At 35.9% G+C, this 288358-nt stretch overlaps 1 protein-coding gene and 2 non-coding genes across 3 annotated transcripts; 2 read left to right on the top strand and 1 right to left on the bottom strand.

Annotated features, from left to right (window-relative positions):
* Window positions 1-126931: 126931 nt before the first annotated feature.
* LOC128287698 (small nucleolar RNA R71) lies at window positions 126932-127037 on the bottom strand. The gene has a single exon (XR_008278398.1). It is a non-coding gene; the product is annotated as a small nucleolar RNA R71 (small nucleolar RNA).
* Window positions 127038-153422: 26385 nt separating this feature from the next.
* LOC128287745 (small nucleolar RNA R71) lies at window positions 153423-153529 on the top strand. The gene has a single exon (XR_008278445.1). It is a non-coding gene; the product is annotated as a small nucleolar RNA R71 (small nucleolar RNA).
* Window positions 153530-286732: 133203 nt separating this feature from the next.
* Window positions 286733-287775, top strand: LOC108487933 (transcription factor PRE6-like). The gene is made up of 2 exons (XM_017792268.2): window positions 286733-287063; window positions 287477-287775. The coding sequence occupies exons 1-2, from the start codon at window positions 286947-286949 to the stop codon at window positions 287627-287629; spliced, it is 270 nt and encodes an 89-aa protein (XP_017647757.1). The 5' UTR covers window positions 286733-286946; the 3' UTR covers window positions 287630-287775.
* The last annotated feature ends 583 nt before the right edge of the window (window positions 287776-288358 follow it).

The following is a 288358-nucleotide window of genomic DNA, read 5'->3' as shown; positions in this document are numbered from 1 at the left end:
GCCAAGAACTACTCTGATATCGATAGCGCTGTATCGAATGGATTCAACAGAATTAAAAGAATTAAAGTCTCAGTTGTAAGAGTTGACCAATAGAGGATTTGCACAACTGAGTTTCTCACCTTGGGGTGCATCTGTTCTGTTTGTGAAAAAGAAAGACGGCACGATGAGAATGTTCATTGATTATCGTCAGCTGTACAAAGTGACTATCAAGAACAAATATCCTCTGCCTCAAATTGACGATTTGTTTGATCAGTTGAAAGGAGCTACAATGTTTTCAAAGATAGATTTGTGATCAGGTTACTATCAATTGCGAGTAAAAAATTTAGACATTCTGAAAACTACATTCAGAATGAGGTACGGACACTATGAGTTTCTAGTTATGCCTTTTGGATTAACGAATGCACTTGCTGTTTTTATAGATTTGATGAATAGAATTTTTAGACCATATTTAGATCGATTTTTTGTTGTATTCATTGATGACATTTTGATTTATTTGCATGATGAAACTGAGCATGTCGAACCTTTAAGAATAATACTACAGACTTTGCGAGATAAGTAGTTATATGCGAAGTTTAGAAAATGTGAATTTTGGTTACGAGAAGTAGGTTTTTTGGGGCATGTTGTGTCGGCATCTAGTATCTGAGTTTATCCGAACAAGATTTCAGCTATTTTGGATTGGAAGTCTCTGAGAAATGTCTCTAAAGTTCACAGTTTTCTGGGACTTGGTAGTTATTACCCTTGGTTCGTAAAAGGCTTTCCTATGATTATGACTCCGTTGACAAAATTGCTTCAGAAATATGTGAAATTTGGATGCTCTGCAAAGTGTCAGAAAATTTTTTATCAGTTGAAAGCTCTATTAACTGAAGCTCTGGTGTTAGTTTAGCCAGAATCGGGTAAAGAATTTGTAATCTATAGCGATATATCTTTGAATGGTTTAGGCTGTGTTTTGATGCAAGAAGGCAAAGTCATAGCTTATGCCTCGAGATAGTTAAAGCCTCATCAAAAGAACCATCTGACACAAGATCTGGAATTGGAAGCTATTCTGTTTACATTGAAGATTTGGTTCTATTATCTGTTTGGTGAGAAATGTCATGTTTATTCCAATCACAAAAGCTTAAAATATTTGATGACTCAAAAAGATTTGAATCTATGACAGCGAAGATGGTTATAGTTGTTAAAAGATTACGAACTTGTAATTGACTACCATCCGGGAAAAGCAAATGTTGTTTTTGATGCTCTAAGTCGAAAATTATTGTTTGCATTGTGTACAATGAATACTCAGTTAACTTTGTTTGATGATGGTTCAGTTTTAGCTGAGTTGAAAGTAAGACTATTATTTATTCAGCAGATTTACGAAGCTTAGAAGGTTAATAATGAATTGTTAGCAAAATGGGCTTAGTGTGGTTTGAACACTGATTCAGAATTTTGAGTTGATGCTGAAGGTTGTTTCAGATTCAGAGGCTGAATGTAACACCCCTATAACCCTTATTCGTCGCCAGAATGGGTTATGAAGAATTACTAAACCGAATTTCAACATTAACACATACACATTTACATAATTTAATTAGCAGTTATACTTATAGCCAAACACCATCAAAGATAGAAATTCAACTTATATCGACATTCAAAAGTTGCCATATTCACATGGCATATATACAAAAACATCTCAAAATAACATTCACTTAAGTCTATTCTATACATGCCATACTAGTTCCAAAATATAGCAGTACCAAAAAGATAGATAGTGTGACGAGTTACTGACAATCCCCTCCCCGAGTAGGTAACTGGAATCAACAATCTATAAAACAGAGAAATATAACAAAAGGAGTAAGCTTTCATAAGCTTAGTAAGTTTTAAGCAATACAACAGAAAAACTCAATTATACATCAATTATCCAATTTCTCAAAAGGTCATTTCCTATATATTTATTACCATTGGTCGAATATACACAAGCATATAATGCACACTTAGCATTCTAATTACACTTAATCTGAATTCATATGGCATAAATAAATCGAACATTTTCACATACATTCACACCTTGACCGAATATATCATAATCATAGATATAAATATATCATGTATTCACATATGTATCAAATTATACTCTTGTGATTCAATTTAAATCATACTCACATATAAATACATAATACGTACCTGGCCAACTTAACGTATTGAATGTATTCATTCATTGTTCTAACACGAGGTATCTTAGTTTTAGACTTTTATCAAATTACTGGCATTCAGCCTGCTAGGTTTAAAAACCCAAATTCATTCACCGGCATTTTACCTGATAGGCTTGAGGCCCAAATAATATCTCACCGGCATTATAGCCTGCTAGGCTCAAAGGCCCAAATAGTACTGTACAATATTCAAATCAACAAGTTTTATACAACACAATCACACCAATTTAGGTACAATCATCATTCGAATATATCATCCTATACTTCATTCGCTTTTATCTCGTTTCATCACTCACATTTAAATACATAATAGTTTACACGTAAAATCTTACTCATTTTCATCTAACACTATCATTTGATCATGAAAACATATCACTTTTTACTTCCAATACAAATTGCGGCCATGTACATATATGACAAGTAACACTTAATTCTCATAATCTGTCATATCATTTTTGAATAATATTATATATATAACTACTTAAAACTTACCTCGAATATATTTGAATAGTCTCGGATCGGCTACTCAATTACTTTTTCTTTTCCTCTATCCAACCTTGGTTCTCTATGCTCTTGAGCTAATTCAAACAAAAATTTAATTTATAAGGTCCCATTATGCTAGCTTATGACCGGATATGACAAGAAACTTAATAAATCATATAGCTATTCTTAGCTCAAATATAAAATGGTCATACACATTTTTAATCACATTAAGCCATTTAATACAATTTATTTAACATTTCCTCATGTACATCTTTATGACCGAATATATATATTAAACAAGTAATTTGCCTTAAAACATAATACATATAGCCTAAGTACAATATAACCTTAATAACCAAATATTAGCATTACCAAAATTTCTATGACTTAACTTATAACCTTCATAGCTGAGTATTCATTTCATATTTAGCTTACAATACACAAACAAAAAACTTATAAGATCATTATAAAATTTGATAAACAATCACACATACAACTTGATATATATATAATGACATGTTCGAATATACTATTATAATATCGGATACATATTGTATTCTTACCATAGCTTTCAAAGCTACACTTAACAATTGCATTTATTCCTATTAATAAACTTAAGCTATCATGGAACATTTTCCTAACTTATTGCCTTGCATTTTCAAATTTTCATAAATTAATATACATACACATCCAATTATCAAATCATGGACAAGTGCCGAATTACAAATTGAAATAAAATCAAAGCATAAATCTTGCTATGATATAATCATATTAAAACATTTTATTTATTGATCAAATTCGGGTATAACAAAATAACCCTAATTATCAATTCTCTCTTACAACACATTGATTAAATACCACCACCTAATACACCTATACTATTATCCATGCATATCATAACCGAACTAGCCACAAATTCAACCCAAACATATTAACCTTTCTCAAAAACATAATACTTATCTCAAACTTACTTTATAACTATTAAATCATTTGAAACATCCAACAACAAATTCTTCTTTAAATAAACACATATTCGGCAATGACAATGGTAATTTAGCAAACCTTAATTTAACTTATAATTGTTCATAACACATTTAAAGAATCCACTCCATTCCATCATTTTAAACACAAGCATTACTCAACTATTATCTATGTTCACATTCAGCATTTTCACAATTACACAAGCTGATTTTTTTCTATCATTCAAACTATCTATAAGAACATTAAACTGGTTCAAACATCACCCATTCCTAATTATTCCTTAAATCATAAAGGCAACAACCATTCCCTTAAACATCTTCCATAGCTGAATACTCATATTACTACCAAATTCAAAATTTTGACATGGGAAAGTAAGGGACTTAATAACTAGCTTAATATATGCAAAAAATTCAAAAACTAACATGGATTTCATACCTTAATTCAAGCTCAAAGTGACCGAATGCTATATCCCCTTTTTCTTCTTTAAGGTTTGACTACTAAGGAAGAAGATGAAACAAACATTTTTTTTTCTATTACTTATTCTTATTTTACTTAATTTTTTTATTTCATAAATTAAACCATTACCATTATAATATTATTATATAATACATATTTTACTTATCATCATTATCATGGCCGGCCACTACAACTAAAGTGGGAAATTTGACATGCAAATCCATTTATTTACACCATTAATTATTTGGCCACTACAAAAATAACCTATCATATTTTCACAAATTTTGACATAAGTCCTATTTAATAATTTCACTCACAAATGACAATATTAAAGCATGAAAATTTCACACATGCACCTTCACATATAATAAGCACAGAATATAACATCTAATTATTTTTATGACTCGGTTTTATGGTCCCGAAACCACTTTTTGACTGGGGTTAAATTAGGGCTGTCACATTGAATATGTGTTCTGAGAAATTCAGAGTTGATTCAAATGATTTTAAATGAAGCTCATAGCAGTCGGTTATCTATTCATCAGAGTAGTACTAAAATGTATAATAATCTGAAATAGCTTTATTGCTGGAATGGTATGAAACGAGATATCTTGGACTTTGTTACATCAGTTGTCATTCAGTTTGTTACAACCGATTATGATTCTTGAGTGGAAATGGGATAAAGTAATGATGGATTTTGTTTTGGGTTTGCCCCTATCTCTGAGAAAGAAATATGCGATTTGGGTTGTAGTTGATCGATTGACGAAATTAGCTCATTTTATTCAGGTATGATCTGACTACTCGCTTGATAAATTAGCTGAGCTATACATTTCTGATATTGTGAGATTACACAGGGTACCATTGTCTATTGTGTCAGATAGAGATCCGAGATTCACTTCGCGATTTTGGAAGAAACTGCAAGAGGCTTTATGTACGAAATTACATTTTGGTACTGCTTTTCACCTGCAGACAGATGGTCAATTCGAGCGAATTATTCAGATACTCGAGGATATGCTGAGATGTTGCATTCTTGAGTTTGACGGTACATGGGAAAAGTATTTGCCATTGATTGAATTTTCATATAATAATAGCTTTCAATCGAGTATTAAAATGGCACCATACGAAGCTTTATACAGTTGTACTGGATAGAGCTTAGTGAAAATAAGATCCACGGGGTTGATTTGATCAGAGAAATAGAAGAAAAAGTGAAAGTAATACATGATAGTCTGAAAGTAGCTTCGGATCGTTAGAAATCGTATGCAGATTTAAAAAGAAAAGATATTGAATTTGAAATCGGCAACAAAGTGTTTCTGAAAGTATCTCCGTGGAAGAAAATACTTCTATTCGATCATAAAGGCAAGTTGAGTCCGGGGTTCATTGGACCGTATGAAATCATAGAGCGTGTCAGGCTAGTTGCATATAGATTGCTATTTCCACCTGAGCTAGAAAAGATCCACAATGTATTTCATGTATTGATGCTACAAAGATACAGATCAGATCCTTTGCATGTTGGTTTAAATTCAGCCAGATATGTCTTATGAAGAAGAACTGATCCGTATATTAGCTTGCGAGGTTAAAGAACTACGAAACAAGAAAATTCCATTAGTAAAAGTAATGTGGCATTGTCAAGGTGTTGAAGAGGTTACGTGGGAGCCCGAAGATACTATGAGACAGCAATATCCAAATCTATTCAGTGGCAAGATTTTTAGGGACAAAAATCCATAAGTGGGAGAGTTATAACAGCCCGGTTTAGACCCTAGTCAAAATAGTAGTTTCAGGACCACAAATCCAAGTCAAAAAAAATTTAATATTATTTTTCGTGCTTATTATACGTGAATTGATATCTGTGAAAATTTCGTATTAAAATTTGATCGTTTGTGTGCTTAATTTGAGAAAAAGACCTAATCGCAGAAAATGAAAAAGATGTGTTCTAATCGCTAAAGTGTCAAATTGCTAGGTCTTTATATATGTGGGGTCCTTTTGATGCAATTATACTATTGAATTAATGCATGGACATTAATGGACATGAGATAGTGGAATTATAATGAAAATAAGGATAAATTAGTAAATGGCTTATTAATGTTTATTAATTAAAACAAAACATCAAACTAAGTCATTATCATCCATGTTTGCTGAAAATACAAAGATAAAAGAAAGAAAACTCAAGCTTAAGGTTCGACACTCATTTTGTTTGATTGAAGTATGAGTTTTGCTTGGTTTTTGATAATTTCTATGTTTTTGTGATCGTTGCTTAGTAATCTATCAAGCTCATGTCTCAATTCCTGAATTTGATGATGATTTTGACTTGAGCCATTGATAAAATTATGAGTTTTGTGATGTTAACGGATGAAAAATGAAAGATATGTTTTGGGTTAACATGTTTTGTCTTTGAATTTATGATGAATTTGAGTATATTGGGCTAAATTGTGAAAATGAGTTTTTGAGGGAATAAAATGTGAAATAAATGAAATATGTGGGCTTATATGAACTCCATGAAAATTTGGCCTAACATGTGTAAAAAGGAATTTTGTGATTTTATGAATTATGGACTAAAATGTTAAACTGTGAAAATGTGAGGATTAATTTGTAAAATGCCCTAAATATGTGTATATGGATTGAATTGAATAATTTGTTGAATAAAAGGGTTAACTTTGAATACATATAGATCAAGAAAAGAGGAATTCGAATTTAGGTCGAGGGAAATCGAAGGTTATCGAGTAAACGATTCGAATCGTCAATTTCAAGTACGACGTAAGTTCGTATATGATAAATGATGTTACAGTTATGTTTTAATGCTTCGATAATGCATAAATCGTATATATTTGACTATGGTTTGAGCACGATGATAAATTGACTATGTTCGGCACTAAGTGTAAAAATTGGAATAGCTTTGGCTATATAAGGCCCTAAGTGTGCGATACCGAGATAGCTTCAGTTTTTTGAGATGGCACTAAGTGTGCAAGATTGTTATGGCTTCGACTAATCACTGATGCATTAAGTGTGCAAATTCTTAGAGAATTGAAAGGCTTCTGAATGAATTAATGTATTGAACAAAGAGGTGAGAATGAAATGAATAAACATGGGAAAAGATTAGGTATGTACGATACCTAAATGGTAGATGATACTATGTGTAAGAAGCTTGATGAACTTGTTAAATGTGATGGAATAGAATTGAAGGATGAATGTGAACTACTAAGTGTTTATTAGTTGGAGTTTTGTATCGTATAAATTTTTGATTATATTCATTACAAACTTACTAAGCTTTAAATCTTATTTTGTGAAATGTTCTCTGTTTTATAGTGTTATAAAGCTAGCTCGGATCTGGGGATTGTCAGCAACTCAATCACACTATCAGACATCTATTTTGGTACCATTTTGAGAGTTGTATATATGGTATATGGCATGTATAGGCTAGAGTCATTTTGTTAGATTTTGTGATGTGAATATCTAGCCATGTGATATGGTTTGGTTTTGGTTGTGTATAAGAATGAAGTAGGTTATAATCTTTGTGATGAAATATTGTTTATATGCTATATTTTGATGTGTATAAAAGGGTCTTGTGGGAAATGGTTGATTTGGTAAGTTAGAAATGTGAATTTGCTATGGAAATGGTATAATGGTGCTATAAGAATGAATGAAGTGTATTGAGATGATGGAACATATGTTTTGGTTGTGAATTGATTGAAAATTTGGTATAAAATTAGTTTGGTTTTGGTGCTTGTAGGGAGGACCTAAAATGGGTGGTATATTGGCCTTGTAGATGGACTATTTTTGCTAGCACGGGTAGGGACATGGGCGTGTGTCTCAGCCGTGTTGTTCAAGGGCCATTTGGAAATGAGCTTGAGTAGACCACATGGTCGCACACACACGAGTGTGTGCTAAGCCGTGTGGCCAAGTCAGTTTCGAGCATGGGCTAGACACACGGGCGTATGACTGGCCATGTGACCAAGTCAGTAGCCTCCCTAATTTTCACACGGCCTAGCACACGGACGTGTCTTGTGGCTGTGTGGACAAGTCAATATGTATGCCTTGTTTTGACACGGCCTAGACACACGGGCATGTCTAACATTGTGTGAGGCACATGGCCTGTTCACACGGGCGTATGACCTTTATAACTTAGAAAAATGTTTAAGTTTTGGAAAAATTTGTACGTGTTTGGTTTAGTCCTGTCCCCTTTCTAAAGCATGTTTAAAGTCTCGACGAACTAGGAAAGGGACGTTGTAACACCCCTTACCTGAGTTCGACTCTGATACCGGGTACGAGGCATTACCGTTCACAAATCACATACACATGTACTAAGTCAGATCATACGATCCCTTTAAAGTTTAAAACTTTTTCGAACTTTGATTAAACTCCTCAATATGGGCCTACGAGGCCTCAAACATCCATTAGAAGCTATTCAGAACCAACTCGGGTCCTTAAATCGACTTTATAAAAATGACCCTTGAAATAGAGGACACGCTCGTGTGGAAGGGCAACACCTCCGTGTGGCCACCATGACATGGCCGTGCTGATGGCCTGTGTGGATCACACTGCCTAAGCATAAGGGGACACACTCGTGCCCTGAGCCCGTGCGAATTAAATTCTAAATTCGAACCTACCGGGTTTTTCACACGGCCTGACACACCCCGTGCTCATCGCCCATGTCCCTCACACGGCCATAGCACGCCTATGTCACAGCCCGAGCCTAAAAACCTTGACATTCTATTTCTGATGTCAGCGTCCAATTTAGGGCACATGGCCAAGGCACACGCCCATGGCCGGAGGTCGTGTCGTCCACATGGCTGAGACACACGGCCGTGTCTCTACCCGTGTGTTTATAACCATGCATACTGACTTGCAAATTTTACGTGTAGGTGACACACGACCAGATAACACGCCCATGGGGCTGACCATGTGTCACACACGGCCTAGATACATGCTCGTGTGTCTACCCGTGTGGACAAAATAAGGTTATTTACCAAGCCTTTTTGCCACCCTTACTTGCACTAATCTACATAACATCTAACATGAAAAATCCACACAACAATATAAGGTCTAATCAGCCACACAAAGCATTATCTCATTCATGAAAATATTATCATTTGCATATATCAATAATAAACGTTAGCCATTATCCAAGGCTTTATACAAAATGAAGGGATTCATCCCAAGCCAACACAGTTGGCCAAATTAACATTGACACAAAACTCAAAAGTCTAAGCCCTATACATGCCATATTTAAAATAATAAAACCAACTATACCAAATGTTTCGATTGATAGTGTGATCGATGCCTCCGACGTCCGATGATCCTCGAGCTAATTAGGCGGCACTATAAGAAAATGGAAAGGAGAGGGAGTAAGCATAAAGCTTAGTAAGTTGCATGCAAATAAATATAACAACAACTTTACCTGTAACAGCCCGATTCAGGGCCTAGTTAGAATAGTAGTCTCGGGACCACAAATTTGGAGTCAAATAAATTATTTTATAATTATTTAGATATTATAGCATGTTTTTAAGAGTGCACGAAAAATTTGGTGAAGTAATTTTAGCGTTTGCGAGCTTAATTAAGAAAAATGACTAAATCGCATAAAATGCAAAAGTCCTAAATTGATAGCTAAAGATGTCAAATAGCTAGAGAATAAAATTTGGGGGTCTTTAAAGGGAAATTAGATCGTATTGTGATAGCTTGGTCGGCCATGAGAGATGAAAGTGTGGTAAAGTCAACATTAGGTGATGTTGATGACAAGGTGTATTATAATAATACCAAAAAGCCTAGCTATCATTTTCTTTTCTCCATCTTTTCTTTTGACCGAAATTTTCAGCAAAGAAATGGGGTTTTAAGAGCTTAAAACTTCAGCAACTTTAATTGTAACACCCCGAACCCGAGACCGTCGCCGGAGTCGAACACGAGGTGTTAACAGACTTCAAACCACTTATTGAGAATTTCCCAGACAAGCTGTCAATCTGTGTACTAGTCGCTTCAAAAATCATATCTTGAGTTTTACAACTCGAAAATCAGTTTCGTAATTTTTCCCTGAAAATAGACTCATATTTCCACCTAAATATTTTTTTCTAGAATTTTTGGTTGAGCCAATTAGTACAGTTTATTAGTTAAATTCTCCCCTGTTGCAGGGATCGACTACACTGACCTTTGTGCGTTACGAATTGGATATCTCCCTGTACAGGGCTTCAATACTGATGCCGTTTGTTTCTATAGAAACTAAACTCAGAGAGGAATCTACACATATATGGCATGACTCCTAATTATCTCTGGTTAATTTAAAATGATTTTCCAAAGTCGGAACAGGGGATCCAGAAACCGTTCTGGCCCTGTTTCACGAGAACTTTAATATCTCTTAAAATATAGCTCATATGGTCGTTTTGTTTCATCCATATGAAAATAGACCCACATAGCTTCGAGTACGTAATTTTTTTAGCTATTAATTCCACTTCTACTATTTTTAGTGATTTTTCAATCTCATATCACTGCTGCTGTCCGCAACAGTTACTGCAGTAGACTATGCCAATTTCATGAATCCTTCCTTAGCCTTACTACTCATCCATCATACGTGACACAAATTATGGCCACCTTATCAAAATTAAGGTTTCTAAGACTCGTGGCTATAGATTCTAGCATCCCACTCAAACAACCACATAGGCCATTTTCACATGGCTTAAAGTTTACAACCCAAAATTTAACAAAACAAAATAGCTCATACATGCCAAATGTTCTCCTAAGTCGACTAAGAAGACAATACCAAAAATTGCTCGCCGGTGTGATGACTTCGTTGACGGTTACGAACACCCAAAAGGAGACGAGCCCAAGGAACCTAAAATGGGTGACAAGAAAACACCGAGTGAGTTTATAACTCAGTAAGTCATAAGCATTCCACAACCATCCATTAATACAATTATCATAAAATGAAATAATGAAACAAGGCCAAATGTTCCAGCCATACCGAACTATACCATAGTTCCTTAGATCTTTCGGATCAATCTCATACCAAGTCATACATTTACATTTCATATACTGTTCAATAGGATATTTGAAGCAATTTCCATACATCATTTCATTTCCGCAACAATCATGCAATCAAATGAACTTTTATCTATTCCACGATACCTTATTTACGGGAATGCAATTGAAATCATCACATAGATTTAAATCTTACCAACTCCACCCCGAGCATGAACATAGCATCTATTAGCCATGAACTCAAGGTACTTACTCTTTCCGCTGTCCATACTCATCTCGATAAAGTCACGCCTCCATATAAATGTTCAATCGGAGATATGTGTAGAGTTCGCACACATAGTGCTTAATACTCAATCACGCACATTTAGTGCCATATGATTCAAGCCCGCACACATAGTGCCATATAGTCCAAACTCGCACACTTAGTGCCGTACATTACAAGCTCACACACTCAGTGCCAATCTTGTCACTGTACACATCTATTTCTCGCACACTTAGTGCCGAAGCAAACTTCCTACACATTTCACTATCTCGTTTACGTTCAACATTATCATCTTTTCATACACATACATTTGTATATATTTCATCTCATAAAACACAATTGCATAGATATTACAATCATTTAAGCAATATCAAATATATGCTTAATGACTTACCTTGTGTTGGGCAAAAATAGTCCAAGTCGGCTACTCGATGACCTTCGCCTTTCCCTTGCTTGATTCTCCTTCTTTAACTCCTTGAGCTTAATCAATAAATCAACTAGTTTAACCATCTCGCTAAACATTCATAATTCAATTACACATGCATATGTATGTTTGTATATTCGGCAACCATCCTCACTTATTACCCATTTAGTCAACAATCTAAGCCAAGATAAGGCTTCAATATGGTTGCCTCTAACCGAATACATGCTCACCAATTTCCCTTCATGTGGCCGAATATGCATGTCCATGTTGAGGCCATTTATGCACTTATTACCACACAAAAACAACATACATTTTACTAACTAATACCTTTCCATATTGTAACTCAATACACATCTATCATTTCCTTCATAACCAAAACATCATCATAAGTAAGTATATACCTTAAGATAGTATATACGTCATACCAATACATCATGCTCAAACATATATACATATATGTATGCTAGAGCCGAATCTCAAGTTGATTGTAACTAAACATGAACATGATTTCGAAACACAAATCTTACTCTCCATGCAAAGAGCATAAATCACACTTGGGGATGCACCATGGCGAATACATCACAACACCATAATTTTGGTCATGATTACACAAAGAACTTAGTATATCATTCAAAAATGCTCAAAGAAAATCTAAGAGTCCTCAATCCACCATCACATGTATCATCATCAAGCTTCATATTTAACATGCAATGGCATTAACTCAAAATCCACCTTGGCCAAATACCATCCCCATGATATAACAAAGATTTGAACCATGGGCTAATAAGAACATCAAGTTAACAACCAAAAACATGCATGAATCTCATGGCACAACATCAAACATACCTTAATCTTGATGCAAATATAGCCAAACCTCTTCCTAATCCTCTTCCAACCCAAGCATGAAGCAAAATTCCTCCCTTCCCCTCTAGTATTTTCGGTCAAGAGAGAATGAAATGGATGAGCAAAATTTTTTTCTTTTCTTTTCTTCCATGTACGGCAATGGGGGGTTTCACTCACACACACACATTTTTTTTTCTTTACTACCCATGCTTATTTGTTTATTGTTTCCCCCTAATGCACCAACAAAACATGTTTCATGACATGTTTAGCCCATACTCCCTTGTCATGGCCGGCCATCACTTGTAAAAAGGGGGTATTTGACATGCAAGGCCATTGTTTTGCATGCATGCTTTAATTAGTCATCATACATTTCCCCATCATACTTTCAAAGTTTTCTACTAGGTCCTTTCTAGTGAAATTCACATTTATAACTCTAAATTAAAGCATCAAAATGTCACACATGAGTTAACACATATTATAGGCATCAAAATAAATATCAAATTATTTTTATGCCTCGGTTTTGTGGTCCCGAAACCACATTCCGACTAGGGTCGTTTTAAGGCTTTCACATTAAGCCTTCACGAGTAAGTAATTTTAATGGCTTTTCTTGAATATTTTTGTACTTTTGAGACCCTTGAAGCATGAGCTTTCAAATGAGGGTACTCTTATACAAAATGATCAAGAGTGTAGGATTTTTCCATGAAAGGATTTGTAATGTTTTTTGAGTTTTTATGGAAGAAAATGAGTTTTGGGTGTCTTATAAACAACTTTTGTGAAAGGTGTTAGCATGAAAACACCTAAACGGACTATTTTGCATAAGTTGTAAAATAGATGATAAGTGTGTGAAATAGTGGAAATTTGGAGTTGCTATAAGAGTAGAAAGGGTTCAGCTAAGCTTAAGATGTGAAAAAATTCGATAAAATTCAATTTTGGAGCTTAGGGTTAAAATGATCATTTTGCAAAAGTCTAGAGGCAAATTGGTCATTTTGCCCAATTATGAATTGTAGAGTGCCTAGATTGATAAAGTGACTAAATAAGTACATTTTTTTATTATAGATCAAGAAGTACCGAATTCGAATCTAGACCGAGGAAAAGCCAAGCAAATAAACCAAACCGACTAGTCACAACATTTTGTAATGTGAGGTAAGTTGTACGTAAATAGTACAACTACATTAATAATATATGTATTTGAATTGTATTGAAATTATTATAGCATAATTTGCTTGATTGTGGAAATGAGAAAATGTGATGAGAATAGAGATAGTAGAATTCTCAGTTGAACCTTAGGAAATAAATCGGATATTCATGCCATGACGTTTGGGTCACTTCTGTGAGCCAGTGTAAGACAAGTCTGGGACATGCATCGGCCACATTATGAGAGTCGGTGTAAGACCATGTCTAGGACATGTCATGGGTATTGAGACGAATGATAGTGTAAGACATGTCTGGGACATGCATCGGCCTCGAGACGTAAGCCAGTGTAAGACATGTCTGGAACATGCATCAGCTACGAGATGTACCAGTGTAAGACCATGTCTGGGACATGGCATAGGCACAGATATGCTAGAACTTATGTAAGACCATGTTTGGGACATGGCATCAGCACCTGGCCTCATGTTTGAGGCTAAATGAGTATCCGATAATGTTCTAAATGGTTTAACGGTGAAAGTATGATTTCAAGTTAACAAGGAAAGTATAACCGGGTTGTGAATGGTACAGGTACCTATATGGTATGTATGAAATGTGAGCTCAATATATGCTATATGAGGTGTATTGAATATTGATGAGTAAGTTTTGCTTATGCCACTTGTGTATTATGATACTTGTTGATGAATGGTAAAGTTATGTTGTATATTTATTTATATGCAACTTACTAAGCTTTATGCTTACTCCCTCTCCTTTTTCTTTTTCTTTTTCTTTTAGTGCTACCTATCTAGCTCAAGGATCAAAGGAAGTCAGAGATATCGATCACACTATCAATCGAAGCATTTGGTATAGTTTTATTTATATTTTTGAACATGACATGTATAGGGTTTAGACTTTACTAATTTTTGTGTCATTGGGAACTGGCCAAATGTGTTGGCTTGAATGATGGAAAATATTCATTTTGATATATGCAAATGAAGTTACTCTCATGAATGAGTAATCACTTAATTAATATGTAGTCTATTGCAACTGATTGGTTTAAGTAAGTTATTCTTGTATTGGTGTGGTTGCTATTATGTAGGTTGTGTAAGTAAGGGTGGCAAATAGGCTTGGTAAATAGCCTTATATTGTCCACACGGGTAGACACATGATGGTGTTTCTAGGCCGAGTGTGACGCACGGTCTGCCCTATGCACGTGTGGTTCGACTATGTGTCCCCTGTACGTAAAACTTTCAACTCAGTATACATGATAGTAAACACATGGGTAGAGACACGATCGTATGTCTCAGCTGTATGATGAACATGGCCTAGCACACGAGCGTGTGCCATAGTCGTGTGACATTTTGGGGATGCTGACATCAGAAACAAAATGTCTATGTTTTTGTACAAGGGCGTGTCATGGCTGTGGGAAAGACACGAGCCAAGGACACGGGCATGTGCCAGGCCGTGTGGAAACCCCTGTAAGTTTACATTTAGAATTAATTCTTCACAAGTGGAGGATACAGGCGTGTCCCTGTATTGCTTAGGCCGTGTAAGTCACACGGGCCAATAGCATAACCATGACAAGTTGGTCACATGGGCGTGTGCCCTGCTTCAAAGTCAAATTTTCTATAGATGGTTTAAGGACCCGATCTGATCCCGAATAGTATCCAATGGTCAATTTAGAAGTCCTGGGCCTATGATAAGAAGTTTAAAATAGAAATTGAAAAAGTTTTAAATTAAGTCGAGTTTGGTGACTCAAAAATGAATGAAAGTTTGAGTTTAAAGTTAAGTAATGCCTCGTATCCTTTCCCGGTGAAGGGTACGAGTATGGGCTACTATATTTAGTGGTATCAGAGCTATGGTTTAGTCAATTTTAAGACTAACTTAGCAAGAGTATGAGTCTAGCTATACATGCCATAAATGTATATTGATAGTGTGACGACTTTTAACGATTATAAACTGTGTTTTTTATATAGTAAATGGATCTTGATAGAGCCACGATGGATGACGTGGAGAGTAACGCGCCGACTCCCGCCGAAGAGACTGCGCCAGTTGAGAGTGAGCCCGTGACTATAGGCCAAGGTGGGAGGGCTAGTGAAGCCTATCTCTGAATAATGGATGCTTGGTATACAAAGCTCGTTCGTGCGAATCCGAACACTCCACCTCCCTCACCTCCTCTGATTCTTTAGTATGCCCCGTAGCTCTGCAAGGCGCAGGCTTGATTAGGAGAGAGAAGCACTCGGTAGACAAGATTCGAAAGCAATGGGTTGAGCAATTTTAGGCTAACATAGATGACGACCCGGAGAAAGCAGAGTTTTGGCTAGAAAATACCATCAGGGTATTTGATGAACTATTGTCCACGCCTGAGTAGTGCATGAAGTGTGCAGTATCGCTTTTGCAAGATTCGGTCTACCAGTGCTGGAACACTCTTGTGTTTGTGGTATCGAGAGAGAGAGTAACTTGGGAATTCTTTCAGGAAGAGTTCCGAAAGAAGTATATTAGCCAGAGGTTCATAGACCATAAAAGGAAAGAATTTCTAGAGTTGAAACAAAGTAGTAAGACTGTGACGTAGTATGAACGTGAATTTGTGAAGTTCAGCAAGTATGCACGAGAGTGCGTATCTACTGAAGCTACCATGTGTAAAAGGTTCGAGGATGGTCTTAATGAAGATATCTGAGTATTTGTTGGCATCCTAGAACTAAGAGAATTTGTAGTGCTTGTTGAGAGAGCATGCAAGGCAGAAAAGTTAGTAAAAGAGAGGAGGAAAGCGGCTATTTAGTCACTAGATTTTAAGAGGAGACAGATGGGGAAATCACATCAGTCCTCATCTAAGAGATCGAAAAAATTTGCTACCCGATCGAATGTTTCATCGGGGTTTTCGAATAGAAACAAGAACTGGCAGAACACAACTTCTAGAGCCCATACCACTTCTGTCGCGAGCGTTGATAATGCTCGGCCGAATAGGCCAGAATGTTTGTAATGTGGTAGGCGTCACTTCGGTAAGTGTCGAGGGAATGAAAGGGGCTATTTTAGGAGTGGATCATTAGAACATTTCATCCGAGATTGTCCTAAAATGGAAGAGAGAGAAAAAGCAAGAAGCGAAGGCAAGTAGTGCTCCTTTGAGGTGTAGACCACAAAAGAACCTTGGAAGCAAGGATGCTAGCAAAGGTGCACCAATAGATGATGCAATGAGGTCGGAGGGCAGAGTACCTACAAGGACTTACGCTATTCGTGCCTGTGAAGAGGCAGAATCTCTCGACGTGATCACGGGTACCTTTTCTATCCATGAAATATCTATTGTTGCTTTAATTGATCTAGAGTCTACCCACTCTTATATTTGTATGGAATTGATACCTCATATGAACATGATAGTAGAGTCCACTGAGTTTGTGGTAAAAGTGTCCAACCCTTTAAGAAGACATGTGCTAGTGGACCAAGTATGTAGAAATTGTCCTTTGACAATTAGGGGTCATTGTTTTCCAGCCAACTTGATGTTGTTGCCGTTTAATGAATTCGATGTAATCCTTGGGATGGATTGGTTGACTTCTCATAGTGTTATAGTGAATTGTGGGAGAAAAGTTATTGAGTTGAAGTGTGCAGATGGAATTGTTCTTAGGGTTGGACCAGATGAGTTGGATAATTTGCCTATAATAGTATCGTCTTTGACTGCTGGGAAATATTTGAGAAAAGGATATGAAGCTTACCTAGCTTTGGTGCTGAATATTCAAGTGTCTGAGTTGAAGATTGAATCAGTACCAGTGGTTTGTTAGTTTACCGACGTGTTTTAAGAGGAATTATCTAGATTACCTCCAGAGAGAAGTTGAGTTTGGAATCGATTTGGTCCCTAGTACGGCACCCATCTCGATTGCTCTGTATAGGATGGCTCCTATGGAGTTAAATGAGTTGAAAGCTCAACTACAAGAGTTAACTGACAAGGGCTTTGTGAGACTGAGCTTTTCCCCGTGGGGTGCTCCGGTGCTCTTTTTGAAAAAGAAAGATGGGTTGATGAGGTTTGTATCGACTATAGACAGCTCAATAAGGTAACAGTGAAGAACAAGTATCGTTTCCCAAGGATCGATGACCTGTTTGATCAGTTAAAGGGAGCCACTATATTTTCCAAATTGACCTGAGGTCAGGATACTACCAGTAAGGGTGAAAGAGCAAGATGTACCGAAGACTGCGTTTCGAACAAGATATGGGCATTATAAGTTCCTCCTCATGCCCTTTGGTTTGACTAATGCCCTGGCAGTATTTATGGATCTGATGAATTGCATTTTTTGACCGTATCTAGATAAGTTTGTCATTGTATTTATTAACGACTTACTGATTTACTCGTGTGATGAGAGTGAGCACGCAAAGCATTTGAGGATTGTATTACAGACCTGAGAGACAAACAATTGTACACCAAGTTCAGTGAGATCGAATTCTGGCTCAAGGAGGTTAGATTTCTAGGACACATTGTGTCGGGTGACGGGATTAGAGTTGACCCAAGCAAAATCTTGGCTATTGTTGAATGGAAACCACAGAAGAATGTGACATAGGTCCGAAGCTTTTTGGGTTTGGCGAGATACTATAGGCGGTTTGTAAATAGATTCTCTATGATAGCTACCCCGATGACAAGACTGTTGCAAAAAGATGTCAAGTTTCAATGGAAAGAAAAGTGCCAACAGAGTTTCGAGCAATTAAAGGCTTTGTTGACCGAAGCCCCGGTATTAGTGCAACCGGAGTCGGGTAAAGAATTTGTGATACATAGCGATGCCTCCTTGAATGGTTTGGGGTGCATGCTTATGCAAGAAGGCAAGGTTATAGCCTATGCCTCAAGATAGCTAAAGCCACATGAGAAAAATTACCCAACGCACGATCTAGAGTTGGCCGCCATCGTGTTCGCATTGAAAATTTGGAGGCACCATTTGTATGGAGAGAAATGTTGAGTATTCACTGACCACAAATGTAACACCCCGAATTCATGGCCGTTACCGGAAATCGAACACGAGGTGTTACCGGCTTACTTCATTTATTTCCCCCTATTTTTTTTTTGTTCCAGGCAAGCTGGCTACTGTATCATGGTCGCTTTAAAAATCATATTTTGAGTTCTGAAACTCGAAATCCAATTCCATAAATTTTCCCCGAAACTAGACTCATATATCTATATGGGGGAAATTTTGTAGAATTTTTTTGTTGGGCCAATTAGTACAGTTTATTTGTTAAAGTCTCCCCTGTTTCAAGGTTCGACTACACTGACCTCTGTACCTTACGATTTAAATATCTCCCTGTACAGGGATTCAATGCCTATGCCGTTTGTCTCTAATGAAACTACACTCGATAATGAATTTGTACATATAAGGAAAGACCTCTAATTATCTCGATAAAATTTACGATGAATTTTCTAAATCAAAACAGGGGATCCAGAAATCGCTCTGGCCCTGTTTCACAAGAATTTAATTAACTCCTAACATACAACTCATATGGTCGTTTCGTTTCTTCCATATGAAAATAGACTCATCAAGCTTCGATTTCATAATTTATTCATTATTTAATTCCATTTCTACTATTTTTAGTGATTTTTCAATCTCACATCACTGCTGCTGTCAGCATCTGTTACTAAAACAAACTATGCCTATTTCATGATTTTTCCTTGATCTAACTAATAATTCATCATACATGTCACAATTTATGACCATGACTAGCCATGCCAAAGGCTAATCATCACCGAGCATCTCCCCACTACACAATTACCAAATCATGAATTTAACACGAAAATAATCAGCCATGACATATGGCATAATAATCGAGTAGGCCTCAACCAATACTCAACCAAAACCGAATTACCAAGACTTGTGTCCAAACATCATAGAACCAATTCCAACCGAACATTTATGCCATTTTCAAGTGGCTAAAAGTTTACATACCAAATTTCAACAAAACATAATAGCCTATATATGCCGAAATGTTCTCTTAGACCAACTAAGAAGAAAATACCAAAAGTTGCTAGCCAAGTGATGACTTCGATGACGGTCCCGAATACGAAAAAAGTCGAGTCCAAGAAACCTAAAATAGGTGACAAGCAAACACCGAATGAGTATATAACTCAAGAAGTCATAAGCATTACACTACCATCCATTAATAAAATTTTCACAAGAGGAAACAACGAAATGAGGCTAAGTACTCCATCCATACCGAACTATGCCATAGTTTCTTAGACCTTACGATTCAATCTCATTCCAAGTCCTAAATTGACATTTCATACGCTATTCAATAGAATAATTGAGGCATTTCCATACATCATTTTATTTTCGTTACAATCATACAACTAAGCGAACTTTCACCTATTCCACGATGAACCTTATGTACGTGACTTCAATTATAATCATCACATAGGTTCAAAACTTACCACGCTCAACTCCAAATATAAACATAGCACCTATTAGCCATGAACTCAAGGTACTTACCCTTTCCGCTGTCCGAAATCGACTTCGGTAAGGTCGCACCCTTAATATAAATAATTGATAGAAAATATATATATATAGTGGGTTCGCACACATAGTGCTTAATAATCAACCACGCACACTTAGTGCCATGTACTTTAAACTCGCACACTTAGTGCCCTGCATTTCAAGCCCGCACACTTAGTGCCAATCTCACAACCGTGAACACTTATTGCCCGCACACTTAGTGCCGAAAACCAGCCACTCTATACGCTTCACTTCCTTTTTACATTCGACAATTTCATCTCTACATACATATACATTTGTATACATTTCATCTCATTAAACACAATTGCATAGGTACTACGATCATTTAAATCAATACCAACTATATGCTTAATGACTTACCTTGTGTTGGGTAAAATAATTCCAAGTCGGCTACTCGATGACCTTCGATTTCCCCTTGTTGGACGCCTCTCCTTTAGGATCTTGAGCTTAAACAAATAAATTAACTCATTCAACCGCTTTGCTACATATATTGGTATTCACATTTTAATGATTTTATGACATACGGAACGGCATGGTAAAATTTTTATCTTGCTACCTTATGTTCTTAGCTATTCGGCTAATAACCTTATGCAATTACCATACTTTCAATAATCCAATCACACATGCATATGTATACTTGGACATTCGGCAATCACCTTTTCTAGTTTTTCCCATTTTTTTTTTGTCGGTTATATATACATAGTCCTAAGGTAATATCACGAATGGGCTTACATATATATGTATATATAGCCGAATATGCAAAGCTTAAACTCAACATCACATAAGCTCCTAAGTGATGGCCGAATATGTATATCTATATATATATATATATCAACTATACTATTACTTTTAATTCATCTAATCACAAAATTTCATCTCATGAACACTTGACCCATTTCTCACAAAAATGAAACAACAACTAAAATGAACATCCCATTTTTACCCCATATGGCCGATTGCTTCATTTGTTACCCAACTAACAATTCAACAATTTCAACCTCATTACAACCTCTACCTATCCAATATAACATGAACACAATCCTCCACCCCTAAATTAGATTCAGCAATCACTTAACCCATTTTAACCTCAACTTTCAAGTTAAAAGCAATTAACCACTCACCATATCCTACATTACTATCCATTTTAATGACAAGAACACATCTACTAAGAGTTTCAAGCTTCTTGGCGAATTTCAACCTCAAAATCCTAAGTCTAATCTATAGGATGAGTAGAATTTGAACTAACCATCTCAAACATGCATAGATTTTCAAGAATCATTCAATACATACCTCATTCTAGCCATCTTCCAAGCCAAAATCAAATAACCAAATCTCCTTCCTTCTCCTCACTCACGGCAATAGCCAAAGAAAAAAAAGATGAACACTCCTCTTCCCTCCTTATTTTATTCATCTTTTCCTTTTAATTCCTTTCTTTAATTTATTTTAATTTACTTACCAATATTAAATAATAAACAACATAAACTTGGAGGAATGGAACCACGCTTGGCGGCCACTTAACATGAATTGGGCACTTTGACATGCAAACCCAAACTTTCCTATTTTAATACTATTTGGTCCTTACTTATTTACCTATCATAATTTTCTAAGTCTCTCAACTAGATCCTTTCAAGCAAAATTCACATTCCTAAGATAAAATTAAAACATCAAATTTTTATACAAGTACTATCACACATATAAGATATGCAATTAAAATTTTAACTAAATTTTATGACTCGGTTTTGTGGTCCCGAAACCACATTCCGACTAGGGTCAAATTAGCGCTGTCACAACTCTCCCCCACATCAGGAATTTTCGTCCCCGAAAATCTTACGAGTGAAAAATTTAGGATATCGATCCTTCATAGAGTCCTCAAGTTCCCAAGTGGCTTCTTCGATTCCGTGTTTATGCCACAACACCTTCACTAATGGGATTTTCTTATTTCACAACTCTTTTACTTCACGCATCAAAATACGAACCGGCTTTTCTTCATAACTCAAGTTAGGCTGAATCTCGATCTTAGATGGAGTGATTACGTGCGACGGGTCGGACCTATATCGTCAAGCATCAAGACATGGAAAACGTTGAATCTTTTCAAGCTCGGGGTAAAATTAACCGGTATGCGATCGCCCAACTCGTTCGGATACTTCATATGGATCGATGAACCTCGGACTCAATTTGCCCTTACGGCCAAATCTAAGCACCTTCTTCCAGGGTGAAACTTTGAGAAATACCTTGTCCCCAACCCGATATTCAATGTCTTTTCTCTTTAAATCCGCATACGACTTTTGACGATCCGGCGGCTTTCAAACTTTCACGAATTACTCGAACTTTCTCGCTCAAAGATCCTTAATGAAATCAACCTCAAGACTTTACTTTCACTAAGTTCACCAAAATAATGGGGTACGGCATTTACGATCGTATAAAGCCTCGTAAGGTGCCATCTTAATGCTTGATTGAAAACTATTGTTGTAAGCGAATTCAATCAAAGGCAAATATCTTTCCCATGAACCACAAAACTCTAAGACGCAACATCTCAACATATCCTCGAGTATCTGAATTATTCGTTCAGATTGGCCATCAGTCTGGGGATGAAATGCGGTGCTAAAATGCATCTTAATACCCAACGCTTCTTGTAACTTCTTCCAAAATCGTGATGTAAATCTTGGGTCTCTATCCGACACGATAGAAATAGGTACCCCATGCAATCGAACAATTTGGGAGATGTATAATTCTGCCAATTTATCGAGTGAAAAATCCGTACGGACAGGGATAAAATTAGCAGACTTGGTCAATCTATCAACAATAACCCAGACCGAGTCTTTCTTACTCTGAGTCAAAGGTAACCCAGATACAAAGTCCATTGTCACTCGATTCCATTTCCATTCGGGTATCATGATTGGATAAAGTAATCCCGATGGCACTTGATGTTCCGCTTTTACTTGTTGACATATCAAACACCTTGAAACAAATTCAGAAATGTCTCGTTTCATACCCGGCCACCAAAATTGATGTTTCAGATCGTTGTACATTTTAGTACTACCCGGGTGGACTGACATTCGACTACTGTGAGCCTCATTCAAAATTATCGAAATAAGTTCCAAATTTCTTGGAACACATAATCGACTCTTGAACGTCAAGCAATCATTGTTGTCAATCCGAAACTCCGATTCCTCATTCGAGGCACATTCAGCTCGTTTAGCGACCAATTCAAATCGACTTTCGGGATTCAAGTATTTGATGAATCGATAATGGTTTGGCCTTTAATTCAACTACTAGCACCTCATCGGGCGAAACGGATAGGTGAGCATCCATCGCTCTCAAAGTAAACAGTGCTTTACGACTCAAAGCATCGGCCACCATGTTAGCCTTCCCCGGGTGATAATCAATGACAAGTTCATAGTCTTTCAACAACTCAAGCCAATGTATTTGTCGCAAATTTAGATCTCTTTGAGTCATCAAATATTTAAGACTCTTGTGGTCCGAATAAATATGACACCTCTCTCCAAACAAGTAATGTCGCCATATTTTCAAGGCGAACACTATGGCTGCTAATTCAAGGTCATGGGTTGGATAGTTTCTCTCATGCGGCTTTAATTGTCTCGACGCGTAAGCCACAACTCGACCTTCTTGCATCAACACACAACCTAGCCCAAGCAAGGATGCATCACCGTAAGTAACAAACTCCTTGGGACTCAATTGCATACTAGCACCGGGGCCTCGGTTAAGCAGTTTTTAGTCGATCGAAACTTTCCGACGGTGTTCGACCGTTCGAACTCAACATCTTTTGAAGTAGTTTTGTCAACTGCAGCTATCATCGAAAAGCCCTTTACAAAACGCGTCGGTAGTATCCGCAAGTCCCAAAAAGCTCCTAACTTCAAGAATATTCCTTGGAGGTTTCCAATTGAGTATGGCCGAAATTTTGTTCGGATCCACCCTAACACCGATCACGACACCACGTGCCCCAAAAAGCTAACCTCTCTCAACCAAAATTCACATTTATTGAATTTTGCGTATAATCGCTTGTCTCGTAAAATTTGTAATACTAATCTCAAATGCTCGGCATGTTCACTTCACCTTGTGAATAAACTAAAATATCATCAATAAACACAACCACAAACCGATCCAAGTATGGTCTCGAATACTCGATTCATTAAATCCATAAATACCGCGAGGGCATTAGTGAGCCCAAACGGCATCACTAAGAATTCAGTAGTGACCGTACCTCGTTCTAAAAGTAGTTTTGGGTATGTCCGAGTCTCGGACCTCAACCGATAATAACCGGATCTCAAATCTATCTTTGAAAACACCGAGGCTCCCTTCAATTGATAAACAAATCATCAATACGTGGCAACGGATATTTATTCTTTATTGTCACTTTATTCAACCGACGATAGTCGATGCACAATCTCATGGTTCCATCCTTCTTTTCACAAACAAGATCTTTAGTGCGCCCATGGTGAAAAACTTCGGTCGAGCGAAACCTCTATCCGTCAATTCTTGGAATTGAACTTTCAATTCCTTTAATTCGTTAATGCCATACGATATGGGGCTATTGAGATTGGTGTGGTACGGTACAATTTCGATGCGAATTCCACCTCTCGAACCGGTGGCAACCCGGTAACTCTTCTGAAAACCATCTCAATACTCACGGACCAATCGGTATCGATTCAAGTTTCCTTCCGTCTCTTTGCTATCAAATACATACGCAAGGTATGTTTCACACCCTTTTCACATATCTCGGCGGTCATTGAAGATATTATCGCTGCACCCCTTTAAATCAAGAGACTCAACTTGACTACTTCATTATTTGTACTCCTCAAATCAATGGTTTTCCTTTTACGATTCACCATCGCATCATGTACGGTCAACCAATCCATACCCGAATAACATCAAATTCACAAACAAGAAAAGCATCAAATCACCGGAAAATAGGATTCTCGGATTATTAGAGGGCATCTCTTACACACTTTATCAACGAGTACGTATTGAACCAAAGGGTTTGACACTCGAATTACGAACTCGATGAGACTCGACAGATAGAGTCTTCTTGGATGCTAAGGTTTCACATACGTATGAATGAGTAGAGCCAGGTCAATCAATGCAATCACACTAGTATCAAAGAGAGTGAAAGTACCGGTGATAACATCGGGAGGATGCCTCCTCTCGTCGCGAATGGCATATGCTCTAGCAGAGTACGGTCTCGGTTGAACAGTAGTGTCGAGGCCCCTCTCTGACTACCACCCCTACCTCTTGAAATTCTCGGTGGTCTACCTCTAGCTGTCATTCCACTAGGTCTTATACCTTGCATCCTATTCTTCTCATCAAGCTCCGTGCAATCTCTAATGAAGTGGTCCTTCAAACCGCATCCGTAACAGGCCCTGTTAGTAGACTTACCCCAATATTCACCTATGTGTCGTCTTCCACATTGGGGGCATTCAGGTTTCTCTTGGCGATTATTGCCCACACTAGCTACCAAAGTAGCTCAAGAGTCCGTCGATGGTCGTGCTCTAATAGAAATTCCCGCAGTCGTCCTCGATTTATTAGTGTCCTCCCTGAACTTCTTTACAGCCGAGCACGGAGCTTTACCCATCGATCTTTTACGATAGTCTCTAGCTTCAAATTCAGCCTTCTTCTTCTCCTTTCCAAGTTCTTCCGCCTTGCAGGATCGGTTCAACTAGTGTTACGAATTCTTTTATCTCCAAAATACCCACTAGTAGCTTTAAATCTTCATTCAATCCTTCTTCAAATCTCTTGCACATAACAACCTCATCAGCCACACACTCCCGGACATACCGACTGAGTCTTACGAACTCATGTTTGTATTTAGATACTGTCATACGGCCTTGCTTGAGTTCCAAGAATTCCTTGCGCTTTTGATCGATGAACCGTTGACTAATATATTTCTTTCGAAATTCCACTTGGAAGAAATCCCAAGTAACTCGTTCGTTTGGGACTATGGAAATCAAGGTCCTCCACCAATAGTAGGTGAGTCTCACAACAAGGATATAGCACACTTTAGACATTCATCGGTGCATGATACCATCGAACACCGAATGGTGTTATCAAGCGAACTCGGCCTTTCGGCATCATCAAGAACTATGGCCTTGAACTCCTCGGCCGCACTTCCTAATCAAGTCTACAGTGGTTTATTCAGCCTCACAGATCGAATCGATGGCATTACGGGCTTTTGGGGTGGATTATTCAAATTCGGAATGGTTGGACAGTAGGAATGGTTCGGGCATATTGCGCGACCCATCGATTCATCATGGTGAAGAAGGCTTGTTTTGCCCCTCATCCTAATTATTTGCAGATGACCGAGGTTCAACAGCGGTGTCCCTTGAGCGAGAGCAGCCGCTACACTTTCAACGCCATCCGCTAAGGGTCTCTATCCCGGTTCCATTTGCTAATCAAAACAAAAATTTTAACCGTCGAAGTCATCACATTATTAAGCACTAACATTAAGGCATGTATAGCTAGACTCATACGCACTATGGTAGTCCTAGAACCGACTAAACCATAGATCTGATACCAATAAAAATGTAACACCCCGAACTCATGGCCGTTACCGGAAATCGAACACGAGGTGTTACCGCTTACTTCATTTATTTCCCTATTTTTTTTGTTCGAGCAAGTCAGCTCTTGTATCGTGGTCGCTTTAAAAATCATATTTTGAGTTCAAACTCAAATCCAATTCAGTAAATTTTCCCCGAAACTAGGCTCATATATCTATATGGGGGGAATTTTTTAGAATTTTTTTGTTGGGCCAATTAGTACAGTTTATTTGTTAAAGTCTCCCCTGTTTCAAGGTTCGACTACACTGACCTCTGTACCTAACGATTTAAATATCTCCCTGTACATGGATTCAATGCCTATGCCGTTTGTCTCTAATGAAACTACACTCGATAATGAATTTGTACATATAAGGTACGACCTCTAATTATCTCGATAAAATTTACGGTGAATTTTCTAAATCAAAACAGGGGATCCAGAAATCTCTCTGCCCTATTTCACAAGAATTTAATTAACTCCTAACATACAGCTCATATGGTCGTTTTGTTTCTTCCATATGAAAATAGACTCATCAAGCTTCGATTTCATAATTTATTCATTATTTAATTCCATTTCTACTATTTTTAGTGATTTTTCAATCTCACATCACTGCTGCTATCAGCATCTGTTACTAAAACAAACTATGCCTATTTCATGATTTTTCCTTGATCTAACTAATAATTCATCATACATGTCACAATTTATGACCATGACTAGCCATGCCAAAGGCTAATCATCACCGAGCATCTCCCCACTACACTATTACCAAATCATGAATTTAACACCGAAAATAATCAGCCATGACATATGGCATAATAATCGAGTAGGCCTCAACCAATACTCAACCAAAACCGAATTACCAAGACTTGTGTCCAAACATCATAGAACCAATTCCAACCGAACATTTATGCCATTTTCAAGGCTAAAAGTTTACATACCAAATTTCAACAAAACATAATAGCCTATACATGCCGAAATGTTCTCCTAGACCAACTAAGAAGAAAATACCAAAAGTTGCTAGCCGGTGTGATGACTTCGATGACGGTCCCGAATACGAAAAAAGTCGAGTCCAAGAAACCTAAAATAGGTGACAAGCAAACACTGAATGAGTATATAACTCAGTAAGTCATAAGCATTACACTACCATCCATTAATAAAATTTTCACAAGAGGAAACAACGAAATGAGGCTAAGTACTCCATCCATACCGAACTATGCCATAGTTTCTTAGACCTTACGATTCAATCTCATTCCAAGTCCTAAATTGACATTTCATACGCTATTCAATAGAATAATTGAGGCATTTCCATACATCATTTTATTTTCGTTACAATCATACAACTAAGCGAACTTTCACCTATTCCACGATGAACCTTATGTACGTGACTTCAATTATAATCATCACATAGGTTCAAAACTTACCACGCTCAACTCCAAATATAAACATAGCACCTATTAGCCATGAACTCAAGGTACTTACCCTTTCCATTGTCCAAATCGACTCGGTAAGGTCGCACCTTTAATATAAATAATTGATAGAAAATATATATATATAGTGGGTTCGCACACATAGTGCTTAATAATCAACCATGCACACTTAGTGCCATGTACTTTAAACTCGCACACTTAGTGCCATGCATTTCAAGCCCGCACACTTAGTGCCAATCTCAAAACTGTGAACACTTATTGCCCGCACACTTAGTGCCGAAAACCAGCCACTCTATACGCTTCACTTCTTTTTTACATTCGACAATTTCTTCTCTACATACATATACATTTGTATACATTTCATCTCATTAAACACAATTGCATAGGTACTACGATCATTTAAATCAATACCAACTATATGCTTAATGACTTACCTTGTGTTGGGTAAAATAATTCCAAGTCGACTACTCGATGACCTTCGATTTCCCCTTGTTGGACGCCTCTCCTTTAGGATCTTGAGCTTAAACAAATAAATTAACTCATTCAACTGCTTTGCTACATATATTGGTATTCACATTTTAATGATTTTATGACATACGGAACGGCATGGTAAAATTTTTATCTTGCTACCTTATGTTCTTAGCTATTCGGCTAATAACCTTATGCAATTACCATACTTTCAATAATCCAATCACACATGCATATGTATACTTGGACATTCGGCAATCACCTTTTCTAGTTTTTCCCATTTTTTTTTGTCGGTTATATATACATAGTCCTAAGGTAATATCACGAATGGGCTTACATATATATGTATATATAGCCAATATGCAAAGCTTAAACTCAACATTACATAAGCTCCTAAGTGATGGCGAATATGTATATCTATATATATATATATATATATATATCAACTATACTATTACTTTTAATTCATCTAATCACAAAATTTCATCTCATGAACACTTGACCCATTTCTCACAAAATGAAACAACAACTAAAATGAACATCCCATTTTTACCCCATATGGCCGATTGCTTCATTTGTTACCCAACTAACAATTCAACAATTTCAACCTCATTACAACCTCTACCTATCCAATATAACATGAACACAATCCTCCACCCCTAAATTAGATTCGCAATCACTTAACCCATTTTAACCTCAACTTTCAAGTTAAAAGCAATTAACCACTCACCATATCCTACATTACTATCCATTTTAATGACATTAACACATCTACTAAGAGTTTCAAGCTTCTTGGCGAATTTCAACCTCAAAATCCTAAGTCTAATCTATAGGATGAGTAGAATTTGAACTAACCATCTCAAACATGCATAGATTTTCAAGAATCATTCAATACATACCTCATTCTAGCCATCTTCCAAGCCAAAATCAAATAACCAAATCTCCTTCCTTCTCCTCACTCACTAAGCAATAGCCAAAGAAAAAAAAAGATGAACACTCCTCTTCCCTCCTTATTTTATTCATCTTTTCCTTTTAATTCCTTTCTTTAATTTATTTTAATTTACTTACCAATATTAAATAATAAACAACATAAACTTGGAGGAATGGAACCATGCTTGGCCCACTTAACATGAATTGGGCACTTTGACATGCAAACCCAAACTTTCCTATTTTAATACTATTTGGTCCTTACTTATTTACCTATCATAATTTTCTAAGTCTCTCAACTAGATCCTTTCAAGCAAAATTCACATTCCTAAGATAAAATTAAAACATCAAATTTTTATACAAGTACTATCACACATATAAGATATGCAATTAAAATTTTAACTAAATTTTATGACTCGATTTTGTGGTCCCGAAACCACATTCCGACTAGGGTCAAATTAGGGCTGTCACAACAAAAGTCTCAAGTATTTAATGACACAGAAGGAATTGAATCTACAACAACGAAGGTGACTAGAGCTAATAAAATATTATGAGCTGATAATTGACTATCACCTGGGAAAGGCGAATGTAGTCGCCAACACCTTAAGTAGAAAGTCCTTGTTTGCCTTGAGAGCCATGACTACTCAGTTGGCTATGCCTAGCGTCGGTTCAGTCTTAGCTGAGTTGAGAGCTAGACATTTCTATAAGAGATTCGTGAAGATCAGAAAGATGATAAGAGTTGCAAGCTAAGATGACTCAGTGTGAGACGGAATATGAATCCGAGTTTCGTATTGGTGTTGATGGATGTTTAATGTTCAAAAATAGAGTTTGTGTACCCAAGGGCAATGAGCTTATTCAGAAGATTCTACGAGACGTACATAGTGGTTGTTTGTCTATCCATCCGGGTAGTGTAAAAATGTACAACGTCCTGAAGAAAATATAATGGTGGTCGGGGATGAAAAGAGATATTTCAGAGTTTGTTTCCAAGTGTACTATGTGTCAGCAAGTGAAGGCTGAACACCAAGTACCTTCATGTCTACTTCAGCCTATAACGGTTCTAGAGTGGAAGTAGGATCGAATCACTATGGCTTTTGTGATGGGTTTGTCGGTGACCTCGAAGAAAAAGCATGTTGTTTTGGTTGTTGTAGATAGGCTAACAAAGTTGGCACATTTTATACCAGTGCATATAGACTACTCCCTTGAGAGATTGGTTGAATTGTACGTTTCCGAGATTATGAGACTACACGGGTGCCCTTGTTGATTGCTTCAAATAGGGACCCGAGATTTACCTCGAGGTTTTGGAAAAAGTTACAAGAGGCATTGGGAATAAAGTTGAGTTTCAGCACGGCATTTCACCTGCAAACCGATGGCCAGTCAGAAAGAGTGATTCAGATTTTAAAGACATGTTGCAGTGTTGTGTTCTTGAGTTTCAATACAGTTGGGAAAGGTACTTGCCATTAGTTGAATTCGCCTACAACAACAGTTATCAGACAAGTCTGAAAATGGCACCTTATGAAGCTTTGTATGGGAAAAAGTGTCGAACATCCTTATATTTGATTGAGCTCAGAGAGAGTCAGATTCACGAGGTCGATTTAATCAAAGAGACTGAAGAGAAAGTTAAAGTGATTCGTGACTGCTTGAAGCCCGCCTCGGATAGATAGATATCGTACGTGGATTTGAAATGAAAGGAAATTGAGTTTCAAGCCGGCGATCAGGTATTTTTGAAAGTATCCCTATGGAGGAAAGTCCTTAGACTTGGTAGAAGAGGCAAGTTGAGTCATCGTTTCATAGAACCTTATGAGGTTATCGAGAGAGTAGGACCAATTGCCTATCAATTGGCTTTGCCACCAGAGTTAGAAAAGATTCACGATGTATTTCATGTGTCCATGCTACGCCGGTATAGATCAGACCCTTCGCATGTGATTGTGCCAACAGAGGTTGAGATTCTTTCCAACATGACTTATGGCGAAGAGTCGGTCAAGATATTGGCTCGAGAAGTCAAACAGTTAAGAAATAAGAGTATTGCACTCGTGAAAGTTTTGTGGCATAGACATGGAGTTGAAGAAGCCACATGAGAACCTGAGGAGACTATAAAAGATCAGTACCCAAACTTATTCGTTGGTAAGATTTTCGGGGATAAAAATCCCTAGGGGAGAGAAATGTAACAGCCTGATTTAGGGCCTAGTCAGAATAGTGGTCTCGGGACCATAAATTTGGAGTCGAATAAATTATTTTATAATTATTTAGATGTTATATCATGTTTTTAAGAGTGCACGAAAAATTTGGTGAAGTAATTTTAGCGTTTGTAAGCTTAATTGAGAAAAAGGACTAAATCACATAAAATGCAAAAGTGCTAAATTGATTAGTTAAAGATGTCAAATAGCTAGAGAATAAAAAGTGCGGGTTTTTAAAGGGCAATTAGACCCTATTGTGATAGCTTGACCGGCCATGAGAGATGAAAGTGTGGTAAAGTCAACATCAGGTAATGTTGATGACATAAGGTGTATTATAATAATACCAAAAAGCCTAGCTATCATTTTATTTTCTCCATCTTTTCTTTTGGCCAAAATTTTCAGAAAAGAAATGGGGTTTTAAGAGCTTAAAACTTCAACAACTTTAAGCCTTCACAAGTAAGTGATTTTAATGGCTTTTCTTGAATATTTTTGTACTTTTGAGACACTTAAAGCGTGAGCTTTCAAATGAGAGTACTATTTTGCAAAATAATCAAGAGTGTAGGATTTTTCCATGAAAGGATTTTTAATGTTTTTTGAGTTTTTATGGAAGGAAATGAGTCTTGGTTGTCTTATAAACAACTTTTGTGAAAGGTGTTAGCATGAAAACACTTAAAAGGACTATTTTGCATAAGTTGTAAAATAGATGATAAGTGTGTGAAATAGTGGGAATTTGGAGTTTCTATAAGATTAGAAAGGGTTCTGCTAGGCTTAATATGTGAAGAAATTTGATAAAAATAGATTTTCAGGCTTAGGGGTAAAATGGTCATTTTGCAAAAGTCTAGGGGCAAATTGGTCATTTTGTCCAATTATGAATTGTAGACTACCTAGATTGATAAATTCACTAAATAAGTGCATTTTGTCATTATAGATCAAGAAATACCAAATCCGAATCTAGACCGATGGAAAGCCAAGCAAATAGACTAAACCGACTAGTTGCAACATTTTGTAATCTGAGGTAAGTTTTATGTAAATAGTACAACTACATTAACAATAAATGTATTTGAATTGTATTGAAATTATTATAGCATAAATTGCTTGATTGTGGAAATGAGAAAATGTGATGAGAATAGAGATAGTAGAGTTCCCAGTTGAACCTTAGGAAATAAATCGGATATTCATGCCATGATGTTTGGGTCACTTCTGTGAGCTAGTGTAAGACATGTCTGGAACGTGCACCGGCCACATTATGAGAGTAAATGTAAGACCACGTCTGGGACATGGCATCAGCATTGAGACGAGTGCTAGTGTAAGACATGTCTGGGACATGCATTGGCCTCGAGACATAAGCCAGTGGTAGACATGTCTAGGAGATGCATCGGCTACGAGATGTGCCAGTGTAAGACCATGTCTGGGACATTGCATCAGCACCTGACCCTATGTTTGAGGCTAAATAAGTATCTGATAATGTTCCAAATGGTTCAACGGTGAAAGTATGATTTCAAGTTAACAATGAAAGTATAACCGAGTTGTGAGTGGTACAAGTACCTATATGGTATGTATGAAATATGAGCTCAATATATGCTATATGAGGTGTATTGAATATTGATGAGTAAGTTTTTCTTATGCCACTTGTGTATTATGATACTTGTTGATGAAAGGTAAAGTTATGTTGAATATTTATTTATATGCAACTTACTAAGTTTTATGCTTACTCCCTCTCCTTTTTCATTTTCTTTTAGTGCCGCCTATCTAGTTTAAGGACCAAAAGAAGTTAGAGATATCGATTACACTATCAATCGAAGCATTCAGTATAGTTTGACTTATATATTTGAATATGGAATGTAGAGGGCTTAGACTTTACTAATTTTTATGTCATTGGGAACTGGCCAAATGTTTTGGCTTGGGTTGGAAACCCTTCATTTTGTATTAAGCCTTGAATGATGGCAAATATTCATTTTGATATATGCAAATGAAGTTACTCTCATGAATGAGTAATCATTTAATTGATATGTAGTCTATTGCAACTGATTGGTTTAAATAAGTTATTCTTGTATTGGTGTGGTTGCTATTATGTAGGTTGTGTAAGTAAGGGTGGGAAATAGGCTTGGTAAATAGCCTTATATTGTCCATACGAGTAGACACACGGGCATGTGTCTAGGCCATGTGTGACGCACGGTCTACCCTATGGAAGTGTGTTCCGACCGTGTGTCCCCTGCACATAAAAATTTCAAGTCAGTATCCATGATAGTAAACACATGGGCAGAGACACGACCGTGTGTCTCAGCCGCGTGATGAACACGGCCTAGCACACGGGCGTGTACCATGGCCGTGTGACATTTTTGGGATGCTGACGTTAGAAATAGAATATCCATGTTTTTGTACACAGGCTAGGACATGAGCGTGTGCCCGACTGTGTGGAAACCCTTGTCGGTGTGCATTTAGAATTAATTCCACACAGGTGGAGGACATTGGCGTGTCCCTGTATTACTTAGGCCGTATAAGTCACACGGGCCAATAGCCCGACCATGTCGAATTGGTCACACGGGCGTGTTGCCCTTCCACACTGGCGTGTGCCTTGTTTCAAAGTCAAATTTTCTATAGATGGTTTAAGGACCCGGGCTGATCCCGAATACTATCCAATGGTCGACTTAGGAGTCGTAGGCCTATGATAAGAATTTTAAAATATAAATTGAAAAAGTTTTAAATTGAGTCAAGTTTGGTGACTCGAAAATGTATGAAAGTTTGAGTTTAGAGTTAAGTAATGCCTCGTATCCCGTCTCGGCGAAGGGTACGGGTGTATGTTGTTATATTACCATTCATCATCATGCTCATAATACAAAAGTAGGCATAAGCACAACTTACTTATCACTATCCAATACAATTCACATAGCATGTATTGATCTCACATCTCATACATTTCAAATAGGTACCTATACCACTCATAACATGGTTATACTTTTGTCGTTTAACTTAAACTGTAAGTCTCACCGTTGAACCATTTGGTATGCTATCGGATATTCACTAAGCCTCAAACATAAGGTATAATACCGATGCCATATCCCAAACATGGTCCTACACTGGCTCATCCATCAAGTCGATGTCATGTCCCAAACATGGTCTTACACTAGCTCTCACATCTCGTAGCCGATGCATGTCCCAGACATGTCTTACACTGGCTTACATCTCGAGGCCGATGCATGTCCCAGACATGTCTTACACTAGTTTTCGTCTCAATGCCAATGCCATGTCCCAGACTTGGTCTTACACTGGCTCTCATTATATGGCCAATGCATGTCCCAGACATGTCTTACACTAACACACAAATAACCCGAATGTCATGGTATGAATATCCGATTTATTTCCTAAGGTTCAAACGGGAGTTCTATTATCTCTATATTCATCATACATAATCATTTCCACAAACAAAAAATTTATGCTATATCAATTCAAACACATATAAAAACAATGTAGTTGTATTATTTACATACAACTTACCTTGGTACTCAAAATGTGGCGACTAGTTGATTTAATCTACTTGCTTGGCCTTCCCCCGTTCTAGGTTCGAATTTTGTAATTATTGATCTAAAATGGCAACATTTAGTCATTTAATCATCAATTAAATCTAAACGCTCAATAATTTATGATTTGGGCAAAATGACCATTTTGCCCTTAGACTTTCACAAAATGACCATTTTACCCTTAGGCCTAGAAATAGATTTTTATCGAGTTTCCTTATTAGTCAAGCCTAACCAACCATTTATCTCTCTTACGACAACCCCAAATTTCCAATATTTCACAAATTACTATCTATTTTACAAACTTCACAAAATGGTCCTATTAGGGTTTTCATGAGAAGTCCCTTCACAAAAGTTGTTTATTTCACAACCATGATTCATTTTCTTCCATAAAATTTTAGAAAACAACATGAACACTTTCATGGTAAAATCCTAGACTTTCAACCATTTAACAAAATAGTCCCCTTATTAGAAAACTCATGCTACAAGGGTTTTAAAATTATAAAAATTTTCAAGAAAAGCCAGTGGCTGAAATTTTTGAAGCTCAAAAACCCCTACAATGGCTGAATTTTCGGTGGAGAAGGAGATAGGAAAAAAAAAGATGATATCCTTTCTCTTTATATTATTTTTATTTTAGTCAATCTGGTCACCAAACCCACCAAAATTTGACTTTTTGACCATGTTTGTCTCCTATGGCCTGCCATGCCTCTTTAAAGGGTTTAATTTCCCTTTAAGGAGCCCCAATTTAGGTTCTCTAGCTATTTGACACCTTAGCTATCAAAATAGGACTTTTGCACTTTATGCAATTTAGTCATTTTTCGCAACTAAGCTCACAAACGCTAAAATTAAATCATCAAAATTTTCATGCACCTTTATAAACATGCCATAACACATAAAATAATATTAAAAATAATTTCTCTAACATCGGGTTAGTGGTTCCGAAACCACTATTCCGACTAGGCCCAAAATTGAACTGTCACAGACGTTATGTTGATGTTTGATTATGATATGATGACGTATAACTTTTTGATTGTGAACTGAATTTGAAATGTTCCAATTGTCTGGTAATGCTTCTTAACCCTAGTTTGGCGACGAATACTGGTTAAGGGTGTTACAACTCTGACCACGGGAGGCGACAGTCGCCATTGCTGATGATCGGAATTGGCTTATATAGGCATCATCAAACGTCGTCGTTTTGGCCAGGTTTCAGAAGTCCCAAAACGGTGTCATTTTAGGCATAACCCACTGACTCGATCCTGATCCCTTGGGATCCGTGTGTTTTCGTGGAAAGGGTTTATTTATGGCCCTAGTCCTTCTACCTTTAAGTTTTTTTTTTAATCTGGTCCTAATTTCTTTTTTTTCTTTTTAGAAATTATACCATTTGATTTTTATTCGTTGTTAGCTTGGTCCTCATATTGCTGACCCTTTAGGGAGTGATGAGTGTAGTGTGTTAGGATAATTGTCCCCGAAGTCCCTAAACTTTTGTATCGTATTTTAATTTAATCCTTTATATTTTATTTCCTTATAATTTAGGTGGTAAATTCTGTTACATTTTCAATTTAATCCTCTATTTTTTTATTATTTCACAATTCATGCTTTAAATTCTGTTTAAATTTTAATTTAACCCGTCATTTATGTAATTTTGCCTCTTTATTTACTACTTCTTTTATCTTAACACTCAAGTTTATAGAATTTATATTTCCTTTTGTTGATTATTATTATTATTAGTAGTAGTAGTAGTATAGAAATGCCCATGATGACCATTGTTATTATCACTGTGAATTGATGTTCTTATTACTATTATAATTGTATTAATATTATTTACTAGCATAGCATTTTTATTTTATCATTTATTTATTTATCATTTTAATATCATCATTTCATTTTTTACCTACTACTATGTTACTTTTTTTTCTAATCTCCATATCATGTATCGTGTTAAAATATATTTATCCATTTTATTACTAGGCCTAGACAAATTAAAAAGTATATTGTTTTAAAAAGTTACAATCGTTCTATCTAACATATAGGAAATATTTAAAACTGAGGCAACGTTCATTATTTTTGGGATTCGAGGAGTCGTACTCCTAACTTATGGAGTATGGCATCTTCCTAGAACCAAAGTAAACAAATGTCCTATTTAAAATAAAAATAAGATTTAAGTAAGGATCAAATGGTGATTATTCTTGTTGTCGAGGATTCAAAGTATCGTGTCCTAACTTACGAGGCATGATCTTTTCTTCTCGACTAACTCGAAAGAAGGCCTTTTTCATAAAATTTAATTTAGTTCAGTGATTTTAATTAAAAAGAACATCATGCAAAGAGGGATTGTATTTTAATCTCTCCAAATTTTTAACTTCCGACATCAAAATATCAAGTAATCAATTAGGTACAAATTTTGGGCATTATGAGGGTATTAATTTTTCCTCATATGTAACTAACTCCCGAACCCATTTTTTGGATTTGTAAGACCAAATATTATTATTTTAGTAAATCTTACATTTTATTAAAATGACCGAATTTTGAGGTGATCTAATTACATCTAAATAAAAAGAGTTGATCACAACTCTATTTTTATTTTAAAATAAAAAAGTCAAATCGCGAAAAAGGTTTCGACATATATGTATAAACATGTTGGTTTATTGGGTTGAAAAACTAAACCTACTTAAAATTAAAATCCTTGACCTATTAAACCGAATTAATTCAATTTAGTAAATATAACACAAACTAGATGCATAATGACGGTGAATTAATAACACAAACATATTAAATTTTATATAAGATTAGCATATCAATATTTATATAAATATATAATAATATATATATAAATACAATTAGAAGTGAATCCAAAATTTTTTAGTAGAGATTGATATTTAATTGTAATTTTTTCAGAGATTAAAATAAAATTTTGTTATATATTAATTTATAATTTTATTATTCTTAAAGTGATTAAATAATTTTTTTATTTTTAGGAATTAAAGTGTAATTTCATAATATATTAATTTGTAATTTCTTTAATTTAAAAGGATTGAATTAAAATTTATCATTCAAGGGTTAAAATGTAATTTTACTATATTAATTTATAATTTTATATTTAGAAGAGAATTAAAATGAAACCTCTAAACACAATTACAACAAGAAATATATAAATCTAATATATTTGCAAAACCATGATGAGAGCAAGCACCCATGTCAGGGATGGATGTTGGTTTGTGATAAGGAGGGTGGTCCTACAACGGTACGGGGATCCATAATTTGACTCCTCTTCAACTATAATATTCAGATAGCGATTCCTACTACCTTTTATTTCTCGTTTCGTTTGTGCCACACTAACTATTAGTTGAATTGATATTCAAGTCGTCATATTTTTTACTTTTATATAAATTTGAAATAAAAAAAATTAAGGTTTTGAAGTAATTCAGTGAAAAATATTATATGTGCTATTTTTAGATAACGATCTATGTACTTCAATCTTTTTTCATTTCTCATGCTATTTTAAGTCATTAATAAGTTGATTATCATTTTTTTTCATTTTTCAGATCTTAGATTTGAGATTTCCCATTTCGAAGTTCACGGTGTTTTCCTTATGCTTTTTTTTTCATGCTATTGTTGCTTTAAGCTTGTGGATAATTTTGGTGTTGCTCTAACTATACACCTAGGTATTGTTGTTAGATTATATTGCTATGAACTATATAATTATAGTTTAATTTATGCATTTGATTATTTTTCTAGTTATGATATAAACGTTATACATATTACTTAAATTTAATTTTTATATTATTATAAAAAATCATTTCAAATCAATGTTGTTTATTATTTCAATTAATTGGTAATTAAATTTTATTTTCTAGATTAATTATGAAAAGTTCTCATTAATACTGTATTTGTTTCACTGAAAATAATTTTAGAAAATAATTTAAAAAATTTACCAAATAGCAAAAGGTATTTTACACAAAATTATTCAAACATTAAAAATTTTAATTTTTTTTAAAATCAATACATTTTTTAAAAATTATTATTTTACACCAAGCAAACAAACCTTAAGTTCATCCTTCTACCCATGCTTGGTTTTACTTGAACTTTGCAAGGAAAAAAAAGCAGCTGTAAAATCCAAAAAAAGAAATATTTAAGGTCACTAACTTATCAGTAAATATGTTTAAGTTTCAAGTTTTATATTTCAACTCAAAGTTTCACACAATATTTATAAGGGTTTGGATAAAAAAGTTGATTTAAAAATGAAATTGAAAATACAAGTTGATTTTAGACTTCAATATTTAAAGCCTCAGTCCTTCTTTTAAATTTATAATATATTATTTTATTTTATATATTATGTAACTTATATCACATAAAACTTAAATTTATAATATAATATTTATAGAAAATTTTAAAAATTTGTTAAGTTGTCAAACTTTAAAACTTTAATAAAATACAAATAAAATTATTAAACATTAATTAAAAATAGTTTATATTTTTAAAAATAAATAAGTGAGTCTAAAACGGATTTAAATTAACTATTACAAATTAAAGAAATTATTCTAATATCATATATAAACTTGACCGACCAAAAGTAAATATATAGGATTGTGATTGTTTTGTCTCGAAAAGAAGAAATAACATTAAGGCAAGAGGCAAATGAATCACATGGTTTGAGAAATGGAATAATTTTGGCTTAAGGCTAGAACTTAGAATATGAAAGAAGGGTTGCCCACTTGTAGTTTTTTTTGGTAAACAAACAAAAGCATACAACAATTAGGGTCAGTTTTTATTTGAGAAGCCATCTGCATAAAATTCTGGGGACTTTGGGTGTCTTCATTAGCTGTTTGTTATTAGCAGTCGGATGCTATGAATGTTATTGGCATTATGATTGTGTAAAGTTGAGGCCAACATTATTGTATTCAGATGATTGCTGCTGCCCCCCCGAGGATGCATCAATTTTCAAGGCAAAAATGGAAACACCCCACATGGTTGGATTTCTAAGGCTGTGGAACAAAGGGTTCAATACATGGATTGGACCACATGGCATAGTTTTCTTATCCAATTTGCTTTTGCTTCTGGTTCTTGGCTTCACCCAATTCGTTCCAGGGGGATTGATTGATTTTATTATCAGACAAGAAAACAAAGCGTCACATGAATATGAAGTTAAAAACATTCACTTTTTAATGTCTGGTTGTCCATATCCATCCGTCCAAATGCATTATCATGGACTAGATTAAAATAAGTAACAGAATTAAAACAGATGTAGAAAACCTATGGAAGACAAAGGAAAAGAGGAGACCCCAAGCCAATCCAGAAGTGTCTTCTTATCCATTTCAACCTTTTAGAAATGATTATTGTCGAAATTTTTTTTTTTAAAGGGGGAGGTATTTTGAAAAAGGGAGTCGCCACCAACTTTTTTTGGTGTGATTGGATCACCTTACAAAACATTTTGGTCTACGAAGTTACGAGAAAACGGATTCGGGAGTCGGTTATGTACGAGGAAGGATTAGCATCCTCGCAACGCCCAAAATTGGTAACAAATTGAATAATTTTATCTTAATGTCAAAAGTTTGAAAGAATTTAGAAATAAGATCTCTTTTTAAAACCGTAATAATTCGAGTAAAAAAAAATCAAGATTCCTTCGCTCCAAAAGAGTACAAACATCACATCCAGCATGATTGGACACGATATTTTTAAACTTTCGTAACTGAAATAATCTCGTGATTTACGAAATCTATTTAGAAGGATATTTTAGACATTTAGACAAACGAGAAATCGCAACCCAGCATGTTAGGGCACTACTTCTCGAATTCCTAAATACCAAAAATATTGCCTTATTTTTAAAATTCTTTTGGATTAAATGAAATATAAATTTTATGACAATGATGTATTTAACATATTACAAGGTATCGATACCAAATAATATAAACTATATGATACATACTTTAACAATTCATGCAAATATAATATAGAAAATGATAAATAATGACATAAATTTCATAATATACATTATCATTTCATGCAAATATAATCACAGAAAACAATGAACATAACAATATAGATTACATAATACATACATAATAATATTTCATGCAAAATATAGCATAATGAATATAACAATATAAATTACATAATATATAACAATATTTTATGCAAATACAACTTAAAATAACATAAATAATCAATTTTTATGCAAATATAATAAACAACAAATAACATAAAAATAACAAATAGTTGGTGAGATAACATTAGCATACTAAAATAATATTAAATAAATACAAAAAGATACAAACATAAATAAACAAATCATGAACATATAAATAAAAAAGATAAGAAAACAAATACAAATTTTAAAAAATAGATGAAGTATTTTAAAAATAAAATATTTAAAACAATGTATGAATTTTTAGAGATGATTAATATATATATACACTACATGATATAATAATTTAATATACTTAGAAAAATAATAATATGTTAAATAGGTACAAAATTTTGTAGTAAATTTAAAAATATTAGACATTAAATATTTAATAATGATATATGCATTTTTAATATTAATTTAAAATTTTAATTATATATATACTAATAAATAATAAATAATAAAATAATATATAATAAAATGAAGATAATATAGAGAACAATATATAATAAAATATAATATATAATAAAAATATATATATAATGTACAATGAAATATAAGTAATACGATAAATAATCACATAAATAAAAAAATAAATATAATAATTTTTACATGTATAAATAATATATATAAAATATTTAAAATAAATAAATTATATGTAAAATGTATATATATAAAAGGATTAAAATTAAATTTAAATAAAAATCTAGGGTTAATTTTAAATAAATAAAATGAACTTTGAACCTAATTGAAACACGCGTTAAAAGTTGAGGGACTCACTGGGCAATTTGACCCTAATCCCAAAACGACGTCGTCCCGAAATAAGCTTTAAAATAGTAAATAGGACTAAATTGAAATAAAAATAAAAGGTCAAGGCTAAATTAAAACAAAATAAAATGAGATTGTAAATAATAAAAATGCGGGAGGATCAATTGGGCAATTAGCCCTTTAAATAAAAACGCGCGGATCCTACCCGGGTTTCGGGTCAACGCGCAGATCCTGAGCTTTGAAACGACGCCGTTTTGAGGCCTATTGTTTTAAACCAAAACGACGTCGTTCTTATGAAGCTATATAAGCCAACTTTTGGCCTTAAACCATTTTAAAACACGATTTTTAAAAAAAACAAAAAAATCCTCTGAAAGAGGATTGAGGGTTGACCCTCGGAGCTCTGTTGAGTCTCCATCCACGGGCTCCCATGCGCCTATGCGCCGCCGTCAACTTCGCCACATACGGCGGCCGGGAGCTGGAAAGCTTCGTTTTTTTAATTCAAATCTGTCGGTAAGCCTCTCCTTTCCTTATTTAGTGATATTTTCATACATTCATAACGAAAGAAAAAAAAATAAAGTAAAAATTCACCTCTGTTTCTTCAATAATCTGTTGCTATTTTTTGTCTATGTGTGTATCAACTTCTTGTATATATAAAAAAAAAATCTCTCTTTTACAGATTATAAAAAAGGCTTTTATAGCCTTCTGTTACATTTTGGGAAAAAATTTTTGGATTTCTTTCTATATTTGCTTCGCTTTCCTGTTGTAGTTCTTTCCTTTTTGCAGGTACCAACGAGGGTATCACGGCGGTGAGTGCGCTGGCGTTGATTCATGCGCCGATTACGGTGCGATACGGAGCTAGAATGACAGCGCCGATGAAAGTCCACTGGAACGGCGCGAGACGAAGGGGCGTGACAATTGGGGTGCTTGCGGCACGAAGCTTCTGGAAACCCTAGGGTTTCCTGATTCAGTTTAGGGATTAGGCCTTACTGGGCTTTACTGATTTGGGTTAAGTTCGGGTACATGGGCTAAGGGTTTTAGGTGTAACCGGGTATAGGGTTAATGGGTATTCTGGTTTAGACCAGTTGGGCTACAAATGTAACCGAGTTTGGGCTATCAAGCCTTGAGGCCTGTTTATTGTAAATTGGACATTTACAGGGACATTTTATTTTCAGTTTATAAATTTTGTTTATTTCATTTCACGGGCCCGGGCAAATTTGGGCTATTACAGCTGCCCCTCTTTGTTTATTACTATGTAACAGGAATAGAGCAAAGTTTATAAAAGGACCAAATTTTGCCCAGCCTGGCCAAGTCTCGAAATCTTGATCCTTATCTTCCTCAAAGGTATTCTGATAACTTCAAAATACTTCACTGTAACTCAGGCATGTCAAATCTGCTAACTTCAACCTGCTCCCTACAAACTCAAGAATGCCATGCTGAAATCTTTGATCTACTCCTTGCCTAAAACAGAGAGGCCAAATCTGTCATCTTCAATCTGCTTCGATATAAACATACAAATGTCAGATCTACTATCTTCGATCTGCTCCCCGTCTAATACAGAGATGCCAAATCTGTCATTTTCGATCTACTTCGATGCGAACATACGAATGTCAGATCTGCTATCTTCGATCTGCTCCCTGGCTAATACAGAGACGCCAAATCTATCATCTTCGATCTGCTCTCTGTCAACACAGAGACCTTAAATCTGTCATCTTCGATCTGCTCTCTGTCAATACAGAGACGCCAAATCTGCTATCTTCAATCTGCTCTCTGTCAATACAGAGACACCAAATCTGCTATTTTTATCTGTTCCCCGTCGATACAGAGACGCCAAATCTGCTATCTTTGATCTGCTCTCTGTTAATATAGAGACGCCAAATATGCTATCTTCGATCTGCTCTCTGACAATACAGAGACTCCAAATCTGTCATATTCGATCTGCTCTCTGTCAATACAGAGGCGCCAAATATACTATCTCTAATCTATATTTTCCTTTAAAGGACATAACCTGTAGAATGCATATATGCTCATGCCCGATGATTAGGATGCCATGCTCGAAATGAATCAAATGCTCCTAATTAGATATATATTATGTTATGAAAATGACTCCTATTTTAGACGCCTTTATTCATTCATTCATCCGAGTTTCGTATTTATTTTTCTCGAAATATCAATCATACTCTGCCCGTATGCTTTGAATCAAATTGGTCCTATTGTACCATTCTTCGAATGTTACGACTTGCTGGAGACGATCCTCTCCCAGGATTGAATCGTTTGAATTGTCCAATCATCCTTTGAACTGAAGAAGAAATTTCCTTGAGTACCTCCGACCTTCACTCATGGGAATTGTTCTGTTTTAGTTTCTTGTATTATCTAAAGATTTCCAGAGTAATATACAAAACTTCGTTTGTAAAAATATTTAGTTCATCAATCATTATTTCAATGCAACACACTTTATGAATAATGGAAGACAAATAATTTGATCTTGAGAATAGTTAGATAAATTATCAGAATACAATAGGAAATTAATCTAAAAACATATCTTTGAGAAGAAAAGAATCCAAAGATAGTAAATAGGACAAAAATCAAATGTCCAACATATCATAGCTTGGTCTTCTGTATACAAATTCCATGAAGACTGTTCTGAGTTTAACATGTGTTTAGAAGATCCAAAGTACTTTGTTGGTGCCCCGGTATGTAACATACTCCACTTCTTGTCAAATCCGGTATAGCTAGGTCACTACATGCTTTTCGAAATTTGAGTAGCCCTTTCGGGTTTTCAACTCAAAACCCCTTTGGTCTCAAGGTGCCCTTTGCGGGTTTTCACCTTGGCCTCTCTATTTTTTTTATTTTTTTTTTATTTTAGAAGTCTCAAAGTGCCCTTTGTAGGTTTTCACCTTGACTTCCCTTCTTTTTAGACAAAGTACTTCTTGACCGAGTCTGAATTCACTGGATTGGGTAAACTTTTCCCATCCATTTATGTCAAAAGCAGTACACCACCCAAGAAAACCTTCTTCACAACATACGACCCTTCCCAATTCGGCCTCCATTTTACTCTAAAGTCCTTCTGTACGGGAAGAATCTTTTTCAATACCAGGTCCCCTTCGTGGAATTTTCTTAGACGAACTTTCTTGTCATAAGCTCGCATCATTCGCTTCTGATACATCTGACCATGACGAATAGCCCTTAGCCTCTTTTCTTCAATCAAGTTCAATTGGTCATACTTCGATTAAATCTATTCTGCTTCATCCAGCTTTATCTCTGACAAAATTCGAAGAGAAGGTATTTTCACTTCAATGGGTAACACTGTGACAACCTGAATTAGGGCCTAATCGGAATAGTGGTTTCGTGACCACAAATCCGAGATAGAAATAATTGTTTTATAAATATTTTGGGGTTTATGATATGATTGCATGATTGTGTGAAAATTTCGTGATGAAATTCTATGCCTAAAGTGTTTAAATTGAAAGTAGGGACTAAATCGAATAAGTTGCAAAATTTGCATACTAGAAATTTTAGTATGAAATTGTTTTGAAATATTTATTAGGAGGTCTTAAATAGAAATTCTACCAATTTTAAGTTCATGGACAAATTTAGGACATGGAAGGAATTTTTGGAAAGTTTAGTAGTAAGGGTATTTTGGTCATTTTGATATTAAATGAAATAAAATGGGAAAAATAACACAAAATAGTCATCTTCCTATTTAGTTGCTGCGAAACTTCACTCTCTCCATAGCTAGGATTCTTCAACTTTCAAGCTCCATAGTAAGTGATTCTAAGCCCGCTTTTAATGTTCTTTACATTTTGGAATCCCTAAGCTCGATTAAGCTTATGCTAGCAATAATTTAACCTAGGGTTCATATTTGGAAAAATACCCATAGGTGAAATTTGTGTATTTTGATGTTTTATGATAGAATATGAGGTTTTAAATTGTGTTAAATAATTTGTGCTACTCGGTTTTAAGTGAAAACGAGTAAAAGCAAGATAATCGGTAAAAATACCTAATGTTCATAACTATATGATAGAGTGGGAATTTGATGTTGTTGTAGAAGAGAAAATGTTCAGCATATCATAAAACATAAGAATAAGGGCTGAAATTAAATTCCGAGCCTAGGGGCAAAATTGTAATTTTGTAAAAGTTAGGGGCAAAATGTAATTTTTCTACAATGTGATTTTTGGATTGAAATAAATAGTATGAGTATTAAATGAGCTAAATGTGTTATTATAGATCAAGAAAGGCGCAACCGACCTCGAGCTGGGAAAGAAAAAGTTTTGGATTAAATTGCAAAATTTCCATATTTTGCACCAAGGTAAGTTGTATGTAAATATTACAATAATTTCATGTACATTCTTATATTTCAGCCTATTATATAAATATACTAGCTGATGTTAAAGTATAAATTGACTATTGGAAGAATGGAAATAAATACAGAGAGAGATCCAGTTGAACATTGGAGAGATCGAATGAAATAGAGGGAGCGTAGCTAGGTCACATGTATGATGCTGAGTGCACATCATGTGTACAAGAAAGCTACGAGACACCCTGTAGTAGCTAGGTCACATGCGTGATACGAGATGTATCCCATGTAGACAAGAGAGCTACGTGAAAGATAAATGTAGCTAGGTCGCATGCGTGATTCCAAGTGAAGGACACCATGTAGACAAGAGAGCTACGTGAAAGATAAATGTAGCTAGGTCGCATGCGTGATTCCAAGTGAAGGACACCATGTAGACAAGAGAGCTACGAGACAAATCGGCTAGGTCGCATGAGTGGTACTAAGTGTTCCCCATGTGTACAAGAGAGCCGAACTAAATGAAGTATGATGGTGGGGTCAGTCTTTGAAACCGTTAAATATCGAGGATTGATCCGAATTGTTCAACGGGATGGTTTTGTGGTGACATTGTGGTTTGGACCTACACTTATAGTGAATGAAATGTGGTGAAAATGAATTGTGGCATATACATATATACGATAAAATGAGGTTAGCATAAAGAATGTGTGAAAGAGTGAAATTAGTATTAAAACTGTTTTTAGATGGCAGCAGTGACGTGATTTTGAAAAATCACCAAAAATAGGAGGAATATAATTAGAGGTTTAATGAGATGTGAAATTAAAGCTTAATGAGTCTACTTTCATATAAAAGAAGCAGGGCAAGCAAAGGAATTCTATATTTTGAGATATTTACAATTGTAACTGACTTGCTCAGGATGAATACGTGATCCCCTGTTTCCACTTTGAAAAATCATTAAAAATTGTACAAAGCAAACTAAGAAATATAGTTTACATGCCTAAATTCCTTATTGAGACTAGTTTTAAATACAACAGACTTCAGGGTTGTTTGAGTTATGTACTGAGAGAAATTCAATTCGTAGTGGACAGAGGTCAGGCCAGTCGAGCTGTGTAACAGGGAAACTTTAACTAATAAACTGTACTAATCTGCTGAACCAAAAATTATAAAAAAATTTAGCAAGAAGCTTTATGAGTCTAGATTCAGGAAATTTTACGGATATGAATTTCGAGTTTTGTAACTCGAGTTATGATTTATTTAGTGAATATGATACAGCAGAGACAGCTTAATCAAGTGGAATAAGTAGTGAAGTTAAAGTAGACATACTTGAATTGTTGTGTAAACATGTTAGATTCTTAAATTAGTATTTACATACTACTTACTAAGCTATAAGCTTACTTCGTTTTCTCTCTTTTGTCTTATAATGTTCTCCACTTGCTCAGAGTCAAGGATCGTGAAGATCTACCCGCACTATCATACTTTGGGGTATTTGAACTAAATGTTTTGAATTATGGCATGTATAGTAGGCAAAAAAAATTATTTTGTTATGTGTCATATTTGTCTAGGTTTAAAATATTAGTTACAAGATTCGACCGATTACTTTGTACAAGCCATAAAAGTTGGCTAATATTGTTCAAGATATATGTTATACGATGCATTATCAAATGGGATGACATATTTCTATCTTGGTATATGTTATGTTCTGGTAATACCTTGTATCCTGTTCCGGCGACGGTAACCCTAGGTTAAATTATTGCTAGCATAAGCTTAATCGAGCTTCCGGGATTCCAAAAACGTAAAGAACATTAAAAACGGGGCTTAGAATCACTTACTATGGAGCTTGAAAGTTGAAGAATCCTAGCTATGGAGAGAGTGAAGTTTCGCAGCAACTAAATGGGAAGATGACTATTTTGTGTTATTTTTCCCATTTTATTTCATTTAATATCAAAATGACCAAAATACCCTTACTACTAAACTTTCCAAAAATTCCTTCCATGTCCTAAATTTGTCCATGAACTTAAAATTGGTAGAATTGCTATTTAAGACCTCCTAATAAATATTTCAAAACAATTTCATACTAAAAATTTCTAGTATGCAAATTTTGCAACTTATTCGATTTAGTCCCTACTTTCAATTTAAACACTTTAGGCATAGAATTTCATCACGAAATTTTCACACAATCATGCAATCATATCATAAACCCCAAAATATTTATAAAACAATTATTTCTATCTCGGATTTGTGGTCACGAAACCACTATTCCGATTAGGCCCTAATTCGGGTTGTCACAAACACTGCCTCCATCCCATAAACCAACGAGAAAGGAGTTGCCCCAGTAGAGGTTCTGACGGACGTTCGATAGGCAAAAAGTGCAAATGGTAATTTCTTGTGCCAATCTCTGTAGGTCTCAGTCATTTTCCCCACTATCTTCTTGATATTTTTTTTGGCAGCTTCTACTGCCCTATTCATTTTTGGATGATATGGAGATGAATTATTATGTTTGATCTTGAATTCGCTGCAGACTTCTACAATCATGCTATTATTCAAGTTCAATGCATTGTCTGATATGATCCTCTCAGGCATTCTATACCGACAAATAATCTCCTTTTTCAAGAAACGACTTACTGCCGACTTGGCAACACTAGCATATGAAGCTGCCTCTACCCATTTCGTGAAGTAGTCAATGACCATGAAAATGAAACAATGCCCATTTAAAGCCTTTGGTGCTATTGGCCCAATGACATCCATGCCCCACATGAAAAAAGGGCCATGGAGAAGTCATAACATGCAAAGGTGAAGGTGGTACATGAATTTTGTCCCCATATGTAACACCCCGAACCCGAGACCATCGCCGGTGTCGGACACGAGGGGTTAACAAGCCAAATTCACATATTTCGCCCACCAATTGACATTTCCAGTCAGGCTGGAAAACTGCATCACTGTCGCCCAAAAAATCATATCTCGAGTTTCAAAACTCGGAAACTGGTTTCGTAAATTTTCCCTGAATTTAGACTCATATATCCATCCATGGATTTATTTCTAGAATTTTTGGTTGGGCCAATTGGTACAGTTTATTAGTTAAAGTCACCCATGTTACAGGGATCGACTGCTCTGACCTCCGCACGTTACAACTTGAATATCTCTCTGTACAGGGCTTTAATACTGGTGCCGTTTGTTTCTAATGAAACTAGACTCAAAATAGAATCTGTACATATAAGGCATGACTCCTAATTCTTTCTGGATAATTTATAGTAAATTTTTAAAGTTGCGACAGGGGACCCAGAAACCGTTCTGGCCCTGTCTCACAATAGCTTTAATATCTCTTAACATGTGACTCCTATGACCGTTTCGTTTCTTCCATATGAAAGTAGACTCATCAAGGTTCATTTACATAGCTTATTCACTATTTAATACCACTCCTACAAATTTTGGTGATTTTTCACATTCACGTCACTGCAGCTGGCAGCATCTGTTTTTAAGGTAGGTCTTACCTATTTTGTAGTCTCCATGAACCAACTAGTCTTGCCATACATAGGTTCACATATGATCATTTTAACCATACCAATGGCTGATCATGTGACCAACACTCCCATTTCCAATCCATAATCACATCATGACACCATATATATATATACAAACCGCAAATAGTCTAAGTTCAGTACTTCACTTTTACGAGCCATTTTCGCATGGCCGTACACATATACATCACAACATATTTGAACCAACAAGGGTAGTCCTATACATGCCATTTCAAAGTTCAACCAAAATTTATACCAAAATGGAGGCTTTGATAGTGTAGATGACTTGACTTTAATGATCCCGAATCCGATTGCTATCGAGCAAAATCTATAAAACAGAGAGCCAAAGCAACGGGTAAGCATTTTTATGCTTAGTAAGTCTCAAGGAATAAAATCAGCTTTAATTAAAGCAATACATTCACATAGCCAAATGCATCATTTCATTAATACACATTCACATAATCATTCTTACTTCACACTTCATCATTATATACTTTCACAAGGTATCAACCAATTCAATAGCTGAAATTGTTAGTCGATTGAGCGAATGTTGCTCAAGCATGTCGACTTTTCCAATGCACATATAATCATACCTTATTCTTTGGGCTTTTCGAGCGTACTAATGGAATTTATTACAGCAGCCAACACTCACCTCCAGCCCAAGCTTCTTGAATACAACCGGATATAACCACGTGCACGAATGCCTTGGTCTTAGCCCGGATAGAACGACTCGCACGAATGCCTTGGGTCTTAGCCGGATGTAGCCACTAGCACAATTGCCTTGGTCTTAACCGGATATAATTTCCAGCATAAATGTCGTCGGACTTAGCCGGATATCATTCAATTGCTCATGCACACATACATCAATAATCATTAGACATTCATGTTTCATTTTCGTTACTAAGGCTCAAACACAAATGTAATCACTAGCATAATCGCCTTGGGACTTAGCCCGTATCATTCAAATACTCATACACACATAAATCAATAATCATTACACATCCATATTTCATTTCACATAATTCAAGTAGGGTCACTTCTTGAGGACTTACCTCGGATGTTGTCGAACGGCTTTTACGGCTATTCGATCACTTTTCCTTCCCTTGTCCAATTGTGGCCCTCTAAGCTCTTGAGCTAATTCAAACAAATTCAATTTATTAAAACCTCATTATGCTAGCTTATGGCGAATATGACAAGGAGTTTAAATGGTCATATGGCCACCCTTTAGCTTGAATACACAATGGTCATGCACATTTTATCCTACATCAAGCAATTCAATACAATTCATTCAAGCATCAAGGAAAAGCTAAGGCCATCAATAGGCTACCTAAGGCGAATATACTTGTCCAATTTGAGGCCAATTATACACTTAATACCACACAAAACAGCATGCATTTTACTAGTTAATGTTTTACATATTTTGGCTCAATACTTATAATATAGCATCAAGCACTCATATGGCCGATTATACTTAGTCATACTTGCACCAAATCAACAATAAATTCCAAGATTTCCACATCATATGTGTACTAGGCCGAATGTACTTGCAATTTCACAAACATTCTTCAACATTTTCTTCTTTAAACAAACATATTCATCACTTACTTCATAACCAAAACATCATGTGCAAACATATATATACATATATGTGCATGGTCAATTTCAAGGTGTCCCTAGCCATCCAAAACACAAATTTTAACTAACATGCAAGAAGCATGAACCATGCTCATGAATGCATCATGGCCGAATACATCACAATCATGCCCCTTTTCAACTTCAATCATGGTTAAACAAAAAGAAAACTCAATGTCTTACTCAAGATGGCTACAAAGAAATTTCAAGAGTAGACAATCCATCATTGCATGCATCATCATCAAGCTTCACACTTAGCATGCAATGGCTTTATCACAATATCAACTTTGACCAAATACCACCTCATACATACCTTAATCTTGGTGCAAGTTTAGCCAAATCTCCTTCTAGATCTCTTCTAAACAAATAAAATGAAGCAAAAATCTCTTCTTCCCCTTAGTATTTTCGGCCAAAAAGGAGAGAACAAGGATGAACACAAATTTTTGTTTTCCTTCTTAGTTGCACGGCAATGGGGGAATGCTACACTCTCACACACATTTTTTTTTTGTTTCTCTTCCCACATCTAATTATTAATCATTTCTTTCATGCTCCATTAACAAAACATGTTTCAACATGTTTTCTTTGCCCATAACCCATGTCATGGCCGCCACCACCTATAAAGGGGAATTTGACATGCAAGTCCATTATTTTGCATGCATGCTTTAATTAGTCATCACACATTTCCTATCGTACTTTCAAAGTTCACTACTAAGTCCTTTCTAGTGGAATTCACCTTTATAACACTAAATCAATCATCAAAAAATGTCATACATGAGCATACACATATTATAGGCATCAAAATAAATTTTGAATTATTTTTATGCCTCGGTTTTGTGGTCCCGAAACCACATTCTGAATAGGGTCAATTTTGGGCTGTCACACCATATATTTGGCATTTATGACATTTTTTTAGCATAGCTGATACAATCTCCCTCCATAGTAGACCAATAGTATCCAAACCTCATGATTTGCCTTGCCATTGTAAAGCCATTAGCATGTGTCCCACAAACACCTTCATGTACCTCTTCTAAGATTTGTCTAGCTTCCACAGCGTCGACACATCTCAAAAGCACCTGATCTTTCCTTCTTTTATAAAGGATGTCCCCATCTAGTACATATTCGCAGGCTAACCTCCTCAAAGTTCTTTTATCATTCTCAGTTTCCTACTCAGGATATTCACGATTTCTCACATATCGTAATATATCTTGATACCAAGGATGGTCATCCTTTTCCTCTTCTTCGATGTTACAGCAATGAGATGGAACCTCAGAAATACTCATTTGAATTGGTCTAACATCTTCTTTTTGGTTTGCTTTAATCATGGAAGCCAGTGTTGCTAAAGCATCTGCTATTTGATTTTTGTCTCGTGGGAGATAATTAAAGGTGATGTTATCAAACTCCTCAAGTAACTCCAGAACTACATTTCAATAATGAATCAATTTGGGGTCCCTTATCTCCCATTCACCCCTAAGCTCATAAATTACCAACGCAGAGTCTCCATATACTTCTAGGGCTCTAATTTTTTGCTCTTTGGCCGCCCGAATCTCCATGATGCATGCTTCATACTAGGCCATATTGTTCGTACAGTCAAAATCCAATTTACATGTAACTGGCTAATGATCACCGTTTAGGGATACCAAGACTGCCCCAATTCCATTTCCTACCGCGTTAGATGCACCGTCAAAGTTCAGTTTCCATAGATATTCTTCAGTAATTGCCACATATATTAACTCCTCATTAGGGAAATCAAAGCTTAATGGCTCATAATCTTCTAGAGCTCTACTAGCCAGAAATTCTGCTATCGCGCTTCCTTTTATAGCCTTTTGGCTCACATAGACTATATCAAACTCTGAAAGCAGTACTTTCCACCTTGTCATTCTTCCATTTAAGGCTGTTGATTCCATCATGTACTTTAATGGATCAAGTTTCAAAATTAGCCAAGTCGTATGATATAGCATATATTGCCTCAACCTTCGAGTTTTCCAGATTAAAGCACAACACAACTTCTCAATTGGCGAATATCTCATCTCACACTCTGTGAATTTCTTGCTGAGGTAATATATCGCCTTCTCTTTTCTTCCTGACTCGTCATGTTGACCAAGCACACACCCCATAGAATTACTAAACACTGATAAGTATAGAATTAATGGTTTATCTGGACTTGGCGGAGATAACACTGGAGCGTTTAACAAGTATTGCTTGACTTTTTCAAAAGCATTCTGGCATTCCTCATCCCAAGTACCTTGGTTGTGTTTTCTAAGGAGGCAAAATATAGGATCACATTTCTCGGTTAATTGTGAAATAAACCGAGCGATATAATTCAACCTTCTAAGAAAACCCCGAACTTTCTTCTAAGTACGTGGTGGAGGCAATTCTCGTATGGCTCTAACCTTGTCTGAGTCAACTTCTATTCCCTTTTTGCTGACCACAAAGCCCAATAACTTCCCCGACCTAGCTCCGAAGATACACTTTGCCAGATTAAGCTTCAACTGAAACTTCTTCAATCTTAGGAACAACCTCCTCAAGACTTCAATATGCTCCGTCTCTGTTCGAGATTTGACAATCATGTCATCAACATACATCTCAATCTCCTTGTGCATTATATTATGAAATAATGTCACCATAGGCCTTTGGTATGTTGCCCCTGTATTCTTTATCCCAAAGGGCATTGCCTTGTAACAAAAGGTGACTCACAATGTTATAAAGGTGGTTTTATCCATGTCCTCAGGATGCATCTTTATCTGATTGTACCCTGAGAAGCCATCCATAAAATAAAACAACGAATATCCCACTCTATTATCCACCAAAGTGTCGATGTGCGGTAAAGGAAAGTTGTCCTTTGGGCTAGCTTTGTTCAGATCTCTGTAACCAACACACATTCGTACCTTCCTATCCTTCTTAGGGACAGGCACAATGTTAGCCACCCATTCTGAATACTTAAGCTCTTCCAAGAATCCAGCATCAAACTATTTCTTGACTTCATCTTTTATTTTCAGCACAATATCAGGCCTCATCCTTCACAATTTTTGTTGGACTAGCTTGTAATCTTGTCTTATGGGGGGACGATGTACCACGATATCAGTATTCAAACCCGGCATATCCTCATATGACCATGCAAAGATATCTTTGAATTCACGTAGTAGCTCAACAAGACCTTGTCTTGTTTCCTTTGCAATATGTGTCCCTATTTTCACTTATTTTCCTTCCTCCAAGACTACATTCTCTATTGCCTCTTTCTCACAGGGTAGGATTTGTTTCTCCTCTTGTTTCACCATTCTCAACAGATCTTGAGACACATCACAATCCCTGTCATCCTTAAAATCCTGAAGTTCTTCTAAACACATGTCTTGCTCAAAAGAGAATTCAGGATTCGTAGTATCAGTGCTCATGTCGTTGATATCTAGGGACCTGCGAGGTACGAAAGAATGTACAAAGAATGAATGAATTTTAAGAATGTTTATTTATGTGTTATGTATAAAATGAAAATTTTGAAGGAATTTAAAGAGGTCAAAAGAATATTGATCGGTATAAAAGAATATTCACTCAGATTGATAACAAAAGTCATGTTTTATTGAAATGCAAATATCCGAACATGAGCCTATTTTACAAATGAAATCTTACTACTCCTAGGCTTTAGAGCTACAAGAGTGTTCTGAAAATTACTCTAAAAAATCTTTAAAAACTACAGGAAGTTCCTCTGTAACCCAATTATTTAAAGAGCTTCTCGATTCGTAAGGACGAATGCCCTCAAGGTTTCTTCGTTTAGACTCTTCATTATGTACACATTGATGTGATAATTTCCTTTTTCGTGCAACCCTCTCTCAAGGTGAATTATCGCTCCTGATATAAAGGTTTGGGATATATGAGGGAACATCATCAGTTTCCACTCTACTTCTCTTCCTCTTAAACGCGCCCTTCTTCTTTCTTGACGCTTCTCTATTTCCTTCCTCCTCTACTTATGATCTGGCCTGAAACCCAAGCCAAAACGGTCTCTCTTCTCCTTTAGTTCTGGAACTTGAATCCCTCATTGGAGATATCTTCCCAATCCTTTTCCTGGCAAGGCTCCTTTTCCCATTGTCATCTGCAAACCTATTCTTGTGGTTTTAGATATCCTAGGTACCGGCACCTAACGAATTCTAAGGAGTGAAAAGAACACTCAACAGCCTCCTCGTTTGCCTCTACATAGGGTACATCATTGGTGACTGCTGCAATGATGTCTTCCTCCGCATTTATGGTGACCAGCCGTCCGTCTGTTACTAGCTTTAATTTCTGATGCACAGATGAGGGTACCGCTCCTGCCGAATGTATCTAAGGCCTCCCCAACAAGTAATTATAAGAGGGCTTGATGTCCATCACTAAAAAGTCTACCTCACACACGTTTGGTTCAATCAACAAGGGGATATCAATTCTTCCCATGACATTTCTTTCTGTGCCATCAAATGCCCTCACTACATTATGGCATGTTTTCATGTGAGAACTGTCTATAGGCAATTTGTTCAATGTGGACAATGGCAGGACATTTAAAGCTGACCCATTATCAATAAACACACTCGGTAATGTATATCCTTTGCAGTGAGTGGTGATGTGCAAAACTTTAGCTGATCCCATGCCACCAGGTGGGATTTCATCGTCATTAAAATAAATGAAGTTCTCAGCGCTTATGTTACTAACCAATCGATCCAACTTGTTGATGGATATATCATTAGTAACGTAAGTCTCGTTGAGCACTTTCATTAATGCCTCACGATGTACCTATGAACTCAGAAGCAAAGCCAACACTGATATACGAGCTGGTTGTTTGCGTAATTGTTCAAGTACGCTATACTCACTGTGTTTCAAGAATTTTAGAAACTCTCTAGCTTTTTCTTCTTTTACTGGTTCATTAACAAGTACCTCAGCCCTATTCTCCTTCTCAATGTTAAAGGCTTTCACTTTCGTAGGCTCAACTCTGATGCCTTTTGTATCATAACGCTTCCCACTACGTGTGTAGGATCCTTCAACTTGAGCCTCCTTAGAAGTACTAGCTACATCTTCTCTCTTCGGTATTGTCACATTGCAGTCATAATTCTAGGGCACTCTCTTGTTATCCTTATAAGGAAAGGAAACGGGTTTGTGAATTATGACTTTTGGCACTGTTTGTGTCTCAACTTCATTATTCCTTGGTATAGAAATAATGATCCTTGGCCGGTTGATTCTTTGGTTCACCTTCCAATGCACATACATGACCTTCATCTGAGCCAGCTTCATCAAATACCAACTCCTTATTATTCATAAGACTTTGTACCAAAGCCTTAAACTCGTCACATTCCTAGATCTCGTGTCCCTTTTCTGTATGGAACTCGCAATAGTCCCTTGCTCCTTTATTTCCCTCTTCAAAGATTATCATTTCTCTTTTCACCATTTCTTCCTATATTACTTTCATCGGCATTCTTACCTCAACCACGTCCTCTTTAATTCTTCTCATACCAGTGTCCCCAATTGTATTTACCCTTTGATCACCATGGTTTGGTAACGGGTTCTCTGTACTAAGGGTGTCGTCAAATTTTACGACCCCCATCTTGATCATTCTTTCCATTACTTTTTTAAAGCCAGTGCAATTTTCGATTGAATGCCCTGATATCCCTACATGGTATTCACATTTGGCATTTGCATCGTACCATTTGGGATATGGGGGTTGTAGTGGTTTCAAATGAAAAGGAGCTATTGCATGCACATTAAATAGACTTTGATAAAGCTCCCGATACGTCACCGAGATAGGCGTAAATGAGACCTTCTCAGAATTTTGTCTCGAATTAGATCCCTGCTTTTGAGAATCCTGTTGCCCAACTGTAGTTGCTCTAGGTTGACTAACCGTAATCGCTTTTGAGTTATAACTACTTGTATTGTTCACTTCATTATCTTTCCTTCTTAGGACTGACTTTTTAGCAGTTTCCCCCTCTATCTTACCACCCCTTATGGCATTCTCAATCATTTCTCCTGCCATAACTATATCAGCAAAGCTCTTGGTAGTACTTCCAATCATGTGAGTAATGAATGGGGCTTTCAAAGTGTTAATGAACAGCATGGTAGTTTCTTTCTTCGAGAGCGGTGGTTGAACTTGCATGGCAACCTCCCTCCACCTCTGTGCATATTGCCTAAAGCTCTCATTAGGCTTCTTTTCCATGTTCTGCAAAGTGATTCTATGAGGAGTCATGTCAGTCACATGATTATATTGCTGCATAAAGGCTTACGCTAAGTCTCTCCAACAACCGATCCTTGCGTGACTCAATTGATTATACCACCTAGCTGCTGCCCCAACCAAAATATCTTGAAAACAATGGATTAATAATTGATCATTGTTTACATAGCCAGTCATCCGTCTACAGAACATGGTGATATGGGCTTCAGGGCAAGTAGTCCCATTGTACTTCTCAAACTCCGGCATCTTGAACTTATGAGGAAGCACAAAATCTGGGACCAAACTCAAGTCCTTGGCATCAATTCCCTGACGATTATCAACATTTTCTAATACCTTAAATTTCTCCTCTAACCATCTGCAACGTTCCTCTAATTGCCTTGATGATTTGAGTCTCATCTCTTCCTTCTCCGCTACATCTAAATTAGGGATGACTGGATTGGTAGGGTTATCTTCCGGGTTGGATCCCGAGCCAGTTTGGAAATTCATGGGCATTCTAGTATCAACTTGCCCATGTTGAGGCCTTATTGTGACAGACGGCCTTCAAGGATATGCCTCAGGTTGAGTTTGCACATGAGGTGGGGTAAAACCCGGAGGATGATCCTCATTATCCTCTTCAGTGATATTCATAGGGGCTTTTCCTTTGTCTGTTGCCCCCCTTAGTAGTTGAGCCATCTCAGCCATCATATTCCTTTGAGCCTCTAACATTTGATCCTTCATCTCCTGTTGGATTTTCGCCAATTGTTCCTGCAATTGCTCTTATATTTCTTTCTGGATCTGCTCAAGTCTTTGATCTATATTCTTTGTCTTAGCGCGTGTACCATAAAGATGTGTTGCTTCCAGATTTTTTCTTTCTCTCACTATCTTTTTCTCCCTAATAATTTTAACTAATTAGGGTTTTTCTATAAATTTGAATTGTAACACCCCGAACCCGAGACCATCGCCGGTGTCGGACACGAGGGGTTAACAAGCCAAGTTCACATATTTTGCCCCCCCAATTTGACATTTCCAGTCAGGCTGGAAAACTGCATCACCGTCGCCTTAAAAATCATATCTCGAGTTTCAAAACTCGGAAACTGGTTTCGTAAATTTTCCCTGAATTTAGACTCATATATCCATCCATGGATTTATTTCTAGAATTTTTGGTCGGTCCAATTGGTACAGTTTATTAGTTAAAGTCACCCATGTTACAGGGATCGACTGCTCTGACCTTCACGCGTTATAACTTGAATATATCTCTGTACAGGTATTTAATACTGGTGCCGTTTGTTTCTAATGAAACTAGACTCAAAATGGAATCTGTACATATAAGGAATGACTCCTAATTCTTTCTGGATAATTTATAGTAAATTTTTAAAGTTGCGACAGGGGACCCAGAAACCGTTCTGGCCCTGTCTCACAATAGCTTTAATATCTCTTAACATGTAACTCCTATGACCATTTCGTTTCTTCCATATGAAAATAGACTCATCAAGGTTCATTTACATAGCTTATTCACTATTTAATACCATTCCTACAAATTTTGGTGATTTTTCACATTCACGTCACTGCAGCTGGCAGCATCTGTTTTTAAGGTAGGTCTTACCTATTTTGTAGTCTCCATGAACCAACTAGTCTTGCCATACATAGGTTCATATATGATCATTTTAACCATACCAATGGCTGATCATGTGACCAACATTCCCATCTCCAATCCATAATCACATCATGACACCATATATATATATACAAACCGCAAATAGTCTAAGTTCAGTACTTCACTTTTACGAGCCATTTTAGCATGGCCGTACACATATACATCACAGCATATTTAAACCAACAAGGGTAGTCCTATACATGCCATTTCAAAGTTCAACCAAAAATTTATACCAAAATAGAGGCGTTGATAGTTTGGATGACTTCGACTTTAATGATCCCGAATCCGATTGCTATCGGCGTAATCTATATAACAGAGCCAAAGCAGCGGGGTAAGCATTTTTATGCTTAGTAAGTCTCAAGGAATAAAATCAGCTTTGATTTAAGCAATACATTCACATAACCAAATGCATCATTTCATTAATACACATTCTCATAATCATTCTTACTTCACACTTCATCATTATATACTTTCACAAAGTATCAACCATTCCAATAGCTGAAATTAGTTAGTCGATTGAGCGAATGTTGCTCAAATATGTCGACTTTCCAATGCACATATAAACGTACCTTATTCTTTGGGCTTTTCGAGCGTACTAATTGAATTTATTACAGCAACCAACACTCACCTCCAGCCCAAGCTTCTTGAATACAACCGGATATAACCACGCGCACGAATGCCTTGAGTCTTAGCCCGGATAGAATGACTTCATACGAATGCCTTCGGTCTTAGCCCGGATGTAGCCACTAGCACAATTGCCTTGGTCTTAACCGGATATAATTTCCAGCATAATTGTCTTGGGGCTTAGCCCGGTATCATTCAATTTCTCATGCACACATACATCAATAATCATTGGACATACATATTTCATTTTCGTTACTAAGGCTCAAACACAATTATAATCACTAGCATAATCGCCTTCGGGACTTAGCCCGGTATCATTCAATACTCATACACATAAATCAATAATCAATACATCCATATTTCATTCCACATAATTCAATTAAGGTCACTTCTTGAGGACTTACCTCGGATGTTGTCGAGCGGCTTTTACGGCTATTCGATCACTTTTCCTTCCCTTGTCCAATTGTGGCCCTCTAAGCTCTTGAGCTAATTCAAACAAATTCAATTTATTAAAACCTCATTGTGCTAGCTTATGGCGAATATGACAAGGAGTTTAAATGGTCAAATGGCCACCCTTTAGCTTGAATACACAATGGTCATGCACATTTTATACTACATCAAGCAATTCAATACAATTCATTCGGGCATCAAGGAAAAGCTAAGGCCTTCAATAGGCTACCTAAGGCCGAATATACATGTCCATGTTGAGGCCAATTATGCACTTAATACCACACAAAAACAGCATGCATTTTACTAGTTAATGCTTTGCATGTTGTAGCTCAAAACTTATAATATAGCATCAAGCACTCATATGTGTGTTAGGCGAATGTGCTTGCAATTTCACAAGCATTCTTCAACATCTTCTTCTTTAAACAAACATATTCATCACTTACTTCATAGCCAAAACATCATGTGCAAACATATATATACATATATGAGCATGGCCAATTTCAAGGTGTCCATAGCCATCTAAAACACAAATTTTAACTAACATGCAAGAAGCATGAACCATGCTCATGAATGCATCATGGCGAATACATCATAATCATGCCCTTTTATCTTCAATCATGGTTAAACAAAAGAAAACTCAAAGTCTTACTCAAGATGGCTACAAAGAAATTTCAAGAGTAGACAATCCATCATTGCATGCATCATCATCAAGCTTCACACTTAACATGCAATGGCTTTATCACAATACCAACCTTGACCAAATACCACTTCCATGGCATAACAAGGATTTGAACCATGGCTAACATGAACATCAAGTTGGCAACTAAAACATGCATGAATCTCATGACACAACCTCGTACATACCTCAATCTTGATGCAAGTTTAGCCAAATATCCTTCTAGATCTCTTCTAAACAAAGGAAATGAAGCAAAATCTCTTCTTCCTCTTAGTATTTTTGGCCAAAAGGAGAGAACAAGGATGAACAAATTTTTTGTTTTCTCTTCTTGGTTGCTGCGGCAATGGGGAATGCTACTCTCACACACACATTTTTTTTCATTCTTTTCTTACCCATGCTTATTTGTTTATTATTTCTCCCTAATGCCCAACAAAACATGTTTCATGACATGTTTAGCCCATATCTCTTTGTCATGGCCGGCCATCACTTGTAAAAGGGAATTTGACATGCAAGTCCATTATTTTGCATGCATGCTTTAATTAGTCATCACACATTTCCTATTGTACTTTCAAAGTTCACTACTAAGTCCTTTCTTATGGAATTCACCTTTATAACACTAAATCAATCATCATAAAATGTCATACATGAGCACACACATATTATGGCATCAAAATAAATTTTTAATTATTTTTATGCCTCGGTTTTGTGGTCCGAAACCACATTCCGACTAGGGTAAATTTTGGGCTATCACAACTCTCCCCCATTTAAGAAATTTTCGTCCCCGAAAATCTTACCGGTAAATAGGTTTGGATATCGCTCTTTCATAGAGTTCTCGGTCTCCCAAGTAGCTTCTTCTATCTCGTGCTTGAGCCATAACACTTTCACTAGCGGAACCCGCTTGTTTCGTAACTCTTTCACTTCTCGTGATAGGATACGAATCGGTTCTTCCTCATAACTCATATTAGCTTGAATTTCAATTTCTGATGGACTAATCACGTGCGATGGATCGGATCTATAGCGTCGAAGCATCGAAACATGAAATACATCGTGAACCTTTTTGAGTTCAGGGGGCAAAATCAAACGATATGCCACTTTGGACCGACTCGCTCGGATATCTCATATGGCCCAATGAACCTCGGGCTCGGCTTGCCCTTACGGCCGAATCGAGTATCTTTTTCCAAGGCGATACCTTGAGAAACACTTTATCACCCACGATACTCGATATCCTTACGCTTCAGATCCGCGTCGACTTACGACGATCGGAGGCTATCTTCAGACTTTCACGTATTACTTTCACTTTCTGTTCAGCATCTCTAATCAAATCCACCCCGAAAATCTTGCTTTCACCAAGCTTAGTCCAAAACAATGGTGTACGACATTTACGACCGTGCAAAGCCTCGTAGGGTGCCATCTTAATACTCGATTGAAAGTCGTTGTTGTGGCGAATTCAATCAACAAAAATACCGTTCCCATGAACCACTAAACTCGAGGACGCAACATCTCAACATATCCTCAAGTATCTGAATTATCCGCTCGGATTGACCATCGGTTTGGGGGTGAAAGGCGGTGCTAAAATGCAACTTGGTACCCAAAGCTTCTTGCAACTTTTTCCAAAATCGCGAGGTAAATCTCGGATCTCTATCCGACACGATGGAAATAGGCACCCCGTGTAATCTCACAATCTGAGAAACGTACAATTCGGCTAATTTGTCCATTGAAAAATCCGTGCGTCTGCGGGGACAAAGTGGGCCGACTTAGTCAATCTATCTACCACGACCCAAACCGCATCCTTCTTACTTGCTGACAATGGCAGTCCGGATACAAAGTCCATTGTGACTCGATCCCATTTCCACTCGGGTATCGTGATTGGCTGAAGTAATCCTGAAGGCACCTGATGTTCCGCTTTCACTTGTTGACATATTAAACATCTCGAAACAAAGTCGGAGATGTCTCGCTTCATACCATGCCACCAAAACCGGCGTTTCAAATCATTGTACGTCTTCAGACTCCCGGGTGGATTGCCATTCGGCTACAATGGGCTTCATTGAATTATCGAAATGAGTTCAATTCTTTGGAACACACAGACGACTTCGAACCTCAAACAATCGTCATCATCGATTTGAAATTCGAGTCCTTGTTCGAACACACTCGGCCGTTTTGCACCAACTCGTCGTCGACTTTACGAGCTTCGAATTTGATGTATCAATAGTGGTTTGGCTTTCAATTCAGCTACTAACACACTATCGGATCGAATGACAAGTGCACGTTCATCGCTCGTAAAAGCGAATAATGATTTACGACTCAAGGCATCCGCAACCACATTCGCCTTTCCGGGTGATAGTCAATGACCAGCTCGTAATCCTTTAATAGCTCGAGCCAACATCTTTGTCGCAGATTTAAGTCTCTTTGGGTCATCAAATATTTGAGACTTTTGTGATCCGAAAGTACACATGGCACCTTTCACCAAATAAGTAATGTCGCCAAATCTTTAAAGGCGAACACGATGGCGCCAATTCGAGATCATGAGTCGGATAATTTTTCTCATGTGGCTTTAATTGCCTCGACGCATAGGCCACAACTCGATCTTCTTGCATCAATACATAACCTAACCCAAGTAGGGAGGCGTCGCTATAGATGACAAACTCTTTCTTGGACTCGGGTTGCACTAGAATTGGGGCTTCAGTCAAATAAGTTTTCAGTTGATCGAAACTTTTTTGGCATTTCTCCGTCCATTCGAACTTAACATCCTTTTGGAGTAGCTTCATCATCGGCGTGGCTATCGTTGAGAAACCTTTTACAAATCGTCGGTAATAACCTAAGCAAGCCCCAAAAGCTCGAACCTCAAGTAATATTTCTGGAGGCTTCCAATTAAGTATGGCTGAAATTTTATTCGGTCGACTCGAATACCCAATGCGATACCACATGACCCAAGAAGCTAACCTCTCTAACCGAACTCACACTTGCTGAACTTAGCATATAATTGCTTATCCCGTAAAATTTGCGGCACTAACTGCGGTGTTCAAAGATGTTCGGTCTCATTTCTTGAATAGACCAAGATGTCATCAATGAACACGACTACTAATCGATCCAAATATGGTGCGAAGATCCGATTCATTAAATCCATAAATACCGCGGGGCATTAGTGAGCCCAAACGGCATCACTAGGAACTCATAGTGACCATATCTCGCTCAAGGCGGTCTTGGGTACGTCCAAATCTCGGATTCACAATTGATAATAGCCCGATCTCAAATCTATTTTCGAGAACACCGAGGCTCCTTCAGTTGATCGAACAAGTCATCGATACGTGGTAGCGATATATTTTTCTTTATCGTCGCTTTATTAAGTCGACGATAGTCGATCTACAACCGCATGGTTCCATCCTTCTTTTCACAAACAACACCGGCGCACCCAAGGCGAAAAACTCAAGCGAGCAAAACCTCTATCCACCAATTCTTGCAAGCGAGCTTTCAACTCCTTTAATTCCGTTAGTGCCATACGATACGGAGCTATCGAAATTGAGTGGTACCGGTACCAATTCGATGCCAAATTCTATTTCCCGAACAGGTGGTAAACCCGGCAATTCTTCAAGGAAAACATCCAGGTATTCACAAACCACGGGCACAGATTCGGGTTTCTTTTCGATTTCTTGTCATCGAACGCGTCGCAAGGTACGCCGCACCCTTTTCTTACATATTTTCGGGCCAACATTGCTGATATTACAGCTGGCAACCCCTTTAAGTCCGTAGACTCAACCTAAATTATCTCATTATTCGCGCACCTCAAATCGATAGTCTTGCTTTTGCAATTTACAACCGCATCGTGCATGGTCAACCAATCCAAACCAAGAATAACGTCGAATTCATCGAACGGCAAAAGCATCAAGTCCGCCGGAAAACAAGAACCTCGGAACACTAGGGGACTTTTCTTGCACACTTTGTTGACAAGCACGTAATGACCCAAGAGGTTTGACACCCGAATTACAAACTCAATAGACTCAATAGGCAAAGTCTTACTGGATGCTAAGGTTTCACATATATAAGAATGAGTAGAACCAGGGTCAATCAAAGCAATCACATTAGTATTGAAAAGAGTGAAAGTACCGTAATGACATCCGGAGAGCGGCATCCTCGGCGTGCGGCGTATGGCATAAGTCCTAGCAGGGCACGAGCCTCGGATCGATGGTAGCATCTCTAGATCCTCTCGACCGCCATGACATTGCCCATATTTCTAGGTGGCCTACCTCGGCGATGGTAGCACCGGGTTTCCACTCGACTTACATTCTGCTCAAGCATCCTCGGGCAATCCTTCATAAAGTGGTCGGCCGATCCACACTTATAGCGAGCGATCACGAAACCAACAGCTCCCGAATGCCATTTGCCACAATGTAGACACTTCGCCTCTCTCGGCGATCATTTCCACCATGGTGATTGAAGTGACTCGTGTGGTCACGGTCGATCGCGTCCTCGTCTAGAAAAGCCCAAACGCCTCTAGACCGGCTCACATCATCTCGAAATCTCTTCGATGCTGTTGAAGAGACTTTCCGAGGACCTCTTCGAAATTCTCCGGTTCCCACATCAACTTTTGTTTCTCCTTTCTAAGCTCTTGACTTTACAAGCTCGCTCAACAAGTACTACGAACTCTCGTATTTCGAGAATGCCAACGAACATCCTTATATCATCATTCAGCCCATCCTCGAAGCGTTTACACATAATGGCTTGGACGAAATGCATTCTCGCGTCACGGCTAAGCCTCACAAATTTTCGTTCAGTTCGTGATCGATGGCGACATAGAACCTTGCTTAAGATCAAGGAATTCCTTCACTTTTGGTCGATGAATCTCGACTAATATACTTTTTTCGGAACTCAGTTTGAAAGAATTCCCAAGTCACTTGCTCTCTAGGCACCACAGAAGTTAGAGTACTCCACCAATAGTAGGCGGACTCGCGTAGCAAGGAGATGGTACACTTTAAGCACTCATCGGGTGTACAGGATAGCTTATCGAGCACCCGGATAGTGTTATCCAACCAAAATTCAGCTCGCTCGGCATCATCATCATCCGTAGCCTTAAATTCAGTGGCCCCATGTTTTCGAATCCTATCAACTGGGGCTTACTTGACCTTATTTGGTCGATCACGGAGGTATTGTAGGTCGGGGTTGCATTTGTCGGGAATAGAGGTTGTGGAATAGCCGTGTTAGTTCGAATGTATTGATTAAACCATTCGTTCATCACACTATAAAAGGCTTGCCTAGCCTCATTATTCGGATTGCTGGCCATAGGTTGAGAGTCCGCGGCGCTGTCCCTTGCGCGGAGCAGCGCCACACTCTCCACATCATCAGCTATTGCTCGGTGGGATCGGGATCCATTGCTATAAACAAACACAAAGTCAAATTGTCGAAATCACCACACTATCGATTCATCATTTAATGGCATGTATAGCTAGACCCCAAACACATCACGGTAGTCCTAGAATCGACAAAACCGTGGCTCGATACCAATAAAATTGTAACACCCGAACCCGAGACCATCGCGGTGTCGGACACGAGGGTTAACAAGCCAAGTTCACATATTTTGCCCCCAATTTGACATTTCCAGTCAGGCTGGAAAACTGCATCACCGTCGCCTTAAAATCATATCTCGAGTTTCAAAACTCGGAAACTGGTTTCGTAAATTTTCCTGAATTTAGACTCATATATCCATCCATGGATTTATTTCTAGAATTTTTGGTCGGGCCAATTGGTACAGTTTATTAGTTAAAGTCACCCATGTTACAGGGATCGACTGCTCTGACCTTTGCGCGTTATAACTTGAATATCTCTCTGTACAGGGCTTTAATACTGGTGCCGTTTGTTTCTAATGAAACTAGACTCAAAATGGAATCTTTACATATAAGGCATGACTCCTAATTCTTTCTGGATAATTTATAGTAAATTTTAAAAGTTGCGACAGGGGACCCAGAAACCGTTCTGGCCCTGTCTCACAATAGCTTTAATATCTCTTATCATGTAACTCCTATGACCATTTCGTTTCTTCCATATGAAAATAGACTCATCAAGGTTCATTTACATAGCTTATTCACTATTTAATACCATTCCTACAAATTTTGGTGATTTTTCACATTCACGTCACTGCAGCTGGCAGCATCTGTTTTTAAGGTAGGTCTTACCTATTTTGTAGTCTCCATGAACCAACTAGTCTTGCCATACATAGGTTCATATATGATCATTTTAACCATACCAATGGCTGATCATGTGACCAACATTCTCATCTCCAATCCATAATCACATCATGACACCATATATATATATACAAACCGCAAATAGTCTAAGTTCGTACTTCACTTTTACGAGCCATTTTCGCATGGCCGTACACATATACATCACAGCATATTTAAACCAACAAGGGGTAGTCCTATACATGCCATTTCAAAGTTCAACCAAAAATTTATACCAAAATAGAGGCGTTGATAGTGTGGATGACTTGACTTTAATGATCCCGAATCCGATTGCTATCGGCGTAATCTATATAACAGAGAGCCAAAGCAACGGGTAAGCATTTTTATGCTTAGTAAGTCTCAAGGAATAAAATCAGCTTTGATTTAAGCAATACATTCACATAACCAAATGCATCATTTCATTAATACACATTCTCATAATCATTCTTACTTCACACTTCATCATTATATACTTTCACAAAGTATCAACCATTCCAATAGCTGAAATTCGTTAGTCGATTGAGCGAATGTTGCTCAAATATGTCGACTTTCCAATGCACATATAAACGTACCTTATTCTTTGGGCTTTTCGAGCGTACTAATTGAATTTATTACAGCAACCAACACTCACCTCCAGCCCAAGCTTCTTGAATACAACCGGATATAACCACGTGCACGAATGCCTTGGTCTTAGCCCGGATAGAATAACTCGCACGAATGCCTTGGTCTTAGCCCGGATGTAGCCACTAGCACAATTGCCTTGGTCTTAACCGGATATAATTTCCAGCATAATTGTCTTGGGGCTTAGCCCGGTATCATTCAATTTCTCATGCACACATACATCAATAATCATTGGACATACATATTTCATTTTCGTTACTAAGGCTCAAACACAATTATAATCACTAGCATAATCGCCTTCGGGACTTAGCCGGGTATCATTCAATACTCATACACATAAATCAATAATCAATACATCCATATTTCATTCCACATAATTCAATTAAGGTCACTTCTTGAGGACTTACCTCGGATGTTGTCGAGCGGCTTTTACGGCTATTCGATCACTTTTCCTTCCCTTGTCCAATTGTGGCCCTCTAAGCTCTTGAGCTAATTCAAACAAATTCAATTTATTAAAACCTCATTGTGCTAGCTTATGGCGAATATGACAAGGAGTTTAAATGGTCAAATGGCCACCCTTTAGCTTGAATACACAATGGTCATGCACATTTTATACTACATCAAGCAATTCAATACAATTCATTCGGGCATCAAGGAAAAGCTAAGGCCTTCAATAGGCTACCTAAGGCCGAATATACATGTCCATGTTGAGGCCAATTATGCACTTAATACCACACAAAAACAGCATGCATTTTACTAGTTAATGCTTTGCATGTTGTAGCTCAAAACTTATAATATAGCATCAAGCACTCATATGTGTGTTAGGCGAATGTGCTTGCAATTTCACAAGCATTCTTCAACATCTTCTTCTTTAAACAAACATATTCATCACTTACTTCATAGCCAAAACATCATGTGCAAACATATATATACATATATGAGCATGGCGAATTTCAAGGTGTCCATAGCCATCTAAAACACAAATTTTAACTAACATGCAAGAAGCATGAACCATGCTCATGAATGCATCATGGCGAATACATCATAATCATGCCCTTTTATCTTCAATCATGGTTAAACAAAAGAAAACTCAAAGTCTTACTCAAGATGGCTACAAAGAAATTTCAAGAGTAGACAATCCATCATTGCATGCATCATCATCAAGCTTCACACTTAACATGCAATGGCTTTATCACAATACCAACCTTGACCAAATACCACTTCCATGGCATAACAAGGATTTGAACCATGGCTAACATGAACATCAAGTTGGCAACTAAAACATGCATGAATCTCATGACACAACCTCGTACATACCTCAATCTTGATGCAAGTTTAGCCAAATATCCTTCTAGATCTCTTCTAAACAAAGGAAATGAAGCAAAAATCTCTTCTTCCTCTTAGTATTTTTGGCCAAAAAGGAGAGAACAAGGATGAACAAATTTTTTGTTTCCTCTTCTTGGTTGCACGGCAATGGGGAATGCTACTCTCTCACACACATTTTTTTTCATTCTTTTCTTACCCATGCTTATTTGTTTATTATTTCTCCCTAATGCCCAACAAAACATGTTTCATGACATGTTTAGCCCATATCTCTTTGTCATGGCCGCCATCACTTGTAAAAGGGAATTTGACATGCAAGTCCATTATTTTGCATGCATGCTTTAATTAGTCATCACACATTTCCCTATCGTACTTTCAAAGTTCACTACTAAGTCCTTTCTTGTGGAATTCACCTTTATAACACTAAATCAATCATCATAAAATGTCATACATGAGCACACACATATTATAGGCATCAAAATAAATTTTTAATTATTTTTATGCCTCGGTTTTGTGGTCCCGAAACCACATTCCGACTAGGGTCAATTTTGGGCTGTCACATGAATGCATATGATGCGATGAGATGTAAATGCATTAATGCAAAAAGATATCGATTCTGATTCAGTTTCTTTTAGAAAATGTTATTTAAGAAACAAAATCTTTATAAAAAACGAATTACAAATACGCCTTCGGCCGTAGGCCCACAGTTTTAACCCTATCCAATAACAAAGCTAACTCTAGACCTCTATCTGACACTAACTCATACTTTGTACTCAATTCATTAGCTTGCGCTGCCAGGTCTTGCAAATGATCAGCAACCTCTCGAATCTGTACTATAGCTTCTCCCATGAGGTAGTCTCTATCTCTGGCTTGATCCTGAAAATGGTAAAGCTCTCCCTTCCAATGTCCTTCTCTTGCCTCGAGTTGCTCAATCCGTAGCTCACAGTTCTGCAATGCTGCTTCCAACCCTTCAATATTGTGCTTCATTTCCACGATCTTATCCAGTCGACCGCAGAGTTACGACTTCGGTGATGAAGTGATCGTCCAAGCTCAGTCACCTTAGTTTTTAATCCTTGATTCTCCTTTTCTAGGGCCTAATTATGTGCCTGCATCTCTTGAAACTTCTTCTCCTAATACTCGGCTTTGGTTTTTTCTTCTTGAACCTCTTGTTGCCACTGCTCTGAAGACTTCCCCAATCCAACTCTCTTCATTGATAGCTGTATCCTTTTATATTATGTCTTCAAGTCATCTCGGTCTTCCTCAATCTTCCTCTTTTCTTTCCTCGTTTTTTCGACCTCAATTTTCTGAACATCGACATCTAAGCTTAGATACATCTTCTCCTCCTTAGGCCTCTCTATCTTTCTCCCGAGCTCCAAATTCTTCCTTTCAAACTCTTACTTTATGACTTCTAACTCTAATGGAATCACTCGTAAACTCTCCTCCATTGATCGGGAAAACCCCAAACTCGGCCTAGGGATGTTATCATTGATCCTTTTGCTAAACCACTCTTTGTACTCAAGGGTTGTCGTCGGTCCTTCAGTTAGAATCTTCACACAGCAAATTTTCTTCCAAGCCTCGAAAATCTCTCGTATCTTCTTCTTATAATGATCCCCCTTATATGAGAAATCACTCTTAGCTAACCCTTGTGTTGTCGGTATAAACTGCCCCACTTTGTATTGCCTTAGGGCGAGTAATGGTGCATAACCAACAACTCCCCAAATTCCAGGAAGAGGTACCCAATCAAAACTTCCACAACGATAAAGGACTTCATTAGGAGCCATCCAAGGGGCTTTCCACATTACATCTTCCTCTCGGAGATTCTGAAGTATTTCCATCCATCTTTCCTCTGTAATGTCGTCCCTTTTCAGCGTGGCTACTGCTTCCCTTAAGGGAGAATAATCCTCAAAGAGCACTTGGCAAGGAACCTTATCAACCTTCCAAAATTGACTATTGAACCATACTAACAACAACTGTGCACATCCAATGAATCTACCTTCACCAGCTCTCCGACATGCACTCAAGGATCTAAACGTCTCGGTTAGGATTGCAGGCACATGTGTGTTCTATTTACTAGGTCGATCGAATAAATCTGCAACTGCCTCATCTATGTGCCCTATAGCTTTTGGGAAAATCACCAAACCATACATACTTAAGGCCAAGACATCAACCCTCTTCTTCACATCTAGGTGTGCCAATATCAAATCCCTCAAACTTGCCCATAGAGTGCATTTACTATCACCCTTTTGTTGGATTCGAGCTGCGGCCCACTGTTCACTCACCCCTGTAATCATCATTAATTTCTTCACGAAAGTTGGGAGATTAGTAGCCCTAACATATGCTTTGTTACCTTGAATTTTTGGACAGCGAAGCAAGGTCATATACTCCTCCAAAGTAGGTACTAAGTCTACCTCTCCAAATGTAAAGCAACTATAAGCAGGGTTCCAAAACTGTACCATAGCTCGAAATAGATGCTTATCCACCTTGATGTCTAGCAAATAGAGAAGATCTCCATAATTCTGGTAGAACAGCTACTTAGCCTCGTCATCCCATTGGGCCCAAATGTCCTTCAACTCCTGAATCTCATTCTGTGTCGAACTGATACGAGTGAAGTCCCACAACTTTGACGTATACCCTTCGGTAACACTATCTCCTTTCTCTAACTGGGTTTTTTCTGACCACGCATAGACAGAAGCGTTGTCCTCCACTTTATCAAGATATTCGTTCTTCATTACAAAACTTTTTAATCTAGAAATTGAACCGTGAATTGACACCTTTAAATGCTGAGTGACATGCAATGATAGAAAAATAAAATAAGTCAGTATCATATATAGAAGTATAATAAACAAGCGCTTATAAGGGTAGCTAACTAAAGGCTATCACTATACTCCCTAGGGTAAGTACTTAAAGTTCACTATATGCGTTTCAGTTCTAAAGCGAGGGTACCTGAACCAGCAGATTCCTCGGTCCTCACCCATTATAGGCTCATATGGACCAAGTTTGGTTTAGGGGGACACATTTCCCTATGGCCATACGGAGATGAAAATCTCACGAAGACATAGGTACGGAGGTGAAAACCTCATGAAAGCGTAGCTTCTCATTCCCACTTAAGGGTGCGACCATAGCGGTCATGCAAATGCAATGTGTGCGGCAACAAGATGACAAACATATGCAGCAAACACATGTAAAAAGATCAATATTTTTTTAAAATTTCCAAACTTTCGACATTAAGATAGAAAATAATCAATTTCTTGGCTTGACTCTCTTATATTCCCCAGCGGAGTTGCCAAGCTGTCGAAACCTTTTTTGTTTAAAGGGGAAGGTATTTTGAAAATGAGAGTCGCCACCAACCCTTTTTGGTGTGATTGGGTCACCTTACAAAACATTTTGGTCTACGAAGTTGCGAGAAAACGGATTCGAGAGTCGGTTACGTACGAGGAAGGATTAGCACCCTCGCAACGCCCAAAATTGGTACCAAATTGAATAATTTTGTCTTAATGTCAAAAGTTTGAAAGAATTTAGAAATAAGATCTCTTTTTAAAACCGTAATAATTCGAGTAAAAAAAATCAAGATTCCTTCGCTCCAAAAGAGTACAAACATCACATCCAGCATGATTGGACACGATATTTTGAAACTTTCATAACTGAAATAATCTCGTGATTTACGAAATCTATTTAGAAGGGTATTTTAGACATTTAGACAAACGAGAAATTGCAACCCAACATGTTAGGGCACTACTTCCCGAATTCCTAAATACCAAAAACATTGCCTTATTTTTAAAATTCTTTTGGATTAAATGAAATATAAATTTTATGACAATGATGTATTTAACATATTACAAGGTATCGATACCAAATAATATAAACTATATGATACATACTTTAACAATTCATGCAAATATAATATAGAAAATGATAAATAATGACATAAATTTCATAATATACATTACAATTTCATGCAAATATAATCACGAAAAACAATGAACATAACAATATAGATTACATAATACATACATAATAATATTTCATGCAAAATATAGCATAATGAATATAACAATATAAATTACATAATATATAACAATATTTTATGCAAATACAACTTAAAATAACATAAATAATCAATTTTATGCAAATATAATAAACAACAAATAACATAAAAATAACAAATAGTTGGTGAGATAACATTAACATACTAAAACAATATTAAATAAATACAAAAGATACAAAAAAATCATGAACATATAAATCAAAAAGATAAGAAAACAAATAAATTTTTTAAAAAAATAGATGAAGTATTTTAAAAATAAAATATTTAAAACAATGTATGAATTTTTAGAGATGATTAATATATAAATACACTACATGATATAATAATTTAATATACTTATAAAAATAATAATATGTTAAATAGGTACAAAATTTTGTAGTAAATTTAAAAATATTAGACATTAAATATTTAATAATGATAAATGCATTATTTAATAATAATTTACAAATTTTGATTATATATATACTAATAAATAATAAATAATAAAATAATATATAATAAAATGAAGATAATATAGAGAACAATATATAATAAAATATAATATATAATAAAATATATATAATATACAATGAAATATAAGTAATATGATAAATAATCACAAAAATAAAAAAATAAATATAATAATTTTTACATGTATAAATAATGTTTATCAAAATAAATAATATATATAAAATATTTAAAATAAATAAATTATATGTAAAATGTATCTATATAAAAGGATTAAAATTGAATTTAAATAAAAATCTAGGGTTAATTTTAAATAAATAAAATGAACTTTGAACCTAATTGAAACACGCGTTAAAAGTTGAGGGACTCACTGGGCAATTTGATCCTAATCCCAAAATGACGTCGTCCCGAAATAAGCTTTAAAATAGTAAATAGGACTAAATTGAAATAAAAATAAAAGGTCAAGGCTAAATTAAAACAAAATAAAATGAGATTGTAAAAAATAAAAATGCGGGAGGATCAATTGGGCAATTAGCCCTTTAAATAAAAACGCGCGGACTAATGCTCAATCTTTAGCGGCGTTTTTCATTAAAATGCCGCTAAAAACCTGTTTTGGTGTAGTGAATGAAATTAAACGTTTATCTAGCCAATATTGTACTAGCGGACAATAGGATCTTTCCTATAAATACTCTAGAAAACTATGAATAAGGGATCGACCTTTTAGCCCCCTAATGTTACTCTCACTATTTATAAACTTATCAATTATAGCTGGGTTAGAATCTTCAGATCTTCCTTGCATTTCATGAAGAATTAGTGACTCTTTTAGCCCCAAAGGTCGAATTTAAAATAGTCGTCCACCGCGACAACAAGCATATCATGTTAGAGATTTTCAGAGCAAAAGTATTTTATCTCTAGATTTAAAAGGTTATAGAAGTAATTGACTTACTCTAGCAAATCGCATTCTACATGAGCGATCACTAGACCGTTACATTCTTCACAAAAATATGCGTGATCATTTGGATTTCTATCTTCCTCACAAAATTCACAACGATGATCTCTAGAATCATCTTCAACAAAAGAACCTTTTAGCCCCCTAATGCAAAAGCATTAAAGATATAATTCTTTTAATCTCATAATTTCTTATATCAGGAATTTTATCTGTTGAATTATTGAAATAGCGATGGATACTCAGGTAGTACACACAAGGTGTACAACACTGTAAACCGTCAATTCATAATCAAGGGTACCCATTAGGGCACATAATCAGAGAGTACACTCTCGAGCCATTTATCAGGATGCTCAGATGAGTCAAGTAAAAAACACTTATCCGGGCTAAATAGGAAATTCATAAGAGTTTTCATCAGAGAGCTCACAGAGCTTTATAGGTAACTCCGAAGAGTTAATATAAAGGAGCACCAGATAAGGTAACAGAGAGTTCAAGTGAGACATGTCAGGAAACTCATAAGAGCCTATATCAGGATGCTCACGTAGAGCTGCGTTTGTGTTCACATTATATGCTAGATCACAACCGATCGAATCATGTAACAGGACGCTCACAAAGAGCTGTGGTAATGTGCAACACATGCAAAATCACTACCGATTAGGATGCTCGCAGGAACTATATAACAGGATGCTCGAGAGGCTATAATAGGATTGCTTGTCCGAGCTATATTCTGTCTATAACATATGCAGGACCATATTTAATACGGGTAATCATATATCCATCGAATTTCATTATCCAAACAGAACTTGTCATTTATAAAGTAATATCGAGCACGTGATTTATTTCATAATTTAAACATTTATATAATTAACCCAAATACAACATTGAATTCAAACATATTAACATACATAAATAAGTTACACAAACTTACCTCGTCATTTGTTCGTATTCAAAAGTCTACTAATCCGACACCTTTTATTTTCCTCGATCAAACTTCAAATTTGAGTTATCCGGATCTATATAAATGAATTTAATTTTCAATTTAATACAATTCATATTCGATTGGATTCAATTTACACCCTAGGAAAAATTACCATTTTGCCCTTATACTTTCCATAAATTCTAATTTCGTCCCTAGGCTCGAAAAATGAAATTCATGCAATTTAATCTTTATTCCAAGCCTATTCGGAATTTTTATATAACATTTATCGCACATGCATTTCACAAAATTTAGAACTTTTCCATAACTTTTACATATTTTCAATTTAGTCCTAAATCACAATTTCATGAAAATTCACTGTACAAAAGTTGTTTATCTATCAACAACCTTTCATTTTCTACCATAAATTTCATATTCATCCATGATACTTTTCAAATTAATCCCCAAAATCGATAGATTAAGCTATCCCGATCTCAAAAATATAAAAATTACCAAAAACGGGATAAGAAAACATACCTAATTAAGCTTGATTAGTTTCCTTTCTCTCTCTTAGGGTTTCCATAAAATTTTGGGGATGAAGATGATAATAATATGATGATATTTCTTTTTAATTATTTATCATCCTTTAATTTTTCTCATTTCCAATTTCATCATTTTCTTTTTCTAATTTTCCATGGATGAATCACCAAAAATATCTACTAACTTTTCTTTAATGGTCTAATTATCATATAAGGACCTCAAGTTTTGAACTCCATAGCTATTTGGTACTTATAGCTACTAGAACTCAACTTTTGCATTTTATGCAATTTGGTCCTTTCCTTAATTTAACATATAATCGGTAAAATTTTCTTATCAGAATTTTTCATATAACATTCACATCATAATCCAGAACATGCAATAATATTAAAATAAATTTTTTTGGGTCAAATTTGTGGTCCCGAAACCACTATTCCGATTTTACTAAAAATGTGCTGTTACAACTCTCCCCTTTAAGAATTTTCGTCATCGAAAATCTTACCAGTAAAGAGGTTTGAATATTTATTTCTTATAGTATCCTCTAGTTCCCAGGTAGCCTCTTCTATACCATGTCATTGCCAAAGAACTTTTACTAAAGCCACTTTTTTGTTTCTTAACTCTTTCGTCTCACGTGCCAAAATTTTAATTGTTTCCTTACTGTAAGTCATGTCAGGCTGTATCTCAACTTCTGTTGGTGAAATAATATGTGAAAGATCCGACTGATACCGTCACAACATAGACACATGTTAAACATTATGAATTCTATCAAGTTCTGGCGGTAATGCTAACCGATATGCAACAGGTCTGATTTTTTTTAATAATCTCTTATGGCCCGATAAATTGTGGACTTAATTTTTCTTTTTGGCCAAATCGGAGAACTTTCTTCCAAGGTGATACTTTCAAAAATACTTTATCACTGACCTGAAATTCTATTTATTTTCGTTTAAGATTGGCATAAGACTTTTGACGATCAGAAGCTGCTTTCAAACTATCTCGAATTACTTTCACCATTTCTTCAGTTTCACGGACTAAGTCAACTCTGTGTATCTTTTTCTCACTAAGCTCTATCCAATATAATGGAGTTCTACATTTATAACCATACAGAGCCTCATATGGTGCCATTTTAATACTGGACTGGTAGCTGTTATTGTAAGCAAATTCAACTAAAGGCAGATATTTTTCCCAGTTACCTTCGAATTCTAGAATACAACACCAAAACATATCTTCCAAAATCTGTATAACATGTTCAGATTGTCCATCAGTCTGAGGATGGAATACAATACTGAAATGTAATCGTCTACCCAGAGTTTCTTGTAATTTGTTCCAGAATCGAGACGTAAATTGAGGATCTCCATTTGAAATAATGGAAATCGGTACTCCATCCAGTCTGACAATCTCAAAAACATATAATTTAGCCAATCTATCCAAAGAAAAATCCATACGTACTAGAAGAAAGTGTGCAGACTTTGTCAGCCAGTTGATGATTACCCAAATAGCATCTTTCTTTTTTGGAGATTGGGGTAACCCTGATACAAAGTCCTTGGTAACTCTTTTCCATTTCTATTCCAGTATTGTAACTGGTTGTAATAATCCTGAAGGTAACTAATGTTCAACTTTTACTTGCTGACATATCAAACATTTAGATACAAATTTAGAAATATCCCATTTCATTCCTGGCCACTAGTACATCTTTTTCAAATCATTGTACAGTTTGTTACTTCCCGGATGAACAGACATAGTACCATTATGAGCTTCGTTCAAAATCTTCTGTACAAATTTTAAATTCTTTAGTACACATATTTTTCCTCTAAATATTAGACAATCATCAGACCTAATCTAAATTTCTAAATCAGAATTCAACTCACACTGTACCCGTTTAGCTTGTAGTTCATCATAATTTTTCTGAACTTCAAAAGTCTGCTGCAAAAACGTTGGTCTAGGTTTTAACTCAGCTATGATTGAACCATCATCAGATAACGACAATCGAGTATTCATTGCTAGTAAAGAAAACAGAGATTTTCTGCACAGAGCATCTGCAACCACATTGGCTTTTCTCGGATGATAATCAATAACCAAATCATAATCTTTTAATAGTTCAAGCCACCTGTGCTGTTTTAGTTTCAAATCCTTTTGGGACACCATATATTTCAAACTCTTATGATCAATAAATATATGATATTTTTCACCAAATAGATAGTGTCGTCTGATTTTCAATGCAAACACAATGGCTGTCAGCTCTAAATCATGTAGCAGATAATATTTTTCATGTGGTTTTAACTATCTTTAAGCATAGGCTATTACTTTATCTTCTTGCATCAATACACAGCCTAAACCATTTAACAATGCATCATTGTAAATTATAAATTCCTTACCCGATTCAGGTTGAACTAACACAGATGCTTCAGTTAACAAAGCTTTCAATTTGTTAAAACACTACTGGCGTTTATTTCTCTATTCGAATTTCATGTCTTTTTACCACAATCGAGTCATCGGAGAAGCTATCATCAAGAACCCTTTAACAAACCTCCAATAATATCCTGCTAACCCCAGAAAACTTCTGATTTCAGACACATTTTTCAGTGGCTTCTAGTTAAAAATAGCTGAAATTTTATTCGAATCCACCTTGATATCTTCAGCAGATATTATGTGTCTGAGAAAACCAACTTCTTGTAGCCAAAATTCACATTTACTGAATTTGGCATATAATTGTTTCGCATGCAGAGTTTGCAACACAATTCTCATATGATCAGCATGTTCATTTTCATCTCAAGAGTAAACCAAAATATCATCAATAAATACGACCACAAACCTGTCTAGATACGGTTTAAAAATTCTATTCATTAGATCCATAAATTCTACAGGTGCATTCGTCAACCCAATCAGTATCATAAGAAACTCATGTGCCCGTATCTGGTTCAAAAAGCTATTTTTGGCACATCTGAATCTTTTACCAGTAGTTGATAATAACGGGAATGAAGATCAATCTTCGAAAATACAGTGGAACCTTTCAGTTGATCAAACAAGTCATCAATACGAGGCAATGAATACTTATTCTTTATTGTAACTTTGTTAAGCTGCCTGTAATCAATACACAACCTTAATGATTCATCCTTCTTCTTTACAAACAGAGCCAGTGCACCCTCAATGTGAGAAACTGGGTCGAGCAAAGCCTTAATTAATCAATTCTTGTAACTATGCTTTCAACTTTTTCAATTCGGTAGGAGCCATTCTGTAGGGTGCTATGGATATCGATGTTGTCCACAGAATAAGATCTTAGAGAACTCCACTTCTCTAACCAGTGGTAAACCAAGTAATTCCTCCAGAAATACAACAAAAAATTCACAAACAACCGGCACTAACTGAATCTTCGACTCAGATACTTTAGTATCCAACACATATGCAATATAAGCATCATAACCTTTTTTGATATATTTTTTATGCTGATATTGCTGAAATCACAGTGGATAAACCATCTAGCTTATCATATTCAACATGAAGTAAATCACCATTTTGACACTTTAACACAATGTATTTCTGTTTACAATTCACCACTGCATCATGCTGGGTTAGCCAATTCATTCCCCAAATCACATCAAATTAATCAAAGGGCAACAACATTAGATTAGCCGAAAAGCAATAACCCTTTACCATCAACGGGTAATTTTTACAAATTTTATCCACCATAACATACTGGCCCACGGGGTTTGAAACTTTACCCACAAATTCAGTGAATTCAACAGGTAAATTTTTATTAGACACTAATTTCGTGCATATGTATAAATGTGTTGAACCAGATCAATCAAAGTAGTAATATCAATATCAAGGAGAGAAAATGTACCAGTAATGATGTCTAGTTTAGAGGTATCCTTTCTTGCACGTATAGCATATGTCATCCCCGGTGCTCGTGCCTCAGATTTAACTGTTGAATCTTTTGTAGTACTTCGGTTACCACTAACATTTCCAAGGTGTTGGGGTGGTCTACCTTTTGAACCAGGGTTACTTGGCTTTGAAGCCTGATCAATATCTTTTTTAATCCTTTCTGAACAACCTTTGAGAAAATGGTCAAGAGAACCACATCTATAACATGCTTCACTTCTCAAATGACGTTCCCCAAAATGAAATTTATTATAGTACTTACACCTCAATTTAGGGTTACCGATACTTCCCACACTTGTTACAAATAGAGATGAAGATCTCAGTTTAGAACGTTGAGAGCCTCGCTCTTTCCCAAAATATCCTGTAAAGGTGATAGAACGATCATGGTACTTCTTTGATTCCTTTGAAGTAAATGATTGTGACTTGCTCATAAATCTCTTACTAAAAATCTGGGCTTATTTTTCTGCTTGTTTTGTTTCTTTACTTAATTTTTCAGCTTTGCATGCTCAATCAGCCAATACAACAAATTCCCTTAGTTCAAGAATTCCAATCAATAGCTTGATATCTTTATTTAGTCATTCTTCAAAACTTATCAGCTTAGGTCGGAACCCATTCTCTGGCATACTTACTTAATCGAACAAATTCCCGCTAGTATTCAGATACAGTCATGTTTCCCTATTTGAGCTCTAAAAATTCTTTCTTTTTCTGATCTAGAAGTCTTTGACTTATGTACTTCTTTCTAAATTCTGTTTGGAAGAATTCCCACATAACATTTTCTCTTGGTACAATAGAAGTTATGGTATTTCACCAATGGTAGGCTATGTCTTTTAGTAAATATACTGCACATTTTAAGCACTCAGCTGGTGTACTTGATAATTCATCTAGAACCCTAATGGTATTTTCCAACCAAAACTCAGCCCTCTCTGGATCATCATTTGCAGTAGCCCTAAACTCAACCCTAATGGTATTTACGAATTTTATCTACTCGAGGCTTACTGATTCTAACAGGTTCAGCACCCTGTGGCATCTCTGGAACCGGTTGAAGAGCAGTTGGGGGAGGTTGTTGCTCAGTAGGATTTGTTCTCAAATATTCAGTGAACCACTCATTCATCATTTGAAAGAAGGCTTCTTTTGCCTTCTCACCTCATCCCTCAAATACGGGGCTTCTACTACTACTAGATACAGCTTGTTGAACGGAAGCTTGAATAGTACTCTCAGCTTCCTCAGATTTAGTCTAGCTTCGTTGGATGACACACCTATATGAGAAACACATTTAAAAATGATCAAGAGGTATCACACTATCATAAATTATATAATGGCATGTATAGCTAAACTCGTACATGCTACATTAGTCTAAGAATCAACTGAACTATAACTCTAATACCAATAAATGTAACACCCCTAACCCGGATTCGTCACCGGAATAGGGTTACAGAGCATTACCAGAGTATACAGAACAATTACAGATAATTTACGACATTTATTGTTCATATCCAAAACTATTCATATTGTCCCTCGAATGGACCTTCAAGGTCCAATTTAAGCATTAGAAACAAGTCGGGAATAAATCAGAATCTCAAAAATTTTTTTGAAAAATTTTAAAATTTTTCTCATATACAAGGGTCATACGCCCATGTGAGTAGGCCATGTGAGCATGCCCATGGCTTAGGCCGTGTAGGCATTCGATATGAAGTACACGACCGTGTCCTTACCCGTGTAACTCTCTGATTGTTCCAAACGGCCTGTGATCAGTGAATATGTGACATTTTTTTACCAAATAAGTAATTCCGCCAGATTTTCAATGCAAACACTATGGCTACCAATTCAAGATCATGTGTCGGGTAGTTCTTTTCATGTGGCTTTAGCTATCGTGAAGCATAGGCTACCACTTTACCTTCTTGCATCAAAACACAGCCTAAACCATTCAATGATGCATCATTGTAAACTATAAATTCCTTACCCAATTCAGGCTGGACTAGCATAGGTGTTTCTATCAATAAAGCCTTTAATCTGTCAAAACTTGTAACACCCCTATCCTGTAACCGTCGCCAGAATAGGATGAGGCGTTACCAGAAATTAGGAATAAGATCGGAAGAATAAAATTTTAAACTCCCTTCTTTAATGTTGTTTTTTTTTTTTGAAATAACGAACATTCATTTAGATAAGTACTAAACACAGCCAGGGATAAAATCTAAACTTCTATAAGTAAACGTCCAACAGATGCCATTTTCGTATGGCTTATATACAATAGTCATAATATCATTCTCTTGTATTGTCTATCCTATACATGCCATAAGCTAAGTCTAATTACATAGTTGCCGCAATGGTAGATAGTGTGACGAAGTCTTGATGATCCCAGTGGTAGTCGAATCCACAACCTATAACCAAAACATGATTGAGCAGAGTAAGCTTTTGCGAGCTTAGTAAGTTTTAAGCAACACAAAGTGTTCTCATTCACTATCATTGGTCATTCATTTCAACTGTTCGATGAAGTTAATCTAGAGCTTCATCTCGAACCATAATATCAATAGACAATTACTTGGTCATCTTATATATATATACCTTGAATAATAGTGACCTAGATGGTCGAATATTTCCAAAGCACATTCTTCGTCAATTTTCAACTTTCCATGTTCCTTTCCACTTATTCATAATCACACCCTTATTTTTAAGTATTTCAACATGACAAATCTTGAATTACAGTGAGGCACATAAAGAAACAAACATATTCCTTATCACATATACGTAAATGTGAAAAACATAATTCTTACCTTGTCTTGGTACATTTAGCCCAACCCATACTCAAATCATAAGGCTTTTGGGCAGAATATGCTCTAATACATAAGAACATTTCATCACATACTTCATTATCTGGGCATACCATTACCAATTAGATCATTCACATATTTGGAGTCATAATATTAATCACATTTACTTACCTCTTCGATCTTGATAATTCACCTCGAAATCACTCCACCGATGAGTAAGTATGTCCTTTTGAACATCTTAAATACATAACACTTATTTGATGGTAACTTATTGTAGATACTCAATATCAAAGTCTTACTTGAATCCTAGCATTTAGCCGTCGGGTCTTTAAAGCTCGGATATAGTACAAGCACGAAGCCTATGGACGTTAATCAAGATAATATTCTCGCATAAGGCTGCGGGGTTTTAACCCGGATATAGTCTTGACACAAATGCCCTTCGGGACTTATCACATTTATACACTTTCACATCCATCACGTTGGCCACTCGTACCTGTCACATATATACACCTTCACATTCATCACATTGGCTATTCACCTTATCACATATATACACCTTCACATTCATCACATCGCCATTAGGCCTTATCACATATATATACACTTTCACATTCATCACATCGGCCATTAGGCCTTATCACATATATACACACTTTCACATTCATCACATTGGCCATTCAGCCTTATCACATATATACACCTTCACATTCATCACATCGGCCATTAGGCCTTATCACATATATACACATTCACATTCATCGCGTAAAATCTTAAACCAAAATATAAATTTTCATGTATTCACATCACAATTATTCAAATATGCTTCACATACCACATATACTATCATGTACATACTTGGGCTTGGTTGAATCTACATCAATCACTTTTCCAATGAATAATTCAATTTCACGCCATACTATCATTTCATATTCGAATACTCATAAACTTACAATTTCACAAATTTTAATATCAAAGATCCATCTAACACTCATATATCATTTTACAATATCACAATTAGAATTCAAGTATGGGTTTAATCAATAGCTTATGAGCAACTAAAACAAGTTTTATCCATGTTTACAACAAAAATCACATATTCACTACAAGCTGTTTTCCTGACCAATGGTCACTAAATTATTTATAACCGGAGCTACAAGGCTCCAAATCACTTGCCGTTAATTTTCCCTGAATATAGACTCGTATATCTTCCATCCATAAAATTTTCAGAATTTTAGGTTTGGCCAATCAATACCAGATTTTTCTTAAAGTTTCCCTGTTTCACTGTTTGACTAACCTGACCAGTCTTCACTACGAATCAAAATTCTCATTGTACAGAATTCAAAGTATGTTCTATTTGATTTCATTTGAAACTAGACTCATTAAGGAGTCTAAGCATATAAATTTTATCTTGTAACCATTTTTGTACAAATTATAGTGATTTTCTTAAAACAGAATAGGGATTTCGAGTCATTCTGACCCTGTCCCACACAACTTTAAATATCTCTTTATAGGAAATTTCTTTGCTTCCACGGTCTCTTTTATACTGAAACTAGACCAACTAAGATTTGATTACATATATTATTCAGCCTATAATTCCACACCAACAATTTATAGTGATTTTCTAAAATCACATTACTGCTGCTGTCCAAGCAAATTATTACAATTTGCTCTTAAATTTCCAAGTCCAAACACATATGAACTTACCATTTGAGTTTAAGACATATCATGGCCACATCATATCTTATTAAATCAACTCATTATGTCCTATTATGGTTGAATTTACTCAACGTTTAATCGCTTAAAACTTACCTCGGAAGTGGTCGACGACTAGATATCCACGGCTATTCGTTTACTTTCTCTTTTCTCCTATCCGACTTTGATCCTCTTTGCTCTTAAGCTTAAGTAAAACAATAGATTTGCTTAAGTACTTAACTAATATTATTCACTCAACAATCACATTTGGAAATAACTTATCATTTAATCTATATCTAAAACAATAGATTTCAATATGTATCATATTTAATAAAACATGCCATGACTCAATTTCATGCTTATTTAATTTATATCTAATTCACATTCACAAGCAAAGAGTCACTTAATTTATCATGCTTCTTATACATGAATCTAATCATATCGCCGAATGTCCTCGTGTGTACATGGTACATACATAAGGCATATATATATATGTTCGTACCTATATATGACTATCATCATTTAACCATTTACTCCTAATTATGCACAACAGCATACACACATGCATATATGTATAATACATGCCTTAATATTATATACTTTTATTTTCAAATTACAGCATAGTTCCAAAACATATAGCTAATTCCATTGTCATCTTATCAACATTTACCACAATACCAATTTCCATTTATCTTCAATGTTGTACACACGAATACTTACACTCTCATATGCATACAATCCATTTAAGATCATTATATGCCCCATTTAGCCCTAACCATTCAAGCTTAAACTTTCCTACACTCTTATCCAATGTCATACGTAATGCCGAATGTCCAATTTAACCAAACTTCAAAATTTAACCTTCATCACTTTAATTGACCATTACCTACTCTTCACAACTTTAAATACTGAAGTAATTAACACCCATACTTTTATACCGAATTAACTAACACTTATAGTCCTTAGCCAAATGTTATTAAACTTTTGTCATCATAGTATTTCTACTTATCACTTTACACAATATTATCAAAGCGAAACCTATGCATAACCCTACTCACATTATTCAAATTATACCCTTAAAATTCATATACAATGCCAAACCTCTAATTCATTCACTTCTATAACCCAAACGGCAATAGCTTACATTTTAACATTTAAATACCAAGCATTTGTTCAAGTAAATATAATTACTAACAACTAAGTATTAACTAACTCAAACTTCATTAAAACATGAGAACAACAATCTATCCTCTTCAATTTCTCCCATGGTCGAATGCTCAAATCCTTTCCAAAATCAAAATTTTAATATGGGTTGAATAAAGAGCTTGGTAGCTAACTTAAAATTAACAAGAATTTTAAGAATTGATTAGAAGTCTTACCTTGATTCAAGCCTAAAGTGACTGAATGGAGCTCCCCCTTTCCCCTCTTACAATTCGGTCATGAATAACAAAGATGAAGCTTTTTTTTCTTCACCCAAATTCTCACTTATTTCTTCATTCAATAATATTATAAAATTATAAAACCATTTAGTTGCCTTAAAACTAGTAAATAATACATATATATTGTCATAAACATCAACATGGCGGCCACTATCATGAAAAATGGGGACTTTGACATGCAAGTCCCCATATTTAATCCATGCAACAATTTGGCCATTTTAAAATTAACCAACACATTTTCAATGTTTCTCACATAAGCCCTTTTGATTAAATTTGCATTCAATTGACAAAATCAAAGCATCAAAATTTCACACACAAATTGTAACATAATATAGACATGAAATTTAACAATCAATTTCTTGTGTGACTCGGTTTTGGGGTCTTGAAACCACTTCCGACTAGAGTCAAATTAGGGATGTCACAACTCTCCCCTCTTTAGGATTTTCATCCTGAAAATCTTACTAGCGGCTAGGTTAGGATAATGTCCTCTTATTACATCATGTCCATATAAACATTAACTCATCGATAGCAATTGTAATTCATTATTGATTTCGCATCGATCTATAAAATCATTTTCTTATCTTAAAACAAATACATAAACATTTCTACAAGTAGGCACATATATCTCATTTTCTTGATTTCATAAGCAATAATCACTTAATTTAATTCACAAATGCGTTTCAAACACATATTAAGCACATATTAACATGTATAATTCACATCATCAACCCACATATTTGTAACCCACATTTTCATTCATGTATAAGTCAGTAACTTTAATCGAACGTACACATATATTCAAACATCCCAATAAATATCCTTTATAACTCCATCATCTCTCACTATTCAACTTAACTTATTTCCAACAGAAAATCAACTTCCACATACCGGTATCGTTTATTCTAATCTTACTTAATTTATCATCTTAAATATACCCGTTGAATCATTCGAAATCATTACGGATACTCATTAAGCACATATAGCTCTTACAATGCCATATCCTAGATATGGTCTTACATATTCTCACATATCGAGCCGATGCCGTGTCCCAGACATGGTCTTACACACTATCTCAAATCAATGCCTTCGTCCCAGCACGAGGTCTTACATGAATTCCACTTCACACACTTAGTGCCCATCGACCGATCTCGCTTTTCGTAGTGCTCGGTTAAAGGAATTCGCACACACACGTGCCTCTAATCATTCACACACATAGTGCTCTTATTCATTCGTTATTACACATTGAAAACAAACTTAACCAAGTCTATAAAACATCATATATGTACACTTTAAACGTATTCTTTCATTTAACTTTGAATTCATACGGTAATGAACACTTAAACCTTGCTCGAATCACGGCATTAAGCCCGCTAAGCACGAAGACCGAATACATATCACCGGCACAAAGCACCTGCTAGGCTCGAAGGCGAATACATATCATCACAAAGCACGCTAGGCTCGAAGACCGAATACATATCACCCAAGACAAAGCACGCTAGGCACGAAGGCCCCAATACATATCACCAAGCACAAAGCACGCTTTGAAACGGCGAAGGCGAATACATATCACCAAAGATGATCGCTCTTGAACTGGTCCGGATACATCACTAGCATGAATGCTCTTGATTTAGCCCGATATATCACTAGCATGAATGCTCTTGAGTTTAGCCGGATGTAACACCAAAGACGAATGCTCTACGGGACTTAACCGGATATATATCGCCAAAGACGAATGCTCTTGGGACTTAGCCGGATCATCGTCGAGACCTTTAGCTCGAATGAAATCTCCATATAAAGCCAGCGGATCTTAATCCAGACATAATCTCCACACATATAGTCATCGGGTCTTTAAGCCCGGATTCACATCGTTGAGTCTCGTACATATTTATTCACATGTTACCACGATTCACATAGCAAAATCACATTTGAAATTCAAGTCCACTAATTCGCACATAGGCATATAACATGCTCATTGACTTTGTGTTGTGAACATCATTCAAATCTAATACATGTATACCTCTTTTACCAAACTTCCAGCTCAATGAGCAAACACACATAAGAATATATACATATCCCCAATTTTGTTCTTTGTTAAATTCTCTAATAGCCATTCGGCTACACAAACAACATGTTTATGATTTCTTTCTCAATAACCTTATTATGGTAAGGACAATAGGATATCATTCATCTATCATACATGTATATCATGGCATTTTAAATTAAATACCAAATTCACTTTCTCAAAACTTACTCATATCATACCTTTCTCAATATTGACGCATCATAAGCATGTCTCAGTACTTTCAATACCATCTGCTACAGCTCGATTGGGATCGGAATTCATTACAATATGAGAAACACTTTTTAACTGTCAGAAATCATCACACTATCTTATTATCACTCTATGGCATGTATAACTAGATCGACATGTGCTACGTTAGTCCTAGAATCGACTAAACCGTAGCTCGATACCACTAAATGTAACACCCCTATCCTGTAAATGCCGCGAGAATAGGATGAGGCGTTACCGAAATTAGGAATAAGATCGGAAGAATAAAATTTTAAACTCCCTTCTTTAATGTTGTTTTTTTTTGAAATAACGAACATTCATTTAGATAAGTACTAAACACGACCAGGATAAAATCTAAACTTCTATAAGTAAACGTCCAACAGATGCCATTTTCGTATGGCTTATATACAATAGTCATAATATCATTCTCTTGTATTGTCTATCCTATACATGCCATAAGCTAAGTCTAATTACATAGTTGCCGCAATGGTAGATAGTGTGACGAAGTCTTGATGATCCCCGAAATGGTAGTCGAATCCACAACCTATAACCAAAACATGATTGAGCAGAGTAAGCTTTTGCGAGCTTAGTAAGTTTTAAGCAACACAAAGTGTTCTCATTCACTATCATTGGTCATTCATTTCAACTGTTCGATGAAGTTAATCTAGAGCTTCATCTCGAACCATAATATCAATAGACGAATTACTTGGTCATCTTATATATATATACCTTGAATAATAGTGACCTAGATGGTCGAATATTTCCAAAGCACATTCTTCGTCAATTTTCAACTTTCCATGTTCCTTTCCACTTATTCATAATCACACCCTTATTTTTAAGTATTTCAACATGACAAATCTTGAATTACAGTAGGCACATAAAGAAACAAACATATTCCTTATCACATATCGTAAATGTGAAAACATAATTCTTACCTTGTCTTGGTACATTTAGCCCAACCCATACTCAAATCATAAGGCTTTTGGGCGAATATGCTCTAATACATAAGAACATTTCATCACATACTTCATTATACAGGCATACCATTACCAATTAGATCATTCACATATTTGGAGTCATAATATTAATCACATTTACTTACCTCTTCGATCTTCGATAATTCACCTCGAAATCACTCCACCGATGAGTAAATGTCCTTTTGAACATCTTAAATACATAACACTTATTTGATGGTAACTTATTGTAGATACTCAATATCAAAGTCTTACTTGAATCCTAGCATTTAGTAGTCGGGTCTTTAAAGCTCGGATATAGTACAAGCACGAAGCCTATGGACGTTAATCAAGATAATATTCTCGCATAAGGCTGCGGGTTTTAACCCGGATATAATCTTGACACAAATGCCCTTCGGGACTTATCACATTTATACACTTTCACATCCATCACGTTGGCCACTCGGCCTGTCACATATATACACCTTCACATTCATCACATTGGCTATTCACCTTATCACATATATACACCTTCACATTCATCACATCGCCATTAGGCCTTATCACATATATATACACTTTCACATTCATCACATCGGCCATTAGGCCTTATCACATATATACACACTTTCACATTCATCACATTGGCCATTCAGCCTTATCACATATATACACCTTCACATTCATCACATCGACCATTAGGCCTTATCACATATATACACATTCACATTCATCGTAAAATCTTAAACCAAAATATAAATTTTTCATGTATTCACATCACAATTATTCAAATATGCTTCACATACCACATATACTATCATGTACATACTTGGGCTTGGTTGAATCTACATCAATCACTTTTCCAATGAATAATTCAATTTCACGCCATACTATCATTTCATATTGAATACTCATAAACTTACAATTTCACAAATTTTAATATCAAAGATCCATCTAACACTCATATATCATTTTACAATATCACAATTAGAATTCAAGTATGGGTTTAATCAATAGCTTATGAGCAACTAAAACAAGTTTTATCCATGTTTACAACAAAATCACATATTCACTACAAGCTGTTTTCCTGACCAATGGTCACTAAATTATTTATAACCGGAGCTACAAGGCTCCAAATCACTTGCCGTTAATTTTCCCTGAATATAGACTCGTATATCTTCCATCCATAAAATTTTCAGAATTTTAGGTTTGGCCAATCAATACCAGATTTTTCTTAAAGTTTCCCTGTTTCACTGTTTGACTAACCTGACCAGTCTTCACTACGAATCAAAATTCTCATTGTACAGAATTCAAAGTATGTTCTATTTGATTTCATTTGAAACTAGACTCATTAAGGAGTCTAAGCATATAAATTTTATCTTGTAACCATTTTTGTACAAATTATAGTGATTTTCTTAAAACAGAATAGGGATTTCAGAGTCATTCTGACCCTGTCCCACACAACTTTAAATATCTCTTTATAGGAAATTTCTTTGCTTCCACGGTCTCTTTTATACTGAAACTAGACCAACTAAGATTTGATTACATATATTATTCAGCCTATAATTCCACACCAACAATTTATAGTGATTTTCTAAAATCACATTACTGCTGCTGTCCAAGCAAATTATTACAATTTGCTCTTAAATTTCCAAGTCCAAACACATATGAACTTACCATTTGAGTTTAAGACATATCATGGCCACATCATATCTTATTAAATCAACTCATTATGTCCTATTATGGTTGAATTTACTCAACGTTTAATCGCTTAAAACTTACCTCGGAAGTGGTCGACGACTAGATATCCACGGCTATTCGTTTACTTTCTCTTTTCTCCTATCCGACTTTGATCCTCTTTGCTCTTAAGCTTAAGTAAAACAATAGATTTGCTTAAGTACTTAACTAATATTATTCACTCAACAATCACATTTGGAAATAACTTATCATTTAATCTATATCTAAAACAATAGATTTCAATATGTATCATATTTAATAAAACATGCCATGACTCAATTTCATGCTTATTTAATTTATATCTAATTCACATTCACAAGCAAAGAGTCACTTAATTTATCATGCTTCTTATACATGAATCTAATCATATCGCGAATGTCCTCGTGTGTACATGGTACATACATAAGGCATATATATATATGTTCGTACCTATATATGACTATCATCATTTAACCATTTACTCCTAATTATGCACAACCGCATACACACATGCATATATGTATAATACATGCCTTAATATTATATACTTTTATTTTCAAATTACAGCATAGTTCCAAAACATATAGCTAATTCCATTGTCATCTTATCAACATTTACCACAATACCAATTTCCATTTATCTTCAATGTTGTACACACGAATACTTACACTCTCATATGCATACAATCCATTTAAGATCATTATATGCCCCATTTAGCCCTAACCATTCAAGCTTAAACTTTCCTACACTCTTATCCAATGTCATACGTAATGCCAATGTCCAATTTAACCAAACTTCAAAATTTAACCTTCATCACTTTAATTGACCATTACCTACTCTTCACAACTTTAAATACGAAGTAATTAACACCCATACTTTTATACCGAATTAACTAACACTTATAGTCCTTAGCCAAATGTTATTAAACTTTTGTCATCATAGTATTTCTACTTATCACTTTACACAATATTATCAAAGCGAAACCTATGCATAACCCTACTCACATTATTCAAATTATACCCTTAAAATTCATATACAATGCCAAACCTCTAATTCATTCACTTCTATAACCCAAACGGCAATAGCTTACATTTTAACATTTAAATACCAAGCATTTGTTCAAGTAAATATAATTACTAACAACTAAGTATTAACTAACTCAAACTTCATTAAAACATGAGAACAACAATCTATCCTCTTCAATTTCTCCCATGGTCGAATGCTCAAATCCTTTCCAAAAATCAAAATTTTAATATGGGTTGAATAAAGAGCTTGGTAGCTAACTTAAAATTAACAAGAATTTTAAGAATTGATTAGAAGTCTTACCTTGATTCAAGCCTAAAGTGACTGAATGGAGCTCCCCCCCCCTTTCCCCTCTTACAATTCGGTCATGAATAACAAAGATGAAGCTTTTTTTTCTTCACCCAAATTCTCACTTATTTCTTCATTCAATAATATTATAAAATTATAAAACCATTTAGTTGCCTTAAAACTAGTAAATAATACATATATATTGTCATAAACATCAACATGGCGGCCACTATCATGAAAAATGGGGACTTTGACATGCAAGTCCCCATATTTAATCCATGCAACAATTTGGCCATTTTAAAAATTAACCAACACATTTTCAATGTTTCTCACATAAGCCCTTTTTGATTAAATTTGCATTCAATTGACAAAATCAAAGCATCAAAATTTCACACACAAATTGTAACATAATATAGACATGAAATTTAACAATCAATTTCTTGTGTGACTCGGTTTTGGGGTCTTGAAACCACTTCCCGACTAGAGTCAAATTAGGGATGTCACAAAACTCTGTTGGCATTTGTCAGTCCACACAAACTTTACATTTTTTTGTAACAGACGAGTCATCGAGGCAGCTATCATTGAAAATTTTTTCACAAATCTCCGATAGTAACTAGCTAGTTCCAGAAAACTTCAGACTTCAGACACATTCTTTGGTGGCTTCCAATTAACAATGGTTGAAATTTTATTCGGGTCTACTCTGACACCTTCAACAGACACTATATGCCCAAGAAAACTAACTTCCCGTATCCAAAATTCACATTTACTGAATTTGACATATAGTTGTTTCTCTCGTAGAGTTTGTAACACTATTCTCAAATGCTTAGCATGCTCATTTTCATCTCAAGAGTAAACCAAAATATCTTCTTTAAATACCACCACAAACCTATCTAAATATGGGCTGAAAACTCTATTCAATAGATCCATAAACACTGCACGTGCATTTGTCAAACCAAATGGCATCACAAAAAACTCATAGTGTCCATACCTGGTTCTAAAAGTTATTTTTGGGACATCCGAATCTTTTACCCGTAGTTGATAATAATGAGAACAGATATCAATCTTCGAAAATATAGTGGTACATTTTAACTGGTCAAACAAGTCATCAATATGAGGCAATGGATACTTGTTCTTTATTAAGCTGTCTGTAATCAATACATAACCTCAATGATTCATTCTTCTTCTTTATAAATAGACCTGGAGCACTTCAAGGTGAGAAACTAGGTCGAGCAAAACCTCTGTCAATCAATTCTTGCAATTGTGTTTTCAGCTCTTTCAATTTAGTAGGAGCCATTCTGTAAGGTGCTATGGATATAGGTGTCGTTCTTGAGACAAGATCTATAGAGAATTCCACTTCTCTATCCGGTGGTAAACTAGGTAATTCTTCTGGGAACACGTCAGGAAATTCACATACCACCTGTATTGGCTGAATCTTTAACTCAGATACTTTAGTATTCAACACATATGTAAGATAAGCGTCATACCCCTTTCTAACATATTTCTATGCTGATATTGCTGAAATCACATTAGGTAATCCATCTAGTTTATCAGAATCAACATGAAGTAATTCACCATTCTGAAATTTTAATATAATATATTTCTGTTTACAATTCACCACTGCATCATATTGGGTTAACCAATCCATTCCCAAGATCACATCAAAGTCATGAAATGGCAATAACATCAAGTTAGCCGGAAAGCAATAACCTTTTACCATCAACGGACAGTTTTTACAAACTTTATCCATCATAACACACTGGCTTGGGGGGTTTGAAACTTTAACCACAAATTTAGTGAATTCAACAGGTAAATTTTTAGTAGACACCAAGTTCGTGCATATGTATGAATATGTGGAACCAATCAAAGCAGTAATATCAGTATCAAGTAGAGAAAATGTACCAGTAATAACGTCTGGCACAGAGGAATCTTCTTTAGCACGAATAGCATATGTCTTTGCAAGTGCTCATGCCTCAAATCTAACTGATGTATCCCTGGTAGCAACTCGACTACCACTAACATTGTCGAGGTGACGGTGTGGTCTGCCTCTCGAAACAGGATTACTAGGCTTTAGAGCTGGTTCTATTTCTTTTTCAACTCTTTCGGGAAAATCCCTGAGAAAATGGTCAACTGAACCACATCTAAAACAAGCTCCACTTCTAGATCTACATTCCCATGATGAAATTTGTGACAATGTTTTCATTCTAGTTTGGGATTACCAACACTACCCACATTGGTTTTAAACGGAGATGAAAACCTCGGGTTAGAACGCTGAGAGGTTGTATCATGATCAATACTTATTTAATTTCTTAGAAGCAAATGATTGTGACTTACTCATAGTTCTTTTTCCAGAAACCCGAACCTCTCTTTTAGCTTGTCTCTTTTCTTTACTCAATTCCTCAGATTTGTGTGCTCGATCTGCTAACACTGTAAATTCCCTTATTTCAAGAATTCCAATCAACAATTTGATGTCTTCATTTAAACCCTCTTCAAAACATTTACACATCTCGGCCTCATACTAGACCTATTCTCGAACATATTTGCTCAGCTGAATAAATTCTCGGTCATATTCAGACGCAGTCGTATTTCCTTATTTGAGCTCTAAAAATTCTTTCTTCTTTTGATCCATAAATCTTTGACTCACATACTTATTTCTAAATTCAGCCTGGGAGAATTCCCATATAACATTCTCTCTTGGTACCACTGAAGTTATGGTATTCCACCAATGATAAGTTGTATCTTTCAGTAGAGACACTACACATTTTAGATATTCGACAGGTGTTCAAGATAATTCATCAAAAACACGGATAGTATTTTTTAGCCAAAACCCATCCTTTTTCGGATCATCATCTGCAGTAGCTCTAAATTCTTCTTCCTTATGCTTACAGATTTTATCTATCAGAGGCTTACCAATTCTGACAGGTTCAGCACCCTGTGGTACCTCAGGAACTGGTTGAGGAGCAAGTGGGGGAGGTCGTTGTACAGCAAAGTTTATTCTCAGGTACTGTGTAAACCATTCATTCATCATTTGAAAGAAGGTTTATTTTGCCTCCTCACTTCGGCCCTCAGACATGGGCCTTTCACTACCAGACGCAAATGCATCTCTTTGAACTGAATCTGAAGCATTGCTCTCAGCTTTCTCGAATTCAATTCTAGCTCGGTTGGATGACATTAATATATGAAAAACACATTTAAAATGATCAGGAGCCATCAAACTATCACAATTTATATAATGACATGTGTAGCTAAACTTGTGTTTGCTACGTCAAATTCAAGAATCGACTAAACCGTAACTCTGATACCATTAAATGTAACACCCCTAACCCATATCTGTCGTCAAAATAGGGTTTCAGAGTATTACCAAAACTTTCAAAATATTTTACAAATAATTTATGTAAATTATTATTCATTTACTGAGATTATTCAAAACGTCCCTTAATTGGAGCCTCGAGGCCCATACGAGCAGTAGAATCGAGTCAGGGTTTAATTAGGAGCTCTAAGAATTTTTTACGAAATTTCAAACATTTTCCATGGTGTAGGGTTTACACACTCGTGTTGTCTAAGGGACACTCCCGTGCGGCCCTGGCACATGCTCGTGCTAGAGGCCATGTTCGACCCCGGGTAACTCACTGACTTGTACATACAGTTATGCCACACGCCCGTGTACCAGGCCCTGTGGTGAATTAATCCAATTCAAAATTAGGTGTAGGTTTCACACGGCGATGACACACGCCCGTGTTTTAGGCTGTGTATCACACATGGCTAAGACACACACCCATGTCTCTGCCCGTGTGCTCAATTCTGAGCATTCTGTCTCTCAAAATTAAGGTGTAGGGACACACGGCCTAACCACAAGCCCATTTTACCAGGCTGTGTGTCACACACGGTCTAGACACACGCCCGTGCGTCTACCAGTGTGGACAAAATGAAGCCATTTCTAGCTTCATTTCTCATCCAAAATTTCACCCAAGACCTGCACTTGAAACATACAACCAATACCAACCATTCCAAGCATTCAAATTAAACAAACTTCATCATTCAACAAGGCATATCATTACATGCATATGTGTTTATAAACTTACCTTGGATTAACTTAAGCATTGGCATCATTTGATCACATATACATAACATATCACATATGAGTATATCTTATATCTTCATAACACAAAATAAGCCATTACTAGCCATTCTAATGGCTAGGTTACAAAATATCATTTTCAAGCCACTATCGGTCAAGTTGTCCTATACATGCCATTATACCAAAATAATTTTACTAAGTATACCCAAAATGACTAGTTGATAGTGTGACCATGGTCTAGTGATCTCCAACCTTTGCGAGCTTCCTAGCACTATAAAACAGGAGAAAAATAAACGGAGTAAGCATTACATGTTTAGTAAGTTCGTATAACAGAAACTAAACTTACCAATCCCGTTTATTAAATCTAAGCATACAATAACAAGTTTTCCATCCATTTGGCTAAATTGCCTAAACACAACCATCCAATCAAACATGTTAGTCACAAAGTTTACATATACATCAAGTAAGAATAGATGAGCTCATCATGCATTACTCTTTCAAGACATTATCATTTCATCTCATAATTCTCATGCCATGTCAAGAGTTTTATGTCCGTTGCATCATTGAAATTTCGATGAATACTCAAGTGGTACACTCGGGGTGTATGATTCAATAATCTGTCAATTCTTATTCAAGGGTATCTCTTAGGGCACTTAACCAAGAAACACGCTCTCGAGTCACATATTGTATAACAGGATTACCAGTCCAGGCTAAATCCTTTATATAACGTATGCTCAAAGAGCTCAATTAGGATTACTAGTCCAGGCTAAACCCTAATCGTAATGTATACTCGAGAGGTATTATATCAGAATTACCCGTCTGGGCTAAATCATTTCTATAACAAGGTCAATGGGATTACTCGTCCGCAACAAATGCAGGACCTTATTAGTTTCGGGAAAGCGCATATAATTATCAGAATTCAATATTCAATCGGGACTTAACCCTTTTTCACCAGCCTAAGTATGTATTAAATTTTCATTACAACATTCAAATAATGTACATCAATGTAAGGCACATTCCATATAATCACAACATTCAATTACATATATTTACATGCTCAATTAAGTTACACGAACTTACTTCGACACTGGTTCTCGTAAATAATCTACTAATCCGAAATCTTTTCTTTTTCTCAATCTAGCCTCGAGTTTGTGTTATCCGGATCCAATTAAGCCTTGAAAGTTTCTTCTCTCTCTCATAGGGTTTCCATAAAATTTTGGAGTTGAAGATGATAAAATAAGATGATATTTTCTTTTTATCATCTTTTAATTAATTAATTAATTCAATTGTCAATTTAGTCCTTACTCTTTTCTAATTTTTCCATGGATGAGTCATCAAGAAAAAAAATCTACATACTTCTTTAATTGTCTAATTACCATAGGTTTGAATTCCATAACTATTTAATTCTTATAACTACTAGAATTCAACTTTCGCATTTTATGTGATTTAGTCATTCTCGTAATTAAACACTTAATCGATAAAATTTTCGTATCAAATTTTTCACACGATATGTCTGTCATAATACAGACCTTGTAATAAAATAAAAATAAATTTTATTTTTGGGTTAGATTTGTGGTCTTGAAACCACAGTTCGATTTCACTGAAAAATGGGCTGTTACAACTCTCCCCCTCTTTAAGGATTGTTGTCCTTGAAAATCTTACTAGTAAAAAGATTCAAGTATTGCTTCCTCATAGTATCCACCGGTTCCCAAGTAGCTTCTTCAATACCATGTTGTTGCCAAAGAACTTTTACTAAAGCTACATTTTTATTTCTTAACTCTTTTATTTCCTGAGCTAAGATTTTGATTGGTTCTTCACTATATGTCATATCAGGCTGAATCTCTACCTCTGTCGAATGGATAACATATGAAGGATTGGATCGATATCGTCATAGTATAGACACATGAAAAACATTGTGAATCCGATTATGTTATAGTGGTAAAGCTAACTGATAAGCAACCAGTCCAATTCTTTCTGTAATCTCATATGGTTCAATGAGTTGTGGACTCAATTTTCCTTTACGACCGAACTAGAGAACTTTCTTCCAAGGCGACACTTTCAAGAATACTTTTTCATTGACTTGAAATTCTATTTGTTTTCGCTTCAAATCAGCATAGGACTTTTGACGATCAGAGGCTACTTTCAAACTATCCCGAATGACCTTCACTTTTTCCTCGGTCTCTCGAACCAAGTCAACTCTGTGTAACTTTTTCTCACTGAGTACTGTCCAATACAATGGAGTTCTACATTTACAACCATATAAAGCTTCATATGGTGCCATTTTAATACTAGAATGATAACTGTTATTATAAGCAAATTCAACCAAAGGCAAATATCTTTCCCAGTTACCTTTAAACTTGAGTATACAACACCAAAGCATATCTTCCAAGATCTGTATTACCCGTTCAGATTGACCATCTGTTTGGGGATGAAATATAGTCCTACAGTGTAACCAAGTACCCAAAGCTTCTTGCAATTTGCTCCAGAATCGAGATGTAAACCTAGGATCTCTATTTGAAATAATAGAGACAGGCACTCCATGCAATCTGACAATCTTAGAGACATATAATTTAGCTAATCTATCCAAGGAATAATCCATACTTACCGGAATATAGTGTGTAGACTTTGTCAACCGATCAACAATTACCCAAATGACATCTTTCTTCTTTGGAGACACGGGTAATCCCGTTACAAAGAACATAGTAATTCTTTCCCATTTCCATTCTGGTGTCGTAACTGGCTGTAATATTCCAGAAGGCAACTAATGTTTAGCTTTTAATTGCTGACATATCAAACATTTAGATACGAACTCGAAAATATCTCGTTTCATTCCCGACCACCAGTACATCTTTTTAAGCTCATTATACATTTTATTACTACTAGGATGAATAGAAATGCAACCATTGTGAGCTTCATTCAAAATTTTTTGTACTAGTTCTAATCTTTTTTGTACACATACTCTACCTCTGAATAACAAACACCCATCAGTCTTGATCTAAAATTCTGAGTCAGGAGTCGATTCACTTTGTACCCGTTTTGCTTGCAACTTACTGTCATTTTTTTGAGCTTTAGAAATCTGTTGCAAAAACATTGGTCTAGCTTTTAACTCAGCTATGATTGAACCATCATTAGACAATGATAATTGGGTATTCATTGCTTGCAAAGTATACAGGAATTTTCTGCTCAAAGCATCTGCCACTACATTGGCTTTTCTAGGATGGTAGTCAATAATTCTAGCCATTTGCGCCGTCTTAAATTCGAATCTTTCTATGACATCAAATATTTCAGGCTTTTATGATCAGTGAATATGTGACATTTTTCACCAAATAAGTAACGCCGCCAGATTTTCAATGCAAAACACTATGGCTGCCAATTTAAGATCGTGTGTTGGGTAGTTCTTTTTATATGTCTTTAGCTGTCATGAAGCATAGGCTACCACTTTATCTTCTTGCATCAAAACACAACCTAAACCATTCAATGGCGTATCACTGTAAACTATAAATTCCTTCCCCAATTTAGGCTGGACTAACTCAGATGCTTCTGTCAATAAAGCCTTTAATCTGTCAAAACTCTGCTGGCATTTCTCAATCCACTCAAACTTTACATTTTTTTTTGTAACAGACGAGTCATCGGGGTAGCTATCATTGACAAACTTTTTACCAATCTCCGATAGTAACCAGCTAGTCCCAAAAAACTTCAGACTTTAGGCACGTTCTTCGGTGGCTTCTAATTAACAATGGCTAAAATTTTATTCCGGTCTACTCTGACACCTTTAGTAGATACTATATGCCCAAGAAAACTAACTTCCCATAGCCAAAATTCACATTTACTAAATTTGGTGTATAGTTGTTTGTCTCGTAGAGTTTGCAATGCTATTCTCAAATGCTCAGCATGCTTATTTCCATCTCGAGAGTAAACTAAAATATCATCTATAAATACCACTAGAAACCTGGCTAAATATGGGCTAAAAATTCTATTCATTAGATCCATAAAACTGCACGTGCATTTGTCAAACCAAATGGCATCACAAGAAACTCATAGTGTTCACACCTGGTTCTAAAAGCTATCTTTGGGACATCCAAATCTTTTAACCATGGTTGATAATAACCAGAACGGAGATCAATCTTCAAAAATACAGTGGCACATTTTAGCTGGTCAAACAAGTCATCAATACGAGGCTATGGATACTTGTTCTTTATTGTAACTTTTTTGAGCTGTCTGTAATCAATACACAACAATGATCCATCCTTCTTCTTTATAAATAGAACTAGCGTACCCCAAGCTGAGAAACTAGGTCGAACAAAACCTCTGTCAATCAATTCTTGCAACTGTGCTTTCAACTCTTTCAATTTAGTAGGAGCCATTCTGTAAGGTGCTATGGATATAGATGTCATTCCAGGAACAAGGTCTATAGAGAATTCCACTTCTCTATCCGATGGTAAACCAGGTAATTCTTCTGGGAACACATCAGGAAATTCACATACCACTGGCACTGACTGAATCTTTAACTCAGATACTTTAGTATCCAACACATATGCAAAATAAGTGTCATACCCCTTTCTAACATATTTCTATGCTGATATTGCTGAAATAACATTAGGTAATCCATCTAGTTTATCAGATTCAACATTAAATAATTCACCATTCTGACATTTCAATACAATATATTTCTATTTATAATTCACCACTACATCATATTGGGTTAACTAGTCCATTCCCAGGATCACATCAAAGTTATTAAATGGCAATAACATCAAGTTAGACGGAAAGAAATAACCTTTTACCATCAACGGACAGTTTTTACAGACTTTATCCACCATAACACACTGGCCTAGGGGGTTTGAAACTTTAACCACAAATTCAGTGAATTCAACAGGTAAAATTTTAATAGGCACTAGGTTTGTGCATATGTATGAATGTGTGGAACCAGGATTAATCAAAGTAGTAATATCAGAATCAAGTAGAGAAAATGTATAATGATGCCTGGTACAGAGGCATCTTCTCTAGCACGAATAGCATATGTCTGTGCAGGTGCTCATTGCTCAGATATAACAGTTGTATCCTTGGTAGTGCCTCGACTACCACTAACATTACGGGGGTGATGGAGTGGTCTGCCTCTCGTAACAGGATTGTTAGGCTTTGGAGCTGGTTCTATTTCTTTTTCAACTCTTTTGGGACAATCCCTGAGAAATTGGTCGAATGATCCACATCCGAAACAAGCTCTACTTCTAGACCAACATTCCCCATGATGATATTTGTTACAATGTTTACATTCTAGTTTGGGATTACAAACACTACCCACACTGGTCGTAGACGGAGATGAAGACCTCGGGTTAGAACGCTGAGAGCCCCGCTCTCTTCTAGAATATCCCGTAATGGTGGTAACACGATCATAATACTTCTTTAATTTCTTTGAAGCAAATGATTGTGACTTACTCATAGTTCTTTTTCCAGAAACCCGAGCCTCCCTTTTAGCTTGTCTCTTTTCTTTACTCAATTCCTCAGCTTTGTGTGCTCGATTAGCTAACATCGCAAATTCCCTTATTTTGAGAATTCCAATAAACAATTTGATGTCTTCATTTAAACCCTCTTCAAAATGTTTACACATCTCGGTCTCAGACTGGACCTATTATCGAGCATATTTACTCAACCAAACAAATTCTCATTTAGTCATATTTCCTTGTTTGAGCTCTAGAAATTCTTTCTTTTTCTGATCCATAAATATCTAACTCACATAGTTCTTTCTTAATTCAGCCCGGAAGAATTTCCATGTAACATTCTCTCTCGGTAACATTGAAGTTATGGTATTCCACCAATGATAAGCTGTATCTTTCAGTAGAGATACCAGACATTTCAAACATTCAGCAGGTGTACAGGATAATCCATCAAAAACCTAAATAGTATTTTCTAGCCAAAACTCAGCCTTTTCCAAATCATCATCTGCAGTAGCTCTGAATTCTTCTGTCTCATGCTTACGAATTTAATCTATCAGAGGCTTACCAATTCTAATAGGTTCATCACCCTGTGGTACCCCGAGAACTGATTGAGGAGCAAGTGGGGAAGGTCATTGTACAGTAAGGTTTGTTCTCAAGTACTGTATAAACCATTCATTCATCATTTGAAAGAAGTCTTGTTTTGCCTCCTCACTTCGGCCCTTAGACACAGGCTTTCACTACCAGACACAGACACAACTCTTTGAACTAAAGCTAAAGCATTGCTTTCAGCTTCCTCGAATTCAGCTCTAGCTCGATTGGATGACATTACTATATGAAATATACATTTAAAATGATCAGGAGTCATCACACTATTACAATTTATATAATGGCATGTATAGCTAAACTTGTGTTTGCTATGTAAAACTCGAGAATCTACTAAACCGTAACTATGATACCACTAAATGTAACACCTCTAACCCTTATTCTTCGTCGAAACAGGATTTCGGAGCATTACCAAAACTTTCAGAACATTTTACAAATAATTTATGTGAATTACTATTCATTTACTGAGATTATTCAAAACGTCCCTTAATTAGACTCCCGAGGCCCAATACAAGCATTAGAATCAAGTCGGGACCTAATCGGAAGCTCTAAAAATTTTTCACAAAATTACACAAATTTTCCATAGTGTAGGGCTCACACGCCCATGTGGTCCAAGTGACACGGCCGTGCTAGATGCTGTGTTCGACCCTATGTAACTCTCTGACTTGTGAACACGCCCGTGTACTAAGCCGTGGTGAATTAATTCAATTCGAAATTAGGTGCAGGTTTCACACGGCCGTGACACACGCCCGTGTTTTAGGTCGTGGATTACACACAACTGAGACACACACCCGTGTCTTTGCCCATTTGCTCAGTTCTAAGCATTTTGTTTCTCAAAATTAAGGTGCAAGTGACACACAGCCTAACCACATGCCTATGTTGCCAGGCCGTGTGTCTGCTCGTGTGGACAAAATGAAGCCATTTCTAGCTTCATTTCTCACCCAAAATTTCACCCAAGACCTACACTTGAAACACACAACCAATACCAACCATTCCAAGCATTCAAATTAAGTAAACTTCATCATTCAACAAGGCATATCATTACATGCATATGTGTTTATAAACTTACCTAGGATTAACTTAGGCATTGGCATCATTTGATCACATATACATAACATATCACATATGAGTATATCATCATAACCTACTTAATCATACCAAAAATAAGCCATTACTAGCCAGTCCAATGGCTAGGTTACAAAACATCATTTTCAAGCCATTATTGGTCAAGTTGTCCTATACATGCCATTATACCAAAATGATTTTACTAAGTATACCCAAAATGACTAGTTGATAGTGTGACGATGGTCTAGTGATCTCCAACCTTTGCGAGCTTCCTAGCACTATAAAACAGGGGAAAAATAAACGGAGTAAGCATTACATGTTTAGTAAGTTCGTATAACAGAAACTAAACTTACCAATCCCGTTTATTAAATTTAAGCATACAATAACAAGTTTTCCATCCATTTGGCTAAATTGCCTAAACACAACTATCCAATCAAACATGTTAGTCACAAAGTTTACATATACATCATGTAAGAATAGATGAGCTCATCATGCATTACTCTTTCAAGACATTATCATTTCATCTCATAATTCTCATGCCATGTCAAGAGTTTTATGTCTGTTGCATCATTGAAATTTCGATGAATACTCAAGTGGTACACTCGGGGTATATGATTCAATAATCCGTCAAGTCTTATTCAAGGTTATCTCTTCGGGAACTTAACCAAGAAACACGCTCTCGAGTCACATATTGTATAACAGGATTACCAGTCCATGCTAAATCCTTTATATAACGTATGCTCAAAGAGCTCAATTAGGATTACTAGTCCAGGCTAAACCCTAATCGTAACGTATACTTGAGAGGTATTATATTAGGATTACCTGTCCGGGCTAAATCCTTTTTAGAACAAGGTCAATGGGATTACTCGTCCGAGCTAAATCCCATCCGCAATAAATGCAGGACTTTATTAGTTCCAAGAAAGCTCATATAATCATTGGAATTCAATATTCAATCAAGACTTAACCTTTTTTCACCATCTCAAGTATGTATTAAAATTTTCATTACAACATTCAAATAATGTACATCAATGTAAGCCACATTCCATACAGTCACAACATTCAATTACATATATTTACATGCTCAATTAAGTTACACGAACTTACCTCGACACTTGTTCGCATAAATAATCTACTAATCCGAAATCTTTTCTTTTCCTCGATCGAGCCTCGAGTTTGTGTTATCTAGATCCAATTCAGCCTTGAAAGTTTTCTCTCTCTCTCTCTCCTAGGGTTTCCATAGAATTTTGGAGTTGAAGATGACAAAATAAGATGATATTTTCTTTTTATCATCTTTTAATTAATTAATTAATTCAATTTTCAATTTAGTCCTTACTCTTTTCTAATTTTTCCATGGATGAGTCATCAAAAAATATATATATACATACTTCTTTAATGGTCTAATTACCATATAAGGACATCTAGTTTTGAATTCCATAGTTATTTTGTGACAGCCCTAAATTGACCCTAGTCGAAAAGTGGTTTCGGGACCACTAAACCGAGTCATAAAAATAATTAATTGTTATATTCTATGCTTACTATGTGTGTGCATGCATATGTGGAAGTTTCATTCTCTAATTTTACCAATTTTGTGAGAAATTATTAAATAGGGATCAATGTGAAACATGGTGAAATATGATGGGCTAATTTTAAATGGCTTATTAGTGCATGTTAACACAAAGGTGGAGTTGCATGTCAAATAACCCATTTCTTAAGGTTAGTGGCCGCCATGACATGATGATGGGCAAAGAAAACATGTCCTAGACATGTTGGCCTAGTGCATTATGGAAGGAAATAAAGAAAAAAAAAGAAGAGAATGGTGAATGTCCCTATTGCCGTGAGTTGAGGAAGAAGAAAGAAAAATCCTTGTTGTTCATCCATTCCCATTTTTGTTACAATTACCATGACTTGAGAAGAAGAAGGAGTGTTCATGTTTTCTTTCTTTTGCAATTGTTGTAACTAGAAGAAGAAGAGGAAGCAATAATAGAGAAATACAATGAAGCAAATCAAATAGGTGATTTCCATCTTGGAGGAATTTTCGATTGAGTTCTTTGCAAATATTTTATATTTCCTCCTAAGCTGTTCGGTTTTAAGTGTTGCGATGCTTGAGATTGTTGTTGCATGCGACATGCATGTAAGATTTTGATAGTTTTGTTTGGTGAGTGTGGATTAATTTGCTCCTGGAAACCGTGGCTAAATGGTGAAGTAAATGGTGTGGTATGGCTGCTCAATATGTGTTGGCGTGTGCAATTGTGACTATCTTATTATGCTGCCTTAATTTGCTTTTACATGCTGTCCAATATTGTAAATTTTATGACAAATTCGGTTAAGTTTAATGCATGTCTCATTTGAAAATTCAATGCTGTCCAAAGCTGGACATTTCCATGTTGTTCGGTGAGTCTTTCAAAGGTAACTTTGCTAAATTCTCACATTTAATTTATGGGTACATATACAAGTAATGTTCGGCTATATGGAATGTAAGTATAGGTGTGATCGGTCATGGAAATTTGATATGAAGTTTTGTTAGGTGAGTGGTGAATGGCGAATGAATTATATACATTGTGAGGATGAAATTTGTATATAAATTGTGTATGTGTGCATTCGGACTTTAAGGGTAATGAGATGAAGTTAAGGTGCAATTTTAGTTCGGGTGATAGAGATAATTCGGTTGAGTTGATTCATGATGTTGTACATTAGAATAAAAAATTTACTACTAAATGTTTTTATTCTAGATCAAGACATCAAAGGGGAAAATCAAACAAAGGCAAAGCAAAGATAATCGAGTAGCCGATTGGAAATCGTTTCATCAATATAAGGTAAGTCATTAAGCATATATTTGGTGTTGATGTAAATGACCATAATATATACACAATTGTGTTTAAATGAATTGATGTGTAAATGGAAATGTATGTGTATGGAATGATGCCATTGTTGAATGTATAAAGGCAGCAAAATGCATAAGGTATTGGTCTCGGCACTAAGTGTGCGGGTATAAATGGACACGGTGACAAGATTGGCACTAAGTGTGCGGGTTTAAAATTGTACAGCACTAAGTGTGCGAGTTTGATTATATAGCACTAAGTGTGCGAGCTGAAAATATATAGCACTAAGTGTGCGAGCTGAAAATTTATAGCACTAAGTGTGCGGATTCACTATATGCTCTTGTATTACAATTGGCACTGAGTGTGCGACATTATCGAGTTAATCCCGGACAGCGGATCGGGTAAGTACCTCGAGCTCATGACGAATAGAGAATACGTTCATGCTCGGGGTTGAATTTGGTAAGCCTTAAATCTATGTGATGATTGAAATTGTATGGTTGTGGTGGAAATGAGTTAGTGTGTAAAAATGCTTCGATTATCTTGTTGTGTAGAATATGAAATGTGGATGTATGACTTGGTATGAGATTGGACCGAAAGGTCCGAGGTATTATGGTATAGATTCGATATGGATGAGTACCTAGCCTCGTTTATTGTTCATGTTGTAGTAACTTTATCGGTGGATTGATGAATGCTTATGACTTCTTGAGTTGTAAACTCACTCGATGTTTTCTTGTCACCCATTTTAGGTCTCTCGGACTCGTATTGTTTGCGTGATCGGGACCGTCGTTGAAGTCATCACACCGGCTGAAATCTTGTGGTATTGTCTTCGTTGTTGAAGAACATTTGGCATGTATAGGCTATTATATTTTGTCGAACTGTGGGTTGTAAACTTTAAGCCATGTGAAAATGGCCTATGTGGTCGTCGAGTGGGATGCTAGAACCTATAGCCACGAGTCTTAGAAACTTTAATTTTGATAAGGTGGCCATAATTCGTGTCATGTATGATGGATGATTAAGGCCAAGGAAAGATTCATGAAATTGGCATAGTCTACTGCAGTAACTGTTGCGGACAGCAGCAGTGATATGAGATTGAAAAATCACTAAAAATAGTATAAGTAGAATTAAATAGTGAATAAATTATGAAATTTAACCTTGATGAATTTATTTTCATATGGACGAAACGAAACAACCATATGAGCAGTATACTGAGAGATATTAAAGTTCTCGTGAAACAGGGCCAGAACGGTTTCTGGATCCCCTGTCTCGACTTTGAAAATTTACCATAAATTATCCAGAAGGAATTAGGAGTCGTGCCTTATATGTGCAGATTCCCCTTTGAGTGTAGTTTCATTAGAAACAAACTACATGAGCATTGAAGCCCTGTACGAGAAGATATCCAGGTCGTAATGCGCAAAGGTCAGTGTAGTCGACCCCTGTAACATGGGCGACTTTAACTAATAAACTGTACCAATTGGCCTGACCAAAAATTCTAGAAATAAATCCAGGGATGGATATATGAGTCTAGTTTCAGGGAAAATTTACGGAACTGATTTTTGAGTTCTGGAACTCGAGATATGATTTTTAAGGTGACAGTGACGCAGTTAGCTAGCCTGCCTGGAACAGAAATCAATTATTTCAAAGAGAGAAATAAGGGAAGTAAGCCCGGTAACACCACGTGGTCAAATCCGGTGACGGTCACGGGTTTGGGGTGTTACAATTTTATTGGTATCAGAGCTATGGTTTAGTCGGTTCTAGGACTACCATAGCGTGTGAGTCTAACTATACATGCCAAATTGTTAGTCTTTGAATAATGTGATGACTTTTGACGGTTGAAATTTTTGTTTTGATTAGCAATGGAACCGGGATAGAGACCCTTGGCGGATGACGTTGAAGGTGTAGCGGCTGCTCCGCACAAGGGACACCGCTGTTGAGCCTCAGTCATCCGCGAATAATCAAAATGAAGGCGAAACAAGCCTTCTTCACCATGATGAATGAGTGGGTCGCGCAATATGCCGAACCAACCCGGTGTCCAACCATTCCCGAATTTAAATACTCCACCCCAAGAGCCCGTAATGCCTTGATTCTTGATTACGTGAGGCTGAGTAAACCACCAGTAGACCTGATTAGGAAGCGGGGCTGAGGAGTTCAAGGCCATAGTTCTTGATGATGCCGAAAAGGCCGAGTTCGCTCGATAACACCATTCGAGTGTTAGATGAACTATCATGCACACCGATGAATGTCTTAAGTGTGCTATATCCTTGTTATGAGACTCGACTTACTATTGGTGGAGGACTTTAATTTCCATAGTCCCAAACGAACGAGTTACTTGGGATTTCTTTCAATCGAATTTGAAAGAAATACATTAGTCAATGGTTCATCGATCGAAGCGTAAGGAATTCTTGGAACTCAAGCAAGGCCGTATGACAATGTCTGAATCTGAACATGAGTTCGTAAGACTCGATCGGTATGCCCGGAGTGTGTGGCTGATGAGGTTGCTATGTGCAAAAGATTTGAAGAAGGATTGAATGAAGAGTTAAAGTTACTAGTGGGAATTTTGGAGATAAAGGAGTTCGTGACACTAGTCGAACGAGCACGTAAGGCGGAAGAACTTGGAAAGGAAAAGAAGAAGGCTGAATTTGAAGCAAGAGATTACCGTAAAAGATCAACGAGTAAAGCTCCGTTCTCGGCGTGTAAGAGGTTCGGGAGGACACCAATGAAGTCGAGGCATGCGGGAATTTCCATTAGAGCTCGACCATCGACGGACTCCGAGCTACTTGGTAGCTAGTGTGGGCAATAATCGTCAAGAGAAACCTGAATGCCCCCAATGTGGAAGACGACACCTAGGTGAATGTTGGGGTAAGTCTGTTAATAGGGCCTATTATGGATGCGGTTCGAAGGACCACTTCGTTAGAGATTGCACGGAGCTAGATGAGAAGAATAAGATGCAAGGTGCAAGACCTAGTGAAACGACGGCTAGAGGTAAGCCCCAGAATTTCTCGGAGGTAGGGGTGGTAATCGAGAGGAGCCTCGATACGGTGTTCGATCCGAGACCGTGCTCTCTGCTAGAGCATATGCCATCCGCGCACGAGAGGTGGCATCCTCCTGACGTTATCACCGGTACTTTTACTCTCTTTGATACTAGTGTGATTGCATTGATTGACCCGGCTCTACTCATTCATATGTATGTGAAACCTTAGCATCCAAGAAGACTACTGCTGTTGAGTCTCTTGAGTTCGTAATTCGGTGTCAAACCCTTTGGGTCAATCGTACTCGTTGATAAAGTATGCAAGAGATGCCCCTAATAATTCGAGAATCCTATTTTCCTACCGATCGATGCTTCTACCATTTGATGAATTCGATGTTATTCTTGGTATGAATTGGTGACCAGTACATGATGCGATGGTGGACCGCAAAAGGAAAACCATTGATTGGAGGAGTGCAAATAATGAGGTAGTCCGAGTCGAGTCTCTTGATTTAAAAGGAGTGCCGGCGATAATATCTTCTATGACCGCTCGGAGATATGTGAAAAGGGTGTGAAACATACCTTGCGTATGTGTTGGAAAGTAAAGAGACGAAAAAGAAACTCGAATCGGTATCGATGGTTTGTGAGTATTCGGATGTTTTTCCGGAGGAGTTACGGGATTGCCACCGGTTCGAGAAGTGGAATTCGCATCGGTTGTACCGGGTACTACGCCGATCTCAATAGCTCCGTGTCGTATGGCATTAACGGAGTTAAAGGAATTGAAGGCTCAATTGCAAGAATTGACGGATAGAGGTTTCGCTCGACCGAGTTTTTCTCCATGGGCGCACGGTATTGTTTGTGAAAAAGAAGGACTAAGCATGAGGTTGTGCATCGACTACCGTCAACTCAATAAAGTGACGATAAAGAATAAATATCCGTTGCCACGAATTGACGATTTGTTTGATCAATTAAAGGGAGCCTCGGTGTTTTCAAAGATAGATTTGAGGTCGGGTACTATCGGTTGAGGGTCCGAGAATCGGACATACCCAAAACCGCTTTTAGAGCGAGGTACAGTCACTACGAATTCTTGGTGATGCCGTTTGGGCTTACTAATGCCCTACGGTATTTATGGATTTAATGAATAGAATTTTCAGGCCATACTTGGATCGGTTCGTAGTTGTATTTATCGATGACATTTTGGTCTATTCGAGAGATGAAACCGAACATCTTTGAGCACTGAGGCTAGTGTTGCAAATTTTACAAGATAAGCAGTTATACGCAAAGTTCAGTAAATGTGAATTTTGGTTGAAAGAGGTTAGCTTTTTGGGGCACGTGGTGTCCGCATCGGGTGTCAGGGTAGACCCGAACAAAATTTTGGCCATAGTCGATTGGAAACCTTCGCGGAATGTTACCGAAGTTAGGAGCTTTTGGGGCTTGCCGATTATTACCGATGATTTGTAAAAGGTTTTTCGATGATAGCTGCACCAATGACGAAACTACTCCAAAAAGATGTTAAGTTTGAATGGACGGAGAAATGTCAGAAAAGTTTCAATCAACTAAAAACTTATTTGACTGAAGCCCCAATTCTAGTGCAACCCGAATCGGGCAAAGAGTTTGTAATTTATAGTGACGCATCCCTACTTGGGTTGGGTTGCGTATTGATGCAAGAAGGGCGAGTTGTGGCCTATGCGTCGAGACAATTAAAGCCACATGAGAAAAATTATCCGACCCATGATCTCGAATTGGCTGCCATCGTACCCGCCTTAAAGGTATGGCGACATTACTTATTTGGTGAGAAGTGCCATATGTATTCGGATCACAAAAGTCTAAAATATCTGATGACCCAAAGAGACTTAAATCTGCGACAAAGACGTTGGCTCGAGTACATTAAAGGATTATGAGCTGGTCATTGACTATCATCGGGAAAGGCTAATGTGGTTGCGGACGCCTGAAGTCGTAAATCACTATTTGCTTTGCGAGCGATGAATGTACACTTGTCTGTTCTACCCGACAATGTGTTAGTAGAGGAATTGAAAGCCAAACCATTATTGATACGTCAAATTCGTGAAGCTCAGAAAGTTGATGATGAGTTGGTTGCAAAACGGGCTGAGTGTGTTCCGAACAAGGAATCGGAGTTTCATATTGGTGATAACGATTGTTTGAGGTTCGAAGTCGTCTGTGTGTTCCAAAGAATTGAACTTATTTCGATGATTCGAGCGAAGCCCATTGTAGCCGAATGGCAATCCACCCGAGAGTACGAAGATGTACAACGACTTGAAACGTCGGTTTTGGTGGCATGGTATGAAGCGGGACATCTCCGACTTTGTTTGAGATGTTTAATATGTCAACAAGTGAAAGGGAACATCAAGTGCCTTGAGATTACTTGACCGATCACGATACCCGAGGAAATGGGATCGAGTCACAATGGACTTTGTGTCCGGCCGCCATGTCGACTAGTAAGAAGGGTGCGATTTGGGTTGTTGTTGATGATTGACTAAGTCGGCTCACTTTATCCCGTCGTGCACGGATTTTTCATTGGATAAACTAGCCAATTGTATGTTTCTCAGTTGTGAGATTACACGGTACCGATTTCTATTGTGACGGATAGAGATCCGAGATTTACCTCGCGATTTTGGAAGAAATTTCAAGAAGCTTTGGGTACCAAGTTGCATTTCAGCACCGCCTTTCACCCCCAAACCGATGGTCAATCCGAGCGGATAATTCAGATACTTGAGGATATGTTGAGATGTTGCATCCTCGAGTTCAGTGGTTTATGGGAACGGTACTTACCTTTGATTGAATTCGCTTACAACAATAGTTTTCAATCAAGTATTAAGATGGCGCCTTACGAGGCCTTGTACGGGCGTAAATGCCGTACACCATTGTTTTGGACCGAGCTCGGTGAGAACAAAATTTTTGGAGTGGATTTGATTAAAGATGCTGAACAGAAAGTAAAAGTAATCCGTGAAAATCTGAAGATAGCCTCCGATCGTCAGAAGTCGTACGCGGATCTAAAACGAAAAGATTCACAATGTTTTTCATGTCTCGATGCTTCGACGATATAGGTCTGATCCATCGCACGTAATTGCTCCATCTGAGATTGAGATTCAGCCTAATTTGAGCTATGAAGAGGAACCGGTTCGCATTATGAGGCGTGAAGTAAAAGAGTTGCGCAATAGGAAAATCCCGTTAGTGAAGGTGTTGTGGCATATATACGGAATGGAAGAAGCCACTTGGGAGCTTTAGGACTCTATGAAAGAGCGATACCCGAGCCTATTCACCGGTAAGATTTTCAGGGACGAAAATTTCTTAAGTGGGGGAGAGTTGTGACAGCCCTAAATTGACCCTAGTCGGAAAGTGGTTTCGGGACCACTAAACCGACTCATAAAAATAATTAATTGTTATATTCTATGCTTACTATGTGTGTGCATGCATATGTGGAAGTTTCATTCTCTAATTTTACCAATTTTGTGAGAAATTATTAAATAGGGATCAATGTGAAACATGGTGAAATATGATGGGCTAATTTTAAATGGCTTATTAGTGCATGTTAACACAAAGGTGGAGTTGCATGTCAAATAACCCATTTCTTAAGGTTAGTGGCCGGCCATGACATGATGATGGGCAAAGAAAACATGTCCTAGACATGTTGGCCTAGTGCATTATGGAAGGGAAATAAAGAAAAAAAAAAAGAAGAGAATGGTGAATGTCCCCTCATTGCCGTGAGTTGAGGAAGAAGAAAGAAAAATCCTTGTTGTTCATCCATTCCCATTTTTGTTACAATTACCATGACTTGAGAAGAAGAAGGAGTGTTCATGTTTTCTTTCTTTTGCAATTGTTGTAACTAGAAGAAGAAGAGGAAGCAATAATAGAGAAATACAATGGAGCAAATCAAATAGGTGATTTCCATCTTGGAGGAATTTTCGGTCAGTTCTTTACAAATATTTTATATTTCCTCCTAAGCTGTTCGGTTTTAAGTGTTGCGATGCTTGAGATTGTTGTTGCATGCGGCATGCATGTAAGATTTTGATAGTTTTGTTTGGTGAGTGTGGATTAATTTGCTCCTGGAAACCGTGGCTAAATGGTGAAGTAAATGGTGTGGTATGGCTGCTCAATATGTGTTGACGTGTGCAATTGTGACTATCTTATTATGCTGCCTTAATTTGCTTTTACATGCTGTCCAATATTGTAAATTTTATGACAAATTCGGTTAAGTTTAATGCATGTCTCATTTGAAAATTCAATGCTGTCCAAAGCTGGACATTTCCATGTTGTTCAGGTGAGTCTTTCAAAGGTAACTTTGCTAAATTCTCACATTTAATTTATGGGTACATATACAAGTAATGTTCGCTATATGGAATGTAAGTATAGGTGTGATCGGTCATGGAAATTTGATATGAAGTTTTGTTAGGTGAGTGGTGAATGGCGAATGAATTATATACATTGTGAGGATGAAATTTGTATATAAATTGTGTATGTGTGCATTCGGACTTTAAGGGGTAATGAGATGAAGTTAAGGTGCGAATTTTAGTTCGGGTGATAGAGATAATTCGGTTGAGTTGATTCATGATGTTGTACATTAGAATAAAAAAATTTACTACTAAATGTTTTTATTCTAGATCAAGACATCAAAGGGGGAAAATCAAACAAAGGCAAAGCAAAGATAATCGAGTAGCCGATTGGAAATCGTTTCATCCAATATAAGGTAAGTCATTAAGCATATATTTGGTGTTGATGTAAATGACCATAATATATACACAATTGTGTTTAAATGAATTGATGTGTAAATGGAAATGTATGTGTATGGAATGATGCCATTGTTGAATGTATAAAGGCAGCAAAATGCATAAGGTATTGGTCTCGGCACTAAGTGTGCGGGTATAAATGGACACGGTGACAAGATTGGCACTAAGTGTGCGGGTTTAAAATTGTACAGCACTAAGTGTGCGAGTTTGATTATATAGCACTAAGTGTGCGAGCTGAAAATATATAGCACTAAGTGTGCGAGCTGAAAATTTATAGCACTAAGTGTGCGGATTCACTATATGCTCTTGTATTACAATTGGCACTGAGTGTGCGACATTATCGAGTTAATCCCGGACAGCGGATCGGGTAAGTACCTCGAGCTCATGACGAATAGAGAATACGTTCATGCTCGGGGTTGAATTTGGTAAGCCTTAAATCTATGTGATGATTGAAATTGTATGGTTGTGGTGGAAATGAGTTAGTGTGTAAAAATGCTTCGATTATCTTGTTGTGTAGAATATGAAATGTGGATGTATGACTTGGTATGAGATTGGACCGAAAGGTCCGAGGTATTATGGTATAGATTCGATATGGATGAGTACCTAGCCTCGTTTATTGTTCATGTTGTAGTAACTTTATCAGTGGATTGATGAATGCTTATGACTTACTGAGTTGTAAACTCACTCGATGTTTTCTTGTCACCCATTTTAGGTCTCTCGGACTCGTATTGTTTGCGTGATCGGGACCGTCGTTGAAGTCATCACACCGGCTGAAATCTTGTGGTATTGTCTTCGTTGTTGAAGAACATTTGGCATGTATAGGCTATTATATTTTGTCGAACTGTGGGTTGTAAACTTTAAGCCATGTGAAAATGGCCTATGTGGTCGTCGAGTGGGATGCTAGAACCTATAGCCACGAGTCTTAGAAACTTTAATTTTGATAAGGTGGCCATAATTCGTGTAATGTATGATGGATGATTAAGGCCAAGGAAAGATTCATGAAATTGGCATAGTCTACTGCAGTAACTGTTGCGGACAGCAGCAGTGATATGAGATTGAAAAATCACTAAAAATAGTAGAAGTAGAATTAAATAGTGAATAAATTATGAAATTTAACCTCGATGAATCTATTTTCATATGGATGAAACGAAACGACCATATGAGCAGTATACTGAGAGATATTAAAGTTCTCGTGAAATAGGGCCAGAACAGTTTCTGGATCCCCTGTCTCGACTTTGAAAATTTACCATAAATTATCCAGAAGGAATTAGAAGTCTTTCCTTATATGTGCAGATTCCCCTTTGAGTGTAGTTTCATTAGAAACAAACTACATGAGCATTGAATCCCTGTACGAGAAGATATCCAGGTCGTAATGCGCAAAGGTCAGTGTAGTCGACCCCTGTAACATGGGCGAATTTAACTAATAAACTGTACCAATTGGCCTGACCAAAAATTCTAGAAATAAATCCAGGGATGGATATATGAGTATAGTTTCAGGGAAAATTTACGGAACTGATTTTCGAGTTCTGGAACTCGAGATATGATTTTTAAGGTGACAGTGACGCAGTTAGCTAGCCTGCCTGGAACAGAAATCAATTATTTCAAAGAGAGAAATAAGGGAAGTAAGCCCGGTAACACCACGTGGTCAAATCCGGTGACGGTCACGGGTTTGGGGTGTTACATATTTAATCCGTATAGCTACTAGAATTCAACTTTCGTATTTTATGTGATTTAGTCCTTCTCGTAATTAAACACTTAATCAATAAAATTTTTGTATCAAATTTTTCACACGGCATGTCTATCCTAATACGGACCATATAATAAAATAAAAATAAATTTTATTTTTGGGTCGGATTTGTGGTCCCGAAACCACTCTTCCGATTTCACTAAAAAATGGGTTGTTACAGCACGGCCAAGACACACGCCCGTGTTTGAGGCCATGTATCACACACGGCTAAGACACATGCTCGTATCTCTACTCGTGTGCCTAATTCTGAGCATTCTATTTCTAAATTTTAAGATGCAGGGGACACACGACCAAACAACATGCCCATGTGCCAATCCGTGTGTCACACGCGGTCAAGACACACGCCCGTGTGTCAACCCATATGGACAAAATAAATCCATTTCCTAGCTTTATTTCTCACCCAAATTTGCCAACAACCTACACCAATACTTGCAAACATATACCAACCATTTCAAGTAATATAACCAAGCCAACTCTAACATCTAACTTGATATATCATTTCATGTATTCATGTTTATAATCTTACCTTTTATAACATTGATGATTAACATAACTCACTCAAGTCATACTCAATACATATGTAATTACCATTATATAACTTATAAATATACCAATTCAAATCAACATTATCCATTTCAATGGCTAGATTACAAGCTCTCATTGACAAGCCAATAATTGGCCAAGTTAACCTATACATGCCATTATACCAAAATAAGTTTACTGTTTATACCAAAAGGAGCTAGTAGATAGTGTGATAATGCTCTGACCAATCTCCAACCTTTGCGAGCTTCCAAGCACTATAAAGCAAAAAAAAGATAACATAGTAAGCATTTAATGCTTAGTAAGTTCGTATAACATGAATTAAACTTACCAATAACATTCATTAAAATAAGCATTCAATAATATGCTTTCCAATAATTTGGAAATTTGCCTAATCACATACACTCAATTAAACAAGTTAGTCATATAATTCACATGTACATCAAATAAACATGGATGAGCTCATCATGTTTCACACTTTCAGGTATTTCAGAAGCATTAAAGACATAATTCTTTTAATCTCATAATTTCTCATATCAGGAATTTTATCCGTTGAATTATTGAAATAATAATGGATACTCAGGTAGTACATACAAGGTGTACAACAATATAAATCGTCAATTCATAATCAGGGGTACCCATTAGGGTACATAATCAGGGAGCACACTCTCGAGCCATATATCAGGATGCTCAGATGAGCCATGTAAAAAACACTTACCTGGGCTAGACAGGAAACTCATAAGAGTTTTAATCAAAGAGCTCACAGTGCTTTACAGGTAACTCCGAAGAGTTAATATCAGGGAGCATCGGATAAGGTAATAGAGAGTTCAAGCAAGCCATGTCAAGAAACTCATAAGAGCCTATATTAGGATGCTCATGTAGAGCTGTGTTTGTGTTCGCATTATATGTTGGATCACAACCGATTGAATCATGTAACAGGACGCTCACAAACAGCTGTAGTAATATGCAACACATGCAAAATCACTACTGATCAGGATGCTCATAGGAACTATATAACAAGATGCAAGAGTGGCTATAACAAGATTGCTCATTCGACCTATATTCTGTTCGCAACATATGCAGGACCATATTTAATACGGGTAATCATATATCCATCAAATTTCATTATTCAAACGAAACTTGTCATTTATCAAGTAATATCGAGCATGTGATTTATTTCATACTTTAAACATTTATATAATTCACCCAAATACAACATTGAATTCAAACATATTAACATATATAAATAAGTTACACGAACTTACCTCGTCACTTGTTCATATTCAAAAGTCTACTAATCCGACACCTCTTATTTTCCTCGCTCAAACTTCAAATTTGAGTTATTCGGATCTATATAAATATATTTAATTATCAATTTAATATAATTCATATTCAATTGGATTCAACTTACACCCTAGGTAAAATTACCCTTTTGCCCCTATACTTTCCATAAATTTCAATTTCGTCCCTAGGCTTGGAAAATAAAATTCGTGCAATTTAATCTTTATTCCAAGCCTATTCGGAATTTTTATATAACATTTATCGCACATGCATTTCACAAAATTTAGAACTTTTCCATAACTTTTACATCTTTTCAATTTAGTCCCTAAATCACAATTTCATGAAAATTCTTTGTACAAAAGTTGTTTATCTATCAACAACCTTTCATTTTCTACCATAAATTTCAAATTTTTAGAATATTTATCCATGGTAAAATTTCTATACTTTGATAACTTTTCAAATTAATCCCCAAAATAGATAGATTAAGCTATCTCGATCTCAAAAATATAAAATTACCAAAAAATGGGATAAGAAAACATACCTAATTAATCTTGATTAGTTTCCTTTCTCTCTTCTAGGGCTTCCATAAAATTTTGGGGATGAAGATGATAATAATATGATAATATTTCTTTTTAATTATTTATCATCCTTTAATTTTTCTCATTTCCAATTTCATCATTTTCTTTTTCTAATTTTCCATGGATAAATCACCAAAAATATCTACTAACTTTTCTTTAATGGCCTAAGTACCATATAAGGACCTCAAGTTTTGAATTCCATAGCTATTTGGTACTTATAGCTATTAGAACTCAACTTTTTCATTTTATGCAATTTGGTCCTTTCCCCAATTTAACACATAATCGGTAAAATTTTCTTATCAGAATTTTTTATAGAACATCCATATCATAATGCAGACCATGCAATAATATTAAAATAAATTTTCTTTTTGGCTCAAATTTTTGGTCCCGAAACCACTATTTCGATTTCACTGAAAATGGGCTGTTATACTTACTCTCTCCACCTAAAATGTAGAGTTTCATGTCGATGAGAGAGATTTTCTATCAGTTCTGACTGCCTATAAACATTTTATCATTTATAGTATAAATATCACACCAAAAATATCTGGAATTAAATCAGTAGTGTTTGCAAATATACGGGTCAAGTTATAATATAGTATTTGTATTACAACGGAACACAGGGAAGTATTCTGAAGATTGTACCCAAGGGAGGATGGACTAAATATATTGAAAAATTCTTTACAATAATAAGTCTAAATAGTAATAATTAAATTCTATATTACGATAGATCATAAAGAGATCAATAATAGAAATTATATAAATAAAAAATAAACAATAAAATAAACAAACGATGAAATCAATTAAACCAACCAGGAAGATTAACTTGTTTTAGTGGTTGTAATTAACTTCAAATTAGGGTTTTAGGGTGGATTAGCTATTAACTAACAATTATTACCTTTCAGCCTCTAACTGATTAATTAATTGGTTGATACTCACTTATCTCCTGACCTCACTTTCTCAACGAGGATAAATTATGTTTTACTCGACAAAACTTATCTCTCGATCTCGTTTAACCTATGATTACGTCCTAGGGTTTTCAAGCCTAAGGTTTAGGAATGCGTAATTCAAACCAACTAGTCCTATCAAGAAACCCTAAATCCTCTGTTAACCACTTCCCCATCCACTTGTTAATCTCCCCTAAGGGATTTAACCACTCATATTATTCATAATCTCAAACTCAATTGAATTAAACATGTAAACAAACGATTGAGTCAAAAGAAAAAAGAGCTTAGAATAATCCCAGATTTGATGTCGATTGAAGAATGAAGTAGCGGATCTCTCGATTAGAATAACGAATATCGTCACATGCGGAAGTGAAATAACTAAAATACTTAGATTAAATAAAAAAAATATTGGATTTAAAATTAAAAGAAAATTTAATTTAATCCTACTCTTAAACTATTAGGGTTTCTAGATGCGTCTAAGATAACTTAGTTACATTAAACCCCTAAGGTTTTATTTATAGGAGTGTTGGTAGCCCGAATTAGGTCTTTGAAACATCCTAAGTCTTCATATAAAGTCGATTGTGCAAACAGAAGTAGCCTCGAAATACTTGGGCACCACATCGAAGCTATGTTGTGCAATGCAAGGTTTATGGCATGACACAACATAGGTTTTGTGCCTTCCTTGGTTCGTTCCATGCTTTAACGGCTTGGGAAGCTTGTGCATCACTTGTCCTTTGCTCCCACATCCATTAGGCCTATAATTCATCATCCTACACACTCAATTACACAAATTAGCACTACTTACGGCCCATGTCATCCCAATAGGTCACAATACTCATAAAATGTGTTAGAAAATAATTATTTTATTAAATTTTAATACTAACTACTAAATACTAAAATAACTATTACATTTGACATCAGGTCAAGTTCCTTCCGAGAGATTTATTGCAATGGATGGAAGTCGAAGTTCTGTAGGTAACACTTGATGTTTGTTAATGCCATTGGTAATTTCATAACTTAATTTCTTGTCTGTAAAAACTATTTAACTGGTGATTGTTCCTTTTCGAGGGTTAGACTAATCTAAAGAGTTTCCTCATGCTCCTAATGATTTTCTGAAAAGTACGTTGGTAGTTCAAGAAGGTATGAGTGGTATGAGGGTGCTGTACCAGTAGTTTGGTGAGATGTTGTGGAAGGTTCAGGATGAGAACTCTCTCTAAAAGGAGGGAGAATATGCAGTTGAAAAAGGAGAAGCAACAACTCTAGGATGCTTTACTAGAGTGAGATGTCATAGTTAAGGACTTAAAATTGTAGCTTAAAAATGTGTGTTGAGCGTTAGAGAAGGAGAAAAAAAAAGCTAGAACATGTCCAGGTTATTGTTCCTACCATCGCTCTGGATAGGGTTATATTAACTATTTATGTAGCTTTTGGTCTATACACAAATATGGGATGGACTTTAGACCGTTTTTGTACTTAATCTGATATGGCTAAGGCTTTTATTTCAACATCAATAGTCATTCGGGGATGGTTGACGTTTCTTCCATCAAGAAATGTGTCCCTTCATTTTTATTGGGTATTCTTTGAGTAGTAACTTTATGGAAGATGAGACTTTCTTAGAGGAGCTAGAGGAGGTTAAAAAAAAATAATGCCTCTGGATGAGGAACCTAGTTCGACTTGTTTATCTTTTGATTTTTCTCTTTTTAAGGATAAAGGAGACAAATAGTTGTAAATAGTAATATGGCGCTATGCAGGATGATAAAAAAGCAAGTAGACGAAGATTATATTTAAGCTGTTCGACTTGAGAAATAAAGATTTCAAATCTGACCTTAAAAAAAAGAAACTAAAAAAAATTTTGAAAGAAAAGGAGAAAATAAGAAAAAAACTAAAATAAGAAATTCAAGAATAAAGAATAAATATTCAAAATAATAATTAAACAAAAAATGCTAGAATAAATAGTGGAAGATGGATTGAATAAACCGATAAATATAGTGGATAGATGGATAAGAGTCTATGTAACATCCAAAATTTTAGCTTAAAAGAATGTAGAATTATTTTAATGATGAGTAAATAGCCCAGTGGTTAAAAGAAAAATAATAGAAAAATAAGGAAGCAATATAACTAGATAAAGGTCTCAAGTTCAAATCCTCTCTTGCAAAATAGCTAAATTTTGCTAAAAATTTTCCTTTTCCCTATTTTTGTGCCGCTCATACCTAGTAAACCTATGTATAAATATCACTTCTATTTTCTTTTAACCTTTGGTCATTATTCTTCAGCCCTAGCCACCCAACCTCCTTCTTCTATTCATTTCCTCTATAATTTTTTTTCTTCGTCCCGATTGTGCCACTTCCAAACAACTCAGCTCCACCGCCTATTTTTCTTCCATTAATGACGGCTTTTGAACCATTCTCCTCCTCTCATTTTCTATCATTTAGTCATTTTCTAGTCCTAAATATGATATTTTCAACACTTAAAATTGGTCTCAATTGCTGTAACAACCCATTTTCAATGAGATTGGAACAATGGTTTCAGGAGCACAAATCCGAGCCAAATATAAAAATTTATTTTATTTTATTTTATGGTTGGTATCATGATAGGAAGGTCACATGAAAATTTTGGTATGAAAATTTTATCGATTGTGTGTTTAATTAGGGAAAGGACTAAATTGCATAAAATGAAAAAGTTGGGTTCTAGTCGCTATAGGTATCAAATAGCAATGGAATTCAAAACTTAAGGTCCTTTTATGGTAATTAGACCATTGGAGAGTATTTAGTTGATATTTTAATGACTCATCCATGGAAAAATTAGAAAAGGGTAGGGACTAAATTAGAAATCAATAAAATTAATAGATGATAATTAATTAAAAAGAAAAAAATCATCTATTTTCATATCTTCTTCTCCAATTTTTCTATCGAAAACCTCGGAGAGAGGAAGAAAACTTTTCAAGCTTAATAAGTGCTCAAAAGCTTGTGAAGGTTGGAAGTCAGTCAGAGCAGTCATCACACTATCCACTATCACATTTTGGTATAAATAGAAATCTCATTTTGGTATAATGGCATGTATAAGCTTATTTGGCCAATGATGGCTTGTAAATGTTGTTTTGTAATCTAGCCATTGGAGTGGCTAGTGATGATCTAAGTTTGGCTATTTTGACGTAATATTTTGGTAATCACATAAGTGCTTATTATGTGTTAGCTTGTTGGAATTATGTTAGCATAAGTTTATGATAAGAGTAAGTTTATATCCATTGATGCATGAGATAACACCATATGATATGTTGGATTGGTGGATATATGCTTGTGAGTTTTCGTACAGGAAAATGGTAAGTTTTGGATGACAAATGAAGCTAGGAAATGGCTTTATTTTGTCTACATAGGTAGACACATGGGTGTGTGTCTTAGCTGTGTGTGACACACGGCTTGTCCCATGGGCATGTGGTCTAGTCGTGTGTCCCCTGCATCTTAAAAATGAGAAACAGAATGCTCAAAATTGGGTAAATGGGCAGAGACATTGGCATGTTACACGGTCGCATGAAAGCTGCACCTAAATTTCGAAAATAAAATTCACCACACGGCCTAACACACGGGCATGTGACTTGGCCGTATGACTTCAATTTCTTCATGCCTTATAAGTTAGAGAGTTACACGGGTTAGGGACACGGGCGTGTGTAGTACAGGGCCTGACTACACAGACGCGTGAGCCCTGCACCTTGGAAATTTTTTGAAATGTCACGAAAAGTTTTATGTGTAACACCTTTTAAACCTAACCCATTGCCGGAACAGGGTTACAAGGCATTACTGGAATTAAACGCTAATAACGAACAACATCGAGTCATAAATCTATATTTCAATTTAAAATTTCTCAAATTCCACCTTTAAGTCCCTAATATGGACCTACGAGGCCCAAAATATACTTAGGAAGTGTTTTGGGATTAAACCGGGAACTTTAGAAACTTTTCTTTGAGAATGTGGCCTGCCCATGCGGCTCCCATGGCCGTGGGGACAGCCCGTGGGCAGATCTGACTTGCTCACATGACCGTGGGACTAACTTGTGGGAAATTCTGACTTTATCACACGGCCTGGGCGCGCGCCTATGTGACTTGGCCATGTGAAAACATGATTTTTCACCATTTTAAAGCTATTTTCACATATCAAACACACCTAATTCATGCCCAATACATTGACTTGTAAATCTTGATCAAATAACATTCATTTATTCATTTCAAATACTTCTTAAAAGCTACAAATTACTTACACCCAAAACATAAATATATTAAAGTGACTAAACAAAACCTAATACAAGCCACACTTCTAAAAGATAGATTCATCACCAAAAAATTAAGCTGAGGTCGGGATTGACTCAGATGCTGCACCAAACTTCAACTTTACCTAGCCTGCTCACAGAAACAAACCGTACACTGAGTATTGGAAATACTCAGTGGTAATAACACAATTCAAATTAAAGCAAATATAAAATATCATAAACATGCATAGATAATTAAAAAATTATACATATAATTCATACCAAGTTAGCATATTTCCATTGTATCATTTTCATTATTTGATTCAATATTTCATCAATAAGATCATTAACTATAAATGAACCTTTGGTTCATCTTTCAATCACATATAAATATCTATTTCACATTCAAATATGAATAATTCATGAATCTTGGTTTTATGCCTTCAATCTCATAGCACAAATTGCATTTTTAATTCATCTTACAATATCACTTTCTCATTTCATTCAATAATTCAATTTATCAATTTCATTTGAATTTTTCTCTTCACATATATTTCCCCTATTAACATAACTCGGACTTTGGAGGATACACGGATCCAACCAAACACACCAGAGTGGCGGCCAACGCTTCATTGGATAGTTCGAAGCAAATAAGTGACGACCAATATCTCATCGGCTAAGCTGAAGCGAAGTGGCGACCAACACATCATCGAATCTATCTGAAGCAAATATGACACACCAAGTGTCTCATCAACTCGAGGTCGAATAATCCCAGAATACTTCCTATCCTATGGCATGCCAACTATATCCACCCTAGCCTGACTAGTTAATAGGGTATCGAAATCACATATTCATATCACTTTCACTTTCAGTTGATCATAATCATTCGAATTCAAATCCATCGCAATAACAATTCAATCACAATTTCAAATTCACCACAACTCATTATACAATTCAATTTCACACATGTATACATTCATCAATCAAATCCAATTCTCATTCAATTCAATTATCACTACTTACCTCAGTTTCATTTTTCATGCACATATATTGAAATTATACATTTAATAATAACTAACTTGAATTAAGGTAATACAAACCAATATTTTCTTGAGCTACTCCTTGATCACTTTTTCCTTTCTCTTCACATTCAACGTCTCAGTTTCCTTGTTTGCTATGAAAATTAGCATAATTATAATTAATTAATAACACACATATTTTATAGAAAATAATAACTTTCCATGCAACTTTAACCTAAATCCAAAATTTATCCTAACTATTTTCATCTTCTTCCTTTTATAAATCATATTATTTCCTTATTCAATTTCCATCAAAACTTTAATATAACCATCAATTTTTATCATTTTTCCATAATTTTGAATTTCTATCAATTTAGTCCCTACAATACAAAACTTATGACCTTGTTTAAATTCAATCTTTTAATCAATTTAAATCAAAATTTCTATCAATTAAACTTTCAATTTCATCATTAGTTCAACATAAACCCTACTTAAAAATATATCATCTGATAAACGCCAAATTATACATATCTATACCCCAAATACTTAGCATATTTATGGATGTTTATTACTAGATTTGTGGATTTTAGTGCTCCTAATCCGGTTATTTCATGTTTTGTACTTAGGAGAGCACCAAGCATCGAAAGGAGCCAAAAACGAGCTAAAAAGGGACAAAACGGACCAAATTAAGAAGATGACACGGCCTAAGCCTTGCCACATGGGCATCTCATAGGCCAGTGTCCTTCGGGGGTGTCTACTAAGGTTTTCACGATTCACACGGCCTGGCCATTGAGCCCACACGGCCGTGTGCAATTCAACGGATCGAACACGACCTGGTAATCACGTCACACGACCTGGCACACGGGCGTGTCCCTTTTTCAAAGAGTTGAATTTTACACAGAAAAAGGGTACTTAGGGAGGAAGAAAGCCAATCCAAAGCCTATATAAACACCCTAAGTGTGACCTAGAAGGAGGCCGCTCTTTCCAGAACTTTTCTGGAATACAGAACCACACGCCAGGAATTATTTGAAGAAAGCCAGACGAACCATCTCAAAAGCCGGAGCTACTCCAAGACTGAAGATCTCTCTCAAAATTCCTTCAGGGGTTTTAGAGTTTTCTTTATGTTTTGTTATTTTCATACTCTTGAGATGTACTCTTATTTTATTATGAACTAAACCCCTTAGATACCTAAGGGGGATAAAACCTATAATGGATCTTGTTATTATTATCTGAGTTGTATGATAAATACTTGATTTGTTCTTAATTATGTCTTTTTAATGCTTGAGTTAATATTTCGGGTATTAATTCATGATTTGATGTGCTTAAGCAGAGTTGGAATAGACCCTGCCTAAGAGTAGATTTGGCATAATTAAGCGGAGTTGATCGAACGCCTAGAAATTGGGTTACGAGATTTTTTCGGATTAGGGTTAAACCTAATATGGGAGTCCATAGAGTGATTTACTGCTTCCCTAGGGATTTTAATTAAGAAAGAAATTTTGATTAATTTAATAGAGGATTAGACGTTATTAGTCTCAAAAGGGATAATAACATAGGTTAGGGAGTCTCACAGATAAAGTCAAGTGAATAAATCATCCGGTTCAGAGTCAGATAACAAGTGAAATCTAGGTGGATTCCTCCTCGGGTGTCGTCTTTATCAATTGCTTTTCTTCAAGTCTTTTTCCAAATTTTCTCTTTGCTTTAATTAAATCAGTTAATTAGTTTAAATATTTAGTTAATTAAAACAAACCCTTTTATTCTTAGGTTAGATAATAAAAAGATAGTTATTACTAGTACTTTTGGTTCCCTTGGGTATGATATCCCGGTCTTGCCATTACTATAATATTGTTCGATAGGTGCGCTTGCCTTTTCATCATGATAATAGTTAGTCTAGGTTTGATCTTCATTATAAATATTTATTACTTGTTACGAATCATGCGATCAAGTTTTTGGCACCGTTACCGAGGAACTGAAATGTTAGGAATACTAAATTTTTATTACTTTAGCCATTTATTTTTCTTGCAATTTAATTTAATTTTATTATTTATTAATTTACTTTTTTCTCTCTTGGCAGGTTTTTATAGTTTATGACTAGAAGAAACCCATCAAGACCATTACTCTTTGGCGAAGAAATTGATCGTACAATTCACAAAAATCAAAGAGAAATAAAGAGTAGTTTACGCTACACTGAGAACGAACGAGAAGACAATACTCAAACCCCAACCGACGAGATGGCTGAAAACCCAGGCGATCAGCTGCCTCCTACAATTGCAGCTAATCAAAATCCTGCTCCACGTACTATGTATGATTATGCTAAACCTTCTTTAACAGGAATTGAGTCTAGTATAGTTAGACCTACTATTGCTGCGAATAATTTCAAACTAAAACCTAACACAATTCAGATGATACAGTAGTTTGTTCAGTTTGATGGTTTGCAGGATGAGGATCCCAATACGCACTTGGCAAATTTTCTTGAATTTTATGATACATTCAAAATCAATGGCGTTTCTGATGATGCCATTCATCTTCGGTTATTTCCCTTTTCACTGAGAAACAAAGCTAAATAGCGGTTGAACTCGTTACCACGAGGGTCTATCACTACTTGGTAACAAATGACCGAGAAATTTTTACTAAAATATTTTCTACCGGCTAAAACGGCTAAATTACATAATGATATCTCTTCTTTTGTGCAGATGGATTTAGAAACACTTTACGATGAATGGGAGAGATACAAGGACTTACTGAAAAGGTGCCCTCACTATGGGTTACCGCTTTGGCTGCAAGTTCAAACGTTCTACAATAGATGCTTTCTAAATTCATCTCGGTGTCAGAAACCCGTTTCCAAAATACCGAGATAGCACTTAAGAATCAATAAGCATCGATCCAAGGACTCGAAACTCAGATAGGCTAGCTATCCAAACTAATCTCCGAACGACCACAAGGTAGACTACCAAGTAATACTGAACCTAATCTGAGGGAACACCTCAATGCAATTAGCACTCAATATACGAAAGGATTCATTACACCTGAGCCAGAAATATAGCAAGACAACGCGATGAACAAAGGACGAGAAGAGGTAAACAATAATGATCCCAAACAGGTAAGTACAAATCATGAACCTCGTCTGCCATATCATAAAGCGATAACGAAAGACAGAACAGAAGAACAATTCAGGAAGTTTGTCAAACTCTTAAAGAAATTACATATTAACTTACCCTTTATTGAAGTTCTTTTGTAGATGCCCAACTCAGCAAAATTCTTAAAGGAACTTCTGAGCAATAAAAGGAAATTAGACGCTACATCACATGTGGAACTCAATGCAGTCTGCTCAGCTATTCTAAAGAATGAGCTACCTAACAAATTGAAAGATCCAGGGAGTTTTACAATTCCTTGCCTAATTGGTATTCTATCTGTGAATAATACTTTAGCTGATCTAGGGGCAAGTATAAATGTTATGCCATATAAAATGTTTAAACGACTAGGTCTCGGTAAACCCAACCAGACTAGGACGAGCATACAATTTCCTGGCAAAACAATTAGATTTCCTAAGGGTATTATTGAAGATGTTCTCGTTAAAATTGATAAATTTATTTACCCAGTAGACTTTGTCTTAGATATGGATGAGGATAAGGAGGTACCTCTAATTTTAGGATGACCATTTTTAGCAACTGCCAGAACCATTATTAATTTAGGCACAGGAGAGCTAACACTTTGTGCAGGTGACGACGCAGTAACACTCCAAGCACGCGACTCAGTCAAAACCTCTAAGACTCAAGATAATGCTATAAAAAATGTCGATGATAAAACTAATATTCAATCGTCCTTGCAAGAACTTCCTCGAACAAAGACAATAGAGACAGTGCGCTACTATCATGAAGAGAACAAAGACGTCCATGAAGAAAAAAGACTACGGATAGAGGAGCTAGACGAATGGCGAGAACACAAACCGAGAACACATGATAAATCGAAACTACGTAAAAACAAGCCCTATAACTCTCCTAATCAACCTTAGGTCAGCGATACAGTCTTACTAGATGCCGTTGATCCTCACATTGTTACTACCACACAAAATGAGGAAATCCCTCTTACGGTACTTAGTATTTTTCCATTCGGTACAGTGGAGGTGAGTCATCCCAAGTTCGGCACTTTTAAGGTAAACAACACCCGTTTAAAACCTTATTTTAAAATTGACAATAGGAATGATGAGTATGAACTCCTCGAACCACCATGATCTTTCAATGGAAAGGTAAGTCGAGGTTAGACTATAAATAAGCGCTTCTCGATAGGTAACCCGAGCACTAACATATTTTGATTTCTTTATTTTTATTTTTATTTTCTCACACTTCGAATCAATTAACTTATTCTTTGAATTGCAAAGTTTTTCATCACATACGGATAGGCACACGAGCGTGCCTAAAGCCATGGCCAAATAGGGGAAGAGACACTGCAGTGCGATACGGTCGTGTTGAAGCAGGACATGATTTCCCCAAAACACGGGCACGGTAAATCCCCACGGCCGTGCGACATGGCCGTGGGTGAACTTGATAGGAACACACAGGCGTCGGAATGAAAACCCACAGGCATGCCAGGGATAAGGCTCGATTCTATTTCTTCGACAGAGGCGTGCGACATGCCTGTACCATTCAGCCGTGTATAACAATACACGGGCATGCTACCATAACACACGAGCGTGGGGGAAGCGAACAAAGCTAGGCACGACCCTATGCCATGGCTGTGTGCCACACACCCCCAAGACATACGGGCGTGGGACAGTAGCCGGGCACGACCTAAATTGAAAATTTTGAAAAACATGGGCTCACCCTCGAAGTACACGGGCGTGGCCCTAGGCCGTGTGACCCTCTCCTATATAAACAAACCATTGTTCATCTTCTTCCCCCTTTCAAAACCCTAGCCGAAAACTCGTCCTCCCCACTCCCTAATCCTTATTCTGGCCACCATTCCCAAGATTCTCACTTCCCCAACCCTCAAACCACCCTAAAATCCATTCTCCTTCCATTAATCCCCACTTTCCCCTCTCTATACCCTTCATTTTTCCTCCACACGGCTATACCCCCGTGTCACATGGTTGTGCTCGACATCAACACGCCTGTGCGCCGCCATACAGTAGCCTTTGGTTCACTTTCTCAACTTTATTTTTCCAATTTGTATTGCTACATTAGTGTTCTACATGCTTTACATAGATATTGTAATATTTTGCTTTAAGCAAGTAAAGAATTTGCCTTAGAATTTTCTATATTTGAATTATTTAAGCCACTAAATAACATATACTAGTTTTAGGCATCTTGCTTAACTACTGATGTATCTTGGATTCTGTCAATGCTAATATATTTTCAGGTACATTAGGTCGTCATCAAGAGGAAAGAAGGCCACGGTCCCATCCTCAAAGAGATGTAGGGGACCGGGTTCTTCTTCGATGCATGCTACAGCTGAAGTTCGGCACCCGTTTCTTGAATTTCCACAAGCTTCGCAGGAGGAGCTATTTCAGATACTTCGCACACGACCCATCACCACAGGTCACTGCATCAACTGGGCTACCGTAGGGCAAGTCTAGCTCCCTGACACCATTCGCACCCTCCTGTCCATAGACCCATGGGAACGGTTCTTCACTATTACCGAGCCCACTTATTTAGAGCTAACTTTAGAATTATGCTCTACTTTTCATTTATAGGTGGTGATGACGAACAATGACGACCCAGGCACCATTCACTTCTGATTAGACAGTCTAGTTCGTTTGATGAGTGTCCCAGAGTTTGGAGTTGCTCTGGGACTTTACACCGATGAGTTTATGGAAGAGGAGGAAATGAATGCACTCCCACGCAATATGCACATCTCCCCCTCCTTGTGCTGGAAGGCTTTGGCACCACTCTCTTCCACCTACGACCCCAGCCGCTCGAAGGCCTCAGCTCTCCCCCCTTCCTTATGATATCTCCATGCCATATTGGCACACACCTTAACCGAGAGGAGAGAGAGCACCGGCATCTTCACCACCCATGACTCCTACTATTTATGGTGCATGGCGAATGCACACGTGACCGACTTAGCATACTTCATTGCTTTCGCCATTCGCCATTCGCCATCAGACCGAGCGGTATAGAAAGGGAGTGATCTCCATCGGCCCCTACGTGACGCACCTTGCCGGACACTTCGGCCTCCTCAACACCACGGCCCAGTCATCAACGCTTACCCTAATAGGTCAGATGTCCCCATAGGGCATCAAGACTATGTTACACATGAGGATGATCGAGCGCCGACGTGGGACCGATCCTCTTCAGCATCATCTCTCGCATGCCATTGACGAGGAGGATCTTGAGGACATCCCTGATGATGTTCCCCCACAGCATGAGGAGCCTTCTACCGCGCCACCTAGGGAACGACCAGCTCATGCGGCTGCTTCATTGGCACACATTTCCAATTGACTCGCCCATTTCGAGCAGTATTGCACTAAACAGTTCGAGACGATCCATGAGTGAGATGGTGACGGAACCGACAGATGGACGATATGCAGGCCATGATGCAGCAGCTGTGCCAACACTTCCGCATCGCCATTCCAGCACCACCACCTGAGGGCCCCACCAGCGAGGATAATTGACTCTTCCTATTTTTTATTATTTATTCTTATTTTTATTTTATTTTATTTTTATATTTCTTTTGATTTTGATTTTCATTTCAATTTTATTATTTTATTTTGAAAGACATATCTATATTAGTAAATTTTACTTTTTCCATTTTCTAGTATTTCTAACAAGTAATTCCACTACGCTCTCTTCCACACCAACTCTTAATAAACTCTTCATGATTCTACAGACTTCCAAGCAAAGCTGGTAGGAATATTTTACGGAATGAGGAAACAAAAGGGAAATAATACCTCACGAGTGCTATGTTCAATGACCCAATTTCTTCATCTAGCCAAGAACAATGGCAGCCACCACTTTCCCCGAACACTCCATCCTTAGAATCAAGCTCCAAATCCATATAATAGGGAGTTTCACCTCCTTTCCTCTTATGATTTTCTTTATTTTGAATAATATATCTTTGTACATTAAGGGAAATGTACATCTTAAGTGTTGGGGGGTGAACATGAAACCTAACTTTTTGCATTATTCTCAAATCCTTGAAGTTAGTCTTGTGCTTAAGTGATTTTCTCATAATCTTGATCGAATAAATTCTGATTGATCTATAATTATTGTTGGTATGTCATGAATTAGACTATGGGAATTATGCATGATTATTTGATTATAGGACATTAGAGAATCGAGCATGATAGGTTGATATTTTGAGAACTAAAATTTTTTAGATTATTTTCCTAAATTGAGGTATTATCTTAAAATCTTAAGTATACAGGAATGACATCAAAACCCAAATTTTTGGTGAGATTTTTGAGCCTTTTGAGCATATAGCTTCCTTTCTTGCTCACTTCTTTTGTGGTTTGAGTGTGTCAACATTGAACTGCTATTCTAGAACTTGCTTCGATTATACATATCAAGATCACAAGTATGATTTGATATACTGAGATGATAAAGGCACTTAGGACTTAACCCATTTACTCCATAAAAAGCCTTCCCACATAATTAAACCCTTAGTGAAACCCCTTGAGCCTGCTAACCCTTTTTCATTGATTAACCCTCATCATTAACCCATTAACCCATTATTGTTAAAATCCTCCTATTGAATTTGACCCTTTTTATCGAGATTGAATTTAATATTGTTACCTCGCTATGTTCACCATTTTTTGTTATTGAATCATGAAGTATGATTTCTATATTGTATCGACTTGATTTGTTCTTAAAAAAAACTCAGTATTATATTGTAATTCTCAGCAAGCTAAAGTTGTCATGAACTCATGTAAAATAGTTCTAGAAATTTGTTTGTGGTTCAGTAATTAAGTTTTTGATAGTGGGGTAATATATTGAAATTATCTCGATTCTAACCTTTGTCTCTTCAGCTTGTATCCATACTGTAACCTAAACCCCGTTACAACCATGCAAAGACCTTTTGATTAGTGTATCATATCATTTACAAGTAGTGGAGATTTGATTTTCATGCAAGCCTATGGTAATAAGTTTCCATGTTAGACAATCGAGTGCTTAATCTTGAACCTTAAACACTTTGAGTGATTTGAGTGAATCTTTAGTGAGAATGTCATCTCTTGTATATTTAGGACTAAAGTTAATTACTTAGAGGAAGGAGATTACCTATGATTTTATTATCAAAATATTCGATTTAGATTGTTTGAGGCTTTTAATGCCCCTACAGTTGAATTCTCACTGTATGATTTTCGGTGGAATAACTTGTAACATTATCAGTAATGATTATGTGATTGAGAAGAATGAATTCTAGTAGTAAATGAGAATTTTGCTTAAGGACAAGCAAATGCTTAAGTGTGGGGGTATTTGATAAACGCCAAATTATACATATCTATACCCCAAATACTTAGCATATTTATGGATGTTTATTACTAGATTTATGGATTTTGGTGCTCTTAATCAATTTCTTTCATGTTTTGCACTCAGGAGAGCACCAAGAGTCGAAAGGAGACAAAAACGAGCTAAAAAGGGACAAAACAGACCAAATCGAGAAGATGACATGGCCTAAGCCTTGCCACACGGGCATCTCACACGCTCGTGTCCTTGGGGAGTGTCGACCAAGGTTTTCACGATTCACACGGCCTGGCCATTGAGCCCACACGACCATGTGCAATTCAACAGATCGAACACGGCCTAGTAATCACATCACATGGCCGTGGCACATGGGCGTGTCCCTTTTTCAAATAGTTGTATTTTACACAGAAAAAGGGTACTTAGGGAGGAAGAAAGCCAATCCAAAGCCTATATAAACACCTTAAGTGTGACCTAGAAGGAGGTCGCTCTTTCCAGAACTTTTCTGGAATACAGAACCACACACCAGGAATTACTAGAAGAAAGCCAGACAAACCATCTCAAAAGCCGGAGCTACTCCAAGACTGAAGATCTCTCTCAGAATTCCTTCAGGGGTTTTAAAGTTTTCTTTATGTTTTGTTATTTTCATACTCTTGAGATGTACTCTTATTTTATTATGAACTAAACCCTTAGATACTTAAAGGGGATAAAACCTATGGTGGATCTTGTTATTATTATCTGAACTGTATGATAAATACTTGATTTGTTCTCAATTATGTGTTCTTAATTATGTGTTCTTAATGCTTGAGTTAATATTCCGGGTATTAATTCATGATTTGATGTGCTTATGTAGAGGAGGAATAGACCTTGCCTAAGATTAGATTTGGCATAATCAAGTGGAGTTGATAGAACGCCTAAAAATAGGGTTACGAGATTTTGTCGAATTAGGGTGAAACCTAATATGGGAGTCATAGAGTGATTTACTACTTCCCTAAGGGGTTTTAATTAAGAAAAAAATTTCAATTAATTCAACTTAGGGTTAAACGTTATTAGTCTCAAAAGGGATAATAACATAGGTTAGGGAGTCTCACGGATCAAGTCAAGTGAATAAATCGTCCGGTTCAGAGTCAAATAACAAGTGAAATCTAGGCAGATTCCTCCTTGGGTGTCGTCTTTATCAATTGCTTTTCTTCAAGTCTTTTTCCAAATTTTCTCTTCGCTTTAATTAAATCAGTTAATTAGTTTAAATAATTAGTTAATTAAAACAAACCCTTTTATTCTTAGGTTAGATAATAAAAAGATAGTTATTACTAGTACTTTTGGTTCCCTTGGGTACGATATCTCGGTCTTGCCATTATTATACTATTGTTCGATAGGTGCGCTTTCCTTTTCGTCGTGATAATAGTTAGTCTAGGTTTGATCTTCATTATAAATATTTATTACTTGTTACGAATCACACGATCATCATCTTTCAGTATTTTCACACAAATTCAAAAGTATTCAATTTTAGAACTTCAAAAACATCAAAATCACTAAGAAAGGGACTTAATTGACTTACCAATTTAACTTCCAAGCTTTCAAACCCTAATTTCTCCTTTTTCTTTTCTTTTCTTCTTTCTTTATTTCTATTTCGTTTCTTCTCTGTTTCTTTTTCTTTTTTTTTCTTTCTTTTATTTATTCTTTATTTCATTTCATTTTATTTCTTTCATTTACTTAATTAATAATTAATTATAAAATATCTAATTAATACAAATAAAATACTACATGTGTATTCATAAACACATGTACACATGTAATATTTCATCACCATACATTTGTTATTATGTCAATTATTTCATAAAATATAATAATAATAATAATAATAGTAATAATAATAATAAGTAAATATCTTTTACTAAATTTATAAGTCAATATATATATTATATACATTTGTACTAATAATTTAAATACACATGTATTTATTTTCTAACTTACACATGTCACTAATTTAGTTTAATTACACATGTCTCTATTTTGTGATTAAGCTTTTATGCTTTATTCAATTTAGTCCTTTCTACTAATTACTTCTAATTAAAAATAAGTTCACCTAATTAAAATCTAATTCAACTCACAATATCTTCGTAAATATATTTTTTTATAAATATTTACGAACTCATTTTCCTAAGACGGAAGCCCTAAACTCACTTTTTTGGTGCCCATGAAATGTGGGTCGTTACATTATGAGTTTCCAATTAAGTCCCTACTTGATTCTAATGCTCCTATTGGACCTCGAGGGTCCAATTAAGGGACGTTTTGAATGATCTCAGTAAATGAATAATAATCTACGTAAATTATTTGTAAAATGTTTTGAATGTTCTTGTAATACTCTGAAACCCTGTTTCAATGACAGATACGGGTTAGGGGTGTTACATTTAGTGATAGTAGAGCTACGGTTTAGCCGATTCTCGGACTAACGTAGCAAGTACGAGTCTAGCTATACATGCCATTATATAAATTATGATAGTGTGATATCTCCTGACCACCTTTAAATGTATTTTCATATAGTAATGTCTTCCAACCAAGCAAAAGCTGAGACTGAGGAAGTTGAGAGCACTGCTTAAGCTTTGGTACAGCAAGCTGCATCTAGTGGTAGTAGAAGGCCTGTATCTAAGGGCCAAAATGAGGCGGCAAAAGTATCCTTCTTTTAATTGATGGATGAATGGTTTAGTGAATATATAAGAGCAAACTCTACTATTCAACGACCTCTCCCACCTACTACACAACATGATGAAACGCCACAAGATGCTAGACTTGTTAGAATTGGTAAGGCTTCAGTAGATAAAATTAGAGAACATGGGGCTAAAGAATTTAGGGCTACAGCTAATGACGATCTAAAAAGGGCCAAGTTCTGGCTGGAAAATACTATTCGGGTTTTAGATGAGTTATCATATACACCAGCCAAATGTCTGGAATGTGCGGTATCTTTGTTGAAAGACACAGCCTACCATTGGTGGAAAACCATATCTTATTTAGTACCAAGGGAAAATAATACATGGGAATTTTTCCAAACAGAGTTCAAAAAGAAGTATATTAGTCAGAGATTCCTGGACCAAAAAAAGAAGGAATTTTTAGAAATCAAATAGGGAAATATGACAATATCCAAGTATGAACGAGAATTTGTTAGATTGAGCAAGTATGCTAGCGAATGGGTTTAGACTAAAGCCGAAATGTGCAAGCAATTTGCAGAAGGTCTAAACAAAGATATCAAGCTGTTGATTGGAATTCTGGAATTAAGAAAATTTGTATTGTTGGCTAAACGAGCACACAAGGTCGAGGAATTGAGAAAAGAAAAGAGGCAAGTAGAAAGGAAAGCTCAGGTTACGAGTAAAAGATTTATGAACAAGACGCAATCATCTGCTTCAAAGAAATCAAAGAACTATCATGAGCGCTTTGCTACATCAAGGGAGTGTTCAGGAAAGGAATGAAGTTCCAAATGCACCAACCCGAGGTCTTCGCCTCCCTTAACAACAGTGTTTGGAGTGTTGGAAACCTCAAACCACGATGCAATGTCTGTAAGAAATTGCATTTCAGAGAGTGTCGGATGAGAAGTGGGGCTTGCTTTAAGTGCGGTTCTCTCAACCATTTTCTTAAAGATTTCCCCAAATGGGTTGAGAAAGACATTGAACAGACCCCGAAGCCGAGTAAACTTATCTCGAGGGGTAGGCCACCATGGTATTTCAGAAATGTTGGGGGTAGTTGTAGTGCTGCAAAAGATCCAACTGCTAAATCTGAGGCTCGAGCCCTGGCAAGAACATATGCAATACGTGCAAAAGAAGATACCTCGGTACCAGATGTTATCACTGGTACATTCTCTCTACTTGATACTGATATTATTGCTTTGATTGATCCTGGTTCCACGCATTCATATATATGCACAAAATTTGTATCTGTTAAAAATATGATTGTTGAATTCACCGAATTTGTGGTTAAAGATTCAAACCCCTTGGATCAGCATATCATGGTGGATAAAATTTGTAAAAATTGCCCATTGATGATAAAGGTTTACTGATTTTCGACTAATTTGATGTTGTTATCCTTTGATGAATTTGATGTAATATTGGGAATGGATTGGTTAACCCCACATGATGCAGTGGTAAATTGTAAGCATAAATACATTGTATTGAAGTGTTAGAATGGTGAGCTACTCCGGGTTGAAACTAACAAACTGGATGGATTGTCTAATGTGATTTCAGCAATATCAGCACAGAGATATATTAAAAAGGGGAATGAGGCTTATTTTGCTATTGTACTAGATACCAAAGTATCAGAGTTGAAAATCCAATCGGTGCCGGTTGTTTGTGAGTTTCCTGAGGTATTTCCAGAAGAACTACCTGGTTTACCTCTAGCTAGAGAGGTGGAATTTTCTATAGACCTTGTGCTAGGGGCGACACCGATATCTATATGGCTTATGCTGAATTGAAAGAGATGAAGGTACAGTTCCAAGAGTCGATTGATAGAGGATTTTCCCGACCCAACTTTTCACCATGTGGTGCACCGATATTGTTTGTAAGGAAGAAAGATGGAACATTGAGATTATGCATTAATAATAGACAACTTAATAAAGTCACAGTAAAGAATAAGTACTCGTTGTCTTATATAGATGACTTATTTGATCAATTAAGAGGAGCCACTTTATTTTCAAAAATTGATCTACGATCTGGTTACTATCAGCTATGAATAAAATATTCAGATGTGCTGAAGACGGCTTTCAAAACCAAATATGGGCATTATGAGTTTTTGGTGATGCAATTTGGATTTACAAATTCCCTGGCGGTATTTATGGATTTAATGAACAAAATTTTTAAACCATACCTAGACAGGTTCGTGGTTGTCTTTATTGATTATATATTGGTTTACTCTTAGGATGTGAATGAGCATGCTAAGCATCTGAGAATTGTATTGCAAACTCTGCGTGAGAAACAACTATATGCTAAATTCAGTAAATGTGAATTTTGGCTATGGGAAGTTAGTGTCCTAGGACATGTTGCATCTACAGAGGGTATTCGGGTGGATTTGAATAAAATTTTAGCTATTGTAAGTTGGAAGTCACCGAAGAATGTTTCAGAAGTCAGAAGTTTTCTGGGACTAGCAAGATATTATTGGAGATTTGTTAAAGGGTTTTCAATGATAGCTTCTCTGATGACTCGATTGTTGCAAAAAGAAGTGAAATTCAAGTGAACTGATAAGTGCTAATAGAGTTTTGATAGATTGAAAGCTTTATTGACGGAAGCACCCATATTAGTCCAACCTGAATTGGGTAATGAATTTATAGTCTACAGTGATGCCTCATTGAATGGTTTGGGATGTATGTTGGTGCAAGATGGTAAAGTAGTGACTTATGCATCTAGGCAACTAAAACCGCATGAAAGAAATTACCCGATACATGATCTTGAACTAACAGCTATTTTTTTACATTGAAAATATAGTGCCATTATCTTTTTGGTGAAAAATGTTACATATTTGCGGATCACAAAAGTATGATGTATTTAATGACACAGAAAGAACTGAATTGGAGACAATGTAAGGGGTTGGAATTATTGAAAGATTATGATCTCGTTATTGATTGCCATTTAGGGAAAGCTAATGTAGTGGCAGATGCCTTGAGCTGAAAATCCTTATTTGCCTTATGGGCATTGAACACCCAATTGTCTTTATCTGATGATGGTTCAATAATAGCTGAGTTAAAAGTTAGACCGACGTTTTTGCAACAGATCTTCGAAACTCAAAAAAATGATATTAAGTTGGAAGCAAAACAAATACAAAGTGAATCGACTCCTGACTCAGAATTCCAGGTCTGGATCGATGGTTGTTTGTTATTCAAAGGCAGAGTATGTGTACCAAAAAGTTCAGAACTAGTACAAAAGATTTTGAATGAAGCTCATAATGGTAACATGTCTATCCACCCTGGTAGTAATAAGATGTATAGCGATCTGAAAAAGATGTATTGGTGGTCAAGAATGAAAAAAGATATTTCTAAATTTGTATCGAAGTGTTTGATATGTTATCAAGTGAAGGCTGAACATCAAGTACCTTCAGGATTATTTCAGCCAATTACAATACCGAAATGAAATGGGAAAGAGTTACCATGGACTTTGTAATGAGATTACCTTTATCACCAAAAAAGAAAGACGTCGTCTGGGTAATTGTCGATCATTTAACGAAGTCTACACACTTTATCCAGGTACGTATGGATTTTTCATTGGATAGATTGGCTAAATTATGTCTCTGAGATTGTAAGACTACACAGAGTGCCAATCTCCATTATTTTAGATAAAGATCCCCAGTTTACATCTCGATTTTGGAATAAGTTGCAAGAAGCTCTAGGCACTCGTTTACACTTTAGTACTGCATTCCATCCTCAAAAAGATGGACAATCTAAATGTGTGATATAGATTTTAGAAGACATGCTTCGGTGTTGTGTACTTGAATTTGGAGGTAACTAGGAAAAATACTTTCCTTTGATTGAATTTGCTTACAATAACAATTATCAGTCCAGTATTAAAATGGCACCGTATTAGGCTCTATAAGGTCACAAATGTAGAACTCCATTGTATTAGATAGAGTTAACTGAGAAAAAGATACACGGAGTTGATTTGATCTCAGAGAATGAAGAAAAAGTGAAAGTAATTTGGGACAGTTTGAAAGCAGCCTCTGATCATCAAAAGTCCTACGTAAATTTGAAATGAAAAGAAATAGAATTTCAAGTCGGTGACAAAGTATTCTTGAAAGTGTCACCTTGGAAGAAAGTTCTCCGATTTGGACGTAAAGGAAAACTGAGTCCACAATTCATCGGCCCATATGAGTCATTGAAAGAATCGGGCATATTGAATATCGGTTAGCATTACCACCGGAGCTTGATAAAATTCATAATGTGTTTCATGTGTCCATGCTACGATGATATCGATCAGATCCTTCACACATTATTACTCCAACAAAATTTTAGATTTATCCTGATATGACTTACCATAATGAATCGATTAAAATACTGGCATATGAGATGAAAGATCTAAGAAATAAAAAGGTAGCATTGGTAAAAGTTCTCTGACAATGACATCGATTAGAGGAAGCTACCTGGGAGCCTGAGGATACCATTAGGAAAAAATACCCTAACCTCTTTTCTGGTAAGAATTTTCGAGGACAAAAATTTCTAAGGGGGAGAATTGTAACAACCCATTTTTGGTGAGATCGAAACAGTGGTTTCTGGACCACAAATATGAGCCAAAAATAAAAATTTATTTTATTTTATTTTATTGTTGGTATCATGATAGAAAAGTCACATGAAAATTTTGATACGAAAAATTTTACCGATTATGTGTTTAATTAGGGAAAGGACTAAATTGCATAAAATGAAAAGGTTGGGTTCTAGTAGCTATAGTTATCAAATAGCAATGGAATTCAAAACTTAAGGTCCTTATATGGTAATTAGACCATTGGAGAGTAGCTAGTTGATATTTTAATGACTCATCCATTGAAAAATTAGAAAAGGGTAGGGACTAAATTAGAAATCAATAAAATTAATAGATAATAATTAATTAAAAAGAAAAAAATCATCTATTTTCATATCATCTTCCCCAATTTTTCTATGGAAACCCTCGAAGAGAGGAAGAAAACTTTTCAAGCCTAATAAGTTCTCAAAAGCTCGCAAAGGTTGGAAGTCAGTCGAAGCAGTCATCACACTATCCACTATCACATTTTGAAATAAATAGAAATCTCATTTTGGTATAATAGAATGTATAAGCTTATTTGGCCAATGATGGCTTGTAATTGTTGTTTTGTAATCTAGCCATTGGAGTGTCTAGTAAAGGTCTAAGTTTGGCTATTTTGAAGTAATATTTTGGTAATCACATAAGTGCTTATTATGTGTTACTTTGTTGGAACTATGTTAGCATAAGTTTATGATAAGAGTAAGTTTATATCCATTGATGCATTAGATAATACCATATGATTGATGTCAAATTTTATGTGAATATAATGTTGGATTGGTGGATATATGCTTGTGAGTTTTGGTGCAGGAAAATGGTAAGCTTTTGCTGACAAATGAAGCTAGGAAATGGCTTTATTTTGTCCACACGGGTAGACACATGGGTTTGTGTCTTGGCTGTGTTGACACATAGCTTGTCCCATTAGCATGTGGTCCGGTTGTGTGTCTCTCGCATCTTAAAAATGAGAAATAGAATGCTTAGAATTGGGCACACAGGTAGAGAAACAAGCGTGTGTCTCAGCCGTGTGGTTGACACGGCCTTGAACATGGACGTGTTACACGGTCGTGTTACACGGCCGCGTAAAAACTGCACCTAAATTTTGAAAATAAAATTCGCCACACGGCCTAGCACATAGGCGTATGACTTGGCTGTGTGACTTCAATTTCTTCATGCCTTATAAGTCAAAGAGTTATACGAGTTAGGGACACGGGTGTATGTAGTACACGACCTGACCACAGGGGCGTATCCCTAGACCACACGGGCGTGTAAGCCCTGCACCTTGGAAAATTTATGAAATGTTATGAAAAATTTTAAGTTCCCGATTAAGTGCCGACTTGATTCTAATGCTCGTATTGGACCTCGAGGGTCCAATTAAGGGACGTTTTGAATGATCTTGTTAAATGAATAATAATTTACGTAAATAATTTGTAAAATGGTTTGAATGTTTTAGTGATACTCTAAAACCCTATTTCAACGATGGATACGAGTTAGGGATGTTACAATTGTTGCCATGAAGATTCCCCTTACCGTCCCCTTCTACTTGCAAGGGTAAATGCCAATTTTGTTTCGCTTTCTTTGGTATCTTTAAATAAAATGCCCAATTTTCCAGATATATAATTGAGGTAAATTTTTTAAATTTTCAAATATAATTTTCCAGTCTTCAAAATAATTTTTATAGGGTCACAAAACAACCTCGAATTGCCATCGTTGGTGGTGGTGAGCCAGCCTAGAAGCACCAAAAGGGGCCTGCTGTTTTTATTAATTTTTACCATATATTTCTAGGATGGTCTTGGTCTCATAAATTCTTCCTAATTATCCTTTAATCATGTGTGACTTAGGAAAATTTGATCTTGCTTGTTCGACAATTTTGATATGACAAATCGGGAAGAGTAAGTGTGATAGTTGTAGGTTAATGTGAAGTTTTAAATTGACTATTAGGGATTGTGTTAATGGATTATATTAGGGGTTACATTGATTTTTTAGCTACTTAGTTTTTAGTATTTTTTCGTGTTAGGTGGTGACTTAAATGCCCCGAACCAACAGTGAAGCCATTAGACGTTCGTGCATACGTTTCGCGTCAAATCACTGTAAGCAGTCTAGATAATTTGCATCTGAAAATTTTGGTGATGCTGATTTGATGAAACCCTTAAACGGGTTTTATAAGGTTGTTTTGACAACATCCTACCTCAATAAATTTTTATTTTAATTTGATCGATTTAAGGTCTTAAGTAGACATTATGGGTTTCTGTAACAACTTGTTTTTAGTGTAATCGGAACAGTGGTTTTGGACGAAAAATTCGATGTGTAAATGTTAATTGTATTAGTACAATGTCTACAGTATATTAGTAAGGTTGTATAAAAATTTCGTGAAGGAATTTTAATGTTTGCATGCTTAATTTCGTGAAAATGACTAAATCGTAAAAGGTGCAAAACTAGAGTTCTAGTAGCTAAAAGTATAAAATAGCTATGAAAATTTAAAGTAAAAGGAATTAGATAGTAATTAGACCATTTATATAGTTAGTGGACATTCATGGATTGACTTTATTCAAATTATTAAAGTTTTTAAAGGTTATTTTGGTAATTAGGTAATTAAGGTTAAAATTTAACAAAACAAATTCTATTTTTCATTCATCTTCTTTTTCCACCAATTTTGAAGACCAAGAACATCATTTTATGGTTTACAGCATTTGACCAACTCTCTTAGCTTGCATGTAAGTAAAATTTGTCTCGTTTTTATTAATTTTTATGTTTTTGAAGTCGTTGTAGCTTAATCTAGCTAGCCCAGGGACTAATTTGAAATTTTTTTAAAGGTTTAGGGTTTTCCATAAGCATGTTTACATTATTCTTGAAATTTAATGAAATATTATGAGTCGTTGTTAAATAAACAAGTTTTGTAAAGTAATTTTTGATGAAATTATCATTTAGGGACTTATTTGTAAAAATAGTAAAATATCATGATAAAATTGTGAAATGATGGTTTTTATGGGTTGATATAAGTCCCTAGGTAATTTTTCTAGCATGAAACATGGATGAAACTGCATAAATTTCAATTTACAAGCTTAAGGACTAAATTGTAAAGAAGTTAAAATATTAGGGGAAAAGTGTAATTTTGCAAAAGTATAAATTTTGGACTAAATTGAATAGTATGAGTATTAAATGGACTGAATTTGCTTATTTGGATCAAGATAAACCTCGTACGGATCTAAATCAAGGAAAAGCTAAAGCCTTGGATTAGTTGATCTTGTTTCGACATCTTTATTATCAAGGTAAGTTCGTATGTTTAAATAACGATTTAATGTTATTTTGATTCATATGTCATTGGGCTATTTATCATGTAAATAATTGTGGAAATCCAATGATGTTACGATGACTATCAAACCCCGCTTGAACCTTAGGAATATATAGGATACAAATGACATTTCAATAGGGTTACCATGTTTTGGGTGCTGGTCTTGAATGTCTTACTGATGGTTGAGGTACTGCATTTGTTGAAAATGCTAGTCAACTTGTGTGAGCGGCATCGTGTAGCTTACGTTTCGACTGTCAGCTTGTATGAGCAGGCCCATTTTATGGCTAGAGTGAGCAACGATGTAAAGGAAAAAGAAAGGTTATATGTTAGCACACTTTGTGTGAACTTTCCCGCGTATCTGATGTTATTCTGAATGGTTCAACAGGCATAAAAAGGGAAGGAACGGTAAGTGTTCCAATCGACTATGTTATGAACCTATGAAAAGGTATGAAATGATAATGATCAATGAATACATATCTATGTTTATAAAAAGTATGAACTCAATGACAATATGTTTATGTAAATCTACCTTACCATGTGATAGTTCAATTGAATTATGTGTTAGTGAACACTAACATATTTTGTTGATGATGCTTATGATTGTGCCAAGCTTATGTTGGATTAAATCATGCTTAAATAATAAGTTTATGCATTGAAATGGTAAGTTGTATTATATGCTTACGTAGTTTTCTTTCCTATGTTTTATAGATTATCGAAAGCTTGATCGGTTTGGAAGCTCATCGGAGACCTACCATGTAACATCCCTTACCCGTATTCAACACCGAAATAGAGTACGAGGCATTACTAGACTTATCACATGAACAAACATACAATTTCGGGTTATAAATTTGCATCCAAAATAAAACCATTTGCATTTAATCATAAAGTCCCTAATACGAGGCTATGAGGCTTAAAACATGCTTTGGAAGTGGTTCGGGACTAAGCCGAGAACTTTAGAAAATTTTACAAAACTTAAAAAATTTTCCACTAAACAGGGGTCACACGCCCGTGTGGGTATGGGACACGCCCGTATGGGCAGGCCGTGTGGTCACACACGCCCGTGTCCCGAACCTGTGTAACTCACATTTGGAACTCCTGACCAAATTGAGTTCACAGGGCAAGTCACACGCCCGTGTGCTAGGCCATGTGGAAAATTAGTTTTCATAAAATAAGTGTAGACTTTACATGGCCAGGGCACATGTCTGTGTTTGAGGATATGCCGTCCAGATGGCTGAGACATACACCATTTTCATACTTATACCAACCCACATTTTCCACTTAATCACACTTTTACTACTTATTTTATAACTTTTACTAATAAGTCATTTTTGACATTTTTACCGAAAATTACTTAGTAAAAGTTGTTTATCTTACAACTAACATACATTTTCTGCCATTAGACATAAAAATACACAAATATCTAACATGGATAAAATTTTAAACTAGCTAAATTAGGTTACAAGGATCTCAAAAACATGAAAATCATTAAAAATGGGGCTAGAATAGACTTACAACTGAGCTTGAAAGCTTGGCTAACCCTAGCTATGTCTTCTTGTAATATTCAGCCATGGAGGGACTAATTCGAGAAGATGGACACTTTTTATTTTGTTTATTTTGTCTTGATTTACCAAATGACCAAAATGCCCTTCATGCATAACTTTAAAATTTCACCTAATCATGTCTATTTTTTTCCATATAATTAACAAATGATCTAATTACCATTTAAAGACCTTTAGTTTAAAATTTCATAGCAATTAGACACCTCTAGCTTCTAGAACACACATTTTGCACCTATTGCAATTTAGTCCTTTTAAATAAATTAAGTGCCCAATCGATAAAATTTTCGAAAAAAAATTTCGCAAAACAATTCCATGAAACTGTAGACCATAAAAATATAATAAAAATAAATCTTTCTTCATCAAATTCGTGGTCCCGAAACCACTGTTTCGATTTGACCATAAAACAGGCTGTTACAACTCTCCCCCTTTAGGGATTTTCATCCTCGAAAATCTTACCGGAAAATAGATTTGGGTACTGTTTTCTCATACCTTCCTCGGGTTCGTATGTAGCTTCTTCTACCCCATGTGTTTGCCATAAAACTTTCACTAGGGCTATACTTTTATTTCTCAACTATTTAACTTCCCGAGCTAAAATCTTGATCGGTTTCTCACTATAAGTCATATCAGATCGAATCTCAATCTCTGTCGGAGAAATCACATGCGAGGGATCAGAACGGTATCGTTGCAATATCGACACATGAAACATATTGTGAAACGTGGCCCTATTCTTTCGGTAATCTCATACGACCCTATTCTTTCAGAAATCTCATGCAAGGGATCAAAACGGTATCTGTCGGTAAAGCTAACCGATATGCCACTAACGCTTTTCTTTCAGTAATCTCATATGGCCCAATGAAACGTGGACTTAACTTGCATTTACGACCAAATCTCAGAATCTTCTTCCACGGAGATACTTTCAGAAATTCTTTATCACCGATCTGATATTTGATATCTTTTCTTTTCAAATATGTGTACGACTTTTGTCGATCTAAAGCGGCTTTCAAATAGTCATGAATTACCTTTACTTTTTTATTGCGTTTATTTCGTGATAGGTTTTAAAATTTTATAATTACTCATTCTTGAACTAACTATTATCGCGATGTAGGGAAGTGTACCTATAAAACAGTAGTATAGTTTTAGCAAGACCGGATTTTCGAACCCAAAGGAACTAAAAGTACTAGTAATGACTGTCTTTTTATTATCTAGCCTAAAAATAAACAGGTTTTGTTTTAATTAACTAATTATCTAAACTAAGAACTCACAGAGAAAAGAATTGGGGAATTGCTTTTGGGAAAATCGATTGACTTAAGACAATACCTAAGGAAAAATCTACCTAGACTTTACTTGTTATTCTGGCTCCGAATCGGACGATTTATTCATTCAACTTGTTCTGTAGATATCCCTAAGTTATGTTATTATCCTTATTCAAGACTAATAACGTCTAATCCCTAGATTGAATAACTGAGACTTTTCTCTAATTAACATTCTAGGGTTGCATTAACTCGATCTATGGATCCCCTTATTAGGTTTCACCCTAATCCGGAAAAATCTTGTCACCCTATGTCTAGGAGCGCAATCAACTCCGCTTAATTATGACAAATGTACTCTTGGACAGGGTCTATTCCTCCTCTGAATAAGAGCATGTCTTGGATCAGTATCCTGGGATATCAAAACAAGAATTAAGAACACATAATTAAGAACAAGCTAAATATTTATCATACAATTCAGAAAATAATAACAAGATTCGTCTTAGGTTTCATTCCCCTTAGGTATTTAGGGGTTTTAGTTCATAACTAAATAAGAAAACATCTCAGAAGAATAAAGAATACAAAACATAAAGAAAACCCAAAACTTTTGAAGGGAAATTTAAGAGAGATCTTTAGTCTTGATGATGAATCTAGCTTCTGAGATGGATCAATTGGCTTCCTTGGAGTAATTCCTTACCCCTTATTCTCCATCTCCCCTTTTTTCCTCCTCTAGGGTGTATTTATAGGCTTTGGAATGCCTAAAAGCCCTCAAAATTAGCCTTTTTTGAATTGGACTCAACTTGGGCTCGGCAAGGATATGCCCATGGCACACGCCTGTGTTCGACTACTTCAGGCCGTGCTTAAGCCTACCAAATTGATAGGGCCATGTGGTCTGCCCGTGTGAGGGGGTCCACGCCGTGTTGATTTCATACTTTGACCCATTTTCTCCGTTTTTGGCCCGTTTCTTGGTCCTTTCGCTCTCCTATGCTCTCCTAAGTATAAAACATGAAATTAAAGCGTTAGGAGCATTGTATTCACCAATTCTAATGAGAAATCATCCATAAAATGCATTAAACATGGGGTAAAAATATGTATAATTTACGGTTTATCACTTTTTCTTCGGTTTCTCAAACCAAGTCAACACCATGAATCTGTTTCTGACTAAGTTTTGTCCAGTACAACAGAGTTCGACACTTGCCGCCATACAATGCTTCATATGGTGCCATCTTTATACTCGACTGAAAACTGTTATTATAAGCAAATTTGACCAATGGTAGACTTTTTCCAACTACCTTTCAATTTTAGAACACAACATCGGAGCATATCTTCAAGAATCTGGATTACTCTTTGGGATTGACCGTCAGTTAGCGGATGAAAAGCAGTACTAAAATTTAACTTCACACCCAAAGCTTCTTGTAATTTCTCCCCAAATCTCGAAATAAATTGATGCATGATATTCGTGATAGGTTTTAAAGATTTATAAATGAATCGTTCTTGAGACTAACTTATTATCACGATTAAGGCAAGTGTACCTATCGAATAGTAGTATAGTTCAGCAAGACCGGATTGTCGAACCCAAAGGAACTACGAGTACTAGTATTTACTTCCTTTTTATTATCTAGCCTAAAAATTAAGAGGTTTGGTTATCTAAACTAATTACTAACTAAGAATGCACAGAAAGAAAACTTGGGAAAATACTTTTGGATAAATTTGATTGATTGAGACAATACCTAAGGAAAAATCCACCTAGACTTCACTTGTTATTTGACTCTGAATCAGACGATTTATTCATTTGACTTGATCTGTAGAAATTCCTAAATTATATTATTATCTCTCTCAAGATTAATAACGTCTAACCCTAGGTTGAATAATTGAAATCTCTTTCTAATTAACACCCTAGGATTGCATTATCTCGATCTATGGATTCCCTTATTAGGTTTCACCTTAATTCAGCAAAATCTTATCACCCTATCTCTAGGCGTGCAATCAACTCCGCTTAATTATGAAAAATTTCCTCTTAGACAAGGTCTATTCCTCTTCTGAATAAGAGCTTAACTTGAATTAATATCCTGGAATATCAAAACAAGATTAAGAACACACAATTAAGAACAAGTCAAATATTTATCAAACAATTCAGATAATAATAACAAGATCCATCTTAGGTTTCATTCCCCTTAGGTATTTAGGGGGTTTAGTTCATACTTATGAAAGAAAAAATCTCAAAAGCATAAAGATAACAAAACGTAAGAAAACCCAAAACTCCTGAAGGAACTTGAAGGAAGATATTCAGTCTTGATGATGAATCAGGCTTCTAAGATGGATCGATCAGCTTTCCTTAAGTAATTCCTTGCTTCCTACTCTGCGTTCCCCTTCCAAGTGCCTCCTCAGGTATTTAAATAGGCTTTATAATGCCTAAGAGCCCTCAAAATTGGCCTTTTCTGAATTGGACTAAACTTGGGCTCGACAGGAACACGCCCGTGTGACACGCTCGTGTTCCATTACTTAAGGCCCTGGTCAAGGTTGTTAAATGGGCACGGGCAGTAGTCTACCCGTGTAAGTTGTGACACTCCCGTGTGAGGAAGTCCAGGCCGTGTTAATTTCCCACGTGGGTCTATTTTAACCATTTTTGGCCCGTTTCTTGCTCTTTTTACTCTCCTATGCTCACCTAAGTATAAAACATGAAATTAAAGGATTAGGAGCATCAAATTCACCAATTATAAGGAGAAACCATCCATAAATGCGCTAAGCATGGGATAAAAATATGTATAAATTATGGTTTATCAAATACCCCCACACTTAAACATTTGCTTGTCCTCAAGCAAAATCTTTAACTCAAAATCAAAATAAATTCTTCTCGATTTATAATCCCTATCAATAATATCTCAAAATAATCCATAAGTATTCATACATTGAAAATTCAACTAAAAGTTCATCAAAGTTTCAAACATTCCAAGTTGAGCATCTTATCACGAAAACATAGGTGTCTCCCTTATCTAAGTGATTACCTTTGATCAAAATATTGCAGAGTTTAACATCCTCAATAAAGATTCACTAAAATCACTCAAGGTGTTTAAGGATATCAATAAAATCAATCATTAGTAAATATGAAAAGTTATTACCATAGGCTTGCTTGAAAATCAAATCTCCACCACTATATATTGAGCTGATACATCAATCAAAAAGGTATTTTAGAGGGTTCTAATGTGGCTTTGGTTAGCAGGTATGGTCACAAGCTGAAAGAAAAGGTTAGAATCGAGATTGAATTGAAAAATCACTTAGCTAGAAAAATAACTAGTCATCAATTGAATACAAGTGAGCTTCTTCTCAGAATATGGAATTAACATTCAAGCTCAAAAACGACGAATTACAACTAATATGTATTGAAGTACATTCGTTTTTTTTATATAACAAGTCAAATATTTAGAAGAGCAAAACATAGCTAAGCAATTAGTTCAAATCTAGACAAAAATAGGGATCAAATTAGGGGATTTCAACAATAATGGGTTATGGTTTAATATTGAGGGTGAATCAATTAATGGCTTGTTAGGCTCAAAGGGGTTCACTAAGGGTTAATTATGAAGGTAGGATTTTGTGGAGTGAGTGGGTTAAACCTAAGTGCTTTTATCATCTTGACATATCAAATCAAATTGTGTGGTCTTGACATGCATAATCAAGCAAGTTCTAGAATAACAATTCAATACTGACGCACTCAAAGAAACAATAAAAGTGAGCATGAAAGAAATAATAGATGCTCTAAAGGCTCAAGATCCCATAAAAATTATGGCTTTTTGATGTTCAAACTTGTGAATTTTAACTCAAGATAATACTTCAACTTAGGGAAACAACCTAAAAGTTTTTAATTATTCAAAAATCAACTTATCATGCTTGATTCCCTAATGTCTTAAAGTTTAAACAATCAATGCATAAATGTCTATGTTTTAATTCAAGAGACATCAATAAAAATCATAAGTTAATTAAAATTCATTCTAATAGTGATATGAGTGATTCACGTGAGAAGAAGACAGAATTCAGGGATTTCTAATAATGATATAAATGACTCCCCCACACTTAAGATTTACATCTCCCTTAATGTACAAAGATAGAGATATTGAGAAAGATATATTTATAATCATAAGATAGGGAGAGAAGTGAAACTTCCTAAATGATGAATAAATTCCTTGAATTGGAGTTATGGAGAGTAATCGGCCAAAGCAAAGATGAGAGTGGAGGAGGATACTCCGGTGGTAGTCGAGGTTCATTAATCTATAAATCCTTTCCAGGTGGAGTTTTTAGTTCCTATGCGATGATGAGCTTTGGAGCTCTTTATAACTGTGATAGAATCAGGAACTTTTTAGGGAATATAAAGAAGCATAATTACTCGTAATGAAATAGTCAAAATTAAAATTGTAAAATAATAATTATAAAACATACTAAAAATAAGCTTAAAGAAAAATAAAAAGTAGTCTTAAAGTAGAATAACTAAATAATTCAAGTTATAAGATTATGGGAATAATGAATGAATGCATGTAGGTAAGCATAAATTTCATGGAAACAAGGAAAAATGAAAGAGTATAGCATAATGTAGTAACTAAAATGACAAAAATTTTTATAAAACAAGCATGAGTATTTTAATATTCTAACTATGAATAGTTTAATAGAGCAGAGAAATCATGAAATAAGCATCATATTTAAAAAAAGAGAGAGAAAAAAGTAAACAAACGCAAAAGGGAGGAGCTTGGGTGTTGGAATCAGTGTTGTACCCGACGCACAGGCGTGGGGGGTAGGGCGTGTGGAGTTGCAGCGGCTAGGGTTAGGGATTTTTAGGGAGGGAGATAATGAATAGTGATGGGTTTATATAGATTTTAGGGCTCACAGTTGTGGGACACGCCCGTGTGGCGTAATTTTTGCCCATGTGTTTCGCGAATTTTGAATTTGCGTGCGTCTGACATTTGGACCACTCCCGTGTTCTTTGGCCATGTTAACGCACACGGCTGTGTCGCACAGCCATGTCTTGCTTCGTTTGCTTCTCCCACGCCCGTATACATAGGTCCACGTCTGTGTTCATTTTGACAGTGTCGACCACAGGTGGATGGCACGGGCGTGTCATACGCTCGTGTTACATTCTCAGTTTCAACCACGGTTTCAAGGCACGGGCGTGTCTCAGGTCCGTGTTGTTCTGGCAGTTTCGCCCACAGCCATATCGCACGGTCGTGGTAACTTATCACACCCCGTGTTGGGGAAAGAATCTTGCCCTGTTTTTATACGGCCTAAGGCACGCCCGTGTGCCTGGCCATGTGGTCTTTAGAAAGCCTACGTTCCATGATTCGATTAGTATGTTACATGTTAAAAAGTAAGATTTAAAGAAATTAACACTGTTAGTGCTCAGGTTGCCTCTTGAAAAGCACTTATTTATAGTCTAAGCTTGACTTACCTCTCTTCTGCATGGTCGATGTGGTGTGAGGAGTTTACACTCCTGATCCCTGCTATAAACTTTATCAACATAAGATTTAAGACGAGTATTATTTACCTTAAATGTGCCGAATTTGGGATGATTTACCTCAACTATACCATATGGGAAAATATTGAGTATCGTAAGAGGAATTTCTTCATTAGGTTCAGAAGTGGTAATGCGAGGATCTACTACATCTAGTAGTACTTTGTCTCCAACCTTAAGATGATTTGGTGAGGAATTGAACTCGTCCTAGCTCGGTTTCAATTTATTAGGTATTCTCGGTTTCTGTGTCTGCCATTCACCTAGCTCCTTGATTTGTAGCCTTCGTTCTTCATAGATAGGTCCTTTGTTGTTGTTTGAACACAACTCATATGTGTTCTTCAAAACTCTTTCCTGCATAGAGGGTGTCACTACATGATTAGTACTAGTAGAATGATTTATACAACAACCTTCAATTTTTGATGTGTTACTCGAATTACGAGCTGGAAGGGTGATTATTTCGTCTCCCACACGAAGTGTGAGTTCACCTGTACCAACATCAATAACAGTTCTAGCAGTCGCTAAAAAGGGTCGTCCTAAAATTAAAGGTGTGTTACTATCCTCTTCCATGTCTAGAACAACAAAGTTTACTAGGTATATAAATTTATCGATCTTAACAAGAACATCTTCAATGATACCCCTAGGAAATCTAATGGTTTTATCAGCCAATTGAATGCTCATTCTAGTTTGTTTGGGTTTCCCAAGACCTACCTGTTTAAACATTTTATAAGGCATAACATTAATGCTTGCTCCTAAGTCAACCAATGCATTATGAACATCTAAACTACCAATTAAACAAGGAATCGTAAAACTCCCTGGATCCTTCAATTTGTTGGGTAGCTTATTCTGTTATATGGCTGAGCAAACTACATTCAATTCCACATGCAACGTGTCATCCAACTTTCCTTTATTTGTTAAAAGTTCTTTTAAGAATTTGACTACGTTTGGCATCTGCGAAAGAGCTTCAATAAACGGTAAATTAATATGTAACTTTTTTAATAATTTAAGGAATTTACTAAATTGTTCTTCTGTGCAGTCTTTCCTTGTCGCGTTTGGGTATGGCATACGAGGTTTGTATCTTTACTTACCGGTTTCTGGTCATTGTGGTCCATCTCACCCTTACCTTTACTTACCACAGTTTCTTGCTTCGGTTCTTGTTCAGGTGCAACTAACCTTTCCCCATCTTGAATGGTAATTGCATTGAATTGCTCCCTTGGGTTAGATTCAATGTTACTCAGCAAACTACCTTGTGGTCATGTAAAAATTAGTTTGGCGAGTTGGCCTATCTAAGTTCCGAGCCCTTGGATTGACACTTGTTGATTCTTAAGGGCTGTCTCGGTATTTTAAAATGAGTTTCAGACACCGAGATGAATTTTGTTAAATCTTCTCAAGGTTCGGCTTCTTTTCTTGTTAGTAAGGTGGTTTTTGAAAACTAGGAGGATGTTGTGGCCTTTGATTTCCTTGACCGCCCCATGAGAAATTGGGATGGTTCCTCCAACCTGCATTATAAGTGTTACTATACGGGTTATTTTGGGGTCTAGAGTTATTGTTACCTATATATTGGACTTGTTCCTCCTTGATACTAGGGTTGAAGGGTTGATATTTTGTGCATGATCTCCTCCATTCGAATCGCACCTTATCACTGGATGTACCTGAGTAGAACCATACAAACTGTCAATCTTTTTATTTAAGAGTTCTACTTGATTAGATAGCATAGTAACCGTATTGAGGTTGAAAGCATCGGCTACCTTCGTCGGCTTTGTCCTCATATCTTGCCACTGATAGTTATTCAGTGACATCTCCTCAATAAATTCGTAAGCCACCTCAGGTGTCTTATTATTGATAGTTCCACCAGCAGCTACGTCAATCATCTGCCAAGTCAAAGGATTCAGGCCATTGTGAAACGTTTGAACCTGTAGCCAGAGTGGTAACCCATGGTGAGGGCATCTTTGCAAAAGGTCCTTGTATCTCTCCCATGCATTGTAGAGTGTTTCTAAATCCGTCTGCACAAAAGAGGAGATATCATTACGTAATTTGGTTGTTTTAGCCGGCGAAAAATATTTTAATAAAAACTTTTCGGTCATTTGTTCCCAAGTAGTGATTAACCCTCATGGTAACGAGTTCAACCATTGTTTACCTTATTCCTTAACGAAAAGGGAAACAACAAAAGGCAAATGGCGTCATCAGAAACACCATTAATTTTAAATGTATCGCAAAATTCTAGAAAATTTGCCAAGTGAGCGTTTGGATCCTCGTCCTGCAAACCATCAAACTAAACAAACTGTTGTATCATTTGAATTATGTTAGGTTTCAGTTCAAAATTATTTGCAGCAATAGCAGGTCTAACTATACTTGACTCAGTTCCTATTAAATTAGGTTTAGCATAATCATACATAGTGTGTGGAGTAGGATTTTGATTTACTGGATCAGCAGCAATCGCAGGAGGTAGCAGATTTTCTTGGTTTTCAGCCATCTCCTTGGTTGTGGTTGAAGTATCGTCTTCTGTGTATCTTAGGCTTCGCCTTATTTCTTGTTTGTTTCTGCGAACTGTGCGGTCGATCTCACAGTCAAAAAGTAGTGGTCCTGACGGGTTTCTTCTGGTCATAAACTAGAAAAACCTATCGGAAGAAACTAAATGAAGAATTAGAAAAGAAAATAAAAATTTAAATTGCAATAAAAGTAAAATGGCGAAAGTAATAAAAATCGAGTGTTCCTAATATCCTAGTTCCCCGGCAAAGGCGCCAAAAACTTGATGCGTGATATTCGTGACAGGTTTTAAAGATTTATAACTGAATCGTTCTTGAGACTAGCTTATTATCACGATTAAGGCAAGTGTACCTATCGAATAGTAGTATAGTTCAGCAAGACCAGATTGTCGAACCCAAAGGAACTACAAGTACTAGTATTTACTTCCTTTTTATTATCTAGCCTAAAAATTAAGAGGTTTGGTTATCTAAACTAATTACTAACTAAGAATGCACAGAAAGAAAACTTGGGAAAATACTTTTAGATAAATTTGATTGATTGAGACAATACCTAAGGAAAAATCCACCTAGACTTCACTTGTTATTTGACTCTGAATCAGATGATTTATTCATTTGACTTGATCCGTAGAAATTCCTAAGTTATATTATTATCTCTCTCGAGACTAATAACGTCTAACCCTAGGTTGAATAATTGAAATCTCTTTCTAATTAACACCTTAGGATTGCATTAACTCGATCTATGGATTCCCTTATTAGGTTTCACCTTAATTCGGCAAAATCTTATCACCCTATCTCTAGGCGTGCAATCAACTCCGCTTAATTATGACAAATTTCCTCTTAGACAGGGTCTATTCCTCCTCCGAATAGGAGCTTAACTTGAATTAAAATCCTGGAATATCAAAACAAGAATTAAGAACACATAATTAAGAACAAGTCAAATATTTATCATACAATTCAGATAATAATAACAAGATCCATCTTAGGTTTCATTCCCCTTAGGTATTTAGGGGGTTTAGTTCATACTTATGAAAGAAACATCTCAAAAGCATAAAGATAACAAAACGTAAGAAAGCACAAAACTCCTAAAGGAACTTGAAGGGAGATCTTCAGTCTTGATGATGAATCCGGCTTCTGAGATGGATCAATCGGCTTTCCTTGAGTAATTTCTTGCTTCCTACTCTGCGTTCCCCTTCTAAGTGCCTCATCAGGTGTTTAAATAGGCTTTAGAATGCCTAAGAGCCCTCAAAATTGGCCTTTTTTGAATTGGACTAAACTAGGGCTCGGCAGGGACACACCCATGTGACACACCCGTGTGTGATTACTTAAGGTCGTGGTCAAGGTTGTTAAATGGGCACAAGTGTGTAGTCTACCCGTGTAAGTCATGCTTCGATCTTGCCAAATGGACACGGCCGTGTGACATACCCATGTGAGGAAGTCCAGGCCGTGTTGATTTCCCACGTGGGTCCATTTTCTTCATTTTTGGCCTGTTTCTTGCTCTTTTTACTCTCCTATGTTCACCTAAGTATAAAACATGAAATTAAAGGATTAGGAGCATCGAATTCACCAATTCTAAGGAGAAACCATCCATAAATGCTCTAAGCATGGGATAAAAATATGTATAAATTATGGTTTATCATAAATCTCAGATCTCTTTCCGAAATAATAGAAATAGGCACTCCATGCAATCTAACAATTTCAACAATGTACAATTCAGCTAGCTTATCAAGTCAATAGTCAGTATGTATTGGAATAAAATGGGCTGATTTCGTCAATCTATCAATAACAACCCAGATGACATCTTTCTTTTTTGGAGTCAAAGGCAAACTTGTCACAATGTCCATCATAATCCTATCCCATTTCCACTCGGGTACCATCATTGGCTGAATTAAACCTAAAGGCACTTGATGTTCAGCTTTTACTTGTTGACAAATCAAACATCTCGAAACAAACTCTGAAATATCTCGTTTCATACCTGACCACAAATACAATTTCTTCAAATCATTATATACTTTTGTACTACATGGATGAACTGATAAACAACCACTGTGTGCTTCGTGCAAAATTTTCTGAATAAGTTCATCATTTCTGGTACACATACTGTATCTCGAAACATCAAACAATCATCTAAATCAATCCGAAAGTCTGAATCACTACCCGATTCACATTGAGCACTTTTAGCTTGCAATTTACTATCATTTTTCTGAGTTTCACAAATTTGTTGAAGAAATATCGGTCTAGCTCTCAACTCAGCCAAAATTGAATCGTCATTAGACAAAGTCAATCTCGTACTCATAGCTCTCAAAGCAAACAAGGACTTTCTGCTCAAAGCATCTGCGACTACATTTGCCTTTGTCTAATGATAGTCAATCACTAGTTCATAATCCTTCAGTAACTCGAGCCATCTCCATTGTCGCAAGTCCAGATCTTTATGAGTCATCAAGTATTTAAACTCTTATGATCTGTAAAAATATGGCATTTCTCTCCGTACAAATGATGACGCCAAATTTTTAAAGCAAAAATGATGGTGGCCAATTCAAAGTCATGCGTCAGATAATTCTTCTCGTGTGGTTTCAACTGTCTTGAGGCATAAGCTATCACTTTGCCCTCTTGAATCAACACACATCCCAAACCATTCAATAAAGCATCGCTATAAATTAAAAATTCTTTTCGTGCTTCAAGTTGTACTAAAATCGGTGCCTCAGTCAGTAATGCTTTGAATTTCTCAAAATTTTGTTGACATTTTTTGGACCATTTCAAATTTAACATCTTTTTGCATCAACTTGGTTATAGAAGTAGCAATCATCGAAAATCCTTTGACAAAATGTCAGTAATAATCGGCTAAACCCAAAAAGCTTTTAACTTCAGATACATTCCTTAACTGTTTCCATTCAACAATTACCAAAATCTTACTTGGATCAACCCGAATACCATCACCTAAAATGATATGTCTCAAAAATCTGACTTCTCGGAGCCAAAACTCACTTTTACTAAATTTAGCAAACAACTGCTTATCTCTCAAATCCCGCAATACAATTCTTAAGTGCTCGGCATGCTCGGACTCGTCTTGAGAATAAATCAGGATATCATCAATGAATTCAACCAAAAACTTATCTAAATACGGTCGAAAAATCTAATCCATCAGGCCCATAAAAATGACAGGTGCATTAGTTAGTCTGAAAGGCATAACAAGAAATTCATAATGACCATACCTTGTCCTAAAAGCAGTTTTTGGCACATATGACACCTTAACTCTCAATTGATAGTAGCCAGATCTCAAATCATTTTTCGAGAATACTGTTGCTCCTTTTAATTGATCAAACAAGTCATCAATTCTCGGTAAAGGATACTTGTTCTTTATAGTCACCTTGTTGAGCTATCAGTAATCGATACAAAGTCTTATAGATTCGTCTTTCTTCTTTTAAAATAACACTGGAGCACCCTAAGGAGAAAACTCGATCTCGCAAAACCTTTATTTGTCAACTTTTGAAACTGACCGTTCAATTCTTTCAATTCTTTCAATTCTTTCAATTCTTTCAAGTTCTAGGTACTAAATCAATAGCAAACTCAACCTCTCTGAATGAAGGTAACCTAGGCAACCCCTCTGGAAACGCATCCAGATATTCACAGACTACCGGCACTGATTCAATTTTTAATTTAGACATTTTTGTATTCAACACATAAGCAAGAGAAGCTTCACAACCTTTCTTTATGTACCTCTGAGCAGATATAGACAAAATCACAATAGGCAATTCACTTGATTCATCAGTTTCAACCCGAGGAACCATACCATTTTCACATTTCAATTCAATAGTTTTCTGTCTACAATTTACTATGGCATCATACAGTGTCAACTATTCCATACCCAAAATAACATCGAATTTTTCAAATGGCAAGAACATTAAGTTAGCCAGAAAATGGTGACCTCGAATCATCAAAGGACAATTCTTGCAAACTTTATCAACTAGCACATACTTGCCTAAGGGGTTTGACACTTTAATCACAAACTCAGTAAACTCAACAGGCAACTTCTTCCTAGATACCAAATTCACACAAACATAAGAATGAGTCAATCTAGGATCAATCAATACAATAACATTAGTATCATAAAGAGAAAATGTACCAGTAATCACATCGGGAGATGATGCATCCTCACGAGCACGAATGGAATAAGCTCTAACAGGTGCCCTGGCCTCAGATCTCACGGCTGTATCTTTCATCACACCTTTACTGCTAGTTCCATTCTCGGTATTTCTCATTGGCCTACCTCTATTTGTAGCATTACTTGGCCTTGCACTCTAAAATTGTTCTTTCTCAACCATCTCAAGGCAATCTCGGATAAAATGCACTTGAGAACCACACTTGAAACAAGCTCGATTATTTATCCTACACTCTCCGGGTGTCTTCTTCCACAATGTTAACATTCAGGTCTATTAGACCTAACATTACCCACACTTTCCATTGAAGTAAACCTGAATATTGTTTTTCGCAGTCTCTGTGTGAATACCCAGCTAAAACATTCGAAGGAGAATTCTCTAGATTTCTTTAACTGAGATTGAAATGACTTACTCATCGGCCTTTTTCTTGCATCTCTAGCCTCACTCTCAGCCTTTCTTTTCTCTTTGCTTAGCTCTTCAGCTTTGCAAGCTCGTTAAACCAATACAACAAATTCCATTAGCTCCAAGATTCCAACTAACAATCGGATGTCCAAATTCAGTCCATCTTCGAACCTTTTACACATAATAGCCTCGGAGGAAACACACTTTCGGGTATACTTACTTAGTCTAACAAATTCTCGCTCATACTCTGTCATTGACATTCAGCCCTGTTTCAGCTCAAGAAATTCTTTACGTTTCTAATCGATGAACCGCTGACTGATATATTTCTTTCAGAATTCCTCTTGAAAGAATTCCCATGTAACCCTCTCTCTGGGTACCACAGATACTAGTGTCTTCCACTAGTGATATGTTGTGTCCCTCAATAATGATATAGCAAATTGCAAGCATTCTTCGGGTGTACATGATAACTTATCAAATACCCTGATAGTATTCTTAAGCCAGAACTCGACTCTCTCGGGGTCATTATCTACATTAGCCCTGAATTCCTCAGCTCATTGCTTTTGAATCTTATCAACCGGAGGCTTATTCAATCTTAACAAATTCCACACCTTGAGGAGCTATGGGAATTGGTTGGGGATAAGGAGGGGTGGAGGATGTTGAGCATTTGGATTTGTTTGAACAAACTCCAAATACCACTCGTTCATCATGTGGAGGAAGGCTTCCCTAGCCCCTCCTCCCTGATTGACCGTGGGAGGTTTATTTTTAGATGACGCTCCCCCTTGAGCGAGAGCCGCACATTACTTTCTACATCATCAGCTACAGCTCAGTTGGGATCCATTTACTATATGAAAACACAGCTAAAAATTGTCAAGAGTCATCACACTAACACAGTTCATATATGGAATGTATAGCTAGACTCTTACACACACTACAGTAATCCGAGAATCGACTAAACCATAGCTCTAATAGCATTAAATGTAACATCCCTTACCTATATTCAACACCGAAACAGAGTACGAGGCATCTCCAGACTTATCACATGAACAAACATACAATTTTGGGTTATAAATTTGCGTCCAAAATAAAACCATTTTCATTTAATCATAAAGTCCCTAATATGAGCCTATAAGGCCCGCAACATGCTTTGCAAGTGGTTCAAGACTAAACCGAGAACTGTAGAAAATTTTACAAAACTTACAAAATTTTCCACTAAACAGTGGTCACACGCGCGTGTTGTGACATCCCTAAATTGACCCTAGTCGGAAAGTGGTTTCGGGACCACTAAACCGAGTCATAATAATAATTAACCATCATAATTGATGCTCATTATATGTATATATGCATGTGTGAAAATTTCATGTTTGGATTTTGTTAATTGTAAGTGAATTTTTATCAAATAGGACTTATGTGAGAAAATTTAGAAATGTGCTAGGCAAATGTAAGGTGGCCTATTAATACATGTGGGAAAGTGTTGTCCTTGCATGTCAAATTAGCCAAAATGAAGCATGATGGCCGGCCATGCTATGGGTGGAAACATGTCTCCAACATGTTAGACTAGTGATGCATGTAGGAAACAATAAAATAAGAAAGTTAGCATTAAAGAAATGGAAAAAGAAAATGATGATAACAAAAAAAAAAAGTGTGGATGCTTTCCCCCCTTGCAGTACATGAGAGAAACAAAAGCAAAGAAAGAAAGAAAAAAAAGGGTGTTCATTCTCTCATTTTCTCCTTGCTTGGCGAATATACTAAGAAGAAAGGGGGGAAAAAGCTTGAGAAAATCAGCCATGGGAGCTTACTAGACTAAGGTGTTTTGATAAAGAAGGTATGTTTTATGCCACTCTTGAAAATGCATGTATGATTTGGAGGATTGGTTCAAAATTTTCCTTGAATCTCAAATCGAAACTAAGTTGTTAGGTGAGTTAAAATTCGGCCATGCATGTTGTTTTCCTTGGTGAGTGTTTTGATGTTGTTGTGATGAAAGCATGGAAATGAGTAAGTTCGAATGTTTAACAAAAAGGAAATTTTGTGCCATTGAGTTCTTGTTGTTATGTGTGTGTGCATGAGTATTCGGCCATGCTATAGAATTTATGTTGCAACATGATTAATGCTTAATGAGATGTATAATAGTACTTGTGAATGAGCTTGAGAGTATTTAAACAATTAGACATGAAAAGGGTGGTAATGAGGCTGAAAAATTGTTGGATGGTTAATTGGGTAAGGAATGAAGCATTCGCCATATGGGGTACAAATGGGCATAGGTGTTAAATACCTTGTATTGGAAACTTTGATAAATGAGTAGCAATAAATTAAGATGAGATTGAGTAAATTCTCACTTAGTTGTGTTAAGTATTCGCAATAACCATAATAATGCATGTGAATGCCGTATGTTTGTGTTTGATGGAGAGGTAAATTGTTTGATTTAGCTCAAGAGCAAAGGGAACTAGATTGGACAAAGGAAAGGAGAAAGCAAACGAGTAGCCGATTTGGAACCGTTCTACCCCAAACAAGGTAAGTCATTAAGCACGTATTTGATATTGCTTAAATGATTGTAAAATTTATGCAATTGTGTTTAATGGGATGATATATATATATATGAATGAAAATGTATGTGTATGGAGTGATGACATTTGTTGAATGTAAAAGAAATAGTGAAATGTGTAGAAAGTTTGCTTTCGGCACTAAGTGTCTTGGCAATACGTGTGTACGGTGATTGAGATCGGCACTAAGTGTGCGTGCTGGAAATATATGGCACTAAGTGTGCGTGCTGGAAATATATGGCACTAAGTGTGCAAGCTGGAAAAATACTGACCTTGGGTGTGCGAGCTCGGAGGGTATGGCACTTGTGTGTGCGGGCTTAAATTACGTGGCACTAAGTGTGCGAAATCGAGTAGTAAGCACTGTGTGTGCGTACTTTAAATATATGGAGGTGTGTCTCCATTGAATTGAGTATGGACAGCGGATCGGGTAAGTACCTCGAGCTCATGACGAATAGAGAATACGTTCATGCTTGGGGTTGAAATTGGTAAGCCTTAAATCTATGTGATGATTGAAATTGTATGGTTGTGCTGGAAAATGAGTTAATGTGTAAAAATGCTTGATTATCTTGTTGTGTAGAATATGAAATGTGGATGTATGAATTGGTACGAGATTGGACCGAAAGGTCCGAGGTATTATGGTATAGATTCGATATGGACGAGTACCTAGCCTCATTTGTTGTACATGTAGTAGTAACTTTATCAGTGGATTGATGAATGCTTATGACTTATTGAGTTGTAAACTCACTCGGTGTTTTCTTGTCACCCATTTTAGGTCTCTCGGACTCGTATTGTTTGCGTGATCGGGACCGTCGTTGAAGTCATCACACCGGCTGAAATCTTGTGGTATTGTTTTTGTTGTTGAAGAACATTTGGCATGTATAGGCTATTATATTTTGTCGAATTGTGGGTTGTAAACTTTAAGCCATGTGAAAATGGCCTATGTGGTCGTCGAGTGGGATGCTAGAACCTATAGCCACGAGTCTTAGAAACTCAAATTTTGATAAGGTGGCCATAATTTGTGTCATGCATGATGGATGATTAAGGCCAAGGAAAAATTCATGAAATTGGCATAGTCTACTGCAGTAACTGTTGCGGACAGCAGCAGTGAGATGAGATTGAAAAATCACTAAAAATAGTAGAAGTAGAATTAAATAGTGAGTAAATTATGGAACTGAACCTTGATGAATCTATTTTTATATGGACGAAACGAAACGACTATATGAGCAGTATACTGAGAAATATTAAGGTTCTCGTGAGACAGGGCCAGAACGGTTTCTGGGTCCCCTGTCGCGACTTTGAAAATTTACCATAAATTATCCAGAAAGAATTAGGAGTCATGCCTTATATGTACAGATTCCATTTTGAGTCTAGTTTCATTAGAAAGAAACGGCACCAGTATTAAAGCCCTGTACAGAGAGATATTCAAGTTGTAACGCGCGAAGGTCAGAGCAGTCGGTCCCTGTAACATGGGTGACTTTAACTAATAAACTGTACCAATTGGCCCAACCAAAATTCTAAAATAAATCCATGGATGGGTATATGAGTCTAAATTCAGGGAAAATTTACGAAACCAGTTTCCGAGTTTTGAAACTCGAGATATGATTTTTAAGGCGACGGTGACGCAGTTTTCCAGCCTGACTGGTAATGTCAAATTGGTTGGTATCTTGAGAGGGTTTGGCGTTAACCCTCGTGTCCGACACGGCGTCGGTCACGAGTTAGGGTGTTACAATTTTATTGGTATCAGAGCTATGGTTTAGTCGGTTCTAGGACTACCATAGCGCGTGTGAGTCTAGCTATACATGCCAAATTGTTAGCGCTTAATAATGTGATGACTTCTGACGGTTGGAATTTTTGTTTTGATTAGCAATGGAACCCGGGTAGAGACCCTTGGCGGATGACGTTGAAAGTGTAGCGGCTGCTCCTGCGCAAGGGACACCGCCGTTGAGCCTCGATCATCCGCGAATAATCAAAATGAAGGCGAAACAAGCCTTCTTCACCATGATGAATGAGTGGGTCGCGCAATATGCCCGAACCAACCCGGCTGTCCAACCATTCCGAATTTAAATACTCCACCCCAAGAGCCCGCAATGCCTCCGATTCTCGATCCTGTGAGGTGAGTAAACCACCGTGGACTTGATTAGGAAGCGTGGGGCGAGGAGTTCAAGGCCATAGTTCTTGATGATGCCGAAAAGGCCGAGTTCGCTCGATAACACCATTAGAGTGTTAGATGAACTGTCATGCACACCGATGAATGTCTTAAGTGTGCTATATCCTTGTTATGAGACTCACTTACTATTGGTGGAGGACTTTAATTTCCATAGTCCCAAATGAACGAGTTACTTGGGATTTCTTCCAATCCAAATTTCAAAGAAATACATTAGTCAACGGTTCATCGATCGAAGCGTAAGGAATTCTTGGAACTCAAGCAAGGCCGGATGATCAGATCTCGAATACGAACATGAGTTCGTAAGACTTAGTCGGTATGCTCGGGAGTGTGTGGCTGATGAGGTTGCGATGTGCAAAAGATTTGAAGAAGGATTGAATGAAGAGTTAAAGTTACTAGTGGGAATTTTGGAGATAAAGGAGTTCGTGACACTAGTCGAACGAGCACGCAAGGCGGAAGAACTTGGGAAGGAGAAGAAGAAGGCTGAATTTGAAGCAAGAGATTACCGTAAAAGATCGACGAGTAAAGCTCCGTTCTCGGCTGTAAAGAGGTTCGGGGAGGACACCAAGAAGTCGAGGACGATCAAGGAATTTCCATTAGAGCCCGACCATTGACGGACTCCCGAGCTACTTGAGTAGCTAGTGTGGGCAATAATCGTCAAGAGAGATCTGAATGCCCCAATGTGGAAGACGACACCTAGGTGAATGTTGGGGTAAGTCTGCTAATAGGGCTGTTATGGATGCGGTTCAAGGACCACTTCATTAGAGATTGCACGAGCTAGATGAGAGGAATAAGACGCAAGGTGCAAGACCTAGTGGAACGACGGTGGAGGTAGGCCCCGAGAATCTCTGGAGGTAGGGGTGGTAATCGAGAGGAGCCTCTAATACGGCTGTCCAATCCGAGACCCGTGCTCTGCTAGAGCATATGCCATCCGCGCACGAGAGGAGGCATCCTCCCCGACGTTATCACCGGTACTTTTACTCTCTTTGATACTATTGTGATTGCATTGATTGACCCCGCTCTACTCACTCATATGTATGTGAAACCTTAGCATCCAAGAAGACTCTACCGTTGAGTCTCTCGAGTTCGTAATTCAGTGTCAAACCCTTTGGGTCAATACGTGCTCGTTGATAAAGTGTGCAAGAGATGCCCCTAATAATTCGAGAATCTGCTTTCCACCGATCGATGCTTCTACCATTTAATGAATTCGATGTTATTCTTGGTATGGATTGGTGATCAGTACATGATGCAAAGGTGGATCGCAAAAGGAAAACCATTGATTTGAGGAGTGCAAATAATGAGGTAGTCCGAGTCGAGTCTCTTGATTTAAAAGGAGTGCCGGCGATAATATCTTCTATGACCGCTTCGGAGGTATGTGAAAAAGGGTGTGAAAGATACCTTGCGTATGTGTTTGGAAGTAAAGAGACGGAAAGGAAACTCGAATCGGTACCGTGGTTTGTGAGTATTCGATGTTTTTCCGAGGAGTTACCAGATTGCCACCGGTTCGAGAAGTGGAATTCGCATCGGTTGTACCGGTACTACGCCGATTTCAATAGCCCCGTGTCGTATGGCATTAACGGAATTAAAGGAATTGAAGGTTCAATTGCAAGAATTGACGGATAGAGGTTTCGCTCGACCGAGTTTTTCTCCATGGGCGCTTTGTATTGTTTGTGAAGAAGAAGGACGGAACCATGAGGTTGTGCATCGACTATCGTCAACTCAATAAAGTGACGATAAAGAATAAATATCCATTGCCACGAATTGACGATTTGTTTGATCAATTAAAGGGAGCCTCGGTGTTTTCAAAGATAGATTTGAGGTCGGGTACTATCGGTTGAGGGTCCGAGAATCGGACATACCAAAACCGCTTTTAGAACGAGGTACGGTCACTACGAATTCTTGGTGATGCCGTTTGGGCTCACTAATGCCCCTGCGGTGTTTATGGATTTAATGAATAGAATTTTCAGGCCATACTTGGATCGGTTCGTAGTTGTATTTATCGATGACATTTTGGTCTATTCGAGAGATGAAACTGAACATCTTGAACACCGAGGCTAGTGTTGCAAATCTTACGAGATAAGCGATTATACATAAAGTTCAAGAATGTGAATTTTGGTTGAAAGAGGTTAGCTTTTGGGGCACGTGGTGTCCGCATCGGTGTCGTGGTGGACCGAACAAAATTTTGGCCATAGTCGATTGGAAACCACCAAGGAATGTTACCGAAGTTAGGAGCTTTTTGGGGCTTGCGGTTATTACCGACGATTTGTAAAGGTTTCTCGACGATAGCCACGCCAATGACGGCTTACTCCAAAAGGATGTTAAGTTCGAATGGACGGAGAAATGTCGAAAAGTTTCGATCAACTGAAAGCTTATTTGATGAAGCCCCAATTCTAGTGCAACCCGAATCGGGCAAAGAGTTTGTCATTTATAGTGACGCATCCCTACTTGGGTTGGGTTGCGTATTGATGCAAGAAGGGCGAGTTGTGGCCTATCGTCGAGACAATTAAAGCCACATGAGAAAAATTATCCAACCCATGATCTCGAATTGGTCGCCATCGTGTTCGCCTTAAAGATATGGCGACATTACTTATTTGGTGAGAAGTGCCATGTGTATTCGGATCACAAAAGTCTCAAATATTTGATGACTCGAGAGACTTAAATCTGCGACAAAGACGATGGCTCGAGTTGTTAAAAGATTATGAACTCGTCATTGATTATCACCCGGAAAGGCTAATGTGGTTGCGGATGCCTTAAGTCGAAAATCACTTGCTTGCTTTACTGACGATGAATGTACACTTGTCTATTCTACCCGACAATGTGTTAGTAGCGAATTAAAGGCCAAACCATTATTGGCTCATCAAATTCGTGAAGCTCGAAAGTTGATGAGGAGTTGCTTGCAAAACGGGTGAGTGTGTTCTGAACAAGGAATCAGAGTTTCAAATTGATGATGACGATTGTTTGAGGTTCAAAAGTCGTCTGTGTGTTCCAAAGAATTCGGAACTTATTTCGATAATTCTAAATGAAGCCCATTGTAGTCGAATGTCAATCCACCCGGGTAGTACTAAAATGTACAATGACCTGAAACGCCAATTTTGGTGGCCCGGTATAAAACGAGACATTTCTGAATTTGTTTCAAGGTGTCTGATATGTCAACAAGTGAAAGCGGAACATCAAGTGCCATCGGGATTACTTCAGCCGATCATGATACCCGAATGGAAATGGGATCGAGTAACAATGGACTTTGTGTCTGGGTTACCATTGACTCAGAATAAGAAAGACTCGGTTTGGGTCATTGTTGATAGACTGACCAAGTCTGCTCATTTTATCCTGTCCGCACGGATTTTACGCCGATAAGTTGGCGAATTATCGTCTCCCAAATTGTTCGATTGCATGGGGTACCTATTTCTATCGTGTCGGATAGAGACCCAAGATTTACGTCGCGGTTTTGGAAGAAATTGCAAGAGGCTTTGGGTACCAAAGCGCATTTTAGCACTTTTCACCCCCAAACCGATGGTCAATCCGAGCGGATAATTCAAATACTCGAGGATATATTGAGATGTTGCATCCTTGAGTTTAGTGGTTCATGGGAGCGGTATCGCCTTTGATTGAATTCGCACAACAATAGCTTTCAATCAAGTATTAAGATGGCGCCTTACGAGGCTTTATACGATCGTAAATGCCGTACCCCATTATTCTGGACTGAACTTAGTGAAGGTAAATTCTTCGGGTTGATTTGGTTAAGGATGCCGAGCAAAAGTTCGAGTAATTCGTGAAAGTTTAAAAGCGCCGGATCGCCAAAAGTCGTATGCGGATTTGAAAAGAAAAGATATTGAATATCGGGTTGGAGACAAGGTCTTTCTCAAAGTTTCACCTTGGAAGAAGGTGCTTAGATTTGGTCGTAAGGGCAAATTGAGTCCGAGGTTCATCGGGCCATATGAAGTATCCGAACGAATTGGGCGATCGCATATCGATTAATTTTGCCCCGAGCTCGAAAGGATTCTAGCGTTTTCATGTCTCGATGCTTGACGATATAGGTCGATCCATCGCACGTAATTGCTCCATCGATATTGAGATTCACCTAATTTGAGCTATGAAGAGGAACCGGTTCACATTATGAGGCGTGAAGTAAAAGAGTTGCGCAATAGGAAAATCCCGTTAGTGAAGGTGTTGTGGCATAAACACGGAATGGAAGAAGCCACTTGGGAACTTGAGGACTCTATGAAAGAGCGATACCGAGCCTATTTACGGTAAGATTTTCGGGGACGAAAATTTCTTAAGTGGGGGAGAGTTGTGACATCCCTAAATTGACCCTAGTCGGAAAGTGGTTTCGGGACCACTAAACCGAATCATAATAATAATTAACCATCATAATTGATGCTCATTATATGTATATATGCATGTGTGAAAATTTCATGTTTGGATTTTGTTAATTGTAAGTGAATTTTTATCAAATAGGACTTATGTGAGAAAATTTAGAAATGTGCTAGGCAAATGTAAGGTGGCCTATTAATACATGTGGGAAAGTGTTGTCCTTGCATGTCAAATTAGCCAAAATGAAGCATGATGGCGGCCATGCTATGGGTGGAAACATGTCTCCAACATGTTAGACTAGTGATGCATGTAGGAAACAATAAAATAAGAAAGTTAGCATTAAAGAAATGGAAAAAGAAAATGATGATAACAAAAAAAAAAAAAGAGTGTGGATGCTTTCCCCCCTTGCAGTACATGAGAGAAACAAAAGCAAAGAAAGAAAGAAAAAAAAAGGGTGTTCATTCTCTCATTTTCTCCTTGCTTGGCGAATATACTAAGAAGAAAGGGGGAAAAAGCTTGAGAAAATCAGCCATGGAGCTTACTAGACTAAGGTGTTTTGATAAAGAAGGTATGTTTTATGCCACTCTTGAAAATGCATGTATGATTTGGAGGATTGGTTCAAAATTTTCCTTGAATCTCAAATCGAAACTAAGTTGTTAGGTGAGTTAAAATTCGCCATGCATGTTGTTTTCCTTGGTGAGTGTTTTGATGTTGTTGTGATGAAAGCATGGAAATGAGTAAGTTCGAATGTTTAACAAAAGGAAATTTTGTGCCATTGAGTTCTTGTTGTTATGTGTGTGTGCATGAGTATTCGGCCATGCTATAGAATTTATGTTGCAACATGATTAATGCTTAATGAGATGTATAATAGTACTTGTGAATGAGCTTGAGAGTATTTAAACAATTAGACATGAAAAGGGTGGTAATGAGGCTGAAAAATTGTTGGATGGTTAATTGGGTAAGGAATGAAGCATTCGGCCATATGGGGTACAAATGGGCATAGGTGTTAAATACCTTGTATTGGAAACTTTGATAAATAAGTAGCAATAAATTAAGATGAGATTGAGTAAATTTTCAGCTTAGTTGTGTTAAGTATTCGGCAATAACCATAATAATGCATGTGAATGCCGTATGTTTGTGTTTGATGGAGAGGTAAATTGTTTGATTTAGCTCAAGAGCAAAGGGGAACTAGATTGGACAAAGGAAAGGAGAAAGCAAACGAGTAGCCGATTTGGAACCGTTCTACCCCAAACAAGGTAAGTCATTAAGCACGTATTTGATATTGCTTAAATGATTGTAAAATTTATGCAATTGTGTTTAATGGGATGATATATATATATATGAATGAAAATGTATGTGTATGGAGTGATGACATTTGTTGAATGTAAAAGAAATAGTGAAATGTGTAGAAAGTTTGCTTTCGGCACTAAGTGTCTTGGGCAATACGTGTGTACGGTGACGAGATCGGCACTAAGTGTGCGTGCTGGAAATATATGGCACTAAGTGTGCGTGCTGGAAATATATGGCACTAAGTGTGCAAGCTGGAAAAATACTGACCTTGGGTGTGCGAGCTCGGAGGGTATGGCACTTGTGTGTGCGGGCTTAAATTACGTGGCACTAAGTGTGTGAAATCGAGTAGTAAGCACTGTGTGTGCGTCGTTAAATATATGGAGGTGTGTCTCCATTGAATTGAGTATGGACAGCGGATCGGGTAAGTACCTCGAGCTCATGACGAATAGAGAATACGTTCATGCTTGGGGTTGAAATTGGTAAGCCTTAAATCTATGTGATGATTGAAATTGTATGGTTGTGCTGGAAAATGAGTTAATGTGTAAAATGCTTCGATTATCTTGTTGTGTAGAATATGAAATGTGGATGTATGAATTGGTACGAGATTGGACCGAAAGGTCCGAGGTATTATGGTATAGATTCGATATGGACGAGTACCTAGCCTCATTTGTTGTACATGTAGTAGTAACTTTATCGATGGATTGATGAATGCTTATGACTTACTAAGTTGTAAACTCACTCGGTGTTTTCTTGTCACCCATTTTAGGTCTCTCGGACTCGTATTGTTTGCGTGATCGGGACCGTCGTTGAAGTCATCACACCGGCTGAAATCTTGTGGTATTGTTTTTGTTGTTGAAGAACATTTGGCATGTATAGGCTATTATATTTTGTCGAATTGTGGGTTGTAAACTTTAAGCCATGTGAAAATGGCCTATGTGGTCGTCGAGTGGGATGCTAGAACCTATAGCCACGAGTCTTAGAAACTCAAATTTTGATAAGGTGGCCATAATTTGTGTCATGCATGATGGATGATTAAGGCCAAGGAAAAATTCATGAAATTGGCATAGTCTACTGCAGTAACTGTTGCGGACAGCAGCAGTGAGATGAGATTGAAAAATCACTAAAAATAGTAGAAGTAGAATTAAATAGTGAGTAAATTATGGAACTGAACCTTGATGAATCTATTTTTATATGGACGAAACGAAACGACTATATGAGCAGTATACTGAGAAATATTAAGGTTCTCGTGAGACAGGGCCAGAACGGTTTCTGGGTCCCCTGTCGCGACTTTGAAAATTTACCATAAATTATCCAGAAAGAATTAGGAGTCATGCCTTATATGTACAGATTCCATTTTGAGTGTAGTTTCATTAGAAACAAACGGCACCAGTATTAAAGCCCTGTACAGAGAGATATTCAAGTTGTAACGTGCGAAGGTCAGAGCAGTCGGTCCCTGTAACATGGGTGACTTTAACTAATAAACTGTACCAATTGGCCCAACCAAAAATTCTAAAAATAAATCCATGGATGGGTATATGAGTCTAAATTCAGGGAAAATTTACGAAACCAGTTTCCGAGTTTTGAAACTCGAGATATGATTTTTTAAGGCGACGGTGACGCAGTTTTCCAGCCTGACTGGTAATGTCAAATTGGTTGGTATCTTGAGAGGGTTTGGCCGTTAACCCCTCGTGTCCGACACCGGCGTCGGTCACGAGTTAGGGGTGTTACACGTGTGGCTATGCGACATGCTTGTGTGGGTAGGATATGTGGTCACACACGCCCGTGTCCTGAACCCGTGTAACTCTCTGTTTGTAACTCATGACCAAATTAAGCTCAACAGCCAAGTCACACGCTCGTGTGCTAGGCCGTATGGAAAATTAATTTTCATAAAATAGTTGTAGATTTCACACGGCCAAGACACGCCCGTGTTTGAGGCCGTGTCGTCCACACGGCTAAGACACACGCCCGTGTCTCTGCCCGTGTGCTCAATACCAAACATTTTATTTTGCAAAAACTAAGGTGTAGGGGACACACAGCCTAAACACATGCCCGTAGGGCAAGCTGTGCGTAGCAAATGGCCTAGACACACGTCCGTGTGTCTACCTGTGTGGACAAAAATAAGGCTATTTACCAAGCCATTTTGCCACCCTTTATTACACACACCTACACAACATAACATAGCACCAGTCCAAGCATATACGTACAACCAAGATCCACAACCAAGACATCAACACAACATTCATGAAAGGCATCATTATATGATTATATTTATAACCAATATTAGCCCATTTCAAATGACCTTATACAAAATGAATTGCTAACCAATATAAGCCAACACATTTGGCCAAAACAATTATGACACATAACAAATAACTAAGTCCCTTATACATGCCATAACTCAAAATGTTGAATCCAGTGATACCATAATAATTTTTGATAGTGTGAGTGGATATCCGACGATCTTTGAACCCGGAGCTAGCTTGGTGACACTATAAGACAAAGGAAAAGAAGGGGAGTACGCTATATAGCTAAGTAAGATCCTATGCAGATAATAAGCATCATAACTACACATTTAACATATAATTAACATGATGAAGATTAACATAAATGTTATTAAATCTCATGATCATAACTTATTCAATCACAATCCTACCAAGAGTTCATCACATATAAAGCTCATTACTTATGAGTTTTACGTACATACCTGTACCAACTCGCAACATAACCATATCCTTTCACAACTTTGTCATTCCCGTTGAACACTCGAAATATTAAGGGATACTCGGAAATCTTACACACAAGTGCCATATATGTAGCAGAAGCTACCCCATATCTCATAATACATATGGGCTCATTTTCGAGCTATTCACAGGCCTGTTCACACAAGCTGTCAGTCAAGACGTGGCTACACAGTGCTACTCACACATGCTGTCATGTATCCGCAACACATGCCGGACTACCCAGCCCTGGTAGGACGTAGCAGACTAGTACATGGATTACATAATCGCATATACACATGGGTTCCTAGTGACATGTCACTTGTATCCTACTCTATTCCTAAGGTTCAACCGAGATTTATCGCTTGTCAAAACTTTGTCGAATACATCCAAAGAGTCAATCACAATTCATTCAATATTAAAGCATTTAAAACATAAATATAACAATACATTATCTACATACGAACTTACCTCGGTACAAAAATAGTAGAATTGGACCTAATCGTCAAACACTTTGTTTTCCCCCGATCTAGGTCCAAACCTCGTTTTACTTGATCTAAAATAACAAATTTAACTTATTTAATACTCACATTATTCAATTTAGCCCAAAAATCATATTATGGAATAATTACATTTTTTCCCCTAATGTTTCACATATTTTACAATTTAGTCTTTAGGCTCGTAAATTGAAATGTATTCAATTTCTTCAAAGCCCAAGCCTAGCCGAACCATTTTCATACTTATACCAGCCCACATTTTCCACTTAATCACACTTTTACTACTTATTTCATAACTTTTACAAACAAGTCTTTTTTGAATTTTTTAGTGAAAATCACTTAGCAAAAGTTGTTTATCTTACAACTAACATAAATTTTCTACCGTTAGACATGAAAATACAAAAATATCTAACATGTGTAAAATTTTAAACTTCATCTGTCTTTCAAATTAGTCCTTGAAATAGCTAAATTAGGTTACAAGGATCTCAAAAACATGAAAATAATTAAAAATGGGGCTAGAACGAACTTACAATCGAGCTTGAAAGCTTGGTGTAACAGCCCAAATTTGACCCTAATCGGAACGGTGGTTTCGGGACCACAAATCAGAGTTAGAAAAATATTTAAATATCATTTTTTATGTTTTGAATGTATGAATTTAAGTGTGCTAAATTTTGTGTTTAGATTCGATGATTTGAGTGCTTGATTATTAAAAAGGATTAAATTGCATCAATTGATTAATAAGCATGCTATCATGAAAATGTTAAAGTGTTATGTCTTTAGGATTTTGAGGTTTTGAATGGCAATTATATCATTAATAAATATGTGGACGGTAATGGCTTAATGCATGATGTCTTTATATGTTTATTTTAAAGTTATTTGTGAGATAATTATTTTTATAAGTATTATAAAACATAAAATGGAAATCCATGCATGTTTGTATCTTTAGGGCCGAATTGAAGTTTTTTTGTAAGTTGGAGTATTCTTGATGATATTTAACCTTAGGCAATTGATATGGACGGTATGTGACATAAAAAAATAAAGCTATGTTATTTTATGTTTTTCCTTTTTCTTCAAAGGTTAAACTAGTAAATTATTATTAAGTGAAGTTTTAATAAAACAAAGCATAAAAAAAAAAGAGAGAACATGCATGTAGTTCATCTTGGAGGCCGAGCAAAGGAGAAAGAAAATAAAATTTGTGGCTTTGAAGTTTCGGCCATTTGAAAGCAAAAATTCAAGGTAAAATTCATGTTGTTTTTGTTAATTTTAGTATCATTGAATTCCTTGCTTAATTTTCTCTAAAACCCATGAGTTAAATTTTTGTTTTGGTGAATAATTGATGTTCGGCCATGAGTTGATAAGCTAAGAAATTTGAGTTTGATGTTAGAAATTAGAAATCAAGTGTTAGATGAATAGCTTTTGTGTTACGATTTTATGTGATTTTGAGTTTAAGATTAATTTGTGAAAATTATTTAATAGGAGGGTTAAATGGTTAAATAAATGAAATATGAGAATTGATATTTGAATAAGACATATTCGATTTTAGTGTGCCATGGGAAGAATTTAATTATTTTGATGTATTAAGGATGCTTGAACCGAAATGTCGAAGCCTAATTTTAAAAAGGGGTATTATTTAAATTATTATATTATATGATTTTTGAGTGAAAATAAAATGGTTAATTAATTAAATAAGTTTAAATTTCTTTTAATAAAGAGAGCTGATTTGGATCGGGGGAAGTCGAAGCTAGTCGAGTAATCGTTTTTATCAAAAGCTAATACCCGAGGTAAGTTTTTAAGCAATTAAGTCAAATTGAATTTATTGTTAATGAGGTTTTTGAATTTATTGAAAGTATATATATATATATATATATATATATATATATATAAAGGCTATTACTATAGCCGAATGTAATATTTAGGTGACTGTCTTATAATCGAATGTGATAGATACATGGATTGATATAGTTGAATATGATATATATATATATATATATGTTTGACATAACTAAGTGTGTATATATGTGTAGTTGGATAAAGTTGAATGTCTATATATGTGTGATTGGATATAACTGAATATGTATCTAGGTGTAGTTTGATATAGCCGATTGAAATGTATACATATATATGTGAGTTTAATATATCCGAATGAGATATTGAATAGGGATATGAATAAGTTAATACGTGGTTGATGTTTAAGCTTATTGTGTATATGTATAAATGAGTAATAAGTTTGAGGGATGCACTAAGTGTGCAAATTTGATACTGAGCACTAAGTGTGCGAGTTGGATTTAAGCACTATGTGTGCGAATTTGATACTGAGCACTAAGTGTGCGAGTTGGATTTAAGCACTATGTGTGTGAATTAATTTCTGAGCATTAAGTGTGCGAAATCAGTTATTGAGCATTAAGGGAGCAAATTAATTTCATGCTAAAAAATTGAGTTTGGTAAGTCCTTAAGCTATGTTATGTACTAAATTTAAATAAATGTTAAATATAAGTGCCGAATTGAATTGTTAGAAATTGTTATACCACTGCCGAATGATTTTGTAAGGTGAATGATATTATTATAGAGTAAAAGTGAAAGCCGAAGGTGATCTAAAGTGATGAATGGTTTTAATGGATGTATATTGAGGTAGTCAAATATGATTTATAATGTGAATAATATATATGCTATGTTTCAATGTGAAAGTCGAATGTGTCTTATGATATGAAGGATATTTGTTATGTTTCAATGTGAATGCCGAATGTGATTTATAAGGGTGAATAATATTGTGATGAGTTAAATGTGATGGCCCGATGTGATTTTGAGTTGGAAATGATAATTCAAAGACTTTGATAGTGTTCTGTTAATGATCGGTAGCGTAAGACATGTGATTGAGATATTCAGGCTTCGAGCCTAGCAGGCCTTGTGCCGGTGGATTCATTTAGGCTAAAAGCCTAGCAAGTCTTGTGTTGTTAAGTTTATTCGGCTTTATGCCTAGCGTGCCTATTGCCAGTGATTAAATATCAGACCTTGAGTCTAGCAGGCTTAGTGCCGGTGTAAGATTTCAGGTTATAATCCTAGCAGGCTTCGTGCCAGTGAATTAAATCGGGCTCCGTGCCTAATAGGCCTTGAGCCGATGAATTGTATTAAGTTATAAGTCTAGAAGGCTATACACCGATGTGAGATCAAATGTAGCAAACGAGCCCTAAAGGTTTGGAGAAATTGGATTATTAATTATCTGAAATAAGGTACGTATGTGTTTCGATATTTATTGTCAAGATGTGTATATTTGTGAAATAAGTATGTATATGAATTCGATTGTCAATGAACATTTGGTATAATTGGTTATATGTGATTTTAAAGTGATTTGGCATATGTGATTAGGTATGAACTTATAATGAAGTGACATATTCGATTGTATATATATATATACATGAGATTATACAGGGTTTGTATATTCGGCCTTGTGAAATAATCTATTGAAGTGAATTATTAAATGTCATGTGATGATATGTTGAATTCGTACATGTCTACCTATTCATCATTTTGGGATATAAACAATGTAGTGAATTTTATACATTTGATCTTATGAGTAAGAAATCATGTGATGTTGAAATTAGCTAAGTAGATTCAGCCAAGTTCACTTAGCTAAGATAAAGTATGTTCCCAATGGTATTTTTCGGCCAATTAAGTGATGCTTGTATATGAAGTTAAATCTTGTCTTGTGAGCTTGCATAAATGAGTGGAATTATAGTTGAATGTATAATGACATTTGCATGATTTGGTATCATCGGCCATGTAGGCTATGTATACATATGAGGGATATTATACTATGAATTTTGGATTTGTTTATATGGATAAATGTATGTATGATGATTATGATTTTTTTGGATTGGAAGTGGATATGATTATGATCCGATAATATATGGTCTTTGTGAAAATGAGATGTGATTAATGGCACGTGACTATAATCAAATAAATTATATATGAAACATGATATGGTAACCATGTTAGTAAATATATGATTCTGGTACATCTGAATTATCTTTGAAACTCAGAAATGTAAAGTGATTATGTATTTAATAATGAAATGTGAAACATGTTACCATGAATGAATGAAAGGTACACAGATGAATATATGATATATGTGCTTGCTATATGGCCTTGTGGTCCCATGATTTGAACATAGGAAATATGAAATAAGAAAAATGGTTTTGAGATATGACTAGGTCTTAACTTGAAATCTGGACATGAAATGGATATTAAGATGGTGATATTATGATGCATGGTTTTTATATTTATAATTCAGTTTAGTGTTATGGAATTATAATTATCATTGAAATGATTTATTTACTTATGGCTTACTAAGCTTTCAAAGCTTACTCTGTGTGTTTTTCCTATGTCTATAGAGCTTCGGAGATTTGCTCAGGTTGGAAGTTTGGAGACGTCTTCACACTATCCAGTTTTCGTTTCGGTAAATAAGTGTTTTGAGAATTGGTAATGTGGCATGTATAGGCTAGTTTCGATACGATTCATTTTGATTTGTACACATATAAGCCATGCGAAAATGGATTGTTTATTATGTCAAATTAGTTTAGTACTTTGATTAAACGAGGTTACACATGTTGAGGAATCAACCAAAGTATATTATAAGTCTGGACTATGCTTGATATGTTGTTTGTGGTTTTGATGTTTTGGATATTTCAAGTAGTAATGTTCATGTGCTGAATAGGGTTAGATAAAGATGATGCATATTCGATTATGTATGTTTTTATAAGATTCATTAATGAGATCTTTGATTGATTTAAGAGTTTAAGAAAATAATTACTTATGATTGATATGAATATATGTGTATTTTCGGTAATGCCTCGTAATCCTTCTGGCGAAGGATTTGGGTTAGGGGTGTTACACTTGGAAACCCTAGCTATGTCTTCTTGCAAAATTTGGCCAAGGGGGGACTAATTTGAGAAGATGGACACTTTTTATTTAGTTTATTTTGTCTTGATTTATCAAATGACCAAAATGCCCTTCATGCATAACTTTAAAATTTCACCTAATCATGTCCATTTTTTTCCATCTAATTAAAAAAATGGTCTAATTAGACACCTCTAGCTTCTAAAATACACATTTTGCACCTATTGCAATTTAGTCCTTTTAACTAAATTAAGTGCCCAATCGATAAAGTTTTCAAACGAAATTTTCACGAAACAATTACATGAAACTGTAGACTATAAAAATATAAGAAAAATAAATCTTTCTTCGTTGGATTCGTGGTCCCAAAACCACTATTTCGATTTGAAACTAAAAAGGCTGTTACATATCACACTATCTAGCAAACATATCAATAGTTTTTGATGTTTTAGATAATGGCATTTATAGGTGGACTTATGTTTAAATTTTGGGTTGAATGCTAAATGTTGATTTTGGTATGTATATATATGTTGGTAGTTTGGTACCATTTGTAAATGGTTGGTTTGTGTCACTTTTGTGATTTTGATGTATGTGAGTAATGCTCTAAATGATAAGCTTATATTGACATGGTATAGGTCAAGTATGGTATATTTTGAAATGGTAGTAATGAGTTCAAATATGCATAAGTTTAGGTATGTTAGTTTGATTGTGATTGAGGTGTCTATATGTCATATTGGTTGAATGGGATTTCGTCATTTGAATTGGTCATTTTATGTATGTTTTAGTATGTTTTGATGCATTGGTTAAGGGTAAAAATGTCTTATAGGTACATGCTTGAAGTGGGTGAAGGAAATGACTTAATTTTGGCCAATTTCATGTCTACACGAATTAAGACACGAGCGTGCGTCTCAGCCATATGTGACACACGGCCGTGTGTCCCCTGTAGTTTTTAAAGGTTACAAGTCAGACAGTTACATGGCCTAACACACGGCCTGGCATACGGGCGTGTGAGGCTATTTTGAGTGTTACACGGCTTGGCACATGGGCGTGTGGCTTGGCCGTGTGACTCAACTCAGAAAGGTACATGAGCATGGACAAGGGTTGAGACATAGCCATGTGTCCTTATTTCGATTGTTACATGGCCTGGGCACACGACCGTGTGTGTAACACCCTTATCCCGTATCCGTCATCAGAATAGGGTTAGAAGGCATTACCAAACATATCGAAACAATTCGCATTCATTTCATAATTAATATAGCATCAAAGTCACACATCATTATAGAGTCCCTTACGTAGGTCAATGAGACCTGAAACATCCATTAGAAAAGGGTCGGGACAAAACCAAGCTCATACAAAATTTTTCAAAGTTATAAAGGTCACACGCTTGTATGAGCAGGCTGTGTGCCTCACACGACATTAGACACATCCGTGTGTCTAAGCCGTGACAAAATAGGGCATACATACTGACTTGTCCACACGGCCATAAGACATGCCCGTGTACTAGGCCATTTGAAAATTAGGGAGGCTACTGACTTGTGTCACGTGGCCAACCACACGTCTATGTGCCAGCCCATATGCCACACACGACCGATAGATATGCCTGTGTGTCTAGGCCATGTCAAAACTATAGGGTATACTGACTTTAATTCGTAGGGTACCCCAGGGGACACACGACTGTGCAACATAACCATGTGTCACACATGGCTGAGACACATGCCCGTGTCTCTGTCCGTGTAGACAAAAATAGGCCATTTACAAGGCCAATTTGCCACCCTAATTTTGGGTCCTCCCTACAAGATCAAAACCAAAAATTTTATACCTAATTCTCAACCAATTCACAACTGAAACTTACATCATTCATGCCATTTCTATAACTAAATCACATTACTAACTTACCAAATAGACAATTTCTCACTAGGCCATATATATATATACACCAAACATATCATTTTTGCATCACATATCATATATCAAAATCAAACCATAAGTTCAACTGTAATCTAGCCATATGACATAGCATGATATACACATTACAAAACATATTCAAATGCTTCTAGCTTATACATGCCATAAACCATATATACAACTCTCAAAATGGTACCAAAATATATGTCCGATAGTGTGAATAAGTCGCTGACGATCCCCAGATCTGAGCTAGCTTTATAACACTAAAAAATAGAGAACATTTCACACAGTAAGCTTTGAAGCTTAGTAAGTTCACATCTAATATAATCAACATTTTATATAATACAAAACATCAAAAAATAAACATTTAGTAGTTCAAAAATCATCCATCAATTCTATTCCATCACATCTAATATGTTCATACAATTTCATCAAGCTTCATACACATAGTATCATCTACCACATAGATATCGTACATACCTGAACTTTCCTGTATTTATTCATTTCATTCTCACCCCTCTTTCAAATACATTAATTCATTCGGAAGTCTTTCTATGCTTTAAGAATTCGCACTGTAATAGCCCAAATTTGACCGGGATTTAAAAAGGCAAAACAAAAAAATAAATGAATAAATATTTATTTTAAAAGTCCATTCAAAAAGTCCATGTACAAAGCCCAATGAACCTATGCCCCATAAACCCATTACATTGCAAACCCAAATACCAACACTACCCTGCAGACCCAACCCATGACATTATAGACCCATTTCTAAAAGCCTACTCCTAAGACCCAATAAGCTGCATCCCGAAGGCCCAAATGCTTAACCCTAGGTCAGGAACCCTAGGGTTCCAGAAGTTTCGCGCTGCAAGCACCCTAACGGACGCATCTGTTGATCTCTCACGGCCACAATTCTAGGCTCTGAGTCAGGCCGAGATTGATGCCACCGTTAGACCATCGACAGGCCTTCGTCATCACTGGGTTCTTTGCACTCACCTGCAAACAAAAGAAAGAAATTGCAACAGACAAAGAACAAATATGGAAAGAAACACAGCAAGAGCGAAACGAATATGGAAAGAAATCGAAGATTTCTTTCCCCAAAATGTAAATATTTTTAGAAGAGGCTATAAAGACCATTTTTCTAATCTGTAAAAGCGGACGAGTTTTTTTTTTTGGAGAATAGACATTTTTAAAAAAGAGCAGACATACGAATACAATAAGGGTTACAAGCAGTTTTAAGGTGATATATATACTTCATGTTCTACTTTTTTTTTGATGAAAAACTTAGCATCATCAGCAAATCGACTATTAAAATACTAAAACGGAAGAGTTACCTGAATTTTAAACCCTGAAAGGATGAGAGTTTTTTTTGCTCCGATCACCATGCGTGGTGGCCCTCGCGGTGACACGCGTAACGAATGAGAACAGGGGCCCGACGAAGCTCTAAGGCCGACCCAAAATCCTCCTACAGAGGATTTCTCTGAGTTTTTTTTTTTAAAACCAGGCTTCTAAATGATTTTTTTTGGTCTAAATTTGGCTTATATAGCCCAAGAGAAACGCTACCGTTTTAGCTTAGTCTGATAAGCTTAAAATGACAACATTTTAAGGCCCCAAGATCCGCGCGTTGACCCGATTACCCGGGGAGGATCTGCTTGTTTTTGAGGATTGGGTTAATTACTCAATCGGTCTTTCCACTTTTCTTTGTGTTTATAATTACGCTTTATTTTATTTATGATTTGGCCCTATTATTTTGTTTTAGTTTTAATTTAGTCCCTGCAATAACTGTTTTAAGACCTGGATTAAAACGCTGCCGTTTTGGAAATAGGGCGATTTGCCCAATGAGTCCCTTTCGTTTTACGCATGTTTTAATTAGGACCTTAATGCAACTTTTATTTTTTAAAATTCGCCCCTGTAATTTTATTGAATTTCAAATTTAACCCTATATATTTATTTCTATTATTATTATATATATAAATTGTTATTTGTTTTATTTTTAATCTTATTTTTATAGTATATATCATATAATTATTTTATATATTACTTATATATATATATATTATATATTATTCTTACATATATACTTTCATATTATTATGTCATTTTTATACTACTATATATTTTTATCTATATATTATTATCATTAAAAGTTTTAACTTGTATTATATACTTATTTTTATTTATATGTTAATAATTACTTACTTATATTCTATTATTACACATTTTGAAGATATTATAATATAATAATTTGTATAATACGTATATTTCATCATTAATTACTTATTTCATATTATTCTAAACTTATATTTGTATATATTATATAATTATTTTATTATAAATATAAATTCTTTCACATATTTGATATTTTATACATTATTATTCTAAACCAATATATTTTTATTTTATACATAATTATTAATCTTTTATAATTTTTTTGTTATTATATATTATATATTAAATACTATTTTAAAATTATTATTAAATATCATATTTTTATTATAAGTATATTTTGTTAACAATTATTCACTTTATTTTATATTTTTATTCTTTTATATATTTTTATTGTATATATATCATTTATGTATTAAATGTTATTTTGATGATATATTTTATGAATATGTACTCTTTTTATATATATTAAATTGTATATCATATATCATTTTTAGTTATTACTTTGTATGTTTGTGTGTTTTGCTTATTCATCTTCAATATATGCTATGTATATCTTTATGCGTATGTTGTTAAGATTTGCTATATTTTTTTATGTATGTATCTAATGCATGGTTTTTATATTATTGCTATCATATTGTTTAAATGCATGTTTTATTTACCTATTACGATAATATATTATCATGCATGATTTATAATGTAATACGATTCCTCATGCATCAGTTTAAAAAACGAGATTCCAAGTTTCAAAAAAAATAAAAAGGCAATGCTTGGTGTTTGGAAGCTCCGAGAAAAGTAGTGCCCTAACTTATTGGGTTGCGACTTTTCATGTTGAGTTCAAATAGTCAAGTACCCTTCTAAGTTTTTAAAAAGATTTTCAAAATACGAGCAACTGTTTTGGAATTTCAAAGCGTTGTGTCCTAACTTACTGGATGTGGCGTTTTGTCGTTTCAAGATAAGGATTTCAAAAAAGGGCTAACTTAGTGTTAAATATCTTAAAAATATTGTGTCCTAGCTTATTGGATATAATATTTTGATTTATCTGATACAAGTAAACCCTAATTTTCAAAAATAAAAAATATTAAAAGAGGATTGCATCTCAAAATTTTTAAATTTCTGACATTAAAGACATTTTGATAATCAATTAGGTACCAATTTTTGGGTGTTACGAGGGTGCTAATCCTTCCTCGTACGTAACCGACTCCCGGACCCATTCTTTTATTTCCTAGACCAAAAACTAATGATTTTAAAACAAAATGTTTTAAAGGTGATCCAATCACACCTAAAAAAGATTGGTGGCGACTCCCGTTTTCATTTTTTTAGTCGATCCCCATTTTCCAAAACTCGATTTTAAAAAATGGCCTCGACAGATTGGCGACTCCGCAGGGGACTAATAAGAGAGTCAAGCCGTGTAATTGATTATCTCTTGTCTTAATGTCAGAAATTAAAAATTTTAAAATTTAATCCTCTTTGCATTACATGTGTTTGTATTATTGCATGTGTTGCTATATTCTGATATGCATTGCATTTGCATGACCGTTGTGGTCACACCCTTAAGTGGGAGTGAGAAACTATGCCTTCGTGAGGTTTTCGCCTCCGTGCAGGATAATGGATCACTTTCGGGATACATCCGTACCTATGGTTTCGTGAGATTTTCATCTCCATGTAGCCATAGGGAAATGTATTCCCCTGAACTGAACTCGTTTCAAATGAGCCTATAATGAGTGAGAATCGAGGAATCTGCTGGTTCAGGTACCTCAAACTTTAGAATCAACCTCATATAGAAAATCGTAAGCGCCCAACTTAGTTAGAGTAAAACTTTAGATATTACCCTTATAAATTATTGTTGAGATTTATTGATATCATCTGATACTAACTATTTCTTTTCTTTTGTTTTGTGCATGTCATTTTGCATTTAAAAGGTATCGATTCACGGTCAATTTCTAAGTTAGAAAGTTTTATTATGGAGAACGGACTTCTTGATAGAGTGGAGGGCAACGCCAACGTCCATAGATGGTCTGAGCAAACTCAACTAGAAAAGGGAGATAGTATAGCTGTGGGATACATGTCGGAGCTGTCAGATTACACTCATATTAGTGTCACGCAGATTAATCTCCAAGAGCTTAAGGAAATTTGGGATCAGTGGGGCAAAAAGACCAAGTAGTTATTCTACGATAATTACGGAGACTTACCTTACTTGCTCAATGTTCAGGTAGACGAGCACTTATTCCGAGCCCTTGCTCAGTTTTGGAACCCGGCGTACAGTTCTTTCACTTTTGGGGAAGTAGACTTGGTACCTACTGTGGAGGAGTACACTGCCTTACTTCATTGTCCCAGTTTCAGAATGATAGGATCTATTCTCGAGCTGCTTGTGTCCCTACCTTTTGGAAGAAATTGATGACTATTACGGGGATGACCGAGCAGTGGATCACAGCCAGAATTAAAGAGAAGGGTGAGTCCAAGTGCATTTTGTGGGACGCCTTGAAAAATCTGATTCTGACACACCCTGATGAGACGAAGAAGGTAGATGTTTTTGCTTTAAGTTTGTATAGACTGATGGTTTTTCCTAGGGCTTTGGGATATGTGGACGAGGCAACCACAGATCTTTTTCATTGACTCAGTAAAAGGGTCACTTCCGTCCCTGCGATTTTGGCGGAGACATTCAGGTCCTTAGGTGCATGTAAGAGGGCTAGTGCAGGCAGGTTTGTTGGTTGTGCTCAGTTACTTTTACCTTGGTTCTACAGTCATTTCTGATTGATAGATAGGGTGGTTTGTCGGGTCTTCTTCAAGGATTATTCACCTTGAAGGACATAGTAGCTTCAACTAGGAGAGTTGATGTTCCGGAAGAGAATTGGATAGCGCTACTTCAGAACCTTCAGTCAAAAGATGTTGAGTGGAGGGCTCCGTGGATGATTCCTGGTGAGATTCTTTACCGATGCGGTAGTTTTGATTGGGTCCCTCTGTTGGGAATTTGGGGTGCCATTGGTTATGCCCCTTTGCTCGTGCTAAGGCAGCATGGATTGAGATAGTTCGTACCAGCAACTCATGGGTTGGCTCAAAGTGAATATGTATACAGAGGAGCCGATTATAAGAGGAAGGTTAGCGAAGTTTCTAGTGCCTGGAACAGGACTTGTCAGTTGAAAGGAATAGCTATTAGCCTTGCTACGAATCCGGAGTATGTCAAATGGAGAGGAAGAAGGATTAATGATAACATCCCTAAGCCAAGCGTTGAAGGAGCTCGACCGATAGAGGAATATTTGCAAGTGATGCCCTCGGAGTTAGAAATTATGAAGTAAGAGTTCGAGAGAAAGAACTTGGAGCTCGAAAAGAGGATAGCAAAGCTTGAAGAAGAAAAGATGTACTTGAGCTTGATGTCGACATTCAAAGGATGGAGGTCGAGAAAGAGAGAAAAGAAAAGAGGAAGATTGAGGAAGATCGAGATGATCTAAATGAGCATTACAAAAAGGCACAAGTATCCTTGAGGAGAGCGAGAGTAGGAGGGTCTTTAGATCAGCTGCAGAAAGAGGTCCAAGAGGAAAAAGCTAGAGCCGAGTATTGGGAGAGGAAGTTCCAAGAGATGCGGTCACAAAATTCGGCATTAGAGGAAGAGAATAAAGGGTTGAAGACCAAGGTAACTGAGCTTGGAAGATCCCTTCGTTGGCATCAAAACCATGATCCTACGGTCGAGTTAAAAGAGCTAAAAAGTAAGATTGAATATTTGGAAGTGGCATTGCATGATGGTGAACTTCGGATTGAGCAGCTCGAGGTGCGAGAAGACTATCTAAAAGGAGAGCTTCATCAGTCTAGAGGACAGGTCAGAGAAAGGGATCGCGTTATTGGTGAAGCCGTAGCCCAGATTCGAGAGGTTGCTGAATATGTGCAAGACTTAGCAATACGAGCTGATGTATTAAGTCTAATGTATGGATCATCATCGGGTATAGGACGAGAGTTAGCCTTTTTATTAGATAGAGTTAAAACTTTGGGCATTAGGGCGAAAGCGTATTTGTAATCCTCTTATATGTAAAGATATTCTTTTTCTAAATAAAGTTTTCTAAATGAAATTGAATCGAGATCGATGCCTTTTTGCATTCATGCATTTGCATTACATCACATCATATGCATTCAAAGTTATAGAAAGACCCTAATTAGTTAAAGTTTACTTCCGAAGGTAGAAAAGAAAATCTGGAAATCACACATCCTTATGGCACTCGCACTAAAACTAAGAGTAACGCCCCCACGCCCGAGACCGTCGCCGGAGTCGAGTATGAGGTGTTACTAAGCTTAATTTAACATATTTAGAACTTTGGATTATTTATTTCTACATTCACAGCTTTTAAGCTACTTGCATCACAGTCACAAGAAAAATCATATCTCGAGTTACGAAACTTGAAATCAAGATCCGTAAATTTTTCCTGGATCTAGACTCATATACCTATCTACTAAATTTTTTCTAGAATTTTTGGTTGGGCCAATTAGTACAGTTTATTAGTTAAAGTTACCCCTGTTTCAGGACTTGACTGGTCTGACATCTGTTTACTACGAACCATATTTCTCTCTGTACAAAATTCATATGACTGTGAGGTTTATTTCTCCTGAAACTAGACTCAATAAGGATTCTGAGAATATAAAATACACCACCTAATTATATCTTTACAATTTATGGTGAATTTCTAAAGTTGGAACAGGGGATTCAGAAACTGCTATGACTCTGTTTTACTAAAATTCAAATATCTTCTAACATATAATTCCTTTACTTGTTTCATTTGTTTCATGTGAAACTAGACATAATAAGCTTCAATTTGATATGTAGTCCATCACCAAATTCAATTTCTATGATTTTTAGTAAATTTTCAAACTCGCGTCAGTGTTGCTGCAGTATCCTGTTTATGGCAAATTTCATCCCTTTTATGAGTTTTTATGCACTAAGTATCTTATTAATTTTCCTTGCATCAAACATAATCTAAACTAATCATTTTCATAATTTATCATTATCAAGCATTTCCTCAACCATTCCATCACCATACCATAAGATCATTTACACAAAAAAAGGTATATTGCTATACATGCCATACTTAAATTTACAAGCCATTACCAAAAGTCTTAGGATAGTGTGGTGAGCCTTGACCTATCCCGACTCGAGCTGGCTTGTCCAAAACTACAATGAGTAAGAAGGAGGAGTAAGCATAAATGCTTAGTAAGTTCATATGCAAATAATAAGTAACATAACAAACAATCATACCAATCAACATTAGCATGTATCACTAAAACACATATCACATTTTTAATCATTTTTCATCATCTTATTACCTTATCGTGGTTGTATCAATACTCAACCCGAGGGTTAAATACATACCTGTCCAAAATATCCATTTCACATCACTTACCAATACGTCTCTTTACATCTCGAATATTCCTCCATTTGAGTAGAACTTTACCCGTTGAACACATCGAATATAATTCGGATACATGGATAACTTGCACATAAGTGCCATATATGCAATCAAGCAATCATCTAACCCACCCATAAGCGAACTCGGACTCAACTCAACGAGCTCGGGCGTTCGCATCCATAAGTGAACTCGGACTCAACTCAACGAGTTCGGACATTCGCATCCATAAGTGAACTCGGACTCAACTCAACGAGTTCGGATGCTCAACCATCCTAGTGACATGTCACTTGTATCCTAATCTATTCCTAAGGTTCAAACGGGCTTTTCCTCGAACACTTATCCTTGCCGTCTTCCGTAGAATGCCAAATCAATACTCTCAGTAACAATTATATTTAACAAGTAGTTCACATAATTTACATATTATTTGAAATTAACCACAAAGCATACATTTCATAATAAAATTCAGCTTAACATATAATTAACATCAATAACTTAAAATAACCATTATGCTACATTATTTACACATGAACTTACCTTGGTACCAAAATACAAAGATTTTGCAATTTAGTCCACAATCTTTTCTTTTCCTCGATTGAGGTCGATTCCACGTCTTTCTTGATCTAAAATAACACATTTAGCTTATTTAATACTCACATTATCAAATTAATCCTTAACTCAAATTTTGGCAAAATTACAATTTTACCCCTAAACTTTTGCATATTTACACTTTTGCCCCTAGGCTCGGGATTAAACTTTATTCCTTATTCTTATGTTTTACAACATGCTGATCACTTTTCTCTTCTATGGCAATATCAAATTCTCACTCTAACATGTACTTGTGACTATTAGGTATTTTTACCGATTAAGCCCTTTTACTCGTTTTTGCTTAAAATCGAGTAGTACAAGTTGTCTAACATAATTTAAAACTTCATATTCTATCATAAAACATCAAAATACACAAATTTCTCATGGGTATTTTTCCAAATATAAACCCTAGGTTAAATTATTGCTAACATAAGCTTTATCGAGTTACCGGGATTCCAAAAACGTAAAGAACATTAAAAACGGGGCTTGGAATCACTTACTATGGAGCTTGGAAGCTTGAAACAAACCCTAGCTATGGAGAACCCTTGAAATTTCGGCCTAATGAAGAAGATGGGCAAAAATTGGCTTTTAATTTTGTTTTTAATTCATTTTAATAACTAAATGACCAAAATACCCTTACTACTAAACTTTCCAAAAATTCCTTCCATGTCCTAATTTTGTCCATGAACTTAAAATTGGTCAAATTGCTATTTAAGACCTCCTCATTAATATTCCAAAACAATTTCATACTAAAAACTTCTAGAATGCAAGTTTTGCAACTTATTCTATTTAGTCCCTACTTTCAATTTAAGCACTTTAGGCATAGAATTTCATCACGAAATTTTCACACAATCATGCAATCATATCATATTCATCAAAATAATTATAAAATAATTATTTCTATCTCGGATTTGTGGTCACAAAACCACTATTCTGATTAAGCCCTAATTCAGGATATTACAACTCTCCCCCCATTTTAAAGATTTTCGTCCTCGAAAATCTTACTGGTAAACAGGTGTGGGTATTGGTTTCTCATAGTTTCTTCAGGTTCCCATGTAGTCTCTTCTACCCCATGCTTTTGCCACAACACTTTCACAAGTGCAACATTTTTATTCCTTAGTTGTTTGACCTCTCGAGCTAAAATCTTAATCGATTCTTCTTCGTAGGTCATATCTGGTTGTAGTTCAATTTCTGTCGGTGAAACTACATGTGAAGGATCCGAACGATACCGACGTAACATAGATACGTGGAACACATCATGAATCTTCTCTAATTCAGGTGGTAATGCTAGCTGATATGCTACCGGTCCAACTTTTTCAATTACTTCATACGGCCCAACAAAACGCGGACTTAATTTGCCCTTTCGTCCAAATCTAAGGACTTTCTTCCACGGAGTCACCTTTAAAAATACTATATCACCAACTTGAAATTCATTTCTTTTCGTTTCAAATCCGCATAAGATTTCTGTCTATCTGAAGCGGCTTTCAAACAATCTCTAATCACTTTCACCTTTTCTTCGGTTTCTTTTATTAAATCAACTCCATAAATCTTATTTTCCTTGAGTTCAGTCCAATACAATGGCGTCTGACATTTACGACCATATAATGCTTCATAAGGTGCCATCTTCAAACTTGTCTGATAACTATTATTATAAGCAAATTCTACCAATGGTAAGTACCTTTCCCAATTATCTTGAAATTCCAATACGCAATATCTGAGCATCTCTTCAAGAATCTGGATTACTCTCTCTGATTGTCCATCAGTTTGTGGATGAAAGGCAGTACTGAAATTTAACTTCGTACCTAACGCGTCTTACAACTTTTTCCAAAACCGCGAGGTAAACCTTGGATCTCTATCTGAAATAATCGATAATGGTATTCCGTGTAATCTAACAATTTCTCTAATATACAGTTCAGCCAACTTGTTAAGAGAATAATCTGTACGTACCGGGATAAAATGAGCCGACTTAGTTAATCATCAACTATTACCCAGATGGCATCTTTCTTTCCGGAGTCAATGGCAATCTGAAACAAAATCCATAGTAATCCGATCCCATTTCCATTCAGAACCATAATAGGTGGAGTAATCCTCAAGGTACTTGGTGTTCACTTTCACCGTTGACAAATTAAGCATTTGGACACAAACTCGATATATCTCTTTTCATTCCATTCCACCAATACATTTTCTTCAAGTCATTATACATTTTCGTACTACCCGGATGAATCGAGAAATAACCACTATGTGCTTCCTGTAGGATCTTTTGAATCAATTCATCATTCTTGATACACAAATCCGATCTTTAAACATTAAGCACCCATCGAACCAATTTTGAAATCGACTCAGATCAACTTCACCTTTGCTTTCTCTTGGCTTGCAAATCTTGATCATCTTTCTGAGCTTCAAAAATCTCTTGTAAAAACTTCGGTTTTACTCTTAGCTCTGCTAGAATCGAACCATCATCTGACACTTTCAACTGAGTGTTCATAACTCTCAAAGCAAACAACAACTTTCTACTTAAAGCATCGGCAACCACATTCGCTTTTGCCGGATGATAATCAATAACAAGCTCATAATCTTTCAATAACTCCAACCATCTTCGCTGTCTCAAATTCAAGTCTTTTTGTGACATCAAGTATTTAAGACTTTTGTGATCGGTATATACTCGGCACTTTTCACCATACAAATAATGTCGCCAAATCTTCAAAGCAAATACCACCGCAGCCAATTCCAAATCGTGAGTAGGATAATTCTTCTCATGAGGTTTTAACTGTCTCGAAGCATAAGCCACCACTTTTCCTTCTTGCATGAGTACACACCCCAAACCATTTAGAGAAGCATCACTATACACCACAAATTCTTTACCTGATTCGGGTTGTATCAACACTGGTGCTTCAGTTAATAACTTTTTCAATTCTTCAAAACCCTGTTGACACTCTTCCGTCCATTCAAATTTAACATCCTTTCGGAGTAGTCTAGTCATAGGAGCAGCAATTATAGAAAATCCATTTATGAACCGCCGATAATACCCAGCTAGCCCCAAGAAACTTCTAACTTCAGTTACGTTTTTCGGTGGTTTCCAATCAACAATGGCTGAAATTTTACTAGGATCAACCCGTATACCATCACCTGAAACAATATGACCCAAAAATCCAACTTCCCGGAGCCAAAATTCACTTTTACTAAACTTAGCATACAGCTGCTTATCTCTCAAAGTTTGCAAAACTATCCTCAAATGCTCAAGATGTTCTGTCTCATCTTTTGAATAAATTAAAATATCATCTATAAACACCACAACAAATTTGTCCAAGTATGGCGAAATATGCGATTCATTAAATCCATAAACACAGCAGGAGCATTTGTCAATCCGAATGGCATAACTAAAATTCATAATGACCATACCTTGTTCTAAAAGCGCTTTTAGGCACATCCGACTCTTTTACCCGCAGTTGGTAATACCGGATCTCAAGTCAATCTTTGAAAACCATGTCGCTCCTTTTAGCTGATCAAACAAATCATCAATTCTTGGCAACGGATACTTGTTTTTGATTGTCACCTTGTTTAACCGCCGATAATCAACACACAACCTCATAAAACCATCCTTCTTTTCACAAATAACACGGAGCACCCCAAGGTGAAAACTCGATCTCACAAAACCTTTATCACCAACTCTTGCAATCTGCGACTTTAATTCCTTCAACTCTGCTGGTGCCATTCTATACTGAGCAATCGAAATTGGAGCTGTTCCGTTATCAAATCAATACCAAATTCTACTTCCACGACGGAGGCAAACCCGCAATTCTTCCGAAATACGTCCATAAATTCACACAACCAAGACTGGTTCAACTTTCTTTTCAACTTCTTTTGTATTAATTACATGCGCCAAATAAGCTTCATAACCTTTTCTCGATATCTTTGAGCCGACATTGAAGAAATCACACTAGGCAATGCCTCTGATTTATCCGATTCAACCCAGAGTTTCACCATTTCCACACTTTAATTCTATAATCTTTTCTTTGCAATTTATTTTAGCATCATGCAATGTCAACCAATCCATACCCAAAATAACATCAAACTCATCAAACGGCAACAACATCAAGTCGGTAGGAAAGTAATGATCCCAATTATTAAAGGGCATTTCTTGCTTACTTTATCAACTATCACGCATTTGCCTAACGGGTTCGACACTCTAATCATAAATTACGTGTTCTCAACAGGTATATTCATACTAGACACCGTTTCATGCATACATATGAATGAGTAGAACCGGATCAATCAAAGCAATAACATTAACATTATAGAGAGAAATGTACCGGTAATCACATCGGTGAGGAAGCATCTTCACGCTTTAATAGCATAAGTTCTAGCCGAGCTCTTCCTTCGAGATCTAATCTGCTGCATCTCTGCTACATTCTTCTTGCTTGTTTCACTTCCACTTTTCTCGGATACCTTCCCTCGAATCGCACCACTAGCTTTTACATTCAAATTTTTCTTTCTCGGCTCTCTCTGGCGGTCTCTAATAAAATGATCCGGAGAACCACATCGAAAACATTCATTTGCTCTGCACGGACCAAAATGATTTCTACCACACCGGCACTTTCGGGTTTAACAAATCTTGTATTCCCCACACTAGCCGCATGTAGTCCGAGATTTAGGACCCACATTTCGCTTCTTAAAATTTCCATATGATTGCCCAAATGAAACTTGGGAACGAGGATTTATATTTCTTGACTTTACGGTTTCTTTGTGAGGGTGCATTACTCATTGGTCTTTTCTTCCAATTTCGTGTTTGATTCTACCTTTTTCTTTTCCTTCAAGAATTCTTCACCTTGCAAGCTCGATCGACAAGTACCACCATTTCTTTTAGTTCAAGGATCCCAACAAATACCTTAATGTCTTCGTTAAGCCCGTCTTCAAATCGTCGGCACATCTTGGCTTCAGAGGAACATATTCCCTGGCACACTTACTCAATCATACAAACTCTCTTTCATATTCAAATCGTCATATTACCTTGCTTCACTCAAGAAACTCTTTACATTTCGATCAATAAATCTTTCACTAATATATTTCTTCCAAACTCTTCTTGAAAGAATTCCCGTGTTACCCTCTCTTTCGGTACTACCGAAATCAAAGTCTTCCACCAATTATAGGCTGAATCTCTCAACAAAGATGTAGCACATTTCAAACATTCTTCAGGTGTACAAGATAATTCATCAAATACTCGGATAGAATTTTCAAGCCAGAACTCTGCTTTCTCTGCATCATCATCAATATTTGCTCTAAATTCTTCAGCCCCTTGTTTATGAATTCTGTCAACGAGGGTTCCGTGAAATTTTATCATATCCACTCCCTGAGGCACCAGAGGCATAGGTTGAGGAATTGGGGGAGGTGGGGGAGGTCGTACATTTGGGTTCGTACGAACGAACTCAGTGTACCATGCACTCATCATTTGGAGAAAGGAATCGCGATCCCTTTCTCCTCCTCCCTGACCAACAGTAGGGGGTGGGTTTTCAGTCGGCGCTGCCCCTTCAGCCGGAGCTGGCACATTACTCTCTACTTCATCTGCCACAGTTGGATCGGGATCCATTTACTATATAAAAATCATTTAAAAAGGTCAGAAGTTGTCACACTATCACAATTCATACATATGGCATGTATAGCAAAATTCGTACATACAACACGTAGTCTGAGAACCGACTAAACCTGCTCTGATACCACCAAATGTAACGCCCCCACGCTCGAGACCGTCGCCGGAGTCGAGTATGAGGTGTTACTAAGCTTAATTTAACATATTTAGAACTTTGGATTATTTATTTCTACATTCACAGCTTTTAAGCTACTTGCATCACAGTCACAAGAAAAATCATATCTCGACTTACGAAACTCGAAATCAAGATCCATAAATTTTTCCTGGATCTAGACTCATATACCTATCTACTAATTTTTTTCTAGAATTTTTGGTTGGGCCAATTAGTACAGTTTATTAGTTAAAGTTACCCTTGTTTCAGGACTTGACTGGTTTGACATCTGTTTACTACGAACCATATTTCTCTCTGTAAAAAATTCATATGACTGTGAGGTTTATTTCTACTGAAACTAAACTCAATAAGGATTCTTAGAATATAAAATACACCACCTAATTATATCTTTACAATTTATGGTGAATTTCTAAAGTTGGAACAGGGGATTCAGAAACTGCTATGACTCTGTTTCACTAAAATTCAAATATCTTCTAACATATAATTCCTTTACTTGTTTCATTTGTTTCATGTGAAACTAGACATAATAAGCTTCAATTTGATATGTAGTCCATCACCAAATTCAATTGCTATGATTTTTAGTAAATTTTCAAACTCGCATCAGTGTTGCTGCAGTATCCTGTTTATGGCAAATTTCATCCATTTTATGAGTTTTTATGCACTAAGTATCTTATTAATTTTCCTTACATCAAACATAATCTAAACTAACCATTTTCATAATTTATCATTATCAAGCATTTCCTCAACCATTCCATCACCATACCATAAGATCATTTACACAAAAAAAGGTATATTGCTATACATGCCATACTTAAATGTACAAGCCATTACCAAAAGTCTTCCGGATAGTGTGACTGAGCCTTCGACCTATCCCGACTCCTGAGCTGGCTTGTCCAAAACTACAATGAGTAAGAAGGAGGAAGTAAGCATAAATGCTTAGTAAGTTCATATGCAAATAATAAGTAACATAACAAACAATCATACCAATCAACATTAGCATGTATCACTAAAACACATATCACATTTTTAATCATTTTTCATCATCTTATTACCTTATCGTGGTTGTATCAATACTCAACCCGAGGGTTAAATACATACCTGTCCAAAATATCCATTTCACATCACTTACCAATACGTCTCTTTACATCTCGAATATTCCTCCATTTGAGTAGAACTTTACCCGTTGAACACATCGGAATATAATTCGGATACATGGATAACTTGCACATAAGTGCCATATATGCAATCAAGCAATCATCTAACCCGCCCATAAGCGAACTCGGACTCAACTCAACAAGCTCGGGCGTTCGCATCCATAAGTGAACTCGGACTCAACTCAACGAGTTCGGACATTCGTATCCATAAGTGAACTCGGACTCAACTCAACGAGTTCGAATGCTCAACCATCCTAGTGACATGTCACTTGTATCCTAATCTATTCCTAAGGTTCAAACGGGCTTTTCCTCGAACACTTATCCTTGCCGCCTTCCGTAGAATGCCAAATCAATACTCAGAACAATTATATTTAACAAGTAGTTCACATAATTTACATATTATTTGAAATTAACCACAAAGCATACATTTCATAATAAAATTCAGCTTAACATATAATTAACATCAATAACTTAAAATAACCATTATGCTACATTATTTACACATGAACTTACCTTGGTACCAAAATACAAAGATTTTGCAATTTAGTCCACAATCTTTTCTTTTCCTCGATTGAGGTCGATTCCACGTCTTTCTTGATCTAAAATAACACATTTAGCTTATTTAATACTCACATTATCAAATTAATCCTTAACTCAAATTTTGGCAAAATTACAATTTTACCCTAAACTTTTGCATATTTACATTTTTGCCCCTAGGCTCTGGATTAAAATTTATTCCTTATTCTTATGTTTTACAACATGCTGATCACTTTTCTCTTCTATGGCAACATCAAATTCTCACTCTAACATGTACTTGTGACTATTAGGTATTTTTACCGATTAAGCCCTTTTACTTGTTTTTGCTTAAAATCGAGTAGTACAAGTTGTCTAACATAATTTAAAACTTCATATTCTATCATAAAACATCAAAATACACAAATTTCACCTATGGGTATTTTTCCAAATATAAACCCTAGGTTAAATTATTGCTAACATAAGCTTTATCGAGTTACCGGGATTCCAAAAACGTAAAGAACATTAAAACGGGCTTGGAATCACTTACTATGGAGCTTGGAAGCTTGAAACAAACCCTAGCTATGGAGAACCCTTGAAATTTCGGCCTAATGAAGAAGATGGACAAAATTGGCTTTTAATTTTGTTTTTAATTCATTTTAATAACTAAATGACCAAAATACCCTTACTACTAAACTTTCCAAAATTCCTTCCATGTCCTAATTTTGTCCATGAACTTAAAATTGGTCAAATTGCTATTTAAGACCTCCTCATTAATATTCCAAAACAATTTCATACTAAAACTTCTAGAATGCAAGTTTTGCAACTTATTCTATTTAGTCCCTACTTTCAATTTAAGCACTTTAGGCATAGAATTTCATCACGAAATTTTCACACAATCATGCAATCATATCATATTCATCAAAATAATTATAAAATAATTATTTCTATCTCGAATTTGTGGTCACAAAACCACTATTCTGATTAAGCCCTAATTCAGAATATTACACTAAGAGTATGGATCAAAGGTTCGAGCAGTTGCAAAAGGATATGCAAGACCAACTGCAAGAGTAGTTGGCCAAAATGCAGAATGACATGAGGGAGCAAATGCTAGAGGCTCAGAGGAATATGATGGCTGAAATGGCTCAGCTGCTGAGGGCCACCGATAAAGGAAAAGCTCCCATGGCAATCACTGAAGAGGAGAATGAGGGTCCTCCTCTAGGTTTTACTCCGCCACATGTGCCACTGCAAATCGAGGCACCTCATAGAAGGCCATCTGTCACTGTGAGGCCTCAACATGGGCAGGTTGATGCTGGAATCCCCATAAATTTCCCATCTGGGTTGGAAAATAATTTGGGCGATAGCCCGATCAACCCTATCACTCCTGATCTAGATCTGATGGAGAAGGAAAGAATGGCAACCGAATCCTCAAAACAATTGGAGGATCGTTGCAAGTGGTTGGAGGAGAAGTTTAGGGTTTTGAAAGGTGCTGGCAATCATCATGGGATTGATGCCAAAGACTTAAGTTTGGTCTCAGATCTGGTAGTTCCTCACAAATTCAAGATGCCGGAGTTTGAAAAGTACAACGGGACTACTTGCCCAGAGGCACACATAACAATGTTTTTTAGGAGAATGACTGGGTATGTGAACAATGATCAATTATTGATCCATTATTTTTAAGACAGCTTAGTAGGAGCAGCGGCTAGATGGTACAATTAGTTGAGCCATGCAAGAATCGATTCATGGAGAGATCTTGCACAGGCCTTCATGCAACAGTACAACCATGTGACTGATATGACGCCAGACAGGATCACACTTCAAAACATGGAGAAAAAGCCTAATGAAAGTTTTAGGCAATATGCACAACGATGGGGGGAGGTGGTGATGCAAGTACAACCACCACTGTTAGAAAAGGAGACCACCATGTTATTTATCAACACTTTGAAGGCGCCATTCATCACTCACATGATTGGAAGCACCACGAAAAGTTTTATGGATATAGTTATGGAAGGAGAGATGATTGAGAACACCGTAAGGGCCGTAAAATTGAGGGGGAAGCAGCTAAAAGATCGGCCCCAAGGAGAAAAGACAACGAGGTGAATAATATGAATAACCTCAAATCGAGGGCAATCACAGTTGGTCAACCCAAAATTGCTGCGGTCGAGCAACAAAGTACTCGAAGATAGGAATCGGGTACAAGACAGAATTCAGAGAGGATGCAATTCACGCCTATCCCTGTGACGTATCGTGAGCTTTATCAAAGCTTATATGATGCACATTCCATATTCGTTTCGCTCTTGCTGTGTTTCTTTCCATATTTGTTCCTTGTCTGTTGCGATTTCTTTCCTTTGTTTGCAGCTGAGCGCAAGGAACCCAGCAATGATGAAGGCCTGTCGATGGTCTAACGGTGGCGTCGATCTGTAGAAGAGGCTATAAAGACCCTTTTTCCAATCTGTAAAAGGGGACGAGTTTTTTTTTGGAGAATAGACATTTTTAAAAAAGAGCAGACATACGAATACAATAAGGGTTACAAGCAGTTTTAAGGTGATATATATACTTCATGTTCTCCTTTTTTTTTTTGATGAAATATTTAGCATCATCAGCAAATCAACTATTAAAATACTAAAACGGAAGAGTTACCTGAATTTTTGCCCTGAAAGGACGAGGGTTTTTTTGCCCTCCGATCAACGTGCGCGGTGGCCCTCACGGTGGCGCGTGGGGGCATAACGACTGAGAACAAGGGCCCGACAAAGCTCTAAGGCCGACCGCAAATCCTCCTACAGAGGATTTCCCTGAGTTTTTTTTTTAAAACCAGGCTTCTAAATGATTTTTTTGGTCGAAATTTGGCTTATATAGCCCAAGAGAAACGACACCGTTTTAGCTTAGTCTGATAAGCTTAAAACGACAACGTTTTAAGGCCCCAGGATCCGCGCGTTGACCCGATTACCCGAGGAGGATCCGCATGTTTTTGAGCATTGGGTTAATTACTCAATTGGTCCTTCCACTTTTCTTTGTGTTTATAATTACGCTTTATTTTATTTATGATTTGGCCCTATTATTTTGTTTTAGTTTTAATTTAGTCCCTGCAATAACTGTTTTAAGACCTGGATTAAAATGCTGCCGTTTTGGGAATAGGGCGATTTGCCCAATGAGTCCCTTTCTTTTTACGCGTGCTTTAATTAGGACCTTAATGCAACTTTTATTTTTTAAAATTCGCCCCTGTAATTTTATTGAATTTCAAATTTAACCCTATATATTTATTTCTATTATTATTATATATATATAAATTTTTTATTGTTATTTGTTTTATTTTTAATCTTATTTTTATATTATATATCATATAATTATTTTATATATTACTTATATATATTATATATTATTCTTACATATATACTTTCATATTATTATGTCATATTTTATACTACTATATATTTTTATCTATATATTATTATCATTAAAAGTTTTAGCTTGTATTATATACTTATTTTTATTTATATGTTAATAATTACTTACTTATATTCTATTATTACACATTTTGAAGATATTATAATATAATAATTTGTATAATACGTATATTTCATCATTAATTACTTATTTCATATTATTCTAAACTTATATTTGTATATATTATATAATTATTTTATTAAATATAAATTCTTTCACATATTTGATATTTTATACATTATTATTCTAAACCAATATATTTTTATTTTATACATAATTATTAATCTTTTATAATTTTTTTCTTATTTTATATTATATATTAAATACTATTTTAAAATTCTTATTAAATATCATATTTTTATTATAAGTATATTTTGTTAACAATTATTCACATTATTTTATATTTTATCCTTTTATATATTTTTATTGTATATATATCATTTATGTATTAAATGTTATTTTGATGATATATTTTATGAATATGTACATTGATATTATTACTCTTTTATATATATTAAATTGTATATCATATATCATTTTTAATTATTACTTTGTATGTTTGTGTGTTTTGCTTATTCATCTTCAATATATGCTATGTATATCTTTGTACATATGTTGTAAAGATTTGCTATATATATATTTTTTTATGTATGTATCTAATGCATGGTTTTATATTATTGCTATCATATTGTTTAAATGCATGTTTTATTTACCTATTACGATAATATATTATCATGAATGATTTATAATGTAATACGATTCCTCATGCATCAATTTAAAAAATGAGATTCCAAGTTTCAAAAAAAATAAAAAGGCAATGCTTGGTGTTTGGAAGCTTCGCAAAAAGTAGTGCCCTAACTTACTGGGTTGCGACTTTTCATGTTCAGTTCAAATAGTCAAGCACCCTTCTAAGTTTTAAAAAAAAATTTCAAAATACGAGCAACTGTTTTGGAATTTCAAAGCGTTGTGTCCTAACTTACTGGATGTGGCGTTTTGTCGTTTCAAGATAGGGATTTCAAAAAGGGCTAACTTAGTATCAAATATCTTAAAAATATTGTGTCCTAGCTTATTGGATATAATATTTTGATTTATTTGATACAAGTAAACTCTAATTTTCAAAAATCAAAAATATTAAAAGAGGATTGCATCTCAAAATTTTTAAATTTCCGACATTAAAGACATTTTGATAATCAATTAGGTACCAATTTTTGGGCGTTACGAGGGTGCTAATCCTTCCTCGTACGTAACCGACTCCCGGACCCATTCTTTTATTTTGTAGACCAAAAACTAATGATTTTAAAACAAAATGTTTTAAAGGTGATCCAATCACACCTAAAAAAGATTGGTGGCGACTCCCGTTTTCGTTTTTTTAGTCGATCCCCATTTTCCAAAACTCGATTTTAAAAAATGGCCTCAACACGCACACTTAGTGCTTTAATGGTTAGCCGAAGCTGTAACAATCCCGCACACTTAGTGCCATCTCAAATAACCGAAGCTATCTCGGTATCACACACTTAGTGCCTCATATGGCCGAAGCTATTCCAATTCGCACACTTAGTGCTATTTATAGGTGAAGCTATTTTAAATCTCACATTTAGTGCCGAACATAGCTGATTTATCATCGTGCACAAACCATAGTCAAATATATACAATTTATGCATTATCAAAGCATTAAAACAATATTGGTGCACCCCAAGGTGAAAACTTGGTCGTGTAAAACCTCTATCTGTCAACTCTTGCAACTGAGATTTCAACTCCTTTAATTCTGTCGAAGCCATTCTGTAAGGAGCTATAGGTATCGGCAATGTTCCCGATACTAGTTCAATAGCAAACTCAACCTCTCTGACTGGTGGCAACCAGACAATGCTTTTGGAAATACTTCCAGATATTCACAAACTACAGGCATCGATTCAATCTTCATTTTAGACACTTTGGTATCTAAAACATCTTCTAGGTACGCATTACAACCTTTTCTCACATATCTTAAGGCCATTATCAACAAAATCACTATAGGCAAACCACTCGATTCATTGGATTAATTTCGAATGATTTCACTATTCTGACATTTCAATTCAATAGTCTTTCTTTTACAATTTACAACGGCATCATGCAGAGTTAACCAATCGATACCCAGAATCACATCAAACTCATCAAATGGTAAAAGCATCAAGTCAGCCGAAAAACAATAACCCTGAGTCATCAAAGGGCAATCCTGGCAAACTTTATCAACTAAAACATACTTGCCTAAGGGGTTCGATACTTTGACTCAAAAGTGGGTTTCAAAGGATAAATTTTAATAAGGTTGGCTTGAAAGACCCAAATGGTCCAAGCAAAAATTTGCTTAAATCATTTTTAAACTACCATGCCTCCTAGGATTTCACCTCAAGAAAATTATTGAGTCAATTTTAAAGACTTAAACCTTCATGTATACCTAGTTTTATTAGGGGAAGCAAATTTCATGGTTAATTTGTACACATTTACTAAAAATAATTTTTAAGTCGAATTACGCTAACATAAAAATAATTTAAATAATGAAATTTTATATATATGAAAACTAACATAATTAGACAAAAATTTAAATTTTTGAGCAAAATTTACTTGATCATAACGTGATGGAAAAAATTATTTTTCGTTAACAATCTCAGAAAAAGTTACAATTTCAACGATCCTAGAAAAATAATAAATTTTAATTTTTGGTCCCCTCACTTAGGAGAAACAATGTCCTCATTGTTTAAAACATAAGATAAAATAAACAAAATTAAAGAAGTGAATTGATATTGTACACCAGGTAGGATCTTAGGAAAGAGAGGTGAGTCAAATTTGACTATTTAAATACCAAGTCTTTCCTCGACAGATCCAATCCCAAACATGTACATATCCATTACCACACTTCTTATTTTTCAAGAATTTTAAAATATAATATGCAAGTTTGCTCAATTTAGTTAATGATTTCAACTTAATGTTTATTATGCATGAAATGTAACACCCCGAACCCGAGACCATCGCTGGTGTCGGACACGAGGGGTTAACAAGCCAAGTTCACTTGTTTTGCCCATCCATTTGACATTTTCAGTCAGGCTGGAAGACTGCGTCACTGTCGCCTTAAAAATCATATCTCGAGTTTCAAAACTCGGAAACTGGTTTCGTAAATTTTCCCTGAATTTAGACTCATATATCCATCCATGGATTTATTTCTAGAATTTTTGGTTGTGCCAATTGGTACAGTTTATTAGTTAAAGTCACCCATGTTACAGGGATCGACTGCTCTGACCTTCGCGCGGTATAACTTGAATATCTCTCTGTACAGGGCTTTAATGCTGGTGTCGTTTGTTTCTAATGAAACTAGACTCAAAATGGAATCTTTACATATAAGGTATGTCTCCTAATTCTTTTGGATAATTTATAGTAAATTTTAAAGTTGCGACAGGGAACCCAGAAACCGTTCTGGCCCTGTCTCACAATAGCTTTAATATCTCTTAACATGTAACTCCTATGACCATTTCGTTTCTTCCATATGAAAATAGACTCATCAAGGTTCATTTACATAGCTTATTCACTATTTAATTCCATTCCTACGAATTTTGGTGATTTTTCACATTCACGTCACTGCAGCTGGCAGCATCTGTTTTTAAGGTAGGTCTTACCTATTTGGTAGTCTCCATGAACCAACTAGTCTTGCCATACATAGGTTCATATATGATCATTTTAACCATGCCAATGGCTGATCATATGACCAACATTCCCATTTCAAGCCATAGCCACATCATGACACCAAATATATACATACAAACCACAATTATTCTAAGTTCATGTTTCCTTTTGAGCCATTTTCGCATGGCCGTACATACTTACATCACAACATATTTAACAAACAAGGGTAGTCCTATACATGCCATCTCAAGTTCAACCAAAATTTATACCAAAATGGAGGCTTGATAGTGTGGATGACTTGACTTCAACGATCCCAAATCCGATTGCTTGAGCGAAATCTAGAAAACGAGAGCCAAAGCAGCGGGGTAAGCATTTTATGCTTAGTAAGTCTCAAGGAATATAATCAACTCTAATTACAGCAATACATTCACATAGCCAAATGCATCATTTCATTAATACACATTCTTACTTCACACTTCATCATTATATAATTTCACAAAGTATCAATCAATTCAATAACTGAAATTCATTAGTCGGTTGAGCGAATGTTGCTCAAACATGTCGACTTTCAATGCACATATAACGTACCTTATCCTTTGGGCTTTTCGAGTGTACTAATAAATTCATTACAGCAACCAACACTCACCTCCAGCCCAAGATTCTTGAACATAACCGGATATAACCATGTGCACAAATGCCTTGGTCTTAGCCGGATAGAATGTCTCGCACGAATGCCTTCGGTCTTAGCCGGATGTAGCCACTAGCACAATTGCCTTCGGTCTTAACCCGGATATAATTTCCAGCATAATTGTCTTGAGATTTAGCCCGGATATCATTCAATTTCCATGAACACATACATCAATTATCATTGGGCATACATAATTCATTTTCGTTACTAAGGCTCAAACGCAATTATAGTCACAAGCATATTCGCCTTGGACTTAGCCCGGTAGAATTCAAATACTCATGCATACATAATCAATAATCAATACACATCCATACTTTATTTCACATAATTCAAGTAGGGTCACTTCTTGAGGACTTACCTCGGATGTTGTCGAACGGCTTTTTCGGCTATTCGATCACTTTCTCCTTCCCCTTGTCCAATTGTGGCCCTCTAAGCTCTTGAGCTAATTCAAACAAATTCAATTTATTAAAACCTCATTGTGCTAGCTTATGGCGAATATGACAAGGAGTTTAAATGGTCATATGGCCACCCTTTAGCTTGAATACACAACGGTCATGCACATTTTATACTACATCAAGCAATTCAATACAATTTATTCGAGCATCAAGGAAATGCTAAGGCCTTCAATAGGCTACCCAAGGCCGAATATTCATGTACATGTTGAGGTCAATTTTGCACTTAATACCTCACAAAAACAGCATGCAATTTACTAATTAATGCTTTGCACATTGTGGCCCAAAACTTATAATATAGCATCAAGCACTTATATGTGTGCTAGGCCGAATTGTGCTTGCAATTTCACAAGCATTCTTCCACATCTTCTTCTTTAAACCAATTTATTCATCACTTAGTTCATAACCAAAACATAATGTGCAATCATATATATGCATATATGAGCATGGCAATTTCAAGGTGTCCATAGCCATCCAAAACACAAATTTTAACTAACATGCAAGAAGCATGAATCATGCTCAAGAATGCATCATGGCGAATATGACAATCATGCTCCTTTTCAACTTCAATCATGATAAAACAAAAAGAAAGCTCAAAATCTTACTCATGAGTAGACAATCCATCATTGCATGCATCATCATCAAGCTTCACACTTAGCATGCAATGGCTTTATCACCATAACAACTTTGGCCAAATGCCATTTCCATGGCATAACAAAGATTTGAGCCATGGCTAACATGCACATCAAATTAGCAACCAAAACATGCATGAAACTCCCAACACAACCTCATACATACCTTACTCTTGTTGCAAGTTTAGCCAAATTTCCTTCTAGATCTCTTCTAAACAAAGAAAATGAAGCAAAAATCCTTCCTTCTTCCTTAGTATTTTCGGCCAAAGAAGAGAAAATAGGTGGACAAAATTTTTTCTTTGCTTCTCTTTCACTCACGGCAAAAAGGGGGAAGGATGAGCAAATTTTGATTTTTTGTTTCTCTTCCTACATGCTTAATTTTTTTATCATTTATCACATCATGCATTAACAAAACATGTCATAACATGTCTTCCTTGCCCATAATCCCTTGTCATGGCCGGCCACTATACCATCCTTGGGGAAATTTGACATGCAAATCCCTTATTTTTGCATGCATGCTCAACTAGTCATCACACATTTCCCCATCATACTTTCAAAGTTTACTACTAGGTCCTTTCTAGTGAAATTCACATTTATAATTTCTAAATTGAAACATCAAAATGTCATACACAATTTAACACATATCATAGGCATCAAATTAAATTTTTAATTATTTTTATGCCTCGATTTTGTGGTCCCGAAACCACATTCCGACTAGGGTCAATTTTGGGCTGTCACAACTCTCCCCCACTTAAGAAATTTTCGTCCCCGAAAATCTTACCGGTAAATAGGTTTGGATATCGTTCTTGCATAGAGTTCTCGGTCTCCCAAGTAGCTTCTTCTATCCCGTGCTTGAGCCATAACACTTTCACTAGCGGAACCCGCTTGTTTTGCAACTCTTTCACTTCTCGTGATAGGATACGAATCGGTTCTTCCTCATAACTCATATTAGCTTGAATTTCAATTTCTGATGGACTAATCACGTGCGATGGATCGGATCTATAGCGTCGAAGCATCGAAACGTGAAAGACATCGTGAACCTTTTGAGTTCGGGGCAAAATCAAGCGATATGCCACCGGACCGACTCGCTCGATATCTCATATGGTCCAATGAACCTCGGCTCAACTTGCCCTTACGGTAGAACTCGAGTATCTTTTCCAAGGCGATACCTTGAGAAACACTTTATCACCCACGATACTCGATATCCTTACGCTTCAGATCCGCGTCGACTTCGACGATCGGAGGCTATCTTCGACTTTCACGGATTACTTTCACTTTCATTCAGCATCCCTAATCAAATCCACCGAAAATCTTGCTTTCACCGAGCTCGGTCCAAAACAATGGCGTCACGGCATTTACGACCGCATAAGGCCTCGTAGGTGCCATCTTAATACTTGATTGAAAGTTGTTGTTGTAAGCGAATTCAATCAACGGCAAATACCGTTCCCATGAACCACTAAACTCGAGGACGCAACATCTTAACATATCCTCAAGTATCTGAATTATCCGCCGGATTGACCATCGGTTTGGGGTGAAAGGCGGTCTTGAGATACAACTTGGTACCCAAAGCTTCTTGCAACTTTTTCCAAAATCGCGAGGTAAATCTCGGATCTCTATCCGACACGATAGAAATAGGCACCCGTGTAATCTCACAACTGAGAAGCGTACAATTCCGCTAATTTGTCCATTGAAAAATCCGTGCGTCACGGGGACAAAGTGGGCCGACTTAGTCAATCGATCTACCACGACCCAAACCGCATCCTTCTTACTTGCGACAATGGCGGTCCGGATACAAAGTCCATTGTGACTCGATCCCATTTCCACTCGGGTATCGTGATTGGTCAAGTAATCTCAAGGCACTGATGTTCCGCTTTCACTTGTTGACATATTAAACATCTCGAAACAAAGTCGGAGATGTCTCGCTTCATACAATGCCACCAAAACCGACGTTTCAAATCATTGTACATCTTCGTACTCCCCGGGTGGATTGCCATTCGGCTACAATAGGCTTCATTCAGAATTATCGAAATGAGTTCAATTCTTTGGGACACACAGACGACTTTTGAACCTCAAACAATCGTCATCGTCGATTTGAAACTCCGAGTCCTTGTTCGAACACACGCAGCCCGTTTTGCAACCAACTCGTCATCGACTTTCTCGAGCTTCTCGAATTTGGTGTGTCAAGAATGGTTTGGCTTTCAATTCAGCCACTAACACACCGTCGGATCGGACGGACAAGTGCACATTCATCGTCAGAAAGTGAATAACGATTTACGACTCAAGGCATCCGCAACCACATTCGCCTTTCCCGGTGATAGTCAATGATCACTCATAATCCTTTAACACTCAAGCCAACGTCTTTGTCGCAGATTTAAGTCTCTTTAGGTCATCAAATATTTGAGACTTTTGTGATCCGAGTATACATGGCACCTTTCACCAAATAAGTAATGTCGCCAAATCTTTAAGGCGAATACGATGGCGCCAATTCGAGATCATGAGTCGGATAATTTTTCTCATGTGGCTTTAATTGCCTCGACGCATAGGCCACAACTCGACCTTCTTGCATTAATCGCAACCTAACCCAAGTAGAGAGGCGTCGCTATAGATGACAAACTCCTTGGGACTCGGGTTGCACTAGAATTGGGGCTTCATCAAATAAGTTTTCGATTGATCGAAACTTTTTGGCATTTCTCCGTCCATTCGAACTTAACGTCCTTTTAGAGTAGCCGTCATCGGCGTGGCTATCGTTGAGAAGCCTTTACAAATCGTCGGTAATAACCTAAGCAAGCCCCAAAAGCTCGAACCTCGATAATATTTCTGAGGCTTCCAATTAAGTATGGCTGAAATTTTATTCGGTCGACTCGAATACCCGATCAGATACCACATGACCCAAGAAGCTAACCTCTCTTAACCGAACTCACACTTGTGAACTTAGCATATAATTGCTTGTCCCGTAAAATTTGCAAAGACTAACCGCAGGTGTTCAAGATGTTCGGTCTCATTTCTTGAATAGACCAAGATGTCATCAATGAACACGACTACGAATCGATCCAAATATGGTCTAAAGATCCGATTCATTAAATCCATAAATACCGCAGGGGCATTAGTGAGCCCAAACGGCATCACTAGGAACTCATAGTGACCATATCTCGTTCTGAAGGCAGTCTTGGGCACGTCCGAATCTCGGATTCGCAATTGATAGTAGCCCGATCTCAAATCTATTTTCGAGAACACCGAGGCTCCCTTCAGTTGATCGAACAAGTCATCAATACGTGGCAACGGATATTTGTTCTTTATCGTCGCTTTATTAAGCTAACGATAGTCGATGCACAGTCGCATGGTTCCATCCTTCTTCTTCACGAACAACACCGACGCACCCCAAGGCGAAAAACTCGGGCGAGCAAAACCTCTATCCACCAATTCTTGCAATCGAGCTTTCAACTCCTTTAATTCGTTGGTGCCATACGATACGGAGCTATCGAAATTGAGTGCTACGGTACCAATTCGATGCCAAATTCTATTTCCGAACAGTGGTAAACCCGGCAATTCTTCGGGGAAAACATCCGGGTATTCACAAACCACGAGCACAGATTCGGGTTTCTTCTCTGATTCCTTGTCATCGAGCACGTACGCAAGGTACGCTTCGCACCCTTTTCTTACATATTTCTGGGCCAACATCGCTGATATTACAACTGGCAACCCCTTTAAGTCCGTGGACTCAACCCGAATTATTTCATTATTCGCGCACCTCAAATCGATAGTCTTGCTCTTGCAATTTACAACCGCATCGTGCATGGTCAACCAATCCAAACCAAGAATAACATCGAACTCATCGAACGGCAAAAGCATTAAGTCCGCCGGAAAACAAGAACCTCGGAACACTAGGGGACTTTTCTTGCACACTTTGTTGACAAGCACGTAATGACCCAAGGGGTTTGACACCCGAATTACAAACTCAGTAGACTCAATAGGCAAAGTCTTACTGGATGCTAAGGTTTCACATATATATGAATGAGTAGAACCAGGGTCAATCAAAGCAATCACATTTGTATTGAAAAGAGTGAAAGTACCGGTAATAACATCCGGAGAGGCAAGATCCTCGCGTGCGCGTATGGCATAAGTCCTAGCAGAGCACGAGCCTCGGATCGATGGTAGCATCTCTAGATCCTCTCGACCGCCAACGACATTGCCCATATTTCTAGGTGGCCTACCTCGGCGATGGTAGCACCGGGTTTGCACTCGACTTACATTCTGTTCATGCATCCTCGGGCAATCCTTCATAAAGTGGTCGGCCGATCCACACTTATAGCAGGAGCGATCACGAAACCAACAGCTCCCCGAATGCCATTTTCCACAATGTGGACACTCCGCCCTCTCTCGGCGATCATTTCCACCACCAGCGATCGAGGTGACTCGTGTGGTCACAGGGGGTCGATCGCGTCCTCGTCTAGAAAAGCCCGAAACGCCTCTAGACCGGCTCGCATCATCTCGAAATCTCTTCGATGCTTGTTGAAGAGGCTTTCTCGAGGACCTCTTTCGGAATTCTCCAGTTCCCACATCAGCTTTTTGTTTCTCCTTTCTAAGCTCTTCGGCTTTACAAGCTCGCTTAACAAGTACTACGAACTCTCGTATCTCGAGAATGCCAACAAACATCCTTATATCATCATTCAGCCCATCCTCGAGCGTTTACACATAATAGCTTCGGACGAAATGCATTCTCGCAGTCGGCTAAGCCTCACAAACTTTCGTTCGTGTCGATAACGGACATAGAACCTTGCTTAAGATCAAGGAATTCCCTCCGCTTTTGGTCGATGAATCTCGATGATATACTTTTTTGAACTCGGTTTGAAAGAATTCCCAAGTCACTTGCTCTCTAGGCACCACAAGTCGAGTACTCCACCAATAGTAGGCGGACTCGCGTAGCAAGGAGATGGTACACTTTAAGCACTCATCGGTGTATAGGATAGCTCATCAAGCACCGGATAGTGTTATCTAACCAAAATTCAGCTCGCTCGGCATCATCATCATCCGTAGCCTTAAATTCAGTGGCCCCATGTTTTCAATCCTATCGATTGGGGGCTTACTTGACCTTATTTGGTCGATCACGGAGGTATTGTAGGTGCGGGGTTGCATTTGTCGGGAATGGAGGTTGTGGAACAGCCGTGTTGGTTCGAATGTATTGATTAAACCATTCGCTCATCACACTATAAAAGGCTTGCCTAGCCTCGTCATTAGGATTGCTGGCCATAGGTTGAGAGTCCGCCGCGCTGTCCCTTGCGCGGAGCAGCGCCACACTCTCCACATCGTCAGCTATCGCTCGGTTGGGATCGGGATCCATTGCTATAAACAAACACAAAGTCAAATTGTCAGAAATCACCACACTATCGATTCATCATTTAATGGCATGTATAGCTAGACCCCAACACATCACGGTAGTCCTAGAATCGACTAAACCGTGGCTCTGATACCAATAAAATTGTAACACCCCGAACCCGAGACCATCGCCGATGTCGGACACGAGGGGTTAACAAGCCAAGTTCACTTGTTTTGCCCATCCATTTGACATTTTCAGTCAGGCTGGAAGACTGCGTCACTGTCGCCTTAAAAATCATATCTCGAGTTTCAAAACTCATAAACTGGTTTCGTAAATTTTCCCTGAATTTAGACTCATATATACATCCATGGATTTATTTCTAGAATTTTTGGTTGGGCCAATTGGTACAGTTTATTAGTTAAAGTCACCCATGTTACAGGGATCGACTGCTCTGACCTTCGCGCGGTATAACTTGAATATCTCTCTGTACAGGGCTTTAATGCTGGTGTCGTTTGTTTCTAATGAAACTAGACTCAAAATGGAATCTGTACATATAAGTTATGTCTCCTAATTATTTTTGGATAATTTATAGTAAATTTTTAAAGTTTCGACAGGGAACCCAGAAACCGTTCTGGCCCTGTCTCACAATAGCTTTAATATCTCTTAACATGTAACTCCTATGACCATTTCGTTTCTTCCATATGAAAATAGACTCATCAAGGTTCATTTACATAGCTTATTCACTATTTAATTCCATTCCTACGAATTTTGGTGATTTTTCACATTCACGTCACTGCAGCTGGCAGCATCTGTTTTAAGGTAGGTCTTACCTATTTGGTAGTCTCCATGAACCAACTAGTCTTGCCATACATAGGTTCATATATGATCATTTTAACCATGCCAATGGCTGATCATATGACCAACATTCCCATTTCCAAGCCATAGCCACATCATGACACCAAATATATACATACAAACCACAATTATTCTAAGTTCATGTTTCCCTTTTCGAGCCATTTTCGCATGGCCGTACATACTTACATCACAACATATTTAACAAACAAGGGTAGTCCTATACATGCCATCTCAAGTTCAACCAAAATTTATACCAAAATGGAGGCTTGATAGTGTGGATGACTTCGACTTCAACGATCCCAAATCCGATTGCTTGAGCGAAATCTAGAAAACGAGAGCCAAAGCAACGGGTAAGCATTTTATGCTTAGTAAGTCTCAAGGAATATAATCAACTCTAATTACAGCAATACATTCACATAGCCAAATGCATCATTTCATTAATACACATTCTTACTTCACACTTCATCATTATATAATTTCACAAAGTATCAATCAATTCAATAACTGAAATTCATTAGTCGGTTGAGCGAATGTTGCTCAAACATGTCGACTTTCCAATGCACATATAACGTACCTTATCCTTTGGGCTTTTCGAGTGTACTAATAAATTCATTACAGCAACCAACACTCACCTCCAGCCCAAGATTCTTCGGAACATAACCGGATATAACCATGTGCACAAATGCCTTGGTCTTAGCCGGATAGAATGTCTCGCACGAATGCCTTCGGTCTTAGCCCGGATGTAGCCACTAGCACAATTGCCTTGGTCTTAACCGGATATAATTTCCAGCATAATTGTCTTGAGATTTAGCCGGATATCATTCAATTTCCATGAACACATACATCAATTATCATTGGGCATACATAATTCATTTTCGTTACTAAGGCTCAAACGCAATTATAGTCACAAGCATATTCGCCGGGACTTAGCCCGGTAGAATTCAAATACTCATGCATACATAATCAATAATCAATACACATCCATACTTTATTTCACATAATTCAAGTAGGGTCACTTCTTGAGGACTTACCTCGGATGTTGTCGAACGGCTTTTTCGGCTATTCGATCACTTTCTCCTTCCCCTTGTCCAATTGTGGCCCTCTAAGCTCTTGAGCTAATTCAAACAAATTCAATTTATTAAAACCTCATTGTGCTAGCTTATGGCGAATATGACAAGGAGTTTAAATGGTCATATGGCCACCCTTTAGCTTGAATACACAACGGTCATGCACATTTTATACTACATCAAGCAATTCAAGACAATTTATTCGAGCATCAAGGAAATGCTAAGGCCTTCAATAGGCTACCCAAGGCCGAATATTCATGTACATGTTGAGGTCAATTTTGCACTTAATACCTCACAAAAACAGCATGCAATTTACTAATTAATGCTTTGCACATTGTGGCCCAAAACTTATAATATAGCATCAAGCACTTATATGTGTGCTAGGCAATTGTGCTTGCAATTTCACAAGCATTCTTCCACATCTTCTTCTTTAAACCAATTTATTCATCACTTAGTTCATAACCAAAACATAATGTGCAATCATATATATGCATATATGAGCATGGCAAATTTCAAGGTGTCCATAGCCATCCAAAACACAAATTTTAACTAACATGCAAGAAGCATGAATCATGCTCAAGAATGCATCATGGCGAATATGACAATCATGCTCCTTTTCAACTTCAATCATGATAAAACAAAAAGAAAGCTCAAAATCTTACTCATGAGTAGACAATCCATCATTGCATGCATCATCATCAAGCTTCACACTTAGCATGCAATGGCTTTATCACCATAACAACTTTGGCCAAATGCCATTTCCATGGCATAACAAAGATTTGAGCCATGGCTAACATGCACATCAAATTAGCAACCAAAACATGCATGAAACTCCCAACACAACCTCATACATACCTTACTCTTGTTGCAAGTTTAGCCAAATTTCCTTCTAGATCTCTTCTAAACAAAGAAAATGAAGCAAAAATCCTTCCTTCTTCCTTAGTATTTTCGCCAAAGAAGAGAAAAATAGGTGGACAAAATTTTTTTCTTTGCTTCTCTTTCACTCACGGCAAAAAGGGGGAAGGATGAGCAAATTTTGATTTTTTGTTTCTCTTCCTACATGCTTAATTTTTTATCATTTATCACATCATGCATTAACAAAACATGTCATAACATGTCTTCCTTGCCCATAATCCCTTGTCATGGCGGCCACTATACCATCCTTGGGGAAATTTGACATGCAAATCCCTTATTTTTGCATGCATGCTCAACTAGTCATCACACATTTCCCCATCATACTTTCAAAGTTTACTACTAGGTCCTTTCTAGTGAAATTCACATTTATAATTTCTAAATTGAAACATCAAAATGTCATACACAATTTAACACATATCATAGGCATCAAATTAAATTTTTAATTATTTTTATGCCTCGGTTTTGTGGTCCCGAAACCACATTCCGACTAGGGTCAATTTTGGGCTGTCACATGAAATGAAAATATAACTTTCTAACAAGAAAAGTAAATGTAACACCTCTGACCTGGCCTAAGAGTTTCAGCTAAGTCAAAGGCGTTACATTCGATCACTGAAGTGGTCCTATAAAACCATTCTATTTGAAATGTTGATTTGTAAGGAAAACACTTTTTTATTTTAAGTAAGACGTACATTAATTTAAATCAGCTTTACTTAATAATTCGATTACAACGTTATTAACGTGAAGTTTTTTTATAAAAACAATTTTTAAGTATTTAAGAAAAGGCTTTATCAAAACTTTAAGTATTTTGCAAATCAGTTGAAAACATTTAAAGTAAGGGTTTTTTAAACCGAAAAGCATGCAAATATCAGAATATTAACTAAGTGTCATGCTTTAGGATAAATAAACTAATCAATCCCAAACTTAAGATATAAAAGAAAGAGAATAATAATTACAATCTCGTAAATGATAAATGGAAAGTTTTTAAATAATAAAACAAGTTGTTAATCCAAGAGTTCTCTGATGCCATACCGAGTCTTAATCTTTTGCGTTACCTGAGAGGTAAAGGAAAAAGGAGGGATGAGCTTACAACAACTCAATGTGAGACTAACTTATAAATCATTATATATAATTGCACAAACAGAAATGTATAGAATTGATAACCTAATAGCGATTTAAGCATAACATGTTGAACATATAGTAAATCAATGTATATATAGTTTACGTACGATGCAATGCAAAGACAAATTTCCCACCCATCCATCCTACCTACCCTCGAGCATCACTGGACACACCATAAACACATATCAAAAACTACCCTTCCTAAATTTCCTAATGAAGATGGTCATTCACTTGTCATCTGTGACAATGACTTTTACTACAATAACTTATCATCTCGGTTGCTTGATTTTGATTGTTGTTTACAACAATAAACTATCATCCTGGTCTACCCGATTTTGATGGTTTTTTTCAAATTACCATCCTGATTTATCCAATTTTTATGACATTGCTGCCTACTTTGTGCAATATTGACATTCAATATGGACTTAAATTGCCACTATCTCCAACATACTCCTCCGCCCTTCATACCCGATTTCATGTATTATGCACATATACTTATCAAATTATGCTTTTCATCATCAATCAATGCTTACATTGAGTATTTCATACTCATATTTGATGGCATGTGAATATTCATCCATTCTCATCAATTTCATATATACAATTATTTTAAGCGATCTAAAAATAATTTCACATATACAATATCTTCATGCAAATAATATGCTTAGTTTGGCTAACATACACATACAGGTTCACAAGTAGGGTTCACATGTATAGGGTTTGCACACTAGGGTTTCCACATGAGCTCCTACACCTAGGTTCTCACAAAAAGGGCCGCACGCTTAGGGTTCACACATGTGTTTGCACACCTAGGGTTCCCACATATCGGGGTCTTACATATAAGGTTGCACATATGGTTTCACAAACTTAGGGGTTTTCACCTTAGGGGTTTGCACATACTAACATATAAGCTCACATGTACTAACATATAGGTTTACATGAACTAACGTATAGGCTTGCATATACTAACGTACAAGCTCACATGGACTAACATATAGGCTCGCATGTTATGCAGAGTGCGCATATTTCCCAAGGTTTGCATGCAATATACTAAGGGGTGGCCTAATGATTCCTATAAGGTTTGGCATATGGTTTCACGATTGGGGGTTCGCATACTACCTAGAGGTTGCATATCATAGGTGTTCGCCTAGCATGGAGGGTTTATTTTCAATAGAGGGGTTCACCTGTTTGTTCTTTACGTATTTAACCCTAATCTCTTAATGATTCAAAATAACTATTCTTAGATAATGATTTTAAATTAGATCCCATATTTGATTTTGAAAGCACAAAAAATTTAATCGAATGACGAGATTGGTGATTTTCTCAAAAGGAGAGGAATGATTTTCAAAACTTTGAATCCTCAATTGAAAATTGGTGTAGAGAAAGAAGAACTTTGGGAGTTTTTCTCTTGAAAAATTTTAATTAAAAATTCTAGTGTTTGAAAACATGAGCTATTCATAAAACTTCATTTCCTTAATTGAAATAAAATTAGGAATTATTTTAAAATTAGGGTTTAATTGAAATTAAGGACTAAATTTCAAAAAATAGTTTTCAGGCTGGGCTAATTTGGAGATTTAACACTTTTATGGGTTAAAAATGAGAAAATAAAATATTTTGGCTGAATGCACATAAAGGGTTTCACACTTAGGACCTTGAGGTAAGCTAAGGCTTTAACATTGAACTAGCAAGCTCATTCTTGCTAATTTGTTAACAATAAAAATTTTGAAGGCATACTAAATTCTCCTACCGTTTGTTTTTTTTTAAATAGAATCTAATTTTTTTATCTCTATTTCTTCTAGCCCCATGTTTGGAATGTCATAGTAAAAGTCCTCCATTTTATTTATTTGCAGAGCCCTCAATATCTAAACTAGGTTTCACTTCATCATTTTTTTCCTTGCTCAACTCATTTTGCTCTGAATGGGGTCTATGAATCAAATATAAAATCTGGAACAATTGCACAAGTTGGTCGCCTAGTTTAGTGGAATTAATCCAAAGCTTGTGCACTATCGTTGGAGTTCTAAATGAGGTGATTGGAAATGGTTTTGATGATTGTAGTTGGCTAGCAATATGATTTTGTAGATCATATAAGGTGGCAGTGTGGGGTTCTTAAGGGATGGATGGTTCAAGTTGGAATATGGTGTAAGGGTGGTGGATAGGTGAACTGGTACTTGCGAAAACAACGTAAAACCAATTAAAACAAGAGACTAGGTCAAAATGAACCTTTTTCTATACATTTTTAAAAAAAAAACAATTAAAACTACAAAGTAAAATGGCAATTTAAAATATAAAAGAAATAAGGAGCTTAAAGAAAAGCTCCTTGTTATATGAGTTGTCTTTGTCCAAAGAAGAGTCAAAGGGCCATTTGTTAAACCAACCATACCTATTTAAGAAGAAATAATAATCTCTCTCTACAAGTCTTTCCAACATCAGATTAAGGAATAGCAACAAGAAATGGTCCTTCTGCATTGTTCTGTTCAACTTTCTATCATTCACTGAAATTCTCCTACCTATGATTGTCCTTAATGGAATCAGCTCATTATCCTCATTTTCTACAATTATGATACCTCATATGTTTGGTACATGGCTCACCCACAGACTGTCATAGATGGGATAAATGTTCCTTGCTTTTAACCATTGAGACTTGAGTTTCTCGAGATTAAATACTCGAGATTGAATTAATCTACTCTGTCCCTCGATAAACCCCTTCTTCAGTATCTTCTAGCAATAACTTGATAGTACACAAAGAATGATTATTACCTTGAATTTGTTGCGTTTAAATTTAATGTGAAAGTGTGCAACTACACATGTCAAATCAAGTAATATATGATAAGTAAGATTGTGTCTACAAGGATTGGATAGGATTAAGTTGGTTAAGTTGGTGTTATGAAGTATATGAATTATGCTAAGGCAAAAAAATGATAGAAATGCAATGGTAATCAAACTAATGATGATGTGCACAATATGTAAACAAAAAAATATTTAAAAATATGATATGGCAAAGATACCAAGAAAAAAGTGAGAGGGTCTATGCTGTTGAATGGAAAAGCTCAAATTACTAGGAATCTACCCTTACAACCCAATAATACCTCGACAAAATCTGAATCAACTTACTGCTTAGAATGGATTTAAAATGGTCTGATTCTTTTGAGAGAAAGACTTAAAGTTAACTCACGTAAGGAAATATATGTCTGTAGACCTCAGAGGCTATTCCCAGTACTGGTTACTATTCACTTTGTATAAACGTTGCTCTATGTCTAGAGATTTCTGTGGGCATTCTGTCTAGCACCACTTGTATCAGTCACTTGCGGTCCAACTAACCTAACCCTTTCAGAATTAGATTATGTTTATACAGATACTATGCATTCATCTATGTCTAGAGACTACATGCATGCAATTCGAAAGAACAAGTTGAATGAAACAGTAAAATAGATCAGATCCAAGTCTCAATTAATGGAAAATTAAAGTATCATCCAGTAATCCCAACCTGATGAGATTTAACTCATGGTTTGGTTAATCAAATCAAAATTCAAAATATCATTCAACATATTCAACAATTAATTTCACAAAGTAGCAATTCAAGAAAATAAAGGAAGAACTTTAGGAAGCTTTCACCAATCCAGCCTCAACTTTGGTGGCGCAATGTCTTGGAAAGACCAGGTTGACTACCTTCTTCTTCTCCCTCTTGTTCTTCTCTACTACTCAACCTATATGCTACCCTCATTTTTTCCTTAGGATCTTTCCCCCTAAAAAGACTCTCTAAAACCCCCTTTCTTAAAGTTCTTTCCTTTCGTTTTATATTTTTTTCTCTGGTAGGTCCCTCACCCATGCTTTTTCATCTCCTCTTTTCAAGTAGATTTTCTAGTAAAAATATTGCTGGGGCTAGTACACACTGAGTGTTGACTCAACATCTTACGACATTTCTATGGCATTAGTTTTGGCAAACTGACCAACCTTTAGCCACAACAAAACTTCACACATTTACTTCCTTTTCCTTAATATGCACCTATCGCTCAAACAACAAACAAATCCTTTCCACCCATAAGAAAAAGTAACATATAATAACATTTAAGCCCAATCCAAACTCTATGATGCAATGTTCTAAAAATATACTAATATAATACCCTAAAATACAACTAAATTCAACTAAGACAAGCAATTAACCAAGTCGAAAGGCCTAAAAAGTAACTCTCTTCAAAAGTTATCACGCCCCTAACTCGAGTTATTGCTTGCCCTCAAGCAAAATATCGATGAATGCATGAATACAAGAATTACTATACCGATATTATTACCTTTGTTCTGCCAAACTGTATAGAACATACTTTTGCACTTCAAATCTCAACAATCTTCTGCGTCTAAAAATTTGTTAAACTTCATAAGCTTATTTAGCAAAGGCAATGCAAAAAATGTTGCCCTAAAAAAAAATTCTAAGTAATTTTGACTATAACAACTGTCTCCTAAATTACTTAGTTCATCTTTTAACCAAATTCAACTTTCTTTTTAAACTTGGCACTTCATATGTATATATCTATTTAATATAAAATTTTCAACTAGGGGACTCATCTTATCACATGGTTTTTTGACTCGACAATCACAATGGAGCATACATTGAATTGTTGACTACTCAATCATGTCATGATTTGAATGGGATTCACTCATATAGCCAAGGCTTTTAACTTAGAAGATGGATGGAGCAAACAACTATCTCCTTAGTTAATTAACCTATTACTACAGTGGAATGCCCCTAAACTATTTCTTCTTATTATTAGTTTTTTACACACTCTTACTTAAACTTACTTTTCTAATCAACGACATAATGGAGTAAATAAAATGTTGCTGACCTATTCGAAAATTTCAAACATTAGAGTGTTGGAGTATTTCATGGCATTTCTTTGATTTTTCTTTTAATTTTTCTTAAAATTTTCCATTTTATTCGTTATTGAGTATTGCCATTTTACTGAATTTGGCTTCTAGAATCTCTAAGTTTATTAAAAGAAACTTACTATAGACTAAGTACAATAGAAGTTAAGGTATTCTATTTTTAGAGGTTATTTTCAAGCAACTATCCTAAACTAAAATAACCTAATCCACTATCACAATTTTCTAGATTTATTGAAGAATTAATCTCCTCATTGAACATCACAAACATTTATCATCACAGTCTAAACATTCATTGGCAATTATGTGTCATGGAAGAATGAATGACAAAATGAAAAGAAATACTAAAATGAACATACTTAACTAAATATCTAATACATCCTACATGCACAACACACCCCCAAACCTAAAGGATACATTGTTCTTAATGCATAAACAGACAAGAATCATAAAGGAAAAAACATATATATATACAAAAAATGATATGACAAAAATTATGAATGCTTGATGTAATAAAATAAAAAGAAAAACAAATGGCAGAAAAAATTGATTAGATGCTTGCAGCTAAGTTTTCATTGTTACTTTAAATTATGCGAGTCGATTTACGAGTAACATGCTTATAACGCAACTTTTTTTTCAAAGCATTGAGTGGTACTACCTCCTCCTCATCGCCAGATTTGGTGAGACCATCAATGAGCTGATTGATCTCCTAATCTTGTGTAGACATAGGTTCAGTCAATGGAGGTGGGATAGTAGTAATGATATCCATTGGTGGAGCAAGAGTTGGAGTTTCTTCTACTACTTCCTCATTATTAGTATCAATACTGACTGATTTGGTATTTTCTTCTTTTGCAAGTTCCTCTACTTCTTGTCTTTCAGTAGTAGGGTGTGTGGGGATAGGGTCTACTGCACCAACCTCTGCTTCACCTTCCCCTTCCTCTTCATCTACATGCAGTTCCTTGGAAAATTTAAGAAACACAGGCATAGCCTTGGTGAAGTTCTTTTAAAGGGACATCTTTGAGGTAGCGTCTCTCCTTTCCACATAGGTCTAGAATATGGCCATTTGTTCTTGTACCCATGCCAAGTCTATAGCAATTTGTAGTTGCTAAGCCTCAAATAAATTGAGCTACTTATTTAACTTCTTGAAAAAGCTTAACATGTACTACTCAAAGATGTTGTTAGTAGTAGAAGGTGATGTTGTGGCATAGATTGGGTTAGAAGAGGTAGTGGCAGAACCAGGAGGTTGGTGCCATGGAAAATCCTCCCCTGAAATATTTACAACAATTTTCTTTATAGTGACCCCTTTGTTTGGGGTGACATCTTTATTGGCCTGGACAAAGGCATTCACATGCTGGCACAGCGCGATGATGAGAGAGGGAAAATTAAGGCTCCCTGCATTCTTTTGGGCATACTGGTGCACTTCTTTGAATATGATTTTTCCCACATTTATCTTCTTACTTTTTATGATGGAATAGAGCAACAACACCCGCTCCTTAGAAATTGTGGAGTTTTAAGTTGAAGGAATTAAACGTATCTTAAGGAAGTGGTACCAAACCATACAGTTGGGTTTCAAAGAGGCCCTCTCCACGGTTTAACAATCCTGTTTTGACACTGCCTACTTAGCACCTGCTATACACAAGTCTTGGAGAACCTGAGTCAGACCATAAATAGTGATTGTAGTAGCAAACTAGTTATACTCATCTTGAATAGCATAAAGGTCGTACTGTGCATTGATGGCATCTTTATCAAACAGCATCGAGGCTCCCCTCACATAAATAAAAGCATTGAGAGAAGTGAGGTGAGCGTAGAACTCATGAACCGCATTTGTTAAAACATCTTCTAGACGTAAACAGAAAATCTGCCATCCATGTTGTTCTACCATAGAAGAAATAGACTAATCATAACCCATAAAGGATTCGTCTTAAAAAAAAAGCCTTTATCCAAGCAAAAATGACACTTGGAGATATTGTGTGTGTATCGGTCTTACGCTACTTGGTTGAAAAAAATGCATTGTGACATAGTAGATGGTTGTGGAGTAAAACGTCTTGCCATTAGGAGAAGGTAGAGTAAATGGTAGACAAAAAAGGTGAAAACTTGCAAGAGTAAAAGAAACACAAGTTCAGAGAGAAAGAAAACTTAGGTTAACTATAAAAGAAATTGAAACGATTAGGGTAAAAGAAAAATTAAAACAATGGCAAAGTAATGGTGTGACGTGGACGAGTGGATGAACGGTAATGATGGTCTGACTGTGGCATTATTGAAAATTGGAAGGAAAGTAAAAATATGATTGGAGGGTAAATAATAGGGAAAATTACAATGAGATAATGGGTAATTTATGAAGCCTAAATCCTCTTATTCTAGTAAGAAAACAAACATACCTACAAAACAAGAGGAATAGAATTTATCAAACTAAACAAATGAAAGAACTAATAAAAATTTAAATTTGAGAAAAATAAAGCAAAAAAAAAAACTATCGAGATACATAAGTTAAACATTTCAGAGATTAATGAACTGTTTATTTCAAGTCACAGGAGCACCCCAGGAATGCTTCAAGCATTGTCCATTAACTTCGACTATAGTCCCAGTCCTTATATCTTTGACATCCACAGCTCTATTAAGGTATATGCGAACGACTTCAAAAGGTCCTGACCAGCAAGATTTAATTTTCCAAGGAACAATTTGACCCTAGAGTTGAACAACAACACCTGTTGTCTTGGTTCAAATTGTCATGGCATAATCCTATTGTGATGCCAGTGCTTGGTCTTCTCATTGTACAGTCTAGCATTCTCATATGCTCTAGCTCTGAATTCTTCCATTTCATTCAGCTCTAATAACCTTTTATGGCTAGCAGGGATCTACTCCATATTCAGCTTCTTAATGACCCAAAATGTTTTATGCTCCAGCTCAACAGGTAGGTGACATGACTTCCCATAAACAAGCTTAAAAGGTGAAATCCCCAATGGTGTTTGGAATGCAGTGTGATAAGCCCACAAAATTTCATCCAGTCTAGATGACCAGTCCTTGCGAGTTGAGTTCACCACTTTTTCCAGGATGTACTTAATTTCTTTGTTAGAAATTTTGACCTGTCCATTTTTCTGGGGGTGATATGCCGTGGCAATCTTGTATTTCAACCTATACCTAGGCAAGGCATTAGCAACTAATTTGGAATCAAAATGAGAGCCTTCATCATTGATAATTGTGTGAGGTGTACTAAATCTTGTGAATATATTTTTGTGCAAAAATTTCAACACTGACTTGGCATTATTAGTAGGGAGGGATACAACTTCAACCCACTTTGAGACATAATCTACTGCCATAAGTATGTATAATTTGCTTGCGGAAGGTGGAAATGTACCCATAAAATCTAGTCCCCATACATCGAATAACTCAATCTTAAGGATATTTTGCAGTGGCATTTCATGTCACCTAGAGAAATTACCCAATCTTTGACAATAATCACACATGACTGATAGAATGCATGAGCATCTTTGAACAGACTCTGCCAATAAAAGCTAGATTGGAAAACCTAACAGACTCTGCCAATAAAAGCCAGATTGGAAAACCTTGGCAGCAGTTCTTATTCCTCTAAAATGTCCTCTATAGGGAGCAGTGTGACAATGTTGTAGGATGCTATGAATCTCATCATCAGGAACACATTTCCAAATAATTTAGTCAGCACAATACTTGAATAGAACAAGCTCATCCCAGTAGTAATGCCTAGCATCATGAAGAAATTTCCATCTTTTTTAACTGGTTAAATTAGGGGGCATCAGCCCACTCACTAGAAGTTGAGCATTTTCATCTTCAAGTCCAGCTTCTGATCGTGACAAGTGATCAACCACTTGATTCTCAGTCCCTTTTTTATCTCTGATTTCAAAATCGAATTCTTGCATCAACAGTATCCACTGGATCAACCTTGGCTTGGCATCTTTCTTGGTCACTAAATACTTCATAGCAGAGTGGTTTGCGTAGACTGTAACCTTGGTACCAACTAGATAAGATCTGAATTTATCAAACATGAATAACACAGCCAATAACTCTTTTTCAGTAGTGGTGTAATTGAGCTGCGCAGTAGTTAGGGCCCTACTTGCATAGTATATAGCATGAAATACCTTGTCCTTCTTTTTCCCCAACATTGCACCTATAGCAAAGCCGGCGTCACACATAAGTTTAAAAGGTACTGTCCAGTCTGGAGCTACCACAATAGGTGTCGTTACTAGTCGTTTCTTTAAGTCTTCGAAAGCTTACAAACAGGGTTCATCAAGATTGCAAGGTCTATTGTGCTCTGGAAATGTACACAAGCATTTGGATATCTTCGAGAAATCCTTAATAAATCTTCTATAAAACCCTGGATGGCCTAAGAAACTCTAAATACCTCTTACACTGGTGGAAGGTGGTAATTTGTCTAACACATCAATTTTTTCTTTGCCAACTGCAATATATTGTTGTGATACTTTATGTCTTAAAATAATGCCTTCATGAACCATGAAGTGACATTTTTCCCAATTTAAAACCTGATTCGTTTCTTCACAATGACAAAAGTCCAGCTCCATATTTTTAAGCAGTCTACAAAGGTATTCCCAACACAGAAAAATTGTCTATAAATACTTCAAGAAAGGTTTCCACAATGTCAGAGAAAATTGCCATCATACAATGCTGAAACATTGTTGGGGCATTACACAACCCGAATGACATTCGTCTAAACACAAAAGTTTCGTATGGACAGGTGAAAGTTATCTTCTCTTGGTCATTGGGGTATATGGCGATCTGTTTATTCCCTTAATAACCATTCAAGGAATAGTAGAAGGTTTTCCTAAGTAATCTATCCAACATTAGATCGATGGAAGGTAAGGGAAAATGGTCCTTTCGATTTGCCTTGTTAAGCTTGCGGTAATCCATGCATACTATCTATCTCATAACAGTACGAGTTGGTATAAGCTTGTTGTTATCATTGCTAACCATTGTGACTCCTCCTTTCTTAGGTACACATTGTAAAAGACACCCACGAGCTATCAAAAATAGTGTATATAATCCCAGCGTCAAGCCATTTGATAATCGTTTTCTTGACAACTTCCTTCATGATGGGGTTCAACCTTCTCTGTTGTGCAATAGAAGTGCTATGGCAATCTTCCAGCAAAATTTCACGTGTACAGACAGCAGGGCTAATTCCCTTGATGTTAGTAATTGGCCATCATAATGCCTTCTTAAATTTCTGGAGAACATCTAACAACATTGTCTCTTGAGCAGGTGTCAACTCTGTAGATATAATTACTGGTAAAGTGTTGTTCTCTCCCAAATAGGCGCACTTTAAATTCAATGGCAGAGGCTTTAACTTTAATATGGGAGGTTCCACTGCAAAGGGTTTGGAAAGTTTGAAAGAACAATTGTATAAATCCAAAGATTCAAACTTCCTCCATGGTCTATCCACAAGTTGCTTGGTCCCCATAAGTTCACCAAGGTCTTCAAAAATTTCTACTTCACTCAATTCAGGTGAAATTTTTTCCTCATCAGAATTGCTGTGGAAAATTTTTTGCAAACTCCTCATCTACTATTGTTTCTATTAACCCAATGACATGCCATTCCTCATTCTCATCAGCACATTTTAGGGCACCGAATACATTGAAGGTGATTTGCTGATTATTTACCCTCATGGTCAATTCACCTTTTTGTACATCAATAAGAGTTCTGCCTGTAGCAAAAAAAGGTCTTCCAAGAATAATCGGCACATCTTTATTAGCTTTACATTTTAAAAAAATGAAATTGGTTGGAAAAATAAACTTATCTACTCTTACCAGCACGTCTTCAATTTTTACCTTCCAGATGTGCGTAAGACTGGTCAGCTAGCTTCAACGTGACTGTCGTGGGTCTTGCTTTCCCAATTTGCAGTTTCCTAAAGATAGACATAGGCATTAAATTTATACTTTCTCCAAAATCACATAATGCCTTACCAACATAATGATTTCTAATTGAACAAGGGATAGTAAAACTCCTTGGGTCTTTCCACTTTGGAGGCAATTTGTTCATCAGCATCATTGTGCACCATTTAGTAAGAGCAACAATTTCAAATTCTCCCAATCATCTCTTCCTTGACAATATATCTTTCATGAATTTCACATATTGAGCATTTGCTCCAAGGCTTCTAGTAATGGTATATTGATATGGAGTTGCTTCAAGACATCCAAAAATTTCTCGAACTGAAAATCCTATTTAGAATATATCCTGACTCGTCCGTTAGCTCAGTTAATATGCACCTGGGTATTTCTCGTGTTTTATTTCTGTCAGTATTGGTCCAACACCTGTGATGCCATTCTATTCTTCTTCATTTATCTTGCTCTCTAAATTTACCCTTTTGATCTGCACTGATCACTGAAAATTCTTTCCACAGATTGTAGCCATTAGTCACTTTTAAAATCAAATAGTAATGCAACCACCCTAACATTCTTTTATAGTCTTTGTTCCACAATAGATTTGGTGGTTTTTGTTCATGCTTTTTGTGCATAACGTTTTTAATTAATGCTTCTAATAGAAATGGTAGTATGGAAGTTACCTTGATCTTCTTGATTAATGTGTCATTATGTACCACAAACTTGAGTTCTAGTTTTAGAAGTTTTTAGGTTTTTCTACATATTGGGTTATTAGTCTATTAGGTGATTCTTGTAGTAAATGAGTGATTTGTGGCTCCTCCATCCTTGTTTCCTCACTCGCTAGTGGTACTACTTGGTTTATGCCAACCTCGTGATCATAAGTCCTGTCAATGTATACTTTTTTAACTTTTTTCAACATCTGAAAGATCCCTAAATTGTTGAACTTTTGGGGTGTCTGACTAAAGATTAATATCTTGCAAAAGAAATTCAAGTTGAATGTATCCCCCAAACTTGCATGTTTTTCCTTGCTCTTTTTCACAAGTTTTTGAGATTTCGAGCATTCATCTACTATATTGGCAGTGAATATTATTATTTCTAGTTGTCGAAGTAGATCCATAATGTGCTGACCTCGTGTGTTAGTCCCAATGATAGAATCTATTGTCGTTGGGAAGGTGAATCCAACTCCCAATTGATTCTTTTTTTCGCCCACCATTTTGTCAACTAGTTCTATGACTTCGTGGGATGTCATTTCTCCTAATTTGTCCTAGTACTTTTTCCTCACAAGTGTTTAGCGTTGAGTTTTTTCTTAGTTTGGTTTTTGACCTTACTCGTATTAGTGACCTATTAAATTTGTATTGATACTAGTGTCATCATCTTGAAGAGATTGGAATTTCTCCTTGAAGTTGATTTAGTTTGAGCATCAGTAATCCTTGGTTCTCTTGAATCTCTCATTCCTCATAGACTCCTTCCTCATAGAAGTTATTATCATAATCTAATCCTTCATCCAACCACATGTAATCAAAGTTATCCATGGTTTATGCTAAACTGATTTAAGTGTTTACTACTGTAGATATCCTAGATGAGAATGTCCACTAGGGTTCTGATCGATTGTTTAATGTCACAACAATAATGTGCAAGCATACACTATCGATGCAAGTATAATAGACATATGTGAGTCTGTCAGATATCGATCCCACAGGGATGGTTATTTTCGTCTATTAATGTTAGTGCAATAACTAGATAGAAATAAGATAAATTGCGAGGATAGTTGTCAGAGCAACAAATTGAAAACAATAAAATAAAATATGATAATGATAAAATAAGATCCCCAACATGAATCTTCAGTAGAATACTAAGTGCTCACAAGGTATAAAATGATAGGTGATTGTCGAGGCAAAAAATTTCAATATATATCTTACCAAGCGTCACACCTCTATTTAATCTGAGATTTAAACATGCACATTAACTCCACCTTCTGATGATGGCAATATGGCATTATCAAGAACAAGTGGACTAAATTTCTCTAATCCTCACTCAACTTTCGTTGTAATTGTAACAGCCCGATTTTGGGCCTAGTCGAAACAGTAGATTCGGGACCACGAACTGACATAGAAAAATCTATTTTTATTATATTTTCATGGTTTACAATTTTAATGGAATGATTTCATGAAAATTTCACTCGAAAATTTTGACGTTTGAGCACTCAATTTAGAAAAAAGGACTAAATTGTAAAAAAATGAAAAACTTGAGTTCTACATGCTAGAGGTGTGAAATTGTTATGAAATTTTAAATTGAAGGTTTTTAGATGGTAATTAGACCATTTGTTCAATTAGTGGACAAAAATGGACATGAGGTAAGAGAAATTTCATGTTTAAGTTAGGGGTATTTTGGTCATTTGGCTGATAAATGAATTAAAAATCAAATTAAAAGCCAATTTTTGCTCATCTTCTACCCTTGGCCGAAAATTTTGAAGGAGAACCATAGCTAGGGTTTGTTCATCTTCCAAGCTCGATTGTAAGTCCGTTCTAGCCCTATTTTTTGTGATTTTTTATGTTTTTTAGATCCTTATAACCTAATATAGCTATTTCAAGGATTAATTTAAAAGAAAATCAAAGTATAAAATTTTAACCATGAAGAATATTTGTGCATTTTGATATCTAATGGTATAAAATGTATGTTAGATGTAAGATAAACAACTTTTACTAGGTGATTTTTTTATTGAAATGTCAAAAGGACCTATTTGCAAAGAGATTTCAAAATACATATAAAAGTGTGATTAAATGGAAAATGTGAGTTGTTATAAGCATGAAAAAGGTTCAGTTAGGCTTGGGTCTTGATGAAATTGAATAGATTTCATTTTACGAGCCTAAGGACTAAAATATAAATATGTTAAAGTTTAGGGGAAAAATTTAATTTTGCCATAATGTAAGTTTTGGACTGAATTGAGTAAGGTGATTAAGAAATGAGTTAAATTTGATATTATAGATCGAGAGAAATGGGGTTCGAACCTAGATCGGGGGAAAAACAAAGTATTTGATGATTAGGTTCATTTCCTACTATTTTTGTACTGAAATAAGTTCTTATGTAAATAATGCATTGTTATTTATGCTTTAATTACTTTAATATTGTATGAATTGTGATTTTCTCTTGAATGTGATCGAAAAAGTTTGCTAAGTGATAAATCCCGGTTGTACCTTAAAAATAGATAAGATACAAATGTCATGACATTAGGGTTACCGAGACTAGGATATGGCATCGATATGAGATTTCGTGTAAGACCACATCTAGGATATGGCATCGATATGAGATTTCTTGTAAGACCATAGCTGGGCTATTGGCATCAAAACAAGATCCTATATAAGACCACATCTGGGATATGGCATTGGTGTGGTACTATCTGGAAAATAGCCTTAGTTTTGTCTACACGAGTACATGGGCGTGTTTCTAGGTCATGTGAGACACACGGATCGCCCTATGGGCGTGTGTCCCCTGCACCTTAATTGTCGCAAAACAGAATGCTTAGTATTGAGCATACGGGCAGAGACATGTTTATGAAAAATTATGAAAATTAAATTGACCACACGGCCTAAGCACACGAGCGTGTGCCTTGCCTGTGTGACTTCAATTTTCTCTTAGATGACAAACAGATAGTTACATGGGTTAGGGACACGGGCATGTCCCAAGCCACATAGGCGTGTGGCTCTTAAAACATGAAAAATTTTCTAAGTGTTGTGAAATTTTCCAAAGTTTTTGGTTTAGTCCCGAACCGCTTCCAATACATGTTTTGGGCCTCGTAGGCTCATAAAAGTTTTAAATTTGGATGGGAATTTACATCTCAATTTTGTATGTTTGCTTATGTTTAAGTCTGGTAATGCCTCGTACCTTGTTCTAGCGTCGAATACGGGTAAGGAGTGTTACATTTAGTGGTATTAGAGCTACGGTTTAGTAGATTCTTGGACTAACATAACGTGAGTAAGAGTCTAGCTATACATGCCATAAATGAACTGTGATAGTGTGGTGACTCCTGAAAATTTTGAATTGTGTTTTCATATAGTAAATGGATCCCAATCGAGCTGAGGCTGATGACGTTAAAAGTAATGCACTGGCTTCCGCTCAACAGGCAGCACCGTCTGATTGTAGACATCCAACGGCTGGTTATGGAGAAGGGGGCAGGGAAGCCTTTCTCCATATGATGAATGAGTAGTATACGAAATTTGTTTGAACAAATCTGAATGCCCAACCTCCTCGACTCTTACCTATTCTTCGACCGGTTTCCATAGCCCCACAAGGTATGGAATTTGTAAGAATGAACAAGCCCTCAGTTGATAAGATCCGAAAGCATGGGGTTGAAGATTTTAGAGCTAATGTGGGTGATGATTTGAGAAAGCTGAGTTTTGGCTCAAAAACTCCATCAGGGTATTTGATGAGTTTTCTTGCACACTGGATGAGTGTTTAAAGTGTGTCGTCTCACTTTTGAGAGATTTTGCATGTCATTGGTGAAATACACTAGTATCGGTGGTACCAAGAGAGAGGGTTAGATAGGAATTCTTTCAAGAGGAGTTTCGAAAGAAATATATTAGTCAGTGGTTTATCGATTAAAAACGTAACGAATTTCTTAAGCTGAAACAGGGTCGTATGTTAGTAACAGAGTATGAGCGAGAATTTGTCAAACTTAGTAAATATGCTCAAGAATGTGTTTCCACCGAGGCTATCATGTGCAAGAGATTTGAGGATGGATTGAATAAGGATATTCGTGTGTGTGTGTGTGTTGGGATCTTGGAGCTGAAAGAATTTGTGGTATTGGTCAAATGGGCATGTAAGGCCAAAGAGTTGAACAAAGAGAAGAGGATGGCTGATCTTGATAATAGAGATCTAAGGAAGAGATCAATGAGTAAGTCATTTCCAACCTAGTCAAAGAAATCTAAAGAGATGTATTCCCGTTTGAATGTTTCAGCGAGATATTCACATAGAGATCGTGGGAAGCAATACTCTGGTTATAAATCTTAAGCCACTTCAATGGCAAGTATGGGTAATGTAAGACCTAACAGACCTGATTATCAGCATTGTGGCAGATGTCATCCCGGTGAATGTAGAATGAATGATCGGGCTTGTTTCAAGTGTGGCTCTTAAGAGCATTTTATTCGAGATTGCCCCGAAATGGCTGGGAAAGAAAATTTCAGAGTCCGAGGTCTAGTAATACTGCTAATAGGGGTAGGCTACCAAGAAATACCAAAAATAGAGTTAGTAGTAAAGATGTGATGAAAGATACAGCTGTGAGATCCAAGGCTCGAGCACCTGTTAGAGCCTATGCCATCCGTGCTTGCGAAGAAGCGACATCTCTCGATGTTATCACTGGTACTTATTCTCTCTATAATACTAATATAGTTGCATTGATTGATCCTGGATCGACTCATTCTTATGTTTGTGTTAAATTGGTAGCTAGTAAGAGCTTGCCTATTAAGTTTACTGAGTTTGTGGTTAGAGTGTCAAACCCTTTAGGCAAACATGTGTTAGTTGATAGAGTTTGCAAGAATTGTCACTTGATCATTCGAGGTCACTGTTTTCTAACTGATTTAATGTTGTTGCCATTTGATGAATTTGATGTTATTTTGGGTATGGATTGGTTGACACTGCATGATGCTGTAGTGAACTGTAAAAGAAAGATTATTTAACTAAAATTTGAAAATGGTGAAATTATTCAAATTGATTCAGATGAGGCGAGTAAGTTACCTGTTGTGATTTCTTTGATGTCTGCTCAAAGATATGTGAGAAAAGGCTGTGAAGCGTATCTTGCTTATGTGTTGAATACAAAAGAGTTAGAATTTAAAATTGAATCAGTGCTGATAGTTTGTGAATATTCGGATGTGTTCCCGGAAGAGTTGCCTGGGTTACCATCGGTTAGAGAAGTTGAGTTTGGTATTGATTTAGTACTAGGGACCTCGCTGATATCTATTACTCTGTATAAAATAGCTCTGACTGAATTGAAAGAATTAAAAGCTTTGTTACAAGAGTTGACGGATAAGGGTTTTGCGAGAATGAGTTTTCCTCTCTGGGGTGCTTCAGTGTTATTTGTAAAGAAGAAAGATGGATTTATGAGACTTTGTATTGATTACCAACAGCTCAACAAGGTGACTATAAAAAACAAGTATCCTTTGCCAAGGATAGATGACTTGTTTGATCAGTTGAGTGGAGGAATGGTATTCTCGAAGATTGATTTAAGATCTGACTACTATCAGTTGAGAGTTAAAGAGGCGGATGTGTCGAAAACCGCTTTCAAGACAAGGTATGGGCACTATGAATTTCTTGTTATGCCTTTCTGACTAACTAATGCACCTGCTGTTTTTATGGACTTGATGAATCGGATCGTTGACCATATTTAGATAAGTTTGTGGTTGTGTTCATCGATGATATCTTAATTTATTCTCGAGATAAGTCTGAGAATGCTGAGCGCTTGAAGACTGTATTGCAGACTTTAAGAGATAAGCAGTTGTTTGCTAAGCAGTTGTTTGCTAAATTTAGTAAAAGTGAGTTTTGGCTCCGAGAAGTCAGATTTTTGGGACATATTGTTTCAAGTGATAGCATCCGAGTTGATCCAAGTAAGATTTCAATAATTGTTAATTGGAAACCGCCGAAAAATGTATCTAAAGTTAGAAGCTTTTTGGGCTTAGCTGGTTACTACTGATAATTTGTCAAAGGATTTTCGATGATTGCTACTCCTATGACCAAGTTGTTGCAAAAATATGTTAAATTTGAATGGTCCAAAAAATGTCACCAATGTTTTGAGAATTTGAAAGCATTATTAACTGAGGCACCGATTTTAGTACAACCTAAGCCAGGAAAAGAGTTTGTGATTTGTAATGACGCGTCACTGAATGGATTAGGATGTGTGTTAATGCAAGAGGGAAAAGTGATAGCTTATGCCTCGAGACAGTTGAAATAGCACGAGAAGAATTATCTCACGCATGATTTGGAATTAGCCACTATTGTGTTTGCTCTGAAAATTTAGAGACACAATTTGTACGGTGAGAAATGTCATGTCTTTTCTGATCATAAAAGTTTAAAATACGTGATGACTTAGAAAGATTTAAACTTGCGGCAACGGAGATAGCTTGAGTTACTGAAAGATTATGAGCTAGTCATTGATTATCACTTGGGTAAGGCAAATGTAGTCATAGATTTGTTGAGTAGAAAGTCTTTTTTTGCTTTGAGAGCGTTGAATACACCGTTGAATTTGTCCGTTAATGGTTCGATTCTAGCTGAGTTGAGAGCTAGACCGCTATTTCATCAACAAATTTGTGAAGCTCAGGAATGTGACAGTGATTTCGAAGCCAAAAGAGTTTAATGTGAATCGAGTAGTGATTCAAATTTTCATATCGGATCCAAAGATTGTTTGATGTTTCGAGACAGAATTTGTATACCGAAAAATGATGAACTTATTTAGAAAATTCTGCATGAAACACATAACGGTTGTTTATCTGTGCATCTGGATAGTACAAAGATGTATAATGATTTGAAGAAATTGTATTGGTGGTCTGGTATGAAATGAGATATTTCAAAGTTTGTTTCGAGATGTTTGATTTGTCAACAAGTGAATGCTAAACACCAAGTGCCTTTGGGTTTACTTTAGCCAGTGATAGTGCTCGAGTGGAAATGGGATAGGATTATGATGGATTTCGTAACAGGTTTGCCTTTGACTCCGAAGAAGAATGACGCCGTATGGGTTGTGGTTGATAGACTGATGAAATTAGCTCATTTTATTCCAGTGCATATTGACTACTCACTTGATAACTTAGCTGAATTGTACGTTTCTAAGATTTTGAGATTGCACGGGGTGCCTATGTCTATTTTTTCGGATAGAGATCCAAGGTTCACTTTGAGATTTTGGAAGAAGTTACGAGAGGCTTTGGGTACAAAGTTGAACTTTAGTACCACATTTTACACGTAGACCGACGGTGAGTCCAAAAGAACGATTCAGATTCTCAAAGATATGTTCCGATGTTGTATTTTAAAATTTGAGGGTAGTTGGGAAAAATATCTACCATTGGTCGAATTTGCCTATAACAACAATTTTCAATCAAGTATAAAGATGGCACCTTATGAGGCATTGTATGGCCGCAAGTTCCGAACACCTTTGTATTGGACCGAGCTTAGTGAGAAATAGATTCACGGGGTTTATTTGGTTAGAGAAACTAAAGGAAAAGTAAATGTAATCCGTGATTGCTTGAAAGTAGCTTTAGATCGACAAAAATCGTACGCGGATTTGAAAAGAAAAGAGATTGAGTTTTAAGTTGGTGATAAAGTATTTTTGAAAGTGTCTCCGTGGAAGAAAATTCTCCGATTTGGTCGTAAAGGCAAGTTAAGTCCACGTTTCATTGGGTTGTATGAAGTTATTGAAAGAATAGGGCCAGTAGCATATCGATTAGCTTTACCCACAGAGTTGAAAAGGATTCATAATTTGTTTCGTGTGTCGATGTTGCGATGATATCATTCCAATCCTTCACATGTGATTTCTCTATCAGAGATTGAGATTCGACCTGATATGACATTTGGTGAAGAACCGATCAAGATCTTAGCTCGGGAACTTAAACAGTTGAGAAATAAAAGCATAGCCCTAGTGAAAGTTTTCTGGCAACGACATGGGGTCGAAGAGGCTACGTGGGAACCCGAGGAGGCTATGAGAAAATATTACCCAAACCTATTTTTTGGTAAGATTCTCGGGGACGAAAATCCCTAATGGGGGAGAGTTGTAACAGCCTAATTTTGGGTCTAGTCAAAACAATGGTTTTAGTACCATGAACCCGACGTAGAAAAAAATTGTTTTTATTATATTTTCATGACCTACAATTTTACAGAATGATTTCTTGAAAATTTCATTCGAAAATTTTGACGTTTGCACACTCAATTTAACAAAAAAGGATTAAATTGTAAAAAGTGAAAAAGTTAAGTTCTACATGTTAGAGGTGTCAAATTGTTATGAAATTTTAAATTGAATGTCCTTAGATGGTAATTATACCATTTGTTAAGTTAATGGACAAAAATGGACATGAGGTAAGAGAAATTTCATGTTTTAAGTTAGGGGCATTTTGGTCATTTGGTTGATAAATGAATTAAAAATCAAATTAAAAGCCAATTTTTGCTCATCTTCTACCCTTGGCCTAAAATTTCAAAGGAGAACCATATCTAGGGTTTGTTCATCTTCCAAGCTCGATTGTAAGTCCATTCTAGCCCCGTTTTTAATGATTTTTATGTTTTTAAAATCCTTGTAACCTAATCTAGCTATTTCAAGGATTAATTTGAAAGAAAATCAAAGTCTAAAATTTTACCCATGAAGAATATTTGTTCATTTTGATGTCTAATGGTGGAAAACGTATGTTAGATATAAAATAAACAACTTTTGCTAGGTGATTTTTAATGGAAATGTCAAAAGGACCTATTTGTAAAAAATTTCAAAATGTGTATAAAAGTGTGATTAAATCGAACATGTGAGCTGTTATAAGCATGAAAGAGGTTTGGTTAGGCTTGGGTCTTGATGAAATTGAATAGATTTCATTTTACGAGCTTAGGGACTAAAATGTAATATGTCAAAGTTTAGGGGCAAAATGTAATTTTTCCATAATGTAAGGTTTGGACTGAATTGAGTAAGATGATTAATAAATGAGTTATGTAACACCCCGAACCCAAGCCCATTGCCGGTGTCGGACACGAGGGGTTAACAAGCCAAACCCACTTATAGCACCGACCAATTTGACATTTCTAGGCAAGCTGGAAAACTGCATCACTGTCGCCTTAAAAGGCATATCTCGAGTTACAAAACTCGGAAACTAATTCCGTAAATTTTACCTGAATTTAGACTCATATATACATCCCTGAATTTATTTCTAGAATTTTAGGTCGGGCCAATTGGTACAGTTTATTAGTTAAAGTCACCCATGTTACAGGGGTCGACTACACTGACCTTCGCGCGTTACAACTGGAATATCTCCCTGTACAAGGCTTCAATGCTGATGCCGTTTGTTTCTAATGAAACTAGACTCAAAAAGGAATCTGTAAATATAAGGCATGACTTCTAATTCCTTCTGGATAATTTTTGGTAAATTTTCAAAGTCAAGACAGGAGATCCAGAAACCGTTCTGGCCCTGTCTCACGAGAACTTTAATATCTCTTAGTAAACTGATCATATGATCGTTTCGTTACTTTCATATGAAAATAGATTCATCAAGGTTCATTTACATAATTTATTCACTATTTAATACCATTCCTACTATTTTTAGTGATTTTTCACATTCACGTCACTGCAGCTGGCAGCATCTGTTTTTAAGGTAGGCCTTACCTAAATTGTAGTCTCTATGGACCAACTATAGTCTTGTCATACATAGGTCCACTTATGATCATATTTAGCCATTCCAATGGCTGATCATGTGACTAACACCCCCATTCCAATCCATAATCACATCATGAAACCATATATAATTACAAACCACAAATTCGAATGGTCTAATGCCATACTCCACCTTTACGAGCCATTTTCGCATGGCCGTACACATATACATCACAAAGATACTTGAAAACAACCAAGGGTAGTCCTATACATGCCATATCCAAACACATATACATCACAAAGATACTTGAAAACAACCAAGGGTAGTCCTATACATGCCATATCCAAAATTCAACTAAAGGAGTACCAAAAGGGCTTTGATAGTGTGGTTGACTTCAACTTCGATGATCCCGAATCCGATCGCTAACGAGCAAAATCTATAAAACAGAGAGCCAAAGCAACGGGTAAGCATTTTTATGCTTAGTAAGTCTCAAGTAATGAAATCGGCTTTGACTAAAGCATTACATTCACATAGCCAAATGAATCACTTTATTAATACACATTCACATAATCGTACCTACTTCACACTTCATCAATATATACATTCACAAGATATCAACCCATTTCAAGAGCTGAAAATTCGTTAGTCGATTGAACGAATATTATTTCAAACGTATCGACTTTTCCATTGCACATGTAAACATACCTTATCCTTTGGGCTTTTCGAGCGTACTAATTGGATTTATTACAGCAACCAAAGCTCACCTTCAACCCAAGCTTCTTCGGAATACAACCGGATATAACCACACGCACGAATGCCCTCGGGTCTTAGCCCGGATATAACGACTTGCACAAATGCCTTCGGTATTAGCCGGATATAACAACTTGCACAAATGCCTTGGGTATTAGCCGGATATAACAACTTGCACAAATGCCTTCGGTATTAGCCCGGATATAGTCACTAGCACAATTGCCTTGGTCTTAACCGGATATAATTACTAGCATAAATGTCTTGGGACTTAGCCGGGTATCATTCAATTGCTCATGCACACATAAATCAATAATCATTACACATCCATATTTCATTTTCGTTACTAAGGCTCGAACACAAACATATCACTAGCATAATTGCCTTCGGACTTAGCCCGGTACCATTCAAATACTCATACACACATATGTCAATAATCATTACACATCCATATTTCATTTCACATAATTCAAGTAGGGTCATTACTCAAGACTTACCTCGGATGTTGTCGAACGGCTTCAACGGCTATTCGATCACTTTTTCCTTTCCTTTATCCAATTGTGGCCCTCTAAGCTCTTGAGCTAATTCAAACAATTTCAACTTATTAAAGTCTCACTTGCTAGCCTTGGCGAATACACATATCATTGACCCAACATCACATAACTAAGCACTTTAGTCAATTTTCTTTAATTTCGCATACATTCGGCCTTAGCTCACATCAAGGTAGCCGATTACCTAATTCAAGAATAGGCATCATTATGCTTGCCTCTAACCGAATGCATGCACAACAATTCCCCTATTGTGGCCGAATATGCATGTCCATGTTAGCCAATTTTATACTTCAAAACCGAAACATCATCACATATAAACATATATCAAAACACAAATTTTTACCTATCATGCAACAAGCAAAATCGCACTTATGAGCATACCATGGCGAATACATCACACACCATCCCCTTTCAATTTTCGGTCATGGTTAAACATAGAACTCCATGTCTTACTCAAGAATGCTAAGAGAAAATTCAAGAGTAGTCAATCCATCATTACATGCATCATCAACAAGCTTCATATTTAGCATGCAATGGCTTTAACACAATATCAACCTTGGCCAAATACCATTTCCATGGCATAACAAGGATTTGAACCATGGCTAACATGAACATCAAGTTAGCAACTAAAACATGCATGAATCTCATGACACAACCTCATACATACCTTAATCTTGATGCAAGTATAGCCAAATCTCCTTCTAGATCTCTTCTAAACCAAAAATGGAGCAAAATCCTCCCTTTTTCCCTTAGTATTTTCAGCCAAAGAATTGAGAATGGATGAACAAATTTTCTCCTTTCTTTTCCTCTACTCACGGCAACAAGGGGCATCCATCCATTTTTTTTGTCAACCTTTTCTTTAATGCTAACACATTATTTAATTGCTCCCAACATGCCTCACTAACCCAACATGTTGGAAACATGTTTTCCTTTGCCCATCACATCCATCTTGGCCGCCACTATAGAATAATTTGGGCAATTTTGACATGCAAGTCCACCTTTGTGTCAACATGCACAAATAAGCCATTACAAATTAGCCTATCATTTTTTTACCATGTTTCACCTTGATCCCTATTTAATAATTTCTCATACATTTGGTAAAATTAGAGAATGAAACTTCCACATATTCATGCACACACATAGTAAGCATAAAATATAACAATTAATTATTTTTATGCCTCGGTTTTGTGGTCCCGAAACCACATTCCGACTAGGGTCGTTTTAGGGCTGTCACAAGTTAAATTTACTATTATAGATTAAGAGAAATGAGGTTCGGACCTAGATCGGGGGAAAAACAAAGTATTTGACGATTACGTCCATTTCCTACTATTTTTGTACCGAGGTAAGTTCTTATATAAATAATGCATTGTTATTTATGCTTTAATTACTTTAATATTGTATGAATTGTGATTTTATCTTGAACATGATCAAAAAAGTTTGATAAGTGAGAAATCCCAGTTGAACCTTAGGAATAGATAAGATACAAATATCATGACATTAGGGTTACCGAGACTATGTGTAAGACCATATCTAGGATATGACATCAATATGAGATTTTGTGTAAGACCACATCTAGGATATGGCATCAACATGAGATTTCTTGTAAGACCATAGCTGGGCTATTGGCATCAAAACAAGATCCCATATAAGACCACATCTGGGATATGGCATTGGTGTGGTACTATGTGTGCCAGATACCCGAGTATCCTTTAGTATTCCAAGTGGTTTAACGGGAATTGAAACAATAACATCAAAGTTGTGAAAGACTATGGTATGTTGTAAATTGGTACATACCAGGTATGTACATGAAACTCATGCTTAATGAGCTTGATATGTGATAAATCCCTCAGTAAGGTTGTGATTGAGTATGTTGGATTGTGATATTTATAATGATATTTATGTTAATTTACTTCAAGTTAATTGTATGTTAAATGTGAGTTTATAATGCTTTTTATTTGCATGGGAACTTACTAAGCTTTAAAGCTTTCTCCTATTTCTTTTCCCTTGTCTTATAGTGTCATCAAGCCAGCTCGGGGATCGGAGATTGTCGGAGATCTAGTCACACATCAACTTAATATTTTGGGTACCAATGATTTCAATATTTTGAGTTATGGCATGTATAAGGACTTGGTCATTTTGTTATGTGTCATAATTCATTTGGCCAAATGTGTTGGCTTAAGTTGGTTGATAATTCATTTTGTAAATGGCTTTTGAAATTGGCTAATATTGGTTTAAGTATATATACATATGATGATGACTTTAATGGATGTGGTAGTTTGCATGGTTTAAGTTGGTAAGTAGGTGATGTTTGTATATGGTAAATGATAGCATGTGAAAAATGTGTGTATGTCTTGATTGTGGCTGATTTAGTTGAATGTATATACCAGGAATGGTGTTATGTTTTGTTGTATAGGTTTGCGCATGGAAGGGTAACAATATGGCTTGGAAAATAGCCTTATTTTTGTCAACAGGGGTAGACACACGGGCGTGTGTCTAGGTCATGTGTGACACACGGCTCACCCCATGGGCGTGTGATCCAGCCATGTGTTCCTTGCGCCTTAATTATTGCAAAACAGAATGCTCAATATTGAGCACACGGTTAGGGACACGGGCGTGTGTCTCATCCGTGTGGATGACACGGCCTCAGGCACGGGCGTGTGCCCTGGGCGTGTGAAGTCTGCACCTATTTTATGAAAAATTATGAAAATTAAATTGACCACACGACCTAAGAACACGAGCGTGTACCTTGGCCTTGTGACTTCAATTTGTTCTTGGATAACAAACAGAGAGTTATACAGGTTAGGGACATGGGCATGTATGACCACACGGCCTGTCCATACGGGCGTGTCCCAAGCCACACGGGTGTGTGGCTCTTAAAACATGAAAAATTTTCTAAGTGTTGTGAAATTTTCCAAAGTTTTCGGTTTAGTCTCGAACCGCTTCCAGTGCATGTTTTGGACCTCGTCAACTTATTTTAGGGACGATGTGAATGTAAATGAAAATTTTTAAATTTGTATAGAAACTTACGTCTCGATTTTTATGTTTGCTTATGTTTAGATTCGATAATGCCTCGTACCTTGTTCCGGCGTCAAATACGGGTAAGGGGTGTTACAGTAATGCTTGTTGGCTCGAACTATCACTGCATTTTCCAGTGTCAGTGACTGCAATAACACTTCCGTGTTAAGAAACATTCAAACCCCAAGATTAAACAATAAAAGCAAGATTGAATAAGATAACATTTAACCAAGAATTCATGTGTACTTCCATAAAAACATAACACAGAGAGTAATCACCAGCATTTAGAAAGAAATAAGAAAGAATCGAGTGGAGATACTATTCCTAGACAACTCGACTAAATCTCTCTATTCTCTCTTGTCTCGCACCTAGGTCTCCTCTTCAGAAGCTAATTTGCATAAATTTTCACGTTGGCTCACCAGTGAGAGGCTTAAGCTGCCGTAGCCGCAAGCTTCAAGGTAGGATAAAGAATATAATGGTCAAGAAAAAGCTCTCCTCTTTTTTTTTTTCTTACTTCAACCTTTTATGTCCTCCTCCAACAGTGCAGGTGTCCTTTCCTTAGAATTATTCTGTCCCTATACATATAGGTTGGTTATACCAAACTAGACAGCTTACACATTTTTAGTTCTTATTCAGATAGCTGTCAGGTGCGGCGACAATTCTAGACGTAATTTGGAATTAACTCATGCAATGACATTAATCCAAAAAGATAGCAAAATTAAGGATAAAATAAGCTAGGATTCATTGAGTTATAAAATGCAATTTACTCAACTGAAAATGCTAAAATATATGCTAAGGATAACTAAATGGGAACAATTTGACCAATAAGTAAGGAGGAAAACCTATGTTCTTTCTAGTGCTATCAGGTTCCTTGAAGAAAAGAGAATTGTTAGTAATGTTAACAGGTAATTAAATAAACTAAAATTATTTCTATAATCTAAATATTTCCTAATTATTCTATTAAAATGAAAGAAATTAAAATTAATCTAGTGATGTTGCCTCCCTGGCAATGGCACCAACAACTTGACCGCCTTCGGACATACTAACGTCTAGGGTAGAAATCCTACACAAAATATATGAAAAGGTAGTATTCGCAAATATACGGGTCAAGTTGTAATATCGTTACAATGGAGTAGATGAGTACTCTAAGGATCGTACCTAAGGGAAGCGAGCACCAAATTAATTTTAACTTAAGCATAAATAGATCTAATTAGTACTTTAAATGGATTATATTACGATAAAATAAAAATAAAGGTTTTGATGATCTATACAAATGGTAATAATAAAAGAAAGAAAATAAATAAATGAATCATGAGAAATCAAATAAGCGACTATATCATATTTGGGCATGATTGATTAGCTTGCTTCAGTAATCATAACCAACTATCGCTTCAAGTTTTTTTGTTCAATTAACTAGTTGATATCCCAGCAAGATCTTTCGATCTTACACTAGAATAACGAGTCGACAAGAACTACTTATCTCTCGACCTTATAGTCCATATCGACTCAGGGTTAAGGTGTTCACGAATAGTCCAAACCAAATTTGGGTTAATTTGACTTCCTAGGGTTGTTAGGCCTAGGGTTGTTAAGCTTAGGGTTTAGGTTATTCTTTCCTAAACAATTGATCAGCTAAAAAACCCTACAAAACAGTTAATTAATATACCTTCACTCGCTAATCCTCCATACGAGGATTAGTTCCTCATGAATCTCATAAACAATATAAACTTGATAGAAAGAATAGACATGAAGAATAATTCAAGAGTATAAAGTTCAGTAGAAGCCTGATTTGTATTAGAACTAAATGCAGAACCCTCACAAAGTTTGATTATGTTCACAAATTTGATTTCTTCCACAAATGTAAATAACAAGAACTTGAAATAAACCTAAACTTAAGAAAAGAGAAAAATTAAAAACTAAATCTAAGAAGAAAATTATACAATACGAAAGTTGTCTCTAACATGTGTTAAATAAGCCTATTTATAAACTTTAGAGTGGTTGTTTTCCTTAACCCTAGGTCCAGCTATCGTCCTCGTGTTTAATGTTTGATTATGCGAACCAAAAAGCCCTGGCTCGTAATTATTTCCTGTACAGAGATGATGTCATGACATACCAGGTCTTGTGCCGCGACATTGAGGGCAATAAGCTCCAGCTTTAGGGTGTCTTCAAAGGTGTGTCTCAATTTAATAATGAGCTTGTTTAAGGGCTTTCGTAAGCCTGATTGAGACTCGGTTTTGTTTTTAATGCATGTTTAATTTAGACTTAACTTATTTATATTAAACTATAGATATTATTGAGTAATTTCTATACAAATGTTTTTGTTTACTGTTGTGATATGTTGTAGCTCGAATCCTACGAATGGATCGAGTATGGGGTGTTACATATATGGTTAGTTATACAACAGTTCAATTGTGAAGTAAGTTATTGTAATATCCCAATTTAGGATCTAGTCGAAATAGTGGTTTTGAGACCACAAATCTGAAATAGAAATCATTATTTTACGAGCATTATGAGGTCTATAATATGATTTCATGTTTGTGTGAAATTTTCATGATGAAATTCTATGCCTAAGGTGTCCAATTTGACTTTAGGGACTAAATTGAATAAGTTACAAAACTTGTGTTCTAGAAGCTTCAAGCATGAAATTGTATTAGATTATCAATTAGAGGTCCTTAAATAGCAATTTGACCAATTTCTAAAATTTTGGACAAAAATGGACATGAATAGGAAAAATTTTAAAAAAAAGGCCTTAAGGGCATTTTTGTCATTTGGTAAATAAAAGAATAAAAGGGGAAAATGAAGTGAAAATCTTGTCCATCTTCTCCAAGTGCTAGCCGAAAATTTCATGCTCACGATAGCTAGGGTTTTCAACTTTTCAAGCTTGATTGTAAGTGCTCCCAGGCCCCGTTTTTAGTGTTCTTTACATTTTTTAGATCCTTGAATCATGATCTATCCATTTCTAACCATATTTTGAAGTAGGGTTCATGTATGAAATTTGACCCATGTCTGACATGGTTGTATTTTGAAGTTTCATGGAAGAATATGAAAGTTTGATATGTGTTTAACATCTTTTACTAAGTGATTTTTTAGTGAAAACACCTGAAAATGACTTATTTGTAAAAGGTGTAAAAATGAGTGGTAAAAATGTGAAATAAAAGAAAATGTGCTGATATGAGCTTGGTATAGGTTCGGCTAGGTTTATGTAACCAAGAAAATGCATGCATTTCATTTTACGAGCCTAGGGACTAAAGTGTAAATAAGTGAAAAGTTAAGGGTAAAAAGATAATTGTACCAAAGTATGAATTATGGGTTAATTCAAACAATGTGTGTATTGAACAAGTTAAATATGGCATTGTAGATCAAGAAAAATGTGATTTGGGTCTTGATCAGGGGAAAAACAAGGTTTATGAGGATTAGGCTCGTTTCTATCATTTTGTACCGAGGTAAGTTCATATGTAAATTGTGTAACATGCACCATAGTTTAAATGCTTTAATATTGCATGCATAGTAAGTACATAAATATTTAGTGTGATGTTGTATCATGTATTTAATGCTTAAATTTTATTATGAATTATGCTTTGATTATTTCATGAGCATGTGACTGGTGCTATGGATACTGAAATCGACATTACAAGCAAGTCCGACAGAAATGTGATATCAAAGAAAATCCCATTTGAACCTTAGGAATAAATTAGGATACGAGTGACATGTCACTAGGAACAATGTGATCTAAGCTCATGAGTTGTGGTCTGAGTTCATGATATATGTGACACATGTTATGACGGTCCGGATATTGGTCTTGTATGTTCTACCGATGTTAGGTAGTCCGACATGTTTTGCAGATACCTGACAGCTTGTGTGAGCAACCCATGTAGCTACATCCTGACTGACAACTTGTGTGAGCAGACCCGTGAGTAGCTTGAAAGCGAGCAACATGTGATATGTGATATGAGGTAGCATTGGCTACATATGGAGCACTCAGTTGCGAGATTCCTATGTATCCGATGTTATTCCGAGTGTTCAACGGGTAATCTAAATAGAAGTTCAATGGGAAGTCTTAATAAATGTGTCAAAGACAAGAAAGTAAGCTATTACATGTAAATGGACATGGGTAAAGGGTGTTACATTTAGTGGTATCAGAGCTACATTTTAGTCAGTTCTCGGACTAATGTAGCATGAGTTAGAGTCTAGCTATACATGCCATACATATATTATGATGGTGTGACAACTCTTGATGATTTTAAAATGTGTTTTCATATTGTAAATGGATCTCGAAAGAGTAGTTGCAGATGATATTGAAAGTAACGCGCCTGCTCCAATTGAAGAAGTAGTGCCGTCTGATAGTAGACCCACAACTGTTAGTAGAGGAGAAGGAGGTAAGGAAGCCTTTCTCCATATGATGAATGCCTAGTACACGGAGTTCGTTCAAACGAACCCAAACGCTCAACCCCTTCCACCCCGTCCAAATCCTCAACCCGTACCCCTAGTGCCTCAAGGTATGGATTTTATGAGATTTCATAGAACCCCTGTTCATAAGATTTGGAAACAAGGGGCAGAAGAGTTCAGAGCAAATGCTGAGAATGATGCTGACAAAGCAGAATTTTGGCTTGAGAATTCGATAAGGGTATTTGATGAGCTATCTTGCACACCTAAAGAATGTTTAAAGGGTGCTATTTCTTTGTTGAGAGATGCAGCTTATCATTGGTGGAAGACATTAGTTTCAGTGGTTCCGAAAGAAAGGGTCACATGGGAATTCTTCCAAGAGAAGTTCTGGAAAAAATACATCAATGAGCGATTCATCAATCAAAAGCGTAAGGAATTTCTTGAATTGAAATAAGGCCGCATGTTAGTTACTAAGTACGAAAGTGAGTTTGTCTAACTCAGCAAATATGCTCAAGAGTGTGTATCTTCCGAGGCTAAAATGTGTAGAAGATTTGAAGATGGACTTAATGAGAATATTACAGTGTTAGTGGATATTCTTAAGCTGAACGAATTTGTTGTACTTGTAGATCGGGCTTGTAAAGCTGAGGAACTGACCAAGGAAAGAGAAAAGCCAAAGCTGAGGCTAGAGATATAAGAAAGAGGCCGATGAGCAAGTCATTTCCATTTCAGCCTAAGAAATCCAGAGATATGTATTCTCGTTCTCATGTTTTGACAGGGCATTCATATAGAAATTGTAAAAAGCAAAATCTAGGTTTTAAATCTCAGGTACATCTGTGGCTAGTGTGGGTAATGCTCGGCCTTCTAAACCCGAGTGCCAACAATATGGTAGAAGCCATTTTGGTATGTGTAGGACGAATGATGGATCTTGTTTCTGATGTGGTTCTCAAGGCCACTATATTAATAACTGTCCTGAGATGATCGAGAAAGAAAATTTTCAGAGTGCGAGACTGAATAGTACGGCTACAAAAGGGAGACCCCTGAGAAATACCGGTAATAGGGGGCTAGTGTGGGTAATGCTCGGCCTTCTAAATCCGAGTGCCAACAATGTGGTAGAAGCCATTTTGGTATGTGTAGGACGAATGATGGATCTTGTTTCCAATGTGGTTCTCAAGGCCACTATATTAATGACTGTCCTGAGATGATCGAGAAAGAAAAATTTCAGAGTGCGAGATCGAATAGTACGGCTACAAAAGGGAGACCCCTGAGAAATGCCGGTAATAGAGCTAGTAGCAAAAATGTAATAAAGGATACAGCAGTGAGATCTGAAGCTAGAGCTCCAGCTAGAGCCTATGCTATACGTGCGTGTGAGGACGCATCTTCTCCCGGTGTGATCACTGGTACTTTTTCTCTTTATGATACTACTGTTATTGCCTTGATTGACCCTGGTTCTACTCATTCATTGTGTGCATGAAATTGGTATCTAACATGAATATGCCTGTTGAGCCTATGGAATTTATGATTAAAGTGTCAAACCCGTTAGGCAAGTATGTTTTAGTTGATAAGGTATGTAAGAAATGCCCTTTGATGATTAGAGGTTATTGTTTTTCAACTGCCTTGATGTTGTTGCCGTTTGATGAATTTGATGTTATATTGGGTATGGATTGGTTGGTATTTCATGATGCTATAGTAAATTTTAGACAAAAAAGTCCTTGAATTAAAATGTGAAAATGGTGAAATTCTTCAGGTTGAATCAGATGAGTCAGAGAGGTTGCCAATTGTGATTTCTTCGATGTCTTCTCAGAAATGTATGAGAAAAGGATGTGAAGTTTATTTGGCTTATGTGTTTAATATAAAAGAGTCTGAACTGAAGATTGAATCAATGCCTGTTGTATGTGAATCTTTGGATGTATTCCCGGAAGAATTACCAAGTTTACCTCCAATCAGAGAAGTGGAGTTTGGCATTGATGTAATGCCAGGGACAGCACCTATCTCGATTGCTCAATATAGAATGGCCCAAACTGAGTTGAAAGAACTGAAGTCATAGTTGCAAGAATTGACCAAAAAGGTTTTTTGAGACCGAACTTTTCACCGTGGAGCATTCTGGTATTATTTGTGAAAAAGAAAGATAGATTTATGAGATTGTGTATAAACTATTGACAGCTCAATAAGGTAACAATCAAGAACAAGTATCATTTGCCAATGGTTGATGACATGTTTGATCAATTGAAAGGAGTGACATGGTTTTCTAATATAGACTTGAGGTCCGGCTACTATCAGTTGTGAGTTAAAGAGTTGGATGTGCCTAAAACTGCTTTTAGAACGAGGTACGACCACTATGAATTTCTTGTTATGCCATTTGGGTTAAGAAATACTCCTGCTATGTTTATGAATTTAATGAATCAAATATTTCGACCATATTTGGACAAGTTTGTTGTTGTGTTTATTGATGATATTCTGATTTATTCAAGAGATGAGGCAGAGCATGCCAAACATTTGAGGACTGTTTTACAGATCTTGAGGGATAAATAGTTGCATGCCAAGTTCAGTAAAAGTGGGTTTTGGCGTCAAGAAGTTGGATTCTTAGGCCACATAGTTTCAGGTGATAGTATTATAGTTGACTCTAGTAAAATTTCGGCTACTATGAATTGGAAACCGCGAAGGAATGTATCTGAGATTAAAAACTTTTTGGGCCTAGTCGGTTACTACCGATGGTTTGTGAAAATATTTTCCATGATTTCTACCCCGATGACGAGGTTGTTACAGAAAGATGTCAAGTTCGAATGGACAGAAAAGTGCCAACAGAGTTTTGAGAAACTAAAGACATTGTTGACTGAGGCTCCAGTTTTAGTACAGCTGAACCAGGAAAGGAATTTGTGGTTTATAGTGATGCATCCTTGAATGGATTGGGTATGTACTTATATAGGAAGGCAAAGTGATAGCGTATGCCTCAAGGCAGCTGAAACCGCATGAGAAAAACTATCCGACACATGATTTAGAACTAGCCGTCATTGTGTTTGCATTGAAAATTTGGAGACACCATTTGTATGGCGAGAAATGTCGAGTATTCACTGATCACAAAAGTCTAAAGTATTTGATGACTCAAAAGGATTTGAACCTACAGTAAAGGAGATGGTTGGAATTATTAAAAGAATACGAGTTAGTGATTGATTTCCATCCAGGAAAGGCAAATGTGGTCGCCGATGCTTTGAGTAGAAAGTTGCTATTTGCTTTGAAAGCTATGAACACCCAGTTGGCTTTATCAAAACATGGTTCGATTCTAGCCAAGTTGAGAGCTAGACCGACTTTTCTTTAACAGATTTGTGATACTTAAATAGTTGATAAAGAGTTGCAAGCTAAAAAAATTCAATGTGAATCCAGTAGTGAACTGGATTTTCTGAGAGACTCCGATGGTTGTTTGAGATTTCGTGGTAGAATTTGTGTTCCGAAGGACACTGAGATGATTCAAAATATTTTACATGAGGCACACAACGGATGTTTGTCGATTCACCCGGGTGGCACAAAAATGTATAATGACTTGAAGAAAATGTATTGGAGGAATGGTATGAAAAGAGATATCTCAGAGTTTGTATCGAAATGTTTAGTTGTCAACAAGTAAAGGTCGAACACCAAGTACTTCAGGTTTACTTCAACCCATCATGGTTCCCGAGTGGAAATGGGACTGAATTACTATGGATTTTGTGACAGGTTTGCCTTCAACTCCGAAAAAGAAAGACGTCGTTTGGGTTGTTGTTGACCTATTGACAAAGTCGGCTCACTTTATTCTGATACGTATCGATTACTCAATTGATAAGTTAGCTGAATTGTACATTGGTGAAATTGTTAGACTTCCGTGGAGTACCTATATCGATTGTATCGGATAGAGATCCGAGGTTTACTTCACGATTTTGGAAAAAGTTACAAGAAGCTTTGGATACAAAGTTGAATTTTAGCACTGCTTTCCATCCGCAGACTGATGGTCAGTCTAAATGAGTAATTCAGATCTTAGAAAACATGCTCCGATGTTGTGTGTTAGAATTCCAAGGTATTTGGGAAAAGTACTTACCGTTGGTGAAGTTTGCCTACAACAACATTTATCAATCGAGTTTGAAAATGGCACCTTCGAAGCATTATATGGACATAAGTGCATGACACCCTTATATTGGACTGAACTTAGAGAAAATTTGATTCATCGAGTCAATTTGGTTAAGGAAACCGAAGAAAAGGTAAAAGTGATTCGAGATTGTTTGAAAGCTACTTCAGACAGACAAAATCCTACTCATATTTGAAAAGAAAAGAAATTGAGTATCAAGTCAGTAATAAAGTATTTTTATTGAGTATCAAGTCGGTGATAAAGTATTTTTGAAAGTATCTCCATGGAAAAAGGTTTTGAGATTTGGCAAGAAGGGCAATTTGAGTCCTCATTTTATAGGGCCATATGAGATCACCGAGAGAATAGGGCCGATTGTCTATCGGTTGGCTTTACCATCAGGGCTCGAAAAGATTCATGATGTGTTTCATGTGTGTAACACCCCGACCCCGTGACCGTCGCCGGTGTCGGACACGAGGGGTTAACGGGCCAAATCCTCTCAAAGTACCAACCAATTTGGCATTTCCAGACAGGCTGAAAAACTGCGTCACTGTCGCCTTAAAAATCATATCTCGAGTTCCAAAACTCGGAAACTGATTCTGTAAATTTTCCCTGAATTTAGACTCATATATCCAACCATGGATTTATTTCTAGAATTTTTGGTCAGGCCAATTGGTACAGTTTATTAGTTAAAGTCACCCATGTTACAGGGGTCGACTACACTGACCTTCGCACGTTACAACTTGAATATCTCTCTGTAAAGGGCTTTAATACTGGTGCCGATTGTTTCTAATGAAACTAGACTCAAAATGGAATCTGCACATATAAGGCATGACTTCTAATTCTTTCTGGATAATTTATAGTAAATTTTCAAAGTTGCGACAGGGGACCCAGAAACCGTTCTGGCCCTGTCTCACGAGAGCTTTAATATCTCTCAGTATACTGCTCATATGGTCGTTTCGTTTCATCCATATAAAAATAGATTCATGAAGGCTCAATTTCATAATTTATTCACTATTTAATTCTACTTCTTCTATTTTTAGTGATTTTTCAATCTCGTCTCACTGCTGCTGTCCGCAACAGTTACTGCAGTAGACTATGCCAATTTCATGAATCTTTCCTTGGCCTTAATCCTCCATCATACATGACACAAATTATGGCCACCTTATCAAAATTAAAGTTTCTAAGACTCGTGGCTATAGGTTCTAGCATCCCACTCGACGACCACATAGGCCATTTTCACATGGCTTAAAGTTTACAACCCACAGTTCAACAAAACATAATAGCCTATACATGCCAAATGTTCTTCAACAACGAAGACAATACCACAAGATTTCCAGCCGGTGTGATGACTTCAACGACGGTTCCGAGCACGCAACAATACGAGTCCAAGAGACCTAAAATGGGTGACAAGAAAACACCGAGTGAGTTTATAACTCAGTAAGTCATAAGCATTCAACAATCATCCATTGATAAAGTTATCACAACATGAACAATAGACGAGGCTAGGTACTCATCCATATTGAAGCTATACCATAAATCCTCGGACCTTTCGGTTCAATCTCATACCAAGTCATACATCCACATTTCATATTCTATACAACAAGATATTTGAGGCATTTTCACACACTAACTCATTTCCACCATAATCATACAATTTCAATCATCACATAGATTTAAGGCTTACCAAGTTCAACCCCGAGCATGAACGTATTTTCTATTCGTCATGAGCTCAAGGTACTTACCCGATCCGCTGTCCGGGATTAGCTCGATGATGTCGCACACTCAGTGCCAATTGTAATGCAAGAGCATATAGTGAATCCGCGCACTTAGTGCTATATGTATTCAACTCGCACACTTAGTGCTATATAATCAAACTCGCACACTTAGTGCTGTACAATTTTAAACCCGCACACTTAGTGCCATACCCTTCGAGCTCGCACACCCAAAGGTCAGTATATTTCCAGCATGCACACTTAGTGTCATATATTTCCAGCATGCACACTTAGTGCCAATCTCGTCACCGTACACACGTATTGCCCGCACACTTAGTGCCGAAAGCAACTTTCTACACATTTCACTATTTCTTTTACATTCAACAAATGTCATCACTCCATACACATACATTTCATTTATATATATATATCATCCCATTAAGCACAATCATAGATTTTTACAATCATTTAAGCAATATCAAATATATGCTTAATGACTTACCTTATATTGGATGAAACGATTTCCAATCGACTACTCGATTATCTTTGTTTTGCCTTTGTTTGATTCTCCCCTTTTGATGTCTTGATTTCCTAGTATAAATACATTTAGTAGTTAAAATTCTTGCTGGATACTTATGTGTATAATTTAATGGTTTTCACTCCATTCACAACTATCCTTGTTCAAAATATCAAAACCTTAGCCAACATTCAATTAATGCATCAAGGCCGAATGTATTATCACTATTAAGGTAATCTAGTCTCAAGTATTTTCAATTCTAATGTACAACATCTCAAATTCCCATGACCGATCACACCTATTCTTACTTTTCAATATTCAAATATTCAAAATCACATCTTAAACACAATAGTCATGGACAATGCCGAATCCTCAAGTGTTTGAACATAAATTATTTTACTAATATAAACATTCACGAATCATATTCATAGGAAGACCAATTTCTTTCCATAGCACATTCATCATCCATACTTAGATGAAACAACCAAAATCCCTTCCTTTATACCCTAGCCGAATGCTCCAATCATCCATACAAATTACAAATTTTTGCATGGCTAAGTAGAAGCCATTTAACATGCAAGAAAAATAATCATAGGAGAAGAATTTATCATTCTAAGTAAGCTCCTATCTCCAACACTTAATCATTTGGCATTTTGCCTAGACACACACAAGAAATCTCAACTTCCTTGACCTTACCAAGAGTGCATCCACCATTCAACTTAGCATATTACAAAACCAAATCAACAAATTCAATGCTTACCTCCTAGTAGGCGAAGATGCTTGCCGAATTGACCTAGGTAATCTTCCTTCCTTTCATTTTTTTTCTCAAGAACAACCAAAAGAATGAACAATGAATGAACAAAACCTTTTTTTTCTTTTCTTTCTCTCTAGCTACGGCACAATGGGGGGCATCCATGCTCATTTTTTTTTTCATTTCTTTAATGCTAGTTTTTATTTTATGGCTTCCTACATACACCACTAGCAAAACATGTTGGAAACATGTTTCCTTTGCCCATAATCTTGTCATGGCCGGCCACTCACCTTAGGAAAGGGGGTTATTTGACATGCAAGGACAACCATTTTCCCACATGTATTAATAGGCCACCTTACATTTGCCTAGCACATTTTTAAATTTTCTCACATAAGTCCTATTTGATAAAATTCACTTACGATTAACAAAATCCAAACATTCAATTTTTCACACATTCATATTCACATATTCTAGACAATAAATATTACGTTAGAACATTTCGGTGACTCGGTTTAGCGGTCCCGAAACCACTTCCCGACTAGGGTCAATTTTTGGGCTGTCACAATGTGTCCATGTTGAACCGATATAGATCAGATCCTTTACATGTGATTTCACCGACGGAAGTTGAGATTCGACCAGATATGGCTTATAGTGAGGAACCAGTTAAGATTTTGGCTCGAGAAGTCAAACAATTGAGGAATAAAAGTATTTCTCTTGTGAAGGTTTTATGGCAGGGACATGGGGTTGAAGAGGCTACATGGGAGCCCGAAGAGGCCATGAGGAAACAATACCCAAACCTTTTTACTGGTAAAGTTTTCGGGGACTAAAATCCCTAAAGGAAGGGAGAGTTGTAACATCCCGAACTAGGGTCTAGTTGGAATAGTAGTTTTGAGACCACAAATCTGAAATAGAAATAATTATTTTACAAGCATTATGAGGTCTATGATATGATTGCATGTTTGTGTGAAATTTTCATGATGAAATTCTATGCCTAAGGTGTCCAATTTGACTTTAGGGACTAAATTGAATAAGTTGCAAAACTTGTGTTCTAGAAGATTCAAGCATGAAATTGTATTAGATTATCAATTAGAGGTCCTTAAATAGCAATTTGACGAAATTCTAAAATTTTGGACAAAAATGGACATGAATAGGAAAATTTTTAAAGAAAGGCCCTAAGGGTATTTTTGTCATTTGGTAAATAAAAGAATAAAAAGGGAAAATGAAGTGAAGCCGAAAATTTCATGCTCTCGATAGCTAGGGTTTTCAACTTTTCAAGCTTGATTGTAAGTGCTCTCAAGCCTCGTTTTTAGTGTTCTTTACATTTCTGAGATCCTTAAAGCATGATCTATCCATTTCTAGCCATATTTTGAAGTAGGGTTCATGTATGAAATTTGACCCATGTGTGACATGGTTGTATTTTGATGTTTAATAGAAGAATATGAAAGTTTGATGTGTGTTTAACATCTTTTACTAAGTTATTTTTTTAATGAAAACACCTAAAAAGGACTTATTTGTAAAAGGTGTAAAAATGAGTAGTAAAAATGTGAAATAAAGGAAAATGTAGGCTGATATGAGCTTGGTATAGGTTCGACTAGGCTTGGGTAACCAAGAAAATGCATGCATTTCATTTTACGAGCCTAGGGACTAAAGTGTAAACAAGTGAAAAGTTAGGGGTAAAAAGGTAAATTTACCAAAGTATGAATTATGGGTCAATTCGAACAATGTGTGTATTGAACAAGTTAAATGTGGCATTATAGATCAAGAAAAACGTGATTCGGGTCTTGATAAGGGAAAAACAAGGTTTACAAGGATTAGGCTTGTTTCTATCATTTTGTACCGAGGTAAGTTTATATGTAAACTATGCAACATGCACCATACTTTAAATGCTTTAATATTGCATGCATGGTAAGTACATAAATATTTAATGTGATGTTGTATCATGTATTTAATGCTTGAATTTTATTATGAATTATGCTTTGATTATTCCATGAGCAAGTGATTGGTGCTATGGATACTAAAATCAACATTACGAGCAAGTTCGACAGAAATGTGATATCGAAGAAAATCCCGTTTGAACCTTAGGAATAGATTCAGATACGAGTGACATGTAGCTAGGAACTATGTGATCCGAGCTCATGAGTTGTGGTCTGAGTTCATGATATATGTGACACATGTTATGGCGGTCTGGGTGCTGGTCTTGTATGTTCTACCGGTGCTGGGTAGTCCAGCATGTGTTGCGGATACTAGACAGCTTGTGTGAGTAGCCCGTGTAGCTACATCCTGACAGACAGCTTGTGTGAGCAGACCCGTGAATAGCTCAAAAGCAAGCAACATGTGATATGTGATATGAGGTAGCACTGGCTACATATGGGGCACTTAGGTGCGAGGTTTCGATGTATCCGATGGTATTCCGAGTGTTCAACGGGTAATCCAAAGAGAAGTTCAATGAGAAATCTTAAGGAATGTGTCAAAGACAAGAAAGTAAGCTATTACGTGCAAGTGGACACGGGTAAGGGGTGTTTACAATTACAACTGACTGAGAACTAGGACGTGTAGTTGTAGTTAACACTAATAAACCTCAAATTTTGAAACAAGCAAAATGAGATTTTAGTAAAAAAAAATAGTTTATGGAAATAATTTTATAAAGGGATGATTTAGTTCCAAACAAAATCCAATGTAAAGTCTTAGCTCAACAACAAAATAAAAAAGGGATAAGTATCAAAATTGCATCCAATGCGTAATGTTATACATGAACTTTGAGTTTGTGCAATTTTATACATGAAATTTTTATTTGATTTAGTTTTTAAAAATCACTAACATTATCGAATTAGCACCATTTTATGTTAATGTATTGCATACACAAACAATTATATTAATCCAATATGCAAATAAATGTATGTATTCATTTCTTTAAATGTGTACAATTAAATCCAAATCAAAGTTTTATGTATACATATGAATCACAATTTAAATTTCATATGTATAATTACACCAAATTAAAATTCACACATCAAATTTTACATTAAATCAAAGTTAAAAAATAATTTAATATTTATCCCAAATAAAAATAAGTAAATAAAGCTGTTATCAATGATAATTTTAATTTTATATATCGTTATCTTCAACTTTTAGATCATCTTTTGCGGACATTAACGTTTTATTTTTATGCAAACTGTAGACCGAAAAGACTTGTATTTAATTTGATGAGTATATTGCAAGGACTAAAAAAATATAAACATATTAAAAAGGAAAAGAAAATACTAGTAAATATATAAAGATCAATGAAACCGGGGACTTTGCCTGTCTGGGGTTTGAACTACAGCAATTGGTCAGCCGTTTGGGTTGCAATTGGCCAGTCCCATGGCTTGCCATGCTTCTAATCGACAGCAATGGCCAGATCATTTTTTTGTCACATGCCATTGTTATTGCTAATTCAAAATACTACCAGATTTGACTTTGAAATAGTTTGAGAAACTCAACTTTGATTAAGTTCAAGACTCTGCCTTGATAAGGTTAACATCTTTTGCTCTATTAATAGGGTTAATTGCAACATACATTTTTAAATTACGTCTTAAATTATAATATGATTTCTAAACTTCAAAATATTTTAATTTAATCTTTAAAAGTATTTGTATTAATTAAGTTTTTCTATTCACTTAATCATTACTTTGGACATTAAAATTTAGCTCCAACAAATTGTGAATCATATTTAATACATATGAATCAAAGATGAAACACGCCTGTATCTATTTCATGGATAATTTATATATTGCGTATTTAAAATAAAACAATATCATTAAATTTAGAATGATTATTTCTTTCTTTTGTTTTTTTAAGACATTATATCTAAGTTGCTCATGCAATGGATACACGTGTTTAAAATTTTATTCATGTATTTTAAATATGCTTAACTTAAATTTAAGCTAGCATTTAACTATAAGTTGATAGGTAAGCAATATTTTTTTAAACCGGACCGATTATTGAACCGATCAAATTACCAATTCACCGATTCAATTAAAAAATTATTAAAATTAAACAACTTTGATTCAATCAGTTCAACCGTCAATTCAATCGAATTTTTAACCAATTCAATCTGTTCCTGATTTAACTAGTTCAAAGCCACTTTCCAAACCAATCCCCGACCAATTCTCGATTTAATCGATCTAACTGACTGATCCAATCTAATTTAGACGACACTTTAAATAAATTGAGAGAATGACTTAAGTGAGAACATATCAATATTTTCAACACTCAATTAGAATTTTTTTATACTAACCTATAGTTTTAACCAACCCTAATTATTATTAGTACTATGTTGTTTAAAAAATTAATTACGTTTGACCCATTTTTCTCACTAAAATACAAGCTAGCCTGATTATGATACAGAAATATTAAGACCCAAAATTTGTGTTCAAATTACTTTGAGAGCCTGCAAGTTTTTTCAACGGAAACACATGGAGAGTACTTGAACTATTCTACCCAATAAAGGGAAAAAAATTAACACTTGCAGCCAAAACCTTTTGTGTGTTCCACGTTGCATGAATTTTTAGAGGACACATGACACATGGGAAGCGAAAATTTTGTCGATCCTAAATCCTCTCGTTTACGTTTACGTTTACGTTTTCGTTTTAGCAACAAAATTTTGACCATATTAGTGATAAATGCCATTGATTAAGGAGGATAACCCCTCACATTCATTTTATCTAACATGAAACTCAAAATTTTACCTTTATTCAGTAGTCTCGTTAAATTTATCATTTGCAATTTTAGATCCAATGATTAAAATATTTTTCATGTTAATTTTATAATGACGATAATTAACTTTTTGAATTTGTAGTTATCCTGTTTAATAGAGTTTAATTGTGTAAAAATTCTCCAATTTTTTTAAAAAAAGTAATTAAGTCTATTTTTTTCATTCAATTTGGTACTTAAACTTTTAAAATGTACAAAAAAAGGCCTTCAAACTTTTTTACAAAATGCAATTAAGCCCTACTTTTTTTTTGCACTCAGTTGAGCACTTGAACTTTCAAAATGTATCAAAAAGGCCCCCAAACTTTTTCAAAAAAAGCAATTAATCTCTTGCTTTTTTTTTTTTGCACTCAATTGAGTACTTAAACTGTCAAAATACATCAAAAAGACCATTTAACCGTTAACTTTAATAGTTGACCGTTAAAGCTAATTGCCACTAAATTTTTTCAATTAAAGCCACCTCGTGTCACAACCACAGCGTGACATGTGGCAAAAAATTATAAAAAATAAAAATCAATTAAAAGTTATTAAATTTTAAATAAAAATATTTAAAATTCATAAAATATTATTAAATTATAAAATTTTAAATAAAATCATAAAATAAAATTATAAAATGCATAAAAAATTGCCTTTAACCATTAACTTTAACCATTGAACGTTAAAGCTAACGACCCCAAGTTTTTTCAATTAAAGTCATCATGTGTCGCAACACAAAGATGATATGTGGCAAAAATGATAAAACTAAAATCCATAAAGTTATAGAAAAATTATAAAATGCTTCTTTGGTAAAATAATTTTATAATTTTTTTACAAATTTTATATTTCTTTGCATTTTTTATAATTTTCTTATAATATAAAATTTTATAATTTTTTCTATATTTCTATATATTTTATATATTTTTTACAATTTTATAAAATTTAAAATTTTCTATATTTTTTATGATTTTAATAATTTTTAATAATTTTAATTAAAATTTAATATATTTGATAACTTTTATTGATTTTTATTTTTATCATTTTTGCCACATGCCACACTGTGGTTGTGACACTTGGTGGCTTTAACTGAAAAAATTAGGGGCAGTTAACTTTAACGGTTAATTGTTAAAGTTATAACAGTCAAAGAACCTTTTTTATGCATTTTGGCAGTTCAAGTATCCAATTGAGTGCAAAAAAAAGTAAGGGCCTAATTTCTTTTTTTGAAAAAGTTTGAGGGCCTTTTTGATGCATTTTGAAAGTTCAAGTACTCAATTGAGTGCAAAAAACAAACAATAGCTTAATTGCTTCTTCTTTTCTCAAGTTTGAGGGCATTTTTGATGCATTTTGAAAGTTGAAGTACCCAATTGAGTGCAAAAAAAAAAAAAAAGAGAGCAAGTGTTTAATTGTTTTTTTTTTTAAAGTTTGAGGGTCTTTTTCATACATTTTGAAAGTTTTAGTAATACCATCAACACACTTTCCCTTAGTTGTAACATCAACACACTCTACTCAATAAGATGTTTCAACAAGAGGTGCAATGGATGCTAATCCATCAATAGTCATGTATGTGGGAGATATAACTTATGGAACAACAAGGTTCTTTACCATAAGATCTTGAGGGAGTAGAAATATCTTAATGCTAATTGTCAAAAGTTGTTGCATCAATTACCACTTCATGCTTCACTTACGTGTCAATCAACCATTGAATTTTTCTCATCCATATTTATTTTTGGTTGTATCTTGGCTAAGTTGCAACTTGACTTCTAACATTTCCCCATCTCAAATATTTGAACATCTTGTAACAATGTGGTCTAATATGTTCAACCATACTATAATAATGACAACTAACTCTTTTCTTCTTATGCTCCTCTATTTCAAGAGATGCCTTTCATTTTCCCTTCATACATATCTTTTCTCTAACCTTGCCATGTGTCACATGAAGTGAGCACTATGTTTTTCCATCTCAGGTCATGCCACACTTTGAAGTATAACAATCTAATATAACCATGAACTTAACCATAATTATAAATAACTCGAGGATTAGATATTACTTTCTTCTCAACATGAACCAGAGTAGGTTTCTTAGAGCATTCACCTTGATCAACATTGTTTGTGGCTTGACAAAATTTGTTGGACATTTCAACACAATTTTTCCTTTCTTCTTAACATATCCAATGCCACCTTTTCCTAGATCCTTTTTTTTTCTAGTAGTAAGAATTTCATCAAGTTTATTACTACTAGTATTGGATTTTTCTAGCATGAATGAGTAGTTGCAAGATCCTTTTGTGTATTCTTAGACTAGCAATCCTCTTAGTAAGTATAGAATAATTCATATTCATTTGTTTGACTAATTCAAGATTTCTTCCTTGAGACTGGAATTCACATCTACTAGTTTTGCATTCACATAATACACCTTCTTCCATTTCTCTAGCATTATTCTACAGGTTTGCAAGAACTTTATATTTGACTCACCATCTGGTTCACAATCTGTGTCTGAGTCAATCACATGAAATAACCTTTATACAGAGACCATATAATTGCTTAAGTGATTCTCATCTAAATCTGAGTTGTTTGAGGAATCCTCATTACTCCAAGTTACCCATAAAGACATCTTTCTCATAGTGTTTAGACACTCAGCTTGAAAATGATCATACCTTTCACATTCTAACATTGAATGCCTTTCTTATTTCCTCCAAGGTTCTCACTAGTTACCACTCATCCAACTTCTTTTCTCTGTTTAGACAACTACTTGAATGCCTTGTTGAAGTTTTGAGTAAATAAATCTATTTATTTCTAGAGTTTGTAATGGTCATTGCATTTGTCACTTGCAAACTAATACCCTTTTCACCTTTGGCATTGCTCCAAGTTCACCTCAAAGGTTTGAAGTGAACCTATGAGTTCATCAATATACAATCAATTGATGTCCTTAGCCTCCTTAATAGTCGTCACCTTAATTGCAAATCTCTCAAGTAAGGATCGAAGGACATCCCTCACCAACTTCAAGTTGGCATAAAATTCACAAATGGTATCATTCTCTTACATTTTGAGAATCTCGAACTTGGTGGAAAACATCTGCAACTTCGATTACTTCACCATGTTGGTTCCTCCATGGGTTGTCTCAAGAATTAACCATGCTTTAGGGGCAATATTGCATTTAATAATCCTTTTAAACTATTGACCGTTACACTATAGAAGATTGCATCAAGAGCCTTTAAGTTTGTAATTACAAGCCTCTCTGTTTTGGTGGTCCATGTAGTCTCAGCTTTAAGAGTTTTAACACTTGAAACATCAACAATAAGGAGCTCCCAACGATTGAGAATTGATATTCAGAACCTCTCATCTATAGAATTTACAAAAGCTTTTCTTATTGCCTTTCAATAAGCATAATTTGCTCCATCCAAAATAAAGAGTCGTAACAATGAAGAACTTTCCATCTTAAGCAAGTATCGACACCAAGAAGACCACTAGATATGTTAAGTGAGAGGCTTTGATACTAATTGTTGGAACCTACAGTTGATAACTGCTTAAGAAAAGTAGAGTGAGCACTTTAGATGGCACTATGATAAACATGACACAAAAACATGACACAAAAAATTGTTTACGCAATTCAATTTGCATATATCTACAAAGCCTAGATCAATGAGTAAATCCACTATATTTAATCTTAATACAATAAGTGATTTAAATATTATCACACCTCGGTATAGCAACCTCACTTTTGTACCTAAAGATCGAGATCACTCACCTTTAAGTTCTCCAACTTGAGAACTTAGATAGTAAAGCCAAACAAAAAACTCGTTTTACACAATTAATTCACTTTTACAAAATATTATTTTATGAACAGATAAGTACGGTCTACTCTTCCATACAAAACTTATACAAGTGCCTCAATATATAAGATTTTCGAGGACTTTCTAACATACTAAAGATCAATTACAATCCAATCCCTACTAAAAACTAGCTAAAATAGAAAAAAATACAATATAGTTAGAGATATGTCTTCAATGTTATCCCGGTCCAAACTCCACAATCTAAAAGATTCTATTGCTTAATTCAATCAAATCCAATTTTCAAGATAAGTTGCTTCAAATGGATTGATCTTGATAAATCAATTTATATACTTCCACAATATCAACATCATTCAAAGCCTAAAAAATTTATTTTAAATTTTCCAACTCCAAATATGACCAAGTTACAAGACGGTTGCAATGCTAGTTGTAGTGGCAACTTTCATTGGCACTTTGACAGCCACATCAAAACAATTGTCTTAATAATAAAACATCTATCAAGGTTGAACAAGTCTTCTATATTTAGAGCACGAATCCATCTTCACAAAGTAATCTTTAGTCCATCTTGAGTTGCCCAAATCCTATTAAATAAATTATGCTTAATATAAGGATACAGAAAAATCATTAAATCAATTCATATCTTCTTGGGTTGCATATCTCAATATATATAAAGTAAGTAGTAGATTATATAAGAATCCTTGAAAAGTAACGTTGCTTGATTCAATCTCTTTTCCAATGATAAACATGAGATTGACCACACAAGATCCTAAAAAAGAAACAATTGAGTCATCAAAATATTTTGTTCAAACATGCCAAAAATTCAATAACCTAATCAACTACAATGCCATGCATGCCAAAATTAACCCAAAATTTAAGCCTTATGCTACAATTCGAATAAAACAATGTAGTTCCCAAATAACAGAAAATATATATAATATGTCTAAAATACTTATATTGGAAAAAAAAACTATCCGAGACAAGCCATTCGAATGTCGAGTCTGTGTCCTAACCTTTTAGGTTATCTGTAAAGAAGGAAATTAAAGGGGTGAGCTTATGAAGCTCAGTATGGGTCTATACAAAAGAAAATAAGTGAAAAATAGTAGATATGACATACAAAATAATAGTTCTCAGAACAAGCACAATCGTATAGAAATATATAGTTAGTCGGATTATTTGAGCATGCTTATGAATGTCAATGCAATTCATGTTTAACAGTAAAAGTTCCTACCCATTCTCCGCTACAAATCACAATAAGAGTTTCTTAGAACTCATCTATCCTTATACACCGCATTGTAGATAAACCATTAGTAATTACGATGAACTGCTAGAAATTTTTTTATAAAAAGATTGTAGATTAATTGCCAGTAAGTTGTGGATAAACTACCAGTGTTTGCAAATTTAAGACTGTCAGTACTCCCCCTTCAAATTATCCCAATCCCCTTGCTATGCAACATGGCATGTTAGTAAGACTACAATCTAGAAACAATAGTCATGCTTATCATGCAACCAATTTACCAGTAGCAATAGGTATCTGGAAATACAAAAATTTATATACTTTTTCATACCCAATTTTACTTAAATTCATGCAAATCTGGTTAAATTCTTGTCAAAATATAATTAAATATTATAAAATAATTAAATTATGTTAAAAATATGAACATGGTGAATTTATTAAATTTTATACTTAATTTTGATTAATTTTGACTATTTTCGACAGATTCGCGTAAAGGATGAAAATTGGCTCAGTTAACACTGCTAAAAGCACAAAATCGAGAAGCAATTTGAAGTATCGAGGCACTTTAATTTCCAGCCTAAGACAGTCTAGAAATGTATATTAATTCATAATTTAATTAATTTTAATTTATTCCCCATTTATGTGGGTTAAATAAATTATTTTTAATTAATTATGGAGAAAGGGTCCAGTTGAACCGCACTGGTCGAGCCAAATTGAGTGAACCGAACCAGCCACTAAATGGGCAGCCCAGAACTGTCCATATGCTGACCCAAATCAGAATTTTAGCTGATTAAATATGCTTGGAAAAAGGCCTTCAAAAGACTTCTAAATTGCATTCAAACCCCACCTTAAATTATGGCTTTATAGATTTACCCCAAGCTTAAAATAGCAAAGTTGAAACTCTCAACTTTGCCATGTGTATGGCCGGCCAAGGGAGGTCTCTTTGGCTGCTGGAATTTGCTATTTTGAGCAGCCACAATCAGCTACTAAAGCACCCCTTCCTGATCATTCAAAGCATCACTCACTTCACATCATTCTCTCATTCCTTCTCTCACTTTTCTCTCATTTTTTTTTTCCATTCCATTCCCTTTTGTTCAAGTGCCGATTTCTTATCTTGGGAAAGAGGCTTCTATCAGCCATTTTGGAGCAGCAATTAGGTGTTCATAAGCCACCTTGATAGCGAAGGCCAACAAAGAATGAAGAACGAAGCAACTAGTCAAACCACGGAGAAACACCGGATTTGCCTCTTGTTCCCTAACTCTTTCATTTTTGTTGTTGTTTTGACGAACATGTTTATGAATATTTATGCTATTGAAATGGTTATTTTAATCAATTCAGCTTAAATTATGTTTGTGTTGGGTTGATTATATTCTGTTTGAATTGTTAAAATGATGTTTATGTTGTTATAGGCCTCGGTAAATTGCTTGATTAAGTAAAATCATGCCTAAGTTATTCTTGCGTTACAACTGTGAGGTAACTAATGAATTAATTATTTAAACGGATTGAAATTGTAATTAATTGACACAGTACTTAATCAGTGCATGTTTATTCTTCTAAGGTAGATGAAGGGTAAATTAACAATGTATCTGGCGATATTATTGCCTTGCATAACTTGCAAGATTATTGTGATTAATTTGTTTCAAGGTAGGGATGCCTTGTTACTTCACAAAGTCTTTTATATGCTTATTAGATTTAATTAATCATTTGAATTGACATAGGGATATGCAAGAGATTGGTTCAATTTAATAAGTATATATGTGCAATAACATGTTTGCTTGCTAGAATCTGTTTAGTCGGTTGAATTGACATAGGGATATGTCAAGAGATGAATGGATTTTTGTATGTAAATTTGTTCATAAGTTAGCAAATTACTGGGTTGCTGTGAATTTATTCGTAACAGTGTAAACATGAGTTTAATAATTCTAAGTTAAAGGAATATGATTAATCCAACACAAGTATGTTACCTTGATTAAATCTTATTTGAAATCGTGCATTAGAACTCTTTTGTTTTATTTTTAATCATTTACTTAGTTTTTAAATAGTTTTTGACCATCTTTTAAAGCCAAATTATTTTTACCTTACCAAAGTGTTTTACAAGTAATTTCATAAATAATTCTGATCTAATTCACCCTGATCCATTCCTTCAATGAAAAATACACATGAATTAACAATTGGTATCAAGATTTTGACAAGATCTGAAAAAGATTGATTAATCGAATCGAAAATTAACATGGGATAGTTGTACAACAAAAATACAAGATCTAACCATTAAAATGAAATGTACTTAATGTTCTTTGGCAAAGATAATGGATACTATTTGACGATAGATCTAAACGTAACTAGAAACTAATGAATAGGGGATGGTTCATTAAAGGAAAAGGATTCGATAGTACAAAGGTGAAAATATGGTGCAAGAATAAAGGAAAAGAAAAGAAAAAGGTGGAAAGCTAATTTTACTAGAATTTTGAAAAGGGGAAATTTCATGATCAAAATAGGAAATAGCTGCTTTAATCTCTAGAGTTTGTAAACCCTAGGGGTGGTGCAAGTAAATTACCTAAAGCTTGTCGAAATTCACAAAAATAGAAGGGAATAAGGGGCTTCAACTTCGGTCTTTAGGATGGATCATCTACACTTAACCATTTAGCCTATAACATATTTCATACTTAATCTATATTCTTAACCGTACATATATCAGGGTGTGACAACTCTCCCCTCTTTAAAAGAAATTTTGTTTTCGAAATTTATCTGATCCAAACAGATAAAGATCTTATTGATGAATCGAGTCTTCTGGTTTCCACGTGGCCTCCTAAATTCCATGGTTCTACCACAAAACATTAACCAATAGAGTTCATTTCCACCTCAAAACATTTACAACACGATCTAGAATTTCTACAGGCTCCTCTTCAAAGGATAAATTAGGTCTCACCTCAATCTCCTCGATTGAAATAATGTGAGAAGGTTAGATCGGTACCGTCTCAATATGGAAACATGAAACACGTCATGGATACGGTCCAATTCAAGAGGTTATTCTAACTGATACGCCACTAGACCAACCCTCTTAAGAATTCGGTAGGATCTAATAAACCTAAGGCTCAACTTGCCCTTTTGTTCAAACCTCAAAACTTTCCTCCATTGTGACACTTTCAGAAAAACTTGGTCATAGGCACTGTACTCAATGTCTTTCCTTTCTAGGTCCGTATATGACTTCTGTCTATCCGAACCTATTTTCAATCTGTTCTAAATTAATATGATTTTCCCCTCAGACCCAAAACTTTCCTTTCACTCAGCTCAGTCCAACATAGTGGTGTTCGACACTTAAGACCATACAAAGCCTTATAAGGTGTCATATGTATACTCTATTGAGAACTGTTATTGTAGGACAATTCAGCCAGATATAAGTGCTCCTTCCAACTACCTTGGAAGTCAATAATGCATCCCCTTAACATATCTTCCAAGATTGAAATAACCCACTCAGACTGTCCATCAATTTGCAGATGGAAGGTCGTACTAAAAACCAAAAGAATACCTAGTCCCTCATATAGCTTCTTCCAAAATCGATATGTAAAACAAGGATATCAATCTGAAATAATCGATAGTGGTACCCCATGCAGTCTCACAATCTCTAAAATGTATGACTTAGCTAGTATCTACAGTGAGTAATCCGTATGAACAGGTAAAAAATGAGCTAACTTAGTCAACCTGTCCACTATTACCCAAATCAAATATTTCTTAGTAAGTGCTAAGGGTAACCCATTAAAAAAGCCCATGGTCAATCGCTTCAATTTCCACTCGAGAATCTTAATCGGTTGCAATAACCCAGAAGGAAATTGGTCTTCTACTTTTACTTGCTAAATTGGTGTTCTACTTTTACTTGCTAACACATCAAACAGTTCACTACAAAATCTGTCACTTCTCGTTTCAGACCAGGCCACCAGTATAGTTCCCTTAAATCTGGTTACATCTTATTCCCTCCAAGATACATAGCATAAGGGTTACTATGTGCTTCCCAAAGAATGGACTATATCAGACCTTTATCATTCAACACACAATACCTCCCTCGAAAACACAGAATACCTTCAACATTGAACCCCAAATCCTCAGTCTTACCATCCTTAACCTACTTGATCTATGGCAACTATGACACATCTAATGGTTTTTTATCCTTAGTCTCATTGACCAATGTAGATTTCACTTGAAACTATGTCAGTAAGCCTCCATTATCCACCAAACTCAACCTAGTAAACATCGATCTTAAATCAGCTGTCTGCCTCCTATTCAGAGCATCCGCCACAACATTAGATTTTCCAATATGATACTTGATCACACAATCGTAATCTTTTAATAATTTAATCCATCTCTATTGTCTCAAGTTCAACTCTTTTTTGGTGAGAAGATGCATAAAACTCTTTTGATCCGTGTAGATATAGCACTTCTCACCATACAGGTAGTACCCCTAGATTTTTAGTGCAAACATCACGGTTTCCAAGTCTAAATAATGAGTCGGATAGTTGCACTCATGCAGTTTCAATTGCCCCAATGCATAGGCTACTACTTTTTCATCTCACATCAACACATATCTAAGGCCAATGTAAGATGCATCACTATACACTACATACTCATTTCCCAACTCAAGTTGAATCAACACTGAAGCTTGAGTTAGGCCATCTGTCCATTTAAAAGGAGCATTTGTTCTTAACAACTTAGTTAAAGGAGTAACAATCAAAGAAACCCCTTCAATAAACCTCCGATAACACCCAGCTAAACCAAAGAAACTTCGGATCTTAACAACTTTTTTTTGGTTGTTTCCATTCTAGAATAGCCTCTATCTTTTTTGAATTTACTCAAATACCTTTAGTAGATACCACATGACCTAAAAACATTACTTTCTTAAGCCAAAACTCACAATTACTCAGTTTCGCATAGAACTTATTTTCTCGGAGAATTTGCAAAATTGCCCTAAGATGTTCATCATATTTAGTTTCAGATTTAAAATAAACCAAAATTTTGTTGATAAGAAAAATGATGAATTGATCAAGAAATGGTGGAATACTTTGTTCATTATATCAATAATGTGGCTGGAGCATTGGTTAATCCAAAAGGAATCATAAGGAACTCGTAATGATCATACTGAGTCCTGAATGCAGTCTTGGGCACATCCGATTCATTCACCTTTAATTGATAGTACTCAAACCTCGAATCAAATTTAGAAAATATCATTGCACCTCGAAACTGGTCAAACAATTCATCGATTCTCAGTAGTGGATACTTATTCTTAACAATCAACTTATTTAGCTATTGATAATCAATACATAGCCTTAAAGAACCTTACTTCTTCTTAACAAGCAAAATCGGAGCTTTACAAGGAAAAAACATTGGGTCTTACAAAACCATGATCTAGAAGCTCCTGAAGTTGGACTTTCAACTCTTTAAGCTCCTTAGGTGCCATGCAGTTGGGAGTAATGGACATTGGAGCAGTTACAAGCAACAACTCAATTCCAAATTCAACATCACGATCTAGAGGTAACCCTGGCAATTCCTCAGGAAAAACATATGGAAACTTTTTAATGAATAGATACTATCTATAGTTGCGCTTCTAGCATTCATATCTAGCCCATAAGCTAGATAGGCCTCACACCCCTTCCGAACTAGTTTCTCTAATACCATAATAGAGGTCACATTAGATAAATAATTTTGTACTTCACCAACCATGACGATCTCATTACCTTCAACTATCTTTAAGATCACTCTCTTAGTGGCACAATCCAAACTAACTTGATCTTCAACCAAACAATCCATTCCCAGAATTAAATCAAACTCACCAAAAGGTAATTTCATTAGATCAGCAGAAAACACTACACCCTGAACCTCTAACAGACATCTTTTGTAACACCCCTTACCCGTATTCAGCACCGGAACTGGGTACGAGGCATACCGGACTTATCACACAAACTTAGATACAATTTTAAGTCATCAATTTGCGTCTGAATTAAAACTTTTTGCATACCATCATAAAGTCCCTAATACGAGCCTACGAGGCCCAAAACATGCTTTGGAAGTGGTTTTGAACTAAACCGAGAACTTTAAAAAATTCTAAAACAGTTAAAAAAATTTCACTAAACAGGGGGTCACACGCCCGTGACCCCAACCTGTGTAACTCTTTATTTGTCACCCAAGAACAAATTACAGACACACGGCCAAGTCACATGCCCGTGTGCCAGGCTGTGTGGTCGATTTAAAAATTATGATTTTTCATAAAATAGGTGCAGACTTCACACGCCCAAGACACACGCCCGTTCCTGAGGCCTTGCCATCCACATGGCTGAGACACACACTCGTGTCTCTGCCCGTATGCTCAACCTTGAGCATTCTATTTTGCAAAAATTAGGGTGCAAGGGACACATGCCCCAAACACATGCCCGTAGGGCAGACCGTGTGTCACACACGGCCTAGACACACACCCGTGTGCCTACCCGTGTAAAAAAAAATAAGGCTATTTACCAAGCCATTTTGCCACCCTTTGATGAACACACCTGCACAACGCAACATAGTACCAATTCAAGCTTTTACATACAACCAAATCAGCCACAACCAAGACATCAACATATCATTCACATGCTACCATTTATCATACACAAACATCACATACTTACAACCTAAACTTAAGTAAAATCCCACATCCATATAGATTACTTATACCAATAGTAGCGAATTTCAAATGGCCTTATATAAAATGGACTTCCAACCAATAATAGCCAACACATTTTGTGACAGCCCAAAATTGACCCTAGTCGGGAAGTGGTTTCGGGACCGCTAAACCGAGTCACTGAAATGTTTGAACGTAATATTTATTGTCTAGAATATGTAATTACGAATGTGTGAAAATTTCAAGCTTCGATTTAGCCGATTGCATGTGAATTCAGTTAGTAGGACTTGTGTGACACTTTTGAAAAGTGATAGGCTAATCTATAAGGACCTAATAGTGCATGTAGTCAAAGGGGAGGACTTGCATGTCAAATTCCCCCCCCCCCAAGTTCTAGTGGCCGGCCATGACAAGGAATCATGGGCAAAACATGTCCTAGACATGTTATGTTGGTACATCATGGGAGAAAAGAAATAAACAAATAAGTATGGGTAATAAAGAATGAAAAAAAATGTGTGAGTGAACCCCCTTTTGCCGTGAGTTGAAGAAAAGCAAAGAAAAAAATTGTTCATCTTTTCTCATTCTTTGGCCGAAAATACTAAAGAAGAAGGAAGGAATTTTGCTTCATGCTTGGTTTGGAAGAGGATTAGAGGAGGCTTGGCCATACTAGTGTCTAGATTAAGGTATGTTTGATGTTGTGCCATGAGATTCATGCATGTTTTTGGTTGCTAACTTGATGCTCTTATTAGCCCATGGTTCAAATCTTTGTTATATCATGGGGATGGTATTTGGCCAAGGTGGATTTTGTGTTAATGCCATTGCATGTTAAATATGAAGCTTGCTAATGATATATGTGATGGTGGATTGATGGCTCTTGGACTTTCTTTTTAGTATTTTTGAGTAAGACATCAAGTTCTTTGTTTAATCATGACAAAAAAAATTATGGTTTTGTAATGTATTCGGCCATGGTACATCCATAAGTATGAGTTATGCTTATTGCATGGAAAGTAAGATTTGTGTTTTGGATTTATGTTCATGATTAGTTACCATCAACTTGAGATTCGGCTCTAACATATATATATGAATATATGTTTGCACATGATGTATTGGTATGACATATATACTATTTCAAGGTGTATATTTGCTTGTGATGATGTTTCGTTATGAAGTGAATGAGAGATGTGTATTGAGCTACAATATGTAATGTTAGTTAGTAAAATGTATGCTGTTTTTGTGTGGCATTATGTATAATTGGCCTCAACATGGACATGCATATTCGCCACATGAGGGGAGTTGGTGTGCATGCATTCGATTAGAGGCAAGCATATTGATGCCTATTCTTGGCTTGGAAAATTTGGCTAAGGAGAGTACTAACTAATGTGTTGAATTCGATTCGTGATTTCGTGCACATGTGACTCTAATGTCTAATGTATATGTAGGCTAAGTACCTTGAATTCCTCTTCGATGCTCAAATGATTAAACCAATTTATTTGTTAAATTAAGCTCAAGAGCAAAGAGGAGCTAAATCCGATAAAGGGAAGGAAAAAGTAGTCGAATAGCCGTCGAAATCGTTCGACCACGGCCGAGGTAAGTTCTCGAGTAATGGAACTTAGATTATGATTTGATTAGATCATGCTCTTTGTGTGTGGCTATTGAGCTGAAATTGCAAATGTGATAAGTGACTTGTGTTTGAATTTTTGCTAATGAAAATGAAATACTGAATGTGTCATGTTTTATTGATAATTGTGCTTGGCTATTTGAATGATGTCCGCTAAGTCCCAAGGCTTTGTGCTAAGTGACTATATCCGGACTAAGATCCGGCGTTCGTGCGAAGTTAATAAATCCGGGCTAAGCCCAAGGCATTTGTGCGAGTTACTAAACCCGGTTAAGTCCCAAGGCATTCGTGCGAGTTACTATAACCGGCTTTGTCTCAAGGCATTTGAGCGAGTCGTTATATCCGGTTAAATTCAAGGTACGTGATTCGAGAACGAGCAATCTTGCTGTAAAATTTCAGTTTATACACTTGTGAAAATTCCAGCAATGAGGTATGTTCGTATGTGCTTGAAATTAGTTGATTCCTTCGAATGATGTTCGCTCACCAAGTAATGAGCTTCCGTATTTGGCTAAGATGATCCCTTATGTACGAATATAGGGGTTGGAATGTGAAATAAGTATGATATTGAGAATTTGTGCATACGAAATTATCCGTTAGCTATGTGAATGCTATGCTTTTGTTGTGCCGAATCCTTGCTCAAACTTACTAAGCATAAATTGCTTACTCCGCTTCTCTGCTTTCTCTATTTTATAGATTTTGCTCGTTAGCTATCGGATTCGGGATCATCGAAGTCGAAGTCATCCACACTATCAAAGCCCCCATTTTGGTACAATTTTGGTTGAACTTTGAAATGGCATGTATAGGACTACCCTTTTGTTGTAAGTCATGTACCTTTCGGTTTTGTGTAAACTTGGATAGCCATGCGAAAATGGCTTATATACGTTTTTAGCATAGTACTATAATCGTTTGTATGTTGATCATTATGAGGTATGGAATTGTTTTGAACGATTAGCCATTGGAATGGTTAATCATGATCACACTTTGTGCTATGTATGCAAAATGGGCCAATTGAATCATGGAAATCATGAAATAGGTAAAGCCTACCTTAAAGGCAGATGCTGACAGCAGCAGTGACTTGGATGTGAAAAATCACTAAAAATAGTATAAATGGTATTAAATAGTGAATAAATTATTTAAATGAACCTTGATGAATCTACTTTCATATGGAAGAAACAAAACGGTCATATGAGTTATATGTTAAGAGATATTAAAGTTCTCGTGAAACAGGGCCAGAACAGTTTCTGGATCCCCTGTTCCGACTTTGGAAATTCATTGTAAATTAACCAGAGATAATTAGGAGTCATGCCATATATTTACAGATTCCTCTCTGAGTCTAGTTTCTATAGAAACAAACAGAAACAGTATTGAAGACCTGTATAGGAAGATATCAAATTCGTAATGCATAAAGGTCAGTGTAGTCGAACCCTGGAATAGGGGAGACTTTAACTAATAAACTGTACTAATTGGCCCGACCAAAAATTCTATAAAAAAATATGTAGATGTACATATGAGTCTAGTTTCGGGGAAAATTTATGAAACTGATTTTCGAGTTTTGAAACTCAAGATATGATTTTTAAGGCGACAGTGATGCAGTAACCAGCTTGTCTGGAAATTTTTAAATGGACAGTGGAAATGATTAAGTCAAGTTTGTGTGCACCTTGTGTTCGACTCCGGTAACGGACTCGGGTACGGGGTGTTACACATTTGGCCAAATCAATTATGACACATAACAAAATGACCAAGTCCCCTATACATGCCATAACTCAAAATTTTGAAATCACTGGTACCAAAATAATTGTTGATAGTGTGAGTGGATCTCCGACAGTCTCTGATCCCTGAGCTAGCTTAGTGACACTATAAAACAAGGGAATGGAAGGGAGTAAGCTATAAAGCTTAGTAAGTTCCTATGCAAATAATAAGTATCATAGCCACACATTAAACATATAACAAACATAATGAAATTTGACATGGAGTTTATTAAAATCTTATAATCATAACTTACTCAATCACCACCTTACCAAGGTTTCATCACATATCGAGCTCGTTACGTATGAGTTTTACATACATACCTGTACCAACTCGCAACATAACCATAGTTTTTCACAACTTTGACGTTTCCGTTGAACACTCGAAATATTAACAGATATTCGAAAATCTTGCACATAAGTGTCATATATGTAGCCAAAGCTAGTTCATATCTTATAATACATATATGCTCGCTTTTGAGCTATTTACGAGCCTGTTCACACAAGCTGTCAGTCAGGACATAACTACACAATGTTGCTCACACAAGCTGTCAGGTATCCGTAACATATACCGGCATACCCAGCTACTGGCAGGACGTACAAGATCAGCACCTGGATCACATAAACACATGGGTTTCTAGTGACATGTCACTTGTATCCTATTCTATTCCTAAGGCTCAACCGGGAATTCTCGCTTGTCGGAACTTTGTCGAATACGTCCAAAGAGTTAATCACAATCCATACAATATTAAAGCATTTAAGACATAAATATAACAATGCATTATTTACATACGAACTTACCTCCGTACAAAAAAAAAGTAGAATTTGACCTAATCATCAAACACTTTGTTTTCCCTCTGATCTAGGTCTGAATCTTTATCATCTCATACCAGCCCACATTTTTCATTCAATCACACTTTTACAACTCATTTTTGTAACTTTTACAAATAGGTCCTTTTTTTTACATTTTTACTGAAAATCACTTAGCAAAAGTTATTTTTCTAACAACAAACATGTGTTTTATACCATTGGCCATCAAAATACAAACATGTCTAACATGGGTCAAACCCTAAACCTTAATCATACCTCAAGTTAGTGGTAGAAATAGGCAAATCGAGTTACAACGACTTAAAAAATGTAAAGAGCATTAAAAACGAGGCAAGAACGGACTTACAATCGAGCTTGAGAGATGAACAAACCATAGCTATGGCCTCCTCTTGTAAATTTCGACGAAGAGGTAGAATATGAGAAAATTGGCTTTTATTTTTCTTATTAATTCATTTATTATCCAAATGACCAAAATGCCCCTAACTTAAAACATAAAAATTCTCTTACTTCATGTCCATTTTTTTCCACCAACTTAAGTAATGGTCTAATTACCATCTAAGGGCCTCTAGGTTAAAATTTCATAGCAATTAAACACCTCTAACTTATAGAACTCAAGTTTTGCACTTTTTGCAATTTAGTCTTTTTTGCTAAATTGAGTGCTCAAACGTCAAAATTTTCAAACGAAATTTTCACAGAATCATTTCATAGATCAGTAGACCATAAAAATATAAGAAAAATAAATTTTTCTGCATTAGATGCATGGTCCCGAAACCACTGCTCCGACTAGACCCAAAATCGGGCTATTACAACTCTTCCCCCTTTAGGGATTTTCATCCCTGAAAATCTTACCAGAAAATAAGATTGAATACTATTTTCTCATAGCTCCCTCAAGTTCCCACGTAGCCTCTTCAACCCTATGTCGTTGCCACAAGACTTTCACTAGGGCTATACTTTTATTTCTTAACTGTTTAACTTCCCAGGCAAAAATCTTGATCGGTTCCTCACCATAAGTTATATCAGGTCGTATCTCAATCTCTATCAGAGAAATCACATGTGAGGGGCAATAACAGTCTCGTCGCAACATGACATGTGAAACACATTAAGAATCTTTTCCAACTCTATCGGTAAAGCTAACCGATATGCCACTGGCCCTATTCTTTCAATAACCTCATACGACCCAATGAAACGTGGACTTAACTTGCCTTTACAGCCAAATCTCAGAATCTTCTTCCACGGAGATACCTTCAGAAATACTTTATCACCTATCTGAAATTCTATCTCTTTTCTTTTCAAATATGCGTATGACTTTTATCGATCTAAAGTAGCTTTCAAGCAATCACGGATTACCTTTACTTTTTCTTCTATTTCTCTAACCAAATCAACCCCGTGAATCTGTCTCTTACTAAGCACTATCCAATACAATGGAGTTCGACACTTGTAGCCATACAATGCCTTATACGGTGCCATCTTTATACTCGACTGAAAACTATTATTATAAGTAAATTCAACCAATGGTAGATATTTCTCCCAACTACCTTCGAATTCTAGAACACAACATCGGAGCATATCTTCAAGAATCTAAATTACTCTTTTGGATTGACCATCGATTTGCGGATGAAATGCAGTGCTAAAATTTAACTTTGTACCCAAAGCCTCTTGTAACTTCCTCCAAAATCTCGAAGTAAACCTCGGATCTCTATCCTAAATAATAAAAATAAGTACTCCGTGCAATATCACAATCTCAAAAATGTACAATTCAGCTAACTTATCAAGTGAGTAGTCAGTACGCACATGAATAAAGTGAGCCGATTTTGTCAATCTATCAATAACAACCCAGATGACATCTTTCTTTTCGAAGTCAAAGGCAAACCCGTCATGAAGTCCATCGTAATTTTATCAAATTTCCACTTAGGTACCATCACTAGCTGAAGTAATCCCTAAGGCACTTGGTGTTCGGCTTTTACTTGTTAACAAATCAAATATCTCGAAACAAACTCTGAAATACCTCGTTTCATACCTGACCACTAGTACAATCTCTTCAAATTATTATACATTTTCGTACTACCTGGATAAACTGATAAACAACCACATGTGCCTCATGTAGAATTTTCTAAATAAGTTCGTCATTTTCTGGTACACATACTCTATCTCGGAACATCAAACAATCATCTGAAATAATCCGAAAGTCTGAATCACTGGCCAATTCACACTGAACTCTTTTAGCTTGCAATTCACTATCATTTTTCTAAGCTTCATAAATTTACTAAAAAAATACCGGTCTAGCACTCAACTCGGCCAAAATTGAACTATCATTAGACAAAGTAAATCTCGTATCCATAGCTCTCAAAGCCAATAAGGACTTTCTGCTCAAGGCATCTACAACTATATTCACCTTTCCCGAATGATAGTCAATCACTAGATCATAATCCTTTAGTAATTCGAGTTATCTCCGTTGTCGCAAGTTCAGATCTTTCTAAGTCATCAAATATTTTAAACTCTTATGATCTGTAAAAATATGACATTTCTCACCGTACAAATGATGAAGCCAAATTTTCAAAGCAAAAATGACGGCGGCCAATTCCAAATCGTGTGTCGGATAATTCTTCTCGTTTGGTTCAACTGCCTCGAGGTGTAAGCTACCACTTTGCCCTCTTACATCAACATACAACCCAAACCATTTAATGAAGCATCATTATAAATTAAAAATTCTTTTCCCGATTTAGGTTGTACTAAAATCGGTGCTTCAGTCAATAATGCTTTCAACTTCTCAAAACTTTGTTAACATTTTTTAGACCATTCAAATTTTACATCTTTTTGCGTCAACTTGGTCATAGGAGTAACAATCATCGAAAATCCTTTGACAAAATGTCGGTAATAACTGGATAAACCCAAAAGGCTTCTAACTTCAGATACATTCCTTGGCAGTTTCCAATCAATTATTGCTGAAATTTTACTTAGATCAACCTGAATACCATCACCTGAAATGATATGTCCCAAAAATTCAACTTCTCGGAGCCAAAACTCACTTTTACTGAATTTAGCAAATAATTTCTTACCCCTCAATGTCTGCAATAAAGTTCTCAAGTGCTTGGCATGCTCGAACTCGTCTCGATAATAAATCAGAATGTCATCGATGAACACAACCACAAACTTATCTAAATACGGTTGAAAAATTTGATTCATCAAGTCCATAAAAACAACAGGTACATTAGTTAGTCCAAAAGGCATAACAAGAAATTCATAATGGCCATACCTTGTCTTGAAAGAAGTTTTCGGCACATCCGACTCTTTAACTCTCAACTAATACTAGCTAGATCTCAGATCAATCTTCGAGAATACCGTTGCTCCTTTTAACTCAAACAAGTCATCAATCCCAGGCAAAGGATAATTATTCTTTATAGTCACCTTGTTAAGCTGTCGGTAATTGATACAAAGCCTCATAGATCCGTCTTTCTTCTTTACAAATAACATTGGAGCACCCTAGGGAAAAAAACTTGGTCTCATAAAACCCTTATCTGTAAACTCTTGCAACTGAGCTTTCAATTCTTTCAATTTAGTCAGAGCCATCCTATATGGAGAAATCGATATCGGTGAAGTTTTAGGTACTAAATCAATAGCAAACTCCACTTCTCTAACTGGTGGTAACCCTGGCAACTCTTCTGGGAACACATCCGGATATTCACAAACTATCAGCACTGATTCAATTTTCAATTCAGACATCTTTGTATTCTACACATAAGTAAGGTAAGCTTCACAACATTTCCTTACATGCCTCTGAGCAGACGTAGACGAAATCACCATAGGCAGCTCCCTTGATTCATCGGAGCTTCACCATTTTCACATTTCAATTCAATAGTTTTTTGTCTACAATTTACTATGGCATCATGCAGTGTCAACCAGTCCATACCTAAAATAACATTGAATTCATCAAATGGAAACAACAATAAGTCAGCCGAAAAATAGTGACCTCGAATCATCAAAGGACAATTCTTGCAAGCTTTATCAACTAGCACATATTTGCCTAAAGGGTTTGACAATTTAATCATAAATTTAGTAGACTCAACAGGAAAACTCTTACTAGATACCAAATTCACAAAAACATAAGAATGAGTCAATCCACGATCAATTAACGCAATAACATTAGTATCATAAAGAGAAAATGTACCAGATATCACATCAGGAGACGACGCATCCTTACAAGTACGAATGGCATAGGCTTTAGGAGGTACTTGGGCCACAGATTTGTAGTTGTATCTTTCATCACACATTTTCTTCCAATTTCATTCCCGGTATTTCTCAGTGGCCTACCTCTATTGGTAGTGTTACTCGACCTTGCACTTTGAAATTGTACTTTCTCAGCCATCCCAAGACAATCTCAGATAAAATGCTTTTGAGAACCACACTTGAAACAAGCTCGGTCATTCATCCTACATTTGCCTGGATGTTTTTTTCCACAATGCCGACATTCGGGTCTGTTAGACTTAACATTACCCACACTTGCCATTGAAGTGGCTTGAGATTTAAAACTCAAAATTGTTTCCCATGGTCTCTGTACGAATACCCAACTGATACATTTGAACGAGAATTCATTTTTCTAGATTTCTTTGACTGAGATTGAAATGACTTACTCATAGGCCTTTTTCTTGCATCTGTAGCCTCACTTTCAGCTTTTTTTTTCTTTTTGCTTAGCTCTTCGGCTTTGCAAGCTTACTCAATCAGCACAACAAATTCTTTTAGTTCAAAGATTCCAACTAACAATCAGATGTCCTCATTTGGTCCATCTTTTAACCTTTTACACATAATAGCCTCGGAGGAAACACATTCTCGGGCATACTTACTGAGCCTGACAAATTCTCGCTCATATTCTATTACTGACATTCGACCCTATTTCAGCTCAAGAAATTCTTTACGTTTCTGATCAATGAATCGTTGACTGATATGTTTCTTTCAAAATTCCTCTTGAAAGAATTCTCATGTAACCCTCTCTCTCGATACCACAGATACTAGTGTCTTCCACCAGTGATATGTTGTGTCCCTCAACAATGATATAGCACATTTTAGGCATTCTTCGGGTGTACATGATAACTCATCAAATACCCTGATAGTATTCTCAAGCCAGAACTCGGCTCTCTCGAGGTCATCATTTGCATTAGCCCTGAATTCCTCAGCTCTTTGCTTTTGAACCTTATCAACCGGAGGCTCATTCTGTCTTACGAAATCCACACCTTAAGGAACTATAGGAATCGGTTGGGGATAAGGAGGGGATTAAGGATGTTGAGCATTTGGATTTGTTTCAAAAAACTCCAAATACCACTCATTCATCATGTGGAGGAAGGCTTCTCTAGCCCTTCCTCCTTAACTAACAGTGGGAGGTCTATTTTCAGATGACGCTGCCCCTTGAGCGGGAGCTCAGTCGGGATCCATTTACTATATGAAAACACAGTTTAAAATTGTTAAGAGTCATCACACTATCACAATTCATATATGGCATGTATAGCTAGACTCTTACACATACTACGTTAGTCCGAGTATCGACTAAACCGTAGTTCTGATATGACTAAATGTAACACCCCTTACTCGTATTCGATGCCAAAATCGGGTACGAGGCATTATCGGACTTATTACACAAACTTACATACAATTCTGAGTCATCAATTTGCGTCCGAATTAAAACTTTTTGCATTCCCTCATAAAGTCCCTAATATGAGCCTACGAGGCCCAAAACATGCTTTGGAAGTGGTTTGGGACTAAACCGAAAACTTTAGAAAATTCTACAACACTTAGAAAATATTTTCACCAAAAAGGGGTCACACGCCCGTGTGGATATGGGACACACCCGTGTAACCCTCTGTCTTTCACCCAATAACAAATTGAAGACACACGGCCAAGTCACACGCCCTTGTGCCAGGCCATATGGTCAATTTAGAAATTATGATTTTTCAAAAAATAGGTGCTGACTTCACACGCCCAGGACACACGCCCGTGCCTAAGGCTGTGTCATCCACATGGCTGAGACACTTTCCTGTGTGCTCAATCCTAAGCATTCTGTTTTTGCAAAAATTAGGGTACAGGGGACAGACGGCCCAAACACATGCCCATGGGGTACACCGTGTGTAACACAGGGCCTAGACGCATGCCCGTGTGTCTACCTGTATAGACAAAGATAAGGCTATTTACCAAGCCATTCTGCCACCCTTTGATGCACACACCTGCACAACACAACATAGTACCAATTCAAGCTTTTACATACAACTAAATTAGCCACAACCAAGACATCAACATATCATTCACATTCTACCATTTATCATACACAAACATCACATTCTTACCAACTCAACTCAAGTAAAATCTCACATCCATGAAAGATACCATCATATAGATTACTTATACCAATAGTAGCCAATTTCAAATGGCCTTATACAAAATGAATTTTCAACCTATAATAGCCAACACATTTGGCCAAATCAATTATGACACATAACAAAATGACCAAGTACCCTATACATGGCATAACTCAAAATGTTGAAATCATTCGTACCAAAGTAATTGTTGATAGTGTGAGTGGATCTTTGGTAGTCTCCGATCCCCGAGCTAGCTTGGTGACACTATAATACAAGGGAAAGGAAAGGAGTAAGCTATAAAGCTTAGTAAGTTCCTATGCAAATAATAAGCATCATAGCCACACATTAAACATACAATTAACATAATGAAATTTGACATGGAGTTTATTAAAATCTTATAGTCATAACTTACTCAATCACCACCTTACCAAGGTTTCATCACATATCAAGCTCATTATGTATAAGTTTTACGTACATACCTATACCAACTCACAATATAACCATAGTCTTTCACAACTTTGACATTCCCGTTGAACACTTGGAATATTAATGAATACTCGAAAATCTTGCACATAAGTTCCATATATGTAGCCAAAGCTACTTCACATCTTATAATACATATATGCTCATTTTTGAGCTATTCACAGGCCTTCTCACACAAGTTATTAGTCAGGACGTAGTTATACAGTGCTGCTCACACAAGCTGTCAGGTATCAGCAACATATGTCGACATACCTAGCCACTGGTAGGACGTATGGGACCAGCACCCAAATCACATAAACACATGGGTTCCTAGTGACATGTCACACGTATCCTATTTTATTCCTAAAGCTCAACCGGGAATTCACGCTTGTCGGAACTTTGTCGAATATGTCCAAAGAGTTAATCACAATTCATACAATATTAAAGCATTTAAAACATAAATATAAAATACAAACTTTACCTCGATACCAAAAAAAGAGTAGAATTTGACCTAATCGTCAAACACTTTGTTTTTCCCCTGATCTAGGTCCGAACCTCACTTTTCTTGATCTATAATGACAAATTTAACTTATTTAATACACACATTGTTCAATTCAGTCCAAAAATCATATTATGGCAATTACATTTTTGCCCCTAATGTTTCACATTTTTATAATTTAGTCTCTAGGCTTGTAAAATGATTTTCATCCAATTTCATCATTACCCAAGCCTAGCCAAATCTTTATCATACTTATACTAGCCCACATTTTTCATTCAATCACACTTTTACTACTCATTTTTGTAACTTTTACAAATAGGTCCTTTTTTGACATTTTTACTGAAAATCACTTAGCAAAAGTTGTTTTTCCAACAACAAACATGATTTTCTACCATTAGCCATCAAAATACACACATGTCAAACATGGGTCAGACCCTAGACCTTAATCATACCTCAAATTAGTGCTAGAAATAGGTAGATCGAGTTACAATGGCTTCAAAAATGTAAAGAGCATTAAAAACAAGGCAAGAACGGACTTACAATCGAGCTTGGAAGATGAAAACACCCTAGCTATGTCTTCCTCTTGTAAATTTCAGCCAAGGACTAGAAGATGAGCAAAAATTGACTTTTATTTTGCTTATTAATTCATTTATTAACTAAATGACCAAAATGCCCCTAACTTAAAACATAAAAATTCTCTTACTTCATATCCATTTTTGTTCACCAACTAAACTAATGGTCTAATTACCATCTAAGGACCTCTAATTTAAAATTTTATAGCAATTAAACACCTCTAACTTATAGAACTCAAGTTTTGCACTTTTGCAATTTAGTCCTTTTTACTAAATTAAGTACTCAAATGTCAAAATTTTCGAACGAAATTTTCAAAGAATCATTCCATAAAAGCGTAGACCATAAAAATATAAAAAAATAATTTTTTTTGCGTCAAATGCGTGGTCCCAAAACCACTGTTTCGACTAGACCCAAAATCGTGCTGTTACATCTTTTTTAGATTTTGTTTACAACAACCTATTGTCCCAAAATGCTAACTACAATAACATCATTAGCAGTTTTCTCTACCCCAATACCCAATTTATCAGTCATATCACAAGCAACATATGAATGGGTAGATCCTATATTAATTATGGAAAAATACGAAACAAAATGGATGGTAAAAGTAACAGCTATGATGTTAGACGGGTTTCTGTCCTCACAGCATCTAGTGGCATATACAAAGTCGATTGTCTAGCTTCAATTTGGTTTGCTCGTTGTCCCAGTGCTCGTTGTCCCTAACTACCAGTTGTAACAATATTTACAACCTTATTCTGACCTCGGCCCCTCGAAGGTAACTATCCTGTTTTCTGATTCTGAGTCAGAGCTTGTATCTGATCGACCTAACAAGAACAATCTTTTATTCTATGCTCAATCAACCCACATCTCAGAAATGAACCCAACTTCTTCCAACACTCGTTCGAATGATGCTTATCACAATATGTACAATTTAGAGTCCTACTCCCAGAACCCGCTACAACATCCCCCTACTACGGTCTACCCTCTCTGGCTTGTTTTAAGGGACAAAAAGCCGAACCAGTGGGACCAGAATCCTTTTTAATCGGAACCTTATTTTTCTCCCGTTGTTCACGTTCCAAACGCTTAATTTCCTCCATAATCTTAGTTTTCTCCATTAGAGTATCAAATACTCTTTCTTGGTATGGAGCAACCTAAATCTTGATGTCCTAATGCAGTCCATCCTTAAACATCACAGAGTCCATCCTTAAACATCACAGATTTATCTTTCTCAGTAGCAACCATACTCTAAGTAGAACGGCTCAGCCTCAAAAATTTAGCCTCATATTCAACCACAGTCTTATCTCATTTTTTTAACTCAATGAACTCGAGTTTGTGGGTCTTCACATACGTTGTGCCCACATACATTTTCTAGAAAGACTACTAAAAATATTCTCAGGTCAATTGTTCAACCTTTGTACCTCTCACAACAGACTGCCACCAATGGTAGGTCTCATCCTTAACAAGGACACAGTTTCTTTTAATTTTTGTTCTAGAGTACAGTCTAGATCCTCTAGAATCCTTTTAGAAGTCTCCATCTAGTACTTTGCCAAAGTAGGGGTCATTCTAAAGATACCCTTGAATAATTCAGCCCCATTAGACCAGAGCCTCTCAGTAACAGATCAAGGATTCTCAGAACTAGCTTGAGCTCCAAAAACCCTCTAAAGATCCTTTAACATCGTTTGGGATACTACATCATCACCATTATCATAACCTTCACCACCAATGGTAGATGAATCCTCTATGTAATCTGTCTTAGGAATTGAGGTTTCATCTTGAGTGGTAGGCAGCTCAACAGCAACGACTCTACGTGGCCTACCTCTACCACATCTGCCTCGAGTGCTTATAATGAATTCTTGAAGATTTAGAGTTTAGAGTATATCTATATTTCAAAAGTATGATAATTAATCAGAAGTCTTTTTATCTAAAGTAAATCTATATTTTTCAAAAAGAAGTTCAAGCATTAGCTATTTTTCCTAAGTGTTTATTGTCTAAAATTTACAGTTTTTAGTCTAAAGTTTGTGATAGGGAAAAAGAGTGGAGGAAGCGTAAGAAAGATTGATTTCAAGTTGTTCGACTTAAGAAGGAAAGATTTAGATGTGACCTAAAAGGAAGAAACAAAATAAATTTAGAAAATAACAAAGGAAATAAGAAAAATAAGAAAATTTTTAAAAAATAAAGGATAAATATTCATAATAATAACTAAATAGTGAAAATATATATTAAAGAAAAGTGAAAGATAGAACGGTAAACTGATGGATACGATAGACAAAAGGATAAATCCTTTTGATATATAAATATCAACAAACTCAATTAATGGCTCTAATCAACCCTTCAAAAATAATCCATAGCAAATTGAAGGGTAGAGAATGAATTCCCATGACTCCTTGAAGAAAATCGAAAAGAAAACTACTTTTAAAAATCATAAGAAGGAAATCTTGCACAAAGAAACAAACTTCTAGAGTTAAAAACTTTATTAATAAAAAAATTGTTTGTTTAATAAGTACATCCAAATAAAACTCTAAATTATACTAAAACTCTAATTAATCTAAATAAGAAGTTGTTTTATTATAAAAATTCGTAATAAAATAATAATAAAATAATAAGAGATAATAAATATCATATTTGGCTCATATATAATAAAAATTAAGCTTAAAACCCGAACCCAATATGATTTGAACTCGAATTAAAAGTCTAAAATTTGTAATTCCCATCATAATCCCGTCAAGAAATTCTGCTCGCGCAGTCTTCACTAAAATGGTCATAACTTGAGCTCCCAAACTCAAAATCGAGTGATTCAAAATGTATTTTGACGATAAGAGATGGATCTTCGAATGAAATGAGACTTATCAACCCAAAAATGCCTAGATCCTATCCAAAAAGTTGTCACAAGTGTGCGGATTTCCCAAACTTGAAAATTAGCAACTTCGGTGAATGAAATTTAATAAATTCCACCCCATCCATGCATGTATCAGTTTGACTATAGTTTTCAGAAAAACAAAGTTCTACGTTAGGATCGACATTGAAGTCTCGGGTTCAATTTTTTTGAAGTAAATCATTTTCAAAAGTTTGTGGCATAATTTTTCCCAAAATACCCCTTCTTAAGACATGCATGTAGACTTATTTAAAAAAATCAACAATCCAAGTTTTGAACAACCTGGCTCTAATACAACCAAATGTAACCTCCCTAACTCGACTTAGACATTATAGCTAGATTCTAAAGGCTACATTGGCCACCGAAATGGCCTAATAAAATTATCAGAGTTTTAAAACAGACCTTTTTAAAACATTTGCCTACCTTTGAAGAAAAGAAAAAAAAACTTAGCGTGATATCTTTTTTCACTAAATGATACAAATTTTAAGAAAAATGATTTGATTTTAATGTTAATTTCGCAAAAGTTGTATTCCCATTTATCTAATACTCAAAAACTCATCCATAATATTGCAGCAAAAAAGTGATAATCGACAGGGTTTCTATTTAAAAATCATATTTCAGGCATATTTAATTAAATTCCAATATTCAATAACCTAACCAACTTAAATGTCATGCATGCCAAAATTAACCTAAAATTTAAGTCTCATGACATAGTTCAAATAAAACAATATGATTCCCAAATAACAGAAAATGTAAATAATATGTCTAAAATACTTTTATTGAAAAAAAAAACTATCCGAGACAAGCCCTCTAAATGCTGAGTCGGTGCCCTAACCTTATAGGTTATCTATAAAGGAGGAAATTAAATGGGAAAGCTTAAACAGTGTGAGTCTATGCACATGAAAATCAGTGCAAAACAGTAGACATGACATACAAATTAACAGTTCTAAGAACAATCATAATCGTATAGTAATATGGAGTTTGTCAGATTATTTGAGCATACTTATGAATGTCAATGCAATTCGTGTTTAACAATAATGGTTCCTACCCGTTCTCCGCTACATATCATAGTAAGAGTTTCTTAGAACTCATCCATCCCTACACATGCATTGTGGATAAACCATCATTAATTATAGATGAACAACCAGTAAAATTGTGGGTAAACCACTAGTAATTTTTTTATAAAAAGATTGCAGATTAACTGCCTGTAAGTTGTGGATAAACCACCAATATTTGCAAATCTAAAACTGTCAGTACTTCCCCCTTTCAAATCATCCCAATCCCCATGCTATGCAACATGGCATGCTAGTAAGAGTACAATATAGAAACAATAGTCATGCTTACAATGCAATCAGTTTAACATTAGCAGTAGGCATGCTAAACATGCAATCAGTAATACAGAAGCAATGACAACAGTAACAGATTATCAAGTACTCAGTGATGAGAGGCATGTACCAATCACACATCATAAATATAACAATAATGATTCAGTCAATCAGATCACATATTCCAAAAAATTCATAATATCAGGGTCTCAATTGAGTGTAAAAAACTCTAAAAAAAATTTGGAGACCATAGAAGAACTAAACTATACAAATTATAAATTTTTAGGAAAAATTACAAAACAAGGGTCACATGGTCTTGTGGTCAGGCCGTTGTGTGGAAGGGGGTTTATGACCGTGTGGCAGGCCGTGTAACAGGCGAGGTCATGTGATTCACAACCTAAACTAAGATTTACAAGTGCACATGGTCGTATGGTCCTCTTGTGTTGTCGACATGCCTTTATGGGGAACTGTGTGACCCTAAATCTACACACGGTTTACCATCGATTCGCTTGGTAAAGAACACACACCTTTCATGAAGAGTCCGATTGACAACCCTCACGATCAATTTTGATCTGATTCACCCTGATCCATTCCTTCAATGACAAATACACATGAATTAACAATTGGTGTCAAGATTTTGACAAGATCCGAAAAAGATTGATTAATCGAATTGAAAAATTAACGCAAGATAATTGTACAACAGAAATACAATATCTAACCATTAACGAAGTGAACTTACCTATGTTTGGCAAAGATAACGGATGTTATTCGACGAAAGATCTATACGCCGTTAGAAACGAATGAACAGGGGATGATTCATTAAAGGAAACAGACTCGACAGCACAAAGGTGAAAATATGGTGCAAGAATAGGGGAAAAGAAAAGAAAAAGGTGGAAAGTTAATTTTATTAGAATTTTGAATAGAGGCAATGTCAAGATCAAAGTAGGAAAAAGATGCTTAAATAGCTAGGGTTTGTAAACCCTAGGGGTGGCACAAGTAAATTACCCAAAGCTTGTCAAAATTTATAAAAATAAAAGGGAAAGGGGGGCTTGAACTTGGGTCTCTAGGATGGATTCTCTACACTTAATCATTAAGCCTATAACTCATTTCATGCTTAATCTATATTCTTAACCGTACATATATCGGGTTGTGACAATAAATGTTCAATCTTTCGATAATTTCAAGTGGGTTTCCCTAATTCGATAACAACTTTTTTTTAAGCTTCATTGATTTATCTCTAGAAAATAAGGATTGTAGCTTTTTATGATCAATTAGGATTTTTATGCAATATTTAATTGTTTATTTATTAAATAATTATGGGATATTAATTTTTATGAGATTCCTAACATCGTGATCGGACAAGAATTGTTAAAGGTTGACTAATACAACTCCTTCAAGAAATTAGAATTGATTGTATTTATTATAATCATGATTTTCTTGAATATTGATTAAAAATTAAACAATTTTATTTAGAAATTGTATTGTTAGTGTGATTATTGTGAATCATGTGTTTGAAAATTTGATATATTGTATTCTCATGATAACAATAAGTAATTAAGTTATTTTATTTTTGTAAAATAAAATTACTAGTTGTATGTTGATTCTGTGAACACTTTTTAATGTTTAAAACTTAAATTTAATTATTCCAAATGTTTAATAGTGACAAAAAAATATTTTTAAAAATAAACTATAAAGTGGAAAATAAAAATATTATATATTAGTTCATATGAATTTTATAAACATTTCAGTTTTTAAAAAATATCCCATGATTCAAATTTTTTGGGTGTAAAGAACATGGAGATAGAACTGTAGGTATTAAAATTCAAATGATAGGAAGTACTAAGAGAATGTGAGGTTGTGCCTAGTTAGGGTGATTTATCCATCACGTTTGCCCTTTTTAATTTATTCCACTTGCTTATTTACCCTAAGCTTTGTAGGTCAGGATCCCTTTTCCTTTTTTTTTTTTGTCCTTTTCGTCCTTTCTTTTATTTTTTATAAAATTAAAATGTGTTTTATGTTGATTTTATCATTTTCAAAAACTAACTTTTCCTAATTTATAATTATCTCTTTTAATAAAATAATTCAAATTTAATACAATGTATTTTACTATTTTATCCAACTAATTGAAATCCCTTACCCTTAAATAATGCCCCAAAACAAAATGGTGTCACATGTTATTTATATTTTTCAATTTTAGTAGAAATTTTTTAAATAAGAAATTAAAAAATATAAATGATCAGTTTATCAAATACTCACCTAAAAAATAAATATAAAAGGTAAACTACTAAAATAGTCACTTTTGTTTGTCTCAAGTTACATTTTAGTTAATTATGTTTGAAATGTTACATTTTAGTCACTTACGTTATCATGTTGTAACATTTTAGTCACTGAGCCGTTAATTGTCGTTAACATGTAACGGTAAGCTTACGTGGCACATTAAGTTATCATTTTAAATGAAAATTCTAGGTTAAATTCTACAATTGGTCCCTATTTTTTTTTATTTTGAGCATTTTAATTTTTTTCTTTTTATATTCTTCTAACTTTCCTTTTTTTTTTTCTTTATTTTCCATTCTATTTCGTTTCTCCCTTTGTTTTCCTTCCTTCTCCATGTCTTTTAATGTAGTTCCCTATGTTTTTCATTTGTTAAAACTAGTCCTTATACTTTTTTTTAACAATTTAATTTTTTCTTTTTATTTCTTTATTTTTCTTTTCTTTTTTCCCTTTTCTTTTTCTCTCTTCCGATATTCTTCACTGCATAAACATCATCTTTGCCCACTAAATAAACCAAGTCGTTGTTTCTTTTACATGATTCCTAAATTGAATTTTACTCAAAGCCGAATAACAATCATTCTTAATCAAATATCGATTTGATATAACCTATTTTTGAAAGTAAAATTGGATCTAACTAATCAATATAAAAATCATATCCTTAATTAAATCTAAACATAAATTGAATTATTTATATTCAAAACAAATTTAAAAGAAAAGCTACGTTAAAAGAACCAATGATTACAAGGTTGTGAGGATGGTACAGTTCAATAAAAGTGACTATGAAGATGATGAAGGTATATTTTACGATTATGAGTTTAAGATTTATAGTTTAAAAAATGACTCTCGGAGGAAAATCACTAAGCTCCCCCATTATCTTGGGTTTATGTATCAATTTTTCTACCATCTAACGCAAAGGCGAGGCTATGGTGTGCTTGTTGGTGGGGTTTTACATTGGGTGATGCCTCCAAGAATTCAATTGGGACTGAGGAATAGGATTGTGGGTTTCGATCTTGAAAATGAGGAGTTTATTGAAGTGTTTCAACCCGAATGTGCCAATAAGAACTATCTGTTAGATGCGGCAGCCCTGGAAGGGCGCGTATGTGTTGTTTGTAATTATGACCAAGAGATAATTGATGTTTAGACAATGAAGGAATATAGAGTAAAACAATCTTGGACTAAGTTTCTTTCCATTTAAAGAACTAGAACCATTACCACATTAACGTTTTTAAAGCCATTAGCTTATTCCAAACAGCTTGATAAGGTTTTGGTGGAGATTAATAGCCAAAAATTTGCCTGGTATGATTTGTAAAAGAAGAAGATGTGAAGTGTGAAGATTGGTGGTAGTCTAGGTACATTTGGTGCAGAGGTACAAATGGTGAATTCCAGCTTGTTTGAATCTTTCTTTGAAACATGTTAAGCATCCAAATATAAAAAAAAGTTTTAGCAAATAGAAAATATAGAAAAACTACGTTAAAAGGTATGGAGAATGGAGGAAAACATGGGGAGAAGCAGAAGGGAATAGAAAATAAAGAAAAAAATTAAATTGCTCAAAACAAAAAAATATGGGGACCAATTATATAAATTAACTTAAATTTTTTGTTTAAAATAATTATTTAACGTGTCACGTCATCTTACTGTTACACCATTAGCAGAAATTAACAGCTCAATGACTAAATTGTCACAATGCGATAATGTAAGTGACTAAAATATAGTATTTCAAACCTAAGTTACTAAAATATAACATAAAATAAATAAAAAAATTATTTTTATAATTTACCCATATTAAAACTTAATCGGTGAAAAAGTTAATTAGTTTAATATTTTAGATTTAATTTAACAATCAATTTATCAAAACTCAACCTACTAAACTATGACGTAATTTTTACTATTTTTATATTTTTCATGAATTAAAAATTTATGATGAATTGACTTTAACTTCTTTTTTGTTGTTTTAGTTTCTATTAATTTTAAGTCTTTTACCATTAATATAATTTCAAAACTAAGTTATATTTTTTATCAAAAAGGTTCATAAATTTAATTTAACAAAATAAAATGTATTTCTCTTTTCAAATTCAAAATTTAAATTTAACTTGAAAAGAAAAGTTAATTTAATAATTAACTTGTCGAAACTCAAATAGCTAAATCTTCAACTATAAAAATTGATGACTTGGATTAAATTTTATTTATTATATTCTATTAATTTTAATATTTATCCTATCAAAATATGATTTGAAAATTTAATTACAATTTCATCCAAATTTTTCAGAAAAACACTTACAAAAAAAAAAGGAATTACAACTAAAAGAAAATAATAAAAAAAAAAGACAAGGCGTAATTTTGAGGGGCACAGGAGGGTTGTTGTCTATCCCTATCCAAGACGCATGAACTGTAATTCCCCTTTTTCTTTTGTTTTTTCCTTTTATGTACGTTCAAGCACACACATTTGAAAAGAAAAAAGAGAGAAAAAAGGAAATGATTAGGGTGAGTTAGCCTATATAAATAAGAGCCATAGCCCGCTGCTTCCTTCCATGCAATTTGTCTCTTCACCACCAAAGCTTACTCATCTCCCTCCTTAACATCGTCTCTTTGCCCTTTCCTCAACTTCACTTCTCATAGATCTATATATAGAGAGAGATAGACATTTCTGACAAAACAACATCCCGTCAACAATGTCAGGCAGAAGATCAGGTTCAGGTGTTTCCAGCATCAGCGATGATCAAATCACCCATCTTGTATCCAAATTGCAACAGCTTATCCCTGAGCTTTGTGCAAGGCGCTCCCACAAGGTGCACCCCCAGAACTCTCCTTCCACCTAACAAAAAACCAACATTTCTTTCATCTTTTTGTTTCTTTTCTGTTGCCTCCCATTTGTACATAATTCTAGCAATGAGATTTTAAAAAAAATTAGAAAAATCAATTTAACCAAATAATCCTCTCTTTAATCGATTAATCAACCAACTTCGTATCATATTTTATTTGGTTTTTTCTCTCTTATTTTTCTGAATACGAGAATAGAAATAGTTGAAGTCATTAGTTGGACTATGTGCGGTTCTCGTTACATGTTGTCGAGCATATATGAGATGTGGGTCTCAAGTTGTTCCCTTATAGCATGCATTCTGTTTAGATCTCACAATCAAATGTTTTTACTCTTCAAAATTAATCTTGCTTTTAATAATTCTTTTTCTTAATTATTCTTTAGGCATCAGCTTCCAAGGTCTTACAAGAGACTTGCGATTATATAAGAAACTTACACAAAGAGGTAGAGGACCTAAGCGACCGCTTATCCCAGCTGTTAGCTTCCATAGACACTGATAAAGACCAAGCAGCCATTGTCAGGAGTTTACTTATGTAATAAAATAATTCTTCATTCTCTCACCTTTGTTGTTACTTACCAGCTTTTGTTATCTAGGGTTTAGTAAGAGGTTGAAGTCTGAAAAAATTTTAAGAATTAGAATTAAGTAGTATATTTTTATGATAATAAAATATATTATTTTAATATTTTAATAATTTAATTTTTATAAATTTTTAAAAATTATCATTGTTAATTTAAAATTTTATATATTATATAATGGTATAAATAAAAAAATTTCCGCATCTGACAGCGCTTCCCTCGAATTCACCACTAAGTGGTGGTGATATCATCATCCCTACTCGTAAACAGTAATACAGAACAAAAGGTTAAAAGTAAAGGGTTGTTTCTTTTATATATATTGCAAATTTTAAATTATTTAAAATAATTTAAATTCTGGAAAAAAAAATGTACCAAGGAAAGTTGTGTTGCCATTGCGTCCAGTTAGACTTTGATTTTCTTTCTTTTTTTTTTTGGTTTGATTATTATTTTATCATATTATTATTTTTCTCATTACTTTTTTAATGTTATATAAATAGATTTCTGTGGTTTTTTTAAATTTGTATACATTTAATTGATCACTTGTGATATATACGCATACGTATGCACACAAAATTCATATTTTTCTCATTTTATATATAATCAAATAACAAAATTTATTTGATAAAAAGAATAAATTTATACATGATACTACTTTATTAATAAGAAAATATAAAATTTATTGTTGTTGAG

The sequence above is a fragment of the Gossypium arboreum genome, chromosome 13 (assembly GCF_025698485.1).
Source record: "Gossypium arboreum isolate Shixiya-1 chromosome 13, ASM2569848v2, whole genome shotgun sequence".
NCBI lineage: Eukaryota > Viridiplantae > Streptophyta > Magnoliopsida > Malvales > Malvaceae > Gossypium > Gossypium arboreum.
Note: the sequence above shows the minus strand (reverse complement) of the source record. Positions and strands in the feature narration are given on the sequence as shown.

What these genes read in the sequence shown, in the direction of transcription:
- LOC108487933 (XM_017792268.2), top strand. Translation starts at nt 286,947, where the DNA reads ATGTCAGGCAGAAGATCAGGTTCAGGTGTTTCCAGCATCAGCGATGAT. An exon ending in GTGCAAGGCGCTCCCACAAG is followed by an intron (nt 287,064 to 287,476) that starts GTGCACCCCCAG and finishes ATTATTCTTTAG; the next exon opens with GCATCAGCTTCCAAGGTCTT.